The following is a 288358-nucleotide window of genomic DNA, read 5'->3' as shown; positions in this document are numbered from 1 at the left end:
ACTGTCTCCACTCCATATGGTGATCTGCTCCTAGAATTACTTTTGAGCCCATCTACATTATTCAGTTACTTACATCTGCCAAATGACTGCCTACTATCTTTGACCAAATTTTGCAGTAAATTTCTGCTATCTTTTGAGGAGAGAAAGATAGTGAAACGGAGCTGATACAAGGTATGTATCTCAATCTTACACAGCGTCAATTACTTTTCAGTCAGTGCGCAACCTTGGCTTCTTCTGGGCCACGACTATGACTTAAAATGGATGTCTCTTGCTCTAGAGCCTGACACAACTTTGACAACAAAAGTGGAGTTCATGTTGGCTTCAAGAAGAGCGATGAATGTCAAGCTGTATCCGAGGAGCAACACGTGCCATTTCCTCAAAAAGAGGCATGGATTATGCTTGGCTTTACCGTCGGTCCGTCCAGCTTGTACCTGTCCTCTGCTCTTCTTGTTCGAAAATCAGAAGGAATAGGGTCACACTTCTTTGGTGGAAGGTAAGAAGCCCTAAGTTCTACTGTTGGCCTGGGCCACCATCCACTTCTATTTACTGTATTATTCAACTTTATTTTATCTTGTGCTCTCCTGCTCAGACAAAAGATTGCCACTTCTTTAAGATTCCTATTGAAGTTCTGGTACTTTCTGGCTCTGCTTCTATGAACAAATTAAATTCCTTAGACCAGGACTTATCTCTGTACTCTTAAAAATAGAGTAGCTACATGCTAGGTGACTACTGGAAATGGTTCTTGGAAAATTTAACACCTGTACCATTCCTGTTTAACAGTGCCAAAGCTGTCTAGCCAAGAGAAAAGTAGCATTTCTCAGCCTGGTTTCCTAAAGACAATAGGCTTATGCAGTCAAGCCGTCTGTCTGTCTGTTGAGTTACCTATTCCTCACCTAACAGTTTTTGAACCCTAAGAGTGATTTCAAATACGTCTGAAAGAGAAGTAAATCTCAAAGAGAATGACGGTCCTAGAAGTTTTGAGAAAATTAACAGAGGGGAAGACCAAGTAAGAGCTCTCACTGAAGATGAGCTCAGCTGCTTTACTATCTATTTAAGAATAACTCTGTGACCAATCAGTGCAAATGTAGCTGCTAACAAGCTACAGCTCATGCTGTTTCTCTCCCAGTGGAGGTTTCAAAGGGAGACAGAAGGAGCTGTAATTATTATAATGAGGTAAGCAGCAGGGAGAAAGATTGGGATAAAGGTTACAAATCTACTGGAAACCATGCTTTTGCAGCTCTGCTGCTCCTGGGGCAAATTGTCTTTCTGCTTTTTAGGTTCTTTTCTTTCATAAGAAATGGATTATTTCTGTGGCTTGCTTCTATCACAGTTTCTCTTACAATTTTAGGTGTCAAGTTTCTAAGTGTCAGTATCTATTTCGCTTATCAGAGTTTTCATGCAGACATTTCCATTCTGACTGATAGCTCTAATATATCCACCGCTACAAATAGAGAAAGCATTCTTTTGATACCATGGCATAATAATCAGTGCGATCCTGGACTGCATGCAGCTGCTGTCATGATTCTAAGCTGTAAACAAATGACACTGTTTCTTGAGGACACAAGATAGTGTCTTAAGCTATTTTTATTTATTGCTTTAAAGTGAATCTTTCAGAAACATCAAGAAGTTTTGCAATGCAAAGCGGACACACTGCAGATAATGCAATAAATGAATGAAAATGCAAATAACTGAAATAAAGAAGGAGTTCAATCCAGTTTATAAAGGAGCAAGAAGAACTAATGGTTTTAAGTTCATTCAGTAGGAAATTGCCTCAAACTAGAGACAAAGGCAGAGAGGAGAGAAATACAAAAAGGATCTGTGGAGCAAATATTGCAGAATATAAAAAAGAATTGCTGCAATGTACTAATAATGTTGTTATTAGCAATTATTAATAGTTACAATAATGTAGCAGCAAGGAGTCCTTGCCAGGAGTGGGACCTAAGGTTTTACATCGTGTTGAATCATAGGGAATGAAGGCTCTTGCTGTCTCAAACCCTTTCAGTGATTTCAGCTGAAGGTAAAAATACAACAGGTGTACTCAGGGTTTGCTGGGTAAAAAACCCCAGCAAACCCCAGCATGCACTTTATAATGTGCAAGACAAATGCCAGAGTGCTTGTTTATTCTGCAGCGCTGCCTCCTGCAGCCACCACCCCTGGCAACTGTGAAACTACAGAGCTGGGCTGCTTTTATCGGTTTGATATTTTAAGTCATCTGTGTATTAATTTTACGATGGAGGCTAAAGATAATTGCAGAGGGCAAGAGTGATTTTGAGAGCGTGCAGGGCTACTTATTTACTGTTTCTTCACTACATGCAGAAGAAATCATACAGTCATTCCCTTTGGCTTAGAACAAGGAAAAATGACTGTCAAAGGCACAAGTATTTTCAAGTATTGTCTGCCTTCAGTTATAGAAAGGGTGGCTGGAGTCTCAGGGTAAATTTTTTTAAAATTGTTTTAGGTGCTTTCAGAAGCTTTCAGAGAGGCCAAGGAACTTACACCTTTTTCAAGATTAGTTTAAAGGCTTAGGTGTCTGTCTAGAAAGCAAAGTACAGCTTTGAGTCATGATAGTTATACCTGTTAGATCTCTTAGTTCGATTTGAGTGCATTTCTGGAGGTAATTTATAGCACTATGGCAAAAAGCTAGGCTAAGCCTCAAAATTTCCACTTTTAGATATTATGTTCTGCATTAGTTGTAATTAGCAACCTCCTTTTCAGAAATACGGAACCATGAAGTCCTAGACAATTTTAGCTGTCAGAAAGGCTGCTAGGAGTCACAGTTACGGTGGGAGCATGTTGTGGTCACTGCCGTTCATTGCCCAACTGGATCCTGGAGAGAGAGCAAAAGCTTGAATGTGTAGTCACGTACTGCTGAGCAGAGGTTCAGCTTAGGAGCTGTTCAATAAATGGCTGGAAAGCAAACTGTTTTTATAAAGAGGATTTAAACACATATAACAGTTTCTGTGATGATTAGTAAATATGCATCTCCCCATCTGCTCTGAAGGAATCGTTGGCATGGCATTTTCTGTGCACTTTGCCGCACAAACCCACAGGAGCAGCTGAAAGCTGCAAATCTTGGCTCTGCTAAGCAATCCACTGGAATCCATGCAGAGTTGTGGAATGCTTTTTTTTTAGCTACCCCAGGCAGCTTGGCCTGGTGTATTGATAGCAGGTGGAAAAATCATTTCTCTTTTCCCCTCTCTGAACATGAAAGCATTGTTCAAGAGGGGGGGAAAAAAAAGTGGCCTCACACTTTTATTTTAAAAGCTTGCATTTAAAAGATCTTCAACAAGGATAACAAGGACAACGACAAGGACAACACAGACTGGGGTTCCTAGACTATGTGTCAAAATATAGCAAGCTGTGGCCGAAAATATTGGGCCGCTAGGATTTCTGTCTCTGTTCAGCAAGGGCAATCTTTCCACCCACACAATGAAATTTTGTATATTTTTAACAACTTTGCAGCTGCTGTCGTCATGAATATCTGTTAGTTGCTGTTCAGAGTCAGATTTGCTGATAACCATATTCAAAGAGGAGGGGCAGCGTTAGGCTCATGAGGAGCCTAAGGAGAAAGAAAGGCATGGGCCTCTCCCTCCTTTCACCCCCACACTGAATGATTTGGATTTCTTCGTAACTTAACCCAGCGGGACGCAACCGTGTACTTGGGCTTGGGGCTCAGACAGGCTGCTTTTTTTCTAACACCTGCTCTGCCCAAGAAGATGCTTCTCTTTTCGTTATCAGTAGGCAGTGAGATTAGTATGGCATGACAGCTGGATTTATTTATTGGGAGCTTATGACCCAGGTTTTGATTTGAAACACAAACAAAATCTCAGCCCAAACTATTGATTTCTCCTGATTTCGACTCAGATTTTATGGACTAGCTTGGCTTTGTTGAATGGTTTATTAAACTATCAAGCCCCTTGTGCGGAGGTCTGAGCTTGTAAGCCCACACCTTTGAAAGGAACGAGTGAACACAAGGAACGTGATGTATATCTTTCTTAAAGCCTTACAGAATGTTGTAGGTAATCCGTAATGTGTGCTTAACTATTAATGAGATGAGAGTCTTCCATATATAGAAAAATAGAGGAATTTTGGCTGAGAGGTACAGCAGGTAAACCAACAACACAATAAAGCAAGTTGTACCAGATTTCAAGTTGTGAATTCATGCAGTAGAATCCTTAGAATAAATTAACAGATAATAATTAAGAGAGTCCTACCAAATCTATTTGCTGCCTTATGTAAAAAACATACATGATGGCAATCCAGCTATGAATCATGGCATTCTATTCAAGCAGTACATTTTCTATTCTAGATGATGAATTAAGATATTGTCTCTGTTCTAAAACCGGATCACTGTGTCAGCTTTGCCTTTGTCATCGTGCGGCTCAGCTGTAGCTCTCGTGTGTTCAAGCATTTCTCTGTAGGACGCAGTTGGAGTCGAGGATCACGTTGACAGAAACATATGCGGAACCGTCAGCCATTAAATCTCTCAGTCAGAATTTTCTGGCAGACACAGATGAAAGTTGTAGCAGGCTCTCTGCATTCTTCATGGAAACACACTTCCAGTTTCATGTGGGGCTAAGAGCACTGAGTGACACACTACAGACTGCAAGAAAAAGTACTTGGCTTTGAAATACTTTTCTAGACTTATATTGTTATTAACCCAGTTTTTCAGTAGTGGCTATTTATATTTAGGGAACTAACCCCCTGCATTTAAATGCTCAATAGGAAACTCTCCTGCATGCAAAATACTGATTCATGTGCTAGTTAAAGCTTCCTTAAAGCTTTAGGGTTATGCTTGCATGTCTGTAGGGTATTTCTGAGAGTCCTAAGGGCTAGACTTCTCTTGTCAACCCTGAAAAATCGTTAAGTATCACCATGACATAGTGATTCTGCTTTAAAAATGGACATTGCATGCTTGCCTCCCACTTACATGGCTGAAATACATTTATGGTGAGATCCTGGCCTTATTTGGTTTGGTAGGGTGCTTTTTGCCATTGATGGCAACAGAACGACATTTGATCAGGTTATGTTTATATGACACAGCGTAGCTCTGTCAGCTAACTGAACGCTAGCTGGGTAGTCAGCATGAGCAAATGAACTCTGCTTCTTTGTGGGATAAACCACAGTATCTCTGAATAGTTGTGTGTTATGTGATGTAAAAATACAAATTTTGCAGAAATACAGGTGTTCAGTCAGATTAGGAAGCTGGGTGGTTATTAGCAATACACAAGACCAAGTACGGAACGGTACTCTGCTGAAAACTCAAGGATGGGCTGTGAATCAGGAAGGCAGAGTATCCTTCAGAACTGTTCAGCAGGAAGACTGTTTGGATTTATATTGCTGTTCAGGTTTTGTGAGATGCTGCAGAGGGAGGTGACTACTTGTGTACTGGTCTCTTTGCTCTTAGCGTTCTGCAAATGTAAAAAGCCAGGCAGGGATGTCTCTGAGGTAGCAGCAGCTGAGCAGGACTGGCGCAAATTTCACTATGACATTGCATACTAAGGCAGTTCTGGTATTGACCCTACTAAGGCAGTTCTGGTATTGACTTTATAAGGAGCAAGAAAAGGCTGGTAAACAGATGCTCTGATTAATGAATGTTACGCATTCTCAGACTGATAGGGTGATAGCAATGTAATATATTGAAGTAGAAGGGCTTGTTCGTTTGTAAATCAGAAAGAAGAATTCAGGTCTTGCTGGACATTTATCAGTGGGTAGCCTGGTGGTAATGCCAGTTACAAAGCAGAGCAGATAATGTGTTTTTCTTGGTCTGTAGAATATTTAAATGGCTTCCTTTTGTGATGGGTGGCAGTGTTCAGAACTGGACACCCGTCATATAAATAAACCAGTATGTACTGAGGCAACTGTCTGAAGGAAAATGATTTTTTTTTGTGGGGGGAACTCGCTGTACTACAGACAACAGGTGGTTTTTATCTTCAGGCTTTTCCCCCTCTCTTTTTTAGGGTATCTTTAAAGACTTCTACATGGTCTCCAAACCAGCTATTCAAAGAGGAAGAACTTCTAACAGAGTGCCATGTCAGTCATATCAAAACAAAGAGAAGCAAAAGAGGGCTCCAAGCCAACCAGTTGCTACCGCAGTTGGTCCAGCAACTGGATGTTAAGTAAAGAGAAGTTAAAACCAGGGCTGGGCTCAACTTTCTGTGAACATGTTCAACCTTGTTTTCATGCTAAAATTGCTTGTTCCAGTGCAGATTGACATTAAGATGTGATAATCCAGACCTAGCTTTAAAATAATAGTAATTATGCGTTTTACATGTTTACGCTGTAAGTGTGTTTAGATATACTTTGCTTTGCATTCAATGTGGAGTTAGACTACTGTGGGGCTATAGATATATGCAGGTATTTTGCATGTATCATTTAATTTATACAATTTTTAGATGGGTGAATATAAATAGATGTACACTGACTCTGTAACTTTTTAAAAGTTTCCAATATTCTGAAAGTGCTGAAACTCAACTGAATTCAGTGGAGTAGGTTTTCCTTTATCTCAGTTCAGAGTGCATGCTTATTTTTCTCTCACAGAAGTCAGATGAAATCTTTGATTTCAACAGGGTAAGGGTATATGCCTATGGCTCTGATTCAGAAAAGTACATAATTAAAACTGTCCCTTTTCATCAACACCTGTCTTTAAATACCACTGATGCCAGTGTTGCTTTATCTGGGCCAGTGTCTGGTCCACTGTTTCTAGCTGAGCAAGAAAAGGAATAATAGGTCACCAGACTGTAATAACTCATGATGGGTGATTGTCCTGAGGTCTGATGGTTCTATACACAATATCAGCATCATGGGGCCTGTCCCTTTAGAATCTAAGTGTTCTGTGAATTTACTAAAACACAGTCACAACTGCACAGAAAGCTGCCCTATTTCCATTCCATTTTTGAAATACTAAGTCTGAGAGCTAAATTTGAGCTTTATTCCTTCATCCTCTGAGATGAGAGAAAGTATGAAAAAACTATCAACACTTTTACAAATGATCTGTTTCTATGCAGCCAAGAGTGTAATAACATCATGGAATGTCATAGTAGCAAGCTTGCTTCTAGCTTCTAGCTTTAGTAGGCCACTAATACAAAAAATTCAGCCCCTCCTTACATAATTCAGTTACTCCATACCAGCTGCCATATAGGAAGAATCCAGGGTTACAGAAAAATCCCTGTAACGTAGAAAAAAAAGAATCTAACTCCTAGAAAAATCTTAATCTAAACTGGTTGTCACATTGCTCAGAATCCAAAGCTCATTTTTGCGTATTGCGCTAAAATGAGCTGCCAGCACCATTGACACAGTGACTTTCAGATGCATGCTAGGGTGACGATTGGAAAATAGGAAAGACCCTGGTCTTGAATTTAGCTATGTGTGGATGGATGGCCCCCTAAGCTTGTAGTACGCAGCTCCATGCACACTGTGCCATTAAAGGGTTTGTAAGTCAGGAACAAATATCAGCTTTAAAAATTCACTTACTCATGGTGAAGGCATTACCCATTTGGATTAAAACCCAAATGTTTTCTCTTATGACAGGGATGTGAAATACATTTTTGCCTGGTTTCAAAGAAGGTTTTTCTGTATATTGCTAACCATTGATTCTCTGAACACTGAATGTCAAATTCATTAGCGTGGGCCAGTCCACTGGAAACGGGTGAGGAGGAGGAAATATGCTCTCCCTAATAGAATTAGTAACTGCACAGTGGTTTGCAACATGAGCTCAGAATACATGATGCTGCTATTTGGCCTAATCTTTTGGGACATGCCAAGTTCCAGGGTATTGATCATTTCAGATTAAATTTAGCTTTTAAATTTGAATTGGTCCCTCCAGCTCTACTGTCAGATTAATAGCAGCAATAAGAAAGATCTCTTCCCTTCTTAGGTAAGAAACATTCAGGCAGGGCTTTAGCCCATCCCCCAAACACAGCACTGTTACTTTCACGGCATTAACTGCATGATGACTGTGGGTAAAATGACATTTGAAGTACTATGGGGTTTAGGCTGGCCGTTTCCATTTGATTTTGCAAATCAAATCTACACAGCGGGGATCAAACTTGTTGGCTGATTGGATTAGAAGATGAGACATTTGGATGAGGGAAATAGATTATGCACATCCTCAGATCTGAAAAATGTCTAACTGTTCAATTCCAGCCATATTCAAGTATGCCCGAGAGCAGGATTTGGCCCACAACCGCAAGCTTTTAGTATTGTTACCGTACTTTCTATGCATGACTTTCTAGAAAGTCACATACCTGGAGGCAAAAACACTGCCTGTGGCAACCAGGAGCTTAGGAAGAGGGGGGTGTGACTGAGCAACCCGGGGGCTCAGTGGACGTGTGGTGTGACGTGCAGCCTGGCAGCTGGGGCAGGGAGGGCGGCGATGGCGTGTGGCAAGGCAGCAGCGGCAGGCGCTCTGCTGCGTGCTGCCCTCCCCAAGCGTTGCCTTCGGTTGAAGGAACCTCAGCAGATCGACTCTTTCAGCTGATGCGCAGAGCAGAAGGGATTCCTTCTGCTGCTTGCCGAGTTCTCCGTACACCCTATTCTGACCAGACACTGACACAGAGTTTTGATATTTAATCCATACGGAGAGATTGCCAAGTTTTGCTGCTCGTTAGTACAAACTATCAACAGGGAAACAATCTGTCTATCAGATGCCTCCTTAGGTGAAGCTAACTGAGACACAGCACTTGTAAATGATATAGTGGCGTAGGTGTTTGCCACTAAAATGGGTAAGTGACTTAGAAATGGCACTCAGTCTATAAGTAAATAAACTAGCGAAATAGTTACGGAGGTGGGCATTGTTCCAAGGGACGCATGCCACTGACTGAGAACACGGTAACTATGGCATGCAGAGAGTAAAGTATAATAAATCTCCCTCTCTGCTTCTGCCCCAGCTCCCTCTTCCCCAGCTGTAAACACAGCCCCATATCCCACCCCCCAACCTCCCACACTGTCCCACGAACAACATATTTTCATCTAAAGTGGCAGTGCTTCCGTAGCCTCCCTCCCTTGGCATCTGTGGTAGTAAGACAACATGGTCACTTCACTGGCACGCTACAAAGCCAGTACTTTACACACCCCAGAGGGAAGGAAATTGGATCAGGAGGATATTTATAGATTATTCTGATGGAATTTCTGATTGCTTTGGAAAACAGCAACTAGGAATTAAACATGAAACAGTTGTACCCTTCCTCCTCTCTTGAAAAAGATCTACGCTACAAAAAGAGACATTCAAAATTGTGGACTGTCAGAATGAAAGTTGCCTGCACATTTTTAATTCTGTTCTTCTGTACTTACGCATTATGAAAGGAGAATTCAGTCTGAGCTGTTCCCATGGCCTGTTCCTATAAAGGTTGTCAGACTAGATGATCAAGATGGGCCCTTCTAGTTTTGTAACCTATGGAGTTCTGATCTAAGCCGACATGATCACACTCCATTTTCCCCTCAGCCATGCCTACCTCCGTGCACCAGGTAGATCTGTACTGTGGCTGAATTAGTTTGCTGTCTCTGGGATAACTGTTCCATTTGTTGGAGAATTTGTGAGATATATAGGGTGGAATGGGTAAGCTTAAAAAAAAATTTAAAAAAAAGACAGTCACTCTAGGGAACTAGATTCTATCCTTGACTCTGTCACATAGTTTCTATGTAGTGTAAATTTAGACTGGGTTTCCACATGCAATTATTCATTTCTGAAGATGTAAGTTGAGTTGCTGAGCACTGTATTGGAAATGTTGAGCATTTAAAGCTGCAATTAAAAGCAAAAGCTGTGTTTTGTACACAGGTGATAGCACAGAATGGTAAATTCTTTGCAGAAGTGCTTGAAATTGGGAATCCAAATCAGTGCAGAATTCTGATATTTATGTACCTGGCAATAAGAATGCCAGCTCACCACAGTGGTACAAATTTAAGCTCAACCATGTTTGTGAAGAGCTACAAATGCTGGACAAATAGAATTACATGAGAAGGCAAACAACTGTGTGTTCAGGAGAGAGACTGATTGATATGCCATAAATAAGACAGTTCCATACATCCATTCATGAAGATAAAGCAAAATAGGAAATAGCTGTTCATTCCTCTACTGCACAAAATGAGAAATGCTTCTATAGAAGATAGATCTAATTTATGAAAGAGTATTTTAAAGTATATGAAAATGAGTGTGTATGATTTCCATACACATTTTAATGATGTACAAGGCTAAATAAAGGCTCAAGTTTTCAGCTTATTTAAACTGTCAGCTGCTTTCAGATAACTTAGACATAGATCTTGACTTATCACTCAAATGCCAGAAAACACTCTTCACTGTGCGTTAAAATCAGGAATAGCAAAGTACCACCGGAATAAATTAAAAGGGGTTAATGTGCATTATACAAAGTAACATGAAGCACTTTATTCTCAAGCTGACTTTTGGGTCTATAAATTGTATTCCTTGGTCTGTCATCTGGGGAATGCCGATCAGAAATGCTTTTAAGGTAACATACCTAGAATTTTAGAGTTATATAATTGCCTACCCACTATGAGCATTTCCCTCGCTGGTTAAGTAGCTTTTCTGAACTCTGCAGTGTCATGTCAGACCCCGTGGCACAGGCAGGTGTGAAATGTTCCAGGGTGCAGTCTTACAGCACATGGGCACGTGTTGTGATGCTGGAATACACGGGTTTGAATCAGCCATACTACTGATGAATAAAAGGGAAAACTACAGCTGGTTAAATAAACCCTGAAACTGGAGTGGTGAGGGATACTTGTGGGAAGGTTTAACCTGTTCAATTTTTTAAACAGTTCTGATTTGCAAACAGAAGCTCTTGTGGCCAGCAACTGTAAGGTCTACGGTGTTTTCAAAGGTAGTAGAAGACGACTAGGCAGAAACCTCTAGTCATTGCTACAGATAAAAGCTCAAAAGGGTGCACACATACCCCTTGCACAGAAATATTTTCTAATCCCTGTATCAGATTCATGAATTCTAGTGCAAGGACTAAAGCATAGTTCTCTGGGGAGTAAAGTCACTTGTAACAATGGCTCAATAGTCATTTTAGTAAAGAAATAAAAAATTTGATTGGTTAGCAAACCTAGATTCTCTGTTTAATGTGGGCACCTTCTGAGATGGCAAGAAGAATCTGATTCTTCCTACGCTGAAAGAATGCTGCTGTTAAGCTATAGCTGTGTTTTTCAAACTGCAAGAGTCACCAAAGAAGGGTTTTGGAAGATGCATCTGATTTACCAGTTTACTACACTAACATCAATTTGACAGGTGTGATGCATCAACACAGTATTATGAGCTTAAGATAAATTATAGTATTCTTTTTCATCAAGCAGCAAACTGCAGTGGCATATTGCACAAAGCTCAGTGTGTTCAGTCACTAGACATTTGTGCCTGCTGCCTAAAATAGAATGTCTTTCTGTGATGGGTTAATCCCTCTTTGGCTCTGATCCTGGGTAGATTACTAGTTATAGCTTGCTATGAAAGACTGCTGTGTAAGGCAAGTATTTCACTTAAGTCACTTACCACATTCTCTGGACAATAGAAGTTTCTTGTGCATCTGCTAGCAGTGTGGGGAATAATTTCATTGTCTTTGCTAAAGTTTCCAATGTATATTTTAATAATTGTTTTTATTATATATGAGAATGTTCTTAATCCTGGCACATTTTGAATACGAGGAAAGAAATCAGTCTTTGATTTTCCCTAGGAGTTCTAATCAGTGTGTGTTCGTAATTAGAGCACAAAATATGTTTGGTCATTCTCTATCACTCGCTTTTTTAAATTCTGGGACTCTAAACTTTATGACAAGACTGCAGTTATCACTGCAGTCTACTTTACACTCACCTGAAGGTCAATAAGTATTAGAACTTGGCAAAGGAAACAGAATATTCCTCAAACATTTTTCTGTAAGAAAAATGAGTTTATTTCAGCTGAGTTTATGTCCCCATTTGAAGGAGCTTTTCATTGACATTCAATTAATTGAATTTTCCTGAAATGAATGTGTATAGAAGCCAAGTTATAAACTTTAGAATGTTTACACTTGTCTGTCCCTTAGATTTAGTGCCAAATAAGGATACATTTAAAGTGTTTGATTTTTAAGATGTGCTAAACACTGGTATTTATCAAACCAGGTCATTTTGAAATGCTCTAGCTTGGTGTCCAAATCACTATCCTCATGTGCAAGTCGGCAAAATTTTGTTGATTACAAGTGCTTAAGCTGTCAGAGCTTGACACTTGGTCAAAGAATGGAAATGGCATTGTGCAACAACCATGAGTAACCGGTGGTCCCAGATATTGTGGGAGCTTCCTGGGGAAATCTTGAGACATTAGAACAATTAGACATTGCTCAACAGAAATGAAAATGTCACCCCAAAGGTCTTGAGCTGCTATGAATAAAGGTAATATTCAAGGAAATTATTTTGTTAACATTTGTGAACAAAAAGGAGAAAAGCCTGTGAAAGAAATCCACTATTACCTGCAACAATATGGATAACTAAAAGAAGTGGGAAGTGTGGATTTTGGTTGTTGTTTTTTTTTTTTATATTCTCTTATTTTCCATTCTATTTCATTTTGGCTTTTAGCACAAAATATGGGTGGACAGATTTAGAACATTTGTCAAAAATACGTAAATATAATAAGAGCCCAAATCCATCTGTAAATCTGAGTTGGCTGGTCAATGTGTGTCTTTTGTACATAGATCCAAGCTCGCTGTGCCAGAAGAATATTCAAGCCAGACAAAGGTGAGCTTTGACCCTGAAGGTATGTGATCCTGCTTATGCAGATTAGATTGCACGAGTAAGTCCTGCTGAAAGATGGGCTGTCAAGACGGCAGGACCTTCAGACTGAACAGGCTCATATGGAAGCAGCTCAGACTTTGGGTATGGTATGAATTGTTAAAATAATGCTCAAATTTTATTCCCTTATCCTTGGGGATAAGGAAGTGGGAGATACTTTATGTGGATGATTAACTGTAGCATACAGATCCTTTTCATGAGAACCCCAGGCCCCTTTTAGACATCAGAAAAGGGGTTATAAAGCAAGGTAGTCTGCAAAAGTTTGTATCAACAATCATTCTGGGGAAGACACAAACAAAAAATATCAATGAAATCAGGTAAATCAGAGATTTTTTTTTTGGAATATTGAGCAAAAGAATTAAAGTTCAGTTTCTCAAAGAAGAGAAGGGTCAGTACCAGGGCCACAGTAGTGAATGCTGACATCAGAGTTTTCAAGGTCGACTAGAGTAGCTGTACTAGAGATATCTGCCAAAATCAACAATGCCATATCACACCTGTCAGAAGCTACAACATAATTGCCCTGGAGTGAGTCATGTTAACATCCATGTACTCGGCAAACTGAGCAATTATAAACAGGTCTCTGCTCTCCCTGCTAGTCATTACAGTTATTTGTTTGATTTGTTGCTTTGCCTCAATTCTAGTTAATGTGACTTATGAGCACTTCGTACATACTGGAAAGACAAAGGAGAGAAGTGACTCTGCTGAGGGTCTGGGCAGTTGTCCAAAAAACCTAACTCCATACTAACAGACAAAATTGGGTCTGACTTACAGGAAAGACTACAGGATTGTGGGGAGGGATGCTGCTAGCTGGCATAGAAACAACAGTGAAATTAAACAAAAAAATAAGATTGTAAAGGAACCAAACTTTACCTTCTCTAGGGCATGATAGTAAAATCTCTGTAACAGTTTCAGACATTGCTGACTGTGCTGATACATTTACATGACTGAAAAGCTGACTTTCAGTAGTTTCATTTTGCAACACACACTGCCATAGGAATTAGAAAAATACATATTAACCTCAATATATTGTATGGGAAATGAGGCAAAATATGTTCTTAGGAACTTGGTTACCTTGAAGTTCATCCAATGTCCAGGTGATGACTTAGATTTTCTGAATAGCAGATGTTCAGAAATTGGGAGACAGAAGCCAAGAAAGCTGCCTCAGTAGCAGTGCAGGTTATAAATTCAGCATGGACAATCTGTTCTGCAAAACAGACCTAAAGTGATTTAAAAGGTTCGTCAAGGTCACTGAAGAATACTATACAGGAGTGCTCCAAAGCACCAGCTGTCAGGACTGTCAAGTCTTGCTAATGAACTGTGGAATCTGTAGAAAATAATACTAATGCTAATTGAAGCCTGAATAGCTTGAAAGTCCAGTAGGTGGTAGCTATTGATTTATTTCCCATGATATCAGCTACACAGCATGGGGCAATGCCTGTCTGCCTATAGTAATAGCTAATCCATTGCTGATGCCATTCTTACAAATATCTAGCAGGTTTGAAGCCCTCCTCATGAGCTGGGGAGTTTGGTTACATACTTCTCAGGTGATGGATTACTTTTTGCTTTTCTAATAAATCCTGAACAGTGGCTTAGCTTCAAAGAAAGCATACAAAGTGCCCGAAGTCGAAGAAGAGTTTGCTAGTTAGGGCTTTGTCTGGGGGCTGGCGTGGGTCTGAGTAATCTTGGTTAGAATTTAATTAATCTCTTTCACAACCTGACTGCGTGCTTTGGGGGAAAAGAAGGCCTTTTTATAAAAGAAAATGCTGTCTGACAATGTATTTTATAAGGAGCCTAACACCAGTTGTGTCTTAGATATGTGAAGGCATGCCTACAGAATCAAGTTCCCCCCTGAGGACAAAGGAGAAATGCATACATTCTGGACCTTTGGGGAATTTGGATCTGAGATAAGCGCTAAGCTTCCTGTCCCTATGAAGACTGAGGATTTTTAATGTAGAAGTTGAACGCAGAACACAGGCTGAATTTAAGCATGGAAAAGTAGGTTTTCTACAGGCTGAGCACCTCAGAAATTGGGCCGCAGATGAATTGGGGGCTTCGAGAAATGCAGTTTTGAACTTAAGAGCTAATTTTCCCTTAAGTTGCTAATTATGCACCCACAGACATGTCTGCATGGGAGAACAACTCAGAACTCAGCATAGCTCTGGACCCGGACATGGTCTAGGTGCAGACCGGTGGCACTGAGTTTGACTGAACTAACGAGCCCTACATCTTGGCTCAGGAATCTCTGCACTGCATGGTGCATATCCCCTAGGCCCCCTTTTGAATTCAGACCCATTTTAAAATTAGGACTCAAGTGCTGCTGGGAACAATATCCATGTCCAAACAGCCTGGCTCTCAAGGGGTTATGTGAAACACATAGCAAGCACGCTCAATTTCAATGTGGTTTTTAGACCGTGGGTCCAGAACATTCAGAAAACTTTTATAGAACACCAGTCTGGCCCTTGATAGTCCTTAAGTGCAGAGGTCCAGGCAGTTTGTTCCCCACTTTGGTTTGTTGTTCCTTTACTTGAGGTTTTTTCACTTTTATTTTAGAAATTAAGTAAATAAGGATCACAACTCGCAAATGGTATTTGTGTGGGTATGTAAAAGTTCTATAGCAAGACACGTTGAGTTTTAGCAATGTGGGTCTATCTCTACCACCCAAATGGTACAGATCCTCAGAGTCACTTATTAAGTTATTGCAACTGAAACACATACTTCTCACGTCACCAGACAGACCTCCCTTTGCTACTTGTCTCTGATTGTACTGTACCACCATAGCAAATAAACTCATTTAGTGACAAGTTACAATTTTCCAGATTTATGCTGTGTTGGAATATTCCCCACGGTATCTGTGCATATTTTCCAATTTAGCCTCTGTCATGGTTTAACCCCAGCCAGCAACTAAGCACCACACAGCTGCTCGCTCACTTCTCCCAGGGTGGGGTGGGGAGAGAATCGGAATCATAAAAGTGAGAAAACTCGTGGTTTGAGATAAAGATGGTTTAATAGGTAAAGCAAAAGCCGCACACGCAAGCAAAGCCGAACACGGAATCCATCCACCACTTCCCGTGGGCAGGCAGGTGTTCAGCCATCTCCAGGACAGCAGGGCTCCGTCACGCGTAACGGTCACTTGGGAAGACAAACGCCGTCACTCCGAACGTCCCCCCGCTCCCTTCTTCTTCCTCCTTGCTTGAGCATGACGTCACTTGGTCTGGAATACCCCTTGGGTCAGCCGGGGTCAGCTGTCCCGGCTGTGTCCCCCCCCAACTCCTTGTGCACCCCCAGCCTGCTCGCTGGTGGGCTGGGGTGAGGAGCAGAAAAGCCCTTGGCTACCGGTAAGCACTGCTCAGCAACAACGAAAACATCCCTGTGTTATCAACACTGGTTCCAGCACAAATCCCAAACACAGCCCCATACTAGCTACTGTGAAGGAAATTAACTCTGTCCCAGCCAAAACCAGCATAGCTCCTAAATAAAACTCTGGGTTTTGAATCGCTATTACTTTCAACTAGCAAGCAATTAAATACAACATACTGTCTGTTGAGTGTCCCAGCTGCATTTATGCTCTTAAGGTTTTATTTCACACTATGAAGACTGTAAGGTCTGTTTGCCAAACAAATCTTGAATTTGAGAGTGGAGTTGTTTTAACTGAGCTAATGCAGTTTATGCTTTCCCAATGTCAGGGTAAAACTTTACTAATGTGTCAATAACAAACTTAAAATTGTTTTTATATTATTCTGACACTGAGAGTAGTAGTTATGAGCTGTTGCTTACAGATATGTAACAGATATGTCTCACTGGCATATGCCTGATCCTGAGCAAAATAAAAATGAAGAAGAAATGGTTCAAGTCTCAAGGAATTTAGGATTTAAATAGGGCAGTTCAAAATGCACTGAGTAATCCAGGTGTGACTAGTGTAAGATCTTGTGTCCTTCCATATTCACATCCATATTTTCAAGCTAACATGAAACAAGTTACCATTCAAGCTAACATGAAGCAAGTTACCATTCTTTGATACAAATGAGATGATGAAAATTATTTTTCTCTGAAAGATATTGCTATTAGTACCTCTTTTACACCACCTGCAGAGCTTTATTTTTTACAGTGTATGACTGCAAAGAATACAACGAAAGTTGGCTTTGACTCAATTAACTTTTTAGAATTAGATCAAAGCTAATTATCTCAATTATCATTTGAACTTTTAATATTTAATTTCCTCTAACTCTCTGGAGAAATACCTTCCTTTCAGCCACCAGAAATCCCAAGGTGGCCATTGGAACTGATTTCACTTCTAACATTCAGCCACCATTATTGGCTCTTCTCCCAGAAGCATGTAATTTGTGGCAAGCAGTTCGTCACACTGTTAAGACAGTTGCTGCAAAGTCTAGCTTTCTGGTCAAGTAAGAATGCTGCAGGAACTGGAGATCTGTGTGGCTGAGGAGTCTGGATATACAGGTTAAAAATAGCTGATACATCAAATGGGTCAGTTTTCATGCGGGACTTTTATGGTGAAGAGTCTGAATCTGTTAATGTCTGTTGAAGCATATATTTATAGGAAAATAACCATTTGGAAGCTTGGTCCAAATCATCACAGACCCTATTGCAGAAGTGGAACATGCACAGAAACTGTCTAGTGACTAGTGAACCAGGAATGCTCACAAATTCCTTTATTCTTTTAAAAATTATTACATGATTACAGATTTTGATTCTAAATGCCTTTAAGTGTTTAATGATGGGTCAGGAACTATATGTTTTACATGCACTATATAAAAAGCACAGGTCTCAAAACTGCTTGAAAGTGAATGGTAACCCATTGAGTAACCCAGTGACCAAAAAAAAAAAAAAAAAAAAAAAATCAATTTGAGAACACAGTCTTGCTCATAAAATAGTAATTTTAACATGAAAAATCTCTTTCATGATGTTCTACAGCCTTGGCTGTCTTTACTGTTTTCAATGTTTTGATAGAACACATATATTGTATAAATGCAGTGCTCTCAAAAAATTTTAATTTTGCTTCCTTTTCTATTAAAAAATAAACAAATGTAATCAAGTGGTTTTGAGAAAATGTGGCTTGCAAATACAGGGATATTTATTTCCCACTTCAGAGTTTTAAAAATGTGATAGAAAATAAGGGGTGCTTAAAAAAATGATAAAATGTTTGTAGTTCTTAATAATGTTCATTATATATGCATGAAGAATAAAGAAAAAATGTAAGAACAACAGAGTGACCATTGTTTTGTTTTTTTTCTAGAGGTGAAATAAACATTGATGAAGAAAATGAAAGGTAAGAAAAGAAGTCTGTCTAGCTATACCTTTCCATTTTGCTGATCATGCATTCTGACCACAGCTTAAAAAAAATCATTAAAATACCTCATTAATTTGTAGCAAGTGCTTCATTCACACTGGCTTAGGTGGAATTTAAGCACAAACTTAAGTCCTTTATTAAATCTGAATGTGATAACTCACGCTCAAAACAAAGCAGGTGTTTAATCAGGACTAATCAGTGGACGTTTGTGAGGGCAGCAGTTATTGGTACCTCACCCTATGTGTCAGCCCTGACTAAAATTTTTGTATTTGTTGTAGTGTGTTCTATAAGACCAGTTCGTTTTAGGAATATAATCTCAGTTAAATCTTCACAATGGGAAGCAAATGTACTTGATCTTTCAGATATCAAAATCCTCAAAGACTATTTGGCCATATCTAAGCAGGGAAGAAATCCTGTTAAATTGTTGAAGCAAAATCTGAAATTATGCCTGTGTGACCTCTTTTTCTCACTATTTTGAAATGAGTTTAATGACTCATTAGATAGCACAGTGGCAGTTCTACTCTACTTCTTGCAGAAGAAAAACACTACAAACATAAGAGGATTATATTATCATTAGGATTCCTTCTGCATTAATAAGCCTAAGAGGAACCTGTATTACAATAGAAGATAAGTTACAGTAGAATATTCTGCACTGTACCTTGAGTCTAGTTTGGAATCCCTCCCTGCAGCCAATTCAGATGATGTGGTTTAGAAGACTCCCTTTTGTCATTAAAGCTGATTAGGCAAGGCTCTATTTAGACAAATTTAATACTGTTACTAATGAATGAAGATCATAATATCTGGCATGCGGCTGCTGCTAAGAATATCTTACTCAGTTAGCATTTATACTCTCAAATTCTACTGCTACCAAGTGTTGTGTATGAGTGTATCTTTGCAAAAGTAACTATTTATAGTGATAGTAGATACTAGGGCAAGAAAATAGTAGTCAGTACGTTGATCTGCTTTGCAATAGCTGTTGAAAGTCACTCAGTTATTCACGAACGGAGCTCTGCAGTTCCTATTTGTCTGAAGCACGTCTCTCAAGAAGGGTATGTAAGCATTAATGACTTTCCACAGTTCCTTCCTGGTGAAAGAAAGTTCAGAACTGATATACATCCAGCTTGCATGGATGAACGTGGAAGGGTTTTTGTGCATAAACAGATGTTCTGTCTTATGTGGGATTTTAAGTTTGATCACTCCAGGGAAATGGACAAGAAATATTAACTTGTCAGACAAGCAGTTTCCCTCCACAGGCAAAAAATACTGGAACCAATCCCTGAATCTCTTATTTTCACTTGAGCAGAAGAGTCTGAAGAGCTGCAGTGTTATTTAGAGTATTTTGAAACAGCTTACCTGAAAGAACACTGGAGGTGCCACTTCTCATTTACAACATTTTGAAATTTGCCAAACACCATAACTGGACATCTGAGCAGGAGAGAAAAAAATCTCAGAGCTCTTTAACACACCAGCAGAAACATGCTTTCTTTGACAAAAATGTGGCAGAGATAGAATGACTTGCCTAGCACTTAGGAATTTGCCACTCAAATATTTGGATAAAGAAATACTGAAACATTTCAGTAGGCTACAAATATGTGTTAAAGCATTACCATTTTAATGAATAATGAATTACTAATACTTTATCAATGACTTAAAGACCATACCACAGTCATTGCAGGGCAAGTCTTTGCTTTACTGCATGTAATGTGTGAATGTAATAAACATACAGTTTTTTAAATACTTTCATTCAGATTCTTAGTCACTTTTCTAGATATCAATATATTGCATCTCATGGAAGTATTGTATACCTCAAAATTATAGATGGATGAACTCAGGGTGGGGGGAAAGAGGGCAGTATTTTCAAAAGTAGTGGCCAAATGTGATCTTCTGTATCAATAATTACCCTCCTAAACAAAAAAGTATTTGGTGTTTAGATTTTGTTTTATATTAAAAGTAAAATTTCCCAAATTATATACTGTCCTGGTTTCAGCTGGGATAGAGTTAATTGTCTTCCTAGTAGCTGGTACAGTGCTATGTTTTGAGTTCAGTATGAGAAGAATGTTGATAACACACTGATATTTTCAGTTGTTGCCCAGTAGTGTTTAGTCTAAAGTCAAGGATTTTTCACCTTCTCATGCCCAGCCAGGGCACAAGAAGTTGGCACAGGACACAGCCAGGGCAGCTGACCCAAACTGGCCAACGGTGTATTCCATACCATGGGACGTCCCATCTAGTTTAGGAACTGGGAAGTGGGGGCAGGGAATCGCCGCTCGGGGACTGGCTGGGTGTCGGTCGGCGGGTGGTGAGCAATTGCCCTGCGCATCATCTGTACATTCCAATCCTTTCATTATTGCTGTTGTCATTTTATTAGTGTTATCATTATCATTATTAGTTTCTTCTCTTCTGTTCTATTAAACCGTTCTTATCTCAACCCAGGAGTTTTACTTTTTTCCCGATTTCCTCCCCCATCCCACTGGATAGGGGAAGTGAGTGAGTGGCTGCGTGGTGCTTAGTTGCTGGCTGGGGTCAAACCACGACATCTACTTGGGTCAACACCCTGTATTTCATTTTATGTACAATTAACTGAGGAGCATATGTATTATTGAATTGCAATGAGACTTTAACTTCCATGTAACTTTTAAAATGTAAATTACATTTAAAAAATGCATAATGTCTTTTGGAAATTTTACCCATAGGTATAATAATTTGAAAATATCACCCCAGGTTACTTTTTCAGGACTCTTAGAACCACAACAACAGAACTTAACTATCAGCTATTTTCATTCTCAGTAACACGTTCCTAGCTTTATATGAAAAGTCACTGCACAGAGGATGAAGGTTACTATCACTGTCTTTTATAGGGTAACACATACTCTAACTTCTCCCTGTTCATAAAATCAGTAATTGTAAAATTCTTACCACCAGTTTGAACGGCAACAATCTCTTAAGTGACTGTAGCAAACAGCTGAATAGATCCTGCTAACTCCTACTCTAAAAGCCATTAAAGGTTAGAATAGTAAAGAACGCAATAGGATAGTTAGTATATTCATTAGAACTGATGTGTCCAAAAACCTAAAATTTTTTAATGTTTGTCTAGATAGTAACGAACAGATGAACCTCAAAGATGGAATTATGTTGGTTGTCACATCAGGCACAATGTCACTGCAGCCTATTCTGAAAGGAAAAAAAAAAAAAGAGCCAGTCCCTCTTATTACTTAGATTTATGAGCTCTTCATTTAATGAACACAATACTGATGCATTAGGTCTGAATTGGGTGAGTTACAGTTATTCCTTGTGTTGTAGGAGAAAAAAATATCTGTCAGCATCATTAGGCATGAAATTTTGTCTCAAGACTGTGAATCATTCAGCGTTTTGTTGCCTGACCTTGCTTTTCTGCCTGTTTGCATGTCTGAAACTCTGTGTTGATCTTAGGGGGCTATTTCAGCTGAAGTGAGCTTGCTAGGCTCCCCGTTGAGCAAGGCTGTTAGGCAAGACAGCTGCATGACATTTGGTTTAATTTGTTGACACTAAAAATCCCTGAGTTCAGCTCTGATGGAAGACAGATCGTGTAATGCCCCAGTGAAGGACTTGGAGCATTCTCAGTGTAGAGGCTTCAGACCAGAGAACAGTGCACTAATACTAAATTAGCAAGAGGTCAGAGAGCTTTGGTAGTCCTGGTGTTAATGGAAATCCGAATTTTACCTGTGGCTTAACACTTTTTTACATGCCCTGTAAGCATCTGAATGCTTAAATTTTAAGGTTTTATTTCATTATTCAAAACCGAGATTTCAGTAAGTTGCACATCCAAAAAAAGTGTTTATCATGCCCGTCTGCCCAAAAGGGATTGAACAATCCTCAGATTTATTTTTGCATTGCTAGCAGTTATAGAAGCAATAAAGAAATTCGAGCAGTACTTACTAGACATAAATATAATATTTCTGTCAGCATTTTCTTAGTTAGAAAAGAGTAAATAAAGCTTATGATTTCAGGAATTTTTTCATTATTAGGGATTCCTAACAATCACCCTCTTCTTTCAATTCAGGGATGAATTCCTCAATCTCTGTTAAAAGGTATGTATAGTTGCTAACAAAAGTTTTCTGCTTTCTGAGTGTTCTGTAACAGAAGGGAATTTGAGGAGGAGCTAAGAGGAATTAAAACCCCACACTTTTACAGAGTGGATTAGAAACATGCATGCTAACCTGCAGACACTTGTGAAGAATGAGACCATCAGTGCATTATTTCATGACTTTTACTGTTAGAGTGTTGTCTTAAATATACTGCTTCAAGGGTTGATTTATTTTTTTTCAGTTGCATAATTTTTCATCAGCTTCTTGTCGTTCCATATTAAAAAAAATAACAAAAATATTGTGTGCCCCAGATTCGCCAATCCTCAGGGTGACTGTGCTCTTGCAGCCATGTTTGGTAGAGAAGAGATCCTTGAAAACCTCCCACCTTCTGCCCGTGCTCCGGCAGCTGCCCTGATGCAATCAGCCAAGAAAGAGCTCACATGCACAGGAGAGAGCTGCAGGCTCTGCCCCGGTGTGGTGTCGGTGAGGCTGGCTGCCCAGACACCAACGTGTGCCCTCACCTCAGGTGGCCGAGGAAGGGTAGAAGAGACCAAATTCAAAATACGAAGAAATAGGGGTGAAAAACCTAAACAATCCTTCCTCTTACTCCCCCCCCAAAAATGGAAAGCAATGATGAAAAGTAATTAAAATAATAAAGAAAAAGGAAAGACCTGAAGGGAGGAAACCGCCTGGGAAAAAATAGGATTTAGTCTAGTTCTGAATGGTTTTGATGTCAAGAGCCTTGAGAAAATGTGGCGCAGGAGCGGAAGCCCAATTCCACTGTCAGAATTCATATCAAACTGCTAGCCTTCCTAAATGTTTTCCTGAGGAATCACGGGGTCTGAATTATATCCGCACTAGGTTTCTACATGTGGAATATTGGATGATTGCCCTCGAAAGCCCTGCCTGGCTTGTTAGCTGACTGGGAAATGCTTAGACGTTATACATAGACCATCACCGCAACTTTCTAACGTAGGATCTGAGGGAAATGAGAAGAATGACACAGTGTTCAATGTCCCATATTTCTTCTGTTATTTTGCCTGTGTGCTTTTTTCATCCGGGTAAATAAATCCAGGAGGCAACTAAGAGTTACTCATAGCTACTCATTTTATGAAGAAGTGCTGTCTTTGTTGTGAATCTGTCACCTGCTTATTTCGTTTATTTTTCCTTAATACTTTCAGGGTGATATGCTCGTTAAAATGAAATCCACTGAACATACGGAAGTACTTAATAACAAGTTTAAATAATACAGATTTTGTGAACCTTCGCTGCCTTTGCAGTATACAAAGTATAGAGGAGCAGAATATGCTTTGTCATAGGGCAGCAGTTGAAGGAGAAACAGAAATAGGATTGAATGATTTGAGTCACAACCAAAAGCGTTCCCACTAGCACCATTGTGTTGATTTGACAGCCATGGTCTGAAAACAAACAACAAGAGATAACTTGGGTGATGCTCAAAATTGATAAGCTTTTCCATAAAATGCTATTGTTGTCTTTGATCCTAAAATATCACATAGGCCAGATAATCTGCTAACACCCTCTGCAGAACATGTGATCTGTAGTAATTTCTCACACAGACCCTTAAATTGTAAATATTTTAAGACTGAGAAATGTATTTTGTTAATGAGCAAAAATGAGCTTGCCTGTCACTGCACAGGTAGTTGTGTGACATGGTGCAATGGTGACAAAAAGCGGATTATATCTGTGATCTGAAAGCAGCACAGAGAGTTTTGGAGTTGTGCTTTCATTAGGTGGAAAGGTAGGAAAGGTACGTTAGAAAATGTACTTTACCCACTGCCTTGTCACAGATTTCCCCTGATCTCCAGGTTTCAAATCACCTCCTGGAGTGAAGTTTGTAATTCACTGGGCTTAAGTCACACACTTTGACGTGAATTACACTGTTCACTGAACTGGAGTAACTTCATAAATAATCCTCATTCCCTAGGGAGTCCAGTCTATTCATCACTCCCGTTGATGTTCTCTCCCATGCAGATTAGCACACATGGAGTAAAAAAGGAGCTGCCACCCATAAACGATGCTAGCTCTTTGTAAAAGGCACTAACGGTGCCATTTCTTGTAATATGGACTGGAGAAGTCAAGCTGAATTATACATTACAGACATCTTACCCATTCTGCAGTGTCTGTGTCGAAGGCCATTATCTTCAGTCCTTTGGGAACTGCAAGGAACTAGAGACATGGAAGCTCAGAAGAAAGAAGAAGAAAAAAGAATTAAAACTTTTTTTGGCTAGAAGCAAATTTTAGTTTATTATTCAGCTCAGCTCCACTGTGTTCCACTTTCAAAGTTTCACTAGCTGTTCCACTTAAAAAGCAAATGAGAGCATGAAAAAGAAAGATTCCTTTAAAGTAACATTTCTTCAGGGAGACAGGTAAGATCTCTGGACTTTTGGCTAACGTTAGAGAAGCAGAATTTGCCAAAATAGGTTAGACAACTTCCACTTAGCTTTTCTTCTGTTTTTATCTATGAAACAAACTTAGTTCACCAAAGCATATAGACATTCATGTTGACAAACACTAGTTATGCCTAAACCAGGAGGCTACTTGTTTTGGACTCAGTATTTCAACATGAACTAAGTTGGGAACATAGTCCAGAGCACACTCTGTACGAGCCTACATGTACTTTTTTTTCCATATATAGAGACTTTAGGGACATTAACTTCCTTCCCTAAACACTTCAGGCAGGTTTCTGAGCTTTTTTCCCTCTTTCCAAGGGGCATTTATGATGCGTCATCGACAAGCAGCACTAACTCCCCGTAATGCAGGCTCTAATATGACTCGACCCAGACTTTTAGCAGTCTGCACCATCAGCTCATGTACAGTGAACATCTACTTGCTAAAATGCCATCTGTGTGCTGGACTCCACTGTGTCTGTACACACTTTAATAGGATAAGCGCTAGGAAAACACATAAGCTTTGTTGTGTTAGATACAAGTAATATTTAAAGGCAAAATAACAGCTGAATATTAAACATGAGAATTCCAGACGGCTAAGAGAAGCAGAAATTATGTTTTTCCTCTTGTAATTAGGAATTTTTTAAAAAGTGTCATAGAGAATTTTTCTGTCCATTCATAACACCATTTTTTTCAGTCTCAGAACAGGAAATTTCAGAAGACAGCTTTTTCAGATGAAAAACATGTATCTTTTTTCTGTTGGTGAGTAAAGTCACATATTATTGTGTGTGTGAATATAATTGTGGCTGGCTTTTCTTGACTGCACTGTAATTGAAAAGGAAACATTTTGCAAGTAAACCAGAGCACTGGGTTTCCTGGTATGGACTAGAAAAGGAGTTTGTGGTTTGTGTGGCTTGCTTCTGATCCTTTCACATATCTGTATTTCTTTATGTTCAAAGAGCAACATTTCAAATGAAGAAATTGCCTCCTGTTCAGAACTTCTTTTTGCCTAGTAAATAATAGAAACACTTCTGATCTTCTTTAAAAACCGCACACAAAACCAACAAACAAACCTGTTTTGCACAAAACATCCAATAAATCAAATATTTCCTGAAAATGCAGTCCCTTCTTTAGTAGGTAGTTTGCATGTAGGCACTTTTGGAACAATATCTCAGAATTTCAAATCTGGATCATTCCGCCAAGCCAAGCTTCTTCCATCAAGACAAGGTTTTTCATAACTTTGTAGGGAAAAAATTGAAAAAAATTCTGTCATGTAAATGTTAGATACTTTAACTTTTAATTATGCACAAAATAAAACAACAACAATAAAAGCCTTAGCATAACTAACATTTACAACTGAACGGCCTGTATGAAGATAACTTTTGCCACTTCACACTCCAGTGAAACAATACCTTGATAAAATGCTTCACTGGGAACAGATGCTAGCTGTTGGGATAAAATGCCTGTAGCAAGTTCAAGCAACTTCAAATCTATCTCATCTAAGCCTATGCCTGACAGCAAAAGTAGAAAGGCACTTATAGTCTTTCTATTGCTTACAACAGCACAGGTAACATACGTTTTCTGATTAACTTTTGGCGTGGTAGAAGATGCTGCAAGCTGAGAACCTGCTAGGTATTGCAGGCAAGGGAAGGGGCATTTGAGGAAAAAAATCTAGTGAAATATGGCAAATTTATTGTCTCTGACAGAACTTACTATAGGGTCTGTCTGAACAACGAATTGAAGCAAAACACATATTGGCATTTCCATCTCTTAAGACTTGTGTTCACATCTTGGGTTTCTGTCACAAGTTAGAAGGATTAAGTAGCATCAGAAAAAAGTGAACCTGGCAACAGCCAGTGCCTTACATAGGAACATTCAGGATGTTACCTTGGGGAATATAAGAAAACTTGCTTGACTAAAAACAGTCCCCTAGTTTCCCCCCTCTTCCTTTTTTTATGGAAAATAAACGTTTAAGAAAAACAATACTAACAAATGCATTCTAAAAGCGGAACAGAGAACCACCTCAGTATTGGAAATGAAAACCTGTCTTCCTTTCATCCGTACCCTAAAAGTTTATGAACGTTAGCAGAAATTAATCAAAACCAATCAGGAACAAATCAGAAACAAGCTCAGTCTTGCATCAAGTAAAACCGTCACGTTTATTGTCAGTTATTCAGTCTCCTCGATTCACTTGGATTCACCTCCATTTCGCTGCAGCAGCTGTCAATAAAACGCGTCCAGCTCAATTGTAGGCTGACTCTGAATCTTAGTTTGAATCTTTGTCGGTGTCTTCAAAACACCAGCTGTTATATTTCTTTAAAGGATTAATACATTTTGAACATGCCAAGAAAGAGACTGTATAACATCTTGCCAGAGACCGTGACTGCAGCTCTAGTCAAGGCAGTCATCCCTAAGAGCAGCCCGCTCCTCAGGAAGCCAAACCTTTCACTCGCATACCTCTTACAGGAAACTCACCGAGAATCGTACTCAATTCAATGTAATTGCAGAAAAAGGTTACGGTATTTTGAACTGATCTAAACCACACCGTGAATTTGGCCTCTGTGTGAGTCTAGCAAAACTACATCTAAAATTGTGTGTTCAGCCCTGGGCCTTATCAGGAGTATTCCACAATATCCTACAATACACAGGGGCAAAATTCTTTTGATGCAAACTTTGGCACCTATTAAATACACCCTCAGTGTACATATCTAGGCAAACTCCTGACCTCTTGAAATTAAATTATCCTCTTCCAGTGCATCAGATTTAAAATGATTTTACAAATTGGGATAAGCTCAATTTATCCTAGTTTTCCAGATTAAATATTATTAAAATCCTCCCTTTTTTTGAGTCACCTTTCTGAAGCTTTCCTGTCTCGATGTCCTTGAGAGTATTATCAACATTTGTTTAGCTTTGGGACATTAGGAAGCACTGAAGAATCACTATTTTAAAAAAAACCCCAAACCTAACCCGAACCCTGTCATACTATGACATTTCCTGATTTATTTCTTTATTATTTGTTTTTAGTGTCATATATTGCAGTGGTGCATTTATGAATGGATTATTATGGAATAAAGTCCTCATCTGAAGATAATTTTTAACTGTATTCTGCTTTCAATGAAATCAATTGTTTTGGATTTTAATTCACAAATTTATGAAAATGATACTGTCTAACCTAACTCAAAATACCATTTCATTTTCAAATATTGTTTACTTTGTCATTATTTTGACAACAATGAAACGAGTGCTATTTTTTCACTGACATAACAAAAGAACACTAGGATTGCTTTCCACACCCCTTTTGCAAACCATTTTTCAGTGCAACTATCTTGTTTCAGGACGGGCAAAAGAATACTTGAAGCAGTTTGTAAAATTTCTGGACAAAACTGAAACAACTAACCAGAAGCCAGTTTAGGGAATGATATATTACATGCATGTATAGATGCAGCCATCTTTTCTCACTACTCTTAAGTTCAGAATTTTATTATAAAACGTGAAATCCTGAGACAGTTGCCTAAGAGAAATGAACATCACTTCAAAATGGTAACCTAAATCATCCAGATTATCTAGAAGCAAATAAACCAGCTCTTTACAGTGAGAGTCGATCTCCCTACCTAAGAGTGAATAGAAAAGTTTTGGGATAGAATACAGAAAAAGTACAGTTTATTTTTTTATCTTTCTTTTGCTGTGTCTTAACCCAGCAGGCAGCGAAACACCACACAGCCGTTTGCTCACTCCTCCCCCGGTGGGTTGGGGCAGAGAACTGGAAAAAAGGTAAGACTGGTGGGTTATGATAAAGGCAGTTTAATAGGACAGAAAAGGAAGGGCAACTAATAATAATGATAAAAGAAGATACAAAACAAGTGATATGCAATACAATTGCTCACCACCAGCTGACCGATGCCCAGCCGGTGCCCGAGCAGTGGGCCACCATTCCCTGTCCCCCACCTCTGCAACTGACCTCATCTTTTTTTTGTTCAGCATGACTTCCCATGGTATGGAATACCCCCTTGGCCACTTTGGGTCAGGTGCCCTGGCTGCGTCCCCTCCCAGCTTCTTGTGCCCCTCCAGCCTTCTCGCTGGCTGGGCACGAGAAGCTGAAAAGTCCTTGACTTAGTCTAAACACTACTGAGCAACAGCTGAAAACATCAGTGTGTTATCAACATTCTTCTCATGCTAAATCCAAAACACAACACTATACTAGCTAGCTACTAGGAAGAAAATTAACTCCATCCCAGCCAAAACCAGGACATCTTTTTGCCTGGTTTTATTTGTTTATATAAAATGCCACATGGATCTTATTGCACCATCAGCAAACAATTTATTTTTTTTAAAAGGGTTTTGAACTGATGTTTCTTAAAACTTGATGTACTTTTAATTACTCCAGAGATCAGAAGCTATTAAAGAAACCCTTCCGTTTGGATGATATTTTGTGAAAGAAGAGTTGAAATGAAGTAAGTAGCACGGAAGAACCCTTATCAGTTACAACTCATATACAGAAGTCTTCATTTCCTGCTGCTCTGAGATGTATTTTACCTCTGAGGTCAGGTGAAAGACACGTAACAAAGGTGGTACATGTATCCTGTGTGGATTTATGGAAGGACTCTTCTCCTCTCCCTGATATTTGGTTTCTGGCTTTTTTTTTTTTTTTTTGTATTTGCTGATGATAGAGTATATTTTTTCTTGAATGTTCATCAATATACATTAGATAAGCTCCTGAACCATTAAAGTATTTCACACCACGTTCCAAAATTTTATGTGATCCAAAAGCTTAAGTAATGACCCTAAAGTCAAGTCCTTGAAATTGATTTTTATTTGCTATTCTTTAAGTTTTTAATGAAAATAATAATTCCTTTAGGTATGGGTTTTTTTAACAAAAGGGGTTTTATTATAAAAGTAAAATTCGCTGTCAAATAATGTAATCACATAATTTTTAATTTAAATTATAAACTATAAAAACTTTCAAACATGTTAGAAATCACATGTTAAATTCAAGCCCTATGAAAATCTAAATTGTTTTAATTTAACTACAGGCTTACCATTTCTTTCTGAAGTGATTATTCGTTCTTAGCTGTTTTTAAACTGTTTTTTCAAGCCAGGGCCATCATAGCTACATTTAACTACACAGTATGATCTAGAAAAGCCTTTGGAAAGCCTTTGGAGTACAGCATAGATGACACACATCTGTACTCTTTCAGTAAACTTAAGGTTAAATATTTCTATAAATTAATTACTATATTCAAGCTAACAACAAGTAATTTGTTTTCAGTTTTTGCATAATTCAAAGCTTTTGCATGTTGGCAAACTCAGAGGGTCAACCAGAGAGCCATGTTATTTAAAAAGCTTACTTAAACTGGAAAAAAATCTATTAAATGATAGAGAGGGACATGCAGGGACATGTTTAATCACTGCATGATTTCCTCTGTGTGTGTGTATGTATGTGCATATCCATATGCACAGGCACCCAGCCACACATACCATGTTAACATGGACTTTAATAAGTCTTATTTGTCAGCTTCTTCAGTTAACTTCCCAAACACTTTGGCCACACAAGAATTTTTTTTTCTGCACCTCAGAAGATCCTCAGAAGATCCTCACTGTTTAGCTGAGATTGAAAGATTTTACATTTTTACAAAGTAATGTCAGAATAAATAACTGATAATTTCAGAAAGAATAATTCCAGAGAGATGACCAAATGAACATACCAACTCTCCTTTATGCTGATGTCATTATGGGCTCACAGATATGTTCTGAATGACTCCTAGTAAAATCATCTTAGGATGCTGCATTGTACAATGGACACCTGAAACAAGTAAGTTCTTTTTAATAGACAGAGCTATCTCCAGTTGGAAAGCAAATCCTTGCTGTTTAGAATATGTTTTCTAATCTTTTTGGGGAGAGTGTTTCAGGTTGATGTACTGAAAGATATCTTTGGATTTATTCAGAAATTCAATTTTCCTTATAGCTCTGGCTTAGGCTCTTTCTATTGAACAGGTGGGGTTTGACTCCTGTCAAAGGAGATTTGATCAAAATCTCCACCAGTTGGTAGGGCCAAGGTTTCTTTCCCTTCCAACTCAAAATCAGTCAATTTTTGTCTTTTCTCATTATACTGAAAAGCTAAATAATTGAAAGAATGTATAGCTATTTTGTTTAGAAGTATGTTCTGCAAATTTGTGAGTTGGTCCCATTGTGTTAATGCAGACAGAAGCTATACATTAACAGAAAGAAATGCAGAAAGATTACATTTGCTTACTCTCACATTAAGCATTGCCTTTTAAAGGAGGACAAACAAGTTTTCTTTGGTGAACAAATAGGGTAAAGAGAAATCAAGAGATGTGTAATTGATTTTGTCCATTTACTTACATAATTTTTTTACCCTTGTTTCCCTTATTTATTTCTGATAATTTTGCAATTTAATCTAGTAAATGGTTTATAATCGGATTGAAATCTTTGTACTAGAGCTTTCTGTTCTATCTTTGCTGAGAGGTGAGGTAGTATCTTCTGTGTCAAAAACTGATCAAATCTCCATAAGAATAATATTACCTACATAAATGATGTTAGTGGAATATAGGTTAGGAAGTTTCAGAAGCAAAATTATTTTTGTATTCTCCTGCCACACCAATGAAAATGACATCACCAATGTTGTTAACTAGTTTTCTGCATAAAGAGTAAGATGTCTCAAACATCTGTTTAGTCATTGACTTCAGCCAAGCTGATTGCTTATGCCTGTGAAGTCTTCACAGCTGGACTGCTGGGATTCTTCCTGTGCCTCATGCTTACCTTGGCACAGTGTTTCACCATGTTATTCCTCCCTCTGTCCTTTTGTCCTGGTTTCAGCTGGGATAGAGTTAACTGTCTTCCTAGTAGCTGGTGCGGTGCTATGTTTTGAGATCAGTAGGAGAAGAATGTTGATAACACACTGATGTTTTCGGTTGTTGCTAAGTAGTGTTTAGACTAAGTCAAGGATTTTTCAGCTTCTCATGCCCAGCCAGCGAGAAGGCTGGAGGGGCACAAGAAGTTGGCACAGGACACAGCCAGGGCAGCTGACCCAAACTGGCCAACAGTGTATTCCATACCATGGGACGTCATGTCCAGTATATAAACTGGGGGGAGTTGGCCTGGGGGGGAGTGCTGCTTGGGAACTAACTGGGCATTGGTCAGCAAGTGGTGAGCAATTGCATTGTGCATCACTTCTTTTGTGTATTCCAATACTTTTATTATTATTGTCATTTTATTATTGTTAGTACCATCATTATTAGTTTCTTCCTTTCTGTTCTATTAAACTGTTCGTATCTCAACCCACGAGTTTTACCTTTTTCCTTCTGATTCTCTCCCCCATCCCACTGGGTGGGGGGAAGTGAGTGAGTGGCTGCGTGGTGCTTAGTTGCTGACTGGGGTTAAACCATGACACCTTTAAATTCCCATTCTTGACTCCTTTGATATCTCTTTCTGCTACATCTGAGCCCCAGTTTTCAAGTTTTTCACTTTTAACCAAATCTATTTTCTTCATGTCAGTTTTTACCTGCTTATATAACCTTCCTTGCAGTGAAAAAATGATACAAGAATTGCCTTTGAAACATGAATGAAGCAGTATCAACCACTGTGCTGTCCAAAGCAGAGAAATGAATTGATTTGGTGAAATTAAATATTGATACTATGCTCTCAGGGCCAGCACAAAACTAGGCAATTTTGCAAATTTTGCAGGGCCCTCTGAGAGCTGGTGTGAAAAGATATTAAAGTACAAGTAGGACAAGTGGCTAAAAGAGAGAAGTCTGTAGCTGCCACACCAGGATTGTAAGCTATGGGTTCTTGTGAACATTCTTGCACAGCTACACAGAATGTAAAATGGTAAAGAGCAGAGGGTCTTTTACTCAGCCAGAAAAACAGACAACTTGATTCCATTTGAGTGTGTGTAATTGTACCTGCATGAAGAAAACGTGGAACTGCATGGGAATTTCACTTGAAGGTGGTCCTCAACTTGAGTCAAACCAAAGGAAGTTCCCTTCATAAGCTGCATAAATACCTAAAGGATACAAAATTCTGGGTCAATCATCAGTCAGAGAAAGTAATTCTGTAAACAGTTGTGTTTTCTATAAGGCTATAAGGCTGAATGTTAATTTTCATGCTAGCAATATTTCTGTACTTTGACTTCTGAAATAATAAAAAGCCAGAAAATACAAAAGGTTATTTGAAAGGTACTCTTCAATTTATCAGTTATGATTTAAGTTAGGCACTAGTTTTTATCTCAAAAACTGAAGAACCTCTTACCTTAGTGACTCTTTTTTTAGATGAAAGAAATGTGGCCACATTCCCTATTATACATTTGAAGAACACTTAGGTCAGTTAAATATACATCTCTACAGGACAGTAAAATTTCATCCACTCTGTGTGTGTGCGTGTGTGTGCACACACACACGCACGCACAGAACAGAACAGGTCGTCAAGCTCTTACAGTCTAGACACTCTTATTTGTATTAGGAAGGGACACGTTGAAAAGTAGGCCATAAGCTGATCATTCAAGGTCATAGATTTGGAACAGCCTTGGCAGTGGTGCGTCATGCTCAGCAAGACTGCTTTTCCTGACCTTTATTTTGTGTCAAATTCAGAAGCATGCTTTCTACTCAAACCATTGAAAATACCTTGTATTTATTTCCAAAACAGGACTGATGTAAAAAACAGCATCGCAATACAAATCTACCAAAGAAGGGTTCCTTTGCTTTCTTAAGAGAGAATACTGAACCCACTTAATCAGCTCACTAATATAACATGAATGTTCACTTAGCACAATTTGAGAACAGAAAAGTTCTCTCCTATTCTTCTTCTTCTGTATTCTTACTTCCTTATACTTCTCTCTGTGAGCAAATTCATTTGCAGACTGGTATGAAAGAGACAATAAGTTACAACAATAGAAGAGAATGTAAGTTCATGTAACTGTTAATTTGGTTCTGTAATCTTAAAGAAATGCACTCTGAAGCAAAAGCATCATCTTTTATAAACGTTTTTGATTTTGAATAAACTGTATTTTTCAGAAGCTTAAATTGCTGAATTAAAAATTGCCCCAAATCAAGACAATCCTAAAAAGAAAAAAACCCAAACAAACAAGAAGCTAAAGCTGTGAATATGTTTTAGTTCTCATTTTCCTCCACTTAAATCTTCTGTGAAATATCAAACTTCTGAACTTTACTTAAACCTCATTTAACTCTTCTTCAATAGTATTTTTATATTATCAATTCTGTATTATCATTCTGTGTTAACTTCCTCTATTCTCTTCAAGCTGATCTCTGTTTTTTTTTTATTACTAGCTATATTTATTCTTTTAAATATAAAACCGACTTCAACAAATGCATCATTTATGAAACTGGCTGTATGTATTGTTCATACTTCTAGTCAGCTACTACTTCTTGAGCCTTTTATTGCTATTTATTTTAAAATGGGTATTCTGATGACTTAGGAGCATGTACTGAAGCATCATCTGTAGCTCAAACTGCAATACAGCTTTTTGTTCTCTGTACTTTACAGTTCTTAAATCTTTCTCCTTCCCAGACTCTCAATATTTTTTTCATTTTTAAAAGCCTTCTGTTTATTGCTTCCACTAATCTTTAGATCTCTGCTTAACCTCATTGCCCACTATTGCCCTTTTCTACATTTAGATTTAACCAGCATGTCAGTTGCAGTCTCTCCAGAAGGTTTCTTCTGAGAAAAAAAAGAAAAAAAAAATCCACATTTTTATGGTACTCGTGTTATCACAGCTTTCCTCAATTCTGTGTCCTGAAAAATCTATACTTGTCCTGGTTTTATAGGAAATGTCAATAGAAGGGGAGAAAAGACAGGAAATAAAGGGGTTTGGTTTTGAAAAAAGTCCCCCCCTTTAAAATAAACTCAGGAAAATCTTTGAGCATACCCCCTACATCCCTGTCACTTCTGATACAGTCTGCAGAGGAAGGCAAGTCACAAATGGCAAATGGGTCTAAGCCTGACACGCAAAGACTGAAGTGCCTAAAAGAAGTCTCAGAGGAGTTAATAATGGTGTAACAGATCCATCTGAGAGAATAGAAGAAAATATAAATGAATCTTCAAGTTTTAGACGAGGACTAATTATGCCCATCTTCTGAGTGTTGCTTATTGCTAGAGTTACATTTTTGGGTAGTTCTAAAATGTCATACTCTATGCAGTCTTCAATGCTTTCAGTAAACTCATCTTCTTTGCTTTTATTACCTACACTTAGGTACAGGTTTTCATTTTTGGCATTGACTAAAAGCAAACAGAAAGCCATTGTGGGGGTTTTGTTGACTTTTGAAACTTGAGCCTACAGCAAATATTGAAATCAGCATTCTAGAGTTTCTCTTTGAATATTGTCCATACTAACATTAACTTGTGTGGCACATTTTCAGATACACCCAAGCCTTTTTGAATTTGTCTTGACATTTTTCTAAGATATTACTGCTCTATCACCTAGTGGTGGCTCAAGCTTATCCACCTTCACTTCTGCAAAAGTGAACTTTATAGCCTTGAGTTGTAAACTCCTACTGCCCTGGTTTGATCATTTCTGTCACTTGGATCACAATGTATATTCTCAAAATTGTGACTTCCTTTCTTTAGCCATCTCCTTTACCTGACAAACCCACATCCTTAATTAACCATCAGTAATTTACTCACCTTTCATAGCCTGAATGTTTTCTAATTGCTACAAAGGAACAACATTTTGTATTAATGATGCTGGAAGAGGTGCTGGAATTTATTAGTCAAGATTCTCAGCTCTCTGGCTGTGGAAACTTCTCAAACAGCCAAATCAGTGTAGCCTAACTGAAGAAAAGAAGTGGAAATTTACATTTGGAACAGAGGACATGGGCCGGTTCGTTTGGAGCCAGAGCTAGTCCTCTTCCAAAATGCAGAAAGAGTATTATGAGCAGATGGTGCTATAGCTGCATTTGGGTAATAAAACATAGAGTTGCATAACCCGTCTTTATTCTTACGCTTTTAACAACCATTTCCACTATGCTTGTGAACCATCCCACTTGAAAGTCTCCTGAGCCCCTGTATTTCATCAGTGATTTTCTGGCCTGCTTCCCTCAGCCTGCCTCATTTTTTAATTTGCTCAGTACACTTACTGGAGTTCTTTCGTCAGACAATCAAAGAAAAAATCCTTCAGAGGGATTAGTAATAAGTCTTAAGGTTGTGTCAAGCAAGCTTATGGTAAAAGGATTTCTTAAACATACCACGCATTAGTGAAAGTGATTGGCTAAAAAGGTGTGCACTTTCTACCTGTTGCCTGCTTCTCTGCTTCAAGTCCTCAAGCTGGTAAGCAGAGTTGTTTACCTGGCGTCTACAGAGCAGGCAGACGAAGTTTTCGGATGCACAAATTCTTACTGATAGGTTCTAATGCATTGCAAGGTACAAGGATATTAGAAATAGGAGAAAGAACACCACCACCCCCAACCCCCCCCATCCTTCCCTATCACAGCGTATACTGTTAAAAATGTGAGAGTTGCAGCTAAGGAAGACTAGTGCTGTTTTGGTATGCCTACTTTTGAGGGGCTTTATGTCACTGAAGTACTGAGGTCCTGCAGGTGCCATGGCAGTCTTTGTTCACAGCGCCTGCACGCTTCTGAAAGGGAAGAATATGTGTTTACAACTGCCAGTCTCTCTGACTCAAGGAAGGGACAGACCGAAAGCAGCAGGGTTGTGATTGCTAGCAGCTTGAATAAACAAACTGATGTTTCTCTCTCTCCTTCTCTCCCTTTTTACACTGCTGAGGAGAAACCATGAACATTTTCCAGCTGTGACATTTTGCTATTTTAAGACACAATGTCTGTTTTGCCTTCTTTATTCATCCAAGATGACTTTATGGACAATGGGGAGTTTAGAAGATTTAGAACACCTCACCTACTAAGTCAGATAACTACAAGCAACTGACAGGGGAGAAAAAACCAAGTTTTATTTCTTATATAAAAATGTTATATTTGGCTTTATTTGAATAACTGCCATTCAATTATTCAGCAAGGATTTTACCACTAGAAAGAAATTATGCTTTTAAAATATAGGGTAATAATGAAACTAAAGGCACATCCTCAACACATCTATAGATGCTCCTTCCCAGTGCTGCCGTATATGATGATCAGGCAAGACTGGGCCCCAATTCTGCTTATCCATGTGTAACCAGGACCTTGGGCTTCCGAGTCCCCCTTAAAACCTTTAAACTACTTAAAGCAGAACTTCAAAGGGGACACAGCAACAGTCTACAAAGAACTGTGTGAAACTTGTAAGAAACAAAAGTAATTTCTACACATACCTGAAAAATGATCGAGCTGTGAATAAAGCTGGCCACATAGATGGGAAGAGGGTGGAAGAGGGAGAAGAACGAGGCTGAGACAACCTTTTTGTCGTACAATTCAGGACTTGGTGTAGATATAAAGCTAGCTGAAGAGATGTGTAAGCAAAAACCACAGTCCTGGAAAGGGACTTTACTCAGCTCTGTAAAAGGACCACAGCAGTCCTTGTAGTGTTATTTCTGCAGGTGCTAAAAGAATTACTCTGGGTGGCTGGAGATGAACTGTAGCAGCAACTGCAGCAGAAATTTCAGCAGCTTCCTGTGGTTATTCACAGGTCTGAACTGCATTTAACCAAAGTTTCATTTCATTGCCTGTGAAGGATTTCTTGCTTTCAGAAGAGGAGTTGTGTTGCAATGAGGCAGAATTCTGAAAAAGAGGATTGACATTAGTTACATTCACTGTCATGATACTATGGCTGATTCTGGTAAGGATCCCAGTCCAAAGTAAATATGAGTTTGGATCTAAAGCCAGTTTAAAGTCACAGCCTCAGCTATGCCTGGTGAGAACAGCTGAATATAGGAGATACCGATTAGGGCAAACATTTTTCTCTCTTGTGAGACTATAAATAAAAATTTGAATGTGGCCTTAAGGTCAAATGATTTATTCATCACTAGTATATTATGGAGATAATTGAGAAATGTGTTACTTCAATTACTGAGAAATTGAAGGATTTTGTGAGGGGATGGGGAGCATTTTATAAAAGTCCTTAATGTACAGGCTGATGGGGATTGCTTCCTAGGTAGAAAGAGTAGCTTTCATTCACAAAAGTAAATGCTGCCACTGCAGTATCTCAGGTGAAAATCTTTCTAGAATGCTTCAGTTCTGGTGGAAAGCCAGGAGTTTCTTGGCTTTTTGCTTTGAGTGCGGAAATGCTTCCACAGTTCTGTTACCCTGCAAGAGGCTTCGCTCAGACAAAATAACAGAAAATGTTAACTTACAAAACAGACTGTCACAGCTGCAGTTGTTTTTTAAAAACATGTCAGTGATGAACAACTTGATCTAATTCAGAAAGAGTCAAAGACTGCAGAAACATTTGGCTGCTACTAGTTTAAAATAGCACCACCATAAAACACCATGTACATGTTAGTCTTCTAAGCATATATTGCATGTTGTTGACTTCATTGCACTGAAAATCAGCCTGAATTCTTTCTGTCGGTATCAAAATAGATGACACACCTCCCTATACTATGGGGGGGGGGGGGGGGGGGGGGGGGGGTTGACTATACATTTGTAAATCTTACATAGATATATTAGATCCAGGTAATGGCTATTTCAACTCGTTTGCTATTTTTAGTATGCTTCATAGAGTATTCCTAACTACGCAGAAGCTAGCTGCATTGACTCTTGTGATACAGAACAGGCAAAAAGCAGCTAGGCGGTACCTAAGGATCTATCCCTATAAATCTAATTGCTTACTTATATGACTAGTTTTCCATGACTATCTCTCTTCAGCATAGTAAAATGTTGAAGACTGTTTATTTGCACCTATATGATACTAATTGCTAGTCCTGCCTGAAAATTTCCATAATAAACTCATAGTCCGCACACTTAATGCTGCTGTTCTGAGCCTCATGAAAGTAAGAACTGAGATTAGAAAGAAGGATGCAGCTGAAGGCAGAAATGCTCAGAAATGTGGCGCTTTGCAAGTGATTTGATGGCAAACTGCACACAGTTTTGCTTTGAGAACTAGGTTATTCGGAACACCCCAAGAAAAAATAATAGAACCATGAAAAGCTGCAAAACGAGGTAAAGCAAAGTGTAAAAAATTTACATATATCCTACTTTACCGCCAACCCACCTGATAACCCCCGTCATGCTGAGAAAAAACAGGAACAAATACATCCATAACAAATAAACAATCCCACGTGTCAGCACTGATGATCTTCTCTAGTTACTTAAGGCATCCCAGTTATTCACAGTAACAGAGGCAATGGGAGAGGTCCAAAGCATCTCTGAGTACTGCCATGTCACAACTCTCCAGAGAATTTCAATTCCCTCATTAAGGCAATGTCATTACCATGACCTGCTCACAAGCTTGACTGAAATTTCTCTAACAATGCACAGCACTGCAGACAGGATCATGTTATCCAGGCCCACCTCAGCTTTTTCCAGGGCATTAGCTGAGAAAGGTAGATTTGAGGGCAAACAGAAATCTAAGAGAATACCCAAAGAAAATGAAAGCTTATGAACTATACAGTAGTTATTGTTATACAACATTATGAGATAATGAAAAAAAGAGCAGCAACAGAGGCTGCTATAGGTGCAGCGCATCTCATCAGTCACTGCATTTGTACTTAAGGATCAGAACCAGCGCTGCAGTTTGTATGCTGGGCTCTCACATGCCCAGCATACAAATCTCATGTTCCAGATAGCCTCTGGAGCTAATATGAGGCCATCCGTGGTTTTTTACTGATTAGTAAAGGGCATGAATTCTTCCATAGGGCAAAGCTAGTACGTTTACTCAGACTCCTACGTAAATTGTCCCAGGATCCTAATTTGATGTACCCCGGTGGAAAGTTATTAGGGTCAGAGGACTTAAGCTGTATTCTAACACATATTAGATTTAAATAATCCTGTCTCATCTCTTCTGGCTCCTATCCAGTTTATTTTAACATGTTTTGCTGAGTGAGTTGCTTCGTAAGGTTTAACCAAGTTTTAACAGCATCTAGTGACATTTTACTAGCAAGTAGACAAACCCCAGCAATCCAGGCTCCAAAGTGCATCAGTGTTCAATTTTTTGTAAGATTTCACAGGAGACTGAATTTCCCAGAGGAAACTAAGGAAACATGGTTTGCCAGACTAAGTATCTCAGGCTTTCAAACTGCACATATGTCTGGGCTGTTATAGCTCCCCGTAGAAGCTAGAGATATATCTTGCATTTACTGTGCACCAGCTATCAATGGCAGCTAGTGCCCAGTGAGAAATTTGCAGAAAGCTTATTAAAAAACCCCCACCATGAGTACTGCAGTCCATCTTTTTCTTTGCATTTTTAGCAGCAATCTGACAGGATGTGTCAGGGCTCCCTGCCTTGTCCTTGCAGCCTCCCCAGAAAATACGAGGGGAATGTTTTGTGTTTCTTTCTCTCCCCCTCCTTTCTCTCTCCATACACTGTCCAGCTACTTGAAAACACTGCATAAATCTAATGTGAGGGAAATGCCTCCATAAATTAATTAGATTAGAAGAAAATAAACTAGAAGAATGTATGAACAGACAGACCACATGGACATAATCTGTTTGAAATTATCAGCTTAATGAAATGAACTTCAGCCAGGTGTGAAAATACTGTCACTATACATTTAAATTGGAACTCTGGAAACACTTGATTCTATTTTTTCCCCTTTATTTTTCACAACTCTTCATTCTTGTGACAGTAGTCAGTTAGAAGGCAATTTTTTTTTTTTTTCTTGAAACTCATCCTAGGCCATTTCACTCGAATGAGCCTGCAAACCACTGGAAACTCTTGCTCAGAACTTAAGACAATGAAACAGGAACCTGAGCAGTGTTTCATAGGATTGGTCCTTGACATAGAAGATGGCCTCTGGGTTGGACACTGTATATTCCTATCACCTCCAGGTACTACAAATAGTTTTACTGAATGTTATTCCAGAGTCCATGGGGAACACCTGCACCCATTTGTTTCTTAATATGGTACTATATAGAAATAATAACCTTGGAAGAAGGTGAAATGTTTCTTTATTCCAATGGAAAATGGAATGCAAATGTACACAGTGCAACAGAATTTGTGTATCAGCAGAGAAGCTCCAGACCAAATAAGAGCTTGAAGAAATGACTGGGCACAGATTGGTGAAAGGCAAACCAGACTGGAGTAATGCGTTTTCAAGGAGCTGAGCTGGCTGCTAGGTCTGTTGGCATAACTCAGCATCATAAAAAGAGGCCAGAGGAAGGCATATTTTGTGTTGAATTAAATACTTAAATACCTCTTCTACTAGTTGTGGCATTAGGTGGGAAACTAGCAAAATGCAAGCTGTTATTGTAAGCATTGAAAACTTAAGCAATGGAGTTCTAGACTCAGCCATTATGAATAACTCTATTTGTTCCACATAGCATGCAGTAAATCAAGTTTAAAGATATTCAGATCCATGTACATGTTAACCCAAGTGACTAGAATTCAACACCCTTCTTAAACTTGTAATTTGTCAGAAACATCTAACTTTACCACTGTTTTCAGTACATAAGCTGTTATCTTGACAGATCAAGATAAGAAATGCAAGACTGTTTTCTTGTAATACTTACATGGCCATTTATGTACAGGAGAAAGGGACATAAATTATATTACGAAGGGAAAACACCGAGTACAGACTTCTCAAGCAATGACTCGATTCTTTAGACTGGCATATAATATCAAACTGCACTGGGACAACAGGGAATTCATAAGGTTATGTTTCGTTGCATCTGTAAATAAGTAGATATTTAAAAAATATGTTTCATGCTTTGAAAATATGATTCATCAAAGAAAAAGAGCAGTGCGGTGAGATAAAAAGATGATTTATCCCATGGCCAGTGTGCTTCAAATTGACCAGAGAAAATAATCTAATCAGACTTTATTAAACTGATTCTGTGGTACATCCTCGATGCCTGGAAGCATTGTCTGAGCTGGTCTGCAGTCTAATCCTACTTTAGGAGGCTTGCCAACTTTTTAGCCTTTTCGAGGTAGAAACACAGACACATACAATTTAGTTAATGCGAACTGTTTTAATAAGAAAAAATGTGAACTTTTGATGATGCCTGACTTCTGAGAAAGGCTCCATTCGTGACAGCAGTATTTAAATAACTCTGAACAAGCACATGCATTTTATTCAGAGCAAGCTATATCAGATACTGTAGGCTCACAAACCAGCCTAAAGAGCTGCTGCCAGGTTATATAATCTTTGAGCACTCATCCAAGGCAGCCCTGAAGGCAAGCACGGAGGGGAGAATAGCTAAGGGGTTGGTTTTGCTTCAGCCATTTCCCCTATTGCGTGACAATTGCTGCCCCGTAAGCTGGCAGTATTGACGGTGGCAGTTTCAGACCCATATCAAAAAGGAAGCTCCATTTGTGTGACAGAGAGCTCCCCACAGATTGCCAAAAAAGCACACTCAAAAAATAAGGGCAGGCTGTTGTCAGTCCTTGCTTGCACATACAGATGTTGAAGTTTGCTCTCCTCATCCTTTGTTTGCCTGGTTAAATCTCAATAAGTTCCCGTGTCATAGATCATGGAATCACAGAATGGTTTGGGTTGGAAGGGACCATAACAATCGTCTAGATCCAAACGTCCCCTGCCATGGGCAGGAACACCTTCCACTAGACCAGGTTGCTCAAAGGCCCATCCAACCTGGCCTGGAACACTGCCAGGGATGGGGCATCCACAGCCTCTCTGGGCAACCTGTTCCAGTGCCTCACCACACTCGTAGTGAAGAATTTCTTCTTAATATCTAATCTAAATCTACCCTCTTTCAGTTTAAAACCATTACTCCTTGTACTATCATTACACGCCCTTGTAAAAAGTCCCTCCCCATCTTTCCTGTAGGCCAGTACCTTTAGGTACTGGAAGGCTGCTATAAGGTCTCCCTGGAGCCTTCTCTTCTCCAGGCTGAACAACCCCAACTCTCTCAGCCGGTCCTCACAGGGGAGGTGCTCCAGCCCCTTGACCATTTTCATGGTCTCCTCTGGGCTTGCTCCAACAGATCCATGCCCTTCTTATACTGGGGGCCACAGAGCTGAATGCAGTACTCCAAGTGGGGTCTCACGAAAGCAGAGTAGAGGGGGGAATTCACCTCCCTTGACCTCCTGGTCATGCTTCTTTTGATGTAGCCCAGGATACAGTTGGCTTTCTGGGCTGCAAGTGCACGTTGCCAGGTCATGCTGAGTTTCTCATCAACCAACACTCCCAAGTCCTTCTTCTCAGGGCTGCTCTCAATCCATTCTCTGCCCAGCCTGTATTTGTGCTTGGGATTGCCCCAACCCATGTGCAGGATGTTCCACTTGGCCTTGTTGAACTTCATGAGGTTTGTACAGTCCCACCTCTCAAGCCTGTCAAGGTCCCTCTGGATGGCATCCCTTCCCTCCAGCGTGTCGACTGCACCGCACAGCTCGGTGTCATCGGCAAACTTTCTGAGGCTGCACTCAATGCCACTGTGCATGTTGCAGACAAAGCTGTTAAACAGTGCTGGTCCCAATACGGACCCCTGAGGAACACCACTCATCACTGGTTTCCACTTAGACATCAAGCTGTTGAGCCCAACTCTTTGACTGTGACCATCCAGCCAATTCCTTATCCACCATGTGGTCCATCCGTCAGATCCACGTCTCTCCAATTTAGAGACAAGGATGTCATGTGGGACAGTGTCAAACACTTTGCACAAGTCCAGGTAGATGACGTCTGTTGCTCTTCCCTTATCCACCTGTAACCCTGTCATAGAAGGCCACCAAATTTGCCAGGCATGTTTTGCCCTTAGTGAAGCCATGTTGGCTGTCACCAGTCACCTGCTTATTTTTTATGTGCCTTAGCATAGTTTCCAGGAGGATCTGCTCCCTGATCTTGCCGGGCACAGAGGTGAGACCGACTGGCAGTCTCTGGCAGACTGCCTTGTGGTAAAAAGATAACGTGGAGAGACCCCTTTTTTTTTCACAGAGCTGAGACAGTGCAAGGAAAGGAGCTTATTATGTTCAACAAAGACATGAAGGCATTACATTTCATGCACATTAATTCATTCCAGGAAGTACTGAATTTTCTCCGTGTACTGATTTTGGCTGGGATAGAGTTAATTTTCTTCGTAGCCCCTGGTATGTTGCTATGTTTTGGATTTGTGACCAAAACAGTGTTGAGAGCACAACAGTGGTTTAGCTATTGCTGAACAGTGCTTGCACAGCTTCAAAGCTTTCTCTGTTTCACATGCTCACCCTGCCAGCAATTAGGGTGGGAATGCACAAGAAGCTGGAAAGGGACACAGCCAGGACAGCTGACCCCAACTGACCAAAGGAGTATCCGGTGCTGTATGACATTGTGCTCAGTAATAAAAAGTTGGGGAAAGAAGGAGGAAGGGAGGCACATTCAGAGCTATGGCATTTGTCTTTCCAAGTGACTGTTATGCATGATGAAGTCTTGCTATCTTGGAAACGGCTAAACACCTGACTGCCGGTGGGAAGTAGTGAAATAATTCCTTCCTTTGCTTTGCTTGTGCGCACAGCTTTTGCTTTCTCTATTAAACTGTCTTTATCTCAACACGCAAGTTTTCTTTCGCACTTTTACCCTTCCAATTCTCCCCCCCATCCCACTGGGTTGAGTGAGCGAGCAGCTGTGTGGGGCTGAGCTGCCTACTGGGGTTAACCCATGGCACTTGGGCACAGTATTTTTCACTGTTTTACTGAGGATGGTGCAACTGTGCTCTGTGCTGTCTTCCCTGACAAAAGAATAATATAACACTTTTTAAGTTAAAAAATCTGAGGAAAAGCCAACTTGCTGATCACACCCTTCAAGAAATTGCTCTCTCCTTTGTATTTTGCCTGCAGTAATGCCAATGTGCAATATTACAAGACCTACTTAATTAGTCGGTTCCATACTCTTTAATCTACCAACACACATTATTCTTCCTATTGCCTCCCTCAGTTTCGTGTTCTCTCACCCGCACTCTGCAAGACCATCCGTGCTTTTCTTTTGTGTTTCCAGCTTGATAAATGCTTCTGGAGAAAGTCTTGACTCTATCTATGTTTCTTTCTCTCTCTCCTGGTGAAGCAATACTACTTGTGTAATTCCTCTGATGTGTGTCTGTGTCTTAAATTGCTGACTCAGTCGTTTATCCTTCTTCTACATTCATCTTCTGTTTGTTCATGACCTTCTGCCCTTCAAGAAACAAGTTGGTCATTCTCGTAGAACTGCCAAAGTCTATCAGGACTCAAATATTTAATTCTTATTGCCTTCCTCTCTTGCCTCAATCAGGCATGCTTTGTTAGATATGTGTATGTGGAAACATACAAGTCTTGAGTTTTCAGGGTACATATGATGTAGAATTCTATGGAAGGAAGGAAAATAAGTCTCTTTCATCAGATGGGAAATACCACACACAAGAGGTGCTACCAGATCTTCTGCATGTTGTTTATGAGTTTACCATGAGGTTTCTGGTAAGGCTGTACACCAGTGCACAAAGGCAGTGCATAAATAAAAAAAATTGGCAATATTCCCTAAAACTGGAGTGATTAGGATCAGCAGCAAAATGTGTGTTCATTGTTTCCCAGTGTCAGATTGAAATATTCAGTTACAGAAAGGTCCTACATGATGACAGATGAAAAGCAAAGTAAGATGCCAAGTAGGATTAACTCTATAGCATTAGCATCTGCAAGTCAGGTACCTTGAATGGTAATAAAGGCTTTCTAGAAATATTTAGCTTTCCTGGCTTTTCTTCCCAATTACACTTCTCATTCTTTCTCTGTGATTTCACTTCATACCTGTCAGAAAGAGTTTCCAGATTTTTCCCTTTCCTTTTGTGATGGTGTCTTAAATGCTGGCGTTCCCCTTATTCTGGCCTTCCTAAAACAATCATCATATTCTCTCCACTTCTTGTCATATATATCCAAATAATCCACTTTTCTAGTACTATTACCGTTCCATTTCCCATTCTAGCTTACTCCACTAGCTTATTTTTGTCCACTGCTCACCTGTCTTTTCATGTTGGAGGTTCCATCTACTTTCCCATTAGCTTTACAAAGATTCTCTTTTATCTAACTGGTTCTTTCTATTGCTCCAGGACACACCCCGGCCCCCCCCCCCCCCATCTTAGTATTGCCTTATATTAGTGAAATAAGTATAGCCTAGGGATAAAGGGGGTTGGGATACGGTCCCTCACATGAACCATGTGAAAAGAGCATGTGCCTGTGTTCAGAGATGTGATGAGAATAAAAAGCCTACATTGAATCAGCTGGCCTTAATGATTCCCATCTATCCTAGTCCTAGTGCTGGCAATACTTGTGGTGTTCCCAGAACAGTGCAGCACTACGGTTCCTCTCAGTCCTCTTGCTTAGGCACGAAATGGGTTCGAAACATTTTTTGCTGGGGTTCCAGCAGTCGCAGTGCTCTAGAAGAAGAGTCATGGGCAGAAGTTAACAGAGGACAGGAGCACCAATGCATACTTCCTAGTAAATCTGTGCATGAAGAAATACCAGTTTTCACCTCTAAAATTCTTACTTGAATCTAATTCTGTTAAAAATAATCTGGCCAATGTCAATGGGCTTCCACCATGGTCAATGACGTCTATAATTTAATTTGTATTTATTTTGTTTTGGAGAACTTTGTAGAACTGTTTCACTCCATGTGCCTACAAAACCTATGGATTAGAATAGCTTGATTCTGAATGAAGCGTAACTAGAGAAAAAAGGAAAATAAACAAAGAATTTCAAGTTCCCCAAATTTATAGTAATTATTGACTATTTTATAAGCCTTTAAAAAGTAAAGCATTAAAAGGTAGGTTTAGAACATTCTCAGTGATCGCTGGAGATTACCTGTCAGGTTTTATCTGTTCTCTGACCTGTCAAACTGCAGGCTATGCAAGCCTCATATTTCTAACCTGTTCCTTTAAAATTCCTAGGTTTCGTATGCTCAATGCTAACCCGGTTATTTTATTTATTTATTTTACTTGTATGATGGCCTTGCATTTGGAAGGCTGCCTGAGGAAAGATGCCTAAAGGAAAAGAGGGAACCCAGACAGCTATAAAAATATCTTGCATTCTTTTCACAGCATAATATTTATGGGCATGATGGCAATCCTCCCGCCTTTTAACGCTGGAGCTCTATGTAGTAGAGGAGACCACATCACTATTGCCCTGGTGTGATCTTTGGTGAGATGCAGATAGTGCCATGCTGTGATATTTACAGCATTGTGCCCTGTGTTTAGTGGCAGATCTGCTAACAACGGCAAATCTATTCCTGGCCTTAGAGAGTGGAATTCTGCCTACTCACTCTTTCCTCTCTCTGTGTTGCCTTCCTCTTGTCATGTACGTTACATTTAGACCTTTGATGTTAAGTAGAGTCCAGCCAAAAAAGAACTTTGAGTGCTTTCACATTTCTGAGTATGGGGTGGATTTGAATTCCCAGATTAGAAGTAACCCTTCTGGTTTTAGTATTGGTTTGTGTCCAGAACCATATGGGACCTAATTTCTAGCTGTATTCACGTGCAGCCAAGAACTCACAGCCAGTCTGAAGAAACCTGGGACAAGCTGACAGAAATAGTATTACAGGCAGAATAATAACAAAAGATTTACACCAAAGAGGAGAGAAACCTCACAAACTTTGATCACTTTGATCTTACAAGTTTTTATAAGATTGCAGGAAAAACTGAACATTAATTCTACTTTTATCTATAGTAACAAATTTCACCTGCTAAAAATTAAGTGTACTTTCTAAACTAGCCGTTCATTATCCCTCTGATGAAGAGAAACAGAAGGACAATTAAATCAGCATGTCTTAAACAACTAACTTTTTAAAGTGGAATGAATGGCTCACTGGAGGCTCCTTTCTCTCTCCATGAACTGCAGACAATTACTTTAGCCCAGACATATGATGTTTATATGTCTCAATGTTTTTATACAACCCAATGTTCTCAGCCTTTGTGTAACTTTTATATGCAGGAAACAGAGCAGGGTACAGTTATGAACCCCACTTTCTAACTATCACAAGGGCCATGTTTTTTGCATGGTTTTTTCTCTATCTGGAGAGGTTAAGGCAAAGGTCAAGTTTAGACTGTTTTTTCACTGTTCCCTTAAAAAGTAGAGAAAATAAAAGGTTGCAAAATCTGTGAATAAATAGGGATTGGCTGAACAGTACTAATTCATAATGAAAATAACTTGTTAAACTATTTTCATAGCACTGTTTATACAAAGACCAAAATAACCTCTTTTAAAAAAATCAGTGCTTTAAGTCTTGGGATGTATGCAAACTAATTTACTGCTATCTTTGTACAAATAGAAGAGAGAAATCTAAAGTAACATGAAGAGACAAAAAATAAAACCCATTCTTCTCACTCCTATAGCTGGGCTTTTACCATATTATCTTTCCTCTCCCTCTCCAAATCAGTAAATTAACTGACACTAATCATCCTCAAAGCAGCCGTGCCTTTACTGCATGTGTAGCACTCACTAAAGGTGCATTTGGGCCTCCCCAGTCAAGAGGAAAGATTGATCCAACATAGTACTTCAAATGTTGGGAAGAGTTGGGCACCTTCTTTCCCAGCAGCTTCCCCAAAACACCAGCACAAAAAGCATCTCTAAAATGCCTGTAGTAGCAATCAGTATCCCCAGTAGAACTTCAGGATGTCTGAAGAAACCAAAGTGCATAACCAGTAGTTTGCATGGCAGTCAGCTTTTAGCTGTGAGGAGCTTCAGTTACCACATTCCCACCTTCCACGAGGCATGAGGATACAATGCATTTGTGGCAGAGTAACGTGAGTGAGTGCTCTTTCCCTCTGGATTGCATGAGGGGCTGAGCCCATCATCACTCACACAGGAGTGCATGCAGCTGGGAAAGCTGAGCCTGGACATTTCAGTCCTTGGAGGCATCATCGAATGAGAAATTCTTAACGTATACAGTTCTTTTGAGGACTGGGAAATTTTTCACTTGGGGTATTTAAATCCTAGGACGTGCAGTCTATGATCTGTTGTAAGAAGGTTTGCTAGTCAATGTTTGTGTCCAGTTTCTGACACAGAAATGGGAAAGCAAACATATGTATTTGTCAAAATCCTAAAAATATCAATAGCATCCATGTAATATTAAACATCTGCATAGGTGTTTATGCAATAGGGTCCAGCGTAAGATGCGGTTTGTCTTTGAGTATCTATTGAATGCATCAAGACCCCAAATACTCTGGACTAACATGACAGCTTAGAAATCATTGCTTCCTTATTTGCTTTCACTGGGCGCAGCCTGAACTTTAACTTTTTATAGTGTTGAACTTTACATTTTTATAGTGTTCTGCTTTGTGCTTCAGTTTACAGTGTCTTCATCTCCCTGCCACACTACTAGGCTTCATTGTCTAGCTACAATCAGCACAGTCAACCTCACTATGCCAGCCTTCACAGAGCTGTTATCCTTCATCTTAACAAATGTGTCCCCAAAATTAGACATGTCTCCTCCCTGACACACCTTTCTTTCAGGATGATATGATTGTTGAATGGTTTGGTCTCCCAGATGTTCATACCATACATCTTTTTACAGCATCTAACCTTGAAGTTCAGCAGGCTTGGTGTGATACCTTTCTAGAAACTACACAAGAACAGAGCATTTCATGAAACACTTTGACTAACCTGCAAGTGGCATTATCCAGAAGCTAATAACTGCACCTACATGGAGTTTTGATGATTTTGAAGATGCTGGATGCAGAAGTCATGCTGTATGCTTTCAAATGCAAGACTGAATCTGGGCTAATTGGAGAACCTTGACAAATCAGAGAAAGCGCAGTGATAATTGTGTGTTATGTTTCAAGTGTCCGTCAGCTTTTATAATTATTAAGGAACGTTTGTCAGTCATGAACTTCAAACAGTGAAGTAGATTATACTCTACTTAGTGTGTTTACCACTTCATACTCGTGTTTCAAAACAGCTGAAATAGATTCCACCTAGACAGAACTTTCTATCTTGCATATTTTGTATATGTGCATGTAGTGGATACTGTCCTGCTTCCTGGTATCTGCAGCTGCTATCATACTTTTTTATGAGCTGTCAGAATAAATAATTTTTTTAAAAGCACCAATAATTTAAATAGCAGTATCTGAAGGTGTTAATTCTTCTGTTCTCATACCTGCTGCATATATGAGTGTCAAATTAATTTCTATTAAGTTATTTCAAAATTTCCATTTAAAATAATGCTGGTATGCACCTAGCAAGCTGAAAAAAGCAAGGCACAAAACTTAGGAAAATTATAATTTTCTTATGCAAAACCTAGTAGCCTTTTGACCTAAAAAGTGCTTATGATGGGTGTATGTATACAATCTGAGTACAGAATTGCCTATCTTGTCAATATCACGATATGCCAGCAGGTGTTTATAATTCAAATCAATATGATACCCTTTCCTTAGAAAAATCATGTCACATAAGATTACACACTATTATGTACAGAACAATTCAGCGCATTGAGATTCCCGTGCATCTGTTTGGCTGCACTTACGTGGCAGGGAGACTGGCTACTTCTGCAGCTCCGGTCCTCGGCCATCCAGACCGTGGAAAACATTGGCCTACACTGCTGTTCTTTCCCTCTCTGAACATTCAAATTTCATTTTAAAGGAAAGAAGGATGTGTGAAGGCATGGTGTGCATACAGGTACCATTCTCTTATGGAGTCGTTTGTCATATAGCTGAGATGCAGACAGTTATCTGGCTGTGAACACACTGAAGAAGACTTAAAAATGAACTCAGACTTTTCTAAACACTTTTCAGCAACTATCAGGCATCTCAACAGTGTATGATGGCCTTGTCTTCCTGTGCAGACTTGACTTAGTAATGAACGACCCCTTAGTAATAAGAATTTACCTACAGGCTCCATAGGATTCCTATATTTAGCCATAAACAACAGCAGTAAAGGAACATACTGTATTTTCCTTCTGCTCCAGTTAGTGCTAAGTGTTGTAAAAATTAACAGATACAGACCGTTATATTCCTTGCACCAAAATCTTTGTGGAATGTGACATCACCATGTGCCTTTTAACTGGTGAGACATTTTTTTCCCTATGCACTTTGTTTCTAAATAAAGCAACAACAATTTTGCCCTCCTCCCTTTTGTCTCTGGTTTCTAATGCTGTGATATTAATAAGGAGTGACATGTTTAAAGCCTTTATTTATACCAGTGAAGAATATTTTTGCCAGATATATAGTGTAGTATATAACTGTAGGACATTTTATGGTAAGGCAAGAGATTTTCCTCACAAAAAATCATTAGTCAAACCAGTAGATCATTACAGTAAATTAAGAAAGAGAAATTCTTTTTGTGGACATTCAAGCAATGTAATGCATACAACTGCCCTCTACGAAAAGTGCTGTGATAAAATCTGCCTGATCTATGCACTATTCACTCTGGCCAGCCCATAGGATTAGGCTCAGACTCAAAGTGGGAATAAGAGGAACGGAAATGGTTTCAGTCTGATAGCAACAGCTGTTATAGCGAAATAAAGAGTTGCAATGCTGCTGACTTCTTCATCTTGCCCTTCCTCAGGATTGTCTTCAATCTGAAGGTCACTAAATTCCTTAAGTATTCAGTAAAGATTTCTCAAGTCCTCCCACGCACATTAGGGGCTGCTGCTTGTTACTCAGGGTCGCACAAAACCATCATGAATTTTAGACTCTTCCTCCACAGTGCTGTGGCAGATTCCTCCCCTTTTCTTTTGTCTGTAAGACAGGTTACTTCTCAGCACCTTCCTCACTTGCTTTGATGGCAAGTGATTTCTAGCAGCAGATTCCCGGTGTTTCTTTCCCCCGATCTCATCAAGTGAGAAGATGCACAGTCAGTTTGGTGCAAGAAAAGGAACATCCAAGTCAAGTTACTGCACAGCAAATCCAGTAACTATCCACACGGGTGATGAGTCTGGTTAGATTTGGGGTCCTCTATGCTGGAAGAAACAAAAAAAAAATACTTTTTGGAGTGAACAGAGGAGAGATAAAGCTATACCCCTTTCTAAAATCTGCTTTAATCTAATCTAATCTGAAGACTTGGGCTATATATTTAGTAATAAACAAACACTGTTGCCCATAGAACGGTGAAAGAAAACCAGGCCCTGCACCTAAGGGATCTCCTACTTTGCACTTCCCAGAGTCATTCCTCAAGGACACAACTGCACCCTCAGTAACCACACTTTTGATTTAAAAATTAAGGCACACTAAAGGCCATAATCTCCATCTCATTAGTAATCATAAACTTTTAGATCATGTGGAAAAGAACATCATCATTCTCCACTGCAGAATGGAGAGCAGTGTTACAAATACTGACATAAGTGGCTTTCTTTTCCATATTTAGTTTTCTTGTATTCTTTTCAGCTTTCCAAAATTGTTTTTGTAAAAGTGAATTTGTGCTCATTTTTCCAAATAAGATGGTTAAGAACATATGCCACTAATGGCACAATAGCCTCATGCATTTACTCCTAGATCTTTACTAGATCTGCTTTGGAAAACACCTCAGTGTCCTAGTATGTTGTGTCCTTCAGAGGTTTACATACCTACTTGAAAGATTAGGCATATCTAAACGTTACAAATGGCTTGTTGCTGACCAGAAACTCTTGTGAATTGCTGACTTACTATGCTGGAGTGTTATTTTTCTTTCAAAGACCTTGTCAATGCTGTTTAAAAACATACGGTCTTACAAAGAGGCTAAAGGCTGTGGAGCAATGGAGACTTTTCCCACAACTGCTGAACAACTGAGTGGGAAAGTACCTACTGTGCTATTCTGCCTTTCACCTCAGCGGTAGATGTTTCCTAGTCTAGTTCTGTAGGACAAGAGGGAGTGTCCTACCGCAAGATCTCATTCCTGAATCCATTTCTAATTCTTTAATACCTCACATTTTCTTTTTTGAAATAAAATTTTCTTCTGTGAGTTGAAAGTGTAGCCTCTGTGTGAAATAGCCTGTGCCTTTCCTACAAGTTTTTTCTTCCCTAGCTGGCATATTGAATTTGCACAGAAAAATTTGGTATTGGAGCACATGAAATTATTGAGCTTTTGTTGTTATTGTTGTTTTTCTCCAAAAGCACTTTTCCTGCCTACTAAATATCTGAATTATAATGTTTAGGAGTACGCAGAGCATTTTCTTTTCACATTACACGGAAGGATCATTTGGCATGTGCTGTCTGTTAGATTGCCTTGGAAGAAGTGAGTGGCAAGTGATTTCATGTTTGCTTGCGCTGAAGTTGCCACATTTTCCAAAATACTCTGTGCAAATATTCTATGGAATGCATAGCACAGTGCAATACTGTTCCTGAAACTATTGTCCAGATTTTCATAGAATCACAGAAGATTTGATTTTTCATTTTTTTAGAGTGGAAATCAGACATACAATCATGATAAAGCAGTCCTGAGCTGATTTTTCCATCCATTCACTTACTTCAGCTGTTCAGTATTTTCCTACAGTATCATATTGACACAGAAGGAAAGGAAATACATTTTCAAACCTCTTCACTCAAAATAAGTGAAAGAATCAGGTTCTTTCCACAAGCTGAATTCATAAAGCTGGCTGTATGGAGTCTTTTCCAAGATATGAAATCCCTCAATGCATTTTCAAATAATTTTGTGGCACAGGAAGAGTAATATATGATCAAGGAACTTGGCAAACATTCCTGACGGCATAAGTTCTGTAGGGAGAAGGCAATATAAACAGAAGACAACACTCACCTGCTTTATCATTGCCTAACGGCTCACTCCTTGTATTAAATGATAAGCTAGGACTTCCCAAAGATGTTGAGTATGCTACTTCAGACACATTTAGATATTGATTTTTAAGATATGCCTCTACCCACTGTCTGACACATGAAGAGGTTTCATTTGGGCAACAGAATCATCAGTCATTTCTGAAAAACCTGGCCCTCCCCATGGTTAGACAGCTGCACAAGATGCCAGGATGCCATTTCCAGCAAAGTTAGTTGGCATCTTCTGATGCTGCAGTGAGATTTATCTGGGATTTTAAGGAATGAATCCAGATCTAGGTTTACCGTCATGTAGGATAAAACAAGAAACAAAGGTGAAGAAAATAAACATAAATGTTTACTGTGTTTCTTGTTCACAAAAAAAAGTTTTCAGAAGACAAAAATCCAGGAGTAGTGGGAGGTTCTTTTTTGTGTATCATTAGGGTATACAAAGAAGCTTGAATATTTTCTTTTTCCAAAGGATTTTGTCATTAGGAATTTTAGGAATGTGGAGTCTTTTACTGCCCCTTCTTACAGGGAGTTGAATGATACAACATTGTGTACAGGGAAAAATCTGAACTTTAAGTGAAGTGGTCAGTTATTAACAAATAGCTAACAGGCATTTTAGAATAGCTCTTAGCAACTACAAAACAACATTTGAAGCATACTTAACAAACACAATTTTCTCAGCTTTGTCTCTCTCTTACTGTTTTGTTACTGGCATTGGGAGGACCTGAATTTGTAACATATATTTCTGTAGCACCAAAAGCATGCATTATTTTGAAATTTGAAAATACAAGAGTCTAATGACAGTTTTCTCTCCTTACGGTAAGTAATATTAAAAGCCTTTGTTTAAGCCCATTATTCTTTATGGAAAAGTTTAAAGAATATTAGTGACAGGAAATAAAATGAAGTTTGAGTACAGCAAGAGGAACTCAAACATACTTTTGTTTTCTCAAAATAGCACTTAGCATCTTTGCAAATGTGGTCATCTAAAACTTAGGCAGATTAGTCTTTGCTAGGAAACAATTAGTTGGATGCATTTTCTGGTAGTTTGTATTTAATTCCTATTTTGTACTGCAAACCAACTCTTTAATCTAGCTGATTAATTTTCTGCATCCATCAGTTTACATGACAAAAGAAAAACTACCCATTACAGATCTTAGCATTTAAATTAATTGATACCATTAAATTGACAACTAAAACTTTGACATAGGGTTTTTACGTGATTTTTACCACAGCTAATCCTACATCCCCCTAAACAAGAGAGTCTGAAATTTTACCAAAGAAAAAGAAATCTGGAATCCTTTTGTTTTTACTGATTTCCCAGTTATTATCAAGCTTCTTTAAGCCCTTCTCTGGGTCTCTGCAGTTTTGAACTAGCTTGTGCAGTAATTCTCTCCAGTCACTTAACTGCATCTGAACAGTGGCCACAGGAGGTGCTAAGGAGAGTCACCATCAGAGAGGCTGTCTATTGCTATGCCCTTATGCAGTTTTCTAAACCACTGGAAAACTCTATTGTAATTTAGTGGTATCTTATACAGAGTTAATGTCACTGAAGGCTCAGGGCAATGGGGACTCTGGCTGATGGGTGTTCTTTCATCCGAAGCACCAGGAGGAACTTGAATTACCAGAAATACTTCAGATACTTACAGAACACATCCCTGGTCTGTTTAGCGAGCAAAATCTCAATACAAATGAGTTTTTAAATGAAAATCAGACAATCTACATGAATACCCCAAAATCTCAAGGCCTCTAAATAATTACCTTACAATATCTACTCTGTAGCTTTTCATCTTCTGTGGTTGTTCATCAGAAAAGAATGAAAGGAAATTGAAGTGGTATTTTTTGGGTTATTTCCCAAAGTATCTGATAATACTTGGTGAACATCAACATTTTTTTCCAACTTTCCCTGTAAGGGGGAAGGTTATAGCACCACTTATCAGTATTCTAGACAGAAGTCTATTTCTTGTAATGTTTTGTAAGCTCTGTTCTTTTAATTGAAGCTATAGTATTACAATTCTATTTTAGCTACACCCTATAAAATGTAGAGACAGTTTAAAGACCGTTTCAGCTATATGTAGAAATAATTAGATGAATAACCATAACAAATATATTTGTTTTTATAAATAAAATCCCAGCTGTTTGAAAATATAATTCCTATAATATCTGCTCAAGAGGTCTACATGTTGTTTGCAATCAAATTTTTAATAAGTGCTTATGTAAGGAAATATGATTGTTTCAAAAAATATTGGTCTTCTTTCCCCTTTCCTTTCCTTTCCTTTCATTTCCTTTCCTTTCCTTTCCTTTCCTTTTCTTTCTTTTCCTTTCCTTTCCTTGACATAAATGAATCAGTGGTAAATATCAGACATATTTAGGTTAGAGGAACATGAACAGCAAGAAGTGACAGTGGAAGAAGACAGTATTTATGCTTTATGTGTAATGCTGCCAAATCATCTCCTAGTTGCCCTTTTAATAACCTCTTTTTATTTCACTTCTGCTAAAAATATCTCAAAAGCCCTTGGTGAAGCTATAATTCAACAAAATTCAATATCCTGTAAGAAACAACAGGTTTAGGAGTCCTCAACCATGCCCTAGAAAAACCAAAAGAACATGAACAATCTACAGTATTTCTGGGAAAAGACCGTGTCATAATCCTTTGCCGGTCAGAATCAGCAGAGATTTTAAATCTTCTGCAAATGTTAACCCCACAACTGACAAATCTCAGGGGACAATCTTTGATGCTTTTCACTGACTTTAAGAACAACTCAAATATTATTTTTCTTTGCAAGCAACTGGTACATCAAAAATAAAGAGGCACTTTGGAGGTGAATTTTATTTTAACTTACACAGTTTTATGTGTAATGTTCAGATATCTGAAAGCTGATGCAAGATTTCTTTAACGGCAGATTGAAACAGAATAATGAGTAGAATGTGGTAAGGCAGAGGGCAAAGGGTCAAGTCAGGACTCTATCTTCGTTCAAACCTCTTGACCTTACTGCAGAGCTGGAAAACAGTCCAGAATACAGACCTTGAATTTCAATTACTGGTGCTCTGTCAGGGCAGCAAAAGAATGCAGTTATATTTGTTTGGGATGTAGATCAAAATAATGCAATTCAGCCCTTATGCATTTGATAGCATTTCTGTATAATCAACTTCAGCATTTTCCCACAAGTACATATGGAGGGTTTTTCACAGCACAACGAGAAAGTAAAAACATTTTAAGAATTTGCTATGGACTCCAATAGATGATATTTTTTTGACCAATAGTAACTCAAGATTATAGTGTTTCTATATACAATTATCCTTTCCCATAAATCAAAGACATCATTTATCACATGAGATGTAAAACTTACTATGACCTTGGGTTTTGACAGTAATGTCTAAGTGATCTTCAAGATAGCTTTGCCCAGGTGAATATTAAAAGAATAGAATGATCAGAAGTAGGATATCTCTTTCATTCATTTAATCTCTCAGAACAAATGCTCAGAACAAAAAATATTAATCTGTAGCTTGATTTATGTATTGACATTTTAACACCACAGTCAACTCTTTGATATACACGGATACACGCATTAACATAGTCAACTAGGCTGTTCAGTTAGCCCACAGTTCACGTTGCAGGTTATCAGACTCCAGCATGGATCAGCACAGCCTGCTGCGGTCTGGCAAGCTTGCTGACAAGAAACACAGTGCAAATGCAGCGATTTTGTTTCAATATCTGTAGAACTAGCCACCTTCTCACCACGCAGACCTTGAGCTACTAGGTGTGACCAACGCGAGCTGACTTTACGTAGAGGCAGCCGAGATGGACGTGCGCTGCGGCACTTCAGGTTCCGGTGGAATATACTAGGTGAGATGCAGCACAGTAAGGAGATGGCCATATGGCTGCTAGACAACAAACGGTCTTGGAACAGGGTATAATGCAGCGTTGAACATAGACACAGAGCTGACACTGTGTACACCAGGCTGCAGTAGCTGGGATCCTTCCTTTTAACCCATGTGTTTCATTTTCCTCTTGCTCTATTCCTGCCAAACAGGGAACTGACTGCAGGGCTGTCTTCTCGTGATGGGGATGCCGGAGACTTACTGTATCAGTCTGGTTGGCAATACGTGGAAGATTCATTCCTTTTCCTTCCCTTCTCCCCTGGTGCCACCAGCAAGCTGAGCACTCCGCGCTTTCCTGCGGCACGGGCAAGCAGCGCAGAGGCTGGTTCATTAACTCCAAGGGAGACAAATCAGCATGGTGGAAGCATGCAGTTGCCCTTCCAGAGCTGCTGCCACCTTCTACCACACTTGCTTTGACACTGGTCAACCATTTAGCAGCTTAGCCTGCTAAGCCCTACCCTTGCTAAACCCAGTTTCATCCCATTTTCCATGCCAGCAGTTTTTCCTTCAAAAATCTGCCTACAATAGAAGCCTTGCACATGACGGAGGCTGACCCTGTAGCTGCCTAAATTGCTTTATGCTTGGCAATATTTGTCAGTCATTCCCCTCATCTCCTCCCAACCTTTATATTTTATATTATTCTGTGGTAATAGTCAGAATGTCAGTACAGACACTTTGTATTTTCAAGTTTCCACATCATACCTGACCCTGTGGCTGGTATTCGCTAATCTGCAAGTGCGCTAGCTCCAAAATGCATGCTGGATCTTAGGCTCTGGGCTACTGAAGCCTAAACCTGTCATGAACATGACGTATATAGCTACCGGAGGCAGCAGGTTCTGAATATTCAGTAACGCTAGAGCAGTATGTTGCATGGGCTATGTGCTGCAAACATTATTTGTAGTTCACTTGTGAGTCAATTGTTTGCAGCATTTGCTGGAGGTAAGTAGGGTTTTCAACCTTTAAAAATAGATGTTAACGATAGGCACGAATATTATCTTACATGCATATATGTGCGAGTGCCTACTACAGAGCTACAGCTAGCCATCTGAACAGAAGCAAACAGCTGCGTCAGCATGGTGCTGATGAGCTGATGAGGCTTGTTTCCAACATACAGTTGTACATGAAGTTGTACTGCTTTCCAAAATTATGCCATTTCATCGTGTAGCACTGAATGCAAATCTGTCAGGCTACGGGGGACTTGGTTACTTACCATCGTCCACCACTTTCCAGCCATCCAGCCGTATACTGACGATGGCACCGAAGTCAGGTATATCACAGTCATTAAAATGTGGTGGGAGGGGAAAGCTCGTTTTTGTCTGTACAGCCTTCTACACGTGCGTTAGAGAAGCTGTGCCAGAGGGTGGAAGCAAGGAGATATTTTGCCTCCTTGTCTCCTCTGGGCTTCTGAAATGTTTGCAGTAAGTACTCTACTTCATTTATAAAGTAACAATTTCTGTAAGCCACACACGTTTTTTGCTGCAAAGATAAAAATGACAATCTGACAATTTTACCAAAGGTAGGAGAAAAAAACCAAAGTTGAAAAAGTGACAGAGAAAGGGATTCATATTGGATTCATAAAGAATAATGCACATATATATATATATATATGTAATGCTTGAAAACAGAATTGTTTTTAGTATTCTATTAAGTAGCTTAAAATGAATTTCTTGAAGTATTTCCATGCTTTGTAGAAATATGTAACTTCAAGGCCTCAGAGTGGTTACCAGGATTTTAGTCACAGTAAGGCCTCCCAACCCTGAAACAAGCGGGGCAGTTTGTCACTTTGTTCTTGTTTTTCAGCTCTGGCCAGGTAATGAACAAAAGTCCTTTCAGATTTTGATTTAACATAAGGCTTAAAAAATATATTTTAATGATGTATGAGGCTTACATTACAAAAAGGAAACCTAAAGGGTTCTATATTAGGCCTGACCTCTAGAAAGACTTGCTAGCCACCTAACTCATCCCAACATGCTTATCTGTTTCTGTGGCACATTTCACATTAGTAAGACATTTTTAAGGCTTATTTCTACATGAGGACACATTTTTGGATGAAGATAGAAGTTTCTAAACTGGTTCTTTTTGTCACACTAAGTTATCGTCACAAAAGCACTTCAGGGAAAATAGATTCTAAATAACACAGTCTAGGTTTGGGCTAAAAGCAGCATGCTCCTAATCAAAATATCCAAATTGAGACTAATTAGACATGAATGGGATCATCCTTGTTTTTTTCAGAATGAAAATCTGACCCAGATTATGGAAAAAAAAAAACCAAACAAAAAAACAAACCAGTTGTAGTTTTACCCAACTGGACATTAGATGGTTTAAAGGACTGAAAATATTCTCAGATTTCTGGATGGGGGTGTCTGTGGGGCTGAGAGGTATCTTAATTTTTGCATTCTAATTGTTGCAACAGAAACTGAAATTATTTGTTTCAGCAACCATTCTCTCCGTAAATCCTCTTACTTCAGGAGAACACTGGAATGCTGTAAGTGTCAGTACGGATAACACCTTCACATGTATGCTGCTCGCTGACCTCAAACTGCATGAATAAAAGGCCAAGAGAAACCATGGTGGAATAAGATGCAGTGTTTTAGTAAGGAATACATGTTTTATATCTTTTGGCATTGTGCCACTCTGTTCAGAATTAAGGGATGGATTATCGTGGATTTGTTTTCTTTCAGGAATTAGGGCTGGCCCTGGCTTAGCTTCAGTACTGCAGAGGTATTAACTGCAATGCATTTCTGTCTTACAGCTTCATCCCATTTAGCCATTGTGACTTTGGAGTGACTTCCAAAGCAATCCAATCAGAATGAGTTGGCAGATTAATGTTAACTTTCATGTCAGGACTGAAGGCAATGCAAAATGAAAATGCTAAAAGAAGAGGCATTGCACCAGCCATACTGTAGCTAAAAATAAAACTGAACTGTCTCATGTGAGCTAATGAGCCTTTGTTTAATCTACAAATGGGTAAAGCATTAGTAAACGGCCTTTCTGTATATTAATCACTTTCAAAATTTAAATAAAATTGATGCTATAGCCTCTGGCCAGTGTACTAGTTCCTATTCAAGGGCTGCCCTTCATTCATCTAAAATTTTGGATTGCCACAAAAGTTTCCATCTTCTTTAGCCTTGGCAGCAGCGGAGTTTGTGATAAATTCTACACTGCAGTTCCTCGGGCACAGTACTGGCAAGTTTAGGAGATTCACTGTTTCACCTTTTGTTTGGGCAATGATTCAGGTTGTGCTTTCTTCCTTGCAACAAATCAATATGGAGTGCACGGATACATTGTAGGGATCAGAGGCCAAGGGGGGAGCTTGGAACAGTGTGAATTACCCCCCCCCCCCATACAGTTTGAATGTTTAGTTGAATCCAAACATCAATGATCGGTGCAGCTTTTTGGCACAACTGTATTACAGCTAAGAAGAGTCTTTATGGTCATGTGTGACTCAAACTTCTAGTCTAACACATTCCCCTCAACCTGATGACTTAATTTCCATCTCAGTCTAAGAATACTTGTTTCTTCTCACCTGCATGGTACTAGTTATGGAGATGGGTACTTTTTGGTCTCATGACATTTGAATACTGTATCTGATTAAGCCTACTTCTGGATTTCCAGTTTAGTAATTTTTGTTCTCCAGGAATGCAAATAATGCAACAACATGTGGTACTCTTGGATTTCTGGTTGAACACCTTCTACTAACTGTCATTTATCACTGGCTTAAATGATATACGGCAAACAGCAAGCCTGAAACGTGTGTTTTTCAGCCAGAGCCTGTGGCTTTGGAGAGCCATTTCTTCAGTAGAACTTGTAAATCTTAGACAAAACTAAATAGCTAAATCTCACTGATATAGCTGTACCCACAAAATACTTTCCACCTACATAGCTTAGCCAGGATGTTCTTAACATCAGCACAATTTACCAACTTTACAGTACTGATCAGCACTATCCCAAATTTTAGCTTCTCAGACCTGTAAGCAAAGCTGGAGAGTTCCTGGTCACAATCAAATAAAAAAAGTTTACCGTTCTTCTTTCAACACTAAAGATCTTTTCTTTTCACCAGGACATTTTTTTCTGTTTTATTGTTACCCATTTTCCTATACGTTAGAACACAATTAAAAAAAGCCAGTCTTCCTGTCTTTCTCTGTGCAGTTTTAATAACCCCTTGCTTTAATATGTAAATACACTTCTCTCAGTACTGTATTTGTTCCAAGATTCAAATGTCTTCTGTTATTCACAATAGAATGGAAGTCCTGATATGTAATTTTGTATGCCCACTCATTTTACTTCTTATAAGTTGGGAAGTGCATGACAGAAAAAAACCTAACAATAAAAATAGCAGGCAATGGGACTTTGGACAGATTATTGCTCTGATAATTTCTCATACTAGCATAAGGCGACACAGATGCTTTCTTAAAAGTATACTGATACATTAAATAGTTAGCAAATAAATTATTAATATTTCTCTAGGATCTAACAGCTGACCTATAATAACAGCAACCCTATAATAGGGACATTAGAAAACAGAGAGAGAGACCTCCCCGTACTTACCATATACAATTATCCCAATGACAACATTCTAGGCTAATAATATTGTCAACAAAATGTCATCTGCAAAGTTACTGATATTTTCTAGAAGGTCAAAGCCTGAGAAAAAATAAATACAGAAGTGATGGAACTAAGACCAGCTAAATTGTCAGGAAAAAATTCACTACATGCAGTTTGTTAACTATAAACTATCAAATACATTTGCCCCACTTCCACTCTTGGCTGCTTCGATTCTTTTTTGCAGAGTGGATGTGTTTACTGTGGGGGTGGTTGCTGTCAGCTGTGGATTCACATGGGATGTCAAGGTGGTGGATAGCTCCTCCTGCAGCATTTTGGCCGATGCCAGCAGAACTCGGACAGGCACAGTGATGCAGTTCTTATATAACATCCCAGGGTTAAAAGCTGGGTTCCCTCCCATTTTCAGCAGCATGCAGCTTGCATTTCTTGTTCTGCAGTGTCATAGAGTACTAGATATCAATCTTGACACTGCTGAAGGACTGAACAATAGTCACTTATTGAGGACCCTCAAGCCTACTTAATCTTTAGGTAATATGAAGTGGACAAAGCAATTCCATCTTTGGAACATTTCTCTGGCTTTTTTTTTAATTGCTTTTTCTTTTTCTCTAAATTTCACAAGCCATGTATGATGCTGGTATTATAGTGCAAAATTATTTTCTTCAAATGCCATGCTTCACAGTATGTATTCACAACTCAGAGATCGGAATTATTGCCAGCACATGCCACTGAAGTTTTACTTGTATAATGGAAATCAGTTATTGGAAGACTCTTCTTTCCTCAACATAAAATGCAGAATAATGTATAGGACATTCCCCACAAGCCTCATATAATTTTATAATGAGGAGTAGCAAATTCCCTGCAGAAATCATTTGCTTGCCTTCAAGGTTTTTAACAGAGTATCACTGCTTATACTAGTCTCTTTTGCATCCTTTTGAATTTAATAGCATCTTGTTATTAAACTGAACTAGGACAGGAATAAACCCTGGATGAAATAGTAAACGTGTTAATAACTCACAGTATATTATTACGTTTTGAGACATTACATTTTGTCCAGATCAAATAAAATCACGTTCTGCTAAAATGATCCTATTGTTTGGCAGATCAGTCTATGTTGTAAGCAAAGGACTTGTAGCATGTTGCTGAAATGATATAAGGAAAATGCAGAAAATAAAAGCATCCATTTAGCTAGCAGTAATAATGTATGTTACAGATTTTTCCTATAGCTATAAGTTCTCCAGTAAAATTAAAGAGCGTTGCTAGATTAACTCCCACACGCTCAATAAACCTGTTGTGTTCTGACTAGGGCAAAACAGAGTAATGTGTGGTTTCATTCTGAAGACCTCTGAGATAGCTCCAGGCTTGCTGTTATGGTCCTTCAGCACAGCACACAGCTCTAGCTACTACAGAGCTATCAGCTAATATTTGAAAACAATACAGCTGTCGTACTGTAGTTCTGCATTCAACCTAATAGGTTGGACCTGTAAACCAGCCTGATTATCCCCGTTACAGCATGGCACTAAAGTCAGCTACATTACTTGCCAATCTGGAGTTGAGTTGCGAATCTCTCCCATGACACAGTATGGAAATATTTAAGTCATTTTGTCTTCTTCAGGATGAAATCAACAAGAAAATGATCTGTCAAATCCTAGATGAAAACAAAACTGCCAAAATCTGCAGCAAGAGCATTAAGACAGTTCGCATAAAATCTTTCTATTCATTATTTCATCTCTAAATACGTTTTCTCTATTCTCAGTGGGAACTGCAAAGCAATTTGATAGCACTAGTTCAGTTTACGTAAATCAAAAGGTTGGTAGACCTATTTAAAAAAAAATGAAAACCCAGTCTAATTTCTGGCCTGAAACTAAGTATTTAAATTCTGAAAAATAATATATTTAACAAATTACAGATTGATTAAAACTTTAAGGGTATAATGAAACAAGTTTACCTGTTCTCTTTATTATGAGAACATGTTAGATAAACTTAAATAAACTAAGATTCCAGCATGCTCTAAATATTGCAAACTGCTAAATCAAAAAGTTATTCTAAAGTAATGTTTTCCTCCAAATATTGTTCAACCAAATTGGCTTGTAATAATTACACTTGAAAATACATTCATCGTTTGCTGTTACGGACCAATGTTATGCAAATACCTTATTTGGCTTTCAGTTGTTCATGTTCCACTTCATGTTCACCCACTTTAAGTGCACAACTTAAGAATCTGCAACGGGAATTATTATTTTTCTTAACTGTGGGTTTGCCCTTGCAGCTACGGAAATAAAACATGGACATTTTTCCTGAAAATCATCTGCAGATTCCCGTAACACCTCTAAGGTTAATGAATAGAGTTGTCTTAATTTCTTTCTCTTCTCTTTTCAGGTGCTATTGAATACAAAATTCTTCTGTGAAGTAACCTTTTTAGATCCCTAAGGAAATCTCAGATAAGGCTAATCCTTCATTGGATATTTTTACAGAGGTTGTATAGTGGACTCCACTTTAACTGGATGCCAATTGTCCAGACAATCCTGACAAAAGCTGATTTTCCAGGCTAAATCCATTTTCTGTATGGCCCAGTGGAATATTTTTTTAATTCACTGTTTATGGTCACTCCTAACAAACTCCTTTCATCCTCTAATAGATTTCTCCATCCTCTTATGACTATAATTTTTTAAGTGCCGCCGGTGTGCATGGGATGCTGAAAGCAAATGAAAACTAGTACTTGTCTGAAGGAGCTTACAGCTGAGGCTGTGAGGTTGCAAACAGTTCCGCACCTGCCCACCTTCTCTTTGTGACAAGTCCCAATGAACTGTGATCCCGAACCACATCTGATTCGGTACCATTTAAAGCAGGAAGAATTTGGTCTTGAATTCAAATTGGAGAGACACAAACCTCATATCTGTTGCAGGGGCTGGATTTATTGCAGTGAGACAGCAACATAAAACTGAGAGTGAGCAGTACCGAACTGCGTTCAGACACACGGGACATGAAGCAGCAAGAACTTAAATTTCCACATGGGATTAGCTTTAGTAATGCTGATTGGTAGGTACTTGTTCTCTACTGAACGTGTCAGTGCAGATTTAGGAATTTCTTGCACATGGAAAGCATCAGGGTCCTAAGAACAGGACCCATAGGAGGCACTAGGAAAGTAAAAAGTCACCCAAGCCAGTCTGTAGGAAAGACCAATGAAGAAAAAGAACAGGCTGCTGAACAGCATTGTTGCTAAGGTAGTCAGAAGGAAATTACTTTCTGCAGTATGGGGGAATTAGGATTTAGATTATTAATCCTAGCTTCTAATGGCCTTTCTCTGAGAAAACAGGAAGAAATGTTTCTCTTTTATACCACATACAGTGAAAAGACTCAGGTTCTCACCTACCTTGTGTGCCTGATTTGGAAAAGGAATTTGAAAGCAGATCTCCAACCTCCCCTAAAAATGAAGTGAATTATTCAGAGATAACCTACCATCCCTTCCTCTGGCAATAGGACATCTGAAATCTGATTTGATTGTTGGCATATAAGGATGTCAGACAAGCCAAGCAGCAGAATGCCTAATTTGAGAATCTGCCATGCTCACATTCGCAGCTGCTCGGCATCTTCAGGATATGCACAGGATATCGTTATCCAGCATCAGAAATCTGGGCACCTAGAAGAATTCATTGGTGGAGTATTTCGGTGCTGAGATAATTTCAGTGCTTTTCAGGTTAAGTAGCAGCTAAGCAGGGCTTTCTGAGGGTCTCACAGCTGGATTTAGAGAACTGAAGTGGCCATCTAAATTTAGAGAGCTAAAGCGCTGTCTAAATTCCTTTGCGAAGCTATGTGGGAGAGGTAGAGGGCTAATCTTCTATTGGGGGAGGATAGCTATTTCCAAAGGCTTGGACCTAAGGAAAGCATGTGCCAACGCAAGTACTGAGACACTGAGATTTCAGTTCTTGCTTATGTTCCCTGCTGGCTTGGGACTGTGCTGACCTAATCACATGAAACAATTAAGTTTCTTACAGAAATACAGGGAATTTCTTGCGCATAAATACAGGGAAGTATTCACCACCAGTCCAAGGTCTCTGCTTAACCGCTCTGAATCTCCTCCGTACTTAACCGGGTGCTCGGAACTAAGGTATTTGAACTTAGATACCTTAAATAGGTGTTGTCTGTGTAGCCTGAAATAGATCACAAATGGGAGATCTGGTTACAGTCAGTTTAATTTCTGAGTTTCTATACAGCAATTTCTGCTTCCCAATGTCTCCTTCCTGTGCTTTAAAGGCACGTAGTAAACCCGTATGTAATCCGTTACCTATATAGAATAAAGTACTTTTCTTTTTGTGCCTTCTCTTACATATTGCCGCCACACAAAACTTGATTTTAACTCCATACTTCTTTGCTAAATTCTGCTTCAGAATTATTCTGCAAAGAAAACAAGAATGGCAATATTATCCAAAAGTATCCCATTTTTTTCTGTGACTAAAATGTTTTCCTTTTGAGAACTTGTGTATTAAATTTTAATCCTGAAGGAACATTCATCAATAAATTACAGTTAGATAGTAATTATACAAATTAATTTTAATGGAAATATTCCCAGAAGTTTAGCTACAATGTAATCTCTAAAAAAATCTAATATTACTAGATAGATAGTAATGTATTACTAATAAATAGCAATGTATTGGTGATATAAGATACAATAGCTACTATTTTTGGCAATATATACTGATTTGTAGAAACTCATGCTATTTATACGGTTGTAGCTTGCTAGGAACTTCATAATTAATAGTACTATTTTGCTGAATTTTCTACTAGTCTTTCTTCTGATGTGGTGATGCAGGTTTTGTCAATTCTTTGAACACTTTGTTTTGGAAGAGGAGAGACTTTCCTTCTTATAATAGGCAATTATAATCCTTTACACAGCAGACATGAATAGCTAGTAGATGACTGTGTTAGTATACGTATGGCATGTAAAACTCACCTCAAAGGCCTGTTGAGACAAGGAGAGACATCTGTGAATTGTTTGCATACAGGCAGAACTGCTCAGAAGCGGGGGAGGCTGCCACACAGCTTGCTGCTTTCTATTTTTTGTTGCCAGATATAGTATAAATGTGATTGCCTTCTAACAACTTCTCATCTGTGCACATGCTTATGATAGAGAACCTAAAAGCAGCCTTGCAGGAAAGGACCTGGGGGTCCTGGTGGACACCGAGTTGAACACGAGTCAGCAATGTGCCCTTGCAGCAAAGGTGGCAACTGGTCTCCTGGGCTGCATGAGGAGGAGTGTTGCCAGCAAGTCAAGGGAGGTGATCCTTCCCCTCTACTCAGCACTGGTGAGGCCACCCCTGGAGTGCTGGGTCTGGTGCTGGGCTCCCCAGTGCAAGAGCAAGATGGACACACTGGAGAGAGTCCGGTGAATGCCCACGAAGACGACTAAGGGACCGGAGCCCCTCTCCTGTGAGGAGCGGCTGAGTGAGCTGGGACTGTTTGACTTGGAGAGGAGAAGGGGCAGAGGGATCTTATCAATGTGTGTATATACCTGAAAGGAGGGTGTAAAGAAGAGGGAGACAGACTCTTTTCAGTGGTGCCCAGTGACAGGCCAAGAGGCAGTGGGCACAAACTGAAACACAGGAGGGTCCGTCTGAACATCAGGAAACACCAAGCACTGGCAGGGGTTGCCCCGAGAAGTTGTGGAGTCTCCAACCTTGGAGACATTCAAAAGCTGCCTGGACATGGTCCTGGCCAACCAGCTCCAGGTGGCCCTGCTTGAGCCATTCTGTGATTTTGTAATTCTGTGATTCTGTGAACTCACAGTACACCTGGAAACTTAATTTTCATGAAGTATAATGTAAGTTGCGCTGGGCTTACTCTGCACAGATAGTTCTTGTATGTACTAGGGTTTAATATACTCGATTTCTTTAGCACAGGATTCTGTATGAACATCTGAAATACAGTACACAAGGACATTTTTATTCAGACTAAAAAGAAATACGCTTTTAGTGCTTTATCACGAATTAAAAAATTATCGAAGAATTGATTGAATGCTTAGTTTCTATTTTTGTTGCAGTTACACTGTAATTTAGCCTTCTAAAGACTGTTTTGACCTTCACATACTTGATATAAACATAGCCTAACTCTTTTTCTTTTGAGATCCATACCGGGGTATTGCTAAATCTGACAACAAAGAGTAGCCATCAGTGAGAAATGTGGTAATCTTTGTGCTGGGAACACCCATTCTTTGGGTCTGGTCCAAATCTATTTACAAAATCACAGGTAGATTAGAATGAGGGGTGGTTTTTTTAAGTTCATCTGTATAAATGGCATAAAAATACATTACACTGTACTTCATCATGTAAATACTAGCAAAGTATTGTTATTCTATATAATGCTGGATCGAATGATCGGTATTTTAAGATGAAAAGTTAAGAATGGATTTGGACCATTGTCTTCAAAATCCATGTCATGAAGAATAATTCTTAACGGTGGGATAATGTTTTTGCTCTAAACAGTAATTGTTTTCTCCTTTTTTTCTTCTTCTTCTTCCTTTTTTTTTTTTTTTTTTGCCTATTTCTCTCAGCAATATATGTGCTACAACTCCCTTGCAGGAAAAAGTACAGAAATATCAGAAACAGCACTTCTTCCCTTCATGCATGCTTGTGGTATCTAATGGTACCGTAGTAGTAATTTCCTTGATAGTGGTTCATTACCAGCGTTTAACAACCCCTTCTGGCAATTAACTAATTACCTTGCCTTTGACTATGGTGAAAGGAAATGGCTATCAAGGGCATTGTTTGCTTAATTAACCAAAAGCAATAGACACATGCTTAGTAATAATTGTAGAAGGAAATCCCTTCAAAATGCACTCATCTTACTCAATTTTTCACAGGCGCTGTGCAGTCTGAAATGACAAATTAAAGAAATTCAGAAGAATTAACATACTTCTCCCCCCCCCCCCCCCCCAACAAGCATCAGGACAAGGACACTCTTCTGTAAAACGCAAGTTCCTGGGCTCAGCCAAGGTTCATGGTACTCTCAGAGCTCAAGCTAATGCAGCCATGAGCAGCTCTGGCCAGGATGGTCTCTAGTATCCTGTGAGCTGGATGTAGCCCAGGGGATGATTCTGCTTGGCCAGCTGCCTTTTGCTCAGAAGAGCTGCCACGGCTTCCTCCACGTGGGTGGAGAGATGGATGGATGGGGATGTATGCCTCCTACGGAGAGCCCAGCAACACCTCCATATGGCCCATGCAGAAAAGACAAGGCAAAGCTGGGATCTCTCCTCAGTAAAAAGAGTGGGCTGTCTCTCAGTCACAATGCCTTTAGGCTTCAGCTACTCCAATCTGTGCAAGATTTGTAACAAAAAAAATCAACCCGCAAATTTATAAACAGTTGCTGGCTAAAGGTTCTTCACTGAAAGATGGCATATTATGAAATAATGATTTCATTATGATGACTTTTATTCAAAAACAGCTGACATCATTTATCATTCTTCATTTTCTTCAGAAATAAAAATTGTACTTCTTACATCTTATAATGCTAAATCAGGTATCTAACAGGAACCTTGAGTGATACAAACTTAATGGAAGTCCTTACCTTTTCCCCCATGTTCTCAGTGTTTCTCAGTTCTTTCTGTTGTACCACTGAGACCCGAGCTGACTCCACATTTCACCATATGACCAAAATGCCACTGCAAGGTGGGGTGCTTTTTTTTTCCCATTTAATTTCCCTACAGATAATAATAATTGATTCACTTGTACATGACTCACAACTCTCCAAGACCATCTGAACACTATCGCTGGCTTTTCTTTCCTCCCTGTTAGTGGGAATCAAACAAAGCAACAAATCCCTCTTCCCTGACCCCTCCCACCCCCAACCATGAACTACTGCTATTTTCTGGCTAGGAAGAAAAGCAGATTTTAGAAACCTGGACATATGGTCACTGCCAATATTTCTCTTCACTTGAGAAATAATAAATACATAAATGTTAGAAATTCAGAATTCTGGGACCTTGTATTTTAATAACAATGACAAAGCACCTGAGGAAAAAAAAAGCCAGATTTGTTTTCTTCCTCAGAAAGTAATATTTGTGGCTGTTCCATGTAAAATGCTTTCTCCTCAGTGATCTCTCTCTAAACTCAGTTACACCACTTACCTTCCTTACCATTCATGTAAACAAACTGACCCAACAGCCCTCTACATGCGGTTTCTAAATTCTTCATATTTCCCATTGTTGTATCTCTCTTAGCCCTGCACAAATAGGATTTACTTTACCTTTTGCAGTGGGTAAGGCTCTTTGGAGATCTACTTGTTGGAGGAAATACAAGGCATAAAATACATGAAGGTGGAGGTATCTTGTTTAATTCATTTTATTATAGCCTCTTAACTAAAGAGTAAGATCTTTGTCCGTGTCTGATGATCCAATGTCACTTAGATTTCATAGAAAGCCTTCAGTTAATTTTAATGAGTGATCAAGTCTTAAAGGTTTGTAGAAAACTTATCTCCTACAAAGCATATTCTAATGTGCTTAAACCTGTAGTCAATGCTTATGCTGTTGAGTGACTCAATTTTCTTAAATAAATGTCATATTTATTAAGTGCATGCAGCTGAGATTAATTTATAAAAACATATTGTGTGAACCTGAATAACATGTCTACTACCTACGTAAGGACAGGCAAATACTGCACACTACTAAGATAACCATAAAGACTGTTCAAGATCCCCATTCTCGCATTACTTTCTTTGGGTGTTCTGATTTAACATGGAACTATAGGCAAAACCCTTAATGTAGCAACTGATAACATTAGAGGCTATTTATCTACTAGCAGCAAAACTATAAACCTGTCACTGTAATAATGAATATTATTTTGCTTCCAACCCAACAGGAAGTTTAGCATTTTTTTGTAACCAATCTTCATGAATTGCCAACCTGTTAAACAGGTTAACGTTGACCCAAAGTGGAACTATAAATAACACAGTAAAGAATCAACTGACAGTAAAAATTAATCTGTATGATATTTCAGAACCAACAAATCCTGTGCCTGAAAGACCACTACTGCTCTTTAGTTTAACTATAGATGATTAAAAGCAGATGGAAATGAATGCCCATCTGTCTTAACATCCTCTGGGCTCACCATCCTGTGGGTTTTTTTTTTTCTTTATTCTTTGACAACATCTATCACTTCTTGAAACCTTGGAGAACTAAAGCAAGTTTAAGTGACCAAAAAGTGACTAGATTCCATGCTTTTGTCAGTCAGAAACTATGACTAATGAATGACAATTTGGAAAATATAGTCTTCTATGCTATTGCTAGAGTGCCCAAGACTTCTGCAGGCAAAGTAAAATGTTAACATGTTATCCCAAGGAGGGGACCATTGCCCCGGTGATTAGCAATGACAATAATGAAAATCTGAAGGATTAGATTACATTCGTGGAAAAAACAGAAAACACTTTTTTGTAGTAGAATTTACCGTCTAGATGCTGTTCCCTGTGGTTCTTACAGCCCTTTTTAAAAATTCCTTTCAAAAGAATGGATGATGAAATCATGATAAACCAAAGAAGTGTACGGTGCTGTACAGTGTCTATGGTATAACATGAAGACTTCACAGGACAAATTCATACATACTCTTGCAAACTCTCAAACTACAGATACAGTTATTAAACTTAGAAATTTCTACTGCAAAATTGTATACATGCAAACACCAAAGTTCACAATAATGAAATAACTGTCACATAATAATGAAAACATATTATAATAAACTATTTAGCTAAATGAATATAGTTATATCTTTAGCTGAGAGTAGAGATGGATACAATTTGCATAAGTCCTACTCAGAGAATCCAAACAGCTGCTTATTGACTGATGTGAACTCTCGTATAATTGGCAACGACAAAGAAAAAAATTCTCTGTCTATGCCCTTCTCTGTAATTCTGTGTTGTCAGGAAAGACATTTTATCTGTGCTTTCCCCATACTCTGAATGGAGGATCATGTTCCAACTTAGCGTAAAGACAGATGCAGTAGCATATCATGCCTAAAGTAATATGCCACTTACACAGCAGATGGAGGCCAGTAACTCAGACTAGTTTGGGAAAATGACCACAAAAGTATTTTAGCATGAAAAGAGAACAACGCAGCACAAGAGCAGGCATCTTTATTCTTCCCAGTATATTCTCAGCAAGCTTTACTCCTTATTGAAAAAAAAAGCCCATTGAGATAATTGTTTCTCTCTGGCCCGCTGCACTAGAGCAGACACATGCCACTTACTTGAAGATGTTCAGTAATATCACTGCAACAACCTTTAGAAAGGGAACATTGGTTATTAAAGTTTTAGGAATAGCTTTTTCCATTCTAAGGCAAATAATTCATCTGTTTGTTCATCTGCAGTGTGCTGTTCTTTTTACCTTCCTTGTAGTTTTCCCTGAAACATGTGAGGGACATTTTCAAAAGCATTTTGTCGTGGCCTACCTTCCTTTCTGCTGCAGTCAAGGGTAAAAGTCCCCTTGATTTTTAGTTGGAGCAAAGAACCGCAAATTCTAGTTATAGTTTCTTCTTACCACAGGCTTCTGTCTTTCTGGCATCATCATAAAATTTTTGTTTCTAAAAGAACTACTTTTTAACCTGTCATTCAACACATACATCTGCATATCAGTTTTATTATTGCTATTTCCAAGTACAGAAGTTATAACCTCAAACATAACAGAACAAATTATTAATTATAATTAGTTTTTAAAAAAGGCAGCAGCCTTAACTAGCATAACCCCTTCTTTTTGAGTTTCTATGAAACGGCATTTGTAAGGCTGTTAGAATGAACAGAGAAAACATCTATGCCATTTTGTAGGACACTTTGGATTGGTAACATCCAGGCTGCGCAGAAAATGGCTGATTTCCACTATAAACAAAAAAGGCATTAGCATTGCATAATAGCTCCAGGGCTGGTTTCAGCTGCATTATGTCACATAGGGATGAATGTGAGAATTGCAAGGTGATCTGGGGTGAAAAGCACAGTATGTTTCCTAAACTAGAAACAGACAAAGCCTACTGATGCATCCTGATAACACCTACTTTCAAAAACATTTGGAAAATCAACATACCTCCTTAAGAGCCTTCATAAATCTTTAACACCTTGGCACAAGAATACCTATGTCCTTAGTACAGAAGATTTTGTCCGGATTACAAATTACCACTCAAGATACATATTTTTCAGTCTAATTCTGCAGCATCCTTGGTGCTTGCCTCTGTGTGTAGACGAAAGGCGTCCTTTGACACTCAGCGCTCGCAATGTTTGTCAGGTCGTGGCTCTGGCTTGCGGCTTTCAGATAGTCATGAGACAATCTGAGGGAGTAGCCAGAGGTTTGAAGTTAACAAAAAGTGACTGCGTTTATATCTAGGACTATGTTAAATTAGGTTAGGTCAGCTGGTTTAAGTAAGCACACTATTTATAGATTATGCTGGTTTTAAAGTAAGTATTTTTCCTATGAAAAACTTAGGTTAATGCCTCATTGTCTTGTGCAATTTGTCCCTTAACTCAAAGAGAAGTGTTTGTGAGACGTCATTCAGAGTTACCATTTGACATCTTTTTTTTACCTATTTATCTTGTCTTAGAAGAGTTATTTTGTAGATGGAGGAGGACACTAAATGCGTACACTAACACTGAAAACTATACAATGTTATTTAACCACTGAGAGAAAAAATATAGAATGGCAAATTATTTGAACAATTACTTTTGAGAAACCATAGTCTGTGTACAGAGGCTTACAGGCAGAGAGCTAAAATTAGTTAAATAATTTTCTTAGCAAATTGTACTGGTGAACATTCGATTGGGAAAAAGGCGGGGCCTCCACTGCAGGAATATTATATTAGTTTTCGGTGGCCTAGCGATAGAATTTGCGAGAAAATGTCATATTCTTTTACTGTCAAGCTACTAGCAAAGATCTGTCTTCTTAGAGGCAGATAATATCAACTGTGTGACAGACTGGGAGATTATCTGTGAAAGAGAACTTTGAATGATAGCTGCTCGATATTGAATGGAAGGGTGGAAAAGAAAGAACAAGGGGTGTTGTCTCAAGATGAGTGTAGCTGGATTCCAGGTACAAGTACAAAAGTACTAATTCTGTGTGTTTTGTGCTTGGGCTTCTTTTGATGAATATATAGAAAGTATTTAATGTGAATGTTTTGCTGTGCAGTATAGCATACCATGCTCCTCCTCAGTAACTATCAGCTGTAAGTAAACATCTCTGGAGCAGCTAATTCTCACGAGAATCACCAAATCTTCAGCTCCTGCAACAAAGACAATCATACAGACAGGAGAAAACCTAGTGCAAGCTCTCAGACAAGTGTAATAGGCTGCTATGCCGTGTGGTCAGTCGTGCACTGAATGGGAGACTCATAACAACCCTTTTCACTGTACCATTTATTGTTTTATGAATGCACAGGATGGATGTTCATCTTGTGCTAGTTTATCAGCGGCACCTCTTAATTTTACAACACGTTTAACACAGAAATTATGCCCACATAGGATCCTTTTGATATTTTTTATGCTTGAAATCTTTTCTACCTTGATCATTTGCACATTCATTACAGGAATAAATCAGTGTAGGAGGAGGAATTTTTCTACATTTTCTAAATTTTTCTTAAAATAATCTATATTTAACATTTCTATACTGAAATATTTATGTATTTTTTTTCTGTACTGAAGTACATTCCAGCACCTAATGTTTCCTCTGCTTCATGTTCTTCTACTTCTTGGTTTGTTTGGGTTTTCTTTTCTCAAATGGTGCAGTGTAAATCACATACAGTTAATTTCTGACACAATCAGAACTATAAATGAGCATCATCTACTTAAAATTTTGTTATGGCAAAATATAAGAATAAATGTGTTAGTGTCTGATACTAAAAAAAACCATGGCCTACATATAGCTGTAAATTAATGGGAAGAGAAAAATGAGGGGAGAAAAAAAAAATTGAATCTTCCAGTTTGATGCAAGTATTTCTTGGTTCTTTAGGTAGACTGGTGTAAGAAAAGTAATTCTTTATGAGACATTACTGAGCTAAAAGAATCCTTAATGCATAATACTAAAGTATTAGAGAAATAAAACTGACGTTGGATGAAACTGTCCTTGAGATGCCTTCCCATGAACTTCCATTAAAGTGCTAAACATCATATGCTACAATTTATTCTTTTGTATATGATTGCAGTTGTTTAATTGACAGAGTGTAGACTAATCAAAAAGCTTACATGTTCTGGTCTCACCATTACATTCGCCTTCTAGTTCCCTGTAGTGGTACTGGGAACTCTTTTTTTCCCAGCATGGCATCACTGCTTCATGCCGACTCCCTGACGTCCAAAATGGGGGGCAGAGAACGATACACAGACCAAGAGAAGGTGAGTTTACCCATGTGGTCTAACTTGTCTCAGTGTTTTATCTAACAAAAAGACTACCTGTGTTGAAATATGTGTAAAGGAGGGTAAAGTACTGAATTAACTGTAAAATTTGCCATATTTTAGACTACAGATTAAGAATAAAAGTCTAATTCTACAACAGAGTCTAAGTGCATCTTAGATGAAGTATTTACTGGGCAGTATGTATAACAAAGATTTTTTTGTTCCTGAATAATCTGAGTTTGTTCTTCATTTTCAGTAATGTGATAAAGGCCATATGTGAATCCATTACTACTTACAGATTACTTCTAAACTAGTGCTTTATAATGACAGCTATTCATAACTTACTCTTTATGCCACCTACTTACTACCTGTCTTACCTCCAGATGGGTCCCCAAATTCATCAATGCTTCCCAGCATAGCTGTGTAAAGACTTACAGTGAAGATATTTTCAGGGAAGCATGTTTGCGTAAGCATATGCAACTGTCTCTAATTCTGCCAACACTTTTGGGACCAGAAATGCATTTTTGTATATTTGTCTGCTCAACACAGACATGACTGGTAAAAAATGCTTGTCAAGCCTTGAATGTGGTACGTACGATTCACTAATCTTATCTTTTATTTTTACGCATTAGTTATTCAACAATAGCAGCTGGTGGCACTAAAAAGAATTAACATTCCATAATACTAGGAATTGTGACTGTTACCAGCTGTCCAAATATCTTATCTTCAAAATAGGTGATGGATTAGTGCAACACATTTACCACAAGCTATATTCAGGACAATACCCTGAGGTTCTATGCACATGGACAATTTCTAGCACAAAATGAGAGAAGCTTGAATGAAACGCCTTGTAGAAATCCTAAATGTTTCTGCTGAAAAAAAAAAATCATGCACTGACAAGTGAAAGAGCACACAGGTCTTAGAGTAGATGCTAATTTACCTAGCATTCTTCACCGATGAACTGTAAATGATTGTCAGTTTTGATGCCATAACTGGTAAAGTAAAAAGGGTGGGTAATGATAAAAGACACAGCATCTCATTCATGAAGGAAAATCCTGTACAAGGAGTAGTATTCTAGTACGGAGACTAATTGCTTGTTTATTGCTTTTGAAATGTTACTTGTTCTACATACATTGATTAAACAGTATAAAAAGCAACCCCAACAAAATCCATCAACTCATTTATACAGAAGGTAAACTATTTTATGGTAATCGATTTTCAATTAAATATTCTGCATTGAGCCTGCAACAAGGGCTGTGTAATGAAGCTCTCATTTGTAATGAGAAATCAATATTTGATCAAGCGGTTCTAGAAAATGTTATGCAAAATGCTACTAAAAAATCTGTAATACTGCAACCAGACTGTGGAGCATGATACAGGGAATCCAATGCAATGATCAAACAGAACAACAAAACAAACTGACAGGGATTGTCAAAATCGGGGGGTTGGGGGGTGGGGGGGTGGAAATCGAGGGGTTTTTTACTACTTTCCTAAACAAATAGATACAACAATGCCAACCTGACTTTAAAAATGGGCTTATGTATTTAAGCCATACAGTTATGAGCAGTTAACCATCTGACGGTTTGAAGCCCTATTAAAAAATATATAGTATCTCAGAAATGGTACAGTACGGTTACCTAAGAGGAAGGGTTCAGAAGAAGTAAAAAATAACAGCTAGAACCATGGAATGTTGAAACATCACCCTTTTCAATGACACACTCTATTATCAGAAAACAAGACTAGAAGGAATATTTTTCAGAAGAGCTGATGTCCAGATTAAACTGACAGGGTAGAGAAAGGAATGCATGCATGGGAAAGCCAGGGTTGAGATACTAAACAACAGGCAGAAGAGAAATGAAACAAAGCAGATACTAAGCAGCAACATTCCTTACCATTAACCTACTTCTGCATCATCTGTGAAATTGTTACCAGATGCCCTGCGGAAATAAGCACTTTTTCTTGGCCAAAGGATCATGGTGCCTGTGAGACTGTCAGGACACTGGGGCTTGCAACATCAAGTATGGACTACATTACTCCTAGCCATAGCTTTCTGAAAGTAGTTAGTCTAAACCAACCAGCAGGACACCCATTGTATCGTAAATATCTAAGGTTGGTAAAAGGTAGTGGCCATCTTCCACTGATTATAAAGCAAGCTAGACGATAGCCTGCTGTATCCTGCAGAAGGTGGATGCAGTTAATTTCTCCCCAGACAACTTATCCTCCACATGGGAATGACAATATTTATGGCACTCAGTCATGAAAATTATTAAATCCTTATCCATGACTACCTTATGGCCAGTCTGAACACGCTAGTGGAGCTGAGACAGCAACAGGAACACTCAGTGGCAAGTCAGAATTGGATGGAGTTGCTCTTCAGATGGATAAAAGTATCCCAGAAAAGAAGCCAATACCAGCTGTCACTAGGTACAACAAATGAGATCCATCAATACCTTCTGTGCACTTTTAGAGCTTATCCAGCCAGGACTCAATATGGAGAATCCTGCTAAAATGTATGCTGTGCCTATGGCTGGGACAAAAGAGTAAGCCAACCTTCATTAAAAATAAAATAAAATATCCAATTTGCCAATCTGAAGGGTGAATTACTTCTTTAATGAAATGATAGGAAGTAAAGCATGGAGAAATGTCCCAGATAATGGGAATGGCCCAGCGAAGCAGAGCAGGTTTCAAATTGAAAACACATTCTTATAAGTATCCTGCCTTGGTGAGAAGAGAAGGCTTTGCTTTCTGTAACCATTTCCTGCTGATGCATAACAAATGGCATAAAGTCAGAGCTCTGCATGGAGTGGGTCCCACCTAGAACCTGGTGAGTGTTCTCTGCAGGCTGAGGGTAATGCTTCAGGGAGGATGCTGTGAAGCTAGAGATATGTTTTGAGCCCACATAAGTTGTTAGTTTATCCAAATGCAGCAAAGGAATCAAACCTGTGTCTCTTAATTTCAAGAGTTAGATGATGTATTAACACTTCATGGAAACATGGAAAAAAAATGCTGGGAAGAACCCAGATTGGCCAGTCTCTGTCTCTACCATGGGCCAAGATAACCATGATTAATTTACCTTTCTGACTGCCAGACCCTTCTAAAAGGCAATCTTCTCAAAATACCGAGAGAAAAAGCTGTAAGTCTCCCAAGTCACCTGGAAATGCTAGTTTATATCTGCTGTAGTTGCCAGGCAACCATCACAATCTTCCAGTTACTAAAAATTGTCTGACTGGAGTTGACCTTACTTTTATGCTATGGTTACCCCTACAGCTTTCCCCAAAATAACAAAATTCTGTCAATCTGCCAGAAACAAAATTCTGTCATTACACTGAAATTTTGCAGCCCATTAGTCCATAATATGAACTACTGCCTTTAGGAGTCCCAAAGGGATGAGCTGCTAAAACAACTGATTTATTTCAGTTAGAAGCGAGGTTTTTTTGTTTTTCAGTGCATGTGTGTTTCTTTCTTTCATTTTTTTTTAAAACAAATATTCATATTGATTCTAAGCATGTAGACCTGAGGACCTATTCTGCACTGCAGTTTTAGCCAAAATCTCAATTAGACTGTATAGGAATGCAACCTATTTTTAAGAATGCAGTACGTGGCCTTTGTGGCCTTATGGCAACAAAGCACTTGTCAGTAACTACTGTGTGTCAGTGTCAATATACAGATCAATATCAGTGAAGAATCGATAGTCAAGATATTCCATGTCAATTAAAACGCATTAGCTTTTAATTTATTTAGCATTTATTGCTTATATTGCAAAAGAGGCATGACAAAGAAACTGTTTTACAAAAGTAGGCAGATATCATTCCTACTTTGCAAGCAGGAGAGATAAAAAAGAGAGATGTTAAAGGTTCCTAAAGACAAAGTAATTTGCCTAAATTCCAGCACTACCTCATGCTCCTAATTCAATGGCATCTGAAATTCTTAGAGGACCCATCCAGAAAGAAACTGAATATTAACCAGGGAGCTACTAGGGTAACCTTTAACTCACCTAACTTTACCAGGCTTAGATGGATGTGTCTGGTTCAAGCTACATTCTCTCTACTGACAATGGAGAGAGCTCCCAAGGAAGGATCACCCCATTTGAATGGTGTCTTTACGTCTGTATTGACAAGAGTTAGATGCAATCCAGATAAGTAACTTAAAACACATACCTAACTTTTAGACAGCTGAGGTTTGGTGAGATGAATTACTCAGTTATAGGTAATCAATGGAAAGTACTATGCAGATGGACTTTAAGGTCACATTGCAATTCTATACAACAAAGGCAGAACTACTCTGGTCTGAGATTACCTTGGTCTGTGATTTATCCACTGAGCACTACCCTTTCTGTAGATACTTTTAATGTGTTGGAGATCTTTTTTTCTAGCACTTTAAAAAAGACATTTATTAGGTTAAGTGACTCACTGTTTGATTCCAGCTAGATTTCCAGCTAGATAAGATGTTCTGCAAGCTCAACATCTTAGCCTGGAAAGCAATGCAATTGTGTTATAACAATATGACTCATACTTAACCTACTTAAACCCCAAAACCCAGAAGGGTTGCCAGGTAAAATTGTAACATAACAGCGTTAAGTATAAGAAAGTAATAAGGACCTCCAACAAAGAACACAGTGATTCAGGATCCTTCTTGGCACAATTCTGATTTACCTTCTATATCACCCCAAAAGAAACAAGCCTTAAGGGCATATAAGCATAATTTTCTTATACATTACAGCCTATCGGGGTTTTATAAATGTAATATTTTATATTTAATGTAATGTACCTTTGCATTTCTTTTTCTAAGATGTTGCTGTTCACACTGCTGCCAGTGAAGTCGATAACAAAATTAATTCAGTGATGTATAATCCTAACTTTATTTGCTCACCCAGTGTTAAAAAAATAATGTGAAATAGTATCTTGAAAGTGATTTGTATATGCTTCATCAAAAATTCCTGCTGCATATGTCCTTCTTCTATGTCAAATGGAAGAACTTCCTATTGAAGTTTTTAGGGAATCAAGAGTATTATAATAGTCTTACAGCACATATAAAATGCTGATTGATGTGGTACCTTGATAAGAAAATATCTAATAATTCAGCTGTATTATTCCTAAACCTTAAGCTAAGGCCACGCTGGGCAATGATGCCTAAAGGTAGTGCAAAAGAAGGAGTTTCACAAGTGCTATGAGCCTGAGCAGTTGCCCAAAGGGGACGCCGACTGTTCATACTTGTTTCTATTCCTGTGCTGTTTTATTCCTTAATACCAGAATAATTGTTTGTGGAGCTGCATAGTGAATGTACAGAGCAACTACAGACTGCAACATCCATTCGATTATCTATGCCTTGTGCTGATTTGGTTTTAACCCAGGTCCGTTCCCCCACCCCAGTTTTAGAGTCATAGTCTTATCAATGTGGCATAGGGTGTAAGGGTGGGGAAGGGAGATAAGATGGGATGGAGAGGCACAGAAACAGGAATGAACAGCTGGGTCCACTCCCCTATTTGACTCTGCTGATTTATGCAGATTTAATGTTTGTGAAAAGATCATCATCTCAGGTACCTGAACAGTAGAACTGTAAAATGGTTAATATGGGCATATTTAGTGCTGTTGGTTAATTTTCCTTCAAGCTAACTAATTTTTAAATAGTTTTACAATAATCTGGTAAAAGCAGTATGAACAATCAGTGAGTAAACAGTCTTATGCATATGTTTAAGATCAGCAGGTTTAGAAGAGACCTGCATGATTTTAACATATCAAATCACAAGGATATTTTCTTTAAATGGCACCTGTTGTTTTTAATATATGAGTGCTTTCAATGAAGATATCAGCAGAGCAACCAATGATGCGTCTAGTGAGACTGTGCGCTGAAAGATGAATGGTATCTGGAAGTAGGACAACAGCAGAATGTAAGCAGATATGCTAGAGGATATAATGTCAGTGGCTGGAAGCTATTTGGATAGCAAATGCTGCAAGTTTTATGAATGGCTGTCAGGAGCCAATCGTATAAAATAAACCTTACATAAGCCACATAGAAGCTTGGGAATAGACTTGTAAAATATTTTGTGCTCACTCCTTTAGGATCATATGGCAGATCTAGGTCTAGACCTGAATCTAGATGAGATAGACTGATCTTGGTGGAGCAGTACAGAATCTCCCTGAATTAATTTCTAACCTTAGAAAAGCATATCTTCCAGAGATAAAAATAAATACATTCATGAAAATATTGATGGAGAAACCATCTTGACATGTCATTCCACTAGCTAGTTATTCATATTTCTAAAAATGCAAACAAATCTACTGTGAAACAACTTCCAGCCTCTGGATCCTTTCACACTTTTTTAGGCTAGTCTGAGAACTCATTCTGTACCATCTAGCTGTTTAGACACTATGACCAAATCATCCCCTAAATTTTTTGAAGCTAGCGTGAACAGATATTTCCCAGAACTTTTTCCTACTAGGAATGTTTTTCTACTCTTTTTATCACAGTTATGGTGAAGACCAGCTTTAGCCATGAGGAAAGTAGGTATGGCAGACATCTGATGTTAGCAAAACGCCTCCAGGATGGACACTTGTGGCTATGGCTGTTTACTTTGTCTCTGCAGGAAGAAACAGGAGACAAATTATTTGAAGAGTGAAACTTTCCAAAGACTCCAAATCTCCATTTTCCATCCAAAACCTCTCTCCTAAACACAACAGAAATCAGCCTAACAGCAAAAATTTCAATGACCGTAGATGCCAAAATACTTCCCGACAAATATTAACACTAATAAAAGGCTTTTAATCCAAGAATTATAAATCATTTTACTAGCAATTGCACCCAATTTACAGCCATACAGGAACTAAGTAGTCACTTGCCTAAAGCCAAAGTACTACTCAGAAACGAATCTGGAAATAGAAACAAACCTTCTCTTTGAATGTTCATCAGAGAATGTATCAAGTGTGTTCTATGGTTTAATATAGCTATTTAAAGCACAAGTGAAGTTTTTAAAAGTTGATCTGTCATTTAGATATTAAAATCATGTTACGTATGAGTTCACACAAAAGATGGCATCTAAAACCTAAGATGCCGCAGAGAAAAATGCACAAGAACTTAAAACAAACAGTTTAACCATCATTTAAATGGCAAGGGGTTTTTCCCTCTGCCAAGTTCTTTTTAATAAGTTTAAAACATACAACAACTTTGAACTACTTGATTACTTGAATCTTATTTTATTTCTATTTTCTTTATGTCTAAGGTTATTTGGTCAGGTGTGATTGCATCACCAGGGCCTTAGCACCAATAGACCAAACAGGTCTGACACTAGTGAAGGAATAAATACATACTTGCGGACATCCACTGTCCCAATTTCATACAGCTGAAATTGTGGGTTTGCTCAACGGCTGTTCATACGCACCATTAGTGCCCTCTGCAGTATTATGATGTAGCTGTGACATGCAGTATGATAATAAAAGTACAGAAGAAAAGAGCAGCAGAGCTCTGAACGTTAAGGAGCCAAAGTGTGAGAAGAATATGCAATATAGCAATACAGTAACCAGAAGTGTTTGTTTGATTTCCATTAATTTAAAATCAATACTGTGGTGTAATATGATTGTAGTTTGATTTTGAATGAAGATCTTCACTCGTGCAAGCTGTTGCACTGACATCAGCTATCAAAATAACTGCAAATTAGAAGGTTGACACTGCATTATCATGGCTGTATGACATTGCTAGGAATGTGTGCACATGACTAAAATGATTCAGCACCCGGTAATGGCCTTCCAAGGCCCATTCAAACTATAAATGTGCTTGAGTTTGTGACAGTGGTACTCTTACTCTCTGTTTCGTGCAGTCTGTCATCATCTCAGCTATTGATTTAATTTACTCCACTGGCTTTATCCTGCTTAACCACAGTAATCCCAAACTTGGTTACTCCCACATACCTTTCTCCTATTCCTAATAGTTTTGCTGAATGCGTCTGCTGAATATTTGTGCCACTCTTGGTTTTTCGTCAAAATCCTAAAACTCCTACTCACACCTTTATAATACCAGCAGTAGGAAAGCACTCAGTGGAAGACCCCATAAATTCTAGACTTATTCTCAAGATACCGACGATAAGAGGCAGCATATCTGCTCTTGCACCAAGTCACACTGCTTGGCTGCTGAGCTACTCATTGCTAGTGTCAGATTTTGCTTCCTGGATCTTCCTGTGTCATCTCCTCTCCAGAAACTCATCCCAACCAAGGCTGGGAATGGGGGGATGCATGGAACTGTGATGTCTATCCCATGTAACTAGATTAGAGTTTGTAGGCTTTTATGTTTTAAAGTTTTCTTCAAGCATCTATGGCAAATGTTTTGCATATGCTTCTTATTGGTAATAACTGAACCAGAACTGACACAGAACTGTTTTGGTTGGATAATAAAGTTACAAGAGAAATGAAATTTTCAGATTAGAGAAGGCTATGATGTATATAAGGGATCATACATAAGTGATGTTGGAAAGAAATGACTAGGAAGGTGTTTTGCATTGGAAAATAAAGGGTGTTCAAAATGAGGTAGCTTGCTTATTAAGACCATTTGCTTACTGTTACATAATTACTGTTATTATGAGGTCTCGGACATCAAACCAATCTGTTTGCTATTATTGCAATTTTAGCTAAACTGTAATATCAAAATGCAGAAATACTTTTGCACCATTCCATCTGTTTAAGTGCAGAGTTAACGGGTAGTAATCTTGGAAGTAATAATTTTAAAGTGGTTTCAATTCCTGAGATCATTTAGAGATGAACAGAGATGATTTTTGGTCTAGCTGATTGTGTGATAAAGATCAGGAATAAAATGCACATTCAGGCAGATATTTGACAAATTATCCAGAATAATCTAGGAGTTGAATAGCTTTATGTGATAGTAAAAAAATACATTTTTTTTTGTTGTCGGCTGATGGAAAACACCTAAGACTGGACGTAGAACAGACAGCTCAGAGAGAGGAGGTAACAAGTGTGAAGATGGCAGCCTGAGGCATACTTCCCTGACTTTTTAAGTTTTCTAATGAAGCTCAGTAAGATGCCATAAAGCAAGGGCTTTGAAGGGGCCAAAGGCTGCTCAGGCATTTTTAACACTTGAGAAAAACAAGACTACATTACGTCTCAGGAGAAAGCAGCGTTTCTAGAATGATATCAGGTTAATCAAAATAACGTATTTGTCCTAAAAAGAGCTGGCACATTATTGCCAGCAGGATGAAAAATTGTGAAACATGCTTGGATTCTCTGAAAAAAAGAAAAAAAAAGAAAACAAATCACAGACATGAGTGGCAGTAAATGTAGAAGAGCGAGTTGGATGTTTTGTTTGGGTAAGAGGTTTTGTGTGTCCAGACCTTTTTCAGTATGTCACACATGGCTGAGTCTTGATGGCCCTATCCAGGCTTAAAATTTTAACCCTCAATCAGAGGTCATCTTCCATGGGACAGTATGCTGCAGCTACCAGCCATTTTGTAACGAGAACAGCTTGTAGCAAATCCAAGTACCTGGAACATTTCAGTAGGCTGGGAGTTTAAAGTGCACCTTCGCTTTCTGGATTCATAGCTTTTGAATTTAATAGCTATTGTTATCATCATTATAACCTCTGGTCAAGTGAAAATCTGATCAGCTTACTTTTCTGTCTCTCTTTAGGGTTGACTTTCTAAAAAGGCAGTGATTTGAAAAAAACCCCACCCACTTTGTGAGACTACAAATAGAAGGCCCTGAGAAAATGGGGAACTCTATGGTTTCTAGCCAAGAGAGCTGCCTCAGGCCTTGGCCATAGGATGCTCCTCTTGGACTTTGGCCTAATACGAACATACCAGTGTATATATTAAGGTACAATATATTCTAAGGCTAGAGAGAAAATCAACTTTCTGTCCCTACATGCAAAAAACCCCAGGAAATCTCCAGACCACCCTAAAATCACTTTTAAAAAGTCTGACTCCTAAAAATATTTTTGGGTTGCCAAAATTAAAATATGCCTGCTCCAGGGGCTCTCTCCTGCACACTACTCATCAGGCTTGATTTACAGCTCCTGTTTTGTGCACGGAGTCTAAATAGTCACTGGCATGCAAACAGGTAGCCAACACCCATTCTGAGGCACAGCTGCATCAGAAGCTGCAGCGAGGAAAGATCTGGCCAAAATACAAGCATTTCCCTGGAAACTTTTCCGCTTATCTGAAGTTATACCTCTGATCGAATGGAGGGGATCTCAGTGGTTGCTTTTGCTGGTTTTTGTGGAACGCGAGTCAGCAGTGCGCTCTTGTGGCGATGGGGCTGGCTGTGTATCAGGCGCAGAGATGGACCACACAGCCAAGAGGCCCAGGGAAGTGGCTGCTCCCCACCGCTTGCTCGGTACCTGGGGGGTGGCACTTCTGGTGTACCCAGTCCAGGCTGAGACCTCAGAACAAAGAGATCAGGGCAAAGGGGAGAAAGACTTCTGGACGGCCACTGAGATGATAGGAGAGGCTGCAATGCATGCTTTCTGACAAGGAGCTGAAGGAACTGGAGTTCTTGAGCTTCAAGGAAAAGGTTGAGGGGAGCAGCCGCGGTCTTCCCAAGTCTGTCTAAAGAGGGACCGTAGACATTCTGCTACTGAAACCAAAGGTGGTTTTGGGGTTATTAGTAAAAGAACTGGTACTTCTGTGACAGTCTGACAAATTATAGTCAATGTCTCAAACATTCGTTAAAGAACTTTGGTGGAGAAAACAGCCTGTGTAAAAACGCTGGAGTTGTGTGAACAGGACAATGTGGCCGGAGGAGAGGGCCCCAAGGAGGGTGGGACCACGCTTCTCCAAAGCTGCAATTCCTTATCTTAAGTGACCAGGAGAAGGAGCGCAGCATATGCGCCTGAAGGAGGGGGCCCCACGGAGGATGGGACTGTGCTTCTATCTTCTATCTATCTAGTCATGCCAGCAGGAAAAGAGAGGTAGCTCTGCAATGACCCCCCCCCCAAAGCTCACCAACTGATTCCAGAGAACCCCGGGAATGTGAACTGCGCATGTCGAGACCATCAACTAACGCACTATAAAAGAAGGGAGAACGAGTTCTCAGTGCGTGCCCTCCGGAACTGGATCTCTATGCTGGCTGGACCAACACTGGACGCCGGACTGGTGAAACCCTTCCACCTCGCCCCCTCTCGCTCTCTCTCTCTCCCTCCTTTCTCTCTTTTCGACAGTCCCAACACCTCATCCTTTTAAACATAAACCGTTGACCAAGTCTGAGACTAGGAGTGGATCCAGCTTCCCCATGGCTCCTCTTCGAGAAGGAGTCCAGAAAGCAAGGGGGTCTGCTCTGAACCTCATGACTCAACGGGAGGGCTCTCCTTCTGACACAGCTTCATGTTCCTTTTTCCATTTCTTTTTTCTACACCTCCCTTCTCTTTTCAAACAGCGGCTTAATGACATGTTGCAAGGCTCATATTGGTAAGTACACTTGTACTTGGGCAGGGTTAGCTAGGTTGAATAAATGTTGATTGTTGTTTGAACTCCCCTGGTGTCGTTTCACCTTAATTCTGACAAAGGAAATCCACGAACCTGAGTTGCTCCAAATCTGGGACGTGACAACTTCCTTTCAGTATTTCCCCAGATTTTGGAAGTAAAAACAAATACAAAAATTTTGTGTATATATAATAGAAGATTGCCTTCTTTGTACTCTTAAGACTTACTAAGCAACGCTGCTAATGAATGAACAGCTGTCAGGCACCGAAGGGTGAAGTTTCTTTGTAATTGACTGACACTTGCCCATTTAGCTCACATTCCCGATCAGATATGACATAATGGGACAGATGATTAAACTGAAAGACTGTTTTGGAAAGTAGAATTTTCAAAATGTTTGGACAAATGTATTTGCGCCAGTAGTATTTAGTAGTAGTATATTTGGGGAGTATATATGGGGAATGTGACCAATGCTGCACGGCCATTAGTGATAGAAGAGGAGTTAAGGAAGAGGAATAACTCTGGCTGATGACTTACTTAAATATGTATAAAATAATGTACCTAACATGCATAAAGGGAACCACATACAGAAATTTTATGTCTGCTCATATAGCTTTAATGCTTTGGTTCTCTAGTTTCTGTATGTAGGACCATTTCAGTTTTGCCTTCTGTTACTAACAGTTAGAGAAATATAGAGCTAGAGCTGGACAAAACTGGTTTCTGGTGTAACCAAGAGAATAGCATCTCTGTTTTCTGCATTTCAGATACAATTCTTCACAACTTTTAGCTGACAACTTCTTCTCTGCTTCAGCAAATACATCTTCTTTGTTTATACTTTTAAGCTCCAACTTATTGTCACCTATATTTAATGAAAATGCCCAACCACATATTTATAAAGCAGAGAATGGAAACTCTGGGCTCCTGGTGTGACTTATATGTCTACAGCACTATAATTCACTGGCAAAGGTGCAGCTTCCTTGTATTTCATCTAGATGAGGGCTATGAGTACATTTATCTCCTGCAAATATCCCCTCACTTCATTTTTTACTATCCTGTCTCATCCCTAAGGCACAATATCTAAATTTGCACCTAGCTATATCTGCTAGGAAAATATCATCTGATGGTGTGGCCCATTTTCCACAGTAAAACTCTACTGTTCCTGATGGAAGGAGAGTTGACTGTCTTATCTTAAATTAGGCAGTAAGGTCTTCCAACCAAGGACTTCCTTGTGCTATGTATTTGTACATCACTAAGTGAAATACAACTCTATTCCATGACTTAAATTTGCCTAACTGAATTCATATACCAATTATATGTAACTGCTTAAGTTGGGGATTGCTGAGATATTGGGAGGAAACGTATCTGGCTTTAATCCTCAGTCAGAATAATCCAACCAAAAGCACGTCTTATGGCAACATCATGTAAGCATGTATTGGGATGGTAGTAGATGAATCACTTCCTTCATCACTTTCCTATAGCACAGAGAAGGTCTTCCATTAAATGGCAGCCTTGACCGAGTCTGACAGAGAGCAGTAAGTGAACAGCACCATTTCATGAAGTCTTTTAGAACACAGTAAATTTATACTACTTTATTATTTTCTCTACCATATTTGTCATGAAAAAATAATCAAGTTCTAGTTGATTTTTGCCTCCAATAAATCTTGATCAAAAGCTGAACCTGCACGACTTTTAATGCCTCACACACTCTATGAATTATAGTGCTATACTTTATTACTTTGGCCTTTTCAATATTCAGCAGTTTACCTGACTGATCACTTTTGCTTTCTTCTGTTTATAGCTTCACTGACTTCCCTCATCATTATCCAAAGTAAGCATATAAAAATAGATTTTACATAGGAAAAAAGAAACAAAACTTTCAAAATTAAAAGTAGAAAAGAAAGCATACAACTTCTTCTGAAGTAGTCTCAAGGCAATGCTGGATGTCATGTGTCAGAAGGTGTCACGGACACTAGCATAAACAATGAAATGTCAACTTCAGAAGTGAAGTAAACAGCTAGAAATTTATCTTCCCTGCAGAATTAACTCTAAATATACCTTGAGTATTGCCTCCCTTGTGCAAATCTCCCTCTTAGATGGTGACAATGAGCTGTGAGATGTCTTAAGTGCCATGCACAAGTGTAACCCCTTTCTTTATATGTAATCATGATCTGAGTTCAAACTGATAGATCCAAAAGGAACATATATGACAGCTTAATATAACTCATTACCTGGTAATATGATAGCTGTATAATATGAGCGCATATTGTGTCATTCAAATGCCATAGCTCTTCTGTACCTTCCCACAATAGACTATGAGGCCAGGAAAAAACCCACCAGGCTTATTTTCTTAAAAGCGCTGACTACACAACTCATAGAATAGTTCGGCTTACTTCGGTGCAAAACCCAAGAAGATATGACCCCCAGGAGACTTGCTGCCTTACACAGTTTAGTGCTGCGCGGGAGCCAATGCTGGCTGACTTGATCAGGAAAACTTGACTGTAGATAACCCATACTAACTATGCAGTAACAATATACATTAAGCAAACGTACAAATTTGTTCCTTTCTCAAAACATCTGAAGATATTAGAGAAATTAGCTCTGAGAAATTTCCAATGAGAAATAGAAGGCCATTGATCTCATACGCTAAACTGAATTGGTATTGTTGTGAGGATCCCTTTGAAGCATATAGACTTACCCCACGCACAGAAGAAAGAACAGTACAATCTGAGGTAGTTGAGAGAAATGGAAGGATGGAGAAGATGGAAAATAATATCTAAAAACATCCTTGCTATTTCATGAAGAGGTGTTATGTCTTGTTTGTTTTGTTTGGGGGTTTTCCCCCCAGAACTTTGTTTTCTGAGGCATGTGGCACCATCTAGTGGCCTCATAAAAATTTACTCAAATTTTGAGACCATTTTTAACTACATATAATCACATTGGTTTTAGGGATGTCTAATGGGTTACCTAGGTATAGAATTTCTGATTAGTGAAGCCTTGATTTTTTAGTTAAAACTGGCACGAAGGTATCATCGCTGATGAAAAGTCAGAACAGTGTGTTAGAAGCTTCTAAATAAGCCTATAATATAAAAACCTATCACAATTTCAAGTTCTAATACTCTAATCTCAGATATCTGAATAAAACTGTATGCGGCCAAGATGCAGCATTCTTCTTGGAAGTGAAATCCCAAGTCCAATTACATGGCAAAGCCAAAGGAGAAGTCCATTCCTCAGATTCTCATTTGATGCTGAATTTTTGATTTCTGCTGCAGTGTACGTTGACCGATTGTCTAACACAGTAGATTAGAGATGATGTCTTATGTGCTATTAGTTTCTTGGTCATAGCTCTTCCCTTACTTCTTCTCAGATCTCCCACCTTTGGAAACTAGAATAATAATTTAAGGTGGGAAGGTACTGGCTTTCTTAAAAAAATGAAGTGGTCTTTTCAGATCTTTCCAAAACTGAGCTAATTTGCAGATCTGTAAATCTGTCCTCACTCACAGAGTTGTTTGTGTACTTCTAAAAATCATGCAGTTATATTGCTGCATTTCCTATGTCAGCTTTTCCTCAGTCTCACCTCTCTTCTCAGGTAGGAAGTGCAGATCTACTTGATGATTCTGTGTTTTACCATCTTCATATATATACATATAACACAAGCTAGATGATTACTGTTTTTCCTACAAAACACTGCCCTTGTTTAGGACTGATAGGATTACCTTTCTGTATTATGCAGAACAAGATGCACAAAAGCAAGAATGCATTCGTACAGTAGGTGAGGTTACAAGAAAATCTTCAAGCTATACAATGAAGATCTGCAACAGATCATTGTCACTGCAAAATCCCCCCTTTTAACTGTCTTCATGATTGAAATTTGCTTTCTATTGTAGGTTGCATTAAGTCTATCAGCCTTTTCAAAATCTTTAGAAAGCAAATGTGCTATTCCTCACTCTTTTATCACTTTTCTGTTCCATTTGTGGGATTTAAGAGAAGGTGCTTAAAATAATGTTATCTCTAATCCTAAACAATTAGCAAGTCCCCAAAAGCCTTCAGATGAATAACAAGTCTAAAAGCAGAATTTTTTAAAAAACCGTAGAGTGATTATATAACTCCTAGAAACTCTACTAGAATGGTAAAAAGCAACCTGTATAAAAAGGAATCTTTTAAATGCCTGCGTTTGGAAGGGCAGTTCATACTGACTGACACAGTGATAGATTAGGATTAAAATTCCCTTCAGTAACAAAAAACTGGATTATTTATACCTGTGAGGAGTTAAGCAAAGTTGCCTCAATGTTTCTGTGGTATGTGTACATGGCCTTGTGCAGATGTTCCCAGTCTCACTCCGCCTGTACTTTGGAGGAAGTTACCCTCAGGTTAGAAACGGTTAATCTCTCAGAAAAGCTGATCAGTTCAGGTGATGTGCCACACTCACACTGCTGTACTGCTTCCGTCTAGCTTGGAAGTTGCTAATTTGGAGATATCTTTACTTTGTCCCATGCTATGTAGCTGACATATCCCAAATATCCTTATCTGAGTAAAGTACAGTGTGTGGATTCAGCAGTCACACTTGAAACAGCAGGTTTCTACAATCTTTGTTTTATTGACCAAAAAAAAAAAAAAAAAATTTCTCTCTGCCTTTTCTCAAGTTTACAGTCTGTCCTAAATGGCAGTTGTCTCCAGATGTAATTACTGTATGATTATTTTTCTCTAGAATTCCTATGTTATGATGAGATTATGAAACAGCACTTTGGCCAGACAGATCCTTTCTTACTGATTTATAAATCTTTCTAAATTTGATCTCTTATTAAGATAATTTTCTCATCGCTAAATAGCAATACATCGTTTCCACAGCCCAATAACCAAAAGAATGAAAAATAATTGTGTGCAAAATCTTTCTAAAAAAATTAGCCACCTAGTAGTGAGTCAATCCCAGGTGTATATATCCTCCCCTTATTTAAAGCATCTTGTACCTAAACCAGCTGCTGCTGCTTTTGTTGCTACATCAGATTCAACTTAGGAAAGGACATGGTAATGAGAGCTGACAAACGGCAATCCTCTGATTCAGAAACATCTAGAAATTCCGTGGATAGGAGAAGCTAAATTCCAGTGATCTGCGAACACCACAGATGGCCATGTAGCTGGGTTGGAAACTGAGACTTCTTTCTGCCAGCAATAGATATTCAAAGAGCCTATTGCAAAGAAGCTTGAAACAAATCCAGAGGTGGTAAAATGTATAAAGTACAGGTCTCGGAAGTTTTCATGGAAACTTAATTTTAGAAGGATATGAATATAGAATCTGCCCATGTGAAACAATGGAGGTGAAAAATCAGACCACAGCATAGTGACAGTTAGGCATTTGAATTTTCCACACGAAATACTACTATAATTCTTGCACATATCCAGTCCTATTAAAATTCTCCTTACTCCTCTGGAGGAAATTTCAAGGAATCCACTACTACAAATTGTTTGCTAAGCTACTTGAGATGATACTTTCAAATCCTGATAACAATTCATGACGGCTCCATGTATCACCTCTGCTCAAGCTTTTAGAAATCAGCTGTGGTAGCCTCATGTATAGTTGGTGGTCAATGAATTTACAGAAACACATAATTTTCTCAGTTGTTAGATTGTGAGTCTGGGGGGCTGGATGCGCAAGGCTCATATGAGTATTGGGACGCTGACCACTGCAGTGCTTGGTGTCTTTTTGCCTGTCCTGCTGCCTAGTGCAATTCACAATGATCTTAAAATGATTGAGAGGACGAGAGGCAGAGAGACTAATAGGGACTAGCCAGCGTGAAAGGCCAAAAAGAGAAAAGTAGACCATTTTTTCCAAAGAGTTAATTATTTCTCCAATTCAACATTCACAACCATGAACCCCCTTTCTGGATGTCATTGCCAAAGTGGCTTATCCTTTCGTCCTCACCAAAAATGGATGAAAAGGAACGAAAAGAAGGAAATCTTCTGCCTTTTTTCCTGAAGAGTCAGTAGTTAGAATAGTTAGAATATAGTTCATTAGCATGAAAGTATTGCTCAAAGCAGCCAGTGCAATCTGGACATTCAGACTAGCAGCTCCTTTCAACTACCAATTACGCTGACTCTACAGGCAGGGCAAGTAGGAGAGAGCCAACTTAGACAGCAGCTCAGTAGGTCCTTAGCGAATGCAAACTGCAGTTGAGTATTGGACCTTGACAACTAAGGGGCATGCAGATGTCTAATGCCACCACTTCTTAATGCTAAACAGCAGAGACTTCTCCCACCAAGTAGAAACAGTGGAATTTACCAGCATAAGTTGGATCAAATCCAAGGAGAATGACTTTTTGAGCAAAAACTTCAGTAAGACTAGAAAGAGTCACTTTGTCACTGTAACTGTCATCCTGTAGTTGCTCTCCTTTACGAATGCAATATCCATTGAATTTTCTGTGATAGCAAGATTTTCTATGGCAGGTAAACTTTTGCTTTTCCTATCTCTTTTCCTTTACAAAGCAACATCTTAGATTGTGCCCTCTGTGAAAAAAAGTATGCTGTCACCAATAAAAAATTTACATCTAATAACTCATAAAATATTACATTTTCCCATGTACTGAAAACAGGAAATAACTCTACCGTTAACAGAAGTGTTAGCTGTCTTTACACAGGTATAAACAAATGTACAAATGAAAGCTCCTACGTTTACCGCGCTATCTTGCATGCGTGACTCTTCCTAGGCTAACACCGATATTCTAACTTCGGACATGTATCCTGGTGGGAGCATTGATTCCAGTCCTAGCTGATGTTCCAGTCATTCAGCTGGGGTCTTATAGTCAGAAATTTCCCCCTACCTAGAATTTGCGTTGCTTCTCTTTATCCCTGGCCTCAAAACAAAAGATGGCTACTCTATGGTAAGTAGGAGCTTGGGCATCTGGGGGGTGAGAACTTGTTCTAAGAGCCAGCGTGCTCGTAGCTTCCCCATGCATGAGCAGTACCAGCTTTATGAACCGTCGGCAGATGCAGTAGTGAGCTCTAGAACAGAGCAGCAGAAAGTTAGCCAGGTATAGGTCGCACATGGCTCATATAAACTGGGAAAGTGGAGAAACTGACTTCTCAGAGCTGACAGCATCTTCAGTGAGGAGGTAACACCAGAGAGCTCAGCCTCCTTGCAGAGGCTGCACCCTGCCTATGTATGCATTTGTTCTTCACTCTGCTTTACCACGGGGTGGAAACTTACTTTCTACAAGGGAAGCCAAAGAGAGAAAAGGTGCCTGCAGAGACAGATGCACATCCCCACGGAGAGAGAGCTCTTTTTCCTTTGTTCTCATGTATGCCAAGCGGATGGCTTAAACTGACCTCCTTGACTTTGAAATGGAAGGGAACATGAGAACTTCATGCTTGTGTGGTTAGCGTCAGTCTCACTCAGGAAGGTGTAATTATCTAATGAGACACAAGGCTTTCTCCCAGCTGTAAGTTGTGCTGCCTGTGCCCAGATGTGAGTTTTTCCAGGCCAGATTCTGAAAGAAAGACCCAAATAACGTACTGTAGACAGTGTAGGTTTTTAGCAAAGAAGAAAAAGAACAAGAAATGACGTTGCTATTATGTTTTTATGGTACGTCTAACAAAGCTTTTAGAATGCCCAAGGTATACGAATTATTCAGAGGCAGTTCTAACAGTTTCTAGATTAAAAAAAAGAGAGAGAAGAAAAAATTAAAAATCTGTAGTTAACAGTTAGTTCCTGTTTTTATCAGCAAGGGACAGTATTTATAAGCTAGTTATACAAAACATGTTCTCAGAAATCATCTTCTGTTTCATTAATATTCAGAACTAGTTTCAATAATTTTAATTTTCATATGTAAGCTACATAGGCAGCTAGATTATGCTTACAAAAAGGTAACTTCTCTCCTGAAAACTTGGACATAAAGGTTTGAAATAATTCACCACAAAACTAGGACTTTAAAAGTCATACTTTCCTTTCATACAAATACCACTTTTATAGGTAGTTATTATTATTATTATTATCATTATTATTATTACTATTACTATTACTTACCTTTAGGTACATCATACTTTTTTCTTTTGTGACATGGTATACCAAACTTTCATTACTTCAATACTTACCAGAAATACCAGGACAGCAGGTATAATGAAAATCCAACCAGTAAGAAGTAGCTAAACAGGACTATCATAGAAAGAGGAGGAAACAGAAATTAGTTCTCAGCTCACATTAAATGTTTTAATTAACAAGTGGCAAAATATAATGTGAATAAGCTAACTGATGCCTTGAAATAATAATTCTGAGAAAGAATAGTCTTACAAAACATTTCTAACCTTCTCCAAATGTATTTTCATCTAAAGCAGAAATGTAAGAGCCTTTCACTAACTAATAGGAAAAAAAAATAGTTTCTTTGCAGTAGACATAAACTAATGTATCTTCACCTCCATTTTCTCATAACTGGTCATTTAAATTGTAAGGGCTGTGGCAGAAGCTAAGATACAAATGACGCTACAAAAGCTGTTGCAAAGCTGAAAAAGAAAATCTAATTGCACTAATGATGAGAAAGAAACATTTGCTCAGGACAAGGTTTTATTTCATTAGAATTTTTCTTTTTCTTGCTGGAATGAAGTATATAAGTTCCTACTTACATTTAAAAAATAATGTTATTTGCCATTAGCAAGTTCTCTCTGAGTCTACCATTCCCATACATGTTTATAGTGCAGGCTGAGTATTGACCTTTAAGTTTGCAACCGCCCATTTGCCCATCCTGAAAAGGAAGTTGAAGTTGCTACCAGTAAGTGCCAGTTCAGTCCAGTTTTAACCAGTATGGGCAATGCGGTCTTGCTTTCTCGGATTGTCCCTAAGTCAAGCAGGACAATATAAACACAAATCAATGCCTAGACAGGAAGCACAAATGAAGTAAGGGGCAGTGGTGGCAGTTAGGTAATAATTCATGCTAGTATCATATGGGAAATTACAGGACCTTTGATCTTATGCACCCCACAGCTAATGATAAGGAATACAAGGATCAAAACTAACTTACTAAGTCATCTTTGTTTTAATCTAATACTTTTGGAGCATATCCATTTTGGTTAGAAAAGAGGCACCTTTTACACTATTCTAAACTGATAAGATCCCTCAATTGCTACCAGGTTTTGTTATAAGGCTGTGAATTTTGCTGAGTTTATTTCAAGGGAGAGACTGAGTGGTCATGTGGCAACGAAAACCTATGCATTTTGTCTGTATTTGGTTACCAGAGCACCAAAGAAAGAAGATCGAAGCTAACAATTATGACGGAGAGTCCAGAAATGCGTAGGGAAACAAAAGTACTGAAAGTGACCAAAGGTCACTGATATCAGGTACTGAGTGGCAACAGAACTGACTTGCATTCTTGATTTTGATGATGTGAAGACCAGAAAAGACAGAGTTTACTATTTTGCCTCTTTTTTTTCTTCTTTTCTCCCCCCCCCCTTTTTTTTGTTACTCTATATTATTACTACAGAATCTTCTGACAATGTGCTTTGATTTTCCTAGAAAAGATGTGCATTATTAACATGTGAATGTGTTCAAGTGACAAGATGCTTATTATACTTCCATCTAGCAGACAATACCGTGAATCAGCTTATGTTTTCTTCAGCTCTAGAAGCGTGTTCACCCAGAAGTATTCTACCATACAAAAGCAATTGGGAATTATATGCCATTCCATATCAAAACAGGGGATGTAAACAGAGTATGGACTCCTTGTAAGTCACTGGATAAACAGCAATTCGGATGGCTTTGCTGTCCAAATGAAAAAAGATGAAGAAGCTTACTTTGCTAGTGCTTAGATGTTAAAAATCAGACAAATATGTGTCATTTCCTGTTTTGAGCTTCCCTGATGAGTCAGTTTACCTTCTTTCTTCATTCTATATTACTGATGGATTTGATTGCAATTGTAACTTTGATTTGATAAGGGCATTGTTCAATTTTGTTCAGCATGATTTAAGTAATAGAGGCTAAATCAGGATATTCATAGGTTTTAAATCTGATTATTTATTAACTTGTAATCAAAGTCATAGAAGCATATAGGTCTGATTTTTCTGTTAAACTTTTGGTGAGAGTATCCAACTTCACAAGGATAAAATGTTATCCCAGATGATAAATCTGTAAGCTAATAAAATGGCTTCTAAACCTTTGTGTATTTTCTTCAAAGAATATATTATCATCATCACTCTTTGTCATAAGAAGGTAAATGGCACTTAAAAACTTTGCAGGGGAGATTTAGGTTGTATTCACATTGGCAAAGTTCTCTCTGCTATACATCCCTTTATCTGACAAATAAGAAATACTCTGTTTAAACTGTGTTTGCATTACATTTGCTTATGCTGCTGCATGAAATTTAACACAAAGGTCTCTCTCATGTTTCACCGAGTTTCATGGTATAACTTGAGATATTTTACTCCATAACACTAAATATAAATACTGTCATAGTGGATTGTAGACCTCTTAATCCCCAGGAATTCTTCATGTATATTAGCTCTTCAAGCTTGACTGCTGCTTCTTTTTGTACGTCTGGACCAAGGCAACAGGTCATTAAGTTAGTTTCATGATCTGTAAATACCCACTGTAATTTGGCAGCTAGAGTAGGTTTTAATAAAAACTACTTTCTCGGAATGTAGCATAACTGAAATGTGCACCTACCACGAGATTACTAATAGTCAGAATAGAAAGCAGGCAGTAAATAAGCTCTGTAATTGGAAACGCCATGTGTTCTTCGGGAAGAAAATATGATTTTAACAATTACTTCAGTCTTGTTGAATAGTTTTCACTCCACAGGCTACATAATACCTTTGCAGAACAAGTGCTGTAGTAGATCAGTGACAGTAGAAGATGCTGCCAAATTGTACCTAGAAAAGTTTCAGGACAGAGCCAAATTCTGCTGTGTGCAATGGCTCTGATTCTCGAGAATAGCCAGTATGATTATACACCCAAGATAAGGTTAAACACTGACACAGTTTTTTGCAGAACTTGTCCAAATATGATGCATAAATAAAGACAGTATTTGCATAATCACATAATTTACTACAAATAGCTACAATAGAGCTTTGTTCTCACTATTTTATAGTAGTATAACTGAGCTGCTGTTTCATTCAAGCAAAAAGACGAGTTTTGAGGGGTTTTGTTTTTTGGTTTGTTTTGGGATTTTTTTTGTTGGTTTTGTTGTTGATGTTGTCTTTTAATGAAGATACTAGAGCATCTTTTATTATTTGGTTTTGTTCAATATTTCATCCCCAGTGCTTTCCAGCCCTACTGGAGATATATCAACTTACATGTCAGAATTTGACACTAACTTCAGAGATTTATTTTATTACTCCTGGGCTTACAATCTTTATTTTGTTTCACATTGGCTCTCCCCCAAGCACAGCTTGAAATGGATTAAAATTGAATAGCATTACTTGTGACAAATCCCCTGCTAAACATGCAAAAGAGCAATACACTGGAGATGTCTGAGTCTATTTCTAATAACAAAATTATGGCTAAAGTGGCTTCTGAAAATAACATTCACTGATTTAAAACTTTTGGACAGAATTATATTAATGGGCTTAATTTACCACCAGTCCCTCTTGATGAATGCTAATGATATTACATTGGAATAAACCAGGGGCTGGGGGATGTTGCATGAACTTTCAGAGTTCATTTTGCTAAGATACTGGTAAAGTTCAAATTGTAATATTTTAGGCACCTAACAAAGATCTTTAAATTAGAAAGCTGTTGTCTCTAGGATTCTTTTAAAGACAGCAGAAAGCGAGACTTCTACTCTGAATTCACTTTTGGAGGACTCAGAGCCTTTGCTCCAGCTGCACTGTGGGACAGGCAAAGTCCGGTCCCTTTGCTGTCAAAACCAGGGAGACGGCTGGAGTGCAAGATTTCCAGCTGTTACGTTCCCTCTCCACGGATTCCAGACGTGGCCCAGTCACACACTTTAACCTGAGCTAGACAATCCTCGCGGTGGTTTCACATAACCTCTGTTTCCTGTTCAGGATGGTATCTCACAAACACCCTGACTTAACCACCACTTTTCCACCCTTTATTATACATTTTTTTTTGCACTTGGCAAAAATGGATTCATGAAATGGATGCAGGCCTTTGCAGCCCAAAAGTTGAAACTCTTCTAGCGTGTGATGGCATTGGCTAGCAAAGACTGTGAGTGTTTGGAAGACCACTGTTCTCAGTAGTTGTCCCATATCACCGCAGTATGCACTGTTGCCTTAATGACCTTTTTTCCAAAAGATCAAAAGGAAGTAATCATTTGTATGTTAATTTTGCAGGACTTGTGTTGCTATAGATGTAAGATATGAGACTAATAATGAATTCATCCAGAACTATTAAATCACTTAGAAAGCTGTATAAACAGAGTCCCTAGTAAATTGTCATTGCCTAGTTTCTGAAGGCCATTTATGATATATACTACAAAGTATATAATGTGTATGAGAAAGTTTTCTTCTATATATTTTGAACAATTATTATTTACATAGAAAATCTTTCATTTCCTCTCCAAATCACCATTTATTCTGTTGGTAAGGTATGTTTTCTTTAGACTAGAATTATAATTATATAAGAAATCAACAAATACTGTTGTGTTTCTGAAAGCTCTGATAAATGACCTAGCACTTTCATAGAGATGTGGTACATGACTGATGGTAGAATAGCCGTAGTATCATTTTTTCCTTTCTCATAAAGGTAAAAGGACTAAACATTGCCATAAGTAAGGGAAGTATGATTTATTTTTAAATTACCACATAGTTTTCTAATTTAAATCCAAAGACAGTGTAACATTTTTCAAAAGCACTAAAGCCCCACTATCCTTTCCAGAAGTTACTATTACAGTGGGGGCTGTATCAACAAAAAGATGTAAGTATCTAATGTGGCTGCTTAAATGCTTGCTGCCAAACTTGACATACTAAATTGAGAGGCGGAAATTTTCATGCTCTTTTATTTCTGCCACAGGGCTTGCCTCAGTTAAACTAATCCTTGCCAAACATAAGTAACTGCAGCTATAACTCTCATCTAACCTATTATGGCATTCATTGGCGAGATGAATAGTCCATTTCATCTGTGGAACGTGAAGTAGTCAGCACTCCTGAGAATCATCTGTCCAGTAAGTGTGAAAGAGAAGGACACCCTTTTACCCAGAGCTTAATGGTCAACAGATGTACTGGGATGTGGAAATTCCAGCTTCATTTTTTTTTTCCTCTTGCTTGAGGAGGGTTGCTTCCACATCAACCTACAAGCAGAATAGTGACTTTTCTGGAGGCTAGAAAAATCTAAAAGAACACAATCTCTGTTGGTTAAAGACTTTCCATTTTGTACAAAATAAGTATCACTGACACAGGAACTGAAACCCAGGTATGAAAGTGCTACCAATCTACCGGAGCTCTAAGGTGACAAGAACCTCCTTGTAGTGCTTTCTCCACAGATAACCAAAAGGGATTTTAAATGTAAAATTTTCATGCTATCATAGAATATAAATTAGAGTTTTTAACATTTTAAACAGAGAAAAGTGCAACATGACTAGGCCAAAAGGGAAAGCAATTGAAAGAAGATCTGGGCTTGATTCCAGAAAACTCACTCACGGGCTTCCCAGGTTGCAGCAAACTCTGTACAGTCCTTGCTGGTCTCGGAGGGAGTTTCTCCTCCCTCAGCTCTGCCCAGTCTTCTCCCTGCTCCTCCCAGTAGCAGTAGGATCTCCTCTTGGCCTTCACTTCTCCAGGCTGGACAAGCCCAGTTCCCATGACGTCTCCATGACGTACTCCGGCCCCCACCACCTTGGTACCATCTGCTGCACTCGCTCCAGCATATCAGTATCAGTACTTGTCCTGAGGAGCCCCGAACTGGACACGGCACTTCTGGTGCAATCTCCTAAGCGTGAAACAGAAGCAGAGGAACATTTCCCCAGACCTGCTGGCTATACTCATGCCTGATAGGCAGGGGTTTTTTGCTACATTAGTACATCATTGACTAGTGTTCATCTTGTCATCCCTCAAGACCTCTAGGCTCTTTTCCGCAAAGCTGCGTACTAGCTGGTCGGGCTTCAGCCTGCCCTGTTGCATGGGCTTATTCTCTCCACCCACCCCCCCACCCCTCCCCCCCCCCGATTTTGCACTTGCCTCTGCTGAACTTCATGAGGTTTCTGCTGGCTCATTTCTCCATTCTCTTGACAGCCCTGTGAATGGCCCTACCCGTCAGTACATCACGGTTGCCCATTGGTTTGGTATGATCTGCAAAGAAGACAGGGTTTATTTATTCACTTGTCTAAGAAGAAGTGGTATTAATTCTGGCTAAAACCAGAAAATGTCAAAGGAGCTCAAGAGGCAGTCCGAGAACTTATCTTTATTACATATTCCTTCTGTCCCTCACGCTCTGGGGAACGTTTTGCAACTTGTCATATTCATACCGATATCGGACCTGTGTTTTGGGAGACTGTAAATGGGCTTCCGCTCTGAGAATATAACAAAGCTACTGATGCACAAGAGGGCAGTGTGTCACTGGAAAATCTCGCACTGGAGTTACAAACTACGCTGCTGCTGTTTCTGGCATAAAGATGATTTGGGGCTGATATATCAGCTCAGTTATTTTAAATCCAGTCATCGAGCCAATTTAATGAGCCCAGGGAACAGAGAAAATTAAACATGTTTTCCTACATTTTTCCAGCCTTTACATCTTTATTGACTATACAGGCTTTGTATATACTATTTCATACTAATGCATATAGGGAATTCTGCCAAGAGTGACAATATTACAACATTGCTGCAAGCTGCAGCCAAAGCATGATAATGGCAACAATTGAGTCGGCAGCGAGTGCTGGCTCTGATACCTCAAGGTCACCTTTCAGTAGCAGCAGTCAAACTTCCAAAAGCTGGTGTTTCGCCACCCTAAGGGACTTGGAATTGGATTTTTCCTCCCGTGTAATTTCAGGACATGTAAGAAAGATTTGTGATGAACATTCAGATAGAGTATTTTAACTTACCTAACCGTGAAATAAATTTGCATTGTGCCTGGGGTTCAAGATGACAGATTAATTTAGGCTTTACTGTGTTTTTAAGCCTCCTAAGACACCAAACCATGCAATTATCACCATGTAGTCTACGCAGTGTTCTGTTTTACATACTGCGGACATCTCTGTGGTATGGTAATGACATTCTTACTACGTCTACTTTTATGGTGTAAAATAGCTAGGACTTACAATGAATGCCTTTGTGCTGCAGGTCTGGAGAGCAGTATTTGAACGCTGACACAGTTCATTATTTTCAAACACCTTGTAAACTCTTTTGCCACAGCATAAACCAGTAAAGTACACCGATGTTCCTCGTGATGTCTGGAAGCCTCTTCTGCTGAGGCCGGTGGCTGCGATACTACAGGTCAATATACAGGTGCAACAAAACAGCAGTGAGAGAAAACCGATAGAGTATCTTCCCCAAATGCCTGGCTCACACCAATATTGTTATTCAATGTACACTAAACTTACACCTGGCTTAAAAATAAAGGAATACATGTGCAAAGTGAACAAGCAGCCAGTGCTATGTATTAGAAAAACTTTAAAGGAACCGATATTACAGAAGTATAGAGCATTGACATGCTGGGGGAAAAAAAAGACAAAAAATATCCTATGCAATGTCATTAATTTACTTTTAAAGTACCTTCTTCCCCAGGCTTCTCCCTTCACTGCATGTGGAATCCTGAGAAAAATAATGCTTTTACGTGTTGTGCAAGCCATTCATTATTTTGTAATCTTCAGTTCAAATTTTCCCTTAGCAAGAGAACATTGTCCCCAGGCTTCCAGCAGAGAAAAGCAAGGAGGAGGGGGAAGGAAAAGCAAAGTCCACATGCGTTCTGCTGTGTCTCGGCCCTTTGAGTCTATAATCCCTCTTTCTAAAACAGAATGGAGGCAGTACAGCCACATGACACCCTCAGCAGCCTCTTGTGGAACACTAATTTGAAAATACGTTTGAAAACATATTTGAAAATATGTTCTTCAACAAGAACAATCATTGGCATTACAATCTTCCTTTCCACGCAATCCTTTCCAGAGGCTAAATCCTCCACATTGGTAAAGTAATTTTGCCAGATGCAGTCACTCAGATGAATATTGTCCATTTCATATCATAGCATCTGCAAAACATAAAGAATAAACCATCCAGCAAGTAGATATGCTTAAAATGAGAATTAGCTTGCATTCTTAGGTGCCATAAAGCTGAAAAACTACTCTCTTAAATTTCCTACTTCAGTAGTGCCAGTGGAATTTTCTTCTTTTTGCACACATACATTATAAAGCACCTATTGTTAGACAACTAAACCATCTCACTTTTAGTGAGCTTTTAAAATCTTTTCAAAACCACTCTGAAACATCTATTATTTTAATTGGGTAAGTAACATTGGAAAGCACATTTTTTCAGTGTCATTTTTTATTGCAGGACTAAAAAATCTTCTGACATTAAATATTTCAGAAACACTGATATACTCTTACTGCCCAGCTCCTAGGTTCCACTTACAGTCCTCCTCTTCACAATGATCTGTGTTGATTGGCCCCAAGGCATTAGGCCAACGGTGGTCTCAAAATCTTGAAAAGTGTGGGGGTGGTAGGATCTCTGAAGAGTCTCGGGGCCCAGGCATTTGCTAAGTTCATCCCAGCAGCACACCTGTGAGAAGCTTGAGTCGGTGTCAGATGAAGCCAACACAGCTCTGTAGGCTGGTTCTGTTTTGTGGAGGTTCCTGACGAAGTGGCACCAAAACTTTCAGTTGCCATTAGCTACCTGTGCCTTTTGGATAAGGAAACACTTTCCGGGCCAGCTGTAGCTCAGACAGTGCGCTCATACCAGTTGTAACAGACTGTCTCCCTGGGTAGCCAAAGCAGCTCTTGAGTCTCGGATCTGATTTTAGTCATGTTTCTCCATTGCCTGACCTGGTTCTTGGAAGAAAACTGTGAGATACGCAGACTCGGCCCTCATTTCTTTGGAGTTTTTCAGTCATGTCACTATGGCTGCTATGGTCTGAGTTGTCTGAATCATCCTTTGATTTTGTGTTGGGCTCAGTCCAAAGATTTGATTAAGCATCTTGAAAGTATTTTAATGCATATACGTTGCATAGATGTACACACAAAAATCTTGTCATTTCCTTTTCCAGAATCTCATCTTTTTACATATAATGATCTTTTCCTGCTTAAGAGTACTACTTTGAGGCAATTTGCTTTAGTTTATGACTTTACTCAACTTATCCCATGTTCCAGACACTTTCAACTTAACCAATTCCCCCTCCCCCCACAAGTTTTTTTCAAAAGTAGTCAATATTCTATTCACTGCAAGAAATTAACCAGAAAAACAGTAAAATGATTCCAAATTTGTATTTACAATCTGTGTTCTACAAAAGGCAGAATGGCACTGGTTAATACTGATGTGTCCAAAATTGGCATTTCAGTGCATCTGCACGGATTGCCTTGCGCTGTGAACAGTGGGAAAAAAAACAGCTAAAGAGATGCAGAATATTCCCTGTTTCATTCTCCAAACTGAGTGGTTCCTGGTGAACTTCTCTAGAGTTAGGGCTGGGGCAGGACTAGTAGGAAATCTTTGTAAAGTTCACTTACATTCGACCTTTGTCTATTTGCAAAGCAATACAATGCTGTTGGCTGTTTGCATTACTTTGTTGCTGGGGTCTGTATATTCAGAATTGACGAGCAGAAAATGCCTCAATCACATGGCACGGACAGTTCACTAACGTAGAGTTTAACAAAAAGCTTGCTTAGCCTGCACAGCCACCTTCACGAGGGTTTCCTTGATCACCAGCAGGCCATGAAAACTGTGAGGTCCATGAATTTTTCAGTAAGGTTTCCACAGAGAAATGGAAATCTCTCTGCTTTGGACATCATTCGTCAAAGCTGCTTGGATATAGGAGACTGTAAGAGACTATTTTTTTTCTTCCTCAAAAAGAGGGGTTTAACATAGGCCAACACATAGTGAAATGTGGAAGTCGACTGGGTGAAAGATGAACTTCTGCTACCAATACAAGTCAAGGCCATGGTCACTTCTGATTCTCCTTCTTAACTCCTTCTTATCTTAACATTGGAAGATTCTGCACTTTACTTTTTGGTTCAGTCAGTACCTCATCTACACGATTGGGCCTTGATTGTAGTACTACCATATACATTGAAACAGAAAATAAAATATGTTAATGGAAGTGCTGGTAAAAAAAAGAAAACTTAAATCACTTTTTCCAGTGGAAAAGACTGAAAAGCACAAAAAAAATTGTTTGAAAACAAATTGACACTAATTGTTTGGTTTTTACATCAATTTTTTTATCCAACAGAAAAAACCCCCATGTATTTTTCAACCTTTTCCAGCCTTATTCTTTTAAATAGGATAGTTGTTATAAAAGAACAAAAAATATCTCTAAGATTTATAGAAAACCCAATTCAATTAATATCCAGATACCAGGTGTTTCAGATTTTGCAACTTCTGATACAGTATTGTCTCACTGGTGCAAAATTTGCACTTTTAGAAGAGCAACTCCCTCTTTGGAACTGGCAGAGTTGGTAGGGATATCTCTTTAGATGTTGTTTTTTTAGGGATTTCTATCTTTAAAGTGCTTCTGTAATTTTCTCATGTTTCCCTGTCAACAATATTTCAAAACCCTGCCCCATTGGTAATTTTCTTTTTCTTTGATGTTTTGTGGCTATGCTTATTTAATGCTGGGTTGCAGAGAACTGGATAATTCCTGTCTTTTCTCCCACAATTTTGACATCTCTGTATTTATTCAGTTCACATCTCACTTTAAGTGAAACTGAAAAATCTCGTGTGAGACTAAAGACAGTCAACTGTGGCAATGAAAAAAGAAATCAGGGCATGTTGTACTGAAGCTTATCATGTTACTTTTTATCCTAACAACTCTTTAAACCATTCTGGCTTTTGTTCTCTAGGTACCCTGCTACAGATGCCTTTTGTAGCCATTATATAAAAGATTAGTGCAGTTTATTAGCATTAGTACTAATTTCCACAAATATGCTTTATCGTCTTTTACAAAGATCATCAAGTTACCAAGAAGGATTTTGCAATGAGTCAAAAACGAAGAATTCATATGTCAATATACAATGAATTCCATCCAATGCCTAGAGTATATTCTGTTATCTATATTGCCCTGCATAGGTGAAAGGAATAATTTCTTTTCTGACTTTGTCTCCTAACAACATGAGTAACATAGGATATGCATAGGATAAAAAGCATTTTGGTAGTGTCCACAAAATGTTAATGTAAAACTCAGCCCTGTAGTTAGAAGGGTCCAAAAAATTATCTTGGAGATTATTGCCGTCCATACATCCTTCTCCCGAGTCCAGGAAAACCCCCCAGTGTGAAAACCAGATGGGATTTATCAGAAGAGATGCTCAGACACTGGAATGGGACTGAACAAAAAGGCACATCTTTATTCATCATCATATATTCATAATCAGGTACAATTCCTGTGTCTAGTATATGAGCACAGACAAATACTTTGTCACTGGAACAAATCATGGAGCAGGATAATTTGCTATAAGAAAAACCAACAAAAAATCATCTAACTGAAAGCTGATGATGTGAATGGAATTTGCATATGCCCCATGATTTCAGCTGCAAATGCATTGAGCGAAGAAAGAATTGTGGCTAAGGAAGAAGACCATAATTCACATGTGTTTGTTTTACCTTATATTTATATACATATTTTATTTTTATTGTTGGCTTTACATTTTAAAAGATGTGGTAATGTGCTTTCAGAAGAAGAAAAAGACAGTTAAATCTTCTGAATATTCTATTGTAGAAAACAAAATGAAAAACTGGGCAGAGGATGGCTCATGAATTTCAAAAAGAGCTCATGAATTTGCAAATGTGCCTGCTTAGTGCAGATAGTAGCAACACCTCCTCAGACATCATGCTCTATAATGCACTTCGACACGGTTACTTGAGAGGTAGTAAATGAACTGCAGTCCTTGTCCGGAATGTTTGATCAGAAGGGAACAGTCACAATTGTGCCAGGCTTAATTCACAAAAAAAAGGCATGGAGGAAATTAATGCAAGCGTATCCACTCTCTAAAAGGATTCCATGAACCCTTCTAAGACAGCAGCCTTTGCATAGCAAATAATCCAGAGGCTGGAAACCAATTTAAGAAAATAGGAAGCATCTATCTTTTGCACCAGCTGGGCTGTGGTATGCTGGCACAAGAAAATTTTCAATTTGAACAGCTATTAGCAGGATGTCAAAGTAGACTTTATTTCAGAATCTTCAGGACTTATGACTATTTTATAATAAAAAGCACAGTTAGCATTTGACTCTTTCTTCATACAGAAAAATATTAATAGCCCTATTCAGCTAGCCTTTTGCTTTACTCATTATATTGGGATTAAGTATTAAAATATAGAGCAGTATCTCAAGAGTTTCTGAACTATAGCTCCAAAGCAGAACAGAAAAATGTCAGCTGTGTCTCCCACCAGCTTCAGTGAGAGGCAAACTCTGCCTTTCCTATTATAATGTTGGACTTTTAAGGTCACCACTTTTTCTCTTTTATTTCTGAGCTCTGATTTCTTTTAAAAAACACATTTCTTTCTTTTTAAAACAGGTTATCCAGACTGCAGACCAAGCAATTCAATGTTTTCAGAATTTTGAGACCAAAACAATGTACTTGCATGTAAATGTAAATTAAAAAAAAATAAATTAGAATTATTCTAAATATTGGGTTTTTTTAATTTTGGCCACTGTGAGAACTTCTGGAATTACTTACAAAAGCAAAATTAACACAATACATAACATTTTTAATACTTACTGTCACAGACCTAACTTAGTTGGTCTGCTAACTAATAACACAATAAGGATACAGATGATAGCCTGTATGCACGAATGCTTTGTAGTTCCCGCAAGCTGATCCACGTGAAAGTCACAAGAGTTGCACATGTATACATGTGTTTTTCAGAATCCAGCTGTGCCGTCCAGGTTTGACAACACCAGTTTCCCATAAAACATGTAATAGAAGTCTATTATTTGGGGGGGGGGGGGGGGGGGGGGGGGGGAGTGTCATTAATTCTTGTAATGTTACTGGTTTCAAGATACTTGATCCATCTCTTAAAATCCCAATTGCTGGAGACCGGTGATTATGAAAGGCTTTCAGCTTTCCTTGAGGAACATACTCTTCTTAACAGCCACGGTTGAAGAAAAGCTTGTATATATGACCTGATTGTATGCTGATAGTTCAAAACCTATCCAAAAAAAAAAAAAAGTCAAATACATTATTTTTAGCATCTTGACAATTTTAAGCTAAACTCTCAAACTATTTTCCTTAATTTTATTTCAAACACTTGGCATCATTAAGCAGTGTGACAACCAGAAAGCCCTTATCTTAACTTATTAATAGTACAGTAAAAAAATAGAGAGAATATTTAAACTTCTTTCTTCCACAATACTCCGTTACTCTGTTAAAAGGAGTGGTAGTTAAGTTACCTGCTTTATGGACTGGTACTGGGTTCATACTATTGGTCTGCAGCAGCTCAGTCATCTATTCTGTCTGCAACATGGGATATTCAATATCTGCTGGAAACCTGGACAAGAAAATGAAAGAAAAAATAAGAGGGGGGCGCGGAAGGAAGAAGAAAAGGAGAATACATCTTCCGAGAAGAACTAACTTCTTATCACTCATTGGGATGAAGATTAAAAGGATTATAAATGAATACAAAAAAGATTGATTTAATTTCATCAATGGAAACTGAAAGAAAAAAAAAAAATCAGCCAAGCTACTTTTTGCTATGAAACTTTGCCAGAAACCACATGTTACTGCAAGAAGCATTTCCTTGCAGATCTTTGGTATTCTAAACTTTTAATAATGCACATTTACTATTTGGCATTTAGCTGCGTGTAAGGAAGCAATAAAGCAGGAATTTTACTTTTGTTTTCAACTCAGTGTTTAGGCTGTCAGTCCATACCTTGTATGCGATCCATCATCCAAACACTATTCTGAACAGTGAGTGATGAGTTTGGCTACAAGTTCTCTGTGGTGTTTATCCTGGTATAAAGTCCAAGTCCTTTACAAATAGTTAGTATTGATTTTCACAATACTTACTATGGTGTGAAACATTATTTCCCACTTTAAAGGTAGACTGAAAAAAAACAAACCACATTATTAGTTTTATATTCATGAATTGGAACATTTATTGGAGATGAATTTTTGAGCAGCCAAACATTTTCTAACACTTACTGTTTATGAAGCACAGCTGTACCTGTATATACTTGGAAAAGTGCAACTCAGGGTATCAGAAAGGAACACATCAGATGAAACAGGGACAGAATCCCACTCCCCAAGGAAACATTTACCTGCCAGAGCCCTACAGCCATCTTCTTTCATTCTCCAGCCACTATATCAAAAAGGACAATAAGATGAAAGCAAGTTCCACAGAGGTGTTACCTGTGCAATACTATCATGCCTGGAATTAAGCCAGGAGAAAAAAAATGTTGGCAACGTGACTGTAAAATACTGAATCATAAACCTAAGAGAGTCAGTTTCAAGTTGATAGTACATAAACAGACTGGCCCTTCCCAACTCTTAAATGCCTGATCTTGCAAATTTAGTGTATACGTGCGTATGCATGTAGATACAAACATGTACGCATTATCTACATATTTATACCAAACTTGCACAACCATAAAAGCATCTCAAACTTTAAAATACAGACCCAAAGGTTTTAACATAATTACAATTTTTTTTTACTGGTATAAGCATCTTTTAAATAGTTTAAGATAAGTGATGAAGAATATCACATCCAATTAAAATTGCAGAGATAATTTTATCAGAGAGAATATGACTATGGATTATGATCCAGCCTGTTGAAGATGACAGTCTTGCTTTTACAAAATGCACACTGGGATCCCAAATAAAAAGTGGCCAGAATCTAGCTTGAACCTCCTGCCTGAGTGCTATATATCTCACCATTAATATTGAGGACTATAGTGAAGTTATTTAAGTAAACAAATGGGAAAATCCTAAAAGAAACTGAGAGAGCAAGCAAGATAAATTGTCATATTGTTTATGCTTAACATTTGAACTATCTCTTAAGAGGATGTATTCTTTCATTTCTGTCAGAATTTACTTCTTGGTCTATAAAATATAAATTGCAATTTTATATAGTGTACCACTGCAGAGCTTTCTTCTGCTTCTGCACACTCAGGCAGCCAGGAGGATGAAGTTCAGCTAATCAAGATTTCTTAAGCCAAATTCTCCCCTCATGTACGTTAGTGCAAACACAGTCGCTCCATCACTGAAGATGATATGGAAGTGGTTTTAATGATGAACATAGTTAATTAAAAAGTGCGGGCTTAGTCCTATAAATACGGAGATGATTTACACCTTCAGATTCAAATTACCACCTTCTCCTAAAAAGCAGGATCTGCTTTCTGAAAACAGCAGGTTATCACTGACAAGTGAAAATACAGAATCCATGAACTCAATAAGCATTATTTGACAAAAATCACCCACCATCAGCTACAGAGGTGTATCAGGTAGATGTAACCCCTTAAGCATATTTCCAAAAATAGCTTTAAAGTGTTACCCTGTTAAATTTGAACCCATTGGTAGAAAGGACTTTTTTTTTTTTACTCCTGTTTCTCTTTGATACATTCTAACAGAAAGAAGAAAAATAGATTTCAGCAAATGTACCTACTGTTCCAAACACTTGCAAAACAGTAGGAGTTATTTTAATGGACATGACTTAAAGTAGACCTTTACCAAAAGTGACCTTCTATTTAAAACTGCAAAATATAATGAAGTAATTCTTATGTTAAAATATAGCTAAGTAAAATGCAGGAAATAGAAGCATAGAGTTCAAATATTTAAACATAAGAATAATTGTTTAATGTAATATTTTTTCAGGCAATTAATCATGTTGCACTCAGTGAAAAAAATTCACAATCGCTAAATCAGTCATTTCTGGTTTTGTAAAATAAAGCTAACAGCAATTGGATAAATGTTTTGAATTTAATCTTTTGACATTCACTAACAACTCCCCTTCCATTCATGGGAGTTAAAGACATGGTGTATTTGATCACTGTTTAGAACCACGCATTTCATTGCAGGGTTAATCTGTTTTAAACAGAAATATAACTGGATCTAAATCTATAACTAGATCTAAAGTTTGATAGACAACACTGTAGGAAATAAATGTACAAGATGTAGGTCGATGGCTTCAGGACTGAATTAAAATAATCAACAAATAATTACACAGGAAAAATTATATATGTGATTCAAGCAGTCTGAACCATGGTAAAAAAAAAAAAAAGGAAAGAAATCCTAGTATTGATTAGAATGTAAACAAGTAATTTCAAATTACTATTTCATACACCTCACAAACTATGGTATAAAAGCCTCAAATGCCTGTAAAACTTGCAGTTTCTTTTGTAAAATTACTTTAAAAAGTGCCTAGGGCTGATCACAGGGTATCAGATGCTTAGAAAGAAGTTAGTTTCTTTGGCTAAGGAGCAGATACACGATAAGCAATAGCAAAGGAAGATTTCCTAATCTGTCCTGTACCTCAGCTTCTGATGGCCTGTCAGTATTAACAAGATCTTCACCTTACCCAAGTTAGTTGAGATAATGTGGTCTCACACTGACAGGACAAAATATGGCTGGGAGTGGGACAACCCCTGGATCAGGTGCCGAGACACTCCTTACCATTACTGTCTTCTGAAAAAATTGGCACCAGAAAAACCTGTGGACCAAAATGGCTAGCACACTACTTTCAGCCCCCTAGGCAACATCAGACACTGATCTGCACAAATTACATGTGAAACGTCTAGTTCAAACCAGAGTCCTAGAGCCATGGAATGTATTCCACTGCACATAGTTAAAGGTATTTAATATAAATGTATAAACTTCACTCTTATCTCTGTCTTCCGCTCCTGATGTTTTGAGATATAACCCCAAACATTAATTTATCAAAACCTTCTACAGGTAGCGTAAAAAAAAGCAGTCTAACAATTCCTTTCTGGGAATTTTTACATTTGTTTTTACATTCGTATTTAATATTAAGTGTGAACAAAATAAGAAAGGAAACCAGAGAAAAATAACACTAACGCTGCCAGGCACGAAGTCATATCTGTGGGGTTTTTGGTTTCTGTGTAGCTACATGATGCTATTGGTCTTGTACTTTTGCAACATAGCTGTTCAGTTACGCTCACAAAGATCTTATCAAGTCGGTTTTGATTAAAGGCAACTGTGAACTTCAGACCCTGCTTACAATGTTCATTGACATAGTCCAAGATTATTCAGAAGTGTGACAAGCCAATCAATTTTACTTTCCCCCCCCCCCTCGTCTTTGATCTTTATACTTTTCATTCCTTCTAATTTCCAAGGATCCTTAGAATTTCTCTGCAGACAGAGGGATACATTTCAGAGTAACCTCAATAGATTTTTCTACTGTGCCATGTACTGAACTGACACTTTAAAGCAGTCCTCAAGGAAAGGTCAGTTACAATCTAATTTAATTCATGATGTAATGAGTACATTTGGGGAGCCGGTACAAGGATAATGATGATGTGAAATCCAGCTTGATTGAGTCTATTTAAGTGAACAGCTAATAGAAAAGAGATCAGAAGTCACAGAACCACTAATGATATGGATGAAAAGGATATTGAGGTTACCTGCCCCAAGAGAAGATAAATCATAGTCTTCTAGTCTTCAAAACTCTCAGTGATGCCCATTCAAGCATATTTACACCATTAAGGAACTTTTTCTATTGTCTAGCTTATATCTGCTCTCCTGCAATTGTAATACCATTGCTTCTTAAGCTATCTATTATGAAACACTTTAATCCTCTTTAATCCTTTGGTTTTCATATTATCTTTTTATACATTTGAAACTCATCATCATGTGTTCTCTGTTTTTCTTTGCTATGCTAAATGACTTGAATGTGTTCAGACTTTCCTCATGGCTTACACTTTGCAGATCATTTTTGTTGCCCTTCAGTTCCAGGCTACTCTCCGCTCAAGTCAGGCCTCTCTCTGTGGAAGAGTCAACAAGAATGCAAGCAATATTGAAATGCATTACTTGTCCATAGCAGAAGTAGTAAAAAGGGTTTGGGACTTTGTGAACAATACTTTTTTGTCTGGAAAGGCAAAGAATAGGAAAAAAAAAAAAAAAATCATAGGAACTTTACTGTTTGTTTTGCAGTGAAAGAGAAATGAGGAAGAGGAGAGTGCTGGGGAAAGAAGGATGTCAAAACTATATTAAGAAAAAGAGAAGGGAACAAGGAGAGGGTAGCAGCACACTCTTGCATTGATGGTTAGAATGTTGCGTACATCTGGGTGTAAGAATCTGTCCCAGAAAAACTGAATTATTGCCAGAGAGAGGAAGTCAATCAACTAAGATATCAGAAAAAGGAACAAGCAAAGCAGGTCAAAAATTAGCCAACAGAACTAATTTGAGAGAAAATGGTATTTATCTGAAGAAATTTGGTACCTTGTGCGGAAAAAGTCTATTTTTGTTTGAATGGAAGAAATACCCCAAATGGTTTTTATTTCAGATTTGTTTTCATGCTGAGGCTTTAGCTACAGTGCTTCCTAGCCATATCTTCTTCTGCTGGTCAAATACTTGAAGCAGTTTTTTAAAACGCAAAGCTCAGTTTTGCTTCATTAAAAACAAACTTCTATGGCAAGCTCAAGACAAGATGGCTGTCTGGATGAGTGTTAGATAGGTGTTAGCTGAGAGGTTGATATGCTTCCAACATCTTGAGCAAAATTCCCTGTTTGGCGTCCCAGGTCCTTCCATATGGCTACTATCAAAAACGTGAATGATGAACAACTTCAGTAGCCACTCTGTTCTTTTGGCTTCCCAGGCAACCTGCATGCATATGAAGGCTTCTTGGATCAAGATAACAGTTATCGCAGCAATATTCCTACTGCCTCTGTACGTTCACCAAGCTGCCGCACTTTGTGTTTGCTGACATCGGAGAATAATCTTTCCCAATGTACAACACCAGATGGTAATTGGCTTCTAATAATAGAACAAACCACAGAGGCTTCCTGCTGCTTAGCCTTGCTTTAATAGGTGACAGCAGAAAGTTAGCCACCTGATAGGTGCTGTAAAAAGGGTAAGAGTTAAAAAAAATAATGCAGGCCGTAAGGGTATGATTGCCTATACTCTAACACAGTGTTGGGGTTTCTTCAATCACAGTGATGATGATGACGATGATGCCAAGGAAAACATCCCTGCAACTATCCCATGGAGCATTTTTCAGTTTGCACCTTGGTTACTTTAATCAGATGTATTTTCTGCAGCACACACGAACTTAGATTCGTTTCTAAAAAGCCAGTGAAACAACATCAAGATTTATATGTAAAGAACTTCAGTTCCAATACACATGTTTCTTGGAATCAGAGCTGAAATTCAAAGACCTCTAAACGTCAGGCATGTATCAGCTAGTGCAGCATATACTTCCAGACATCAAAGAAGTAAGGAAACTTTTTTTTTTTTTTTTTTAAAATCAGTAAGGAAGTGGTCACCACTCTTAATTTCCCACATCTTTACTTGTACTTTTCCAGTTGTCTCTTCCCACCTGTAGCAGTATACTCTGAGCCTCACTTTTGAGCCTGTTTGATGTAGATACCCGTCTGAGGATATCTACATCTCTCATGTAGTTAACAATGCCAAAGCTATCCACTATATACTAGTCACACGCAGTAAATATGGCCACGAGCGGTTCTTTCCTGGCATCACCAAGAGTTCTCTAATGAATTCTTCCAGCTTTAAAATGATGCCAGGTGTCCTTGAAGAGAAGAACCAGAATAGAAGAAAGGTAACTTCCTCATCTGCAGGAGATCTTCCTTTCTCTTGTGACTAGTGTAGTCATCTAGTGTAGAAAATTTATGTGAATTTTCTTACAAATCTATGTGGACAGCACAGGACAGGAAAAAACCAGACAACCTCTTTCTTCCCTTAAAGCAAGTCGGGGAGCTACAGCTGAGAATGACACCTGAGCTGGAGTCAGTTTCAGCCCAGAGGCACAATGTTCTGCTGAATGTTAGACACTGCTCCCTTGCAAAGGACGGGGGGGGGACTTACAGGAGGTGTTACTGTTCTCATCATAACACCATTTATTCTGTAGTCCACAACACTGGAAGCAACAATAGTTAGCACTGATGTAAAAACAACGGCATCTAATATTGCCACTTAAATAGATAAAAGTGATCGGCATGCTTCGGTTTATATATAACAAGAAGAGCCAGCATAACCTCGGGACACGGTAAGCCAATATCCAGGTCTTGCTTGCCAATATCCTGTCTCTTGCTCACAACTAGGTCTCAGCAATCAGCAAACAGAATTGGTGTCTGAACCTTTGTTTTTTTTCCTATTGTTTGCTATGCTAGCACTTGCTGGAAGTAAAATACTATTACCATGCTTCTCTCTTCACCAAAATAATAAAAAAAATCTCTGAACCTCTCTGAACTTCCAATGTCAAAATAGAAATTCTGAGCACACCAGCCCTAACATTTTGAAATCTTTAAAGGTCTAGGATACAAGCACATCATATTGTAAGCAGGAAAACGGCTCAAGGACTTATGGTTAAATTGTTTGTCCTTCTCTATGGATCTTGCATTATTTCAATAATAGCACGTCTAGCAAAACATACAAAGGCAGAGTTTTTTCTCTCTTTTTTTTTTTTCTTCTTCCTTTTTACTTTTCCTTTCTCATCTCTCTTCACTCTTGGTGGGGTGCTGTAAGCACCCGTTATCCTCCAATTTACAGACCCAGATGAGAACATATCACCATATCCACGAGGGTCCTCCTCTTTTTTTTTTTCCGTACAGGAGCTTCAGGTGTCCAACCATTATCACTCTCTGCTATTTCATGATGCATATAACACAACATTGATACTATGATGCTTTCTAAATGACAGTACAAGCAATCCTCTTCAAGGTTTTCTTCCTCAGTCCGACATACAAAGACACTTCCAAGATATTTTCAGGACGCAGGTAACTAACCTACTTCCAATCACTTATTATTGCTCTTTCTCAATGACCACATTTTCATGGCACGTAAGGGTTGGCTGACAACTGTCAAGTTAAATATCTCTATGTACGTTCTCATTTTTTTGGTGAGATATTCAGATATCATTGAGCTCAATAAATACTACACTTGTCTTGACTGTTTTTTCTGTTAGATTATATTCAAGTTCTGCCCTTTATTTACGTTACTTGGACTGTGTCATTAACGTCTTTTTTTAGGTTGGGATTTTTTAACCTGTTTCACTCCCAAATAAAATCTTAATATCTGTGTTTTTGAACCCAAGGTTATTTTGAGATTTGTTATACCGAACATTCTTCCAAGAGATAATATCAACTCTATTCTCCTCTTTACTACTTTGTGTAAGTCAGGTGCTTTGTTTGCCAGAGGTACAATACTGTCAAATCAAGATCATTATAACCTTGCTGATCCTTTGCATTGTATTCCTATATTATTTCTAGCAACTGCATTTTTCAAAAGAAGTTAAAATTCAAAGTTTCAAAATTCAGGTTTGTGGTTTTGGGGGGGGGGTTGTTTGTTTGTTTGGGGGGTGTTGTTTTTTTTGTTTTTGTTTTTGTTTTTTTTTTATGGCCAGGCATAATTAACACTCCTTTGTGTAACTTTGCTCAGCATATATCTATGGAAACTTACACAAATGCCATATATATTTCTTTCTAAAGCTAGAGAAAATATCAATGCAATGACTTGGGTAATTAAAGAACACACTTCACACAGAAGCTTGGATTGGCTTCTCAGTTGAAGGTCAGAGCTATCATCTCCTTAAACTGCGTTCTGCATGTCCCGATCAATCTGTCAGAACTCCTGTATGCACCCATCAGTGCTGAACAGAAGCAGAATTTAACAGAAAGCAGGTAATCAATAGTAGTTATGTACTGCAGCAAGGTGAGAAGGCAAACTATTTGTGAAGGATGTTTAGGGAAAAATAGTTAATTATCTCCTATATAGCCTGACCAGCTACCTCAGTTTAAAGAACAATTAGTACAACATTGTAGTTCAGAAATACATCTGAAAGAGGAAATTAAATTCTGGTGGAGAAACTGTTCTATTTTTTCTACCTCTTTTTTTGTTATTAATAATGGATTAACTATATTTCAGTATTTCATATATTGTACTCAAAGAGTAAGACAATTTATTCAAAAGTATTTAAGGATTTTAGAGGTTTTTTTCAATTACACTTTATATCACTATAATAGGCAAACAAAGATTATTTAGTAGATGAGGACATGAATAGCACAGCCCACTGTTTGACAGGTGGAATTAACTAGCAAGAAAAGTCCCAGATTCCTTATGTTTCTTGACAAAAGAGCACCTCTTCATGTTTTACAAGAAACTATTTTAACAGAGAAAAAAAAAACCAAACTACAGTCCTAGTACAATTTGCAGAATGTTATCAGAAGAACTGAGGAAAACAAGCCCTGTTATATGAAGAAGATGGCAGAACATAAGCTAAAACAGAAGTGATAATATAAAGAATTGTATCTGAAGCAGAACAACCATGAAACAAGAGGTGATAGCTACAACAGTAAAGTTAGCTGGTGGGGTCATTAAAATTAGAACTGGTTTAAATTTTCCTTCTTTTTTTGCTACTAGTGACTTTCCTAATATTTTGCACATTAAATATGGGATTCGAGAGAAACGGCTTTTTCAGAAATGTATAACGGATAGTTTAACAGTTTAACATAGTTTGGGTGATTTTTAAAAGGCTAAGATAATTATCACTCATAGCACAGTGTAGCTGTTTATCAGTTTTAATTGCTTCAAGTGACAACTGTGATACTCTAACAACTATATGTATAAATTCACATATAAACGGATTTGGGAAAAATAAAAAAGGATGCTCCAGCAATATTACTTTTGCTTTTTCACTTGGATGATTGATGAGGACACTTCTCTCCTTCAGAGCGAATAGTCATGCTTGAATTCATGACAGAAAAACACTATGAAAATAAATGCCATTAATTGTTTTTTTCCCTTCTGTAAATTCAGTATAATTATGATATTACTAACAACATACTTCAAAGACTAGAGTATCATGATCACTGCTCTGCAGCTCCAGATATAATTGGTACTGTGCAGGAACAAGAATTATTTGACAGAGACTCTTCTTCAAGTCACCATTTCTCAGACTAATTCTCAAGTACTTAATTACTGATATTTACAACTAGAAGTGACTTCTAGAAATCTCTTTCCCCTGATGATTTAAAAAAAAAAAAAAAAAAAAGAAAAAGCTAGACTGATATGCTTGGAAAGCTATAGAAGGGAAAAATTCACCCATTCAATCTAACCTCATCACTCACTTCTAAGCAGGGGAAAAATACATTTTCTAACACCACTTGTGGTAGCGCGTTCTTTACATCTTGCTTCAGGAAATAGTGGAATCTGAACTAGTGGTTCAGCTCATGATAGTTAAGGATATATTATCAAGTAGACAAATACCCTCGTGTTTCAGAAATAATTTTCTAAGAAACTCTTTTATTTTTTGACTGTTGTCTAGTTCAGGTGACCTCATCTTTCATCTTACTGGGATACAAATAGACTGGAGATAGGATACAAAACTCCTGAGAAAATGGAGGATGTTTATGTGAAAAATGAGTCACATATATTACAAGTTAGAAATATGATGCATTGGGGGTATGTTTTCAGCGTTGCATGTGTACATCTAATAGAATTTCTACATATTCATTTTGTGCATCTGTGAATTGTTTTCCTTTCCATACAAAGCCATGACGAACTACAAACTGGGTGTGAATGAGACTAGTACAAGTTCACAGTCAATTCCAAACCCCAGGGACAGTGCTTGAGAGAGAAATGTTTACATAAAAAACAGTTGTTATTTTCATAGAAAACTGTGAATACACAACTAGGGAGATAGGGATAAAAAGCTGTCTAACACAAAACATAACAAAGCAAAACAAAACAAAGGCTCCCCCATGCCAGTGTCATTGCAGCATTATTTTGTTTGCAAATCAATAAAGATGTAATTTATTGTAAGTTGAAACTGACTCCAGTGACTGAAGGGATTAACGGTCATGCCAAATTGACCCAGTGCACGCATTGCCTTGTCTAACTCCATTGTGACCCAAAGTTACGTTGACCAACAAATTTGATTTTTTAATTCCCCCGATTTTAAGTTGACATTGGAATTCTGGCTGTAACAACCACTACAATTAAGAAATTACATTTCTTCATGTCTCTTCCTCAGATGTTCAAGAAAACCTGGGGAGTCCCTTTTTCTCTTACAACAATTCCACTGTGGTAAACCCTCATCTTTCAAATCTTAATCCTAGACCAGAAAGACCTATTCTTTTATTCCTTCTTGCATCCCTTGCCTACAGTTGGTAAGCCTTTCTATGGTGCTCACAGAAGTAATCTATTTCTCAGGTCCTACTTGCTGTAATTCACACTTTGAGACATAAAGAATATTAACTCTTCAACCTTTTCAAAGGAGCTCTAAATGACTCGATTTATCATGTTGGGCAGGGGAGTCTTAATCTCTTTGGTCTGTCAAGACTGAAAGAAAATGTGCTGTGCCACAAATCCCACCTTCTCTTTTCCCCAGTTATCTCAAAAGGGATTAAAAGTGTGTGGCTCACTTCCATCTCACTTCCACTTCCATGGCCAGGTTTCATTCTTTCAGAGGGAAACAGAGGGAAAGCAAAAGAGGAGAAGGGAAGCTTGTTATCTAACACAAAGAATATATCCAAGCTAATGTTCCTCTACAGAAACTGAAATCTCAGATCCAGAAGTGGCCAAGGGCATCCCTCTATAAGTCAATTCTTAGTATCAGGCTAAGAACAACTACAACAATAATAAATTTCACCAGGGAATCTGTACTGTAATTAACAACACTTAAGAGGCCAAATTAATAAATGGAAAGTTAAGTTTCTCTATCATTGAATGTAACTTGCAACCTTATGTAAAGGACCATCACAAAATTCCATGTGCTTTAGCAAAATAGTTCTTCAAGGCAGACCTAGTGTGAAATTCACCACTTATTTATGTCTTAATAATTGGCATACACAGAAGATTGACAAAGTATGCCTAATACACAGAGAATAGTAACAGCAACAATACAACTGAGCACATACTGTAATAAATGAAAGCATTTCACAGAATTTCTCTTAAAACAAGCATGACTGCTGAACACAAGTGCCCACAGCAGCAGGAGCAATGAGATTAGGATACTCCTTTTCAAAGAGAGCTTGAAAATATTTGATAATGTGTGTTTGTTGAAGAGGAAGACAACTTGTACTAATTCTGACACACGTATGCTTGATGATATATATTGTTACATGACAAATATTGGGATGATAAATCAGTACCATGAAAAAGAGTGAGACTATTATCTTAATGCAAGTAAAAATGGTAGTAGGAATGTATACAATCTCTTAATACTGTGAAGTTCTTCCCTTTCCGTGATACTTCATAAAGGAAATAATAATTTCTTTAGCAATTCCTCTCTCATGAAAGAATTGTATTCTAGCATGCAGCTGGCTCAAATAATTTTTAACCTCCGATAAATCATAAACTTCTAAAATGTCCCTCACGCATTCTCAGAAGTTATAGTTGCACATCCTTTCAATACCAGTACCTGAAGGATTAATTTTTTCTGTACACAACAGTTCATGCAGGACATTAAAAGTCACTGTGGCAGTATGCTCTACATTTTCAAGTCAAGAGATTTAAATTCTTTTCTGACTCTCCTCTAGGATCCCATTGCCTACACAACAGGCAAGAAACAAGGCACATAATCATTATTGCTTTTATTAATCAGCATGACAGAATTAACAAGAATTGTAAAAACCAGTATTTTCCTTTTAGCTTTTGTAAATAGGCTAATTAACTCAGTAAGTGCCTTTTGACAGTAGAAATGGTTTCTCCTCACATTAATTCTTTTTTTTCTCAGTTCAGCAAACTTCCTGTACAGAACGTTGTTCATGTCATTCTTCAAAGCCTTTCTGAGAGTGTCCTGAAAAATCCACACAAATACCAGGCTTACGTGGCCAAATACAGTTTACTGCAGCAAAACCAGCTAACTAAGTTTATATTTTGATTACATTTGTGGTACTAATGTCTAGAAAGTATATACATAACTCCAGAAATCTGTTATCTGCACATACAGAGAACAGAAACACTGTATTGAGGGGAAATTCAGAAAAGGGAGAAAAAGGATGATAATGCAAACTATAATTGCAGTAACTAAGGTGACAAGCATCAAGTTATGGGTATGTGACTTCTGCCATACTGTGTCGAGCAAGCTTAACTCCCTAGTCAAGCTATAGAAATTGGCAACGTAGATTCTCTTAGACTTCCTATTTGCAAAATAAACCATGCTTGCTTAAAACACAAAGGCCGAGTATCCCAAAAGGTGGTTTTAAGCAAGTTTGCTTTATTAGCTAAGTCTGAACCCAGTTAGTTGTCAGAACATAACTGGGGAACCCATTAAACCCTTGTATCTGAATTGCTTCTGATGATGTGCGTATAATATTTTTCTGGGGATCAGCTACAGCTGATAGGATGAAAGCTATTGGACTTGCATCTTCCTACGGGAAGATGTTCTTCTGTTTCATTTGAACATATGATTACATTTTTACGATGAGTAATTATTTCCTGGGTATGTCTGGCAAATAAGTATTTTCATATACTAATGTGATTTTGCTAACTTGCTCCATTAAATATGCTTTTAATACTTGACTCTACATATGTTCTAGTAGTCATGAAAAGACATGGTGTACTTACCTCTAAAACAAAGAAAACGTGCATCATATGAAACCTTTGAAGGTTTTCCTGACAGCACGCTGGGTTTCTGTACCTCCCATTCATAAGTACCTTAATGCACTGTGCTGAAACTCACAAAAATCTCAGAGCTGCAGCTGAGGCACAAAAGTTGTCTAGAGAGTCTATGATTATACAAACAAGCCTACATCTTGGCTTATACAAAACAACCCTTTACCATCATCACCTCCTAGAAAGCCTCTGCTCTGTGCTCTCTAGGGATTCCAGCCAGCCTTCCTCTTCATTCTCTTCAATTTAAAAAAAATCAAATACCTTATTATTACCATCCCCAAAGCCTTTCCATCATTGTTTTACATTGACTTTCTTAGCAAGAAAAATCCTGACACTATTTTATTTGGAGAGATTTCTAGATTCCCCTGACAGAAGTAGCTGCACTTGCAGTCTGACTTGGGGAATCACTGCCTCTGTGGCAAAATGCTACTCTATTGCTTTACAATCCTTGCAGTGTCAAAAGCATGACAGATTTTAATACAATTCCTAGTAAGACAGGAATTAGTATTTACCAATATAAAGAATTTGATTGGAACTTTGTAACACTACACTGGTTTGGCAAGTCATTGCAGCTCACAGCATGAGCTGTCAGCCACTAATCCCACTATGATGCATTTCAGATAAAAACCATACTGTAAAATAACAAAATTGAGATAAAGGCTTTGTATCATTTTAGTAGTAACATTTTTACAAATCTCAGAACTGAAAAATTCCAGATTTGAAAACCGCGGATATTGGAAGTTTTCACTTAACCCCACTACAGGACAAGAAATCTTAGCAGAGCTGGTGAAATATTAAACTACCAACACTGCAAAGATCTTTTTGTATGGAAGGGGTGGCCAAAAACCCCATTTCTTGTATTTTCTGACCAGTTCGAATGAAAATTAAGACACCTGTTTACCTTTCATTTGGGTTAAACTAAGCCCTCTGATAATATATTAGCATCGGATTAGGAATGAGGAAGTTGCTCACAGCTTAGGGCATGAAACTTGAAAATGGTTGATTTAAAGTCATCACGAGCATGCCTTAAAATGAAACCCTATGCTGTTCATTAGAGAGCGCTAAACTATTTGATGTTAAAAAACAAAGTCTGCCTAATTTTCTATTTGTAAATTCTCTGCATGTTCTTATGAAATTTAACTCTATGTGACTGCCTCGCTTAGCTTATTTCTTGCATGACAACCACAATCACATCCTTTCCACAGACAATCACTTCTCCCCTGAAATGCCGAATTCTGTTGTCCTTTGAGGGTCACAGTGGCCCTGTCCCTCCTCATTTCTTTACTGAGACTTTCTGGTCTTTCTGTGCCTCCTGTGTTCATTGTATGACTCCCCTACTGGGTGTCATCCATGGGTAGTGGTAAGCCTTCTTTCTAAAAGTACTCATCTTATTCCACATTGTTCTTTTGTAACACAGTCTCTTTCACTTCAACTGACAATCCCAATGCTCAATTTCTAAATTCCAAAAGCAGGGACAGGAAAGACTTTGAAGAGCTTTTTAATTTCATTCAGCCAAGTTAAGAAAACAGCTCAAGTTAGGCTGCCTGAAATACTGTTTGCAGTATGAATTCCTATAGCAAATACAAACTGCAGAATACAAGTATTTCTGATGCTTTATTAGGATTTATCTTCTTTTCCTTGAACTACTTCTTCCATGCTTTTAGAAGGGAGGGTTTGAGTGTTTCAAAAGGGCAGTTTAATGAAAGCCAACACTGACAAGGCGCTCTGTGTGGCTCTGACACAGAGATGCTTTTGTTCCTTGCACTAAACCAGAGAATGTCAGAAAACTGTTTGAGCACAAGGCAACAGACATTTTTTCCTCACAGTTGCTGAAGCCTGTGACAAAAGACATACATACACAGTATTCCCCCAAATACCTTGAACTTGGTTCTTTCATTGCATTTACACAAATGCATTCAGGCTGAAAGCTGACAGCTTCTTGCAGTGCTTGTAAAATCCAAGTAGAGAAGCAATGAGATTTTATTGCCACCTTTGCTCAGCTTTCCTCTGGTGTGTCTTTCTCCAGAAACGTTTTGCAATGACAGATTGTGCTCTACAGGCAGCGTATACTGCACACCATGAAAGATATTATATTGCTAGAGCGGGGAGGGGGAGGGGGTGGGTGGGAGGAGAGTATGTTAGAAGCCTACTTTTGTTTCTGGTGCTTTTAACAAAACAAGAAATTAAAAATGTTTCCATTATACTGCTGACATTTTCTACTAGGAATAAAGAGATCTGGGGCTTATATTCTCAGATCTCCATTCTATTTCTGCCCATTCATTTTTTGTAAATTACTTCCATGCCTTAGTTTATACCTGTATGAAAGAAATATGGTATTTTTCCTTGAATTCTTGTTATAGAAAGGTGACAAATACTACATTCAAGATAAATACCTTGTATTGTTACAGCTTCAGCATGGACTTTGGAAAAAAAACCCTTTAGCAAGGTTAAGGAAGAAATGCCTAGGTTGGTGATCTAGGACTATGAATTTCTGACTATTAAATATTATCCTAAATCCTTTCAGTCACGCTGAAACACCTTCACTGCAACTTTGCCGATGTGACCTATCCTCATTTTATGTGCAGTGCACGTCTACATCTTCATCTACAAACAGTAACAAACTGCAGCCAATAAATAATGCAACAGGAGCTGTTGAAACCCCAAAGGGCAAGGGCTAAAGATGTACTTTGTGTTGGCCTTAAAAATCCCGAGAGTTTAGCTGTGGAGCCACCTCTTAGGATGAGGGACTTGTGAGTAATAAGAGAAAAACCGTGATATTGAATACGGAAAGACGGTACAAACGTGGGAACTAGGAAAGACAGTCAGGGTAGGGACGGAAGCCATAAATAACCTTGCTCGTTTACTGTGCCAGAGACAGAGGAACGGATTCTACGAAGCATACCCAGTCAATGAATGTGAACGCCTAACTTCTTCCTTCCTACCTACTTTTCCTCTTTCAGTGCCATTGCAGAGATTGCCATATAGAATAGAGACTTCAGAAAAAAAAGGATTTTCATCTAACATCTACTATGTTGAGGCAATTAGCAATAGCTAACAGTTAATGATGCTTTCCTCATGAACGGATGCTAAGAGTTATGAAACCTTGCCTGGCAGATAAATGGTACCTTCCTCAGCCATCTGTCTTACAGATGATCCTAGATGTACAGCTATTATTTCAGTCAGACACTGGCAGCTCTGCAATTGTTCATGGCCTCAGTGAAGAATAGTACCTGTCATGCAGTTTGAGGGCTCTGACTTTTAACAGACCTGTTTTCAGCTCGTCTGAAACGCTGAGCAACTGCACATGGGGAAGCAACGGAAAAGAACAGGCAAGATAAAACCCAAGGGTACTCACATTTCTCTACAGGCAGGTTTAAAAGCCCTCAGGACCGTCCTGAAGAACTTTTGCTAGAACTCGCTGCTAGAATTGCAGACGGTTCTCTGCCCACTTGAGAGAAAACACCAACTGCAAGCCCTTCCACCACTGCTCTCCTCTTCCCTGGGAGCTGCATCCCCACACGGCTCTCTTGGCAGTTACTTCATCACCTCTTCTGTCTTGCCCACATGGTGACCCAGAAGTCTCCAACCCTTCCCTCACCTTGCCCACCCTCACCTCCGAATTTAGCTGCTGTTGATTTGCAGCATGAACAGTGCTGACACTTCCTTATCCCTAAAGACCAATACTGGGATGCTTCCAATTGAGCTAAGCTCTCACGAGCCTCAAATGAACGTAGCGATCTATTATTAAAGCTAAATAATACCTTTTATTAGAGTGCCAACCACACCTACAATGCTAGGGATCTCACAGCTGCCATCAAATGTTTCCAGATGCTGTATTTAATAAAACTGGTAAAGGTTTTGGAAAGAAGGATTCTCATTAAAATCTTACTATTTCCCACAAGTAAATGCACTTTTTGTAGAAATTGTTATTTTCTGACCATGCTAATCCAAAGAAAGCTTCACTGTATCTCTTCTTTCTGAAATATGAAGAAAACCTCACTGATTTGCCTGCAAACCAGCTTATTGATTAATGTTAGTTGCATATGTTGAAGACTTCCTTTTTGATATAGTATGAAACACTATCAAATTTTTCTGGTTTATTTTTATCACATTTCCTTTCTGTTCTACCCAGAAGAGAACACTTAAGACATAAGAAAACTCTGTCCTCCCATCTCTAGCAGAAACAGAATTTCAACACAATACAGGCTCAAACTTTAGTTCCTCTGCAAAAGTTATCACCATTTTAGCTACCAGAGACCTGTGAAATTGTTTAAAATATCCATTAGAATTTTGGTAGATGCCTATTCTCTACACTTCTAAAGCCATCTGACTTCCCTAGCTAACAAGCTTACTTTTATACCCTTTTATACCCTGAATACTTGGCCTTAACACTGACGATGTGCCATACTACTATGCCTCCTCGTAACAGTATGTTTACACTCAGTTTAGAGTTGCTCAGTCATTGTGAAAATATATAGTAAATTACCTTTTTTGCCTGTAATGCGTAGTTAACCCTTGCCAAAGCTAGCCACCATCACATTATCTATTAAAATGTTACCACAATTCGGACTGCATGAGGTGACAACAGACAAAAAGATAGTCACAATTCAAATAAAAAAGTATAATTGAAACATATATAATACCATATATGCTTCCAGATGATGCACAAAACAAGCTGAAATGATGTGCTATGACGTGGATGCTGAAGCTTCAGAATCATTGGACAAATTAGTTTTTATATAAGTTCATGTCATTACCCCACTGGTAGCTGAGCACATCCATGAGGGACTAATTTTGAAAAAAATTAAACCAATTTTTAATCTGAGACATTGCAATCCTTAGCGAGTACTGGATACGTCTACTAGTCTGCTCACTACTTAAAGTAGTGCACATGTTCATTGATATTGTGACTTGCAGCTGAAGGTGACAGGCATCTTGGTTTGATTTTCTGTCAAATATTGTACCTTCAGGAGTATGGCAGCAACAATGTTCTCCAACACACTAGCATATCTTCTACTTGGAAATCCTAATATATTGAATCAGTAAACATTCATGTTTGAGTCTCTTCCATGACTCAAAGATAACAAACAAAACCCCATCATGTTTAGCATAAATTATACACAACAGTAGATTAGGCTGATGATTTATGAAAATTGTAAGATCAAGAAAAACAATGCCAACGTGGTGAAAATGATCTAAAAAATGCTCAGAAAATGAACCAAACATTTTCTTTTTCTACTCTTACAGGATAAATGTACAATAACAATGGAAAAGAACTGCCATTGTTATGTGTAAGCTACAACAAAATGGTGTTCTGAGCAGGTTTGCTTCTGATGCCCCAGAGATCTATTTATTATTTTACTAAAAGTTTCATACAGCTTGGGCATTGGGCATGTATGGCATTCAACATCAGATGGATGACGTTCATTCTAGCAAAATCTACCTAGTAACTAAAGTAATGTAATCAGTTGACAATATTTGCCAACAGGACATTTTTGAGATTAGCATCTTAGGGACCACGTTTAAGCCTGAAAAAAGGAGATGGCAGCAAAGTCACTTCATATTCCATACAAGTCTTCTGTGAGTTGCCCTTATTCAAATATATGGGATTACTTCTGTGTAGAATTCTACCTTTATAGTTTTATTCCCATAAAGCAATTGTTTTTGTTTTGATAAAAATTTGTCAATAAAATTAGATGGCCAAAAGAAGACAGTAACAATTTGAGAATAAGCATTTTATAGCTAATTGAAAGCAAATTAACACAGAAGTTTTTTAACCTGTACAGCCTTTAGGTACGATGCTAATTTAAACCTGTGTTAGCCATTGTTTGGAATCTGCTTGGTCATGAAATCCATTAACCTAGTTCCCATTACTTCTTTTTCAATGGCAGTATTCTTTCTAAAGAAAGTTTTCATCGTTAAAGCAGAAACCAATTTTTATTCAGTTTTGCTAGAAGGAAATAAAATTCTCCTAGAGTGAAATATAAAAATGTCATTTACAAATCATATTTTGAATCGGTAACTCAAATAATCCAAGGACAATTTTCTTTTGATCACAGTTACAGTATTTAATGACAAAATCAGGGCTTCCAGTAATGACTCAAGAGAGCAGGTCCCACTTTTTTTCCCCCAGAATGGCACAAAATAATTTCTACATCTTTGAGAACTTTCAAGGAATTGGTTACAATAGACACCAGCAAGTATTACAATTCTGGCATATCATAGCAAAACCTACCTACCTTTAAGATCACTTTTTAGAGAGCACATTTTTGTTAATATTTCACATAATGCACAACTTTTGCTAGACACAAAAGTAGCCTTTTAAGACAGAGTTTGCAGTACAGTACTCAAGTCTAACAATACATTATTTTTATTCTTTACAGAACTTTAAAAAGATAAAGAAACTACTGATATTGTTACAATTTACAAATACATTCTTTCATATGAAACACTAACCTGCATTATAGTATATGTTATGTACATGACTATCTAATAATACTAGGTTGTATACACTACAAGCTAAGTTCCAGAAGGAAATTGCAATGCTGTAAGATTTACCTTTGGATAGACATTTATACACCTCTGATATTTTTTTTTCCCTAAAAACTACCAAATCTTGTAGTTAATGAACAAGAAGAACAAAGTAAACACACAGACAAACCGCTTTTCCTTCATTCAATAACACTAGGTTACTCAGAATTCCCATAGTAAATGGCTTTTGATGGTTGGATAGAAGTCCTGAGTTATGATACATAACACAATACACTTAACTGGAGGATATTAAAAAAAAAATATGCTGAAGAACTGTCTGTGGGACTAAAGTAATGTTTTCGAACAGTTCAACTCACAAAATGTCTGGAACTTAGCAGTGCAACTGTGACCTTGTCCTGTCCAGCCAATATTCATGTAAACACCTGAAAACCATGTCTTTTTATGTGAATTTAAACAACTATTTCTTTTCAGGTTTATCTCATCTGGGGTTTAGACACTTCTAAATTATTGACAAGCTTAGAAGCCCAGCTAGATGGCAGCAGTTCAAAACCTATTCCTTCTTTCTCTCAAGAGAAAGACTGGTGAGGTTAGCAGCAGAATATAGTTAAAAAACTGAGAGTGGAAAAGATGACAACAGAAGATAGCTATGTGGTCAAAAATGTACTCCCTGACTAATTTCTAATGCAGCTATTTTTAAAAACCAGCCTAACATTTGGTCTCTAGCAGGAGTTTCATTTCTAATGAGAGACCGTTTTCCTGGTTAATTTGCAGAAAATACCCACAGTCATTACAGCAGTGCTCAGAAAGCTACTGGCATTTCCGGGCCACGCATTAATTGTACGTAGCTCAATGGAGCGTTCAGAACTCATGTTGTTAATGAGCCTGTTCTGACTTATAACAGATATGGCCAAATTCCTTTTCAGTTGATGGTGTTGGATGTAGTAACTGTTAGAGCTGACGCTAAATAGATCTAAATGATCGTATGGTACTACACAGATGACAAATTTACCCCTTCTCTCAATTCCCAGTGTGAAAATAAATAAAAAGCTTCATATAAAACAGTTTAAATTACAGTAAAAAAAAAAACCCAACCAAACAGATGTAAAGTTTGAATGCAATCAGTTAACTAGACAGTGTCCTTAGTTCAAATGAGCATGTTTTCCTGAAACCAGGCATCTTTTTACAAAATGGGTATTTCCAAGCGATTTTCAGTTACTTCAGCTTGCAGTAACTAAAATATTCTCAATTACTACAGAAGCTTTTATCTCTCTTACAAGCACTGCTCTGAGGATTTTAGACTGTTTAAAGTGTCATCAATAATGCAAAAATCTTATTCTACATTGAAAATGAAAACTACAGTACATTCATATAATGCCAGCTTTCTGGCTCTCCAGTAAGATGAGGACAGAAATGAAGAGCAGGCATCTTCAGAAGACGAAGGCTGAAACTTCTGCTAGGATTTCTGTTTCTAGATTACCGTTCTTTTGTTGTCGTTTTTTTGTTTTGTTTTTTTAAAAAGCAGCATCTTTTTTTTCTTTTTTTTCCCCTTCATTCTAGAAGCATATTAGAACATCTTAAAAATGTTAAGAAAACAGCTGTGAAGGAAAAGAGTAACCTACTCATTTTTGTAAGAGAATACAGTGCATATATTGCATATAGTGAATACAGAGTGAAGTAGGAAGTCACCCTTCAAGTGATAATATATATTGAAAACTGAGACCCAAAACTAGGAGTTATGATTCTATGTACCAAGACATGCTTTTTGAAAGCCTCTATTTTAAAAATCAGATGACTAGCTAACACAAAAGTCATTCTAATCAAATTTCTGAAGTGTTCCAAAAATTCTTACTATAGAATTTATGAAAAAGAGGTGACTTGGAAAATGATGCATTCTCATTTTCCCAGGCCTTTGCATTGTCATTTACACAGACCTTTAGCCACAGAATCACAGGTAAAAAGAAAATGAAATGTTATTTTATACCAGATTGCCAAATTCTAGACTGTGTTTGAGGCACAGCTATGTGTGTATAGATGTAAAAATGACTTTTTTTCCTCTATTTTGAAACCTCAAGCATACATTCTGTAGGTTTCGTTATACTATTCAAATAATCAATCCTGAAGGGAAAACAGAAATACTCAAAATGCAGCACTGGTAACAGATTCCCCTATGAAATTCAGATATGCACTTCTGAATGCTGGTGATGGCACATGCAAAACTTCCTACATTGGGTAGAAGAAACACGTTTTTCTGTTTCCCAGGACAAAGCAGCCTATTCTCCACAATAGTTACAACCCCAGGTGTTTAATTCCAACATTCACATCCTGCTGATGCTACATAAAATGAAGAAAAGTATACCCCTTCTTTGGATTTTAATTCCGCACATACGTCCATAACCAGTTAAATAACTTTCTGTACAAATGGGAAAGAATATTACTATTTTAATCCCAATCAACTTGTCATTTGGTCCAGTTCCCCTGTTTGCTTTCACTCCTGTAACAACTGAAATACAGGTAGAAAGTACTGCAGGACTGTGTAGCAATATTACAAAAGAGGAACAAAAGTCAAAAAAAGGTAGAAATGCAACACTTTTTCCTGCACAGAAACTGAAAGAATGCATCTCCACTGAACTGGAAGAAAAAAAGCACACAGAAGTCTGGATCTCCTGTAAGAACTGCTGAACATAGCCTTTCCAGTTTCTCAGGAAGGTTTCAACTTTGGGCAGTATCTCAGCATTTGTGCTTCATGGCAAGCTGAAAAATAAAGAAAAAATGAATTAAAGAGAGATCACATGTAACCATAGCTATATCAAGCTAATGTGGCTAGTCTGGATGAGAAAAGCTTGTAAAACAAATTCTCCAAAAGATGCCTGAAATTCATAACTTGTTTGCACACAGATATGCAGAGTTGTTCCCTTTGCTGTGACTATAAAGCAACCAAAATGGGAACTCTGCTTTGCTGCACAAAGTGTTCACAAACACTAGTAAGTCGAAATTGGTGCCTTTCTCTTCACTGTCACTGTTTTGCCAGAAAGTTAGTTTTGCCATTTGAGCAACACTCAGCTGGACCTTACTTTTCTGGTTTCACTGGAATAGTGTGTTTTCTTTTCTGTACAAACAACATCTAAGGTCCAAGTAGCAGCTGCCCCTCAAAGACTTAACCAGAAGAATATTAACAATAAGCAACACTGTACTTATTCCTAAATGCTCCACCAAACCCCAACAAAACTCTCTTGCAAACTAAAGCACACCACCACAAAAAAGTGTCTCTCTAACCTAATACATTCTTGGGTGGCTGCCCTCTGCATTTTGGCGAGATAAGAGTAAAGAAATTGCAGGACTACAGTACCTCTAAGATACAATTCAAGACCTGGGGCACCAATACAGAAAAAATTGCAAGAAAAAGCATTGTAAACCCTATTTTACTAAGTTATCCTTATGATCATTGAGATGATAAGCATTTACGGTCCTCTAAGAACTAAACTATATTTTGTTTTCTTCAAACACAAAGACGCTATTTTCTTGTTAAAAAGACAAAACCCAAGCATTTATTACAAATCCTTAACTATCATCCACTGAAAGACTGTCACACTCCTGTTTCAGGCAGCTGGAAATTGGGAGAGCTTCAAGAGCACACAGCCCTTCACACTCATGTAAGGAAGACTGGTAATCTGTAGAACTGGACGGGCAGAAAGGTTTCACAAACCTCAGTCCACCACACAGTCCGAATTAGAGATTACCCTTTTCTATTCTGCATCACTTAGGCATTTCCTGCAGAAACTGTTCTGGCTTTCTGCCATAGAGACATGTAAACTCAAATGACTATGTACAAAAACCTGATTGAGAGTTTCCCTGTATTTTTTATTTAATAAAAAAAAAAAAAAAAAATTGTATTGTGGATGTTTTCAGCTTCTCCACTGTTCCTGCTGCTTCCCCCCCCCAATTTTTGTTTTGAATTATTATTTTGTAAACCTTTATTTCTAAATATGGTACAGCATAGGCTATCAAGGATGGTATTTTTATTACAATACCGCATACTTTAATCTGGAGAGTTTCTTAAAATAAGATTTTCCCAACACAACCTGTTTGAAAAGATTTGTTTCTGTTCACAGCATGGCTTCATCTGTGGAACTGCTGTTCTGCACATGTGGAAGATGAAAGGGCAACACACACTAATGAAACCTATTCAAATCTTAATCAAGATTCATAGCGGCCCAACTATCAGAGGCATTTTTCATTTTTGAACTCCCTACCAAGCAGCACTCTACGCTTTACTCTAAAGCGCCAAACCTGTTGCCCCCTACCCTAGAAGGGGTGGTAGCTGCTGTATAAGGTTGGTTTTCTGAGTTGGCGTAGTTATCATCACTGGGGGAGGGAGGGAGGAAGAAGGTGGCCTTAGATGGAAGAGTCCAGGAGCAGACTCGTACCATACTCATGCCACTAAGCTGAACCATGCTAATCCAAATGGACCACGAAGTAGAGGATTATCCTGTTAAAAATTAAAGTAAGTTGGTTTGTGAATTTTAAAGACTATGTAAGACAGAGGCTTGTATAGAACTGCAAGATAACAACCCAGGATTTCTAGTGCTAATGCAGTAGCCAGGCACTGTTTGGCATAAGCATGACAAAGCCTAATGCATGTCCTAAGCAGCAAATCTATCACACTTACATGCTAAAATGGTTGCTCACGTGCAGAAAACTTTCTACCACCAAACTGAGTGCTGTGGATGCCTAGAATTTCTGTCACAGAGATGGAAGCTCAGCACCATTATGCACATGCAGAAGCAACAGGCATAGTACTATCAATACCTTCCACCAAGAACAGAGAATGTCCACACATTCCTGAGACTGAACAATTCCTCAAAATCCTCATCACTAACATTTCCAGACATAAAAAGATACCTCTTCAGAAACGGACAGTCACAGACCTATGACTGCTTATCAGAGGAGATTAACAACAATTTCACTATACTGCTGCACAAAGTATGGGGAATAGTTCCAAGCAGTAGCGGGAAGACGGATTTGAAATATGATTCAGGAAGGTGAAGATAGGCAGTTTCAATTCAAGTGGCAATGCAGCAAACCTCAGACCTATGGACCGAAATTATAAACCAGAAAACTGCCAAGTGAGGAAGAACATCAAGAAAAACAGTAAGCTGTTTGTGAACAGTGACCGACTACAATTCTTTCCAGAGCTTCCTCCCCTCACAATAAAGGAACGTGTGACTGACCTACTCAGAGCCTCGTATCACCAAGATCTTACCTTGTGTGCAGTTTCTGCAAACTGCTGAGCACTGTTTTTCAGCTCCTCTGTCTTCTCTTCTGCTCGACCTAGCCTTTCACCACGCTCATTCAAAGCCTGACTTGCCTTCTGTACTGCACTTGTCACACTGTCTGCTGCTGAATGGAGTATGCTGTTTCCTGCGATATGAAAAGAAACTATTAGAACACCCAAATATATATATCCTTTGTATTAAATACGATTATTTTGATTTATAATGTTCTAGAGCTGATGTGTTATCTGCTAGTTTATCATCTAGTTGCATTTTGGATAATGGGATAAGTTACTGTTTTCTCACACAAACCGTATTATTAGCAAATTATAAACAAGTACCGTGTTGCAACATAATACTTGGGGAATATAAGGAAGCCATGGACGTAACTTAGGTATGTATTATTTTTTAAGCCTTATGCTCATACATCATTTCAGGAAGCTATTCTTCTAAATCAATTAAACTGTTCACAAGTGCACACAGCTTCTTCACAGCACTATTATGTTAATATAGATAAACCTTCTTTGGAAGTTACACTGTTTCCCTAGAGAATAAATAATTGACTCCGCAGGAGATGTCTGTATGAATTCACCATTTTTTTCTATATTATAATTATTATAATAATGTATCATTTACAAATGCACCCAAACCACTGTTACTACAGTTATTTTATGCTGCTCTGATCTATCTAACTTTGACCCTTCTCCACATGGAGCACCAGCCATATTTCATGTGACAACATACTTTATTTAAACCTCAGTATTTAAAGTCCCAGCAAGGCTCAGTATCTCCTAAAACTTGAGCTTTACCATCCAAATCAACTTAGCAGTTTCTCTGTTTCTTCTCTGGCACACAACGTAATAGTTTCTTCAAGTTTTCAACAGAACTGCATCCCTTTCAAATGATCAATCTTTTCAGTACTCCTTTCTATACTGCTTCTCAACAGAAGGGATTATCCTCTTTCTGGAATGAGCTGCTGATCAATGTTTATAATATGAACCACAGTACAAACTGAAAACTCTGAAGAGGAAGCTGCATGTTATCAGTATGAACTGGTACGTATTAAAATACATGTAGGACAAAAAAATATTTTTTCCTATCCCTTTAACCTTTTCAGCCAAAGGACTAGTAAAAATTTGGCTTTTCACAATGCAGTAGGCCCTTGGTGCTTTCCACAAGCTTTAAAACTTAATCTACCTTACAGGGTTTTTTTGTTATCTAGCAGCTTGTTGTCTAGACATATACAAAGGCACTGTGAGAGCCAGAAAGCCAATACAGACAGAGTATTAACTACTAGGCTCGCTGTTGCTGCCAGTTTTCTAAATTGCCCCAAATATTGTAATCAAACAGAGCCTTTTTTTCACAGCGTTAAAACCAAATAGGTAAGTAACACTTTTAAATGAACTATGCGGGTAAAGGCGCGAAACCAGTTCAAGACACTAAGCTGAACTGCGCACTACAGCAAATTTGCTGTTACAACAAAGTCTGTTCTTACATACAAAGAAGTGGAAATAAACACAAACCTACTGCCTTTATTGTTATTCTGAAAAGTGTGTCTACTTAAAAGGTATTGCCAGGTTAAAAAATAAAACCCGAACATTAATTTGAGGGTTGTTTTGCTATTAGTTTCATAAGGAAAAAGAACAAAAGACCCATTCAGACTCATTTTTGAGATAATACTCCTTTCCTTAGAAACAGCAAACAAACAATGGAGAGTGAAACAGAAGGTTGCCCCACAGAGCCTGTGGATCAACAGTACAAAGCTGCACATGCAGGAACTCTTCAGATAAAAAATTCCCTTAAAATTTTATTAAACTAAAACACAACTAGTATCAAACTGTGGAGGCAGGGGAGGGAGCCAGGAACCTACACACAGTGACTCACACATGATGAGTCAATATGAGAAATATCAAGCAAAGAGCACCCTGGCCTCCTGTATACCAATATTGTTATATTTTTCACATCAGTAATAAAAAAAAATAACGGATGTATAGGATGCGGAACAGCTACAGGTTTGGTTTTGTCTATTGTTGCACGGAACAAAAAAGGCTGCATTTACAGAAGGAAAAAAACAAATGGCATTAAAGAGATGAATATCTGAGAATACCGTGAGTTGGAATTTGCAGAGGCAGAAATGAAACTATCTTTTCAAGTGGTCTCTCTTCAGACACTGAGGAGTCTGATAATAAAATCAAACAAATTTAAATATTGTACACTTTCTCATTTCAAGATTTTTCAGTTAATTGTTATTTTGTTTATAATTTGCTCGTTTAAAGCCAGTTCTTAGGAGATTATTTTGGTGTCCGTTCAGGTAACTTTTCCAATAAACACATGTACTGGGCAACACCACACAGCAAATAAATTTCCCTTTTTTGGTGGTGTGATCTACAGGCTTTAACCTCTTGTATAAATCAGTGCTACTTTTCTAAGATAAGAGTTTTAAAAGCTCTCAACACTGGATCAACTCTGTTGTTGCTTTACAAGATCACAAACCTTCTGCTGAATTCAAGGGAAGCAGGGTACATGGAGAGGTTTATAAAACTAAGCATCTTCTGAAGTCTTAATGTGTGTTCAGGAGTAGAAGTTAACACAGATTGCTGACCTTCTGTCAATGTCAATAGGAAACTGCAGAATGAAAACATTCTGTATTTTCTATATTCCTGAAAATACCAGGATTTGTGGCCAAAGATTGGTATCTATTTCTCCACATTGTTTCCAGCAGAGAAGAAAGAACTTGGAAGTTTGGCACAGTAATAATAATTGGTTTTCTTTCTAGATAATACAGTATCATGTTCTCTCCAGGTAAGATCTGCTGTATTTTTCTATGGGCAGTGACTTGCAGAAGCTGCTATTCTGAGGTTGTTTTGGAGAACTAGTTTTGGATAATCTTTTCCAATGGAACATCAGTAAAATAATACACCCCACCCCAATCTATGAGCAACACAGAAACCCATGTGTCAGTAGTCTATTCACTGGTGTCTATCTAGAGCATGTGTAGGTGGTTTCTCGTATGACTGACTATGCCTTGTCCTTATATTAGTACCACTGCAAGAATAGCAACACTTGTACTGGATGTATTGGAGAATCATTCCTATGAACAAATCCCCTACAACCTGCAAATTTTTTAAGCTGTTCTTCAGGACATAACCACTACGATTCAAGATCTCCAGAGAAATCTGTTCCATGACTGAACAACAAAACTGCCTGAACTGTACCCACTTAGGTGTAAACATGCCAACAACCTGCCCTGAGCCACTTAAGAAAAACTCAAAGAAATGTGACAGTTAACATCTCTTTCCTAGAGTCTGGAAATCCCGTTTTCCATCTTTGCTTAGTTTTTACCAAAGACGTGACAACTGCTCTTAACCACCTTGTTTTGGTGGTGGGTGGGTGGTTTTTTGGTGTGTGTTCCCCCCCCCCCCCCTTCTTTCTCTATGAAAATTTTGAGAAATTTCAGGACTTCTCATATACCAGGTGAGAAACACAAGCTCCTCAGTGGAAGACTTTCAACAGCTTTTCACATACTTCTTTCTCAGGAGAGAGATTTTATAACACTTACAAGATGAGATAAACACCACCAAAATATGGGTATGGGTCAGCTGATGTTCTGAATTGTTTTTTGTAGGAAAGCACTTGCATTATTCCCAAGATGTCGAACTCCAGGGGTCTGTGATCTCAAATTTTAGATGGCTACAGACTTCACTGAACAGAAAGAGTCACATGCTTATGTTGCTGCTTTTTCTAAGGTATACAGGGATCCACCCATTTTTGGAGTGCCTGTATCTTTCTATAGCTCTGTAGAACAAATCCCAGCAGTTGAGACTACAGACTTTTCTCTTTCAAATACACATGAAAGGAAAATAGAAAAGTTTACATATTTTGTTATTTTACTAAACAGCTTTTTTTGAAGTGTCTATTATGGGCAAGCACACAGCTTTTCACTATATAACAGTATTTGCAGACTCACGGAGTAAGTGGAGTAAATACTGCCAGATCACATGGGGAAAATATGTATTTATACTGAGTTTAATATAAAATATTAGGTTAATATTAATTTCTAGTATCAGCAGAACATGTATATTTAGGCCAACTTCAGTATGAAACTAAATAAATCATGCTTAATTCAGTGAGTTTCTTCAGTTTAATTTTGCTATATATAAAAGCAAGAAACATACTGCTGATTTATTTTCAGTTACTCAAACAAGTAGCTTAATAAGGTTGCTTCTAAAACAGTTTTTTCTTCTATAATACTTTTTGTCATCTTCTCTGAAGTTGTCTACCCAGAGGAAAGGAACATGCATTTCCAAATCAATCCATAGGTACACAGCCTGGTAATCCAATTTGCTAAGCAAAATATACATCTTATTTTGAATTTGCTGTAGCAAAATATAAACTATCGGAATTAAACTCCCCTCTCCCCTTAGAAAATTCAATTAGCGACTTGTATAATTATACATAACGTTACTGGGACACAAAGGTGCAGAAATAGCAGAAGGGCAGCAGCCCTGTTGTGAGTGTTTTAGACCAGTGAAGCTATAAGTATTACTTGCTTATGGACATAAACACTGAAGAAGTAACACTTTGCAGGAAACACCGCAGCTCCTCTCAGATCAACTTTTAAGTTTTTGGTTCTTATGATCACAAACTATATCAGAGAGTCTTGCAGCCCATGAAATCAGGTGACATTGCTTTAGGCCTTTTATCATGCACAAGAGAAAAGTACATCCTTAACCCAACAGTACATGAAAGATATGGAGATACTATCATCAATCAGCATGGAAACCAGTCTGTATGTTGAAGAAACTAATTGGTCTACAGAGATACCATTATTTAGTCTTCATGTTTTGTTTTAACACACATTCATAAAAGTTTCATAGTATTCTCTATTACCCACATCAAATGTATTTCAGTTCAGTGCAGGGATTTATCTGTATGTTAGTGATTAAGACTTTACAGTGACTGATTTGTAAATGCAAGCATTTACTTTTTATTTGTATATGCATTAACACAGCATTTAGCAACTACCTCCTTTTGAGAAGCAAATAAATGCAATTAGCAACAATAATTAAGAAGTTCTATCACACGAACAACCTTTTTATTTAAAGAAAACAGGTATTAACGGTATCCATTCAACTGCATAAAACTGGACCTGTGTCACTGAATAAAGGTGAAAAGCATAATGACAATCAGTTCATTAACAAGACCACCTCTATCGCAACATAATTATTCTATATACCTACACATACTATTTAGACTCAGATATGCTGGTGCAACTAGAATTTCAACAGAATTTTGGAAACACTGATTGTAAATACAAAGAACGGCTTTTTTCTCCTTCACTATTTTGTGTTTTGTTAACTGCCTGTGCACTCATCACTTAAGAACCAAAAGCACTGAACAATTAAAATATCAATAAAAACCTGAAGGACTCTAAGGGGAAAAGAAAGGTGCTGAACTATTAAGAATGAACATATCCTTCTGAAAGAAGGGAGCATCACAGATGCTTTTTGGAAGTGGGAAAGTGATCGGAAGAAGGGAAGCGGCTATATAATAAGCATTATTTCTATTCCCAAGTTACTTCAAAAGTCTTACTGAAAAAACAGTTTAAACTGTCAAAAGCCAAATATAAAAAACACTGAGGGGAAGGATTAATATAAATTCTGGGTTTTCTGAAAGAATAGTGAAAGAAGCCTTAAGACTGTATTTCTAATTATAGCTAGGAATTAAGATTACTTTCCAGTTTATCTCATCACTCCTTAATAATGGAGGTGACAAAGACAGACTGCAGCTTCAAAAGAGAATTTTGAAAATAAATCACCTTTTTAATGTCCATCTAAAATTAAAGATCATCCTTTTGACTTATATAACAGACCAGCTTCAAATTCTCTGCTTAGTTAGAGCAGTTTTTTAACCCTTCAAACCAATGATTAATATTAGACTTCATATACATACATAAAATTTGATTAAATTATAAGGAAAATTACAAAGAAAAAAACCCCAATTTGCAAATATTTTGACGTTGTGATCACACGCTCCAAATCTCTTACCGGCAAGTTACCTAAGCATAGGAAAAATGCTCAAGATAAACAGTAATTTCAGGTCAAGTATTTCTGTAATTTTTAAAGATTTCTAAATGAACTTCAGAAATATAATAAAGTTAAATTTTTCCCTTAAAGAACCACAATTAAGTTCTTAGGTCTTTCTTAGCATGTCATCCAGGCTCTTAATGTTGAATAGCATGGGCCTTGGTGCTGATTTAAAAGGAATGCCAATAGTAACTGGCTCCCATTTGGACTTTGAACTGCTGACCATTACCCTTGATATCCACCCACCTTGTTGCCCACCTATCCAGTCTGTATTTCCCCAGCTTTGCTATGACAATGCTAGAGGAGACAGTGTTGAATGCCTTGCTGAAGTAAAGGGGGAAAAAAAAAAAAAAAAAAAAAAGAAAGACATCTGCTGCTCTCCCTTCATCCACTGAGCCAGTCACTTCATCACAGAAGACAAGCTGGTGGGGAACAATTCGCTTTTAACAAATCTCTGGTGCCAGCACTCCTTGCCCTCTGTATGTCTACAAAAGTCTTTCAGAAGTATTTGCTCAATAGCCTTACAATGATAAAAAATGTATTTCAAGTTAACTAGCAATTGAAGTTTTCAGCACAGAACTACTACCTGGTTCAAATAATTGTTAAATACCAAACCTCCTCTATGCATGCAAACAGAATTCAAACTCATGAAAACCTCATTTAATCTTCAGTCCTACTCATAATGTGGCTATTCACGTTGGATGTTGTCTTAGTTGTCAGTGTCAAGCATTAATTGTCAAATTCCAGGCTTGATAAAAATTACTAGTCATTTGAGTATCTCAAAGTAGAAGTGGTTTGGGTTTGGGGGGCGGGGGGGGGGATTTTTTTTTTTCTTTTTGAATTGTCAAATCTCTTTTATCCACCCCGTCTTGTCTTTCATAAAAAGTTCTGAAAAACACCTACCCATAATTAATGCACAGCAAAGATACACAGTACTTACTTGATACTAAACTCGTTTGCTACTTCTTTACAAAGTTTTAATAGACTGGAGAAAACCTTATCAAATCTATCAGCATGACAGCTCATTCCAGTCACAAGGAGACTTTTTTTTTTTTTTTTTTTTTTTTTTTTTTTTTTTTTTTTACCTAATGTCCTTTTGTGTCTTTTTGTCAGTGAAAGGCTGCTATTTTAGCATTCTGCTTCTGGCAGGTTATCTCTCTGGCAGAGATAATGTTTGTTATGCTAAACGTGAAGGTAATGTGGCTCAAGCAGCAGGAAATTGAGGGGGAAGAAATCCTCCAGTGTGGGCTGCTGTGTGGGAATTTGTACTTGTTCCAGCTAAATATCTCCGCTGGCAGTGCTGATCAACAGCTTGCAAGTAACCACACTCTGCAGCCCATGAACAGCCCTGACACAAGCTTCCCTAAACCTCCCCTAAATCTACTAGGGTACAAGCAGCTCCACTGCAAAACTCCTCTCCACGTTCAAGGATGAGAGCTGGGATTTGCCCCACAGAAAAACTAACTGTTTCTGAACACAGCAGGAATTGGATGATTCCTATAACATTGCTTTGGACTCACAACAGCTGGAACAAGTCACAGAAAGTCTCAATCCTGAGTTACAGGTAGTAGTGTTTGTCAACAGTAATCTGTATTATGCTCGTATTATTATCTAATTTTACTTTCATTTTAACCAATCTGGCTACAGGTAGGAACTGTACTAAAGCCAGCTGTTTGATCTCCTTCAGACAAACATGCTTTATCCTGTTTAAATGCTTTACACCTTCACTTTAGGATGTGTATTCTCCCATCTCCCCAAAAGCATTGCAAATTGGTAACTTTGTTTGGCAAGTAACGAATTAAGATCACTGCTATCAAAGCCAAAATACTAGGCTAAACAGATTTTAGTATGATCTGGTCTGAATGTTCCAAGTAAACTCCTGAAGATGATGTTTAACAAAAATTGATGGACATATAAGAAAATTACAAGAATCAGCAGATACTTTAAAAAAAGTTTTAAGAGCAAGGTAAATATACAGTGATACTTATCTAGTATATTTTCCAAGTCTCCAACTACGTGTGGCTTTGGGGATTTCATGAGACAGAGTACCTTTGCACACATCAACTTGATTGAATTCTTTTCATAAACTGCTCTAAGGAAAGAACCAATCCCACTTTTAGCTGGCCAAATAATATTATCTCCAGACATACCAAAGAATTGTGTCTGGATGATCTCTGCTGTTTAACTCACCTATTTCAACATATTATAACCAGAACCACACAAATTAAAGAAAATCAGGTAGCATGAAACACAGCAGACCATTAGGTGACCAAAACCTGAAAGGAGAACGTGAACAGAATGACTTCTGCAGAGCACAAGGAATAAAATTGAATGAAGTGGAGAAGATGAGGTCTTTAAAAAAAAAAAAAAAAAATCACCTTAAGGCTTCAACAGTTCAGGTTTTTTACTTATAACAAGCAAGGTGTATCCAAATTTCTCAATGTGGCTTGCAAAAATCTTAGATTTAGAATGAGATGTATTGCAAAAAACCACCTCTTTTTATGATTCTGCAGGGGACTACAAAAATCCCTTGCATGGACAGTTGAGTAGGATAAGATTTCTTATCACAGTCAGAAGTAAATGGAAAGATTCTCTGATGCTAGCACCCTTTTATTTTAAATAGTGACATTAAACAACATAGGGGCCATTAGAGTAAAAAAAAAAAAAAAGCTTGCAAGCTTTGCTGCTTTTGATCAGCTGAGTGGTAAAATCACTGGAAATGGGATAACTTCCATGTGGATTTTTTACTGACATTGATGTCATCCTGTAAAGAAAAAGTATCCTTTTTTTGGTTGAAACCTTTCAGCAATTTCTACCAGTAGGTGAAATCCAGTATTTCCTGCATATCTTCATGATCACAAGGTGAAATATCCAATCGAATTCCATTCAAAATCAGAATATTTTTCTGTAAGGAATATTCAGAAGGAGGAAACAGATTTCATATAGGAGAAAAAGATGGTAACTACTATGAAGAGTTATATTTAATATGAAAAAAACCTATTTTGAATGAAAGCCTGTGATGGGTTGACTCTGGTTAGCAGGTAAGCTCCCACCCATTTGCTTGCTTACTTCCACCCAGTGGGATAAGGGAAGAGAATCAGGAGGGCAAAAGTGAGAAGACTCAAAGATTGAGATAAAAACAGTTTAGTAAGTGAAGGGGGAGAAAAAACCCCACAACAAAAAACAAGCAATGCATAAACAATTGCTCACCAGCAGCAGCCCAATGCCCAGTCAGTCCCAGAGTAGTGGCTACCTTGGGAAAACAGCTCCCCCCCCCAGTTCTTATTGCTCAGCATGCTGTTACATGGCATGGAGTATCATCCTGGTCAATTTGGGTTAGCTTTCCTGGTTGTGCCCCCCTCCCAGCCTATTTGCTGGGAGCAGGCAGAATGAGAAACCCAAGGTCTTGACACAGTGTAAGCACTGCTCACCTAAAATGGTGGTATGTTATCAATACAGTTTTGGTCACAAATCTAAAATACAGCACTATACTGGCTGCTATGAAGAAAATGAGCTCCATCCCAGCCCAAACCAATACAAAGTCGAATTGACGTTTTCCCTGTCAAGGCAATCCAAAGGCTTTACACATCTCCAGATGCAATTTTTTTTGTTTTGTTTTGCTTCAAATTCACTTCACCAAAGTATTGACATTTCTTTTAGGGTGTGTAGAAGAATCAGGTAGCAACATACCCTGAAGATGAAACGCAAGATTCTTCTAAACAAAGGTACTGCTTATAGTCTCTGTGTCAATACTACCGATTGATCTTCTGATTAAGTAGTGTTAATTATTATTGAGAAACATAATGCACTAACGTGCTACAACGGATGCATGGAACAACATATTTGTCAACAGATTCACACCACTAAATCAGGTAGGTGACTTTGAAAATTCTGTATCTGCTACAAACTCAATCTGTGTTTTTACAAAAAAGACTATTTAAGTAGCATATTCAAAATCACCATCTCCTGTTACCACATAGGCTGAAATAAAGTTGTAGTTCATGAGTAAGAATGAAAAAGACTGAGTGAGAACTGGTCAAGGTCAGGATGGAGTCAGTCAAGAGCAATGGTTTGAACAAAGCAAACCAAAAAATGCAATGTCTGGCCTGAGACTGACTGGCTGTGCAAGAGCAGCTGCCCTCAGGGAGAATGTGGTCTGGTAACCTAGGAGCTATACGTTTAAGGGCAATCTTTTAGCAACATCCCAGTCACCCAGGACTGGTGTGACTACGTTTATGTCTGAATGTTTTCTCTGCTAATTGTGCACAGTTCTCCTATCTGTTTTGACCAGCTACTGTCAGTAATAAAAATCAACTTGAATGTAGCTTGTATCTGATTAATCACTCCTTTTAGAGAGCACTTCACAAAAGCTGCCACCTCCTCCACCCTCCAAACTGTACTTAACCACTGAAAACAACACTTCAGAAAGAAGAAAATGACCACAGGAAGCTCAATTTCTTTACCTGGCATTTATTCAGGCAGGAATTCAACTCCCTAGAAAGATTTTTTTCCCAAGGAAAAGTCAAGAAAGGAAGTTACAAATTTCTCTAGTCTGAAAGCTTCCCGTAGGCTGTCAAGGCTCAGGTGACTCCCACATATTAGCCAGATTCAGCAGTCAAAACAGTAAGTTTTGTTAGGAGAAAGAATTATGCCATTAAAAAGAAATTAACAGTTGTTCATTACTGCAACACAGCACTGAAGACATGAAGGCAAATCTCTTCCTCCACTAAAATTGTCACAGAAACTGTTCACAACAAGGAACAGATGTGTCCAGAATGACCCACCAGAAACACCACAATAGTAATGAAGGACTAAGTGAACTCTAGGCTTCTAACTCAGGAAGCTTAGGTATTTCAAAATCAAAATATTTAGACTGATAAAGTTCCAACTGATGGTAGCATTTCACACTTCCATATGCTGCCTCTCTTTACTGAGCATATTTGTTTTGTTAAAATCACCACTACCAGAGAGTTACAGTTCCTAGACTACCATTAGCCCAAGGCTTTCCATCACTACTGCAACGTAACAGCTGATCATAAAGGTCGACAGGATGAATGCGTTCTTCCCCTCCTTTTTCATTCCTCTCACCTCCCTGCCAAGTGACTGTTGCACATCCTTTCACATGTATTGGTGCTGTGCTGACAGCCTCGTTTAGGAGCTCTTGTGAATAAGAGAGGAAACTGCTGCTAAAAAGAACCAAACAGATGCAAGTTTTCTGACCTCTCAAATAGCCACACAAAAGCCTTATTAAACAGCTCAAGTTATTAAGTAGATTACAGAAACGGTATTTCTGTGATTGTAATCCTATAAGATAATTCCCTCTTACAACTTAATGAATGCCCGTATCACACGAATGGAATGTTCTCTAGATAATTTCAATATTTAAATTATCAGCCAGAAAGGATGACTAAGTGATCCGAAAGACAGAACATTCATAGAAAGTATTATCTTTACTGGGTTTATTAATTGTAACTTTGAAATACGTGAAACCTGAACTTAAATCTGATCATCAATTGCTCAATTTATCTTTCAAGGATAATGTACTTCCCAACTTAAATTTGAGCCTTAAAAATCTAGAAGTCTCCTAGCTCAGCCTGGACCAGGAGGATTTCCATGGACTTCACCTTATCTGAAAGTAAATAAAATACTTCTGTAGGTCTTTGCACTTGAATCTGGAAAGTTTATGACTTTCAAAAGAAGCATGAGTTACCAAAGCCTGGTAACTGTTGTGATATAAGTGGTATATATTCTGCACTTAATTTAGCTTTTACCAGTCACACAGCATTAAGAGTCACTCTACTCTCAAGTCATGGATCAATGTTCACCTTCGTAAAAATCTGATTCTGCCCAGGAAAGTAACACAGGTTTCAGAGTAAGAAGTGATCTCAAATTAAGACTAGTGATTACACTAGTTTCCCCTGTTTTGATGTGGGGTAGGCAATTTCTTCTGACACAAATGAATCTTTTAATAGCCATTAACACCAATAGTGGCCAGGAACAGCTGCTAATAGAACAATTCAGGCAAATGTTGCATATTATTTAGAAACAGAGAGACTTTTAGATTAAAAATCCATCTAATTTTGTATTTTGTCCAAAGCACAAGACAGAAAGAAAAAAGAAACAGTGGATTATAAGCACTCTATAAACCTCTTAAAATATGACCCCATACTTTTGAGTGTTCCTGACTTGCAGTGCAGCCTATAATATTAATTCTAGTAATTTCAAATATTTTATACTGTAACAACATGTTCTAATTTAACACTAGTTTGCCACTTCATTGCTTTTGAATCTTATTTACATCTCCATACAATTTCTTTTTATGTATCTGTAATCTTGTACTTTTAAGGCCAAAAAAAGCCAAGTTTCATATATCTCAGTTCTCACATGAGGACACAGTGTATTATATTCCTGCTGCTAGTTAAGAAATATCTATACCCTGGGAGTTAAACAGACATTTCACAGTTATTTCTAACAATAACAAAAAATACCTTGTGAATCATAACATTATACTTTTAAAAAGGTCATACTGATTATAAAGAATGTAGGAGGAAAAATGATAATCCTAACTGCTCAGCTGCAAAACCTTCATCAGCAAACAACAAAACAAGACAAGCTTTATTGACAATTGAGATCAGTTTCCTCCTCTGCTCTCATTAGCCATGTCAGCTCTTTATATTTGCTAGGTACATTTTAAGATGAAGAAAACAAAAAAAGAAAAACAAACAAAAAAAATCAGTCTAGTGAGTAACATCCTACTTATTTTAGCCTCAGGTTTAACCTGTTTACTGGAATGAAAGCTAAAAAAGAAAGCCACATGCTCTTTCTGGATTGACTGAATGAAGAATGTGTCTATATTTCAGATTACTGCAATGACTGCAGCCTACACAGCCATTCCAGATCTGGACTGCTCGCTATTCCAGGGTCTTGCAAGTAATGGTGTCACAGCTGCAGAAAGCTCAGAAGAGACCACAAGGTCCACCTGAGGACTTGAGTAAATGCTCTGATTTCAAGATTGCTATAACTAGACTACTGATAGTACTCTACTTACTAGTAGAGTTATGCTCTACTCATCTGCTTGAGCTTTTTTTTATCATAGCTTTGTGAAAATGTTCTAAATGAGACACTGATGGAATAAAGTTTCTTCACTTTTGCACCACTATTAACCATGAACCATGTAGAACAATCACAGTGTCCAGGTGCTCAACGGCTAAGTAACTTAGAGCTGAAGTTCACAGGGAATGAAGAGGAGCCTGCTACGGTTCCTAAAGAGGGTTAAGAGAAGCCTGAAAGATAGTACCAACCTTAATTTGGCAGGAGTGGAAGGACATGCTACTAAAAACCTGTCCAGGTCAGAATAGCAATGCCTTTACTAACTGCAAGCTTAAATCAACACTTAAGAGAATTTTACCTTCCATACTTTCCTGTCCAAATCCATAACTGGCTTTAAAGCATCATTTCAGTGCTAGCCCTTTAGAGATGGGAAGGAGGGGAAAAGGAAAGAGAAGAAAGAATATTGTTTATGTAAGTGTGCAAACTGAGGGTATGCACTGGCAAGCAGAAACAGCCACCAGCCAAGGTACTCATTTGATACTTTTGTCAAATGTAAATAAAAGCAAAGAAGGAAAGAAATCATTTGATGTTTTATCTTGTTAGTGATCTGGCAGTGGAGAGAGAACAGAAAATACTACATAGATCCATCAACTATATATTATTTTAATGAAGAAAAATTTCTAACAGAATGATGAGATGAGACAAATGTCTTTACAGAATTTGTAGCCTGATAGCAGCACAGGATCTATCATGGTCAACCAGTATAACTGGTCTTTCACTAGCTTGGATCAGCTTCTAACCTTCAATAATGGGAAAGTGAAGTGATTTTAGAGATTGTCATTTCAGATTTGATTCCACCCCTGGGAATCAAAACAGTGGCGTCCATACCAAGCCTCTTGTCCTCTCAAGATGTTCTACAGCTGCACAGATGTAATGCAATGCTTTAATGTCTACAGTGAGTGAAGGTGATGTAGATCCAATCTGTTTTGCATTTTATGAGTGCATTTAATACTGTGAAGAGAAAGAAAGACAGAAAATCAATTATATACTTAGAAAATTACTGTCATGCCACAGCAGGCAATCTGAAACAATCCTTTTGTAAGTAATTCTGAACAGCAAAAAACCCAACGCTTTGGTCTAAGACATCATCAAGACTATATACAGGGTTCTATTTCTTAATGTTTTATATTAAACAATAATGCTAATCCATGAAAAGGAATCATAAAAATATCAAGTCCTTGCCCTAAATTTTATGGGTTATTTTTCAAATGGCCTGAGTAGCCTGCAAGACATTTTCCTATTTATCTGCTACCTAGACTGATGGTCTAAAACTCTGTATGTTAAGTTTACCTCTTCCAGGTCAGAAATCTAAACCGTTTAGAAACCTGGGTTAGGAGAAAGTTTTCATATGTATGCTCATTTGGAGACCAGATGAAATATGCTATGACACCCAGAAACTAGCTTTTTCTTCTAAGCCAAAGAAGAACAGGGACTGACGTTCTATTCAAATGTGGACACTGGATATATATAATTAAGCTAGGATGGATTAGCTGTTAAAATCAGTGGGTGGATAACAGAATTACAATAGGCTATTTTATCAAACAGCATTGCCAGCAGACTTTTTCTTTTTTTTTTTTATGAAGTTATGTACACAGAATTGTAATAGAGGAGAGAGATGAAAACACGGAGGGAACATTGTTCAGCAATAAAATACTTAATAGTATTTCTTTGTTCTAGATTTAGTTTTGCTGAATACAAAATTAACTATGCATTAACATACACAGAAGCCATTTTAGTTGTTCTATTCCTTTATTCCTCTAAACTGCTTTCAGACTCTGGAAGTTCTACTCCAGGTGACCAGGAAAGGATTATGTTTTATTACCATGTGGAACCAAAGGGATCACCTCCCAACATCCCAGCTGCTGAATAACACTCTTTATCCTCCTTCCCCTCAATTCCCAGAAAGTCTGGAGATAGAGAATGTAGTTTAACTGGTGTCATTTGCCTCATCTTCACATAGATTTAGCATGGACTTTTCCAACATTTAAATACTATATTTCAATTCGTGTTTTGGAAGCCCTGAACCTGGGAAGGTCAGCCATATTCAAAGGCAGTTTGAACTGTGAGAATGTAAGTCAGAGGGAAAACAATTCTGGTTTTTTTCTGCTGTAGTGGCATATTCTGAGTTCTGTGTTTTCAAATACCAAGTTTACAAGAAGGCAAAAACATAATCAAAAACACAATACCCCCTCCCCCCAACCACAAACAAATGAAAAACAACGAAAAATGCATCCCATATACTATAGTTATTACAAATTAAAATGCAGCTATCAAATTAACATTGCATCTGAACAATGAGAAAGAAAAATGAAATGTTAGTAAATAAGACTATCCAAACAAGGTCTTCTACTAATTCTTATGTCAATATGGGAAATGTGAAAAGTTAAGGAGATGCTAAAATCCTTCAGAAGTGAAATGACCTATGCTATCAAAGTAGAAAGAGAGCTATTGCTGTGAAACTACACGGTGGGGATATGTATACTGAACTGTTCCTATCCGTGTTAACAGAAGAAGTATAGAAGACTGAAAATGTCAACACTAATGAATTTCTGCTAGTTATGAAACACTACACTGTCCTAAATTTAGAATGATTTTTGGAATGGAAGCAATGCTGGACAATAAGTACAAGATGATTTACACTTCCTATTTACTTCTTTCAAATGTATAGTAATGTCATTGCCTCATGACTTTGAAAGGGACCGATTATGAAAAATATGGCATATAGGCTTTTTACCCAGAAGACCAAGAAGTGATTCTTGAGACAGATCAAGTCCTATCCTTTCTGACTTGAAACTGGAAAGAATCAAAATTTAAAAAGATAACAGAAACGTACTCCGAAAAAAAAATATGTATCAATTCATTAAGCACCAGATGGTTCTAAGCAATGCAGATGTTTCTAACCAGTACCAAATGAGGTAGTGGCTTACAAACAAGATGAGGTCAAATGGTTGGAGAACTGTCATCTTAAGAAAAAAATGTTGTTTAATGCTTCATCCATATACATATAAATATATCGCGTAAATCAGACTTGTACCTCCAAAAATCTATTAAAAACTCTAAACTACTGAAGCCATGTAAGGTGAAACAGTAAAAGACATCTCAGTAAAATAGATCAGGGTCAAACAGGCAGTGAATAGCTTTGCCACTATGATCATAAATTACATTCATGATAAATTCCACCTCTGGGGTAAGAAGCAGCTCAAGTAATCCTTGAAGTGGGTTTACAGGACTGACAAACTGAATATGTAATAACTCAGCTGTGCTAAGACCAATCAACCAGTAAAAAAGAAAAACATTAACTTTTCTTCAGCTTACTTATCAGCAATTTTCTTTATGGAAGCACAGCAAATATCAGCTACCCACAGCCAACACTTCAAAGATATTGCAAACTTCTTAGCAATGTCACCATTAGCTTATGAGTCCAGGCAGTTGCATTTCATCTGAAATACAGCAACTTTCTTTACAGCCGGAGGATGTGATCTCTAGCGTTCACTTTAATGCAGCATGGGACCCACACAAGCTTTTTCTTGTCATAGGTAGCACTGTGACACTGTGCCTTCTCCTGGAATCAGATTCATGGCATGACTGAGGTGCAGAAACTTACTACTTTATCAAGTCTATTTTACAGGCTGTTCACTTTCTTCCACAAAAGCACTTTTTCAAGAAGAACTCTAATGCACCAAAACCAGTGCAGTAACTTGCAAGCCACAATAAACAATACATTCAGTTTAAATGCAATTTCCTAGGAAAATATTTACCAAGGCACAGACACACAGTGAAACTACACACAAACATATGGCTCAAAGGTGCTGGAATGCACTACAGATATGACAGCAGTTCAGTAGAACTGCATTATAAACAAATTGTATTTTATTTATAGAGGAGAGAAGTAAATAGGGCTGCCACAGTGGATCAGACCAGTGGTCTGTCTAGCTGTCTGCATTACCACCTTCTCAAAGGGATGTAATACTGCAGTAGGCAAACTGGAGTAATGACACAGTCATCCCCTAAGCCTCAATAATTACTAGTTTGCTTGATGATCAGAAGAACACGAGAATAATAGTTTACTTCCAAATCTTTAGATAGCTAATCTTTTAAATGTTTTTACATAGGCAGCACATTAAAGCAAGGGTTTTCATAAGCTAAGTGGGTTTTTTTAATTTTCTTTCTACCTTTTATCTTGAACTGGTTTAGTGCTAATAAATGTTCCATTAAAAAATGGGTAAGATATCTATAATTTTCCAAGTCAATTACATTCACACACTTTGGTTTCTTCTAGGGTTCAACATCACCATATAGTTTTGATGTCCCTGCTTTCCCGCCTCCAAAATACAGTACTGAAGTTTAAAGTTTAGTGAAAATTACAGAAATTAGAAATTAATAATTAAAGTCTAGAAAATATATAGCACAATGATTAAGAGCCAAATTGACAGGTCACAATTGTCCTGCAGAAAAACTTATCTTCTCTACTTCAAATGTACTTCTCCCATTGACTTTTTAAAATACTGGCATTGATGCCAGGACAGGACGTTATTGTATATTGCCAACTGGCTATAAATTAAGGAAATATCTAATTAGGATCAATTTCATATTACCACAACCTTTACCCTCTTCCAAACTGAGAAATTTATTTAAACTTGAAAACTTTAAACTCTAACTTATTACATTTATAATAATCAAAACTAACCTTAGCTAGTTATATTTTCAATACTAACTAATATTTATACTTAATGACAGTCTAACCAACCAGGAACTTTGAGAATCAGTAATTAGTACTACAGCACAGAACTCCATTCTGGCTGTGTAAACACCAAAATCTGATAATTTGTCACAAAAAATTTTCCCATTTCTATGAAAAACAGTAATACTCTGCATCTTGAAGATAACACCTCACTTAGACCTTTATTCTTCAGAAAAGGGAAGAAAATATATTGCATAATGGTTTCTTTATATCTCATCTCAGAGTTGTACAGATCAAAAAGGAACCAACCTTTACACTGATAAATGTCCCTTCTCATTTTATGTACCCCTACAGATTTTACAAGAACATAATGTACTTTTTTGCCCAAGATTCCCATTTTAGAAAGTTAATTTAGAGGTCTGATTATATGCAATATTTCTATGGAACAATCAACTATTCTTATCCATTCTGATCTCAACACGTGGCTTTTATGCTTAAGACAACTGAAATCCATCCAGTTAAATAAAAAAAAATGGTAAAGCAGAATTAATCTGCCCATGAACATGCAGAGCATAAAAGCAAGGACCTGAAACGGTCTTTGGTAGCAGAAAATTTATGTCTAATATTTCAATCTCTAGACTGACAGTGGCCTTTATTTTCCTCAAAGAAAGCAACTGAGTATTTGGTATACATTGGCAAGAAATATCTTAAACAAATGCAACAAATGTTGTTGTTTCTGTACAGAAACATTGCTAAGATTCATCCAATTGGTAATTTCAAAACAGCAAAACACAGTCAAAATGACATGATAGATACTTTGTCTTTTTTTTTGTTTGTTCAAATTAATTTGCATCAGAATTAATGTACAAGTGAAAGTCTGTAAGAATAATATGTTCAATTACACACTTTCTTCAATGGCAAATCAGGTAAGAATTGAAACCAACAACTACCAGTTATCTGACAGAAGCGAGGGCAACAATTGTCCTTCTTCCCATCCTAATCCCTAATAGAAAGTTTTCATTCCTCCGCTTTAGTCAGTCATTAATCTTGCACAGTATGGTAAACACCACTTTATGCTTCCCAGGGCTTAAATGTGGTAAGCTAAGTCAAGTCATTAGCGTATGCAAAAAGAAGTACTCATTACCATTCTCACACTGGCAATATATTCTTGGAGAAGGAAAAGAATCATCCATTAATAACTCCTGCTAGCTGTCCTAGAGAAAAGGTTACAGAGGCAAAGATGTCATTACTTTGGGCTTCTAAGAATATTTTAATTAATTCAGCAGGATGAGTGTTAAAACCAGAGCATATAGGTAGGACAAAGCTTGAAACAAAACCAAAACAAAACACAAGATCATCATCTTCCTTCAACCTGAGGTCTTGCTCCTTACCAAGGATTATGCATTTCTAATACATATCTAAAGGTGGCAGCAACTCTTTACTCTTATAGGCCCAGAAATCATTTGAAGAGCACCAAATGCTGTATCACAGGGTTCTATTCAGAAATAAATCAAACTTATCCTCAGTGTCAGCCTAATGTTATGTCAAGAATTAAGCTGTTCTAACAAACACAACCTGTAGATGCCAAAATTTCTGCACACCGCTCATCTCCAACTTTGTTTTTTATATTACTGAGATAAAAGCAATACAATCTGCTCAACTTGGCCACCAAATAACAACGAACACAAAGATACTCCAAATCAGACATATTCCAGTATCAGAACCTGTATGTTAGAAAGATAGAAAAAGTGAAAAATATTTCCTACCACAATCAAAAAACCCTCTATCCTCAAATGCCTGCCTTTCCTTTCCTCTCCAAAATAACATCCATAACACACGTAAGCTACGGAGAGGGCGCTTCTAAATTCTAAACAAAAGATTAGTACAAGATACTAGTGGGAGGAATCTTGCTACAGTCTTCCTAAATTTGAATTTGTTCTTTGTTCTCAGAATTAGCACCCACACCTTTAATCAGTTCTCATTATATCTGTAATTACTAATGTCATTAGAAAACTGTCTAGCCTATTCAACTCTACAGACTATATCCTTACATGATACTCAAATGAAAATAAAGCAAAAAACAGTTCTGGAGAAGAATCAGGGCCAGGACTGTGGCCCGTAGGAGGAAGTTTGTTTGCGGGGGAGGAGGTAGAAGGAGGAAGGCATGAAGAGGGTCTGCAGTTCCACAGGGACACCCATATTTACTTACAGCTAAGCTCCTAAGCACTTCCTGCAGGAACAGGAGCAGCATGAATTTCACTTTCTTCACTCCTATCCTTTAGGAAGAAATAAGGCTCAATAAGATAAGTAAGCTTGTAAACAAGCCCTTCAAGTTCTTTCATCTTCAGTTCCACTTGGGAGGATGTGTTCTTTGGTGGCATTTTTTTTGTTTTGTTTTCAAAATATACATTAGCTACAAGATACACATTACATACATGATGTGCGTATCTGTATCATGACACACATAAGCACATGGGTGCACGCATATATATATATTCTAATAATTTATTTAAAAAATACTTGTAGGGTATGAGAAGTTAAACTGACTAACCATCCAAAAAGAGTATTACTTTTCATAGCCCCCCCTGAAAGTTCAAAAGACTATCACTTAAAATATAAATGGTACCTTGGTAGAGGGGATGAAGTGACATGCTTTATCTGAAATCTGACTGAATAACTTGAATATACTGCTTTGGCTAATTAGCAAAATACCCCAAGAAAACAATAACAAAACAACCAGGGTGCAAATTCTGAACTGAATTTAATTAATTTCAAGCTACATCCTCAAGTATATGTTCTTTGGTTTGCTTGGCTACAGTTGGACCTTACTTTTTCCAGTCAGGATGAATTTGAGATCGACAACACATTTCACTGCATTTTCCATAAAAAACTCCAATACTGCAGGTTTCGGACGAAATGGGTTTTGATACACAGCTGGCCCATCCCTGGGCTTCAAACGAGGACTAGCAGAACTGCAGGCATCTCCCTAGTGTCTGCACCTGCCAACTACCAACTCGCTTCTAAAGTCAATGAATAGTGCTGCTTCCAGTCACTTAATTACTCCATCTGTCTCAAAGTAACAGACCAAGTGACATGACCCAGTGACTGAACTAACTTCACAGTATTACGTATTACCAGGGAGACCTGCCTTTAATTGGGAGATATTTCAAAGCTGCTATGACGGTTATTTAATCAGTGGAGGAGGCATGCTTTACTAGATAAATACAATTAAATATAAAGTAATGCAATAGCTTTTGAAGATGATGGAAAGATTTGTGAAATATATTCCCATATATACTAGAACATTAGGAAAAATGCTAAACATAGCAGAAAAAATAATTTTTCTACAACTAAAACAATTTAGTTTGAAAAGCTAATTTAATCTATTTTTTTATAATTAACTACCTATATTTTCAGGAAATACCAGCATGGGTGCTAGGACAATGCTTTGGAACTGAGTACGAATTTATCTCTATGCATGAACACACCAATAAAGCATGTAATTATAGTATAGATACAGTATTTCTGTAGAAAACTTAGCATTGCATTAAGAATACCAAACTGAATATTGAAAGGAACAGCAGACGTTTAAACACACTACTGCACCTTACATATTACAACACAATTTCCAATAATATGATTGCACTGCCTTTTATAATTATTGATACTGCTGTTATTTGCTAAGGAGGACTCTTTTTTTTTTTTTTTTTTTTTAATTTTTTGCTCAGGGAGGCTACACACGGAAAGTCACTGGAATTTAGGGTCAACTAGTACTTGGTTTACAGTTATTACAGTTTCTGTCGAATTTAAACTTATCCACAGGGAGTCTGTAACCCAGTGTGAGGAAAACGTTGACAGTGTGAAGAACAACAGAAGCACTGTATCCATGACAAGATTTATTACTCCCTGGCCCTCTACCACATCCATAGTCTGTACTCTGTACCATGTGTGTACACACACAGACTGCGTCTGTGCAGAGTGACAGGCAAGGAATATGGAAACAGTCACCATCTGGTATCAGAGGATGGCTGAATAAGCCCATTTTAGTTATGAAGTTGCAATAGAGAGAATGCAGGTATGCTCCATGGGACATGGTAAGGTCTAATATGTGTTAAAAAAGGAGAAGTCAAGCAGAAGTTTATGAACCACAGTGGCAATTTTTTTTTTTCCCACACTGTGATGACACTTGATTAAGATAAAGATTAATATTTGGGTCAGTTGAATCAGGAACTCAATTTTGGACAGGTCAAGCTTATGAGAATAAATTTCAAAGGCTGAAATGTGTGGTGGTATATTAATACTGACTTATTAGCAGGAAGGATAGACGTGAGCATCATTAGCAAACAGATGACAAACAAAGGCTTGATAGGAGATTTCTTCCATATGAAATGGAAAAATTGTAGAGGATATCTTCTCCCATCAGTGCAGAAACTGCTCCTCCCTTCCCCCCACCACACCAAAAAGAAAACAAAGGAAATCCTATTAATGTGGAAGTGGAAAAAATGAGAGAGGAAGTTTACAAGAAATTTTGTGCCTTTTTTCTTAGTTTGAGAAGACACTAAAAGTATGATTGACAGAACAGTTCTGACTTATGACCACAAAGTTAGGTGTAACCTCAGTGTCAGTAGCTAAAATGTAAGCACCAAACTGGAGATGATTTCCCCCTTCCTCAAGTTTACCTTTAGTGTTTTAAAGGAAAGGGACACAAGACAAAACAACAGCCAGAAAAAAGAACATATAAAGGTGGCTGCACAAAATATAGTTCTGATAATATTGTATAGGAACGTGTTGTAGATTTATGAGAGAGAAGAATTACCAGAAATAACTGAATAAGGCTCTCCATATTTATAACTGATGTCTACTAGGGGGAAGAAACAACAACTAAACCAAACCCCAAGTCAGCTTGCACTTCTCCTTCTGCAGTTTGGAGACTCACTGAGAAAAACAGGTTTTTTATTCCAGCTGTGAAGAACATGGAAAGTGTAAGAGTTTTTAAAAGTGTTCTGTTTTAGAGAAGACAAAAAGGAGACTATTTTCAGAAATTTCAGTCTAAGGAAACAACTAAAAGAGTTTATTTTCCTGAAGAATACTTTCTGAAATACATGAAATCCCCCCCCCACCCCTTGCCTCCCAATAGTCTTTGTTGCTCGGGAAGTGCATAGAAAATACCAGTTTCACATACTGACCAGACTTTTTCTACTAACCAGACTTTATTAAATCTAATTCTGGAAATTCACCTTAAGATATGTGACTCATGAAACAACAAAACTCTAAACTAACCAATTTCTGTCAAGATAAAAGTAAATTCCAAAAAAACACATGGGAAGTTCAGTAATAACCACTTTTTCACAGACTTGTGAGGAAATGGCAATGCAGAACAGGCTTTTAGTATAAGTATTTCAGGCCACTCAGAAATGTTTCTGGATGAACAAAAGTAGAGAGACAAATTGAAATCAAGGTTGCTACAAAGAGGGATGAGAATGACTTCTCCAAAGGTGGGTAGGGGATGTTGCCTCTAGAACTGAAGACTAGGGAAACAAAGAAAGCGGAAGAGTGTGAAGTGGTGCTTGATGGAGAAATGCTGAAGCCTACAAGGTTACTACTGTGAAGTTAACATATTCAGACCCATGATTTCAAGATGTAATTAGGCTGCAAGCTCATTTGAACACAGAATAACTCATGCGCAAATCATTTCATGTCCAACTGCACAGAGTACTCCAGCTTCAATAAACTTACCGCCCATAATTTTAGACTGGCAGTTGATAAATTCTGGCTTCTTGTCTGTAAGGTATCGCTGACAAGTGTGATGTAAGACCTGAAAGAATGTGCATTTTTCTGAAGCTGTGCTTGCTACCCATTGGTCAAAAGCATTTTCAAATAGTAAATCAAATTCTGGGGAATCCTAGAAGAAAAAAAACACACTACTATTACTCCAGTTTTATAAATGATTTGGAGAAAGATATAGAGCGATTATTTTTGAAAAGGAATTATGTTGGAAAAAGCAGAATGGTCATGCAACTCAAGACTATCCTAGGATTATTTTTCCTTTGCAGATTTTTGGATGCAAAAAACCAAAACAGGCAGGAAGGTTTTTTTTTAGCCTTGCAGGTATTTTTAATGTGGAATATTCAGCTGTGATAAAAATATGTGAAAACAAAAATACTTTAGACCCCAAAAAAAGAAAAGTTAGAACCTCATAAGAAATCCTTATTATCTACAGATATATAGTTAGATGTGCCTTCTATATTATGCAAGGATTTGTGCCTCTCAGCACAAAATCTACTTTTACACTATATTATGGAAGATGTGGTTCTGCTCTCAATGCTCAGCCAAAGGAGGAAAACAAATAGCTAGTTCTTGTATTATCATGAAGTGTTGCATAGGTCTCAGGATAACATGAACAAGAGTACTCCTAGAACAAATGAAAGCCCAGCTCTATACCATGCATCAACTGCCAAAATAAATTGATTTTATGCAAGAAACATTGCTATATATTTAGCAATTTTTGCTAAATATCGTTTTTTAGTCTAATCTAGTAAATGCTTTCTTTGAATCAATGACACTAGGAAGTCGCAAGGAAGACAAGTTTGAAAGGAATACGTCTAAGCTTAAGAACTTGATAGGACTTGATAGTATCCCAAGCATCTATTGTTTACATAGCTGCACAGATGCTGGAAAACGGCCTAAAATTCCTATCCCTTACCTATTTGTCTTTGCTCTTTTTTTCATTGTCCATTTACCCAAAGAAAATGTAATTCCACTCCCTGCATTCCATAGGGCAGGGGCCACAGGGCTTCTTTTTTGTACAAAAGACTGTACTGGGTAGTAACAGAATTTGGTACACCATTGTTAAGATGCTTAGGTGCCTGATCAGAGCACAGCTTTGAACAAACCAAGAGGGCCAGTCACAAACATATTTTCCTGTACACTGAACACAGTAAGTCACTTTGTGATCACATAGTATGAGCCACATTCCTAACTTCTAATTCTGCTGTTTTACTACTGAAGATTTGTATTCATAAGCTTATTACATATTAGTACAACTTTGTCTTGAGACAGATCAAGGCAGGCTGTATATTCCACATTAAAGGAATAATTGCAAAACTATTTAGTGGGGGGATGGTTTGTTTCTTTTATTTTTGTTGGCATTTTTTTTGTTTGTTTAAATCAACGTTCTTGTGCCATTGGCAACTAAACCACACCACCACACTTTGTAGAAAAAGATACGAAATGCAGAAGGATCCGAGGAATGTCCTAGAAAAAAACTGCAAAGTTCACAATATTTCACAAACTTGAACCTCAGTAACCTCTCCTTGTCCTTGCTTCTTCTTACTGCTCTATCTTGCAACACAGATGCATGCCAAAACGAACCCCAAGAGGCTTATAGCTGAAGACAAGGCAAACAAGGCTCTAATTTTTCTCTTTACAAAGAGGAGAGAGAGTAGGAAAAGTAGGGAAAGACAGGAAGAAAAAACCCCATATGAGTTGTGGCTTCCTCCCATCTTTTCCATTAAAATTTATGTCACATATTCCATTGAGTTATTTCTTTTGAAATTGAGAGCTTTTGAGAATTTGCACTTAAAACTTGTACCTTATCTTTCCAGATGCCTTTTGAATAGTGCAAGAATGTCTGATTCACAAATCAGTTATAAAAGAGCTCAATTTTCATTTTCTAGAGCTGTTCAGACTCACCCGATTAGGGTCTATACCATTGACCTGGCGAAGCTGCTCGAGCATCCACTGCGTTCTCCTGACAAAAGATGTAGAGCCTTCAAATTGCTTCACCTTCGTAATAGAAGCTTGAGCTGGTTTCTTGTTCGTCACTGAACATATAAAATAAAAAAACATATAACTGAAATGGGCTTAATGTTTCAGGAATGTGCTGTTTAGTTCACTGTATCAGTAGCTGGTTTGCTGGTGTATTTTCTATAATGTCCTACAAAGTTAACACACGTCACTGGTTCTGACAGTAGAACACATTCCGCTTCCTGGATATCATGCTGAAAAGTACATTTCTTATTGTCAGTATGATGGTGTGATGCCAAACAAGCATTACACTGCTCAAAATTGGATATATTTTAACCATTATCAGCTTAATTGCCAACACTCTGAAAAACAGAACTAAAACGAAGGTCTTTCCATCTGCATTCTTACAATCAACTCAATGTTCTCCCCCCCCCCCCCCCCCCCAATGCTAATTAGCTGATGTTTCTCATACCCAACCTCTTATTCATTTCTTTCTCTTCTTGTCACTTTAGACAAGAGAACACAAAGGGGGGTGGTGGGGGGGGGGGTGGTGGTGTAGGGAGACATCTCCATGTAAGCGTAAGTCCATTTATGTACTTTTTAAAAAAATCCTGTTACATTAGACTGACTTTCATGTTGGTGATTGATTGAAAAAAAATATAGGTTTCTCCAGTCTTTTCACAACACGTCACGTGTTGGTGGTGTTATACAAGCATGACCTACATCTATGACATTCAATTCCCAATTTCCAGTTTCTAGTCAACAGATGTAAGTATACGCACTTACTGCATTGAGAAAGTAAACCCACCAAATGAGACAATAGGCTGTGAAAAATATAGTTATAAGAATTAAGGAGATTAAGATTGCTCAACTGCCCCCAAACCTATTGGGTACCACAAATAAAGACCATAAATAAGAACGATCTTACTTGTTCTAAACAAAATATATGTTAAAAACCACAAAGTCATGCAAGACTGCCCTGCTTTTGAAAAAGAAAGCAATATAAACCCCTCCAATTAGTGTATCCTTAACTCAGCATCAGGTTTTCAAACATTACTTAAACATTAAAGCTAACTTTTCAACAGCAGGAAAATTGGCTTCCTGTATTAGACTTTTTCTCTAAACAAACAAATTTTCTTTTCATCAGTGTATCTTTTAACCTCCTTGAAAGTTTTATAAGCAGTTTGAGGCACTTTCTATAATCATACTCTGTATTTTATTTACATGTTATTTATCTGTTCCTGTAAGTTAAATCACTTCCAAACAGGTTTCAACTTTTAGTGAAGAACTAATTTGTAGAATCATTGTACTGCACAAACTGCTAAAGAGGGTGTGTCATTTACCTTTGTCCTTAAACTCATTATTTCCAAAAATCCTTTTATCCATATGGTCCTCCCGAAAGAGGGAAAAGTCACTTTTCTCTGCTTTTAGATGCTGGCAGTTAAAGAACGCTTTTAAAATAATCAAGACTTGAATAGTAAGATTGCTTATTTTTGTGCACCCCCTTTATCCAAATAATCAGGAAAACTAACAGGCTTCCCACTCTGAAGATGCATGCTGCGTGCACTTCTCCGCTCAGGGGCACAGTTTACAGTAAGTAAACATTGATGTAATACCTCATCATTCTGTAAAGCTAAAAAGTTAATATTGTTTCTTAGGATGAAAATTTACTGATGTACAGATCACTGACTTGATGTTAAATGAAGTTTGGAATAGATTAGCCAATGCAGATTAATACGAAAAATTCTTTTCAATATCTCAGATTTACACATGTTCAGTTCAGTGTATGTCTGTACATGTGCAAATCCAAGCACCCTTACAAGAGCTTAATCTGATAAACAGAAAATTCATTTCCAAGGAAATTTTAGTAGGTAAAAAAAAAGAATAAATCAGATACTAACATTCCACATGGCAGACAACTGTTTTTAAGAAGTTACTTTGGAATAGAAAGCATAGTTGGACTTAATGTATTGACCAGACTACTGATAAGAATGTAATAAACAGATTGCCAGAAGTCTCTTCATAGCACTTGAAGCACTGAGAACCAAATTGGTGCAGTATGCAATTCAGAATTGCACAACAAATAGTACAGAACAGAGAAAAACAATGTAGTATCAGAAAGGTAGCAGCAAAATTAGATGAGAACAACTACCAAAATGCAAAGACTAGATACTACTAAGTGAGACTGGTATTTAGGATTCATTGATTGCTCAATGGCCTATGCACCCAAGCCCAACAATATTAATAAAGCAGAGGTGACAGGCATCCTATCTATACTTACATAGTATGTACAGGTTCCGTTTTTACTGCAAGTTTACACACCAAGTGGGAAAAATTCAAAAGTTATGGCAAACTCCATAGCATTCCACTATACCAAGTTTCATATATTTTCTACAAATCAGTAGTAATAGAAGGCTATCTAACAGTGGCTCAAGTTTTATGGTCTGTGAATTATTCCCTTTCCATACAAAACACTCAATAATCTACTGCTGAATGAATATTAAAAAGAAAAAATTGTGCATGCTATACATAAGCCACATACAGAATCAACACTAGTAGCACTGCAAAACAAAGTGTTCAACACTAGGAGGCACTAGACAAAACAATTATGTGATCAAATGCTATTTCTTCCCCCTCAGAATCTCATGAACAATCAACTACAAGATCTATTGCCCTAAACTTTAGCACAGGAGGCTTCTCACTGCTGTGAAGGCTTCTACATGTCATACATTCCAGTGCTCTTGAAAACAGGGGTCATTACATATTTCAAGATGAAAATACAAAATTTTACAGATACAACAGTTAAACACTAGATGTCTAGCGTCAACAGCTCCATAAGTTGTTTGGCTGATCTGTCATATCCAAAATCTAATTCTCCAAATTCTCTGTATAGCACTTTTAATAATAAATGAACAGCAGCTTTGTGTTCAGCTGGAGCTGCTGGTTCTCTGTACTTTGGCAAAAGAAGATTCCATTAAGTGCCTAAACTCCAGCAACTCTTAAAAATGCCTATTAGCGATCACCCATAAAAACACCTTGATTAGATGACTTTCTATATCATCCACCACACGATAAGTCTGGGAGAGGCCAAGAGGGCTCTTCTACGGAAGAGCTGATAAGGGTCTTGGGTACCTCAGTCATCTTAGGTAGAAATTCAGTCTCACATTAGCTGATGTGATCTTCTTGGGAAAATGGCAGTTCTCCCGTTAGGTCTCACACTCGTGACTATTGCGCAAAGCCAAACAGATCTACTTGCACTTCACCTTTTGTGTCTTGGTATTTTAGGAAAAAGCTAGCATTTCTAGAACATTCAAAAAAAAACCAGCCACCCATGAACCCACCAAACATGCTTTAAAACCTTCATTTAGTCCATGAGAGCTTGACAGTAGTATGGCAATCATTACAACTCTGTGAAACCCTTTGGCAGCTGGGAAAACCATCCTCACTAGCTGCTCATTATGTTGCTTTGCAAACTAGAGCACTTCTACACAAGCCACTGAGTGGGTGGTACCTTGCAAACATGTAAAATTCTTTTCTTAAACCTGAAAAAATTTGAAAGCAATTACATGCTCCTAGCCATATTCCCTCTCTGACAAGTCATTCAGATGTGAGATCATTAACATCTTCCACAATCATTACCTACCTTAATAAGAGACAATATTTAAGTTATGATTCAATTTTAGGTGGCATTTTTTGTTTGCTTTGCTTTTTGGGGCGGGGGAGCAGAACAGAGCTTAACATTATGCCTTCAAAATATGACGCTGTACTAGTGTGGGCAAAGTACATTTGTTTGGAACCCATCAATAGATGGTTGGTCCATACAGAATTTCGGTGTGTCATCAGATGCAAATAAATAAGCTTTTTAAATTTTTATTTATTTTTTTAAGAAACCTACAGTTATTCGTAAAGTAAGAAAGAATGTGTGATAAGACAGTTACAGCAATTTATGACGGAAGACATTCTGAGGTCTGTTTTTCCTTTTTTTTTTTTAAACACTAGATTAACATACAACCAAAAGTCGCTGAGTCAGAAACAGCACTATTTCTTCTGGGATTGAAGACATTATTAACCATTTTGCATCGTAAAAAAAATAAGTTTGGTATCAAGTTTCAAAGAGGTTGTTAAAGCTTGAGAGGCATGCATTTAAGCAAAATACTCTGTTTTAAAAGCAGATCAGAGAATATGAGGCAGAAATAGTCAGATCAGAATTAGCTTTAGAGAATGCTGTGACAGTCAGAAAAGTCACTGTTCTCATCATTCGGAACACATGGAAACAAATGTATTTGAATTCCAGATCTCAGCTAGAATCCAGGACCACATGCATGTCTAGCATCTTAAGCAGCAAATCAATACAGCTCTTCACACAGAAAGCTAAGGGAGACTAAAGTCACAGTCCAAATTCATCTCATCTGCAGTCCGGAATACATTTTCTTTATTTCTTGAGTCTTGAATTGAAAAGATAAAATAATGAGAAATGGTCAATTCCTTAAATACTCACCCCAAAATACCTGCCCTTGAGAAACGGCCTGAAAGCTCTAAACCACCACACCATGAACTTTTATTTATTTTATCAGATTTGAAATACATATGTAAAAAGCAATGCCTGTCTTTGAAGTCTTGACTCCGAATATCTGTGTATGTTTTGGATGTTCTTTAAATTTGGATCTGTGTATTTAATAACTCAAACTCTAGGTAGTTAGTAATCTTATGACAAATGGCTTGATTGCCCCACAAAATTTCTAGTCATGTTGCAGTGTATTTCTAAAGTGCTGAATGACTGAAATAACTACTGAAGGGAGAAATTAAAAAGTGCAAAGTCCTGAAGCAGGCAGTGACTGGTGCAACTGTTCACAATATAATAAGATTTTTTTATCTGGGCACTGCACAGATTAATAAATTAAGCAGCCTTAACTTTTACTGCTGTTGTGTCACTAGCTCTTGAGGAAAAAAAAAAAAGTAAAAAATGAAGTAAGATCACTCAAAAAATTACTTTCATCTATGAAATTATTTCATTTGTGAAAGTGACAGACTAAGACTCACTCCTGAGTGGGCCTGCAGAAGTCTACTGAAGGCACTGGCTGTGTAGTACAATCCAAAACTATTCATCAATTTAATGTCAGATCAGCATAATCTATCTGTATGTCAAATCCTGTACAGTGGATACTCATCCCTCAACTCATAAATAACCAATGATGCAAAGTTTGTCAAATTGGCTACTGTTAATTAATGATGGAAAAAATCTTTAGAGTGTACTCCAGACGGTCTAAAGCCTTTTAAAAAAAGATCTTTTTGAGATTAAGAGAAAGTTTAACTCAATACCATGACAGTTTGATGTGATTTCATGGTCACTGTATCTAGAATTTAATCATTCCTACCTTCTTGTAGAAACGTTGCCCTAAAGCAAACTCTTCTTTTCACAGTGAGACCAAGTCTAAAAACAGCCAGGAGTTTCCTAAACAGTTTTTGATTCAGTCAGAATAAAAGGAGCAAACTTAAAAGCAGCAGCACATTTTAATTAAAAATATTATTTCATATCCCATGCAGATTTTATTAGGAAATAGGTAAAATTATGTATTAGTATTTGTGGTAGAAACGCCTTTTTTTTTTTCACGACAGTTCTTAAGGAAAAAAAGTAGGTTATAAACAGACTGTGACAGAGATAATTACTGCTCTATACTTTCCAGTTCTCCAGATTTACATTTTGAAAAGCTGTCTTCTCCCTCCAGACTTCTGTTTTTGCAATTACGTCTAATTCTCATTCTGCAAGTCCCTTCACTCCCAGCCACCAAGGAAACAACTATTTCTTAAACTTGCAAAAAGCTTATTGACTAAAATTCTGACAGTCGTGTACACAATTCTAGTAAGCTATGGCTACCGGTTAGGCTGATGATTGCAGTTTCTGACCATCAAGAAAACAGTGAGTTTTTGTTTCTTTGTCCAATTGCTACTCAATTCTGGAACACGTTCTGAGTTTTTGTATTGAGAGGACAAAGCGCAAGTACTTGTGGAAATGCCTCAGAAATTTGAGGAAACCCAAGACATTTCTTTCTTGCAAATGTCATAAAGTACAAAGGCTGAAAGAAAAGACAATACCAACAAGATATCTACAAGGTCCGACTCTAATTTTCTATTCTCACCTACATCATTCCAAAGCAAAAGTCAAGAAAAAAGATGATTTACTTCTGTAACATGAGGAGCTCTTCCTTCTGTCACAAGAACAACCTTACAATTGTTTTCCCCTACATGTCAAAATCTTACTCTCTCTTGTTCTCTTCCCAGAGCGAGGAAATGGGGACTAGGCAGGGGAAAAGACACTAAATAACACATTCCTCAATGCTTATGATAGTAGAAGCTTGTATTATTGCTGTTCTGCAACGCTCCAAGGTAGTTTGCACTAATACTGTTCAGGCCACATGGTCCTATAAGCAAAGTTCGGTCCCGGCAAGCAATTTCCAGAATTTCCCAAAGCAACTTTCCAAAAAATCAGATAAATGAAGCTGAGGATTAAGAAAGGTGGAACAAATGGATACATTCTGACTTATTTAGGTATTAAAGAATACGGACCAGATACATGAAACTGTCTTAGTATACCGTGGGGATTTCAGGAAAACTATTTCCAGTCTGCTTCACATAATGGCTGCGAGCTTTGCTGTCTATCAACTCCAGCTTTGAGTTTGAACACCAAAACTTTTAGTATTTCATGTTTTCTCAGAGCAGTTTCAACTAAACGCTGACTTAATGTGTCATCTAAATTAATTCTAGAACTTCAAGCCTTCCCACTATAGTTGCCCAATTGCTACCTCCTGCAACCTTCGTATCTGCCATGGTTCTTAAACCTCAGCTAACCTCAGGGGTGCTCTGAGAAGACAGTGCTAAGAAGAACCCAGACTCTGCCACCTCCAGGATTAATTTTAGGTACAGGAAAAAAAGGGTATCTTTGCAGTAGAAGACAGCTAGCTTCACTGAAAATAAACAGAAGCAGCTAAAACTGGGGCAAGTTTAAATTCCCACTTGCATGTCAAGGCTTGCCAGGTGTCAAAATGTCTGATAAATTGAGGCTTGACTTCTCAGAATTGCATTTCCTACCTTTGCCCACATTTCCTCTGTCCTTCCTTTGACAATGCTGCCTTCTCACCATCTGGGATCTAGGGACTTGAAAGCAGGGGGAAGCTGCACAGTTTCTACCTTCTCTACTTGCCAAATAGGACAAGGGGATGTGAGTGGCCCTAAAGGCACAGCAGTTTAACCCAAAATTAATTCCTTCTGTTTCTTTAGGCACAGCATGTTTTGACATCAAATTGGAAAACAGAAAGAAAAGAGAAGCTTTCAGATACAACAGAGGCAAACTATTTATAAGTCTAAACACACACTGTTTATCCCAGAGCCCTTCCCAATAGTTCAAATAACAAAACAATTTGCATCACCTGTCTGCTTAAATCAGGATCTACTGCATCACTGTTCGTAGCAAGTTGTCAACCTCACTCTCACTGTTTTCAAGATAAAGATGTATGAGATATGTATCTCTTAATTAAGGTTTGTTCATACATTATTCAAAATATAGTTTTAAGTCGTATTTGTTCTTTCTACATAAAAGTTATTTTTATCTACTGAATGGTAAACCAAAACTCAAATAATAAAAAAAAATCAGTTACCCTGGAAATTCAGATTAAGGTATGCGATATCTTCCCAAGATGAAAGACTAGACAAAACAGGTTTTTGGTGCTTTCAAATAAGAAAAAAAAATAATTGCTTTGGGTTGCAATGAAAAAGCTTTTTTTTTTTCCACATGTTAACACACCATAAAGCGCTATAAGCCTGAAGTGAGAGCCTGTATGTTTTCCGAACATACCGAGTGCGTTAGTAACAAACTGCTGCTTATAGGCAGAGTGCCTTGCCTTTCAGTTTTGCACCTAGTTTTCCATTATGTTTACTTTTCACAGAACCATGTAAACACATGTCCTTAAAAATAGTTTTTATGCCTGTTTAAACACTTGAAGCCCCCATCATACCATACACATTACAGTCCTTACAGTTTCTTGACAGACTCTTTTTTCATTCCTAGCAAATTTTTAAAGCTAGGAAGATAGATGTATTGCAGTTATAAATCAATAGCTTGCTTAAATTATTCTATATTGCTGTAGTATATGAAGTTTAAGGTATTGATACCAAAGCAACTGCTTTTCATATTGGCACAGTTATACAGACAGATGCAGTTAACACTGGAAAGAATGGCAGACTTCATTTTATAGCCAGAGAAAAAGCTTCTGCTTAACTGCAAATATTTGGAAAGGAATCTTATTAAACACATATTCACTTCCAGAATGATGACTGAACTTCCAGGTTTTGTTGGAATTGCCTTTTACTATTCCATATTGCAAAGCAGCCAACTTTCAAACTTTTCCCACCTCCTTTTTCCTGCATACAGTCAGCTGCATTTGAAGACTCTCGAGATATTTCTAGTCAAATATACCAAATTTGATTTGCGTATATGTTTTTAGTTAAAAACTAGTTGAGAGGACAGGATGGTGCTCCAACAGATCTACCAAGGTGTCCTGGTTTCAGCTGGGATAGAGTTAATTTTCTTTCTAGTAGCTGGTATAGTGCTATGTTTTGGGTTCAGTATGAGAAGAATGTTGATAACACACTGATGTTTTCAGTTGTTGCCCAGTAGTGTTTAGACTAAAGTCAAGGATTTTTCAGCTTCTCAAGCCCAGCCAGCGAGAAAGCTGGAGGGGCACAAGAAGTTGGCACAGGACACAGCCAGGGCACCTGACCCAAACTGGCCAACGGGGTATTCCATACCATGTGACAACATGTCCAGTATATAAACTGGGGAGAGATGGCCTGGTGGGATCGCTGCTCAGGAACTAACTGGGCATCACCACTGGTGAGTGGTGAGCAATTGCATTGTGCATCACTCATTTTGTATATTCCAGTCCTTTTATTATTACTGTGATTATTTTATTATTAGTACTATATCATTATTAGTTCTTCCTTTCTGTTCTGTTAAACTGTTCTTATCTCAACCCACAAGTTCTACCTTTTGGCTTCTGGGTGTGGGTGTGTGTGGGTGTGGGTGTGTGTAGCTGCGTGGTGCTTACTTGCTGGCCGGGGTCAAACCACTACACAAGGCACTGTTACTGCAGAGGAAGATAATAGGTATTCCAGCCAGGTCCCAGGGAAGAGGGATGAATTCCTCACAGCCCAGGAGCCACAGTCTTCATTGGGGACCTCTCAGCCAGTGTAGAGCTCCTGCTGATCCAGGCCTAGAGAATTTTGCATTAGTAGTTCACCTTGTCCTGGGACAGTAGGTATTTTGTGACTGAGAATTTGAGCCCACCGTAGCATGTGCCCTTCTGTATTAGTCTGCATCATCTACAGCTTCAAACTTCCTTTCTCCCTTTTCCTTAAAAGGAAGGCAGAATCCTACACAGACTTTGCTTAACAGGATACTTTAAATAGCCTTCTAAGCATTTACGCATGCTTCAGAAAACCCCACTTTAGTTTAGAAATCATGGCTCAAGATACAAACCAGAGTGAATATCTGTGTGGGTGGCTTGAGATATTCCTTTTATCACATTCTGGTCACTTCAGCACCTGCAACTATGGAGAACCAGTTGAAGTCAATACCACGAAAGTACTTCTAAACTTACTAAGTGGAATTTGGCATAATTCCAATACAAGTTAACAGATGTGCATCCGCATGCAGAGAGTACACTAGGAATTACCTCACCAGCCTGAAAACAATGTTTGAACTTCACAGCAAGTGTCCTGAGGGGCAGGAAGAGGCTCTGGAAAACTAAAGTTTGAATTCATTACTTACTGACTCACACAAAAAGTATGGTATCAAGAAATAGTTGTCCATTTCTAAGTTTGCTTAGGTAACTTCACAGGCATCAGGTTCTGGAACAAATCAGCCAATGACTTTTAAGATTCTACAGTCTCAGAGGATTCTGTTGTAAAAGGGTAGAGTGTTTACTGGAGCTTTTAAAGTGACTTAGAAAACTGTGTTGTTTTCTTGATTTTGTACTGAATCAATGACCTAAAATATAGTAGATGAGACTACTACTAAAGAAAATACTTTGCACACAGCAGGTGCAAGAAAGGACTCTATTACGTCTGTTCAATACAAAATCCCTAGCTTTTGCTACACAATGGCCCAAGTCAGAACAGCAGTGGGAAAATTATTCCATATTCTTATGACTCAAACTTTCAGGTGGACAGAATTCTACAAAAACATTCACATTCACACGTGGCATGATAACATCCAAGTCTCAATATAAGCAACTAAAAAAGGCTGGTAGACTTTGACCAATTCAGATTACAAAGAAATTAAAAACCAAACACACACACAAACCAAACCAGAACAACAAAAAACCCAGAAACACATCTGTGGGGAAGTACAAGGGGTGATTAAAGGAAAGGCCAAGCAGGAAGAAAAACAAGTTAAGTGGGCCAATGGCTGCAATGCCAAGTTAACATCATACATCATTTTAACTGAAGCCCATTATTTAAATCCTGTCCATTCAACAACAAGAAAACCCAGTACGTCAACCTATGAAGCACTCTACCCATAGTATATAACCCACAACACATTTACTCAGCAGAAGCCACATATCCAGCTTTTCTTGCATCTTATCCCTGGAAGTGTAGTAATTACTATGAAGGGACGTTTTTACATGCTGATGTTTTTTGCTGTCTGAATTATTTTCTGCAGACAACTAAAATGAGATACAGCAAGCAACACGTACATTTCAGGTAGCCTGAGATGTAAAAGTAGGGGGAAAAAAATCACCTCTAAAGTATGCACATTCTGAATATTCTGAACTTGTTTTAAGTTCATAAGAATAAGACTACCAGTACTACTATTATTAGATCTGGAAGAATGCTCACGTTGTGTGTGTCTTACACTAATACAAAGAATATTTTATATAGCAGCAGGTCCCATCTCTATCCTATGTATCCCCGTAATAGTTCAGAGAGTCATTTTTTATTTTATTTCATATATATACATATATACACATATGAATGAACAGGCTTCTGAAATGCAGTTTTCCCCCCCCCTTCAATTTTTTAGTTGCTCTAAAAAGTGTGAATGCAGCAAATTAACTTTAGACACCAATTTTCACAAATTTACATATTAAACACTATCAAGGGAGTTTAGAGGCAAGACCAAAAACCTCCATGGGACAGAATCCTGTGCAGTATTTTATGGACAGTTCAGCAGACGGCATCCTTGTCGCGCTTCCAGTGCCCATCTGCAGCCAAGGGTTTTCAATGCTTGCTCTTGCACACCGAGTTCAGTGGTTGAGTTCTCTTTTTCAATGGCATCAACCAACAAGTATTCTTGACAGAACCCACAGAATAAACAGACTTTCTTAAACCTTCACAAATATTCCCTGCAGCTTCAATTATCTGAAGAGAGACAGTATAGTCTCTTGCCAAGATGTTCACTATTTCCATGTGTTGTTCAACAACAGCATTTCAGGGTCAGAGGTCACCTCCACTTACTTGTATGCCAATTTAGTTTGCAAAGCACTTTGAGACCATGAGATAGAAGGTAATATGTGAGTAATATTTTAAATTTTGAAATCTTTAAGCATGTGAATAGTGATTTGAAAATCAAGTGAAATTGAGACCCTAACAAGGCCAACTTAAGTGCTAAAAACATCCATTTTACAGAAATAAGTGTCTTGCTGAACTGGAACCCAACACTTAGGTTGTGTATTTACCCTCCACTCTTTTCCACTATGCTTTATGGTCCTGCTCCATTTTAAATTTGTACAATGATGGCATTTCTCAAACTGGCTTTTTTTAGTTTCAACTATTGATTTATTGCAGCTACCCAGTGAGCTTGTTTCACTTCATGAACAAGATGCAAGTAATTAAAGTGTCTAGAAACTGAAGTATATGTGTACTTTGCTACTTTTACTATATCACTCTTACTTACAGACCAACACGTTGAAAGGCCATACCACAATAAAGCTCCTTGCGTTACAGGATTAATTACTGCTATTTCATAGGCATAATTCTTACAGGAATATACCCCAGGTAGTCCTCAGAGGCCCCAAATTTTCTGCCCAGTAATGTGGAAGACTATGTTTTTCTCTTTATTCGTAACTCAATTAAATGAAATTTGGCTTCAGATTTAATCTCTCAGCTCTGAAGCTATGAAAACCTAACCTGAATCTGCCCCTGGCTATTACTTAACCCATTAAATTTGGAAACAGGTTTAAGACAGTTGATGACTCATGCTTAATGAGAAAAATAGATACCCTACAGACATAGAAATGTCTTAAAAAAAGAATCTAGAAATAACTCTTATGGAGTTACACTACAGAAAATAGTATCTTAAAAACCTTTTAATGATTTACTGTGCTAACGTAGCATTAATTTTTAATTTGCAGTAACATTTTACTTCTTATAGTAGCTTTTCCTTTGTAAAAAATTTTCCTGTGAAAATCACTCCAAAAAATAATCTATACTGCCATTGTTACAAAAGGAGTTTTCTTCATTAATTTATTTTAGAGCACAAAATAATGAGCCCTTATTTCTTTGCACATTACAGATCATGATAGCGAGAGGCCTTTGCAACTGACCTTATTTTTCGACTGTACTGTACACTTTGTACTGCACTATTGAGGGACAACATCCTTTTCATTACATCTCATAAAACCAAACAAAACCAACTGTTAATATGCCACTCCCCCAAAAGAAACTCATTACCACCTTAGATACATGTTGCTAGTTACAAATGAAAAAAACCAGTTTCCAGTAATTGCAATGATCGCTAGCACTGTCTTTACTAAACATTAAATCATAATTTCCTTTACATTTTTATCAAACAGGATTGTTAAAACCCATGTAATGTGAATATGTTTCCTTGTAATATTTTCCCATTCTACATCTGACAGATTCACTATTTGCTCCTCAGCAGATTAACAGTTTGCCAGTAGTTCAGTTGGGATGTGTCTACGTTTGACCTGCCTGAGGAGACAATTGTTTCCAAAGGAAAACAGAACACAGGAAATACCCCACTGGCAAAAGTACTAAGACCACCTAAACAGATAAAAAAAGTCTCTTATAATTTTGTTATTTTACATACTATTGTCACTATGTTGCTTCCCTTTCTACTTTGTGCAAAAAAACTCCAACCAACCAACCAAAAAAAAAAAACAAACCCCCTAACCAAACAACAATCCACAATTATTTTGTCGTCTTTAGCTTGGCTTGCAATGAAAGTACTTCTCAGGTTAAGAGACACTCACTAAAGCCTTCTAAGCACTGCGGTCCTACCCAAATGGATAAAGAGGAGAGGAGGAAAACTAACAGACCCAAAGGCCATGAAATATTTTTTGACACATTAAGTGACACATTAAAAGGCCAGACCTAAAGTCATAGCTGAAATGTTAAGTGATGCTAAAAGACAAAATATATTTCAGTTTGGAAATGTTTCGAAGTTTGATTTTGGGTCCCAGGTCAATAATGAAGTGTCACTTAACAAGTCTGTATAGATTGCACTAATTTTGTCCATCATCTATAGGTGCCAACAATAGAAGCTACTACAGACATACATTCCAATTTTCCTCTACTAAGTACCAATCAAGTCACAAAGCCCCCAACAAAAAACCAAAAAGACAAAAAAAAAATCATTAAAAGATACTGACCCCCAAAAGCAAAAATCTCCCTGATACCGTAAATCAGTTAAATAGAAATCAAAACTGATTAAAAATGAAGTCAGAACTTTCAAAAAGTTATTTTAATGCTATACATTAGTGGTCACTATTCAATTTAAGATAAATAGGAGGCATTCAGTAGTACAGCACCCAAGTGCTATAGCATGCACTTACTTCAACTGCCAAAGACAATTCTGATACTGTCTAGCAGATTTTACCGATACATCATTTTTTCCTGAAAGACTAAAAAACAGTGACTCTCTCCCTTCTCCAGTAAGATGGAACCACAAAAGTCCTTCTCCTCCTTCACAGGGCAAGAAATTAGCCACTATTTTCAACACTTCCAATATATAGACTAAAATATAAGACCTTGGTGGTTTTTTTTAGAGGTTGAATGATGGAATCAGGAGATAATTAGTGAAGCGTACACCTCAGGAGCTGCAAAAGAATGCATCAACTTCCATGTTTTTTGAACTGAGTTGGCCTTTTGAAGGGTTATTAATCATCTCTACAGAGGGCCAATTGAGCTAATGACTCGGGTCCTCTCAGTTATGCTCTATGGACAGGGAATGCATACTAATGCCTGGTTTGAAACAGATCAGCAGATTAGCATTTGAATATCATCTCATCTAAGCTTGGTCTGCTGTGGCACACTTCATGGAAAAATAGAAAACACAAAATCTCTTCCTCAGAAAGTATAAAACGCACCAAAACTGTTACACATCTAGCCCATGCATCTGCTTTGCAAAACAAAACAACAGAAAACCCCAACCCAACCCCAAACACAAACCACCACCAAACCAGAAAAAAACCATGTCTGTTAAAAGCACTATTGCTTGTTTTGTGGTTTGGTGTTTTTTTTATACCATCAGAACAATAGGATTTTATCTGTCCAAGTAGATAACTATGAATTATTTGGCTTGAAGTGTGTGTTTTGCATGACTGAATTGGATCAATTTCCTACCAGAAAACAGCCAGTGAAAGTATAAAAGAACTGACAGTACACAAAGGAAAAGGTAAAGGAAACTGTCACACAGGGGAAAGAATACTTTCTTTAAAGCATTATCCATAGAGTTCCCGGAGACAGTACTACTAATACCAGTCTTTGAGAGGGGAATACCAATGATTTTCTTTTGCTAATTGTGTATATGGAGTAATGCATTTATATTTATAGTCAAATTAAAACTGGGTGAAAGGAAAAAAAAATTCAGATCCTGATTTCTTCTACCTTCAAAGGTTAAAACTAAAGATATATTGAAGCAGAACAGTTTGAAAGTCCTTGAAAGGATATTTAAAAAAAGAAACAAACCCAACCAAAACCAAAGATAAAGAACAGGTGTGAAACATGAATCAATATTTTAAATAGTTTTACTATCTAGCAAAAGTTGTACAACTAGGACACTCAACGGTTCGAACTTGTGTCAGCAGGTGTGCCCCCTTAGCCTGCAGTCATGCTGTGATTGCTGGTACAAGAGCTATAATGGAGTGGACTACCTGCTGTCTTGGTGGGCAGCTGTACAGAGGACATTAGGACTACTGCTATCAAATTAAAAAAGAGTTATTCCCACAAACAGTCACATATCGGGAGAGGAAAAATACAATGCTACAACAGTGCAAAAAAGCCCTAATCCACAGCAGTATCTGGAGGACAAATAATTCCCCAAACCAGGAGAAATACAGTAGGATCACTTTAAACTGGGGGGGGGGGGGGGGGGGGGGGAAGCTAAAGAAAATCTTGGTATGAAGAAATGCTGCAACCCCCCCCCAACTATCTGCATGTCACCAAATGTCTTCTTACACAAAACCAGTGTCTGAACATAAACAGAACTGATACTACAAGCACCACTAACACCTTGCAGATTTGTTCCTACTGTTGTCACTATCTATTCATTGTACAATGCAATGTGAGGGATTTCTGTTAAAATGGATGAACTGCTCATTATGTCTCCCTGTACTTAATTCTTCTGACTGATTTTTAGCTTTTCCATGGTAAGAAACGAGGTGCAGACCAGCACACTATCAGGCAAATTTGGTACCCGGCAAGACTGTGAAGATGTGAAAAAATGCAACAAATTCCAGTGGGTTTTCTAATAGCATATATTTGAAGTTATGATCTCTAAACACAACCACCTCTAAACAGATGCGCAGCCTGCAAACTGAAATCTGACACTGCAGCTTTCTTATCTCATGACATTTTATTGTCTCATGACTGATTTTTTCAGTCCTTTGCAGTGCATTGGAGGTAACAGTGTGGATGACATATACCACACCACATGTTTTAAAAAGAAACTCTCTGGAAACATGCTTGATATGGAAAATGCATCTGGTTTCTTCCAGCCAGACACCACAAGAATCAAACAAGACCAGATGAAAATAATTATCCTGACTTCTTTAAAACTGGACTCACTAAATTCCCTACTTCTTGTGTCTATAGTAATCTAGCAAGAAGGCTCAGCACACTTGCTGCAGAAGTCATGAGAAAATGGATAATTTGTGTTCACTTTCATACATCCATTGCAACACTCAACCTAAAGCAAAAAAAACCACCCCAAAAACCATTAGGTCCACCCATTCTACACTAACGTACCAAACACACCAAATAAAAGCAAGTCCAACCAATAGTTACAGAACGCATACATAAAAGCCGTCAAGGAGAAGTAAAGTAAGATTCAAATATCAACTTTAATAAATACTGTAGAATTTCCTTGTGAGGGAGATTAATCTGGGAAGTTAAAATCAAGTGCGAATTCATTCACAACACGATATTGTTACAATCTTGTCACACTTGTCTGCTAGGTTTTGGAAAAGATAACCAACAAACTTTAGACACAGCATGGGTACTTTGGCAATACTTATCAGGAGTGAGGATAAAATCAGTTTAGTTTTATCTGGATAAAAGCTCCCTTCTCTCATTTAGTGCCTTGCATTTACCAGCATCCTATTTCTTATGTAATGTACTTGTAATTAAAAGCAAAGTTAATTCAGGACTAACAGACATCTCCAGACTCAATCTTCAGGGAAAAAAAATGTCCACTGGTACCAGTGACAGCCTTAGGAAGCACCCAGCATGTTCATAAAGAGGTTTAACCTAAATTTAATACTTTCCTCTTCCTCCAGAAGAGTTTTTTTTGCTTTTTCCAATTCCATTATGAAGCTTTAAAGAAGCTCCTGTTGTACACAGCACTCGGATTTCCGAAACGTTTGTGATTTCACGACAGACTGGAATTACTTTGTCCACACATGCTAGAGTTCCTCCACCGCCTCCTGCTCATTCATACGATTCAGCATCACAGAACTGAAACTGACCTCTCAAGGTCATCTAGTCAAACGCCTGCTCAGAGCAGGGCAAACAGTAACATTCAGTGATACTGCTTAATGGCAAAACATGGTAAAACTAAGTGCATAACACTTCACTTCCTCATGGTGATTTTCTTTTCTTTTCTTTTCCCTTTTAACCAATTGGTATTTTGCCGATTGTAACTTGTCACCTTTGCCTCCTAGTTTTCTACTGTACACATCTAAGAATCTAGTTCTACCTTCTATGAAACATTTAGGGAGTGGAAGGCTGCAGTTAGATCCCCCTTGGCCTTGTCTCCTCTTTTGATCTTTTCTAAACAAACCCAGTTTCCTCAGTCTCTCCTCCTGTCATAGGCTCCAGCTTCCTCAACACCTTAGTTGACTCGTGCTAGACTCTGCACTTTAACAGTATGCTCCTTACACTAGGAGGCTGAAAACAGGTTTCCAGATGCAGTCCCATGCACCCAGGAGAACAACCACTCCTGCTGATCTGCAGGCTACATTCCTGCTAACAGAGCTCAACATGCAGCTCATCTTCACTGCTGCAAGGGTGGTCCACGGACCCCGGCCAGCCTGTCTTTCCCACGAGGCTGCTCCCGACCCAACCGGCCAGCCCCCAGCCCGAGCAGTGGATTATTCCAGCCCAGGTGCAGGACCTCGCATTTGTTTGGGTTGGACGTCATGAAGCTCCTGTCGTCCCATTCCCCCATCTGGAGTCCGCTTATTAGAAGTCCTCCTTCCCTCCCTCCCTCCCTCTGTATCGATTACTCCCCTCCCACTTGGTATCACCTGCAAACCTGAGGGAAGCAGAGCACATCCCATTGTCCCGGTCACAGGCACGGAGGTGAACTGGGCTCGGCACCAGGATCAGCCCCCGCACCATGCCACCAGCAGTTGGCCAGTTAGACTCCGAACCACCAGGGAGGCACGCAATCACACCTCTGAGCCCTGTGGTCCTCCCAGCTCTTCCCCTCACCTAGCAGTCCACCCCTCCAATCCAAAGGACCCCATCTGCCTGCAAGGATGGAAAGGGAGAGCACTGGAAGCTGTGCTACACTTCTACATGGCTATGTTCCATGTATATGATAACTGAGTGATATCAGATTTACTTGAGGATTTATAAATTCCATTACAAGCATCAATACATCGATTTACCACTGTAATGCAAAACAGTGAGCTATAGGTCTTCCAGCTTTTGATGTCAGTTTTATATAATACATAGTTTTTACCCTCACCGATATTCTACTTTAGCATTACTTAATTATTGAAGGCTCAGGACCCAACACTTAAAATCAGACCAATTATATAATGCCAAACATAGTGTCTAAGGGCCTAGCACTGAGCAGATTTGCAAATGAAAGTTGATTTGCAAATATCAATTTAAGTAATGTTTACATAAGCTTATAGTGAAAGCGTGAATGGACTCTAAAAATACATAGAAATTACATACCTATTACTCAGAAATAATTCTCTTCTTCAACTTAACTGCCCTCTTTCTTGGTGTCAGCATTTTCTTCTGATCAAATTCTATATCCTTAACATTTATGTCACGGTCATTTTTAGTGTGCTGACTACACTGTAAAAACTGCAAGCACTTTAAAATGAAGGGATTGAGTAAAAGAAAAAACCCACAATATTTCTACCAAATCACCCATTCCTCCACTTCTCCCTATTCAAATTTAAATTCCTATCAAGAAACAGAAGAATCTCCAAACGCCAGGACTAACGACTGGAATTTCAACATAAAACTAACCGACTCCTATTTTTCTTGTATGAAATTTATTACTATGCAAGTTACATGCATTTTTGTATTTGTATTTGCCTTTTTAAACATTTTTCTGTCTTGGCTATGACTTTTTGGAGTTTCTTTCTTATTCTCAGCTTTACATACCCCTAAACCAGAAAATTCCCACCCTGAAAGGAAAGCTCCTATGTCTAATCTGATACTGTATGTATAGTAGAGCATTTGTTTGATTTTCCTGTTCTCTAATACGCAGTACTAATATTTTCTATTACTCTAAGCCTCATTGCTTGCAAATTTGCTGCTAATAGCTTCTTCCCACTGCATAGTTTAGAACCAAAAATCACTATGAGTGTTGGCTTGTCTGCTATGAAGGCTATCCTGTAATTACCCTGTTAAGAGTTATCCGTAAATACTCATTGATAAAACCAGTTAAATGGTGCAGCAAAGAAGAAAATATATCTGCTGCCCTTACTATAAATTGCTTAGTTTAAATGTATCAATGTGTTTCTCAAGGGCTTGAACCTACATTAGACTTTGTTATTTAAGATGTGAACAGAATGGCTTGAACGTGAACTACAGAGTGGCAACAATAACTCCATAGCTTTTTCAGTTTCCTTAAGCCTCCACCCTATGTGAAATAAAATTCTTTCAAAGCTTGCTGAAATTCTTAAACATATTAAACTCTTATAGTAGTAGCTAGAGACACCAATAATTAACCATGTCTCCTCAAAAGACAATAGTTTGCCTTTGTAAAATAAAAAAGCACAATATAAAATTATTTTATAAAAATTAGAATAAAAATGCAGTTCCATTTGTTAAATTATTAATAGCTGTGGACAAACCAAAAAAGTGGAACTGTGTTGCGAGCAATGCATTCGCAAAGCTCATCAGTATCACTGAAAAACATACAGTTGTATTCAGCTTTGACAATTCAGAAAGTAAATTCTGAACATTGATCAAAAGTTACATCAAAGCACCTTGCCAAAATATTCCCTGAAGTATTTCTGCTTATGCTACATGAATTAAGAATATATTTTAGAAGATACTTACAGATTTTACCACATTCTATGCTTCTTTGTTGTGGATCTCTATACTTGAGACGTAATTGCAAGTGTACAAATGTATTAAGTTAATTATTCTGCCAGTTTTTTTAGACTGCTTCCAACAGTCTAAAAATAGCCTTTCCAATGACAGCATCATAAGGTAGATTGTCAGTACTTCACCTCCTATCAGTAACACTACGTATTTTCATTGCAGATTAGGAAAGATTTCCTGGTAAATCAATTAATGACACAGATCTTAAGTTTATGTAAGAAAAACGTTATTGCACAACATCCTTTGAAATTACATTTGCCATGTGACATCAGGATGAACCAAGTACTTAAACCATAAAATTCAGAACATAATTTACAGGTACTGGCTTATTAGCTTAAAAGCATTAAGAAAACGGTATACTTCTAGATTGCTGACAGGCATAACTACATTTTTAATATAACATTCAGAAATCGTATGATGAGAGCTAACCAAGAAAACGAGGGTCAAAACTTCCTAAAGAAAATAAGCCTCCTTAAAAGTAGCAAGTTTTGTCACTAAACTCAAGCTTCAACAGCTTTTTCCAGTGATTTTGATTGATTTACATTACCAAAATGACCCCTCAAAAGCATTCATTTTAGTGAATAAAGCTTTTATAATTCCACAAACACAACATGGCAGTCTTGACTCAGATTTAATTAAAGAATTAAAAAACTATGAAATGATAAGCTTTTGGTATATCACTATCCAACTATTAAAGGCAAAAGTGCCTTACAAAAGATACCCTATTTTACTGAGAACTTTGTAACTATTGAAAAGACATGAAGTCCCTCTCCATGAACTGCAGTATATTATGCAGTCTGTCCAGTTGGTCTATAGGCTGTCAAAAGGGAGTAAGCCCCAGTCCAACCTCAATTTAAACACATGGCCTTTACATCCACTCATCAGCTGATGCAAATCAGTACAAAACCTTTGATGACTGTCTATACTGTGATCAGATGTTTTATAGATTTAATAAGCAAGAGGACAACAACAAAGTTCTGCCAAAACAAGAGAAGAAGCAAGTTTAGTATCCCTAGTGGTTCCACCTGATGGTTTCTTACATTAAGAATCCTCACATTTTAAAAAAAAAAAAAAGTGCCCTGCAGAACACTGTAACAGGACAGTTAGTAAATAAACATAAGCATTAGAAGCAGAAAACATTTTCTGTAAGAATGTATTTCTAGAGGTTTTTAATGCCTAAATACCATTTAAAGAGTTAAACCAGGACTTATTTCAGAGAATAGCTACTTCATATGAAAGCCATAGAATGGCTATTTCTAATAAAGAGATTTCAGAATGTTCTCCCCCTTACCCCAACCATTTATTTAGATCGGTGTTTGGGGTTTTTTGGTTGTTTTTATTTATTTATTTATTTTATTTTTAGTCAGGATATGTATCTTTGAAATTATGCCAAAAGTTAGGCAAAATGCATGTTATATCTTCTTGAAACATTTCATCTTCTGTACTCTCAGTGTAACATCCTTTTAAGTTCTTTCTGAATATAGGGAATTTAAAATTTATTTATTTGCACTTCTTCCCTGCCCCATGGTGAAATAATTTATTAGGACTGCTTAACCTCAATCAGAGGCTTCTTTTCTGTGTGCAACTGTATTAAGACCACTATCATCTAGATAAAAACACACCTGTGTCTTAACTAATAGTCTTGTATAGTACCTTTTTCTCATTCAGAGGCAATCTTATAGGCTCAGGAGTGATTTTTCTAGCTTAGAAGCTAGCTATACTGCTGAATCTTTTCTGGACAAGGCATTATTAGTACCGCAGCAATCAATCAATATAACTCCACTCAAAAAGCTGAAGTTCAGAAGCAAAACCAGAAATACTAAACCAAATAAATGAAACAAAAGGTTTGTAACGACTGTGCTATCATCAATTTTAAAAGGAATCACTGACCATTTCAACAAATTATAATATTATCTGATAGTAGAAAGAGAAATACAAAATGGAGGAAAGATTAAATAACCATCATCTGACAAAGACTTTATCTTAAATAGATCATTATTACAACAAGGTTAAGTTCCAGCTCAGAGTAATACTATTTTCCTAATTACACATCTTTTATTGTAACACAGTACATGTTTCTATATTCCATATTATATAATTGGATTTAAATATGTTACTTAATATTTTTGCAACATAATTAAGATACCCATGTATGCATTCAGTAGTACTGTACTGTAGGTGTACCTCCATCTTGTACAAGAAAAAGTAAACCTAGAAGAAATGGAGTAACATAACAAGAATGATCAAAGATTGTGCAGGGAAATTTTGCAATGAGAAAATAAAAATATCATTTTCCCATCTAGAAAAAGAGCACTAAACGTTGGGAAGGGGGAAAGCAGGGGAGGAGTATATTATACGTCCTAACTTCAAGAATGGCATGAAGATGATGAATATGGAGTTACTATTCAGTTTTTCCTCACAATTTCTCACAGTAACTAGAAGGCATCAAATTAAGTTAATCAAAAAAGGAAACACATGCCATTCAAAATTGAACCATGCAACTATTGTCACAGAACACTAGAAAAGCTAGATGAGTTTAAAAATTTATTAGACAAGCTTGCAAAAAAGGATCATCAAAAAATCAAGTATAAATATCCAGTATCAAGTTCAGTAAGTCTAAGATTTAGAAAGAAGCTAGAAAATATATTAGTGAGTATACTGACATGTGTTTGCCCTTTCCCTATCTTCGTTCCCCAACTACTCATTATTAGGCAGTATCAAAGAAATTGCAGCTGGATGGATCCTTCTCAGTATCGCTGTTACAGAATAACCAGTCACAGCTATTCAATCAAAACGCACTATAGAATAAAATTCAAAACTAGATTCGAACCCTAGTTTCTTTGCAAGTTACCAAATGCTTAGTTGACTTTGAGGGAAAACAAAACAAACAAAAATACTATAAGAATGATTTCTCAACTGCCTTTTGTGAAGTCCTTAAAATCTCAAAATGGCTAAAACAAGATGTTGAGCAGTGAAAAGAACACTGTAAAAGTCTAAAGCATACTGGTACAAGCAAGTGAAAGTCTCTTTCATTTCAAATCACAAATTATTTACTTTACTGGGCTCAGCTCTACAGTTGCAGGAAGTGGGGCCAGGAAATTCAGGATTGCAGCCCATATATCAGTTTCTCAATGCTTAACTGAACCACACATTTGTACTACACGCCACGACTGTCTGCAGAGTTCAGACTTGTAACACTTCCCTTTCCCATCAGAGCCCTGCGACAGTGGCATGACAACCTTCTGAAGATAAAAGGGGAACACGACAAGAAGCTTTGGCACAATCTATTTTCCCTTAACAGTTCTCTTCCACCCCATTTCACAGCCAGCCATCCTCAGCCATCAAGAGATAACTATATTGGAGCTCCAGGTCTCTGGCTGATGTTTCAGGACAAAAAACAGTTCCAAGCCACTGTCTTACGCGGCCTAAGGCGAATATTTTTTCTTTGTTTGTATAAATTGAGGAAGATTTCAACCATGCAGTGTCAAACTGTGTCCTGCTTCACTAATAATTAACTGCTTTGATTTGTTCAGCCTGGAAGGACTCAGTACCTGTATCAAGTCCTATTTTATTATTGTGGTTCACAATTTGTGGTTGGTTCTCTAGTGCTAGGAATCAATTTTTGCACAAAGAATTGCTTCAGTGTTTTGTTTTCTTCAGATAAGCACACATTTTGAGGAGACAGAGGTAATTCAAAGCAAGTCAAACATGCTACATCCATAGCTTGCTTCTATTTCTGTCCTCTACCCACCAAGGAGGTACAGTGCTCTTCCATACCTTTCCCTTCTAGAAAAGTCAGGCATGATATTTATTACATTCCTTTGAAATGAAAAAAGTTAGACAGAATTGTTGCTAAAGAATTTCCATTACAGGGAAAAAATAATAATAATAAAAATTACTATTTTTCCACAGAAGCAGTAAAAAAAAAAAAAAAAAAAAAATAATTTCACAGATCAGTCCATGCAAACACAAACCCTATTCAACAAACCTTTATTTTACTTAACAGAACCTTGTTAAGTTTATAAAATAAATTTATATTTCAGAATAGTGTTATAAGGTAGAAACAGAACTGAAATTTTAAAAAGTTTTTGAAACACAAATGCAAAAATCTGGGTACTTAAAGAAGTTCTCTGAGCATTTAAGTTCAGTTTTCAGTTTCAAATTAAAAAAAACCAAAAAACACACAAGGTTTGCTTCACACCATAAAGATTCACTTTACAACTTCAAAGAATTTACAATAGCAGCATATTGTCAACAGCTACCATAATTCCTGCAGGCCTGACCCTGCCTCCCACTGAAATTAAGTTGGAAAATCAGTTGGAAATTTACAAGTCCCAAGACTTTGTAAAAAATGAAAATGGAAAAGAAAAAAGTAGTAATAAAGCCATTACATTATTTAAGTTGCTTCAGAGTGAAATTTAAGAGAAAATAAACACCACAGAAATCTCCTAGAAACACAAGTTTTAAAAATTTACTGGTATTCAATAGCTTAATTATGTAAGTAGTACACATTAATAGTAGCAGTCTGAGACACCACCTTGCGGGGGGGGGGGGGGGGGGACCACACAGCCACCCTACCCTCCAGGCTAATTCTCTTCATGAGAAACGCTTCATCGTTTCATAGATGTCCACTTCCATTACTTTTTCCATCTAGTAATTATTCCTAGTTAGTGACCTGTTGCAAACACTACAGCTTCAGTTTCTGTTCACTCAGAACAGCGTTCTGCTGCTAGGCAAGATGCTTTACTAAAATAAAGTTATTTTGCTTCCCCCCTGAAATAAATAAATAAATAAATAAAAGATCAAGAAATATGACCCCTCGCTTTAAGGGTTTTAATCCGCCCTTCTATCTTCTCACATGCCCACTTCAGAAATCAAAAGAGTTTATAATAACATTATGCACTAAAAACCATTGCAGCATTCCTGTTTGAGCTCTCCCCTGCCTGGCACTTTTTCTGTCACCGGCTTTTCAAGAAGCAACAAATTTTCTTTCAAAACTCAGTCTCTGTTCATGAAACAAGAAATGGTGCATCAGAATATCTGGGAACCGCTGGGATACAGTAATTAGTACCCATCATCTGACCTGCCTAACTACTGCAACAGCTGTTCATAACGTTTGCTGGCAAAATCTCCCATAGCACTGGTAAGAGACAATCACTGAACCTTTCTGTCCTTCTCCCAAGCCTGAGAATACTGAAATGGTTTGCTCTTACATGAACTAGAATCTTAAATCCACAAGATTACCTCTGAATCTAAAGAAGTTTTTGCCAGCTAGAGAGAGCTTTGTACAAGCAGTACGGTGCTGCATCAGCTGGTTTAACAGTTCTTAAGCAGACACATCTGCATCCCAGTTCCAAGTTTCCATGGACCTACTCTACCACAGCTGTAAAGAATATGCTATTTGAAACTAAAAGAAACAAGCACTATCCTAAAAAATTTGTACTGCATAAAGACAGGTATTCAAGTACTTAATTCTTTGGCACTGCTAGAAGTGCAGGGATGTGCCCCTATTAGCACGTCAGGACAGAAACTGATGGTAATGAGGCCTTCAAAAGGCTCTTCAGAAGTCAATTTAGCCTTGTCAGAGATTTACTGAATGAGGTATAATTGCAAAGACTGCCAACATAAGAAATTGAATGTAATCCAGAACAGCTATAGAAACTACAACATCGGGGAAAGAAAGCAAAGCCATTTGGATTGAAAGGATGCAAAGGACTAAAATTACAGGGGAAGGGAGCAGAGCAGCCCTATCCCATTAGAAGGGGTTTATCTTAATGTCTCCCTCCCCAGTCAAACTCAACAGCATGAAGCTTAACAACTACAGTACTGATGAACAGGCTGGTTAAAGAAGCATCCCATTAGTTTACAAATGCTCAAAGATTACTGGACAGTACCATGGGAATAGTAAGGCCTCTCAGTTTTAATTGTATTTTAAAGGGGCATCTGATTCAGTTGTATTTTATGTGCTGAGTTAGGCCAGACCATTCCCAGATTAATAGGTATTGAATATGACCGGCAAGACTGCAAGGAAATAACTAGGATCAGATTACTTTAAAGCAAACAATTGAACCACATCAATTTCTCTTAAGGAGAGCTGAAATGCATCATCAGCCAAGTGATGTTTCACTGCTACATCACCCACACATATGAGGCATTTAAACAGTGATCTAAAAAAGGAACAGAAATTTTTCCACCCTTCTGTGTTTGTCAAATTGTCCAGACATCAGAGCTATTAATTTCATTTTAAAGTGACCTTGCAGAAAGGTCACCCGTGCAGTAATAAAAGACCTTCAAGCTATATAGCTTGCTTTCCTACCCGTGAAGCACACACAAATTAGTATCATACCTCCATAAAAACCCAGGAAAAGGTATGCTCTCTGATGGAATACTTTTGCTTAAGAAGGAAGCTGTTCTTTACTCACAAGGATTAGAATGCGACAGGAAAAACAATAATGCCATAGGTTTTCCCCATCTCACCTGATATTACCAATCAGAAACAACATTTCTCCTGAGAAAGATAAGGATGGAGATATTATACAGCTACTCTTGCAATAAATATAATATTAAGTTAGTTAATTCATTGCAATAAATATAAAAATGAAGATTTGAGATCATCTACAATGTTGATACTTACTATGTCTTCAATCAATGGCAAATAAAGAAAAATAGTCTGAGGAAATAAACCATACATTTCACATAAACCTGGTAGGGATAAATGCCTATAAGACAGATACCATCTTTTCAATAGGACATAGCCAGCCATCTTTGAGAGGCTTGTGTGACTGAGTTGGAACACTTACTTGGGTTGTGAGCTGCCATCCTGTGGCTGAGAACACTGAGCCAGCTTGCTAACATCTCCTTCATGTAATGGGCCATTGTGCCCCTCAGCTTCCTCTGAATACACATCCTGCTATATAGGGCCAATTCATCAAGGGCAGTCTGTGCAAGCTACTGTCCTAGACTTTGGAAAACAAAAGCACATTTGAAGTAAGTATTAAGGTAACACTAATAGCTCCTGCTTAGGAAAACGCTTGCATAATACCTCCACCTTGTGAATTTCACTTTGTTCCCGTTTTGATTATTTACACCCAATTTTTTTACTTTGCTTCTAGTAAATGCATAACTTGTTTATGAAGACGTCACTTGATCTCACTAAGCTCAGCTACAGCTTTGCACAAATGCATGGAACCAGTTTGTTCAGGATTTGTACCAGCACCAAACAAGAGCTGCAGTGCAGAGACAGCACAGACTACGGTTGGAAGCTTGGTACCTGTACAGTTTAAATCAGGTACCTCCTCTCATTGCCTTAGCTTTCACTATGTCCCATGCTGTGGCTTTCATAGTCACAGAAAGAAACAGACTGCAAAGTGAGCAGGCTGAAAAAAAACACAGGAAAAGAAGAATATTTTTCAGTTGAATCAGTTCCTGACACGGGTCAGTATACAACCGCACAAACTGCAGTGCCGTCGGGAGGGGAAGAGAACAGCAACTGCCTAAACAGCCACCAAAATGTTAAGAGAGAAGACTTATGCTGAAGGACTTGCTTTGCAGACTCCTTCAGACCTGTGGTTTTGGGGGTTTTGTGAGTTATTTGCGCCCCCCCCCGCCCCCCCCCCCCAATTCTGGCACATCCCCCAGTACATTACTGATCTAATTCCTTGTCTTCCGTGACCTGGACTGTGGCAGTCCACCATTACACTGGACAAGAGCTGACTAAATACCAATTCAACCTCAATTTGCTGAGCAGTATTCTATGACCTATGCTACCGGAGAGGCGAGACTAGACAGATTAAAGATTGGGCGTCTTCTAATCTTATGTTTTCCAAGTTCTGGTTCAAGCTATGGCCTTCCTGTTGATTTAATATTTGGTTCAAACTATTTCAAGAAAAGAAAAAGTAGAAACAACCAAAACTCTGCAGCCTGAGAAAGAAGCCATGAAATTCTCAAAAATTAAACCACAGTAACTAACTTACATGAAGGAAACAGACCCTACTGACTAGTTTAAAACAGTTTCTTGACCTGTGTTTCCTACTATACTTTTCAAGCTAGTATATATGATTTGAACTATATCTTACAGCATTTAATTCATTTTTCACCTAATAACTTTATCTGAAATTATGACAGCTTATTATATGAGACTAAAAAAGGGGACTATTTATTTCAGCAAATAGTCAAGGTTGGGGCTATCATCAAGCACATTTCCTAAAAGAACTCAACTCCTCTATTTTTATAAATGCAATTGCTTAATAACCCTTACTGCCTTAGGACCCTATCTACTTTCCAATTCACCCACCAGTAAAACAACAATGTGCTGTCATTAAAATAAATAGTATGTCATTTTTGTTCAGGTGTAACAACACCTAATCGATCTTTTACTGGTAGATTACCTAGAAACTACTCTCCTTAACAAAAGTACTGACAATAGAGCACTGAAGTACACCTTCCCATAGCCAGCACTGGCAGTAAGGACTTGGTTGCAACTGTTACAATGACAAAATGAAATAGATTGTTAAAGCCTTATAACCATCAGAACAATAAGCACCACTGGATATATTACTAAACTCACCCAAATCATTACAGCTAAAAAAAAAGTGTAAACAGTTCAGTATGTACTATATCAATGCTGTGGCAAGTTCTCTGGGTCATTGCTGGGGATATGGCTGTTCAGATAGGAATGGGAAAATACGGCTTTAGGAAGCTGCTTAAGATACCGTGTTTCACATATGCAGAGGGACCATCCCCTAGACGCATTTGATTACAAATTGGGTTAAGAAGATAAAGCATTCTAACCTGGAAAATCAAATTAAAACACAATAATCCAGCCTGATTTGCACTTGGTCCCCAAATCTTAACACGTTAATATGAATACAATAAGCTTTTAAAAAAATTCTACGTAAGTATCTGTCATCTATTGCAGATCAATTATTTTAACATTATCAAACAAGACTATTACTTCCACATTTTGTTTATAAAGCAAGTCAATTTCCAGAAAGCTGAAAATAAAACAAACCTAAGAAACAGACTTGCCCTATGTTTGGGTTTCCTCAGATAAACCCTCCTCTCTTTCCATCTGGAAGTCTTCCCTAAACATAAGCTGAAGACTTTGAATACTTGCATGATGTTTCCCACACAATTTGTTGCTCAGGTGAGACTATGAGACTGAACAACATACCAGGATCCTGAGAAACACCTGTAGAGCGTGTGCACTGATTGTGCACTTGCAGTTCATCTAACACACTTCAGGACTTGCAATGCATGCACTTCCATACATTCTTGCCTGGAAATCCCATGCAGAAACACAAGAATTCTGCTTAAGATTGCTTGGAGTCCTTTGCAATACCACAAAAATCTCACTCAAGTACTCCTTCACTGAGAAAGATAAAGGGCTCTCAGAGTTGCACATACTTGTCTCAATGGAGCAAATAAACATGGATTCAAAAGCCCATGGCCTGGAATAACATCAGCTTGTTCAAGTACCTGGAGTAGAAACAAACTAATACTTAGCTGAGTTACTTCCCTCCGCTTGTAGCTGCTGGAAAAACCAACCATCTCAATATCTACTTAAAGTTCCTGTAATTCCTTAGCCTTCCACATATGCAGTGCAGACCAATTTTTGTGCTCAACAGTTCTCAGAAAGGGTCATATCTCGAGAGATTAGAAAATGCATGGTAATATAGGTAGGGTTTTGCAGGGGGTAACTCTTTTGTTTACAGGATTTTCCATGAACAAACAAGAAATCCTAATACTCAGTACTAAAGATACTTAGATTTTTTAATAGTTGATTTTTAAATTAGAATTTCATACTGTACCCATCACCATTGTCCTCAGATTAGTATCTAATATTAATCTAATCTGATATCTAATATTAGAAATTTTAGTATTTCTTTTGCCAATATAGTATACTAATCAGTTAGCATTAATAGCAATTCCAGCCTTTTCCTAATTCATCCTACCATCCTATGAAGCTCTAATTTTAGAAATTATACAGCAAATTCATAGTGGCTTCTTTGTATATTAATGATATTGAACTTTAAAATTGAACATAGCATACTGCACAATACTACACAAATCGCAGTTGTATAGCCACAGATTGCAGTAAACTCTCTTGCCATTGTTAACCTATTTGTATTTATCCTTCTATAAAGAATATATAATAAAAAGGATTTAATAACATAAGCAGCTGCATCTTGAAAGCTTACACAAACATTACCAGCAGAGATCCTGTGGAATACTTAATACAGATGAGACACAGCCAAGAGCGATCATCATGTGGATGACCCTGTAGAGTTAAAAGATACAGCAATGCACGAGTAGGAAATTATTACATTTTATTACCACATTATGATAAACAATGCTAATCTGTAGACTGAGGTTATAGATTACATAAGAGATCTCGTTGATGAATGATTTAACATTATGGGACCACAGATACAGTATTGTGATCACAGTATCTGATCTGTGAGGTTCCGGATAACAGTATTTAGGGGTTGGGTTTGTTTTTTTAGTGTTTATATATAATCTATGACTAAAAGTAAACAGTTCTGAAATTATAGTCAAATCGGAATCAGAATAGCAGGACCTTACAGGATAACTCCCTTTCAGTCTTCAAAGGAAGATTTTCCAGACAGCATGTAAAAGTACACTGAATAACCAAGTATTTTGGTGCAGTAGTGGTCCAGTATTCTCAGGACTCAGAACTACTGCTGGGAAAATGTAAACTTCTGTTCTCCTGGAGTGCATCAAAACATTTATATGATTAAGAGGTCAAGGTTTCCTAAAACAAAAAATATGAATGTCTTATCTGAAAAAGCCCCACCTCTAAGTGTGTGATTATCCCTGTCAGCACTCCTGTGGAACACTAATAACCCAGTTCAAACAGAATCCAGCAGATCATGCACAACAGACACCTAACCAACTGTGTAATAACTTTGACGTTCTGAACAAACGTGGACACTGTATGTCAGATACAAAATAAGACTTGTTTGTACTAGATATGGTAGTATCCACCTAATTTTATAGATCAGCCGTACTGTCAGCAGGATACACTGGCTGCAGATGGAACTATAGCTCTTTTCTCTATCTCCAACCCCCCCTTGCCTGGGTTATGCTTCCTGACACCTCACCAACTTCCTTGTACAGTGCATCTCAAACAACTAACGCACTGAACCCGGAAGAAAACAACATTAAATTCTTTAGAAGTTATCAATACCATTATCAACTGTACACATCAAGCACTTACTGGTACAACAAACAAAAGATGGGGGAAGATGACAAAGTCATTTTTGAACATTCTCTGCATTTCAGAGTAACAAAGCAATCCCAAAGGTGCACAGGTGGAAAGGGATAACACACACCGTATCCCTCACATTTGCTGTCAAAGTACATCTGATTTTTTAGAGATGTCCATAAGAATCACCTTTTACTGCCCAAATATTACAATTCCTCCCAGATTCTAGACCCTAACAACACAAGGTTCGCATGTATTGATACACATCAGTTTAGTAGATCAGTCTCCTTTTACCTGCCTCGGTCTGCTTGTTCAATTCATTATGGTCAATACCAAAGGGAATGCAAGCTAATTCATTACTTCTACTGTTTGTTCTTTTCATACTGTGTTATAGCCGTGAAGAAAATCCTGCAGACTCTCCTGTTACTTGAAATATCCAGAAATAGTATCTTGACGCCTTGCCTAATTGCATTTTGGACGTTCTGCAGCCACCATCACTTCCAGTAACTTAGTTTCTTTGTGGCACGTTTTAATTTACTCCTGCTACTTCCTTAATCCAGATTCAATTTCAATAAAATAACTATGAATACCATTAGCTAAAATACCAAATCTAGGAAAACGTGCCCCAGAAGTCCTGAGCCTCACTCTCCTGTGGCTGATGATAGTGCACTGAAAGCTCTGGCCACCCAATGGATGTGAGCAGTGCGGTTGCACAGCTGCACCCTGCTCACGATGGAGGCTGCGCACTGTACTGCGCGCAGCTTGCACATTATGGCATCAGCTGTCCCTTGAGACTCCGTCATCTGTACCTCACAAAGATCCTGCTTCCATTTGCTTTAAAAAAAAAAAAAAAAAAAAGAAACAAAGCACTAGCCAACATTTCAGGTAATAAGGAAATAGCATTTCTTGTGGAAAGGTAATCCTGCGATCAGCTACGTTATGATTCAAGCATTCTTCTAATATATCTTTTGGTACTCACTATCCAGCAAGATAAAACTAATTTCTATGCAAGTTGCCGCCACATTGGTGTCAAAGAATGAACCTGAAAAGTTAGACAAGAATTCTTAGTTTTATACTAGAAACATTAGAAGTGGGCAGTCTACCCCCTTTCTTTACAGTTCTAATTACCCCTTATGCAAGCTTACAGTCACTTAGCAACTTGGTGGTAACTGCCTTTGTTTCAAGAATATTGATAACTAGATTATGAAACTACTGGTTCAGTAAAAATAACATCTTAAAATAAAGGACATGTCAGTCAAGTTATTCCTATTCTAGGAAATTCTATGTGTACTCTGAGTCAGATTGCTTTGACAGATAAAGCACATAGTCAAGGCATCGCCTGACAAAGTTGCATGTGCATATATTACATTAAGTTTCCAGAATTTACTGAATATCAATTCCATCCAATTCTTCAGATATTTGTATATGCTCAAAATGAAACAAAATCCATCCTTTAAAAACCATTTCTATACTTAGGAAAAATAATTTTAAAATCAGCCCTCAAACTGAGGCTTTCCTGTTACGATTTAAGAGAAACTGTCTGCTTAGGCAGCACTTTAAGGTCCAAAGAATTTGCATTTCTTTTATTCTATTGTCTATATACATACAGATGTTTGACAAACTGTGTTATTAACATGTCACACTACCAGAGATAACTTTTTTCTTTTCCATAAAATGCTTTAAGTCAGCATACTACTCAATTTTTAACTGCACTCTTTTGCAAGAAATGGTGTGAGACAACTTACAACAAATGTAGGAACTAAGTCTAAAGCTGCTAATATAACATATGAGGATGGATGTGTTGAAAGAGAGATCAATTTGCACTCCTCTCTCGTGTTGGTCACTGAAGCCTCAACACATGGACAATGCAATATACTTTTTTTTTAATACGTATACATAATATAATTTATGGAGAACACTGTGTAAAAAGAGGGGAAGAAGCTGTAAATTCTCTTTCTGTTGAGATTAATATGCAAAAGAGAATGAAGCATGAACAACAGTAAAGCTAAAAGGTCTCCTAGAGGGAAGGAGTAGTATACTCTATCACATGAAAAGGAAGCCAGAGCACAACTAGCTATAGCAGAAGTTTACAGCTGAATCCCAAACACTTAAGAGAATGCAACACAGCTGTTCCCAATGACACATCCCCACAAACTTGTCCTAATGACTACTCATTCACAGCCAAAAATATGGATCTACAAGGCTGCTCTAATACTCATTGTTTCTTTGCTATTCTGCGCACTTCTTAATTTTCCAAATGGTTTTAAAACCAGGCTCTGTGGCCAAAAAAAAATCCAAACCATTTTTCACCAACAATTTCTCTGCCCTTCTGCTATGTGACCCCCTGTACAGAGCTGACAAGCAAGTGCTAGGACTGCTTTAATCAACTACTACACAAATCAGCTGAACAATACCTTTTGATCTCCCAATAGACACTCACTAACAAAGCATGGCGTTCACAAAACCCAATAGAAATAGCAAACATCCAATTGGGCTGGAGGCAAAGCATGCAAGAAGAATTAGAAATAGAAATTCTACATCCAAATGACTCCTGAGCAGGGAATGAAGCCAAGTGATAGGATATCAAATTTTCACGGAAATGGCACAGCGGAAGCCTGGGTTTACAGCTGCAGCAGGATTCTAGAAACAAAAGGAAAGAGAAAAACAAAGCAAAGCAAAACAAAACAAAAATATGGTCCAACAGAGCAGATGAGGTATTGAGGATTAAAGAGTTTGACTGTAAGACGAAAAGTCAGAAAAGTGGACTGCTTAAAAAGAGTAAGAAAGTAAAAGGGGATGGGATAATCACACAAGGTTAACAGTCAATCAGCAACATTACTAGTCTGCATTAGGAACGGAAGAAGTTGGCATCAGCAACGGTTCACAAAGGAAGAATAGTGTTATGTTTTACTTGTTTAAAAAAGGGGTAGATTCTTGTGTAGAGCTGGACAGCTGGAAATTGAGTTAAGCAGAAATAACGGCAAGTTGACAATGGCTTGTTACTAGTGAATATTCACACTCAGGAAGGAAGTGCGCAAAATTAAAACAAGAATTAACTTTAAGTGAAGGAACTACGTTTAGTGACTGAAATTTCTCCAAGGTGGTGTAGCCCAGGAGAATCACAGAGACAACCAGTGGACAGAAAACTGTTGATATGGCAAGAAGCAATACCCATGGCTGCAGAAACAATCCAATTAATTAACCATAAAGAAATCTTTTAAAAGTAGAAGTAATAAACAGAAACCTTGCCAAAAGAAAACTTCCACAAATAAGACAACTAAAAGAAGCTGTCCACAATAGGTTTGTTTTAAAATAGGAACTACTTACAGAAAAAGGGCATTTCAGACATTTTTTTCCAGCCTTTAGTAACATTTTAGATATGCAAAAAGGGGGAAGGCATCATGAAACCAAATTGATTCCCCTAAATCATGTAGGGTTGTGGTGTGTTTTTTTTAAAAAGAGCAAAGAGCAAATGGGAAGAATGAATGTCTCAACAGGTACACACTAAGCAGAGATGTGAGAACAGTCTTTAGGAAATCCATTAAGTGATCAAGACTGAGCTGAAACAATCCAAAACCATAGGTTATGGGTAAATGCTTACAAGAGAAAAAGCAGAGCTGTAGAAAGTCACAACTACAAGTAATTCTTAGGAGATTTTCTCCACTTCATTAAATTTTGAGTTCAAAGCAACAGTACACCTCTACTCAAGTTTTTGAGACCGTGCTACCTATCTAAATGAATCGTTAATACAATTCTTGACAATAATTCTACTGTTTAGACTGCTGCTCTGAATAATTCTAGCAGACTGCCCGAGTGACACCACTGTCTCACTACACACTATTTTTTTGGATACGTTATTTAATGGGTAAAGGTTGGCCCAAATGATCTTGCAAGGTCCCTTCCAAACTGGCCTGTTCTGCCATTCTAAGATTAGTGTAGCATAACTAAAATATGACTAAACAAACAAAAAGACATTTCTGTCATATTTAAAAACAATTAGAGCCTTTAATGAAATCTGTGTTATTTCTCGTCACCTGGATCACAAAAACCCCACTACCACTGGAAGTTAATGATAAAGTGCTTTAGTCCTCAGTACCTCAGTATGGACTGAAAGACCTATCTTGCAAAATGGCAACATCAGGCTCCAACACATCAGAGTCAAGAGAAGTCTGTAGTTCTACCAGCTTGTGTATTTGCACACACGGATTCCTCCCATTCTGCTCTTCCCCTCCTGACCCTTTCCTGCTGGCCAAGAAAAAAAAAAAAAGCTATTTGACATTAGCGTAAAAACGTTTTATTAGGCTACTTCAGTTTCTAGCTAGAAAACAAACCTCACCTTCCGTTAAAACTGATACATATTACTTTATACAAGCTGCTACTAACACAGATCAGTACTTCAACAAGTTTACACATTCAAAGGCAGGCTTGCTTACTTTTGGTTTGGGGTTTTCTTTTTTTTGGGGGGAGGGGGGAAGACACAACAGGACACAACAGGAAAACTGTTTTTAAAATTTAAATTAAAAAAAATTAGAATTTACTTGAGAGTCCAACTGAATAAAACATGAATGCTTCATGGCTTTATCAGTCAACACACAGAGTGGTCTAGAATCTTTCAAATGTCATGGTACAAACCATTCCTTTTTCCAATTCCTGACAAATTTCAAAGCATCTCTCCAAGTCTTTTCCAATTTTATGTTCTCCATAGTTAAGGATGATTTTTGTTCTTTTGCTTCCCAACTACCTTCCATTACAGAATGAAAAGTGGGTAAGCAACCAGCATTCCCTCAGATGGTACAGCTGAAGGATGGTTTGTGTGTATTTGTATGCTAAATTTATGTGGGCTAAATTAAGAAAGCTATTCTTAAAAGAAACCGTGGTATCTGAATACAAAAATAAAACAGAACACAATTATTCCAGAACTTAAAAAAAAAAATTCTCAACCTGGCTCTTGTCGTTTTCTTTTTAAATAAATTTAACAAATTTCAGCTGCCAAAAATCTTATCAGACAGTATTTTGGACAACTTTAGACATTCCCAGACACTTGAACAGTCAAGATTTTAGGAATCTGACATTAATGCAGGTGAACAATGACTGGAGGTTGAAAGCTTTTGTTTATTTAAGCTTTTAATTTTCACCTCACTCAGGAAAAGCATGCTTTGTGTAAATGCTTTAAATGCTTTCTGTAAATGCTTTAAATGCTTTCTGTAAATGCTTTCTTTGCTAGAAGTAAAAGAACATTCTTTTAACAGTTCTGTTCTCTTCCACGCCATTGATCCAGTCACAGAAAACTGCTCTTGCCATTACAACGGTGTTCCACAAAGAGGGACAAGAGGCAGAGATTTAAGAAAACTAACACAGCAGGGGCTGATATCATATTATTCATGAAAAGCATTTACTAGTTATTTCATCCAGCAAGAAGTTTATGTTGCAGCTTCCCTTCCAGCTGAGCCTGTCCAGTGAAGACATGTCTGAGGAGACAATACAGAAGGACAATTATGTGCTTAAAGCAATTTTCCAATAGCCATCTAGATTTAGGGGATAAAATTGCCTAAGAAACTTCACTGCCTGATGCATATGTTCCACAATATTATAAAGCTATCTCAGACCCACCCACTAAAGATTCCACCTAAATGAAGTTTTCTTCAAAATACTAATGTTGGAGAATTTGAGCTGCAGTATGGTTTTAAGTCCATCGCTCCCTGAGGCTACCAAAAGTTACTGTGTGCTGCTGAGCTCTAATGAACGCAGCAAAAGAGCAGCTGCCAGGGTGTGCCAGACTTTCTCTATGAACTTGTTCCAGACAAGTTACTAGAGATTGTTTTAACTTGGACAAATGGGTAGGCTCCTCCCTGATACAAGGCCAACAAAACTTTGCATAGTTTATATTCTCTCAGCCTCCCCACCCTTCATATGTTGTTTTTTCCTTCTTGTTAGGATATGCATAATCAGACTACAAAAACTAAGTTACGTAAAAATCTCAATGTAAGTAGGCTGGAGGAAAAACACTGCCTGCTGTAAATACAGGACAATTGTTTGCGGTAACATATATACATGCACACACGAAACCATGAGCTTGTTTTTATTGCTACAGACTGAAATGTTCAGATATTACACCAAGTGAGGGAGAATTGGACAGATATTAGTTCAAAATTCCCTCCCTATTGTATTTTATAGGTGGCACACTACTTGATTGGTATCTGAGCTCCTGTGGCAGCAGTTTGGATAAGCTGGGAGATACAGGCAAATCATAGCAGAAGATCAGGCATCAGTTCTGATCTGTTCTTTTGTATTTAACTTGCTTTAAAAAGATTATTTGTAGATTAAAGTCACAAACAGAAAATATTTAGAGATCAGGACTGCATTATTCATCTTTCTCCTTGTCAAGGCAACAATAAAACCTACCTAATGATATAGAAGCTTGATGTAATATTCTAATCTCCTTAGCAATTCCTTTGTTAAGTACTTCTTACGTGCTGCTCTGCACTGAAAATTATTTGATAGTACAGTCTTTAAAGGTCAGAAGTATGATGAAAACTTTCAGGATTTGACTCCTACAGCTTGGAGTACTATAAAAGGCTAAGAATTTAATCTGATGTTTATCTACTAAAAGAGAGCCTGTAATACACTAACCACTAGTCAGGCAGAAATAGAACTTCTGGTTTTCTTCACAAGCTGATACAACTACTAAGAGCAGAGTTACACAGCAATTGACAGAAATGCTTTCTGAAATGCAACAGCAAAGGAACAATCCAGATGTTTTCTGCCCAGTATGATTCAAGTTCAACAATCCATAACGCAGTGAGTCAGGGTATTATAAATACCACTCTCCAGCACAATGAAAACTATGAAAACTCTTCAAAATGAATCCTACCTCAAAGCAAAACACACCAGGTTTAACTGTTATGGTATAACGAGAACGGTTTCTACCAAAGCTAGCAATTAGGGGATACTCATGCAGGTCTTGCATGTATGGTTGCTGTACTTCAACTTGAAAACATAGTTACCATGCAATATTGTTTAGCATATCCTTACTTCTAAGTTCTGCATTTTTATCACATATGAGATAGCACCAAGCCCTGCCAAAAGCCTCACTTGGACAAAGAACAAACAAAATGCTTCCAAAGACAGGACGACATTCAAACATTTTAACCTGGCATTAAACTTGATGCAAGCATCTGCCACGCTCTAGGCAAATCACTGCAGTGAAATACGCTATACTCACTGAAGGAAGCTACTGCCAGCTCTTGAGAAATACAAACCTACCCAGCACAAGTAATTCCAACGAATGGATAAAGCACTGCAGAGCCACCATCGTCTTCTGAACGTGGAGGTGGGAAAGGGGATCTGCAACCTACTTGGTGTAAGCCTTCACAGTAACTTTTTGATGCCTCCATGGAAAAGGCTACAAATTCCAACTAAGTACAACCTCATCAAGCTTCATTATGATGAATGGGGCAAGATACAGCTTCCTGTGTACACCTTCCAACGTAACGCTTTGCAACTGACTTGTTTTATGCATAAAAACTTATTGTATCAATACAGGTTCCGTATTTATGAATATTAAACCTATCCCTTTTAATTACTGCAAAATTACATCTGACTAAATAAACAGATCTGATACTTCACTTTTCCCATCAAGTTTTCTATGGTTTTGTTTTGCTCATGTTTTTCCCTTCCTTATTTTTCCAAGATAATCTCATTTGGGATTTTGACAATCTCTCCAAGGAGTCCATGTGTTCTTGAGGTGGAGTGAAAACCAATTCCAAAAGCTCAATTCTGAGTAAAACTGAAGGCAACATCAGTAACACAAGTTCCCTGGATTGACACATCATTTTATAAAACAGGAAGTGATGCACAATAGTAAACCGTTAAGCTTTATAAATCTGCTACAATACTATTCTGAAAAAAAAGAAAAAAAGAAAAAGAGCTGAACAGCAGACATATAGCTACACACCTTCAGCTTGCAATTTAGAAAATATTTCCTGCATGCAAATTACATCAAGTAGTGTGTTGGGAGGATGCATGGGCGCACACATACCTTCTTTCTCCACTTCAAGAAAAGAAAAAAAAAACCCAAACCCCCACTAATCTTAGTCTAGATGCTTTCAAATATGCAATTCTGTAGCTTTGCTATAGCAAGTTTCCCTCCTACACAAAATTCTTGTGAAAAAGGACTGGTTACATTGAATTGAACAACTCAACAGTCAGGAGGGATCAGAGCATCAACATGTATTCTGAATACGATCAATAATTGTAGCCTACCCATCAAACTAGTTCATCATTTCCTCTCTTCTATTTCAATAAATACAAAAAGATCCATAATGAAAAACAGAAGGTTAAACTGTCTCCCACCCAAAAGCCACCAGTTTTTCACTTCTGTGATTTGATCACTGCTAAAGTTTTTCAAAGACCCTTAACACGACTTCAGATTTTTAAATTCCTTTTATGAAATGGAATTTGGCATTTATTATCACTAAGACCAAGTGATATTTGGACTTCTAAAACTCCTTTTGGGAACCACAGAATTAAAATATCAGAAATACCTAATAAAGACAAAAACATTCTGATCAAGAAGGGAAGAGAGGCTTTGTTAAGAACTGTATTCAGTATCACAATCACTTATTGTAAGTAGATGAAGGCAATTATATTTTGACAGTTGAATATGAGCACTGCACCAAAACATCAAAATTGTGACAAATTCACTGAGCTGTGATGCAACAGGGAAGCTGGGTTTGAGACAAGCATTACCCTGTCTGTGTTGCCAGTCTCCCAAGCCACAACAGGAGCTAAGTCTGAGCACAGCCAGTTACAATCAACCAGCATTCCTGGAGACAACTGCTTCCATAGTTTCTACAAGCCCTGAGGCTAGCAGCTAGGAGTAGATGGAAACTTCATCCGAATGTATACATTTAATATCTGTTTATTTAGACACACACAGTACACTAGGTGAATGTAACCATGTTAAGCAACAATTCAAAAAGTATCAGTGCTTTCCTTTCCCCAGCTTAATGATCATTTCAGAGCAGTGAATATAGGTCATAGAGCACACAGCAAGAGGAGCTAGACAGTCATTTGCCCTACAGGTACCTGAATAATTAAACCTTCACCTTAAAGCAGCCATTACCAGGATGCGACAGTAATGGTTGCAAACTTTACCCTTGGAAGAAGTGGAAGGAAGAGAAGCTTGTTTGGGTTTTTTTCCTGTTCGGGCTTATGGTAAAAATGTTTTGCATTTTCACCATGAAACACAGTACAAAACTTCTGTTGTTTTTGTTGTTAAAAACAAAACACAAAAAACCCAGCTAACACCTGGACCCAAAGCAATACACATGCATGGTTAGAGGCTCACGGTAGGGAAGACGAGGTCTGAAACATCTCTTGGACTTTGTTTATTTTTTATTTATCTTAGCATAGAAGACATCAAGGTTGTAATAAGCCTTAGTTCACTCCACAGAAAGGCTAATGATAACATTATGCCTCTACATACACAAACTTCTATTTCCTTAGTTTTAAAATAATTTAATAAAATTTAAATAACTTTAAAAGTTTTAACTAAAAGCTTTTGATGATTTTTTAGGTAGCTATTTCAAAAGGAGAAGTAAAGGCAGAGTTAATGTCAGAGAATTCCTCCAAACTCTTTTTAACTTGATGGGTAATCAAGGTTAAAAGAAACACTAGTAAAGACAAGGTAGGGGTGCTGAAGAGACCTACTGGCTTCAAACCTATTGCTTTTAGAAAGGATTTCAACTCCACTAAGACTGACTTCTGAAGCAATGTTAATACGGGGAAAAATGTATCCATCCATCAAAGGCCATAATCATTCTTGTGTATTTGATGATGTAAACATGTTTTCCAGCTGAGAATTTACATTATGCAGAAACTGCCTTTATAGTAATCCTTACAGTCAGTAAGCATGGAGGGTTTTTTGCATAGCATTTAATGAAATTTTTGAATTTGATATCATAACTGGAAATAACTTTGCTAAGCAACAAATGTAAGCACCAGCCTAAAACACACTCAGCGGTAAAGAAAAGAGAATGATCCGCCACGTACACAATCCCAAGAAGGCATTATCTCATTCAGAAGTAGAACAGATAAGCATTGGAATGATCAAATAATTTTTTTCTACATTAATGGAGCAAAGCAAAGCAGAAAGTGGAATGAGCCTATTTCACCCTCCAAACATCGAAAGTTTCAAGGTAAAAACATAGTATTGAAAAGGACACAGTTCTTGACCCTTTCTAATGTTTGCCACAGCCTCCTGACTCACTTTAAGGAATCCTCACACACCCCCTTAAACTGCACTGAAGAGCTTATGTGTTTCAGCAGGTTTCCTGGAAAGCCTCTTCAGGGAATTAAGTATTTCCCCAGATGAGGAAAGCTGATTTTTCAAGACTGAACCATGGCTAGAAGGACTAAACCCGAGTATTCAAATGTCTTCTACAAGCTCCAATTATCAACTAAGTATTATACAGATGGTGTGCTGCACACACCCAGAAAATTGTTTCCCAGATTTTCTAACCTGAAAATACAAACAAAAAAATGGAAATGCAGAAACAAGATATGGCATATATGAAATAGCATATAAAGGCTGACAACGCTTGTGTATATTTACTTACTTTCTGATGGTAAAACAACTACTGTATAAAGACTGAGTAAAAATAAAAGGATTTAGTATGATTATATTTTACACAGGTATATGCCAACACGCTTACATCTAAGCACATCAAAAGGTAACCAGCAGTAGAACGGGGGTGGGACGGTGGAAATCAGTAGCTTATTCATTCAGAAAATAGTAATATCACTGATTTTTCTTTTCCTCTGTGCTGAAGTTACTCCGAAAAAATTAATCTATGTAATAATGTATTAAAAAAAAAAAAATCTATCTAGAAGTAAACCCAAGAGGATCTCTCAAAGCATCTTCTTATCCTAAAGGCAAAACCAGTCACCTTTAATATCATTCCTGACACTTCCACAGCTTCTTCCCAAAGGTCTCCAATGACATATTTTGTAACTTTTCATAGCTAGCTATACCAATGACTTGCTATTCTTACTGTTAAAAAAAAAAAACAAACGTCAACTCCAGTTTCAGTTGTTATGTTTCTTATGGCCAGAGATTCTTGCTCACACATTTGCACCAGCTCAGCTGCATAAGCAATGGTAAAAAGCTTCAGTGAGCCGCTATGGTCAGCTCACTACATAGAGACATGAACTTCAATGTAGGCACTAGGAAGGCAGAGGTATCAGTCCATGGTAGTCCAGGAATAAACATGAAGAAGTTGCCTTAAAATTGGAAGCTAACTACATGTGTGTGGAAACCACAGAATGTTACATCAGTTTAACTCCACCCACACTAGCAAACTGTATGAGCTTGCCTTAGTCAACATGAATGCAAAATTTGCACAAAATCTGCGTAGGTTAGATCTCTGAGTAACTGGAAGCAAAAGCAGCCACTGACTCTGCACAATGAGAAGGTTTTAGAGGAATCAGTAGCCAAAGAAAGCCTCCAATGTGTCTGTACTTTGACAGTAGAAAGGCCAATAAAGAAGAAATAGTATATTTATTTTCTACATTTTCTGCATTGCAGCGTCCTGTCCATTGAATCTGGAATAGTTTCTCCACTGGCCATCAGAAAGTTACCAGATATTTTCAGATAAAATCCAAAAGTGTTAGGCAGCCAACTGGTGACAGCAGCCACACTGTTTATACTGATGGTTAGTATTCAAGGAACTCATCTGAGACATAGGAATACTTAACATCTGTCTTCTCTGAGGGACAGAATATGAGTCTTCACATTAAAGCCGCTGTCTGCAACAGGCAGTCCTTCCATTAAGTACAGGTTCCAGAAATGTTTCCCCTGATCGCTGACTGAACATGCCAATCTACGCCCAGATGTTCAGCCTGCTGTGCCAATCTAGGTCCATGGGGCTAGGGAAAGCACCACAACTGCCTTCAAATGGCTGTCCAGGTCGGAGCTGGCAGAAGACTGGACCACGATTTGGTATGCATGTTCTTCTGGGCTGACTGAATCTCTCATGTAAATCATATTCTATTTTGCATAAATAATTAAACATTCAATGGAGAGTGCGACATCTAAGTGGGTCAGGCTCTAAGTGAATGCCCTGTGTGTGACCATGAACACTGAAGTATCATTCTCGCTCCTTAATACCACATTTAAGCAGAGAGGAAATCCACCCCTGCCACCCCCTTCCCCGCCACATATGCAGTAATACCTCAGTAATACCTATGGGGGAGGCGATTACAGCATTCTCCTGGAACATCAGTGAGAAAATGAAGTTTACTTTGGTTTCTCATGTCCCAAGAAGGAATCATGGGAATCCTCTGCACTATAAGCTCCTGAAAATGGGATGTTTTCTTCAACAAGAAAATATAGAAAATAAATTGGGAGATTGTCACTGCAGTACAGTAGCAAAACTCAAACGGAAAATGAGAACGCATTAGAAGAAAACTGAATTCTCTTGATACAAAGTTCCTTCTCACTACTTTCCAATTTTCAGTTCAGCTACCATGCTGAAAACTCAATTGTACTTAACCTGCCCTTGAACTTGCCGTGAAACTATGGCCAATTTCTGACAGCCATGTGAAGTAACCTGAAAAGGAGCAAGAAATATAGTCATTCCTGAGTAATATTCTATTCCATGAGCAGCCAGTATGGGAGGAACAACAAATGCATATTTTGAAAAACAACTTTACAGCACCGTTGGCTCTACAGGCAAAAAAGAGAATACAAAAGCTCATGCTGGAAGTGTAACCAACTGGTGTGGCTAGGTATCTGCTGAAGTAAGTGTGCTGTAAGAGCACAGACGAGGATATTCACAGGATTATTTAAGCTAGTAAGTGGAGCCTCTGCCTCTCTGTATACTTAGAAGTAAAACAACCTCAAAAAACCTACTGTGGTAACTGCAAATAGCTTTCTAAGCTATTTACTGCCTGTCTTTTGAAAAGGTCCATGGCATGGTCAATAAGGTTTAAAATTTAAAGAAGGAAGAAAAACCCAACACACTCTCCCCCTGCATGTACATCTTATTTTTGTATATTATTTCATATGATTTCTTTGCATTTCCTTTTGGCTCTTCTAGCACCATTCTTGATAGATTGTACTTTTGCATAAAAGCCATCCAAAAAAACCTCTGAACTGGCAATATGTTAATTTGGAGATGGCAAAGAAAGAACACTATTAAAGTCATAACCACAGTGGGAAAAAGTTCCACTCCAAGTTTAAATAACTTCAGCTTTACAGTCAAATCCCAAGCTTTTCAGCAGAAGGACTATAAAGAGTGGTGCAGCTAAGCTGAGAGTGTTAAGACACACAGGAATTCAGGTTCAAAAGGAACCATCTGGTTCATTCAGTTCACTGCAACTGCGATAGATTTTTAGCCCTGAAAGGTCAACGCCACATCCATATGTACAAACTGGAACACTTCCAATGCACTATATTAAAAACCTTTTTAAATATTAGAAGTTACTTTAAAAAACATAATGACAGGGTGTCAAAGGAAATAACACACACAGAACTGTGCACAAGCAAGTAGGAGAGACTGCCAATGTCCTGTATTTCTGAAGTGACCTTTTAAGTATTTTATACTTAATTCAGAACTCTAAATAAGGCTAAGAACTATTTTAAACAATCATGTTTCAATTATATAAGACAATGGTGACAAAATTAAAACTTAGATCTGATCCAATAACTGTCACTAGGTCTGCTAGTGTGGAGGAGGTGACAAATATCCACTTTCAGCTCTGAATTTCTTGTCTTTCCTCTGTGTTAAATCCTCTTCTACATTAAAAAAAAATAAAAAATCCCAGTTTTCATCTTCTCTGTTCTGCCTACAGCCACCCCACCTCTGGGTTTCCCATCTGTCTACTCCCTTCTTGCTGTTCTTCAGCTAAATAACTCTCCAAAGATCTCTCTTGGCTCTGCTTGCCAGTCTAACTTGGCCAGTCCCACCACTAGCGCAGGCTAGAAGGTTGCAGGTAGCCCAGCTGCTTGGTTTCCAGCAGTCTGGGAAGCAGTCTTGCTTCAGATTTCTTACCTTAACCTGTCTCCAGTTTCAGATGACAGACTTTAGGTACACCCTTTTGGGGCATTAACGAGTATTACCTTCTAACCAATTCAGTATTTAGTATTGTCAGATAAAAAAAAATCCAGTACATACTTCAAATACAAATTTTAAGGAAGAATCTCTCTTACTCTCCCATCTTGCTCTCTTCAATGTTTGACTCTTTTAATGCTTCACTATCCCATCACTTTGAGGCCTGAGGGCATTGCATTCTCCCTGCTCAGTATCTCTATCCACGCTTACAAAAATGCAGATAGAAAACAATTAAGATATAATGTATTTTCAATTCAACACAGAAAGGAAAACGTTTAACTCTGATTACAACAATTCGTACAATTTGTCAGTTACAAACTGAGCAGTAAACAAAAGCAGCTATCACAATGGCTAATGTTTCATTTTCTGTACCATATCTTGAATGGAACTACAACTAAGCAGCATATTTTATATTCCTAAATATTTATAAGTCCCTTAGCAAGTCAGTTTCTATGTGTATTTTTTTCAACTGAGAGTTGAAATTCAGTTCTAAACAGTAAATGGTCAAATTCTTTTAGCAAAGGCCAAACTGAATTAGTCCAAGGAAACTAAGAACACATATTCCAGTCACTACGTTTACCTAATACATCGCAAAACTGGGAAAAATAGGATAAGAGTCAAAGGCTGATAAAGGTGTTTCTGAGATAGATGTTGCACATTCAGCATTAAAGCATGGGTCACTTGAAGTGGAAACTAAAATCCAGAGCTAGCCACCATTTTGCCTCATTCACTGCATCACAGAAAAATAGAACGTCACTTTGTATATTCTGTTATCCCAAGATATAGTTCATCTTGGACCGTTTTGGGACAAAGCTAAACTGCCATCCCCACATTAACTTACCTTACTAAAGGAAAACTTTTTCTTAATTTGTAACACAACTTGTTGCTGCAGGTAAAACCATTATTGCTTCACAGCCATCAGGATTAGCAAAAACCACAGTTTATCATTGTCACATTTCCTTTAACCACAGTGGTAGAAACAGTTGTTCCCTACCCCTTAGTTTTCTGCCATTGATTATTCCTAAGTAACTAATTGCACTTGACCCTATTGAACTGCATCATCTTTCTGATCAGACTGTTTGGAACTCTAATATTGCCCTCAAACACAAATACAGCCAGGCAGTCCTCTCCCTAGTCACTTCATTGTCTACTGAAATTACCAATCATACTGTACATTCCGTAATATAAACTACAAATGTATATAAAACAACTGGTCTCAGATCCATGCAAAACTCCATTAATAGTGAGCCACCCATGAGGGCTCTCCCAATGCAATTATGCAGCTTTTCAGTGCCCACCATACAATAATTTTATTTGGATCCTGAATGCTTCTCCTTGTCAGTGAGAAACTCTGCTGAAGTCAGGACATCTGCTCTTTACTCCTTACTCATAATATGTTATCCTGTTGCAGAAAGACATTAGATGTGTCCAAGGTCATTCAATCTCTTAAAATCCGTGTTAGCTGCTACACATCAACGTGGGGGTGGGGGAGCTGGAAGAGGGCTAGGTTCCCCAGAATAGCAATTTAAAAAAAAAAAAAATTCCACCTACTATTCTGAATAGACAGCCTACAGAAAATTGTAAGCACAGATCACACCTCTAATCTTGCCTCATTAACATGGGTATCAAACAACCGGGTATTCCAAAACAGACTGCACGGCCCTAGAACAGGATTGTTCTTTAAAGTAAGAAAGTTAGAAAAAAAATTGGACTAACTGTTGAAAAATTTGACTGCCAAAGGAAGAAGAGTTGACCTTTGCTTCAAAAAGTTAGTGATTTGAACATTTCTTTAAGAGATGGGAGACCTACATTCAGTTTCCTCTGCAACCCGAGAGGACTGAAACCTGCAATCCTTACATCCAAAAAGAGTATCCCAACCACAAGTCTAGGGAAAAGCCTAGGTAAATCAATTTTTAACCCCTTCCTTGAAGCTTTGTATATGGGAAGAATGACAAGCAGAACATTGCTAGAAATGAGAAGTCTTCTGTTTTATATCCCTGTCCTCAGTACGTGTATGCATATACTCTGCACCTTCTATTTTAACATAAGCATTTGTTCATATGCATACATATAAGACTTCATCCAATAGCATTCAATAAATGTACATTTTGTGTGCAGGTGTGTAATGTCTTATACCAGTAGTACAGTCACAGAGGTTTACTTCCTTTATTTTGAAAGTTTTAACATAGTTTTCAATGGGAAAAAAAAAAAAAAAAAAAGGAGTCCATGAAACACTATCTTCCATTCAGTCCAAATATAATTGCAGTCTTCTGAGATTCACAGACCACTTCTTCCTCTGACCACTAGTTGTACTTCCAGTAAGATGCATATGCTCAAAGGGAGCAACTGATATGCCTAAAAACCTAAGTGACTAAATTACCCTAGGATACCAAAGATATTCACACACACTCAGTTGGCAGGCATAGAAACAACAAAGGATTTCTGCCTTTCTAGAGAGCTACCTGAAAGATGGGCTGCAAACCTAAAACTGCACTGAATGCCTACCTCCAGGCAACTGAATTCCACTCTAAGTCTGAAAACAGGTATAAACCACAGACAAATTAAGATCACAAACTGCTTTCCAACTACCTTGAGACGTAATCTTAAATTAAGGTAAATTTCACTACAATAACAGAAAGTATTCAAAGCGTAAAAAAGAAGCCAGCCAAAAAACCTACGATACCATAGTTAACCACAAGTACCCAATCAATGGGTTTCATTTATACACTTAAAAACATTAATTGGACCTTTAATTTTATTAGAAAGGGTAAAAAAAATAAAGCCAACTATCCTACACCTAGTACCTACCCTGTTCCTGAAATCTAGACTCTCACGAGTGTTGGTTTAACCTTGGAGAAACTCAAATTAATTTCATCTGAACACATTAGCAACACAGATAATTTCTCCCTGTTCCCCACGACCTCTCACAAAATGTGTCTTTATACATCCTCTTCTCCTTCAATCCAAGTATTTCCATCTTCATTCTTTTTAAAAGTCAGGCGATTGTCACATAGCACCACTGTTCCATTCAATGAACTGAAAATATTCTGGCTGAAAATTGCCTAAGTTCCCAATGAGCTGGTAACATATACAGGCAAATATGAAAAGAAGAGGCAAACATATTTGCTTCAAACAAAAAATGTCAGGGCATTAAAATGAAATACAATGTTAAGTTCATCCCTCCAAAAAAGATCTTAACCTCAATAAGCAAAGACTGTTACCAAATATTCTATTTGTTCATACTCTGCAGCTATGCTGTGAGCAAACACCTAATTTTTTTTAAACAATGAAACCACCTGTTCCATTTATTATATGGTATAAATATTAATAGCCTTAAGCATATGGTTTCTTAGATTAAAGATACAAGTGCCATAATTCTCTGGTTACTTTATTAATATTAGACTCAACCAGCTCCTTGTGGGTATGGATAACATCTAATCAGTTAATCAAAGATAAAACTAAACTGGTAACTGGATGTCAAAAATCAATCTTACCTGACAGGCAGATGTATGTTAAATATTCACCCTGACCCCCAGTAGCTAGGAAAGGAATCTTTTTTTTTGTTCTTCTTTTCACTTGGACAGCTCCCAGCATCCTTTCATCATGTGGGGCAAAAATTTCTTTGCTGATTGCAGATTTTGCATTCATTGTAGATCACAGATATAGCAGACTGCTGTTTTCTAAAAAATAAAATCATAAATGAAAAAAAAAATTAGAAACCCCTAAGTTATATGAAAGTCCAGTTAACTTACATGGGCATTACCAGCTCTGACCTTCAAATAAAGGTTTTAGTGATATAAAGAATTTAGAAGATCATTTCACGCACTTAGAGGCAAAATTTTCAAAGTCTCTAAGAGTCTTCACAGAAGTTGTTTTCCACGCTTCTTCAGTTCTCTTAAACTAGCTCAACTTATTCTGGGCAGAAGCTGTCCACGCTAGCACTTCAGGATGATGCAAAATCTTCTCAGAGAGACACCTCGTAACTTCATGCTGCATAAAAGCTTCATTAATTCCCTCTCTGGTAACTGGAGGGAAACTAACCTGTCCTACTGTCTTGGTTTAACTCCAGTCAGACACTCCCCTGGCTGTGTCCTGTGCCAACTTCTTGTGTCCCTCCAGCTTTCTCGCTGCTGGGCATCAGAAGCTGAGAAATCCTTGACTTTAGACTAAACACTACTGAGCACCAACTGAAAACATCAGTGTGTTATCAACATTCTTCTCATACTGAACCCAAACCATAGCACCGCACCAGCTACTAGGAAGAAAATTAACTCCATCCCAGCTGAAACCAGGACATCCACATAGAGAGGGAAAGCATTGTAAGGGCACAGGGAAGGAACACTCTGGTTGTGCTGGCAGACAACAAGTTGTGTTCACAGAAAATACAGAAAGCTTCAGACTCGGTAAGACTGCTCCTTCAGGAGCACTGCTCTTGGTGACAGTACTTGATTAAGCAGCTCTTGCACCTTTTGCAGCTTTAGCACCTCATCCCCTCAGTTCCTTTGTAATTAGCAACTGGGCAATTGCACAGGAAACAGTGTCGGAGAAACCATTGGGGTTAATGCAGACAAAACCACACCTCTTTTCTGCTAAATAATTTTGACTCGGGTCAGTTCCTCAATGCATTTCGTAAGAAGACAGCACAGTCAACTTAGGAGAGACATTTGGAGAGAAAAAAAAATTGTAGAGAACAGGGAGGGAGATGGAGGGAAGCTGCTTATTCAGGTGTGTCTTGCAAAAGAAAGGTCCGTCTGGCCACAGCTTACAGAGGAACCTAACTGAAGGAGGGACAACTCAGTTACAGAGGGGACATTAACAGGCTCTTTATGTAGACACCACCACAATTATAACTCCAATTAGTTCTACACTGAAATCTGTACATAGGTCCCACTGATAGAGACTGCTGAATGACCCTTTTCATTATTCAACTACAATGATGCTCCAGTAGACATAGATTAAATTCCACATCTCTGTATTATTAAGACTTTCAAGCCCACAGATCTTTTTCGAACTCCTAGCTTTCTTAGTATAAGATCATCTTCAGGTCTCAGCTACTGAAGCCAGAAATTCTGTCTGTGGGATATCTGCCACAACTCAACTATTAGAAAACATAGATAAATTCCAGTCAAATTGGATTATAAAGCCAAAAAGAGTCATGGATCCATTATTTAGTGTGCGTACTATCAGCAAAGGAATTGTCTTAACACTTGCAGTTTCAACATTTTGTTGGCACTTATTTATGATATTTCCTTATCTTGGAGAGAGACAGAGAGAGAAGAGAGGGAAAAGGCCGGGGTGGGGGGGGAAGCTGCATACATGGAGGCATGAGCAAGCACAACTTAGGCCAAATCAAATTCACCACCTACCTATTTTGAAATAAAAATAGAATCCTCTGCCAAAATAATCTGTAACAGTATACTTCAGTTAACCGATAAAGAGGTATGCAAGAGTTTTAGCATTAAGACATTTTACACGCACCTTTCCAAAAATCAATTGCATTTAAAAAAAGGGCCCCATCAAAAGAAAAATCCAGTCCAATTTCAAAGGAAGAAAGAATGCACAGCTCCTGAAAAGATATGATTATGTAACTCCTACCATGTAAGTTACCTATCCTTTAACAACAAATATATCAACACGAAAACAGAATCAAAAGAATAAATTTACCTCCTAGTTACTTAGAAAAGGTTGTTTTCACATTCATTATACCACAATTTTCTCCCCTTCTATGTTATGAAAATATTTGCAGCATATCTTATACCAGCATGTAAGCTGTTGGCACATTATAACTAGGTTTTGGGTTGTTTTTTTTGGTTGGTTGGGTTTTTTGGGGGTTTTTTTATTTATTTTTTTAGTTCAAGGCCATTGTCAATGACTATGGGTTTAATCACACAGATCTCCTAACTGAGATAGAGACCGATAATCTTTGCAAAAACAACTTTGGTCTCAGACCTTTGCATGCTTAAAGAATTTTCAATAAATAGCTTATTGGGAAAACACACCCAAATGCTGTCATGTAAAAATATACTCAAGTTACATCCAACTGAAAAAGCGTTCTCCAGCTTGCAATGATCTGATGCTGTTAATTCTGCAACTGAATTGTTGAATAGATGTTCTCAGATGTTTTCTTGAGGTTCACACATGGCAAAATGAAGTGTGATTTCTAAGATATACTCAGTGATGTAAAAGCTTCCTGGATTAAGAGAGGATGTAAGTTTTCCTTACCTACAGTTGATTGTAGCAGAAAATGTTACTTGTTTATAGCTTCAAAACTTTCATATAGTACTTCAAGATTTACTTTAAGGATATTACAAGCAATAGGTCTCACTGTATATAGCTGCATTTGATAAGACTGCTGAACAAGAGGGCAAGCCAAACAAACAAGAGATGCTATCCAAATCCTGTATCATAGATTTTCCAAATCATTTTGCTTCATATGTGCGCTGCCACTTACAGCATGAAACTAGAATGACTGCCACATACGCAATAACCCAAAATAAATGCAAAACCTAGGAGATGTGATTAACATACCTCTCGATGTATATACACATCTCTATCTCTTAATGCAAGTGCTTTTATGCACAATCAACATACGAATCCAACTTTAAAGTCCAGCTCAAAACGGTATCCCAAGACGTATTAAATCTCCCGTTTCAGTAGAGACACAGAAGACATGACATAGAACAATCAAATATTGCAGTTTATTGCTGCATGCTGTTATTTGCTTTATAATTAAGCTGGTTTTATATTCATCCACCAGAAGCTGTAGACAGATGCAGCAGATACGAAACGTTGTAACTGGAACCTCCACCTAAAGCATGTGCTCACTGCCTATGAAGCTGTGATCCTTCTATTCCCAATACTTGGGTTTACAACAGCCTCAGATGCCAGAATTAAGCAATTAATCTAATGCAGTATACTTGACATGCCTGCTGAATCTAATGTGGAAACTGACACTAGCACGAACCACAAAAGCCTCCTTATTTAAAAAAGAAAACAACTAACTGTGCCTGTGTGCAAACGGGCTTTTGAGATTGAGCTGTCAATATAGTTTGGATGAAGTTGTTTTTCATAGGTCAAAAAAATCACCAGCTGGATTTAAATAAGCAACCTTCTCCATATTTACTGGTGGATCTATGCAAAAGACCTGTGCTCAAGTAAAACATTCCAGTGTTCCTCTTTTTCAAAAGCAGACATAATGTAATCTTTTTGTTAGTTTTACTAAATAAAAAAAAAAAATTAAAAAAGGAAGGCTTGCTCAAGGAACATGAATAAGTCCATTTTCCCATTCTCCAACAAAAACACCTCATAAAAAACCACCAAAAAAAGATGCTGGCTGTACATGCACAACTTCATGTAGTACATGCAGATTTCTTCACACAGTAATGTTTGTTCTTGGCACACGTTCCCAGATGAATTCAAACTATCAGTAGTTTCCATTCATGGCCCATGTGGACTCACACACTGGAATGCAAACAGTTTCCCCCATGCTCGAATACAAAATGCCTTAAAGAAGAAACTTTTATTGGAGGAACTCTGAGCACTCTGAGACAGTACATTACTGTTCCCAACATTTACCCCTCTGAGGCAAGGGGGATTAAAACGTCTCAATAAACCTAAGAGTCTTTAAAGACAGCCTGCATTTCCTGCCTCACACACTTTCTTTGTTCCACATATTTAATTCTGCTCAAATTATTATAATGATGCTTTTGGCTGAATGAAGAAAATGCCATTTTCCTCCCGCGGTTTTTCACTCCAGCCATTACAGCATTATGGAAGAGGATGTCAGCATTTACACTGTGCCCCCAGCGCCCAACAGAAACGCCTGAGAGGGAAGATTCCTGTGTGGATTTGATTTAGTGGCTGCAATACACTTCCCCATTTGCATCTCCTCGAATCTTTCTCTACTGCAGTTCTTCTCCATGATATTTCCATCACTAAAAACTCCTCCTAGGGAACTGCTGACCATTCCTCTATTAGTAAGGTGACAGCAATTAAAGGTAATTTCTAAAAAAAAAAAACGTTAAATAAAACCAAGATACTTAAGCCGATACCTTTGCAGATCCCACACGTTCAAGTAACAAAAAAAAACTTGGACCGTTTTCTGGTCAGCCAGAATCTCAGACTGTTTTCAGGCAGACAGACAGCAAGCAAGCAGCTAACTTATTTTTACATCCAGATGTTTTACAGGACTATGCAAGTTAAGTGTGAAAAAGGAGATTTACAGTATCTTTGTTGAGGTATTGTTATACAGAAGGAACTGGAGAAACTAATCCTCAGCATGCAGAACTTAAATAGTAGTAAATTAGCTAGGAGAAATGAACTAAGATGCAAGAGAAGGAAGAGCAAGTGATGTTTCCCCAAAAAAGAAAAAATGTTCAGTATGTTAAGTCTTGCAGTTTTCAAGGATCTTTAGTTTAATCACAAACAGGGATGGGCTCACAGGACAGGCTGACCACTGAAATGCTGCCTGCAGCGTGAAATCATCTGTGCAACCAACTATTGTTGAGCTGCACTGGTAGCTCTAGCAAGCACTCAAACCTGCTTTTAATAAAGCCACCACCCCAACAGAGGACAGCTACTTTAGGAAATCATTGCAAGATACCATTATTAAAAGCCCAGCTTCTGCTATTGTGATAATTGCCTGGTATTTACTTGCTGGAAGTGTTGAGACTACATATGTGATTGTTACTGTTCATAAAAATTGTGTTGTCTTCTCAAATAGCTAGCACGACTTTGGAGAAGCACAAAATCATTGCTAAACCAAGGCAAATAATTTATAAATCCTTAAAAAAACCAAATAGGAGAACATAAAATTTCTAAAGTTGGTTTGCAATAGATTTATTCAGCTTAACTCTATTCTAAAGGAATAACACCAAGTTTAATTAGCTCTGCAAACAAGGATTAAGCCCATAGATCAGCCTTACTCTAAAACAGTCGAGGTAAAATCTTTAAAAGGCTTGAACATAACAAGAAGATCAGAGTATCTTCTGTCATCCTTCTATTTGCAAATCTAACTTTGCTTGATAGATTTTTATTTAAATTAGGACAATAGCGGCAGCCACTGCATAGGCCAGAAAAATTCTACTACATACTACTAACATGAGTTCACAACTTTTAAAAGTATTTATGGCGGGGGGGGGGGGGGGGGGGGCGGGGGGGGCGGGAATCACTCTCCAGAGTTATCTGTAGACAGTCACATTTCCAATTCATTTTTTCAAATAAGATTTCAGTGATGACTGGTTCATTTGAATAGAACATTAATTCTAAAATATGAAAACTATTTTATTTGTATTTGTGGCAATTTAAAATAGAAACAAGAAATGTGTTTTTACTTACATATATAACTACGAAGTAAACTGTCTGCCCAATAAAGCTGAGCTGGACATAAGAATACTTTGGAGAGCAGTGGCTCCTAAATCTAAACCTTGAGTCTTGCGGTGAAGTGATTTTTTTCATTCTTTTAACTGGAGCCTACAAGGCTTTATATTGTAGCCCACCTAATCCAAGACCAACGTTTGGCAGAATGTACTGTAAATTAGAAATACAAGCCTTCTTAAGTTTGTTTTTAACTAAGCTATTGTTTGGCTACAAGGATTTCATAATGTTCAGAATTGTTTACTGACCCCTTAAAGCAGTCTGGTTTGAATGATCTATGAATCTCAAAAACTCCTAGAATAAGCAAAAGGAATGGCAAAGAATATACTGGGTATTCATACTCTGTGGCCTGAGAACATGTGACATTTTTATTCAAAAGAAAAAAAATAAAGGAGAAAGGCAAAGTGCCCAGCAGTAATATGTTGAAGTCAGACAGGAGCAGTAACTGCCTGAATACTGATGTTTGACATGTTTCTTCACCCGAGGCAGGCAGCCTGAGGCCCTGAGCAACTCCTACAACCTTTCATCCCAAAGGAAGGTGGTTTGAGTTCTGTGCAAGTTATATGGACCCATGGATCCAAACAGATCAAATGCATCAAGAGCTCTGAATGGAATACGTATTTATAAAGAAGCAATAAAAAGGGGAGGCAGAACAGAAAGGTACCTTTGAGTTTTTATCATGCAGTACCTCAAACTGTCAGACCATAACACAACCCTTTGAAAAAATGAACAAAGTTCACCTAGAAGTTTTGTTTATCTCCTCCACCACCCCAAAAAACCCCAAACATCTACTGACAATGACAGATTATCAGGGACATCACAGAAATCCCATAAGTGGGTAAATGAGAACCAGTCCCGCTGTTACGTGGAAGACAGCAGCTGTTCTCATTCCTGCACTCTGCTCTAGTAAAGCCTATACTACTAAGAGAGCGAGACACATACATACAGCATCATGGTAACCATTACCCTTACTTCCTCAAGCCAGCTGGTAGCAAAAGCAGAAGATGCAACATCACTTGGTTCTTTAGAGACTCTGTGTCCCCAAACTCTCCCCGAGAGGTACAGAAAATTAAGTAGGAGGTGGCAAAGAAGGCAAACTGATAGATGGGTTACTGTATATTCTAGGTAAAACAATTTTTTCCTGTTCTGACAAGAAAACAGCAATTCCAGATCTAGCAGCTAATGTCCTAATAAACAAACGGTATGGTGGGTCCCAGCTAAACCTTGCTCACAAGAGGATGCTAATTCTGAAGTGAACCTACAGTACTGCAAGCTGGAAAAATTCAACTCAAATATAAGACACAAAACATTTCTGTACTGCAATTCTGTGTGTCAACGGCTGCAGACAGTTAACACACTGAACAGGCACGCAACAATCACACATTCAAGAACTGCAGCAAATTAAAATGAATTGCTGCTCATGTTCTCTTAGCATTTTGGATCAAGACTATACTCCTAAGCAGTTAATAAAATAATAATGCAAGAATCAGTGGACATTGTGAACATTCATTCTCTAAGCATTTTCTTAACAGCCAAGAGCACCTGTGTTCCCTAAATATGCTTTCCCCTGCACCCCGTATGCACAGCAGGGAGGCAAAGGCATCTCAGTAGAAGGTGGTACAGCCTTGTCAGGGCCTCTCCGAGTGGAGAGCAACAGCTAGGGACCCACTCAGAGAGGTTCTTGTTAGAAGAGTCCCAAAATCTGAAAGTTGTTATTGTTTGAGAACATATGAATTCGAAAATAAGGACGGACAATGCCACATTAAGCAGCACCATCCAAACAATGAAACTGTTTACCGAAAGGCAACCAAGAAGTGCTTGGGCAGACTGCCGCTGGAGTAATCTTTCGGAGACGGGAACGTTTTGAATCTCACGAAGAGATTCACAAAGAAACTTAGGAACTGCCAGATGTTATAACAAAGCCCCAGAGAGAACTCATTTGCATTTCTGGAAAGTTGTATTTATTACTTCAGGACACTGGGTCATTCATAGCAGTAAGAACTACTACACCCGCATAGCAACATTGAAAATCATAGTCTTGTGCTGTCAACTTAATTCTTATAAACTTTTAGATATGTTTAGATTATAAGACCAGTTATTACATCCACCCTTAGACTTTTATTTGCAGGTTGAACTATTATAGTTTCTTCTGTCCTTCCTCACAGATTTCTTGTTGCAGACACCTCACCTCTCAAGACTCTTTCCCATTGCCCTACATCTTTTTTGAAATGGAATCCTCAAATCTGGACTCACAGCTTCATTTATGGCACCAGAGTCAACTGAAAGAACTACTTGGTCACTTACTGGAACAGACTCACCAGGGAAGTGGTAATGGCACCAAGCCTGTCAAGAGTTCAAGAAGCATCTGGACAACGCTCTTGGTGATATGGTTTAGTCTTAGGTAGTCCTGTGGGGAGCAGGGAGTTGGACTCAATGATCCTTTATAGGTCCCTTCCAACTCAAGATATTCTATGATTCTCTGATAGTTTATAAACCTTACAGTGAACACTCCTGCTTATACAGCTACTGCCATACGTGGATCTTTTCCAACTGGTCAGCAAAAGATAAGAGCTTCAGGTCAACATCTACCATGTTCTTTAATATTTTTCTGAAAAAAAGACATCTGACATCCCAGTAACTAATTATTCCGACTTAACAGGGGATTTTTGTACTCACTACTTTCAGGCTATTTCTCCAACACTGTAAGATCATCTTAAATTCCAATCCTGTCTCTCAACACTTGCAGGCCTCTAGATTGACACCCACCAAAAGTCAGAATGTACATACTGTGTGCCATCACTTTAGCCAGTTAAAATTGTTTGAGACCTAACACAGTCTCCCTTCACCCCTCCAGTTAGAACTAGAAAGATGCCAAATCCTTTGAATACACTTCTACAATAATTTTTGTGTTCCTACATCTTACGCCACTTCCATGTAAACTTGATTTCCTTAGTTCACTCATGACTAATGTCACATGAGACAGTATCAAAGGCATCATTGAGATACATCTGTCGGTTCCAACTTATTCATATGGCCTAATACTTTATCACAGAAACAAATCCATTTAAGTTGGTGGTGTTTTGGGGTTTGAGTTCTCTCTCCATTTGTTCCATTGTTTGTCCAATATTTTAGCAAAGAAAAATCATTTAAAAAACAGAAGTTAAAGAATCTTGGTGAGAAGGAGCAGCTGACATTCCCCAGGGAAAGGGAAACTGGTTTGAAGGACTGCAGTTTGGAGCATGGACAGTTTCTTTGAGCAGTTTGTGTTGTTTCACATTTAATTTATGTCTACCTCATGCATTTTTGTTGGCAGAAATGATTGATTTCCCTGTGCACTTCTCTTCTTTATGGCAGCACAAGTGCTTATGTGGTAGCACACTGAACTAGTCAGAAGAATTAATCCAGGTTTAATCCAGTTTAAAAGAAGAAAAATAGTGATTAGTTTTGGTTTTATTCAGATCAACTCCCTGACTCTGTTCACTACGCAGCTGTGTGTCAGCACATGGGAAGGAAGAGCAGGGGTAAGATTAGGGCTGCCTTAGGCACCAGCAGTATTAGTTTACAAGGATGATGAAATTGCGGTTTAAAGACAGAACCTGAAATGTCAGGAGCTGTCACCAAATACTGAGTGAAATTGGCTGACTGAAGACATGGCATGGAGCCAATCTAGATAAAATTTTTCAAAATCAAAACTTGCAACAAAGAACCAAACTGAATAAAAACGGGTAAAACAGAGGAGTTCATATGGGCCTTCTCCTCGATAAGAACAAACGCGTCTCAGGATAGAAACAAATTTCTTGGTACACTGACTCTGTTATTTGTTGATTTAAAAACAGAGACATAGCAAAAAGGCAGGTTGGAAGTTAGGCTCTGTTAGACTGCAGTGCAATTTCTGCACTAAATCAGAACCTGCTGCATATAGGAATATACAAAAATATTATACAATGCTATTACTGCAGTATATCCTACATAACTAGAACACACTAGTCACAGCAGCTATTCTGGCAAGACACCTCACAGGAACCTGATTTTGCCTTATTAGCGTGAACAATCACAATTGCTTTCCATCCAAGTGTAAGAATATAAAAGTCTTTTTTTTCTTCTCCTTCTACCTGACCCCTAGGCTGAGACAATGCGAAGAGGTACGACTCTCCTATCCGAGTGCAATCAGGTACGCTCAGAGCCAGGAAAAGAAGGCTCCTCCAAGGACTTGAGCAAAACACACAAGTTGCAAAAGATCCCAGCCCAGCCAGGAAGGACAGACACTTCATTCTTCTCTGGCAATGGATATGAAATGGGGTTGTGGAAGGTGGCAGCACCATCCCTGCCTAGATTTCTGATAACTGAAAGGATACTTGAAGAAAAGCTGTTCCTTCTCCAACACCGAACTGAAATTATAAAATGCCTTTCGGAGCCTAAGAATTATTTTATTTTTTAATCCTGCAGTGTTTAAATAAAACCAAGCTATTGCTTCAGGAGCTGAACTGCTTGTTTCTTTTACTGCAGAAATGTGGGTGCTAGTGGAGGCCAAGCCTCCACTCAGAAGCACTGAAGGTGCTTCACAAGGTCATATTATGGAGTGTGGCTAGGGTGCAGTGAAATCCAGGTTTGGGCTTTACCAACCTGGACTACAGCTATGCCAGGGGCTGGCCAGACAAGGCGTTGACTCAAAGACATGGGAAGCAGTTCAGTGATAGACTCTTGTGCCCTAATGGTCTTGCCAAGTACAAAAGTAATTTGTTCATGCTTTAAGAGTCTTAGGATAAGCCTCCTTCCTCAATTTATGTGCAGCTGTCTCTAAGACATATTAATGTAAATAAAAGAAACTCTGAAAATTAAAACTCCCACAGAAAATCAGACCCTAAAGAGGAAGTAAGACCATGGGAGGGCCTATGACTAATAACTGCAGTACAGAATCCCACTGCTTAATGAGACTGCCCGATAGAGAATCTGACTGCAGGAGCACACGCAAGAGACCCAGAGACAGGGCCACTGACCACCATGGTAACAAAAGATCTCAGGAAGGGCATGGGATGCAGGAGCTGAGGTATAAAACAAACTAGATTCTTTTAAGGCACTGAGATTGGATCAGTTCCCATATAAATCAAGTCTAGAGATTTTAGAAAGTGTCAGAAAGGAAAGCTCAAGCACGAGGTGATTATGTTAACCCAACTGCGTACATTTCTGCCAACAAAAATAGTTGCCCTTCTCACCTTCTAAACTACAGCGCCAAATCTGGATAATACAGTTGTATAAGATCCTTGCTAGACAGTATTTCAAAACCCACTATATCTCCTACAAAAATTAGAAAGAATGGACTGATGTATTGAAAGAGTCAAATTGATTTCTTCTTGTAAAAAAATCCCATAACTCAACTAGATAAATATTTCACAAATAAACCCTCAGAAAAATCAAGTGCAGAAGAGAACAGCTTCATTTTTCAACAACTGTTTTCCATCTACTAGTGCCAAAATACAGCTTTTCAAGTAGTTTGTGTTTAAAATCTGATTTTCTTTGAAACGTTTCTGTACTACTTTTTGCCAGTCACTCAAAGTTTTTCCCTCAATGATGGTATTCACCCATATACAAATTTAGGCCAAAACTGAACTGGCAACAGCATGCTGTTCGTCACCACTCTTGCCATACTCTTCATTCCCTCTCACTGCATTCAGATTCTTACTTTTACTAGTACAGAAATTTTTTTTCAAGTCCCTTCAATCCATTTAATGGTGAAGAAAAGGAAACCACTCTCCCACAAAAGAGTTCTTAGTATCATAAAGGCTCAAAAGCAGATGGCCATGTGCAAGCATAAAAAGAAGGTAAGTTTTACTGACTTCACAATATAGTTTTTCTTTTTGGAAAGCACAGTGAAAATCCTTAAGTCTTCTGGTGATCTCATTGCGCTGAGACCAGCATAGTTCCCAAACCCATGACTCATTCCAATCCCAGCAAAAAATTGCTGGGGAGACAAACGTTTTGTTTATGATGAATTAATTCCTTCAGCATGTCTCACTCAAAAATATCAAGCTTCACTTTGTATGCAGAAGATAAAGCATGATAGTCATGCTCCTGCCTTACTCTTTTGTAAATACTATTGTGCTAACACTGAAATGGCAGTACATGCTGCCAATGCTTGAACAGCTTATTTAGGAAGAAGAAAACACTGTCTTCCCTATAAAAATTTAATTTCCCAGTTATGATCTGTAAAAATGTATAACTTTGAAATATTCAGGTTTCTGGCTTTAAAATTTAATTCCATAGATCTTATGCAGCAAAAACTATTATTATTTGTTTCTTGTGACATAAAATTAAACTAAGGCCAAAGTACAGTTTATTAACAGATAATGAAATTGAAAGAAATAACTTTCAGCACTGTTCAGTTTGACATCAAAGGTTAAAACAGTAGAGTGATTTCATTCAGACAGCTTTGTTAACTAAGTTTTTAAAAGTCTTTCTCACTGCATACTTGAATAAAATTAGTGGAGTTACACTAACTTAAGAGAAGTAGCCATTACATGATGTTTGCAACTTCCCCCAGTAAATAAAACTTTATTTTCATCTACCCCTACAGAATCCCAGTATCAACCAGTTCAACAGAGATAAATTTATTTATGATGCACACTTGTGTTCTCCTCCCCCACCTTCTGTTATAACCATATCCTCCTTTGCTATCCTCCTTTGCAGGTGGCTCATTGTTTTCTAAGACAGTACGTCCTCCTTCCTATCCGGTTTCTTTTGTAACACTACTCTAAGGTGTATCTAATTTGCATCCCAGTGATGAAAACCTGGCACTTCAAAGCATTAATGGAAGCTAAGTACCCATACCTTAGTGAAATCCATGGAACTGGAAACCAGCTCCAAATACACAGTCATAAACCCCTCACTTCAATTTATTTTATTTATGCTCAAATATATTACATTTCACTTGCATTTAAGGGGCTCTCTGGTCTTCATTCAATGCCCCTAGATACTGTTCAATACTGCAGAAGAAAGATCTTTCTCACAGCTTTCAAACCAAATGCAAGAAGAGACATGCATCCATGCAGCTGAAATGTTAACAACCTGGAAAAACCGTATGGCAATCAGCCAACAAACATATGCCTTTACTCATCTGAGCTACAGAGGTAGCCCAAACTAAGAGTAATAACTCTGAGAAACAGATTACCTTGAGCTGATGATGTAAGAGTTTAGTAACACTGTACGCTGCCTGTAACTAGTTCCTTAATAAAACTGCATGCTTATTTTGATATGAGAAATACAAACCCAAAAAACCACTATAATTACCACCTCCCTACCATCCCTGATTTTCTACTTTTGCAGCAAAGCAATCAACATGCAACTGGTAAATTCAGGTCTATTAAGGCCATTGTCAGCTATCTGACAAAGATAGAAAAGTACAGAACATAATGGCTACAGGTCAGTTAAATCACACTAAGTTCAATACACAACACGTCCATCAGTTGGTCACTGCCTGATAGCCAGAAAACTGCTGGGTTTAAAGAAGTGATTTTGTCACATTCCCATTGCATTCTTCCCAATAAGTTTGAGATTAATCTAGCTTCAGAGCAGTATTAGAACAGCAATATTAGAATTGTTTCACTTTTTCTCTACCTTCTACCTTAAATAACGTAAATCAGCAAGCAAGTTTCTCGCAAATGGAACAGGTGGTTGTGGTATATCAGAGAAAATACTCTCACAAAACCCATTTGCTTTGGATAGCACCCATAATAAGGTAAATATATAGCACTACTAACTTCATTTATGTATGGCCAAGAGCAAAAAACAGGTTGTCTTATGCCACAAAATAAAAGTAGTGTGCAAAAACTTTCAGACTTTTTGTTGCTGCTGTAAACCATACGATCTTTGGCACATCTATTACATGAACAAAGTTCTTCACGTACTAATTGTTATTTAGCATAAGGGAGAAAGAAAAGACATAGATGGAGGAGGGAAGAGTGGAAGTAATCCTCTTTTCTCAGCCAAGGTTTAAATGTAGACTACAATTCTCCAAGAAGGTATCTGCAAACAAGCGATGACAAGGTGTTATCTCAATGACATTCAATCTGACCAAAAGAGAAAATAGTGGATTGAAAGTATCAGCAGGGGTACAAGAGTACAAATATTAAAATTGTACAGCACCTCTTACTGTTATAGAAAAGAAATTTACAAGAAGCATGTCAAAGAAATAGCTAGTCAAGTTATGTTTTATGATGTCAAAAATGATTGCCAGTATGTTCATGAACTTTCTGTGCTAGAAAATATCCTCAGTCCAGCCTTCTACTCATCTGACAACCACCAGTGCTTCCGCTATGTTTTTTCTTTAAAAAAAACCCTCGTATTTCAATAGGCAATTTAAACTGCTCTATTAGGTATTTTAATTTTACAGCGAAGACCTTGTATAGGTTTTGCTAGGACCCTGACAGGCCTTAACAGCGCCCCCCCCCGGGCTCCCCTCTCCCTGCCCACAGCCCAGGACCCCACGCCAGCCCCCCGGGGCCGCCAGCCCCTGCCCCAGTGACAGCCAGCAGGGCCGCCCTACAGCTCCCCACCACCCTGCCCAGCCACGGGCTTCACTGAGCCAGGCCCACCCACGGGCCCATACCCTAGCCTGGCCTCGGCCCGTCCCTACAGCCCTGTCTGACTACAGTTCCCCACAACAGGCCTGATCCTGCCCCCTCACCTGCCGGCGGGCTGATGGCCTGGCCTGGCCTCAGCTTGTCCTCATCCCCAGGGAGGTGCCCAATGCCTCGGGCTGGGGCTACCCCTCCCCACCGGCTGGGGCTACCCCCCCACACCAGCCGCAAGCCCCAGAGTGCCCCTGCCACTCCTGGTGCCCTGGCCACTGGGAGCCACCAACCCACAGGGTGCCTGGGCAGGCTTAACCAACATGAGAAACAAAAGAGCGACTGAAAACCATCAGCGACTGTTTACACAAGGAACATCAACAAAGAGCTTGAGTAAACGTGTTTAAGCATCAAGCAGGATCCAGAGCCCGGACTGACTCGAGCTTTTTGCTATCACACAGTTAGTCCAAATCTCATTGTGACAGGGAAAGGGAAAAACAAAGGAATCGAGCAAACAAAATTGATTTTTACTCGCTTTCAGAAGGTTTTAAGTAACAGACTGCAGACCATGAGAGAGACTACCGTGGAAGCTACCAGTAAAGGATAGCCAACCTGTGAGAGCAGAGAAGCACAAGAAGGAGACAGTTAGAAACACCCAACCATTGCTTGCACACAGCAGTTATCTCCAATTCAGCAGCACCAGCCAGCCTGAACTGTTTTTCAAAGAAAAGGTTATCATGCAAGAGACTGCCCAGCACAGAAGCTCAGCAGCGGGAAGGAAGACAGCACACATCTGAAAGCTATACCACCGAATCAAAAACTTTGTGCTTATTTGTGGTTAGCAAGGACAGCGAGGACTTCAGAACTGCAGATGGAGATCTTCAGAGGGAGGGCTGCAGAACTTCTGCAGAATGACAGAAGCAGCCCGATTTGACTTTGACCTAGAAAGGCTACACCATCCCCCTTAGTCACCATGCCTCCTGTAGTCAAGCCTAAACACACAGAGCTGAAGTGACTAATGATGTTCTTCAAAACACTCACCAGCATCGCAAGAACATACTTAGTCCTTCTGACAAACTCTGAGCTGAGCTTTAGTGGATAAGAAAAACGATACCAGCAATTCTAGTCTAATAAGCACACATTAAAAAATTGGTTCGGTGACGTTGGCAAGAATCCAAATGAGACAGGAGGCAAAGGACCTGCCAAGCCTTGCCAGTTCTTCCACCCTAAGTCAAGACGAAGGGATAACCACTTTAACAACAGTACGATAGAGAGCCCAACACATCATACCCATGTCAATAAAAATTCCTTCTTATTCAAACACAATAGTTCATGCATAAGAGAAGTAACTGCTCAGACTGCAACTGATCCTTATCAATATTCATCAACATCCTGGGGGTATAATCCTGTTCTAGTGAGAAGACAAATGGAACAGGCCAGAAAGGAGAATTAGGCACAAAATGGTCTTGCTCCACAGTTCAATATGGTTCCCTCTCCATATGGGTCAGCAACAGGCAGCCTTCTGAATGTCAGGGAGACTCTAGTCTGTAAATCTGAAGAAATTAAAGAAGAAATAAATCTTTGAACCTATAAGCATGCCTGTACAGAAAGAAAAAAAAAAAGCTCAAAGAGCTAGCATTGTTATTGTATAAGTAAAACAGTGAAATCAACATTTTAAATCAGATTTTTGAGCAATTTGTGCAGTTGTTCAGAGAGTTAAAACCATTTCACAGATCACTAGTATGTGTAACTATCGATAAGACACTGGCCACAAACCTTAATAGTTTAATTAATTCTACCTCTCAAAATGCTGACTATATATTAAGTAAGAGACTGCAACTTCTCCCAGAATAATTACAAGAAATTTTGAGGTCATATTTCATAATAACCCGTGGTGAATTTCAAAGGTTTCATTATTTCCCACAGGTTTTCTCCACTTTTGTTCAGTGGATGTATGAAATAACTACCCATTGTAAACAAGCACTGCTATACCCACTTATTGATAAACTGATTCTTCTCAGCCTTCTCTGTTGTATAAGGAGGCAACATTCCGAGACACAAAACGGAAAATAGCAATAAAACATAAATAAACTACCACCACCGCCAAGCAAACTACCAGTTCAGAATTACTGGTAGTAGAAGAACACCAGAAACAATGGATCAACTTATTTCTGGGGACGGGACTAGATAGTGGGGAGGTTTTCGTTCTGAAAGAAGTTCAATTCATATTGAAACTCAGAAAATAGATCTGGAAAGCATTTCAAAAGATCCAGTCCCTCAAACGGACAGCTCCACCACACATTTACAACTGCTATTTCTCTAAGCAGTTTTTAATGCCACCCCAAGGTAACCTCCTTCTAGAGGTATTTTTCCCCCAGGAGATGAAACCAGGAAATGTCATTCCTAACTCTGTCTAAACAAGAGGAAACTCGTCACTTCATGCATATGAGATATTAAAAATAAAAAAAGAAAAAAAGAAAACAAAGGGAACAAGTCATTCCTTGGCTTGTTTTAATATCCTTTAATCCTACTTACTACTAATGTCATTTATACCACTCAAGCCTCAGCTGCTTCTGCAGAATAGTTCAAACCCACAAACACTGCCAAAGTGCATAAGTATCTTTAAAAGTAGTAATAAAACTAGTAATCTGACTTTTAAAACCAGAAACTATTGTCCCTGTGTTGATGTAAAAAATTAGTCTTAACAGCATTAGAATATACAGCTCAATCTTCTAAAACCAAATTTAAAACCAAAAAGATTTAAGAGCTTTCTGTTTAGTAATTGATAGTCTTGTCATCTAGCATTTGACAGATCAAAGCGCTAGACATCTGTCCATCCAAAAGATGACCATTTATTTGTACTAGTTTCCGAACATACAGCTCGTGCTTGACAAACACTCGTCCTGTTTGCACCACACTTAAATTACATTGCTCCATCAAGCATTCCTCCATTACATGAGCATTCTGTCTTACACAGCAGGTTCATGCCCGTGCTTGTGACACATAAGCATGAGGTAATTGCAGTGCTTATGCATAGGATAAATGTATGCAAGACTCATAAGTCACATGCATCCAAGCTAGAGTAGCTCAGCACTTCAGCAGCAAGCAGTAGATGATATGCTGTAGGAACTATAAAAGGTGATGCTGACAAGTGCTGTTAAGACAGACTTCTCTCCAGCTGCTAAAGATATCCCACAAACCCATTACAAGCAGTGCAAGGGGATTAATGCAATCTACGAGCAGTTGTACAAAGGTGCTATTCATAAGTGTCTATTTAGAAGTGGATTTGAAAACTGTTATTTATACTGAAGTTGTTATTTTCACTTAACCAAAAATCCACAATGACAGACATCAAGCATCCAAAAGGAGAAGGAGACCAGAGACATGGTGTGGCGGGTTGACCCTGGCTGGATGCCAGGTGCCCAACAAAGCTGCTCTATCATTCCCCCCTCCTCAGCTGGACAGGGGAGAGAAAATATAACAAAGAGCTTGTAGGTTGAGATAAGGACAGGAGAGATCACTCAACCAATTACTGTCACAGGCAAACCAGACTCAATTTGGGGAAAATTAACTCAATTTATTACAAATCAACCAGAGTAGGGTAATGAGAAATAAACCCAAATCTCAGAACACCTTCCCTCCACCCCTCCCTTCTTCCCGGGCACAGCTTCACTCCTGGATTCTCTACCTACCCCCCCAGTGGCAGAGAGGGATGGGGAATGGGGTTTATGGTCAGTTCATAGTTATTTCTGCCACTTCATCCTCCTCAGGGGCAGGACTCATCACACCCTTCCCCTGCTACAGCATGGGGTCTCTCCCATGGGAGACAGTTCTCCACGAACTGCTCCAACGTGGGTCCTACACACGGGCTGCAGTTCTTCATGAACTGTTCCAGCATGGGTCCCTTCCATGGGAGACAGTCCTCCACGAACTGCTCCAATGTGGGTCCCCCATGGGGTCACAAGTCCTGCCAGAAAACCTGCTCCAGCACGGGCTCCTCTCTCCACAGATCCATGGGTCCTGCCAGGAGCCTGCTCCAGCACAGGCCTTCCCATGGAGTCACAGCCTCCTTCGGGGGCATCCGCCTGCTCCGGCGTGGGGTCGTCCCCGGGCTGCAGGTGGAGATCTGCTCCACCGTGGACCTCCCTGGGCTGCAGGGGGACAGCCTGCCTCACCAGGGTCTTCCCCACGGGCTGCAGGGGAATCTCTGCTCCGGTGCCTGGAGCATCTCCTCCCCCTCCTTCTTCACTGACCTGGGGGTCTGCAAGGTTGTTTCTCTTACATGTTTCTCACTCCTCTGTCCGGCTGCAATTTCTGTCTGTCCCAGCAACATTTTTTCCTTCTTAAATATGTTATCACAGAGGTGCTACCACTATCACTGATGGGCTCGGCCTTGGCTAGCAGCGGGTCCATCTCAGAGCCAGCTGGTATGAGCTCTGTCGGACACAGGGGAAGCTTCCAGCAGCTTCTCACAGAAGCCACCCCTGTAACACACCACCTCCCCCACCCCATACCCGCCCCCCCCCCCCCCCCCCCCCCCCCCCGCTACCAAAACCTTGCCACACAAACCCAATACACGTTGTTAGGGCATATTCATAACGAGAGGTTAGGTGAAGCATTTAATGAATCTGGTCACTCTCTAGTAACAGTTGAAATAAAATAAAAAACCTAAGACTCCAACTAATTAAATTTTTCCTTATGGTTATTAATTTCTTCAAACACAAATTACATGCATTCCTTCAGTACAAAGTTCCTGTCCTATAGCAAGCAAGTTCCAGACAGAAACAGCCAGTCTTCCTTCCTTTCCAAAATTAGGCTTAGACTGAACAGAATTTCTGGAATTATGAAACATGCTTACTAAGCATTGCCGAAAGAGAAACAGCCATGTAATAGTCCATGTAACTTCCTTTCAGTTTCTTATGAATTACTGAACATGTGATTAGTTACCTGGAAAAACAGAAAAGGAAATTCATTAAAAAGCTTCCTTAAATTTTATGAAAAAGCAAGGTGCCAGTTACCACCTTCTAGCACAACCACACAAAACAAAAAGGCCATCTATGAGCAGAGAGCGCATCTCTTCCTTTAAGCCAAAGAACAAAAAAGTGTTATGGACTTCACTGACAAACAGTAACATTTTAGGTTAACAGGTGGTTTAATAATACAACCAAAGTGCTCAAAAAAAAAAAAAAGAAAAATGGAACGGTTAAAGTAATTAGTGGTAATTCTGTTCCAAGCAAATAAACAGATGCAAACTGAAAACATACTGAAAGAAAACACTAGATTTGGAAGTTCATGTTCATAATTAAGATCTTTCTGCTGTCCCACATCATCTTCCCTCTTCCCATTTTTCTTCTGACAGCATTTCCACATATGATAACAGAGGGATTACATGGTTTGTCTCCGATATATACCCATGCTATTAAACAAAAAAAAAAAAAAAAAGGGAAAAAAGAAAACCCATATGCAAAGGCCAGACTTCCAAGCTGTTCTCACTTTGGCATAGTGCCGGTATCCATAGAGGAAGATTCCCTTTTTCCTCCTGCTCTATTTCAAAATGGCCTTTCTTTGATTACCTTCATAAACTTGTTTTGTGAAATTGGAAATATTTAGGAACACTGCTGTGGCCACCGGTGGAAAACAGTAGGCAAATGGACATTCTTCAGTTACTCTGAAACTAGGATATGGAAGATAATGCAGAAAAGAGGATCCTTTCTGTTTCCAGAAGACAATGTAAAGTATCTGCACTACCAATGAAGTCTAGAATTTAGAGTAGCTCATAGAAATAATCTGCATTAGGCAACCGGCACTGGTGTTACACAAGTTTCAGGATTATATGAATGTTGTTCTTTTAAAAGTTAAACAATCAGGAGCTCAAATCACTGAACAGGTTTGATACCTACTGACTTGCTGATTAAAAAAACCTGCTTGCAATGAAGCATTCAGTTGCCTTAAGAGATTGCATTTTTAGAGAACCATTTCCTGGCAATCTCACTGTTACACACATCAACAGAAGATCTCAGAAATCTTCTATGAGAGGAACCACCATCTCCAACTCAAAAGGAAAAAAAAAAAAATCATGCAACTAACTTTATCAATATAGTCATAATCCTAGTGCCTGCCAGGAACTGTCTCTTAGAAGTTACTGCAACTTTTTATTATGCAGTTTAAGAAAGAAGTTTGTCTCCATGCTAAATCCACACCAACATCCTTTACCTTTTAACATTATGATGATAATCCAGACACAAAGGAAAATACTGCTTTTTTCATCAGAGTACTGCATTCTATTCACCACCTCTACTCCAACTCAGTTGAGTGGTAACTCCTGCCCTGTGCTTACTGTTTCGATATACGTTTGAGGAATACCCTGAGCAATTCAAATCTCCAAATTTCATTCCACAACCTGAACAGAAAAGAAGAGATAATGATCTTAGCTGATATAGGAGGTTAAATCATTTATCAGATTCCCCAATTTATGGATCTTCAGTATGTAACTTTTTTAAGTGTGGGGGCAGCACTATGCAGGTGGTATAGAAGATTGTATAGAAGAAAAGGATTTAGGAGCAAAGCATATTGAATCTGAACATTACTCACTCTGACCCACGCAAGTCTGCATTTATTGGTGTTTTGGGTGTGCTCCCTGAAGGAGAAGAGGTAACAGAGAAGTGACCAACTGCCACTTCTTACATAATTTTAGTTCCAAAAAAAATGATTAAACTAACCATATCTTTGAGTCTATTTATTCCAATTCAAATATATTAGTAGACCGCATTTTTTGTTTGAAGAACAGTGTTTTGATGAAAGCGCAATCTAGGACAGTTCTACAGTTTTAATAAAATGCCATCATTGCTATTACTCAACAATACACTTTCAAAGAGAACAGTAATTACTTTATTTTCCTTACCTTTATTGAAGGAGAGGGGGCAGGGGGAAACCTACAACACTGCAATCACATAATTGAAGTTGGTGGTACAATCCTGGTATAGCTTCAAAATATGAATAGAGGGGGGGGAGGTGAAAGGGAGAACAAAGGCCTCATGTGAAACAAACACCCACAATCTCTTCAAATTACCCGAGTTTCATAAACAAACTTACATGGTTCTACCTCTTTAGGGGCTTTTAAATCAATGCACAGTTTACTTGAAATCAACAGGCTGTTCTGGCTAATACTGCTGCCCTCAGTGATGGTGACATCAGATGAATTTCATCTTCTCTTCAAGTCCATGTAGTTGTTTGGTTTTTTTTCATTCTCGTATTTGTCGATACCCCAAACAGATTAAGAGTAGACTTCAGCCATACTTCCTGGCTATACCAGTACTCTGCCAGCAGATTACAGGATTTTTTCACACAGTGTTCTAAAACTCAGTCAGCATGGACTCTGAAGCTCTCACAGGAAGGTTGCCCAACTCTCTCCTCCCTTGTACTGCAAAGACAATGCTAGCTATGTTTCACATGCAGAGAGAAAGGACTAGGTCCTTCAAACACCACCAGGTTTTCTTCACCTTCTATTAGGAGGACTTACCCTTCTCAGGATCTTATTTCCCAGTAGTGAAGAAGCCAGTTTGTACAGCTGTGTTCACAATGAGTAGATGTGCTTTCAGCATACCGGCACATTTGGTGCCTTATAACTTTACTCTGATACCTGTGAGCTTGCCTAAAATAAAGGAAAAATGTTTGCTGAGCATTCAAACATATGCGGTATTTCCTCTAGCTTTTGCAAGTACGTTAACTGCTTCAAGGTACTTGACACCCAGTAAGCCCAAAGTACAAACACCTGAGGAAGGCATACATGGAAACTCAAATTGCTACTCAACTTGTAATTGCCACAAGTTCCTGCTCTTCTACTCTAAAAGCAGGTAGCCTTGTTAAATAAACTATGCAAATCGGATTCAAGATCAAACCCAAATGTTTACTGTCCTTTGGTTGTCTTTGCTGCTACACAATAGAATTTTTTACTGCTCTGATGCCTTCTCACAACCTCAGTAAGAACAACTCAGATCTAGTATTTCCTCATACACAGCTCTAGAGCTGTCTTCACCAGAAACACAATTCTCTCCTCTGTTCATTTGTGAAAGGAAAGAAAAATGGCTTAACTCAGGGTTTTTCAGCCCTGTTACAATACAGTGGGAAGTGCAGAGAGCTGCAAGAATGTACGCTGAAGTCAAAATGAAAATATTTTTAAACAGATTTTCATCAACTAGAATCTTGTCCTAGAATTGTTAAAATCTTATTCAGAGTACTGTTATTAATATTCTTTTGTCACCCGTACTCTTCACTGCAACGTGCATGCCATTCTACACCTTGTCAAACATCAAAGTTTTGTACATTTTTGCTGGTAGCTTAAGACTTTCTTCTTTCTTTAAAGTCTTCTCCTTTTAATATTAAACTTTCACACTAATCATGCTGTAACCTGAGGGGGCATCCTGCTGCAACTACAGTCTTTTTAACCACTGGTACCCAAGGGAAATCTGGTGAAGGGAGGGAACAGGAGATAAAACAAAAGAAAGGCAATCCTAGTACATGATGCCAGGATAAGGAGAAGGAAAATTGAGGAGGAAAGAAGGAAAGGAAGGGAAGTTCTATTAATTTTCATATGAAGACAAGTGTGCAACAAGGACAGGACAGACCACAAAAAAGGAGAAATTTCTTCCTCCAAGAGGAAGAAAATCCCTTACTGTCATACATTCACTGGAGAGCCAGGCTCCTGTTCTGTACAAAAGTATCTTTAAAGTTAAATGATGTTCTGTGCTCATTATGTTCAATAACCAGAGAAATCCCCGAGAGAGCGCTTCAGGACAGGTAGTTAAAGCTTTACAGATAATTCTTCATATTTAACAGCTCTTCGAGTAGCTCTCCCATTATGCAAGAAGGATTTAGCCATGCATTTTATCATTGAAGTTATCACTAACATAATATATTACACACAGTATACAAACAAAAAAGCAAAGAAATCCAAACAAACAAAAAATTATCCATAGCCCATGAAGATAATAAGGTAGATCCATTTGATTTTGCACACATTTGCTTTGCAAATAACATTTTAATCCCTACTCTGCTAAGGATCAGTCATTACGTTCCACCACAGCACTAACTTTCTGCGATTTAAATATGGCAAGTTCTAGTCTTTAAAACAAACCACCTAGCTTACAGAATTCTTCCATCTTCATCAACACCTCGGGTCGAGGCAGGACCCACATTCCTCACTACAATTTCACAACTGATTCCCAAACCACAGCAAAAAATCCCATAAACTCAAAGATCTGAATTCAAGCCTGGGCAGATATGAAAGATATTGACTTTTTTTTCTTTTAATAGGATATTTATGTGCAATGCAGATGTACAGTATGTATTCAAGGAGTGATGCTGAGCCAAAATATAAACAGACTATATCCAGCATAACAGGTGGAGCGAGGCCACCAATGAATCACAACACATACAGATAGGTAAAGAAGTTTCAAAAAAGAGAAACACTAAACGTCATCCTTAAAAGCGTCTGATGACAGTGGGTACATGCACATATCTACATATGCTTTCTTCTGGTCATTCTCCACTACAGTAGCTGAACCTAGCCTTCCACAAGTTCAGATGTTTTCATCAAGATTCCAATAGCACCGAATGCTTTTTAAAAAGTGGGATTCTATCAGGATTGCAGTACTTAAAAATCCTTGTTATTCCTGTTTATATGTTAGAAAGGTTTCAAAGAAGAAAATCAGGAGTCAACTAAATTTTCGAAGTTAATTCTCCCCAGAGCATTTTGGGAGGAAAAAAAAAGCTTAGGATTTTTTTTTTTTTCCTTTGAAAAAATCCAGAAACCCCACGTTACTCCATTTGCCTGAGGAAAGAAACAAGCGTTTCATTTGCAAAGTATACATGTCTTAAGGGCTACAGGGTCTATTACTATTTGAGAACCTCCTGTCTCTCAAAGAAAATTTCATACAGGAAGCATCGCAAGAAGAGACAAGCAACCCTGGAAAAATCAGCATCTATAATGCAAGAGCCATAACTGTAGGCACACAGCATGTTACAAACCCTGTTCTCATAACTTCTTAAAAGGCTTTCATTTCATTTTTACAAGGATAATTTGTCAAAAGATACATTACTATGAGAGCTGCTTCTAAATCCACATGAGAGAGAGATTTTGAGACTGAGAAGGACAGAGTTAAGTGCATTCTGTGCTTTTAGCTACTATGCCTAGTGACGTTTCATTCTTTCTTCAAAGAGCAATCTTTTGTATGGCCATCTGCACAGCAAGCAAAGAAAGCAAGAGAAGTTTTTCAAATAAGGATGATATCAGAAAAGTGTGGGTATAGCCCTAATAGCCAGATGCATACTTTGAATTCTTTGCAACTCATTATTTTTAGTTGCTCACTCAGCTTGACAATTCTAACATCATTTATATACTTGAGAGAGACTATTTGCTTACTGTAGGAAAGAACAATTTCCTAGGAACCCCAAAGAGAACTGAAACATTTCCATCTGGAATCAAGCAAGGATCTACTGCTAATAAACTTTCCAAAAGTCTTCCAAGAAATGCTTTTTTTCCTCAGCTGTCCGTTCAGTCCAAAGACATACAAAAAAAGTATGTATTCTATCAATACAGCAGACTAATCAATAAATCATTTATCAGGATTCATATTATCAATCCAAAACATAATACTGCTCAGATTGCTTCCATTCTAAGGTCTTCTGTATAGTGGTAATAAAACAAAGCTCTGCAAACAGATCATTGGTTATATTCATCTTCATATTCTATATAAGAGCAGATTTTTACAGATACCTGAAGTTAAGACAACTCATATTTGATTTAAGTCCCACTTTCCAAACTAATATCAAACAAAAAAATGCACATTATGGATATGCAAAGATACAAGTTCATCTCTTAAAAAGCAGAGGTCTCAGATATAGATAAATGTCTAATTAATTTACAAATTATATATACTGAAGTTAACCCTTAAAAAATAATTTTAAAGCAGCTCAAGAGAAAATTCAGAAATATGATGGAGATATTACCAGTATTTAAAGTGCTCAGACCTTTTAGAACAAGGAAAAACGCCAACCAGAAGAAGAAGCCCTTCAATGTCCTATACCTTGTTATACAGATAAACCTACGCTGAAATCAATTACTCATTTCAATGAAAGATTAAAAGATAACTAACAGATCTATTTCTCTTGCCTTTGAATGTACATTGCTCCAGTTTTAAGCTTTATTACATACAGAATACTCTGCACAGTATTAAAATACATATATTAGACTTGACAGCACCCTACTCTGAAGCAAACAACCACCCACCACCTCAAATTTGTCTTTTTCTTATTTTTAGTGACCATTCAGCACTGGTGTGGCATTGGCTTCTTTTGCTCCACTATACCATAAAGAGCAAACATTTAGTTACCCATCTAATATAATTCCAGGGCCCTCCTCCCTCCATTCAACCCCTTATTCTATGCACACTTTTTCCAGCTTTTCGCTTTAGGATTTTCTGGAACAAGTTATCCAGCTCTGCTAATTTATAAGCGTTTATTCCTAACAGCTATTATTTAGTCAATGTGTGTGAAATATTTCACATCCTGTCAGAGTGTAATAACATCGTCCGGAAAGACCCAGAACATACCAAAGTGGCATTTACAGACCACTTACCTTTTATCCCTTATCATCAGTAACTTCATTGTTTCATTTAAAGTACGCAATTCTCACAAGAACGATAGAGGAAACTTTGTGAAAGGGAAGAAAAATGGAAAGTAGAGAGAAATGGAAGTTAGAAAGGAAACGTCACATCTTACTCTCCCCAGAAGATACCTTCTTTTCAAATTAAGCTGGAAAAGTCTGATTATTTAGATAAGGAAACAAGAAATGAGGAAAGGGGAGAACTAACCTGTCAATGGAGGAAATCAATCTCTGGTCAAAATTTTTTGTCCAAAGTTGCAGAAGTTAATGTTTAAGGTGACACATGACAGGAAATAGACACCTATTAAGTCCCTTAAGAAATCCCAGGGGACTGCTAAATAAGGTTTGAAAGAGGGCAACCTGATGATTAATGACACATACAAAGGACAACAAGATAAGAAATTACGAGAAATGCTGAAAGAACAGACAAAATTACAAAGGCAGAAAATATAGAGTGAGATTAGACAGAGTAACACACAGCTGAGACCAGGTCATGGGAATAATCCTTATCCAGAGAGGACAGCTAAACCAGTGCTACTAGTTCATTAATCAGATAAACAGCTCCAACAGCTTCCACACCTCAACATTAAGAAGGCTACTCGTTGTACCTCTGTTTCACTGGCACTGAAGTCTCACTTCCTCGTCTCAGACATGTTTATAGGGGGACTGCTGCACTTTCTGGAAATCCTGTAATATCTCTTTCCCATTTTCAGAAGAGTTTATTCAGAACAGCTTATTATAATACATTATGTCATAGTTTGGGTTCCACTTTTCTGATCCCTACTACCCCCCCTCCCCAGAGTAGCTCACTGAATGAAATATAAAGGATTTTTCTCCGACTGCCAGCAAAATTATGTATTTACCCCCCTTTCAGAAAAACAAGGTTCCCTTTCAAAGCCGTAATAGACATAAAATGTCACCTCTCTCTCATACCACCCTTTTGGAAGGTAGGGGATGTTGAAACTATAAGGCAAAAATTAACATGAGCACTTACATCAAAGCTGGGCACGTCGTTCAGACAAGCCTATGTTGTAAGAACATGAAATAAATCCACACAGTGGAGACAACATACAGAAAACTAACCCTGGATTTACTGCTTTGTCACCAGCAGGAAGTGAGCAAATGCACTCCTGTAACTCTGGCTACCAAACCGGGTCCCTACGAAACACCCAGACACTACACCTTCACATGGGTGGCTTTTATTGCTCCACCTGTGAAATTTCATTTCCTTCTGGTGCAGAGACAGGGTACATGCACAAACTATGTCAGACTACAGAGCAAGACACAACTGATGCACAAAGAAAGAGGCAGAAAATGTAATAGTTCATAGACATCATTGCCTATTTTACTCTAAAAACCTAAGTCACTGGTTTGTTATAAACTGGAAAGGAGAAGAAGTTTGTGTTACCAATTGGGCGAGATTATCCATGACATAAATCCACAAATTCAAATACCAAGGGACTTCAAATGCATACTGAGTTGATTTCAAGTCTTTTACGGAATTGCTTAAAAGATAAAAATAAAGTCTGACACACTGGCAATCTATAAAAATAGAAAGATGCATTATTATCACAGTTTTACCACTGAAGTATAACATGACCTTCAACAATTCACTTCAGGCCATTTACTTCAGCAGCAAGAGAGGGTTCACCACCCCCAGCTCACAGATGTACAGGAGAGCTCAGCATCTGACAAGCATTTGTGGGACCTCAGGTGGTAGGTGCTGCTGAACACCAGGTCGGTGCTTCAGGGTTGCACAGCTGCGGTCCTCAGCCCGATCACTTCTCTCAGAGGGGGCTGTAAGGAAGCTTCACTTAGCCATCAAAGTGGTACCTGGGTTACCAGCAAAGACAACTCATTCCTGCACTTTTCCCGGTAACTAAATGGAATACGAAGAACAAATACCAAACCATACACGGTTAGCTTTTGAATGAATAACAAGACTACTTTCACAAACAAAAATGAGCCAATATTTACAGTAACTCCAAGGTTTCAGATAAGTAATTCGAAGACATCGGCTATCACCGTTTGAAACAAGCACCTAATCACAAGCTATTTCAGCATCTTGACTATACACTGCTTCACAAGCTTCCATAGGGGACAAATGTGAAATAAACAAGTATCCGATACTACTGGAGAATTCCCAGTTTTATTTACCCAAACATCCAGAAAAAACAATAAACTAGTGGCAGGGAAGAGGAAGCAGAGTTGCAAACATGTTCTTACCATCCCCCTAAGAGCAATGCAGAAGCACTGTTACTGCACTCTAAGGACAACAGGATCAAGCCTTACCTCAGCCCAGACCTGCAAACTCTCATGCATAAGCAGTCATTTCTATAAGAAGAATGAATTAGAAGATTTATACACAAGTACCTAGAAGTAGGATTGGACCCGCAGGCATCTGGAACCATGAAAAAGGAGTTTACAAGGTCCACCACAGGCACTTATTCTCCCACACCAAAACATAGCACTGTCTCTTTCACAATAACCACCAAAAAAAAGGCAGTTTTATTTGACATGACAAAGTCCAATATGTATGTATGTGTATACATATGATGTAAAATATATATATACACACATACATACACATTTTTTCTTTTATGGAAAAAAGTAAACAGAATCAAGACACTTCTTAGCTGACAGACATTATCTTTGAAGTTTTCTTTTTAGGAGGTTAAGACGCATGATTTTTAAAGAAAAAAAATAAATTTAAAAGCTACCAGTCTAAAATATTTTAACTGCACACTTCTTGTCCCCTGAAATGAAACATTGTCTAGCAACTGACCAGAACCTGAAACTGGTGGTCTTTTATGTAATTTGTCTGAGGATCTGAAGGTGTCCTATACATAGCTTACATCTACTAGATTCCTTAATCAAGGTATAAGCATTTTGGATTCTTAACCCTTTAAGGGCTGGCATATTAATCTTCTGTTAAATAAGAGCTTTGAGTTAAAATATCATCTCAGACACCCAGGTTTTATTTTAAGATGTTAATTGTCATATTTGAGATCCCATTAAGGCATTAAAAGTAAGTTACAGTTCCCAACTTCCTCCTGAGAAATTTCACAGATCAATGAATTCTCTTACCTTCACAAAGCTTTCTCAAGAGCCACACCCATGCAACTGATCCCCTGGGCTGAGGACAAGAACCTTCCACAATTCAGTATTACCTTGGTAAGTTGGGTCATGCAGGGACGGTGGTGTGCCAAGATGTGTAAATGGGACGTAACCCAACAGACATACTAGAATCACCTAACGTGGTACAGTCACAAAATTGTATTGCCTCATTCCCGACTCACATAAAAGCTATTTCTGTTCATGCTTTTTAATACTGCTTACTGAAGTAATGCCATTACTATTTTGTGAAACACTACAATGCTGTGATTCATGCCCTCAGGGCTTCAAACTCTTTCCACTGACTGACAGGAAACGTGGACACCTCAGGTCAGGGGACAATCAGGTCCCTGAAGTAGACAGCGTCACCTCACAAGAGTCAAGGCCCTGACATAAGAGACTCTAGTTTTAAGCCCAGACTGAACCACAAATGCAATTTGTTTCTAACTGCAGGTTAATTAACAGCTTTGTAAGATACAACCAATCACCATATGAAAAATCCTTAATCTTAGATTTGGGTATTTCAAGAATAGACTACATACTGTAACTATAGTCTTAGCATCTGAGAAACGTACGTCCCATAGTTACATAGTAAAGGAATGTCTGAAACCTACCTAAATACATAGGAGACAGAAAAGTAAAGCAACTCCGTGGGAAAAAGCATGCCTAGCTGCTCTGTTCAAGTCCCAATGAAGTCAACTACAGACTTTTCTTTAATTTCCCTAGGAGTTAAATTAAGTCAGAATCTTCAAAAACCACACTTCAGTCATGAATTTCTGTATGCGCATTTCAGGCCCTGGTAAACTGAAAGTGATCTGAATACCCCACCTTAAAGCAACCTCAGCCTTCTACTGTAACACAGCCAAACTAGTTTGTCATCCAGAAAAATTATTAAAAACATGTAAATATTCAGTCTTGGTTACATTTTTCAAATACAGAACATACTACGTTACCAGTGATGTGGGAAGTATCCAGCACTCCACATGCTGTTGAACCATTCTTTGCTCCTCTGACAGTCACTTCTGAACAGCTGCAAATGCATACAGGCTACAGTAAAACTGATGTTTTCAAAATTTAAATGAACAAATGTCACATGATTTCAATTCTGTCAAGCTGGAGTTTTACTAAAACCAGCCAAGAATAATCCTTCCCCAAACAACATACTGAAAGTGTGTTTATACTGAAACTGAATTTCTGTACTGATCAAGACAAAAATAAATAGTTTGGGGACAATTTAAGATGGCTCAGAAAAACATCCGTTAGGAAAATTTCAGGTCTAGTAACCAAGAACTCCATTCCACCTGTGAATGCCTGACCTCACTCAGCTGTCTGCTTATAAAACAAAGGGCAAAGAACAAAACAAAGCCTGCTATGTTTGATACTCCCTCTCAACTAGTGAACATCTACATTTACAAGCAGCAATTTCCTTTCTACATCTCCCAAAACAAACAAAAAAGCTAATCTTAACATAGCTTTTCTCCTAAAGAGAAGGTGTGATAGAACTGAAAAAGGGGACCTCCAGAGATTCCATCCAAGCTCAGCTGTACTGTGATTCTGTGATCTTCTCGGCTTTTCTATTTTAAAGTCAGATTGTTTTGTTCAGGCAATCACTTTGGTGTACATACAGATTTTAAAATGACAAAACTAAGTTGTAAATTCTGAGTTTCAACACCTTCCTTTAAACCTGTCCTTAAGAGGCTATGGGCAGCTGAATACAAGTTATTCTGTTGGTCTTTCACAGTACAAAGACATCAGGCACTCTTTTTTTGTCTCTCTGAATCTCATATCGTGCATTCAGTTAAGAAAAGTGGCAAAGGCCACAGGTGCAGAGCTCATCTGCAGCGGCCGCCTATCAGCAGGGAACTGATGGCCACCAGGAAGCCAGTAAGAAGTCCCTTTGCATTGCCAGGCACAAGTGGAGCACATCTCTTCTGAGCATCAATCCCTTCTCCGGTGCATGCTGCCTGAAAGACTAAGGCCCCGATACCGAGTCCTACAGAATAACAAAGCATGTGCTGTTAGAGGGTAGAGTTGACTGTTAACCTACAGTGGACAAACTCCCACCCCACAAAACTAACTGGAATGTTTATACTACTGAAGTCACAAAGGTGCTAACAGACTTGTCACTAACCTCTGGGCATATCAGAACATCGGGACGCTTTTTATTACAGTGTCAGGAACCTGCCATACAAGCTCAAGAAAATAAATGAACTAACAGGAACTCACTCTGAGTAATACTCATCTGTCAATAATTAATCATATATAGAAAGAAAGAACATGATCAAAGAGGATGACCTGAACATTGTGTCTCTTTCAATGAAGAGAGACAGTTGTTATGCTCAGATAATGGCCCACAAAGGCAAACAATTCAAGAGTAAGTTTATGAACAACCTAGAACTTCTATTAATTACCAAGAGGGAGTTTCCAAGTGTGGATTGCATATAGCCAAGTGTTTGTTCTTCCCATCCTCCAAAATACACTAGCAAGTGGAAAGGTAGAAATCGAATGTAAATGCTTTCCAATTTTGCACTTCAGCAATGCTGAAAAAAATTGTAGGCAAACTTAGGGAATTCATGGTTTGGTTCTGTGAACCGGTAATTGTAAGATACAAGAGTGTTTTCCAAAACAACCTGCGTGCATAGCACAGAATTGCCTATGAAAAGGAGACCCACAGCCAAAAGGTATAAACAACAAACTTGTTGGCCAGCACAGCTACCAAGAAGAAATTTGAAGTATTTATAAGCTCTTTTTTTTCAGATGAATCGTGGGCAAGTACAAATTTTATAGAAGTTACATTTCCAATTTTACCCTGTGGTGATGCTTCAAGCAAAAGGAATTGCTTCCACAGCAGCACAACTTTATTCATGATTTAACCAGGCTTATTTTGGTTCAGTTTAGCTGGAGTAGGTTAACTTCTTATACTGAAACCTAATGCAAAACAAGTTTATTATTTATTACTGATACAGGTTTAACTCAACTAGTTCACACAGAGACAAGACAAACTGAACCTAACCAGAGAGCTGTTTTGCAAAGTCTCTTCATCTGAAGTGTTTTATACAGATACATATAATTTGGTGGTTTCCCCCATTATTACACATCTGGCTGCAATTATACCACATGAGTTTTATGCTACTTGGAAACTTCACAGATAAAAATCACATGCAACCTCTAAGAAAAGATAATGAAGGGAAAGCATCTCAAGTTTACCACACAAGATAGTGAAGGCAGGGAAGTAAAACAAAACAAAAAAAACCCCACCACCCCCAAAAAAGGCCCTTGGAGCTGGCACTGCTCTCCTGTCTACAGCAAGACTAGAACAAAGTTTAAAGGGCAAGAAAGAAAAAGCTTAGCTTTTAGTGCTGGACTTTAATCCGTATTAGCTCCTGACAGTAAAAGTTTTAATAACTCATGTTCATAACCATTGGTAAGAATTCTGCACCACTGAGCAATCTTAAATGTTCATAAATGTTCCTGTTTTATTAAGGAAATCAAAATGTTACAGGTCAGAAATGTCTAGATTTTTCCTTTGGGGCTACTGTCATTGCACTAACTGTAATCTACACTAAAAGTCAGAAGCTCACAACATTAAACACACACATATATAAACCTAGGTCTTCCAAGCATCAGAAATCCAATATAAGTGCTATCTTGTAAAGCACAGAGCCCACCCTTCCAGGAACATTACAGTCCAAACTACTCCCAGACCTGCAGCACTCCAGCACAGCCAGGAATCCTTTCCCAACACTATCTACCAAAGAAAAATTATGAAAGGGAAAGAAGGAACACATGATATTATTGAGCTAACCTACAGTCATACAATCCCATTTGCAAAGGAATTGGTATCTTTTATACTTATGACAAAGAAGCCCCACGGCATTGTCTGTGTCAAAGACCTCAGGTGCAGAGGATGTCTGCCTAAGCTTAAGATGGAAAAAAATGCACTTTAATGTTCAACTATGAGCTCCAGCGTGTCACAACGAACAACACATGCCAAAAAGTCAGGTGGGCCTCCAGCAAATGCATACTGGAGAAAGAAAAGGGACTGCCAGAAAAAGATTTTTCAGGATGGAGGGAGGATACTGGCAGTTTTGAAAGAGTTTGAATACAATGATTTTGTAAAATGGTCTGGTCTCTTTTGTCCCCTCAATTACCCAGTGAGTACATTTCACGACTTTATTTCTGCTATATATAGCCTCAGAAATGCATTTGCTTCCTGAGAAACCATCATTCATTTCTGTGATTGCCTCTTACTGCCTTTTTATTTCCCTCCCCTCCTCTGAGTAAGCTGCTATGTCCTTCCCCCCACCCCTCCTAAAACCAGAGTTCCCCCCTTCACATCACAGTCTAAATGTTCAATGACATCATTTGGGCAGGAAAACCAATAGCCCCTTCTCTTGTTAACATATTTCTTGGTTTGAATTGTTGTTACTATTTTGCTCTCCTTTTTTCCAAGTTTGAGAAATTTCTCTGGGATACATAAAAAAAACAGGTTCAGCTGTTCCCTATTAAAGAGGTGTATAACCAAGGAATGCTACACAAGAAGCAACAGGTGATGTTTATTAACACTGATACTAGATTTCCACTAGTGTGTGCGTCCTGAATCTGAAGAACAGTCAGACCAACAGCCTAAATTTAAACACGCTTCTATACAGTTAACACAGCACTGCCTGCTGCAGTCATATGCAAAAGTGTATTAATGAATTCACTGGCATATCTGGCTACAATACAAATTAATGCCAAGGCTTCTTAGTTCATCCATTTTTCAAATCCCCAACATCACTAGAGACTGCCAATCAAGGACTAAGCAAATTGAGTGTTCTCTTGAAGGACTTGATTTGTCTCTGTACACACATTAGCTATAGCATTCCTGTTTGGTTAAAAACAGGAGGAAACCATTTCCCTTACCATCACATTATCCAAACACAGCCTTCCAAAACTGCGATTAAAACACTTTGTACAACCTTGGCAATGTTAACTTACCAGCTGTACACTGGAAAGGAACATTAAGTTGCAAAGGAAGAAAAGAAAAAGAACAAATGCACTATCATTTAGACAGCATACCTCCCCCCAAAACAGACCAACAGCTACTATTTTCCAGAGTCAGCATTTCACAGATCTTATTCATAATAAAACAGAAGTCATCTTATCCCATACCATTTTAAAAACTGCATTTTTCTGAAAAAGGTATTTTTAAGCTCTCCAAAATGTACACTTTAATCTACTAACAACAGTACAAACATAAGAAGTATCTATTGATTAATTCATCTTATTTAAGAAGTGAACTTCCAGTGTAAGTAGCCTGGACTAGCATAATGAAAAAATATTCAACTAGGCGGGGGAAAAAAAAAAAAAAACCCAAAACCCTTCATACTGAGGATTTTATAAATAGCTTATTTTTATATTATCCTCCCCATCTAAAAATCCCACATGAGCACAGAAGTGAGGTGATCTGAATATAGACCTAGAAGAAAAAACACAGAAAATTTCTCTTTGGGCCTTCTTTAGCACACGTCATTGTGTCATCATCACACTTGATGATGACATCATCACACTTATCATCATCATCCTGACTTCAGATGTTCAGATTCAGACCATGTATAGAGGGACACTCAGAAACTTGAGGATAAATGAAATGGAAATGTGAAATCAACATAAGCAAGTTAAGAGCAGCTTCCATCACCACAACAAACACTCTTACTCAGGGGTGAAACAGCCCTTACTTTCCATTGCACTATTCTTCACAGACCTTTTTCCACCTGGAGATTCCTACACCTGGAGAAGCTATCACAAAATGGTGACTGGGCTAACTTCCAAAACAGTGCTTTCACTCCACTCTAGAAATGTCATGGTATTTTTTATTTTCATTGATTTATCTCAGTGCATCTTTAAAGGTGCCATCCAAATTTTAAGGCATATTCTTAAAGAAAATCAAGAGTATGGACAAGGGAAATTAGTGTGGCATGACTACACCATAACTGTATTCCCCCAGGCAGAAAGGCCTTAAACCACTTCACTGAAAGAGACCTTTTTCAAGTAATTTATCAAGCAGACTACCATCAACCCCACAGGGGATCATTCTTCCTCGGGGCAAGAAACTGTAAAATTATATTTCACAGAGGGTGGGGAAAAACGTCCCAACTCACCTTTATGATTGTTCACACCCATAAACTACCACAAGTATTTATTTTGTATTCATTACTTCAAAAAACACCACGTTTGGGAGTCTTTAAAGCCCCGTTAAAATAGCTAACTACACTTACAGAAAAATTCAGGAGTTAAAGGGTGCTTGGAAGCTACAGATGTGGAAGAGAAACCTGTGACTTGCTAACTCGACGCATCACCAGCAAGGTACAACTTCCCCGCCCTCTGCTTATTCCTCTCTTAAAAAAGAGACCGCAGGTCAGAGGCCTCCTCTACAGTTAGATGCCGCAGCTTTGATCGAATATCGTAATCAAAAGAGAATCAAGTTACCACATTGCCACGTTCCAGCATTTCAGGATGGAAAAGGATAAGGTCCTGCCTGCCTCCCTCAGCAACGTTAAGTACAGAGGGATGCCAGATGATCCCCATCCCATGAGCAACAACTCTTAAAACTCTTTGAGAGAGGCATCATGGGTCTGTGGAGCCTGTTCAAGCAATGAAAAGCAGTAACACTAGTTCTGACTCACAAAAGGAAAACAGCCAAGCTGAACAAACACATCCTAAAAGACTGCTTGTATTTAGAGAAAGATAGAGGGACTTGCAAAGCGATGCAGCTCCCAAGACATAAACTCCTCGGCTTGAACTTCAGACTTCAGCAGCATCGCTGCAACACGAGAGGATAAAGAAGACAGATGTTGTGAGTTTTACTTTCCCATCAGCAAACCTAGTTCAAACGGAAGGCAGGGAAGGCAGCGGTGGCCGTTTCACCAGACCGTCAAGGTTACTCCTAAAACACTGCCTGGGAAGGAGACCACCAGATCCGCTTAACGCTTGCCGGCCCCGTTTTCCGCTGCTCCTCACCACCCGGAGGACCTCCCCAGGAGGACCGACGGGGCAACGACCACCGCCGGGCTGCACCAGCGGCTCCCGCCTGTGGGGCCGGTGCCAGCGCAAAGCCTCCCGCTACGGGGGGGGGGTAGGGGGGCTGCAGGGCCGGGACCCGCCCCGCCGCCCCGCTCCGACGGCGGGGGAAGGAGGGCTGCGCTGCCAGACGCACCGCTCGCCTCAGCCCAGCCTCCCGGCGGACGGCGCTCCGCGCCCGCCGAGCAAGGCGGGCTCCGGCCGCGGCCGCCCCCGCCCCGCCGCGCGGCCCGGGAACGGCCGCCTCCCCTCGAGGGCGCAGACCCGGCCGCCTCGGCCCGGCACCCCCGGGGCGACCAGGGCGCTCCCGGCGCCGGGGTCGAGGTCGAGGCGGGGGACGCCGCTGTGGAGTTAATCGCTAACTCGCTGCCCCGCTTCCTCAGAGCGCTCCTCCCGCCGGCGCCGCGGCGGCCGGCAGCCCCAACGGGGCGGGCGCGGCTCCGCTCCGAGGGAGCCGGCGGGCACAGCCCCACGGCGACCGCGACCCGCAGCACGGGGGCTGCCGCCCGCCACACCTACCTCCCCGCCGGCTCGGCTCGGCTCCTCTCCTCACCTTCACCTCACGGCAGCGGCGCGGGGACCCGCGCGGGGTGCCGTGCCGTTCTGTGCCGTGCCCCGCGGCGGCGGCCGCCGCGCTGCCAGCGCCGAGGCGTGAGGGCGGCCCCACGTGCGCCGGCTGCGCCAATCGGGGCCGCCCGCGGGCCGCCCCCCGCCCCCGCCGCCGCCGCCGCCGCCGTCCCGGGCCGCCCGCGAACCGGCGGCGGGCCGAAGCGGAGCGGTGGCAGCAGCCAGGGCAGGAAGCTGGTTTGGGAGGCAGGAGGAAATCAGCGCGTTGGGGCGGCACTTTGGGGTGGCTGGAGGGGAGGGAACAGAGAGACCCCAAACGCTGCTGACGGCGGGCCGGGCGCCGCCGCACGGCCAGAGCGCACGGCGGCGGCGGCCGGGGCAACGGGGGGGGGGCGGGGGGAGCGGGCGCTGGGCGGGCGGGGGCGCCCGGGTGGAAAGAGTTCAGGCGGGCAGACCTCCTCCCGCTTAATTTACGAAGCGTCCTTCGGGCTCCGGCGTGAGCTTTGCCGCGCTAAACGTGCCGAGGGAAGCGGGAGCGCGTTGACGCCCTGTCACGGAGAGCCCGCCGCCTGGGAGCCGGGTCTGGCTCTTCCAAAGGGCCCGAAGGTTCCGCGGCGCAGGGCGACGGCCGGCGGGACAGCCCGCGGCCGGCCGGTGTGGGGACGGGCGCGTCAGCCCGCCGCCAGCCTCCCGAAAGGCGTCGCGTTCTGCCGGAGCGCCAGGCTTCGAGTAAATCGTGACGGGGCTGGCGGTCCGCGGTCCGGGGGCGAGGCGGGCAGCAGGTTGCCCTCGGGCACGTTCTCCCCGGGGCGCTGGCGGGGTGTCCGGCTCCGCGCCACGCTGCTGGAACGGCGGGGGCTTCGCTGGGGCGGTACCGGCAGCGCCGGGCTTGAGACCAGCGAGGTGGTTAGCGAGGAAATAAACATGCCTGACGCGGCAAAATAGTTTTGTACTTTCTTCTACAACGTCGGATGCGTACACGCTGCGGTTTTGTACGATCGTCAACGTGAATCGTAGTTCGTACATTTTCCGCCAGTTACTGAAAAGGTGAAAGTTGATTGTTTGCTCGGCCTGGGCGCGTTCTGATCCCTTCGTTTAATCTAACGGTTCTTGGTGTTAACGCGGCGGCGGTTGTTCGCTGCCGCCTCAGCTCTTCAGTCCATTGCGCTCAGTTGTACTGCTGCGCCTTTAGACCTCTCTTAAAAATGCTCTGAAATCCATTCGGTGACTCATATTAGTTTCAGTAAATTTTGCATGGGTGTCGTGGAAACGGGCCAATCCACTTCTGTTGGAGGCAACAGCCTCCCACAAACGCCTTGCTGCCTCCCCATCTCATGTATATAGAAGTTCGGCCCCCAGCGGCCTTCAGTTTTCCCTCTATATTAAAATCAAATTTCCAACAGATAGATCCCTTTCTTGTGCGAGGCTAGTTGCCCATAGAGTTGAATGTCTCCAGCATCCATGGACTTCTGGCCAGATGCAGAGCCATGAAAAGAAAACGGGGAATAGAGGCCGCAGTTCTGAAAGGCAAAGCTGGAAACAAGGTTACTTTTTTCTGAGTAATCTGAGCCTTGAGACCTTCAAAAAGTTCATCACCACCTCTTCTAGAAAGATAAACTTGGGAACATCCAGATATGTGATCCATTTTTATCTACTATCTAAATACCAAGTCTTTTTAAATGTCATTTTCTAACTTATCTGCAACCATACACACTGGTAACACTGAAGCCGAGATGGTCATTTATTTGCCTGATTCCACGAACCAAGAAGAAAAATGCAGTCAGGAACAGTAAAAAATGACACTTTGAAGCCCTTCAACCCTTTATCCCTTATTTCTTCTTTTAGTTCTAGTGTATTTTGGTGGGGTTTCATTTTTGGGATTTTTTTTCAGGGTCTTTTTTTTTCTCCTTTTTTCCCCCTGTAGGTTCTCTGAAGGCAATATATTTCAGATAAGTATAGAACTTGAAGTCCAGCTTTTATTTTTGTGGCTACCCAAACCTTTCAAATGTGTCTCATTTTTGCTTCCATCATCTTCTGAGGTGATAGTATTTAATTTTGGTTAGTCGATTGTTGCTACTAGAAATGCTAAATTATACTGGTGGACTTCGGTTTATATTTAAGCATATAGCCTGTCATTTACAATGACTTGTACTGTTCTTGTAAAACGTCTTCTTGAGTGTCCTTGTGCTTGTCAGGCTGAGTGGCATGCTTGTGCTCAGCCATTGTTCTACGACTGGATAAATTTATTATTTAGACAGCGCACCAAAACTGTCCGGCAGACTTTAGCCTTCATGCTGAATGGGTCTAGGCAAGCAAGTGGGTTTACACATGTAAGTAGCCATAAACAACACAAAAAAGATGTGTCAGTCAACCGTGATTTGAGTGCCTAAGGGTTCTGACAAGTAATATCTGCTGGATTTAAATGAATAAATTTGAGAGATTAATGCCCACAGCAGCATGCCAGAGTCCTTCCCAGAGCTTACCGTCTTCATAGTAGAACAGGACATGTTTGTGTCTCTCCTACCCCAATCCATGGTCTGTTATCTCAGTACAAATTAACCTCACCTCTAACCTAAATGTTCTTGCAGCAATCTCTCTGGCCAGGAAGCAGAGCTTAAACCTGGGAAGTGATATTCTCTTAAGCCATTTTAACTAAATCTACCAAAGCACATCTCTGAGAGCCATAGTGTTTGCAGGCTTGAGATCTGGGAAAGAAACTCTGAGCTTGCCTGTATGTTCTGTAGTCCTGTGGGATCAGGAGGGAGATCCAGATTCTGAAACGATCACTTTCCATCAGTTCCACCGCAACAGAGGTGAAATAGAGATATTGGTGGTTTTCTGGACCTGAGATTCGTCTGAGTTTTCAAAAGCAAAACCTAGCCTTTGCTCCAGGAGCACATGAGACTGTGGAAATGGCTTGTGTGCAAGACACTTAAAATTATATTTCAGATAATGAACTGCTTCCAAGGAATATGACCTCAGAATTTAGGCTAAAGTAATGTCATGCAGGCCTGGAGAGCAGGAAATCTATTACAGCTATGCAGTTGAACCACCAGAGTGCCTAGGAGTGTCACTGATAAACAGCTTGCTAAAGGACTGATGAGCAGGATGTCAGCCGTCCATCACGGCACTAACTATGCAGGACACCCGGGAAACAATGTTCAAACATAATATTTAAAGATATGTAGCATAAACTGAATGCACCAGGCTGGTAATGACAAGTGCTGGCGTTCATGCTTAGTGCATAGCTAAAGTCACTAACCAAGTTAAGTGTATTACAGGTGCAAGACAGGATAATCACTCGTGAGAAAGTGAATGATACAATGTACTGATGAACTATATGGAGAGGGGAGCTGTATCCTGGACTTTTGGATTTCTCAGGCTGCAGTGCTATGGGAGCTGGAACTGTGTTCTGCTGTCACCGACATACGGTACTCCTCTTGCTAATTGTGCTAGCCCTCGGATCAGAAAACCCCACACGGCAAATCCAGGCCTCTGATTAAAAGGAATTGGGCGAGTCAGGCGACTGGGTGGATGGCAGGGGCAGGCTCTAGAGCAGCCGGTGTTCCCATTGCTAGTGGGAAGGCAGCCAGCCTCAAAGAGTCAAGAGGTGGGGTCTGTGGAGAGCTGACAGCAGAAGGGTTAGAACCTTGTGCAACACGTAGGCAAAAGTGGAAACTAGTCCTCTCTGATGAGCAGCATGTATACTGAGAACCTTGTGCAATGTAGGTAAAAGTAGAAACTAGTCCTCTCTGATGAGCAGCACGTATACTGCAAAACTACAGCATATCCCCAGTGTGTCTTCTGAAGGACCATAGCTCTGTTTTTCTTTTTGCTTCGGAATGAAATACGCAGTATTGGTTTTTCTAACAATGAAAGAATGCTTCCATATGTAAGAAAGTAAATGGACAGAATTGCACCTGTATTTTTTTAAAAGGTACAAACAAGTGTTTAACATAAAAGTATACTTCCCATCACCCTTGCTGAGTCATATTTTCTTCCAGAAGTGCTCAGTATTAGCAAGTGTTGCTTAACAAAAAGAAATTTGGTACAGTCTGGTCCACAGAATTAATATGATTTACTAATCTTTGCAAGAAAAGCAGTGTGCATCTGCGCACTGCAAAATTGATAAGTCTGTGTTAATAGATACAGACTTCTTGGTGATAATAACGTCATTTAACAATTGCTCCCACCCCTTTGTTACCCATGGAGGGAGCATTTGGGAATTCTGCACTTCTTCCAGCAGCAGAAAGTATCGGCAGGTACCACAGGAAGCATTCCTTCTCTATACTCTTTTGGAGTCTTCCTTTCCCAATAAAGAGCACCCCAAATAATACCTTCTTGAAAGTATTCCTTCTATGAGGCTGAAAGAACAACCAGAAGGATTGAGGCTGGGAAGCAAGTCAGACTGAACAAACACCACTTTATAGGAAACAGCCTCTATATGGGATGTTCCACAGCAGGATCTATAGGACATGTAAAGGAAAGCAAGCATTTCATTGAGGCCCTCTCATCTGACAGAACCATAAAGTAAGAGCAGGAAGCTTCAATACTTCAAAATACCAATAGAAGTCCAGTATGTAGAGGATGCTGTTCCACAAGATTGTTTTAAGACAGACAAAATGAAGCACCACAAAAAAAGTGAAATAATATTTCATCATCATTTTTCTGTTCACTGTGTTTCTTCACTAATATCTTCTGGTGTTTATTCATTTCCTGTTTACATTAAAAGTAATATCCCTAACTGCAAACTCAGGTCTCCTCTAAGCCTCATCTCCAGTTGAAAATTAAAATGTTTAATTAAGTATAAGCACTGTCCAAAAGAAATAGCCCTTAATTTAAATTTAATTAAGATAACATCAAGAGATATATGTATGTGTCTATGTGTGGAAAACCCAAATCCCAAATTACTGGCATACATTAGAACTGTCCAGCTTCCTAAAATGAAGGTAGTGGAGCTTGTTATCACAGAAGGTGCATGGACCAGGTTAAAAAGAGCTATGTAAAAATGAGATGAAGAATTGTCTTCCATGACCTGTGATACCTCAGAAAGCTTTCAGGCACAAAGCAGACCAGTGGGGAGCACAAGCGAGCCTCAGAGGTCTTGGAAATGTTTGTGACGCTTTTCTAAATTTTCTGAAAAGATGAACTTTTCTGAAAAGCCATACAATGGGTTAGGCAGCAGTGGGAGCTTTAAAGGGATTTGATTAGTGCGTGCTTGTAGGACCTGGAAGACCCTAGCATTGTATTAGATCTGGTTGGCTTAGTCACTAATTACAGCTTTTCTTGAACAGCAGATAAAATCTATGCATAATGTTTATCATTACCAGGGGAGTGACATCACATGCTGCCTGACCTAACAAAGTAGATGACTTGACCACAGAAATTCTAGTGTGATTAGTAATTTGGTATGGGGAATGCAACACAAAATTATATATCATTTGCACAGCATGCCTTTCTGTTTATCACCACTAAATGGTTAGTATCATAGCCATGTGGAGACTAGTGTTAAAGATCATGGGGCTGAGTATGAAATTCAAGAACTTTAGAAAGGTTAGAAACATGCTTTCCTAACAGTTAAACATTTTTACAACTGAGGGTTTTTTTTTGCTTTGGAGTCAAGAGTACTTAGAAAGTTTATAGCAATTATTTGAAAAACGCCCTTCGTGGTAAAGTGGAGAAAAAGCAGACAGGACTAGATAATTTACTGTGATGCCTCTACAAAGCACTTGTGTAATGTTTTATCGGCTCTGTAGTATTCTTTCCTAAATCATGTCCCAGATTAGCTAATACAAATATGTTCCTTCCTTAGAAACAAGTTTCTTTTTCGATTCAACTTGCAGCTGTGAATGAAAAAAAAGAAAAATCTGATTGTTTTGGGAGAGTTTTGTTCTCCCAGAAAACCATTCAGTTTGTTTTTTATTATTGCAGTGATTATGGACCCTAATTTTGTTTAAGGTGTAAGCCATTATGTGGTTATTTTTGAAGTATAAATTCTACATGAAATATATTTTCCACGAATTAGATATTATATTTGAAACAGCTCAATAATTGTGAGGAGGAGTAGGTTTAAAGACCATATAGATTGGTAACTGAAGATAGACTGCGTGCTGGAGGAAGCATTGAAAATAGATTTTTGAAAACTGTAGTATTTTTATCAATATTATGATGTTGGCTTCCAACTGTTTATGAAGATGCAAAGTTTTCAAAGCCTCCTCAATCTGGCTTCTATTTTTGCACATGCAAATGACAAAATTAAGGTCAAACTACCTTGCCTTTCAGTTGGCTGTGAAAGACAACTGAATGCTATCACTTGTGTATGCAGTTGTCTGGATTCATAATTAATTAGAGGTGCATACATACATATATACACTCTAAATTCCAATTTTCTGAGAAAAAAAAAAAAAAAAAAATTGTTAGCCAGAGTCTTAAATTCAATTTGAAGAAAAGTGTAATCCTGCGAGAGAGTCAAGGCTGCGAACAGAAATCCTTACAGCAAATTCGCAATACGATGGAATCCATATTTTATAACCCATTGCAACTGAAAAGGAAGCATCTCATACTTCATGTCTGATTACAACTCAGAAATAGGACAGTACCCTGTACTTCCTAAAGTTGCAAGAATAACAGTCTTGCTGATGTAAGTGGAGCTCTGGATGAGAGCTGTGGATAACATACATTCCAGAGTAGTGATAGGCACTTTTGAAGATGAAAAGAGTGCTTTTAGTGGAAGTCCACAGGTAATGATGGTTTAAAATCGACATTCTAAACCAATAAATAGAATTATTCCATTTTTTTTACAATTAACACGCATAATACTCTATGGAGTACATTCTAACTTTTCGGGTAAAGAGGTGAAGCCCAGAGATACCAAAAGCTGCATCTTCAAAAGTGATCTTAAACTTCTTGGTGTCTCAGACTTGAAGAACTATTTAAAAATGCCCAAAATAATATACATGTGAAAGAAATTTCCAGACATAACTGGAAACAAATTCTTGTTGATGAGAGTGATAATACACAGGGAGAGGTTGCTCAGAGGGGCAGTGGAACAGCCATCGCTGAGAAGGCCAAATCTGCCTTTGAAGGTAGCCCTGCTTTGAGTTTGGACAATGTGACCTCTAAAGGTCCCAACCTAATTAAATTTTCCTGTGATTTCATGACTGAGTTAGATTCAAGTGTCATCCTGAAGAACTGGGAGGAAGCCCTGTCTGAGGCCAGCACAGACATGCAAAGCCTGCCTGAGAAGGTTTTATCCTGACACGGCACTGGGGGGTACACGAGGAGGTGGACCAGGACTGTGGCAAGCTCTGCAAAGCTCTCCTCTGTCCTCATGGAGGTCAGATGTCTGGTAAGACAGAGAATGTTTCTTGTGTTTCCTGTAACCTCCCATATAAAACTCTTCAAGGAACCACTATTGTACTGTCTTTTCTAACTAATTTGTGTACTGTCTTTTCTAACTAATTTGTGTACTGTCTTTTCTAACTAATTTGTGTATTTCTGAATCTTCAAAGTGGGAATGAGGAGTAAGAAGAATTGCAAGGAGGCATTTTATTGTAAAAAAAAAAGTGAAACCTCTGCTTGTAAAATCTCATCATAGGCAGGACACGATAAGGCATGCTTTTGAAGTACACACTGAACTATAAACATTTTTCACTCACCAACATTGCTGCTTATATCTTTCTTTTTTTTTTTTTAATAAGAATCATGAAATAAAACTATAAAAATCAGAAAAACCATATCTGCAGAGCAGTTGATTCAGCACTGGTCAAAAATTGGAAGAACATAAATCTTAGAGAAGCTTCAAGATCTTGCCAAGCTTTATTCTCTGGAGCGCAGATTTGTTGTTCTAATGATTGTGTTTACCTTTGTTTTTGCAACCAGTCTTGACAAAGACACAGGAAGGCAGATACAAAAACCTGTCCCAGAAATAATTGTGCACCACTGCTCCTTGAATTGTTTTGATAATTATTTTTTCTAATATGAATTTATAATAACATTAAAATAGATTTCCTGTGGGTTTTTTTTCTTTATTTTTCTACCATTGACCATCTGTCTGCCATTTGTGAGGACACATCAAATTGAAAATAGTTTCAAAGTTCTCTATATCATAGACTTAATATGTGAGATAGTGTTAAATTCAGGGCTAGATTTGAGTCTGCTTCGGGTAAAATCAGCCACAGGCTCTGTTAAGGCATTAACACTGAAAGAGGTTCACTGGTTGCCAATGCTAGAGGTTGTACTGAAATTATATTAGACAGAGTTTGTACAGGCAGGTTGCTTGGATAGGAACGTATGCATGTGGGAGAGTGTGCTTTTTTAGAATAGTAAAGATTACGAGGTAGAAATCCAGTCACAACCTGAAAGCTGTAAGATACATTGCCCACATCAATGACAATAAATTAAATCTTGTCTTCAGAGGCAGAAAGAATCAGAAAGTGGTCTGAAGAAAGAAATTAATGGGTTATTTCATTAACTTTTTTTTTAATGTTTACATGTATAACTATATCCTAGATATCTGTATAGATGTGCGTGTTTCTGTGGCGATACCGTTTAACATTATCACCTTATTGAAATAATCACGATCCTCAAAGACTCAGTAACAGTGCCCTGAGAATTTCTGCAATAGAGGTGAAACAGCCTTGTGCAGTGAGACCTATAGAGTGCAAAGCTGCGTACTTACTCATGGCACAGGCTCTCTGTTGCCCACCAAGGCTGTCAGGAGCAACAGGGCTCATAATCCTCACTTCAGAGAGAAAAGCCTTGGAGTTCAGTCAGCTCCAGCACTGTAAACATCTCAAACTTTAAAAAAAGTTTCACTGCATACAGCAAAGGATAGTAGAAAGCAGGCATACTTAATAACTTCTGAGTTTCATTTTGTGTTTAAGAAAATCAGTTTTCAACCCATACACAGCATAGTACCCAGCCTCTCCACGTGGCTTTGTGTATTCTGGCAATGAATTAAATGCCCAGTGGACAATTTTGCACCCATGATTAGCTGATTAATGGCACCATTCCCTGGGGGAGCTAGTCAAACTATATTTGTCAAAATAAGCAGCTGTGCACATATATATATATGTATGCAAACACACACACGTATATACATATATATATGCACAGAAAGGTAAAGCAATAGATGTTCAGTTTGTTTCTTTCTTTCAAAACTGGAGCCTAATCAATACTGTGTTTCTTGACCTGAAGTCACTTCCCGAATAACACAATTGATTGCACAAGAACCATCAGGTTTCTTGAAATACTAAAAATGCTGATTCAATAGCTGTAGTCAATATACAGAGACATAATAAATTTGGGGGGGGGGAAGTTAATGTATTTACAATACAGCATTTGAAGGATTTGAGCATATGTAATGGAAAGGTGCTATAAAAATCTGTAGCCTTGAGGATTTAAAAAAGAATGAGTGACTTTTCCTTTATATTCAAAGATGAATTTCACTACACACCTATTTATGGGCAGTGACATTAACTTCCCAAGAGGGATTATAAACTTCCCAAGTACTTGAAGTTTGCTCTTCCGAATACTCAAGAGATTGATTTTAAAGTGTGTTCATTCTGCAGATCTGTCATTCTCTCTATAATACTAACAATAGTCAAACTAACTTCCTTTCATGTCATTATTAATGTTTCTTATAAGCATATCTTAGGATAAATTAGGCAGACCCGCTTTCCCACTTAAGCTTTGTCTTCATTAGGCTTTATTGCTAACACTTGATAGTGAACTAGAAATAAAAAAATTGATTCTGGATTGGTTTCTCTTAGCTACATTTTACTTTCTGCAAACTAAGGGAAGAAAAAACTTAGTAAAACATTCTCTGTCTATGAAAGAGAAGAGATAACTAAATACGAAAACCAACCAACCTCTTGAATAAATTCAGTTCTGAAAGTACTTTCTGTACTGTTAGTAGAAAAGTTTCCTGTGACATAGTTAAACTAACAATACACAAAATACTAGAGTTGCCTTTTGTTGTTATTCTATTGAAGAGAAATAATGATGAATACAGTTAGTGAGTAAAATCCAGAATTTGTTTCCAGCAGAACAATCAATCCCACCTCCCCAAACACCAACCCCAGATCTAGTAGCGTACCTCTAACTTGAAGTTAACACTGCGTTCTGTTAACTATTCTACTTTTGAGTCTTATGCTATAGTACAGGATAACTGAGAAACAAAAATTTGTGTAGAAAATAAGAGCATATGAGAAGAAGATATTGTACATAGAATTCATTTTTATTCCCTTTCTAGGCCATTTAGTTGTCATCTGACACATTGTCATCATGTGTTTTGTTTCACTACCATGCTATTTTTAACCTGCATATCTCTGGCAAACAGTTAGGATAAATTCTCTCCTTTATAGGCACCTTAGTGCCTAGATAAGCGGTACTAAAATCAGCTTTCATTGACACCATCTTGTCTAAGTGAAAAAAGTTTTGGATATTTGTTGTATTTGCTTGCTTTTGTGTCTAATGGTAAACTTTTTTTTTTTTTAAAGTTAGGAAAAAAAGAAAGCAAATATCCATGTTATGCAGCTTCTGTCTCTTAAGATTTGATTCCCTATAAGGGGAAGTAGAAGAAAGTAGTCAGGCCAAAAATTCCTAAAATCAAAAGGGCAGTTGAGGAAGAGAAAATCATGAAATGATACGCTCTTGTTAATATCCAAATGCTAGTTTTAAAAGTTATTGTTCTGTGAGTGAGAATATTACTACAGCTAACTTCTATTTTTCCATTGCATGATCAATGTCGATAATAAATACTCTTCAGGGTGTGCTGGCCCTGCTCTGAAATGTGCACTTTGACTTTGCTGTGTTCTTACAGCTGCCTAATTTCAATGAAGTTACTTCTCTTTTCATCTTGCAATCTCCCCAAAATTTTCTATTCATTTTCCTTTCAATAAAGTAAATGTTTTCCTTGTGTACCAGTGAAAAATATTTCTATGACTGGAAAAACGTGGTTTTGCTTAGCTGAATTTTTTCATACATATACAGGATTTAAAAAAAACAACCACTCCCCTACTGCTTGCAGCCTGTAGACCAAACTCCAAAGACATTTTTTTCTTTTCAACTGGCATCTTTTATCTGGACTTCTTTAATATTCCTCTGTGCAACAGTGCAGATGCAAGTACTTATGACGGTAAACCCTTCTCCCCAAGATAATGCAGAGTACACTGCAATAATATAGAGATAACCACGCTAAGAGGTTAAGGCAGTTTAAATGAAATAAATTGAAAACTTCATGGATTTCTGTATCTTTTTCAAGGCGCATTTGATTTCAAAATACTCGGTGACCTGTGATTTTGTTCTCAGGTGTTAATAATGAGAACTCTGAGTCAGGGAATTATAGGTGGAATGAGTGTTTAACATAACAAAAAGCTAAATTCAGCTAGGGAAAAGCTTTTAGGAGAGAAAGGGTTCTGTTCTTACCTCAGGCCACGTTCATTTAAAGGGGATCCCTATGCTCCCAGGTCACTAAGTAGTGCAGATTGGAAGAGGACGAGGTATGAATACAGAGAGCGCATGCTATGGCGTTTACACCTGCAGGCTCGGTGGGCATGTGAGCTGCTGTCCCAGCTTGCCTGGTGTTTTTCTTCTGCTCATCTGCATGGCACATTGAGGAGGCTTTTGGCAGCTGGTTCCTAGGCTCTCCGGTTGCTGAGCTCAGCCCTGCAAAAAAGCCGGCGGTAAAGAACCACATCACTATGAGGACCCCATCACCTTTCAGCCCAGTCACCTCCCGAGTGCCTTTCAGAAGCGTTTCTGGTCTGCCAGCTGACAGCAGCCGGACATTAGGAACGGAGCTGTGCAGCCCCTGAACAGGGAGCGCTCTTTCTTGCTCTCCAAAAACCGCGGTGTGGTAGTAGGCAGGGAGCAGATCGGGCACTGCAGCCGGTGCATCTGACTGCCAGATCTCTGTCTTGTAAACATCCAGGCACCTACACCAGATAGTGTCTGGGCCCTGAGGAAGATGCTGACTGAGTGCCGCAGAGTGGCCATCAGTGAAGGGACGGCTTCCACAGGGAAGAATTGATGCCCATGCACGTAAATCTGTGCTGAGTTCACCCTTTAGCTGCTGAAGCAGACCCCTGACATTTCTGGCAGCCAGTAAGCCTACAGGTGGCTATCATCTGACAAAATAACTCAGGCGGTGGCATCCACCAGTTCAAAAGCTCTTGCCCATCATCTGTGTGAGCGGTGGATACAGAAGGGACCATCCCTTGTGTTTTCTCCCCCCAGTAGTATCTGGGTTATATAAACGATGCTGCCCATTTTATCTGTTCTGTTCTTCTTCACCAAGCAGCATGCAGAAGAGGGGGAATCACTTACTCAAAAACTAACAACTTGGACAGTAACTGGCCTAAGCCAAATGTTCTGGTGTTTGTTATAGTTCTCCCAAGTCTCTTGAAGAGCTACTCATCCTGACAGTCCGAAGCAAAGCAACATTAAAATCACTCAATATTTATTGGGTTTTCTATGTTCAAGATGTTAGTTAGGAAAAGTCACTAAGTTTTCCTATGACCCTATAATCAGACAAAAGTTTTTACTTAATGTTTATTCAGATTTCAGTGATGGGTAAGGAGATTTTCAATACATGAGGATTGGTTAAGAAAACCCCAAGATGTCCCTACATATAGTCCTGGGACTATAACTAGATTTTGCAAAACCCACAACTGATCGATTAAGACAATTGTTGGAAACTGAAAGCAAGCTGAACAAAGAGTGTATATTGAATTGACGTATTAGCTGTTAAGTGTTAGAACAGGTATGTTCTCTTAAGTTAAAATTATTGAAGTCCTTTACATAAATGATACTGATACTGATGCCAGTGCTTTTGGGTAATCACTAGAAGAAATAAGAAAAAAACACCCTATTGATTTTTATTTACAGGACTTTGCAGACAGGATATAGTGACAAAGGACAATAGGTACACTTCCTTAAAAATATACTGTCAGTTTGTACTGTGCACAAAATATTTAAAAAATCATTGGAGTGAAGAGCGTAAAGATTTCAAGGTAGGTACTTAATTTTAGGTGGAAACTCCACACAAGAAACACATTACATTGAATAGCACTGAAAATTATCCCCAAATTATGTTTATAGTAATGTCTTAATTACATGTATGACTTACTACTTGGGAATTTTTCGATTGTTATACATTTTTCCAGACTTCCATGCTGCCCAGAGTTGCTTCTGCCTGTTAAATCCCTCTTCATATGGCAGGAGTTCCACTGCAGGCCAACAGCATAGAGAAGCCACGAGAGAGGTTGCTGAAGTAGTGCTCCCAACCTGTCCCTGGCACATGGTGCTACTTTTGGAGAAAACCAGGTGAATTCTTCCTCGGGGAATTTGCTGCCAAATCTGGAGATGTGTCTTAGCCATTCTGGAAGTGGGAAAGAGAGAAGAGAGATTTGGAGAAAAATGTGAAAAGGCATGTGGGATTGACGAGGGGACAGAGAAACAAAATCATGTTCTCTAGAGCATGTTCTGGCACCAGCATATACAAGATCTTCATGAAACGTTAGAGTCCTTAGATATCATTTTGCATCTGCAGTCTCTGCACAGAGCAGATTGCTACTGTGTACAGTCAGGTTTTGGTGAAAGCTGGAGAGAAAGTATGGTGGTGATGAATCAAGGCATCTGTTGGGACTGCCTAAAGAAATTTTTATATGCCAAATATTTCCATATAGGCATATGACGCAGACATTCATATCCTGAGTAAAAAAGCCTGTGCATGCTTGTCAGTTGCTAGATACCTGAAACATGAGTTTTGCCTCTGGAAGGAGAGGGTTGTGTTTCATGCTGCTCCTGTGTGGCTTTTTTGGGTAGCCGGGACTGAAATGGAAAGAGAGGGGAGGGTCACGAGGAGGTCGTGACTCTTTGGGGGTACTTCTGCAGAAAGCAGGTATTGCCAGACAGATACCACTAACTACTAAGAAGCGCATTTGAGCCTCTAATAGTATAGTAGACGTAGCTATTGAAGAAGGCGGCAAAATTACCACCAATTTGACTAGAACCAATTTCCTCTTTATGCTCTAGACTAACAACTCATGGACATGTTTTTGCAGAAATAAGCTAAGCAGTCTCTTCACCACTTTCCCGAACCATGTTTATAGAATGGCAAGGGTGGAGGGCCTGTTCACAGCAATTGTCTCTACTTCAGCAACGAGAACCACAATTCTCACACTCACTCTGCTCCGGTGCTATAATTATCCCTCAGTACTTGGCATCTAATTTGAAGCCAAGCAAAGCCAAGCAGCTTCTTAGAGGCTGCCCAAGTAATATTTTAAGTATATTTTTTCAAATACGTATTGTTTTGGTTGGAAGCACAATTACTGAAACTCTGGTAGTTCTTACTACCTACCTCTAACACACACTTTGGATACAAATGCAGCGGCATTTGATTCCAGCTTAAGTTTATGAAAAATGCTTTATCCTGGCCATATAAGCTGGAATTTCTATAATCAGTAAGGGCATTTTGCGTTTCAGTCATATATTAATCTGAAAAATTCAGAAGCATGTTGCTAATAAATCTCTGCCTAGAGCATCTGTGAGAATAAATAGTATGTCTCTTTCCTAAAGAGCTTAGATTAAGGCATAAAGATACAAAATGGAAAGAGAAATTAGAATTATTTGCATCAACCAGTAAACAATCCTTTTCCTTTCACGCACTTTGCAGACGGTGAAGTGTGAAACACTAGCTTAAAGGGTATTTTTCTTTCTAAATCCAACTAAAGTAAAAATAACATCTTGTAACAAAAACCTGAAGAATTTATGGTATACAACACAGCATAGCCGGTCACAAATATCCTACCACAGTTTCTAAAAGCATCAGAGTAATACTTTCTTGCGGCAGAGGCAGGACCTTTATTTTCCCAGCATATACACTTTTCCCCAGAGGGTATCGCGGAGTTTGATATTCCTCTGTGAATGCGAAGGAGCCAGAGTTCTTTCTGAATGCCGGCTGCAGGCATGCAGCCTTTAGCGGTTTACACTCCACTGAGAGCAAAATCGTGACTCTCGTATTCCTTGAAAGCATTTGCTCTTCTGTGACCCAGAAGCAAGGCTTCTGTGGTCAGAAGAAATTTTTATCCGGATGTTGAAGCCCTGCCAAGAGCCCTTGGACTATAGAAATAGCTTTTTATGTATCCGTTTTCCTAGGTGCTTTGACATCGTTTGATGGATTCACAGCTTCTGGGCCCGTTCTTTTAGGGGAAAGTACAGTCATCTTGATTCAGTCTCTAATATAAAGGCTTAAGGGTAAAGCACTACAAGTAAAAAATAAACACAAATCTTTTTCATATATTAAAAGGCAGTAAGTAGGAGAAGATAATTTTTGGAAGATGGTTCCACCGGTAGCTATTAAACATAAAATTTTGGTTTTAAACCTCCAGCTTAACTGATCTGCCAGATTCCAAAATGGGAAGGATCATGTAAATGCCCTGGTTCTTGTACTCTTCCCTTATGTGTGTGCTATTAGCCACTGCAAGGATTGGACAGACCTTTACACTGACCCTATGTAACATTCCTTATATTTCATTTTTCAACTTGTGCATGAAAAGTCAGGTGAAACACACAATAAGAAAACTCACAATTCGAAAATGTAAAACTAATAAATTATCTCAAGACTAATGGTATATAAAACTGGAAAAATTATGAACAATTTGAAAAAGAAATTAGATTTTTTAAATGTTTTTGAATTCCATTTTAATGGTATAATACAAAAGTGGCAGGCTAACAGAAAGTAAGTTTTCTTTCTTAATTTCCTGAAATAATACTGTAAAGGCATATATTATTGTGCAGGATTAACTTGCTTAGTTTCAAGATAAACATATTCCACTTCCTTTCAATCAAATTAAAATATTTTTTGTATGCCACTTTGTAGGAAGGTCAGGGTCTGCATCGTAAGTTACATGAAAGGATTTCTGTGAGTTACTTGTACTGTGAATCTTCAAATGCCATAAAGTACTGGAGAGCTCAACACAGTGTCATACGGCTATTTATTTCACCTAGCATTTATTTTACCTACTTATGCTCTGGAGGAGCTTACAAGCCAGCTAAAGGCTGTATCATGACACACTATAATCTGGAAGTATATATATTTGTGCATATAGTATATATATCTATATATGCTATATATTATATTTTTATATGTAGTGTATATATATGTCTATATAAATATATATGCAAATTCAGAGATGGGAACAAAACAGACTGCCTAGAAAATTAAAGTAAATTAAAATTAAATCCGGGCATATTCAAATGAATGGAAATGCTTCAGCATGGTCAGGGATTTCACTTCAATTTTTCCCAAAGGAACCACATGTGTAATCTAGTTCATGTTCCTATAATGATAGCCAGCCAGGCAATAAAATTTTAGCTCAGAGCTCCACAACTGCTCCGCAAACCCCCATATGCTTCCATATACATCATCTGTACCTGCTGCTGCCAGTAGTGTTGCATAGCTACGTAGCCTGAATTTGCAGAGAGCGATCAGATATGTCTACAAACTTATTCACAGACTGTTAAAGGAAATTTGGGGGTTAGCCTCATATATTTCATTATCATACATTCAATTTTTTTTTTTTTTCCCATCCTCTTTCCTTACCTTTTGCTTTTCATATACATTTGGGAAATAGAGAAACTGAGTGGCTTGTAGTATAAAGCTTAGCTTTTAAGCTTTCAACCCGGCTTCCTTTCCATTGCCTCCAATATCTGCAAATGTGCAAAATGGAAAGAATGATTTACATAAACTAACTGCTGTATTTATTTAAGTCCAGTTGATTTCAGATAAGCGGCACAGTCAGATGGGAAGCAAGCAAGCAGATAAGCATTGACCTGAAGCTAGAAGGCTACCTAGTTGGACACCTGTGCAGTGTAGTCTAATACCCATATCTGGAAAATCACAGCCTCATGCTTGCAAGCTCAAAAAGGAGCCCAGCATACTAGAAGTAATGTGAAATCTTAAAAATTTATGTGAAGCAGAGGAAAAAGTGTGTTCCGTATGGCCCTCGTACAGATATTTGATGCCTGAAAACACATTAGAAGATTGAATTTTAAAAACAATCATGTAAGCTGTATCTGTAAGATTTGTATTTCTATAGCAGAGAAACATTTCATACATGGAGGACACAGAAGATGAAGTTCAAATGAAACACCTAATAGTGCAAGTCTTTATGCAAAGTAATCTATTCATGGACAAGGATCTCGGCTGGTATTCATCTGATATATTTCCAATTGCAGATTATCTGGGTGTGAGTTAGAAGTATTTTTGAATGATTAACCCCTCAAATGCTGTTATACTCAGGAAAGTTATAATATACAACCCTGGTTTGTCCAATATTCATTTTCTCAAGACTTTCTAGACAGGTTTTGTCATTTCACAAGCATGAAAATTTTTCTTTCCCACTCATTTCTCTTCCCCACCTGTCAGATTTACAAACTCCATCTGGAATCTGAAAAAAGCAAGCTGTTCGTTCCCCCCACTCCCGTTTCTAATGAGGACTCTGCAGACAGAGCTAAGCTGACAATTTGGATGATGGAGAAGGAAAGCTGCGGTCCAGCTCATTCTTCCATAACTGTATTGATACTATAATACAGCAGTGAAAAAAATTGTCTTTGGCATTAAAGTAAGTATATGTGAGTCCACAGCATTCAAGGATGTAGATTCAGAGTAATAGGACGTCACTCTTTATAATGTTTGTTTTCCTGACCATAACCTCTGCAGGTTGGTTTGTTAGTGGATCTCATTTTATCACATTCTCAAGATGCCTACAGGTAATGAACCAGCATGTATTTCTCTATCTGCACCAAGCAGAAAATGTCTCTGTACAGCTTCAACAGCAATATAAGACTGCTTTAGGAGACTAGAATGTCTTTCTTCCAGGAAAAATATACCCTTCTTCATTTGTCCTTATAGCACTGTTGGAACATTTATCTGACTATTGATCTCTTCTGTGAGTAGAAATACTGCATTCAGTATTTTAACTGGGAAAAAAAGATCTGATTTATGAAATCGCAAAATAAATAGGAAAGAAAAGATGGCTGTCATTCTAAATAACAAGCTCATAGCAGCTAGGCTCTTTTGGGAAACTGCCAAACATCAGTTACCTCCCACATACGTGACTGCAGTTCTAACATTAAAAAACAGACATTAAAATCATGTAAATATAACCAACTTTCTGAGATACAACAAGTATTAACAGTTTCACATTCATTCATTTAAAAGCATATTGGAAAAATAAATCCAATCTGCACTGACATCTGTTATTTTACGGTTTTTCAGTTGATGCATTACAGCTAGGAAGTGGATTATTTTTCCTTTCTGAAAACTACTGAAAACTGTAAATATTCTTTTATTTATTAGAGAAAACAATAGCAAAACAGTTTACAGAGATGAGATAAGAGGTAATTAGGAGACACTTTACTGTGTTCAGTGTATACTTGTGGGCAGAATGAACGTAATGGACCACATCACAAATGTCTGACCATGACAAAAACAATAAAGAAAAAATATATTCATAATTATATTCTTTAATCTGTACTTCCATAATGTGAACAGAGATGATTTTAAATACTATAAGCACAGAGAGGCAGGTAAGAGACATAACTGGATTTGTAATAGGGTATTACTTGACTCATACCAGTAGAGTAATAAGCAAAGCATTAAGATATATTGTATTTTCCCATTTCCTTTTCATATGCATTAATGGATGCGGAAGAAATTCATACGACTTCATTAAATGACAGCTGTGCCCTGTCCCTGTACGCCCACACTAGCATTTAAACTCAACAGGGGGAACAGTGCCACCTTCTGAACCACCATGTTCACTTTCAACGCCTGTCTCGTATTGGGTGTTTTCTTTAAAAAAAAAGGGAATGTCATTCTTTTTCATGGTGTCCTGGTTTCGGCTGGGATAATTTTCTTTCTAGTAGCTGGTATAGTGCTATGTTTTGGGTTCAGTATGAGAAGAATGTTGATAACACACTGATGCTTTCAGCTGTTGCTCAGTAGTGTTTAGACTAAAGTCAAGGATTTTTCAGCTTCTCATGCCCAGCCAACAAGAAGGCTGGAGGGGCACAAGAAGTTGGGAGGGGACACAGCCAGGGCAGCTGACCCCAACTGGCCAAAGGGGTATTCCATACCATGGGACGTCATGTCCAGTATATAAACTGGGGGGGGAGATGGCCTGCGGGGGATCACTGCTCAGGAACTAACTGGGCATCATCAGTTGGCAAGTGGTGAGCAATTGCACTGTGCATCACTTGTTTTGTATATTCCAGTTCTTTTATTATTATTATTGTAATTTTATTATTGTTATTACTGTCATTATTAGTTTCTTCCTTTTCTGTCCTATTAAAATTTTCTTATCTCAACCCACAAGTTTTACCTTTTTTTTTCCCCACAATTCTCTCCCTCATCCCACTGGCGGGGGCGGGGGGGGGGGGGCGGGGAGTGAGCTGCTGCGTGGTGCTTAGTTGCTGGCTGGGGTTAAACCATGACACATAGTCTGCCAAGATTCTTAGATTTGGCTGTAAAATGGAAGCTTTTTCCACTTCAAGTTGCTAAAGATAAAAATTCCTCTTAAAAATTATTCATATAGGAAACAAGCTTTTTCCACCTTAGGAAAATGGGAAAAAAAAACAAACCAGGTAAATTAGAAAAAAAAACCTTCTCAACATATTTTTTTTCCAGCACTGGAAGATTTTTTCATTATCTATTTTTATTTATTTTTCTCTTTCTTCTGGGGAAAACATATATAAGTGTATGTAGACAAGCTTGTATGCTATTTGCTTCTTTTTTACTTAAAAAACCCCACAAAATATTGGCTGCAGAGTTTCATTTTTAAGACTATTTCCTCAGTCTATTTTGTATACAGAAGAGGAGGGGCCTAAACCAGAAATTTTGTAAGCTTTCACTACTGTCTAAAACTGCTGCTTTGTATTTTTTGTCAATAATATATAAGGTATGTATCTCAGGTATGTGAACTAGCAAGACTCCTAAACAAATTGCATTTTATCCTCTAAGTCATATCAGGTCCCTGTATCAGTGGATATAAACACCTTTCAGTTCAATATTATCTTCCATGAATAAGGATTAATATATTATTAGCTAACTTCTAATAATCATTAAGTAGTAATTTGGTAATTAATCAGTTGTAAAGTGCTGATACTTGCTATTAGTTCTTTGAAGATTTCTTCTGTAGCGTATAGCCTATTACACAGATGAAAATAATTCATAAAAAGGTCATTTTAAGAAATTATTTGCCATTAGTTTTAGAATAAGTTTCTTTCCCTTCTTAGGTCCTGTGACAATTAACACTTGTGGAAGGCAACAATAGACTAAACCAGGTTCTAAAGATATTTCCTTTGGTTTTAATGAATGTCTAAAAAGCCAGCCACCTTGGGCGATTAAACTTGATTTGTTCAGACAAAAAATTATTCTAATATTCCATATAACTTAAGGGCTTAGTTCATCAGCTGAACAGCTTTGTCATACTACAAATTACCTTTTTCAGCTGACATCTTATTAGGATAGTGATAGTAAAAGATAAAAAGCAGAAGAAACAACTGTTTGCAAACTACTGTGTTAGATATTTGTTATAAATGAATATTACTTATTTAATAATTTGTATTCTATTATCTGAGGAAATAGTTTTACTTCAGAAATATTTAACTAAAAATCTGATTTGCTACAGAAATTAATAACATTAATTCATAAATATTTATACTTTCATTCCAAGAGACATTATAAATTTAAATGTAATCTGTCCAATTTTAAAAATAGTTTTATAACTAATCATCCTTCCTTGTATACACAGAAATGCCCTTCTTCAAGTGTAATATAAAGCTCCTATACACTCATATTTTTTCTGATTAAAAAAGTCAAGCCTTGTTTTCTCTAGTTGCAGCTCATCTATCACTGTAAAATCAATTCAAATTTGTCTGTGTTTAGCAAAATCCTTGGACAAATGTTTAGAATCCAGCAAAGCTCAAAAATTTGCACAATTTTTCCATTCTGGCCCCACCTTTCTTTTTTCACCAGAAAAATTTAGACAGTTCAGGGAATGCTGTAGTTTCACTTACTTCTGCCTAACTGCCAGGGGGTAAGTTTTTATCATTCTCACCCTCAAATAAATGCCAGGTTTGATACAAAGTTTCAAAGCCATTCGGTTTTTTGTGAGAGCGGGATGAATTGGCAAAGGGCCATACACCCAGTTTACCCTGCTTCCTATGCATTCAACCCCCTTTTCATCTGATCAAGCTATAGGCAGGACAGACACCGCTGACGAGACGTGCCGTGCCGTGAAGGCTGGCTCTCACAGGGGTGCCCTGGGGGGCTGGAGGACGGGATCTGCTAGGAGGAATGGTAAGAACTGGGTTTGTTCAGCCTGGAGAAGAGAAGGCCTCCGGGGAGACCTTACTGCTGCCTACAAATCCCTGATGGGGGCATGGAGAGAAGATGTAGTCGGACTCTTCTTGGAGGTGCACTGCAATGGGATGAGAGGCAACAGGCACAGTGGAATAGGGAAAACTCCAATTAGATATAGAGAAACATTTTTACCAAGAGGAAAAGGTTGCCCCCAGAGGCTGTGGACTCCCTGGCCTTCAAGGTGTTCAGGACCTGACTGCACTTGACTGGGGGAAACCTGGTAAAATTAGATGTGCTCTGAGCCGGGGCTTAGGGTGGACGCTAATGAAGGTGCCTTTCAACCTAAATTATTCTGCGATTCGATGTGAGAAATGGCCAAATGACAGCAGTCAGGAGAACGGGGTGGAGGGGGCCTTCCCTGGCTGGCAAGGAAACATCTGGATGAACAGGTCAGTTGTTCTGGTATCAGAGGCTCAGTGCCCATTCCAGCTCATAACAAATACAAGCATTTGTAAGACCTGAAAGAACTAAAACATGCATGAATCAGACACAATTTCATGAAGTTATCATTGTTTCTTTCTATTAAAATGTGATTCATGAGACATTGTCGGGGCTTTAATTTTCCAAAATATGAAAGACGATTCCTGTGATAGATTGGAACTTTTGTTTGAAAGCCCTAGATACTTGTTTCTGTTTGTTTTTTTTTTTTTAATTGCAAGCACCAAATTGTCTGTATCCTACCTTGAAAATTACTCCTGCTGTGCCTTAGCACATCTATGACCCAGCACTTTTTTTCTCTACCTATTTAAGCTTCAAACCGGTAAAATCTATGTTGCAGGTGATACGACGGTCTTTAAGACCAGCAGATAGTTAACCTCCAGGACTCTTGGGGGGGCCAAGCTGCAGCTGTCCTTGCATAGATGTTAATGGAAAACAGCAAAGGACACAAAACCCACTCCTCACTTGCAGACCTACATAGTATGCAGACCCAGTCTTAGGCATTATAGACTTGAAATATGAGAGTGTTAAAACATGGTGCTCTACTGACAGAAAGAGCAGATACTGTTCTCTTTCTCAGCTTCATACATCATCAGAGAACAAGTTGTACAAGGAGAAGCACCCCGCTCTTAAAGGACTATGTTGCATCTTTGAACGTGTTTTCTATTGTTTCATATGGGGAGGCCTTGCGCTTAGTTCAGTTAGAAGATATTTTGATTTTTAGCCTAAACCTGAAAGATGTTGAAAGGAGGCTCGAATATTACAGAAGCACAGCTTTATATTTTGAAGTATTTTGAAAACAGTTTCATTTCTGTTAAAACACAGTCTTAAAACACAGCTTCTATAAAAAGTAGAATAGTATGTCCTGTGTGACTTCTTAAGAACAGGAAACTGAAACTAAGTTTTTATTTTAAATCCTCTTTTAAAATCTCCTAAAGAGCCTCAGCCATTCTACCAGTAGTAAAACCAGACCTAAAGAAGCACTTTAGAAGCTCCAGGAAGCCGCACACCAAATGGTAGTATTCTTCCTATAACAGAATGAACTATAACGTGCTTAGCCTGGGCTGACCCACATCTCAGTATAGGAGGCCTAAGATAACACCTCACTTACTCTTTTTCTCCGCATGACCAGGTGTACATCCTAATGTGGGACCACAGAGGCGCCACAAAATCAAACTGTCCTGGAATTATGTGTAGCAGAGGGCAGAAGACTGCAGAGGAGACCCGACACACTCCTTTGCATATTTTGCCCACTTTTCCAAAAATCAATTTGATGATATTTGGAGACCTCTGAAGTGTACCAATTGTTCATATGCCATTTTCTGGCCTGTGAAGTTCCACATTGTACCTTGTTTTCCAGCATACACAGCAGCAAGGATCCCAAATCAGTTTTAGTGTGGAACTAGATAGCCAGTTACCAGTTCTGTTCTCATGTACAAAAGACAAGATCCAGCTATGATGAAGTTCAAAAATATCTTTCTGCCTTTTCAATGCTGCAGAAAGTCTGAGCAGATATCTTTGTTGTGATCGGTTACTGGCACATAAGAATTAAAATATACTTGGTTTCGTTTCTTCATATAAGGTTTTAGTCAACAAAGGAGATGATCAACAGTATGAAACTGCTGTCTGAAGAGGAAATAATTCCCTTCCTAAAGGAAGCTTTATGCCAGACCTGTCAATTATTTTAGAAATCATTTGAACCAGCAGAGTAAGCTCACACCACAGTCTGAATCTAGCACTTCTCAGATGGGAATTTCTCAGCAGCCTTTTCGGCGGTTACAGCTCACCACTTCCACCTAAAGAAGTCCTGCTCACTCCTTACCTGTGTGCTCCCTGCTCTCAGGACTCAGTTGTGTCAGAAAAATTGTTCAAGTGTCAAAGTAATGAATCAGATGCAGGATCTGATCTGACAGAAAATGACTCCTCCCTCTCTCTTCCTCCCTTCCATTTTTATCTGCTCAGCTTTCTGACCCAGTTCGCTGTATAAACACACACAAACATTTGTGCTGGTATAAGGGATGGGAGCAATGAGGATAGGAGCACGTTTTTAGTGGTGACCAGGAATGTTTTTTCCAATATCTGTGTGCCAGTTTATGCTTACTGAAAGTGCTTGTTGAACAACCTAGCAGACTCTTTAATAAATTTGATCTAAAAGTTAGTTAGTGCTTTAGCTTTGTGCTTATATATACATTTTCAGGGACATTTTGGTCAAAAGACTTACAAATTATAAAAGTCACCAAATTGAGTAAACATTATTGATACATTGTAACTAAAGATATAGCATATGTTTTAATATACAATTGACTTGAGAGAAAAGATATGACCCATAATTTGCCCTATTTTGCAATAGCAACCATTTTTTCCCTACTTCTAAGGCTTTTATTCTCTTATTTGAAAAAATCATTCTTTTCTGTCTGACATTACCTGCTGAACCTCCTCAGAGAATAACTGTTCCAGAGATAACATCTCTTACTCATCTTTTCAAGCATTCACCCTTCTCAATTTCTGCTCTGTCAGCACCATTATTTCACTTAAACTCTTGAAGGGCTATTCAAGTTTCAGTAGTGCTCTTTTCTATGTAACACATTTTAATTCAGGCAAAGTCATAGCTCCTCTCCCAAACAAACAAGTGGGAAAAAAAGGCGCAAAACAATAGCTGTACTGTGGAAGTTTGAAGCCAGCATTGCCAATCCCAAAGCTTTCCAAAGCTACTAAATTGGCTTACAAATCAGCTTGGGTTCCAGATGGGGTTCTGTCTTTGTTCCTTTTTTTATTTTGCTTTTATGGGGTCACACTCTGAAGTTTTTCACTGAAGTAACGAGAACAAGAAACCTACTTTTTATGCCATAAAACATGAGGTTCCAAGTTAACATAGATGCTAAGTGCTAGAGAGCTAAAAAAACCCAAAAGCCTGCTATTGAATGTAAATGTCAAGGTAAATCACAAAACTGTAATTTTACTAACATATTGTTATTATTATATCTGGGAAAACACTATAAAATTTCTGGTAACCAGCACAATGAATACAGAATTTCAGGTACAGTCTGGTCTGTAGCTTAATAGTTCTGCTTTCTCAGTAACTCTTATTTACAGTGCTGCAAACAGTCCACTTACTGCAGTTACAGTTATGCACTTGAATTTCAAAGTTCAGTTTAATTTATGAAACTTCTTATAGTTTGATCAAGTCTGGAAAAATACCATCCTGGAATGAGGGAAAAATAAAAGTATTCCTAAGGTGAAGGTCACGTGGTAGAGAGCAAATTACTGGAAGATATGCAATAAACACAAGATGAATTATTAGCATTACAGAAGAAGAATTCTTTCTTTGAACTGAGTTGCTTTAAATTTTCCACAGCTCATATTCAGCATGAAGAAGTAAAATTGAGCATGGGAAAGGGGGGGAGGAAGGTGGTGTTTTAATATTTGTCTTTGTTTCTTACTACCTGAATCTATTTTAATGGGCAATAAATTAAATTAGTTTTCCCCAAGTCAGTCATTGGTAAGTGATGTCCCTGTTTTAATCTCGAATCACAATCTTTCCTATCCTATTTTCTCCCCTGTCCTGCTGAGTAGGGGGAGTGAATGAACAGCTAAGTGGGAGTTTGGCCCTTAGCCAAGGTTAACCCGTCACAGTAAAACCAATTAAACATACAGTTTTCAACTTTTCTAACAGTTCTGCTTGTGGAGACCATCTGATTCATCACAGTTCCTTATAAAACTTTTGAACAAATGTATCAGAGCATTAGAAATAAAACCCCAGGTTGTTGCAAAGCTTCATTACAATTTTCCCTAAAGTATTTATTGGCATACTAAACATGTTGATTAATAAACTGCAGTTAGAGCTAGAAATAAAGATTCAAAGATTGATATTCCAAATTTTTCATCATTGTACCCTTCCCTAGAGAATCTATTTTGTAAAGACAATGGAAAGCTAGTTTTATGTATTGAGCTAATGGTGTATATTATGGTGAGAATTCACATGTGGTATGATTGCACATACTTCTAAGGCATTTCTCCTGCATGCACAAATAAATGTTTTATTTTAGAGAAGTATGTTCACTTCTGTGCAGAAACTGCCTGAAGAGGAAGCCGAATGAAAGAAGGCTTATATTCTGCCTTTGTTTCTGAGCAGAGACAATTACTGAGAAAGAAATTTTCTGTAGGCATTGAATATTGAAGCTGATTTGAGATATCAGAGCAAAATGATTGTTTATTTGCTGCTTGATCACATAGATTGGAAGTGTGGCTTGTGCATGTAAACAAAGTAAGATTATACTTGGAGTCAATTATTGAAATCTGAATACTGCATCTTTGAAAAGTAATTTGTTATATGCAGATATCTGTGACCAGTAAGGGAAGAACTGACTTTCATTTTAGAATGAGAAGTGAAGAAGAGAAACGTTATTTACATTTCTAGAGAAAATTCATTTATCTAGAAATAAAACTAGTTGGATTTCTCATTCTTTTGTACTTGGCATAGGCAAAGCATGTTGCATAAGGTGGGACCGGGCATATCTGTTGTATGACACTGACAAATTCACCTTGCCTCTCTGTGTTCCACTACATAGTGGGATAACAAGTGTTTTGACATTTATTTCTAAAAAGACCTATGTGAATTACTTGCTGTTAATAAAAACTTATTCTTACCTTTTATGTGAAAATTGAACTGTGTATTAATGACAGACTACAGATCTGCAAGCAGGTGATAATAAAATTAAAGATCTATCTTGTTCTTGAACAGAATTTATGTTTATTTGCATTATTTAGACAAGGCAAGGAACATACCTACAAAAAGACCTTATGAAAATGAGAGACTGAATTCAGAATTCTGTATGAACTATGTAAATATATAAGCATCCTTCTCTGTGGCCCAGCTGCAGGACTTTAATTTTATTTTCTAAAATATTGCTGCATTCTTGTCTGTTAAAAGTATATGTAGAAGCTAATGCCAAATTGGGTGGTTCCCTGATGTGAGGTGTAACGGTAGTTTTCGTAACTCATTAGGAAACAGCTCAAGGAAGTTAGAGTAATTTAAAATGTAATTTAAATTATTTTTTTCCACAGGGTAGGTCTCTAGAAGAAACAATTTAATCTGTACCAGTTAGTCCTGCTTATTTACTTAGAATAGACTTATGGTTTATTTCCTGCAGGTTTGGTTCAGTAATGCACTGGAAATTCTCTAGTATGAGAAACACCACTCCTTTAGTGATTACTTTTGAAGAAAATCTTATTGTGGAAAATCTATTCTGGCAAATAAAAACATTTCCGCTCTGGGTCACTTTTCTTGGTAGCAGAGACATGTTATTATCCAATAAAAATATTTTTAATATTTAGCAATATACTGAAAGCAATGCACAGAAAACTCATTACATTCCACACTTCTAAATGCTCATTGAAGTATGAGATTCTTGTTCTCAACCTCTAATATTAACAGCTTTTACAATCAAGTCAAGCAAATCCATTTGTGGTCATTAGTTTCACTAATCACCATTAAAATTTGTGGAATGCTGAATGCGTTTAAAATATGAGATGCATATTGAATTTATTGACACTATTTTTCAGATGGAAATTAGGAAGCCTGTATAATTATGCTCCTGGGCAATGTCCAAAAATGGCTCTTAGACAAATCTCTACTTAAAGAAATGTCCAAGGAATGGAAAGAAAATCTATTGTCCAAATTGCTACTTCCATTTACTGTTGCTGAGCATGGGACTTTTGCTAATGCTGCAGCTTCTCAATGCAAGATCCCCAGAAAGACATCAAGTCTATATTTTTCTGACAAAGAATAGCATAAAGTTACGTCCTGTGTCTCCAAGTGATTGCCTCTCTCCTTTTTCCAAAATGTACTATTCAAACATGCATTTCAAATACCTGAGAAACTCCATTGCAAGGAAATGTGCAACTGTAACCACATTTGCAATTCCTTAAATTAGACTCGTTTCTTACATCCTTCTCTAGTTCCCTTTACCCACAGAAGTCCTTTCTTCCATTACAAATTAAAATAACATACTTATTTCCCAAGCATTAAGTGGATTTGGTCAGCTAAGGATCTAGTCCTTAAACGTGTATGACTGAAGACTTGTCAAGCACAGATCATGTTGAGGACAGTAGATTTCTGAGGTGGGGACTGTCATTGTGACAGGTTTACATACATTGCCAGCAAAACAGGATTGTGACTTCTCTCTGGGGCTTCTAAGGAATAACAATAAAAAGCCAGTGCTCAGAAGGTATCTTAAATGACATTTAAAGGTTTAACTGTTTAAACACCCAGGCTCCCATCATGCTTGTGATTGTCCACAGATGCTGAGGATAAGTTTTTCAGTTTTTTAGTTTTTCACTACAAAACACTTCAGAGTGAAAGAGGAAATTGCCTCTACTTACCTCAGAGCTGAGAAAGACTCACAGCAAAGTAAAAAACTTATGGCTATTATATCCAGCTGTCCCCCAGAACATTTTCTCCACTTACCCCAAAACAGAACCCCAGACACCTGCAAAATCACCAGTTCCTCACATTTTCCTCACTGTCCTTCCCACCCCCTAGGTTTACTTGTCCTTACTTTTTACTTAACAGAATGTTTGTTTTTTTGTCAGCTATTGTGTAAAACTTAAACTAACAAAGTGACTCTGTTAATTATTTGAAATTAAGCCTAGCAATTATCAAGAAGTCTAAGGAGGTCTAACCTTTTACTACTGGATTTTACTGAGGAATAATGGTACATCTAGGAAACTTAATTGGCTATTTAAGTACTTGCAGTATGCAAGGTTGAGATGCAGGGAGAAATGTTTCACAGACCTTTTAAAAAACAAAAATATATGATGCTACAAATCTTTCTACTGCAAATTTATTTGAAATAGGCACAAATGATTCTCTTAGCCTTAGAACTGAAAATAATTTGCAGAATATATTTTCTAGAGTATAGAAATACAGAATACAGACTGCAGGATATGGACAAATCTTGTTCAAAGTGAAGATTCACCAAATTTTGTGTCAACCTTGTCTTATATTTCAGTGAGTGAGACTTCTGAAAATGGAAAAGAGGCAAGTTTTCTCTTGAAGCATGTTCAAGTTAAGATAGTACAAATATTGCATAAGTGTTTGAACAAACAAGATACACCTACTAGCTTGAAAAAAAATCCAGACAGCTGATAAATATTACCCACTTCTGGTCTTTTTATCTTCCCTTAGTGTTTTATGCACATGAATACAAAGTGCCTTCTCAGAAACTGTAAGATTCCTGTCTGGTACAAACATGAACTGTGGAGAAGAAACAGGCAGTGAGTCCACCTGTGTGAAGGTTTAAATTGAAACAGATGTTTAACAATATTTGCAGCATTAGTGCTTTCATAACGGCTAATTCTCTGCATTGACAATGTGCTTGACAATGTGCTGCCATTTTACAAAAAAAACCCCAAAACCAAAAACCCCGACGGTTATTAATACCAGATGTAGTAAGTTTGCAGCTTTCAGCCACACTGCAGTGCCTGCCCAGGGCCTGCTCAAATTCAGAGGGATTTGTTTCTGAATTATTTAAGGACATATATTCTCTTAGTCACATTTAAATATAGTAATGAAATTGAATTAATGATCTACAGAACCATGAATTTATACCTCAGATCTTAAAAGCGTTTTCACATACTTTTATATTTAGGAGGAAGGAGTCATATTTTACCCTATAATGCTTGTGCAAGAATATTTAAGTGGAATGGAGGATCATGTGTGACTTTGAATTGTAATAAATTTCACTTTAGTGATTGCAGGATTGTAAGGTGTTTTCTGTTAATTGGAACAGAAAAAAATAGGACACGTTGCTGACATTTTCTAAGACACTCCTTTGCATGGAATGTAACATAGTGGAATGGAATGTGATATTCTGGATGATTATCTGGGATTCTGAGAAGTTTTCACATTGCTTTATTTCAGTCCCTTTTATTACAAAATAATTCAAACTCCTATCTATCGTACAAGTTCAAAACCAAGAAAGTTTTGTCAAAACCCAAAAGTTTATCAAAACGGACTCTTGTGTTGTCATAAAAACCCCTAGGAATGCAAAGATTAAAATCCCCACTAACCTGCTGAGATATCCTTTCATGCTTAATGGGAACAGATGATCCTTTGACTAAAGGAATATAGGTGAGAACTTTGACTGTGGGCAAGTCTTTTGAGTGAGATTTAGATGTGTAAACTAAAGAGCTGCTGGGTTCCTGGTAAAATCACCTGTAGCCAAGGCTGCAGAACACAAATCTGACTTTCCAGATAGTTCTTTTATCCAATAAGCAAGCACATAAAAGGACATTGATGCCCCCTCTTCCCCTTCTCTGGAAATTGTTTTACAGAGAAAAAGCCAGATACCCCTATGCAAAAGACAACCCATGTCAAAAAGGCAGTTTCATGATGCAGACTGCAATCTCACACATATACTGAACTCAGAACTCCAGGTGCTTAAGACATCCAAAACATTTCAGAGAAGCCCTTCTCTTAAACTGTCCTTGTGAAGACTATACATCTGCTCCAAAGCATGTGTTTCCTGGGAATTCCAAACCTAGTCATTTAATTATTCCTGTTCACTCTGTGGCAAATTCAGATTCTTACCTTAAGCATTGCTGAAATCAGGTTCTGAAATTAGGCAGGCATTTGTGGAATCTGACTGCAAGATTTAGCTGTAGAAAGTTAAGGATAGTTTTAATCCTATCCAGCTACAGAAGTTTCCAGTATAAGTATATACATCTCAACTACTCACGCTATCTCATTGCTCATGTCAGGTTCTTCAGCAGAGGATGTCTAACACTTGCTTGGTTAACATGGAAGGCTCTTTGCCCCAGACTACATGGAATCAGTGCTTCAGGTTATGATTCCTGTTACCTAACTTTAGCCATCTAGAAAATACCTTCTAGGCTAAGCTAGCTGTCAAAACTATAATCAACGAGGACAGTCAGGTAACTCCAAATAATTGTTTATTTCACCTGTCCTAGTAACTCTTTCAGTCTGAGATAACCAACTGTTAGAAATGCTTTCCCTCCACTGATACAGATGAACCATATAAAATAAAAGCTTTTACAGAAAATGAACGATATTATTGACTTCTGATACTAGGTGAGATATTGAGTAAACAAGTAAATGTGTTTAAGCCTGATTTCACAGAATCACAGAATGATTGAGATTGGAAGGGACCTCTGGAGGTCATCTGGTCCAACCCACCCTGCTCAGGCAGGATCATGTATAGCAGGTTGCCCTGGACTATGCCCAAACAGCTTTTGAATATTTCCATGGATGGAAAGGATGGATCCATCCAAGGATGGATTTCAAGAGGTATATTACATGTACTAGTTTCATTTTAAAATGGTAGTTGTAAAAGATACTAGATTTATTTGCTCTTTGGAGAATGAACTTTGACATCATTCTGTATTTCTATCAACAATGTTAACACATAATTCTTCTAAGATGGACACATATAATTTGAATTGCTCTTATGAACAAACATATTGCCCTCGCTAGAAAAAAACTGTCAAATAATGATGGTGACTTGTTGCATTGATTGTACTCAATTAAAAAAAAAAAAAAAAAAAAAAAAGAAAGAAAAGGAGTTAAAGGAGTTCATTACCTTGAATTTTTTTTCTTACTTTTCTTGTCTGAGGAAATCACTATGGAATCTTCTTCTATACTTTCTTCTTCCTATATACTTCTGGTAAATTTTTAACTCAAAATTATGTGACTGATATCATTGGGACTATTTGTCGAGAAAAGAATGTTCTTTAAAAAGACCAGTTGTTTAGTCTAATAGAAACAAAACATAAGAAGTAATTATGCTGAAAGAATGTTAATGCTGTGATGGTGAGAAAGCTATCTAACAGGCTCTTTACGCAGATGCTCTGTCAGAGATTAAATTTATTAACTAGTTAGGATTGAAGATCTCTCTGAATATCATAGGTTTAGATTTCTGTGCTACTTCCTCCCATGTGAATTCACTCAAAATTTTGATATAATCAAATAAATGAATATAATTTACATAACAAAATACAATATTATGATAATGTTTAAGATTAAATTTTTGACAAATTCATCTTTTCTTGAGCCTGAACTTTCCCACTTTTAAGTAGGTTGCAAGACATATTTTTTTACTTCAGTGAAAATAAATAATTGTAATTACTATTTAATATTTAGGTAGCAGTTTGAATCCATTAGGCCTTAATAGCTGGGCAATCACTTTCCTGATTCAAATTCTTCCTGATAAACAGAGGATTTGGCAAGCAAATTACCTACCATTCTGAAGTGGAAAAGTCTTATTCATGTTTCAGAACAGTAGCTTGAACACTGGTCTATATTTTGCATGTGAAAAGACATACATTAAATGTGGGATAGAGAGCTTGTCCAAGATTGCTGCTCCTTCATTATTAGAATGAAAGTTGAGAAACTACTTCAGCATGTATTATTTTGTTGATCAGTTAGTTAGAGGAATTAATTCTTTCAGAAGCAATTAAATACTTGCAAATATAGGGAGACAGTGTCAGTTCAGAGTCAACACATGATTAGGTCTCATCATTACATGAAAGCCCAGCATTACTTTCCCAGCAAGTACCCAGTTAAGATACAGCTTGATGTTGTTTGAAGTCTCCCAAAGCATAAGGAAACAAAGTAGTAGAAAATCATAAAATAGCATTAGAAGTACATACTCTTGCAGTAGCCCACAGCACAGATTACAGTTTTCACTGACCTGCTTCACAGAATTTATTATTAGCACATCAGCAGCAAAACTATTACTCAGTCTGAGAATAGTTTCTTAATGCCAGTGGCTATTTTGTGTTGCTGAAAAAAATAGACAGTGCAAGAGGAAAATGTGCAGATGTAGAGTAATACAAGTATATGTAAAAAAAGTTTTCTCAAATGCTCTGCTCTTGATCTTGGCTTTTTCATGACCCACCCTTCCATCAGCACATCAATTTTCAGTCCCATCACTGTCACCTATTTCATGTGAAGTTTCCTACAGAGTTGAGCAAACAGAGTAATTTCAAACTCATTGATTCAATACCATTTTACCTAGGAGAAGGACTAGTTTGCTATGGGATTCTGATTTTTGTTCAGTCTGTTTCTGCTGCTGTTAGTTCAAGTGTTGCTTCAGTCCTCACTTAGGTTCACACAGAAGGGCTCTCTGTGTTTGGCTGAGCATTCAGCCCAGATTAGCTGTCAAGCCTGGAATTGTTTGACTTCAGTGTTATTCTTCGCTCACATTAACAGATCATCCTCTTTACAGTGAAGACACAGGCTTTGTCACTTTATTGTTGATAATCATCCAGTGTCCTCCCACAGTTTCCTCCCACCCTCTGACTAGGACAGGAGACCTTTCTTACCCATCTTACCTTAATGCATTGGGAATCCGCAACAAAGTTTCCACTAGACAGCTTTCTGATCACATTTACAGAAAGGCAGGTAAGGTACTCAAGCAAATTAACAGCTGGTATGAATAGACAGATTCCAGCATCTTCATACCAGTTTGAAGGGATTGCTTTAATCAGAATGGCTGAATTCTGAGCAGTACAGCGGTCTACTTATTTCAAAGTCCTTACAGTGAGGCAAACTTGAGCAGCTTGTTATTACTTAAGCTTCAGTCAAGCCTAAGGCTGAGAAGGAAAGATTATAGCCGTCAGCAGCAGTTCTCCTTGCTCTCTTATATAATTGTAATGTTGTTGTGTATTTTCTTTTGTTTTAGCAACAGCAACTGATATGAAGCTATGAGAATTTAAAGATGGATGGGTGTGGTTGTGAACTCTTTTTCTCATTTCGATCTTACAAACCAATGACATCCTTACTATAGATGTTCTACAAGCCCCACGTCGGTCAATATCACATCTCACGCACAGACAAACATATGAAAATTGAAATGTTAAAAGGATTTAAAAGGAGAAGTATATTCAATACTTTGTGGATAGCACATAGCATTACATTTTTTTTCCCCTCCATAAAATTCAGCTAAAACAGGAAATTAAATTCAGTATGTCCCATTAGTTATCGGTTTGTGAAGAATTAATTATGTAGTTGAGGTGAACTGTTATTTTTAATTCATTCTTCTCTCCTGTTGGACCCTAAAAAGTAAATTATAGGGATCTTTGCATGCTTGATATTACACAAGAAGCTTACAACCTTACAGTCAGTTTTAAGCAATTTTAGAAGCCTACTCTTTCAAAGCTAGGACCAATGCTTGGGGTGTTGATTACAGAGAACACATACTTTAAATGCATGATCTTTGATTTCTTCCTATCTGACAGGAATAGTTACTGAAAATACAATGGCCAAGAATGTATTTTTCACAGATACTCCGTTCCAGCTGTCAGAATAATTGACATATGTTTATGAAAGAAAGTACTTGGCTAGATTTGCATTTTTTTTTCCACTCAGATATCTGCAAATCAGTTTAAAAGCATCTGTAAGCTTTTGCTTTGATCAATTATCTTTACTCCAAGGTTCAGAAGATTAAAATGTGGAGTATCATTCAGGAAAGATATCAGTATTATCAGCTGGAAAAAGAACAGAGCATGAAACTGGTTAATAGAAGACAGCTAAGTTAATGAAAACAGAATTGTTGTCAATACTTTTTCTCCTAAGAAACTAACAGCACAGGCCACTAAAACAGAATATAGCCTGACATTACAGAGTTTAATCATGTGGACTGTAACTCTGCTGAGATATATAGGACACAGAGGCGTATGGAAAACTGACGTTTTTTGCCCTTAAAGGAAAAGACCCCAGCTGCTTAGCATCAGAGAGGTCAAGCTGGCTACAGAACAGGAGACTGAAGCATGTGGGACCAAGACTTGCTCAGGGGCTCAACAAAAATCCCCAACTTTGGTGATAGAACACCCTCTTCTAGAAAATGCATCAAAATTCTCCAAAGGAGAGAAGAGACAATATGACAAATATTAATTAAATTCTGCTCTAGAGACCAGAATGTTATTTCTAGTAGTTTTGGAGTGGGAATCAAGACTGGAATATCACTAATTTATGTAAGAAATCCTATCATATTGATGAAATTACCAGCCCTGCATAAATACTTTGCACACTTATGTTGACTAGGAAAATGCATTTTGGCTCTTTACAATCAATATGAACTATTTATTTTAGATTCATAAAGGAAGAGAGATGATGTGTTTTGATTAAAAAAACAAAACCCAAACAGATTAAAAACAAACCTGATTTTCAAATGTAGGTTTGCAAGTTCCAGAGGATAAGTGACCAAACTAAAAGTTAGAAACCTCCTTTGTAGTCATTCTTGTTGCTGCGGGGTTAGGTTGAGCTCATGCCTCCCTGTAGCCAGGACGCAGGTCTGTCAGGCTTTCTGGCCAGCTGGCAGCTTGTTTGGTGTGATTCCAATGTATACAGGGCTGGAGGTGCCACCTTTGTCCTTTGGGACCAGGGCCGCCCTGTAACTCAGAGCCTGGCTGGTATGGCAGGGACGAAGCCCCTTTGTTCATGGCTTTCCATGCCCAGCCAAATGTGCCCAGAGTGCCAGCACCGGTGCCACCCGTCCTGCTGCCTCCCCAGCTTCAGTCAAGCGTCCTGGCCCGATTGCAACCCAGAGGCAGGCAAAGCAGCAGTGGTTTCTGGTGTGTTTAGCAAGGGCATTCCCCAGGCTGGGATGTTATTCTCATGTGTATGCATGCTGTCTGGATTTGGGGATAATGTGCTATCTAGCCTGTGTCTCCTTTCTCAGCAGGCTGCTCTTCCTTCCTTGGGTTATTCTCGCAGTAGGTATCCCTTGTATGCCAGACAGAGGCGTGTGGTAGCCTTTCATGTCCAGCTTCCAGAGTCTGGAAATCCGCAGGGGCAATTGGAGGTTCCTTCTCCACTTGCAGAAGGCGGCAAGAAATGCTGCGGTGATGGAAAAGAATGGACAAATGAGGGGAAACATCTGTGGCCGCTGCTTTTGCACCACGTTAAGTTCTTCTTGTTTTGTGTCACAATAGCCCATGTCATTCTCTTCCCAGAGAGGAATTAGTTCTATTTGATTCTAAGATCAGGAAGAAAGAAATTTTAGTAAATTACATCCATTTCTAAAGCGGGAAGAAGGTACTTAAATAGTGGAAGAAAATCTTTGCCGCATAAGAGGTGTGTGCTAACATGTAGACTTAACCACGCATTTAATTCAGAAAAAGAGCTCAAATAGATGAAAACAATGACATAAAAGAAAGGTAAACATCTCATTAGAGACTCAACTCTTTTGTCTGTATTTACCTTCTTTCGTTTGGAGTGTTTTGAAATAGGATCCTGTGAGAGACTTAAAGAGTTAATGTCTCAAACGTTGTGCCAGGGCAAGTTCTGCCTAACAAGGGAACGGCAGGTTTGGGGGCCGGTCGGCACAGACCAGCGCAGGACATCAGCAAGGGGGCGCGGAGGAGGCCCTGCTGTGCGGCGGTGGCCACGCTGTGCCGGAGTATGCGCCATTCCCTGTCCTGATACCCTGTGCTGGGCAGCTCACCGTGTACGGCCAAAGATCAAACAAAGTGTATTTGAGGAAGGGGCTCACGGCCGCCCGACGGACCCTTGGCGACCCCCGCCCCCCCCCCCCAATGGCGCACACGCACAAGATGGAGGGTTACATAAGTCCTTAGGGGCCGTGTGCAGAAGGCCAAGAGGGGCGTGACTGACGTGAGAAAAGGCGGGAACTGGGCTGTAAAAGACACAGACGCGAAGAGCCCCGTGTGTCCCCTCTGGAACTGGATGTCTAGGCTGACTGGAGCAACACTGGAACCAGGACCAGTGATGGTTAAATCTTTCTCTTTTCTTTTCCTCTTTCTCTCTCGGTCTCTTTCTCTCTCTCTTTTCTCTCCTGTTTCATAATCCCCACACCTCATCCTTTTAGACACAAAACCATTGACCAAGTGTCCTGGTCTCAGCTGGGATGGAGTTAACTGTCTTCCTAGTAGCTGGTACGGTGCTATGTTTTGAGTTCAGTATGTGAAGAATGTTGATAACACACTGATGTTTTCAGTTGTTGCTCAGTAGCGTTTAGTCTAAAGTCAAGGATTTTTCAGCTTCTCGTGCCCAGCCAGCGAGAAAGCTGGAGGGCACAAGAAGTTGGCACAGGACACAGCCAGGGCACCTGACCCAAACTGGCCAACGGGGTATTCCATACCATGGGACGTCCCATCTAGTATAGGAACTGGGAAGTGGGAGTGGGGAATCGCCGCTCGGGGGCTGGCTGGGTGTCGGTCGGCGGGTGGTGAGCAATTGCCCTGCGCATCATTTGTACATTCCAATCCTTTCATTATTACTGTTGTCATTTTATTAGTGTTATCATTATCATTATTAGTTTCTTCTTTTCTGTTCTATTAAACTGTTCTTATCTCAACCCATGAGTTTTACTTCTTTTCCCAATTTTCTCCCCTATCCCACTGGATGGGGAGGGGTGAGTGAGCAGCTGCGTGGTGCTTAGTTGCTGGCTGGGGTTAAACCGCGACACCAAGTCTGGGACTAGGAGTGGATCCAGCCGCCCCTGGGCTGCTCTCTGAGAAGCAGTCTGGAAAGCAAGGGGGTCCGCTCTAACCTTGTGACTCAACCGGAGGGCTCTCCTTACTTTCTTTGCTGAATTGATACATACGGTTAGCACATGTTATACACTTTACTGATGTAGTTTTATGCCAGTTCCTGTTGTGAGACGCCACACCACCTACTATTATGCCTTCCACGTTCAGGTTGCCTCTGCCATAAATAAGGCGTTCAACTGATTGTCTGGTGTCACTTCACATTAATTTGGCCCAAGGGAGTTCCGAGCTTGCCACGATCCCTCCCTGGCCTGTCCAGCACAGGTTGTGACAGAGCCTGATCTGCTTTTGTATGTTTAGAAGTAATCCAGTGTCAATGCACTCAGCCCTTCAATGTGAAACCATCCTGGCAGATCTACTGTAGAATCGGGTTTTAATGTTAGAAATTGCTAGTGGGAAAACCTGTTGAGTGTTTTACTTAACCTGTAAAATGGCTAACATCATACAAATAGCAAGTAATGACCAAGAGAGGAAGTAATTTAACAGTGAGAACTGGGAGGAAAATATTCCTGCTAGAATAATTAAAGGAAAAAGTTGGGTTTGATTGCTTGGATTTTTTTTGTCTACACTACTTAGACAAGTTTGAATTTTTTGCTGCAGTATTTCTGATAAGCAAAGATAGCATCTCCTGTAGAGAAAGCGGGTAGACCCATCTGTATTTTATAAGTAGTATATATTAGTTACGGAGAAGGGCAACTAAAAAACCTAAAGGCTTTTGTGTGTCCGCTCAGTGTGTACTGTAGGCCTAACTTTTACAGCAGTGTGTGAAGAGGTAACCCTTTATGTAAATGTGAGTGAAGCAAGCTGTTTGATGCCAACAAGAGATAAATTATGTATTACTTAAATCAGGTAAGGTAAACAATTATACCATAAATCCATCAAAGTCCAATGGAAAAAGGTTAGTTTGGGATCAGGCCAAAAATAGGGTTACAGGGTCAGCTATAATGAAAAACTTTTAGGCATAGTAGCTACAAATTAACATAGCTGACTACAGTTCCTCAACTATGAGCTTAGGCCTGGCAGTTATGTTTCTTCTTTTACTATCACAACATTCATCTTTGTGTTTGGAATTTTTTGCAGATGACTGTTTGAGAACAATTTCTGAATGAGGTAAAGCTGCCAATTTCAATACATGACAACCCATTAAAGTGAAGGTGAATATTCTAGAATTTAATCTTGTCATGAGGGTGGCAACGTTGTTGTAGCTGTGATCATCCAAGCTAAGGCTGTAAGTCAGACAAGGGATGTGGAAAAGGTAATCCATTTTATTAGACTGGAGGATATAATTTTGGAAGACAGACATACTTTGGGGAAGAAAAGCCCTCTAGGAGGAAGTTTTGCAGGGACCTCTAGGAGGTTTATACATCCAGAAGTGTCTGTTGTTTCCCATTTTTGTTAGTTGCTTTAAGAAAATATGTTCTTCTTTACAGATTAAGACTCTTTAAAGGGTACAGACTGCTGTACTTCTTGTGACAGCAGTATTATTACCACAGCTCATCACTGGTGGCTCTAGGGTTTTTTTTGCTGGTGGGGAGCTCAACAGAAAAATTTTGTAGTAGATGCATGTATTCATATTTGTGTGTATTATGCAACAGAGGTTTAAGGGAAGAATATACAAAACAAGAATAGTATGTGTTATTCATCATTAAGGTAACAGTAACAAGATAAAAATATTTAGCTGCTATCAATTAGAAAACAAAACAAAACAAAGCACCAGCCATTATTTTGTAAAGGACTTTGTAAGAGTCTCCTGCAGACCTTGTTTCATGCTCAGTCTGAGCATGAAAACACCACATGTCCTTTTCCGCAAGTTTAGCATGATGCAGCAAAATTCCCACTGAGGGCTACTGCACAGGCTGCATGGATGCACAACCACCCTATAAAGAATTTAAGAGTTGGTTTAAAGAAAGGAATCATGCTTGTTACATAATACTACTTTATTACCTGCTGCTTTCATCGCGTTATATTCACTGCAGGTCACTGAACTCAGAATTGCAAAGAAAGATTAAGGGACTTCAGTGTAGATGGACTCCACTCTCCAGAGCAGGAGTTGCCTCTGCCATGATGACAGGCACCTGTGTTCACATACTAAACCAAAACAAATGCTGGAGAGGGCCATTCTTTACTATGAGGGTGGTGAGACCCTGGAACAGGTTGCCCAGAGAAGTTGTGGATGCCCCATCCCTGGAATTGTTCAAGGCCAGGCTGGATGGGGTTTAGAGCAACCTCATCTAATGAAAGATGTCCTTGCCCATATCAGGGGGTAGGAACTAGGTGATATTTAAAGATCCCTTCCAACCCAAACCACACTGTGATTCTGTGTTATGATATTGTGATTGAAAGGAGTTTATGCTAGTGATAAGCTTATATTTTCATTTCATAAGCTGCTGTATGTAGTTGGTATCTGATCATTTGAGCCTACCCATTTTCTAATTTAATATCAGGTTTGCCTAGGATATGACTGTTGCTATGTTTCATTTTTAGTTACAGTAATATATCTTTCTCAATATCTGCTAAAATAGACTACCTAGGGCTGTTTCGTCAGATCATAACATAGCTCACAAGCTATTAGACAGCAGTAAGTTCAAAGCCATTTATCTCCACGTAGGTATATCAATACAAATATGCCTGACAGGTTTTTAGAGGAGTTTAAAGACTTAACAAATATTAACGGAGACGAAAAATGTTGCAAAGTCAGACTTGCAGCCTTCCTGCATGTCTTCACATTGGCAGAGAAGAAATTAGTGAACAACTTTCTGATGTATATCTACGCAGGATCCTTTCGGGGAAATACCTACAAACCTGACATCATGCCTTCTTCTTGAAGATGTAACAGATCTAAGAATTGGTCAGTGTAGAGGAGGGCCATAAAAATGATCAGAGGGTTGGAACACCTCTCCTATGAGAGAGTTGGGGTTGTTCAGCCTGGAGAAGCTCTCTGGAGAGACCTTATTGTGACCTTTCAGTACTTAAAGGGGGCTTATAAGAAGGATGGGGACAGATTTTTAATAGGGCCTATTGTCCTTGATAGGACAGGGGGTGATGGCTTTAAACTGAAAGACAGTAGATTCAGACTAGATAGAAGGAAGACATTTTTTATGATGAGTGTTAAACACTGGAACAGGTTGCCTGGAGAGGTGGTAGATACCGTGTCCCTGGAAACATTCAAGGTCAGGCTGGATGGGGCTCTGAGCAACCTGATCTAGTTGAAGGTGTTCCTGCTCGTTGCAGGGGGTTGGACTAGATGGCCTTTAAAAGTGCCTTCCAACCCAAACTATTGTATGGTTTTATGATTTTATATAAGCAATGAAGACAATGTCAGAATAATTCACTTAATCAGACATTTACTCCACTAAACAAAATTTGTGTGAGGATTCTGCTCTTAATTTTTCATACAGTTTTGAATGTGGGTCTTGAAACATCATGTAAACAGCAATGACTGGTTCCTTGTTCAAAAAATTTCTGAAAGCAAGAAACCTGTAAGCAGGCCGGATGGTGTAGACAGGAAAACAAGATGAATGTTGACATATCTTCAAGTGTTCAGTGCTACACAAAATCTTTTATTTGATCAAGAGGAAGAATACAAAACAGGTATGACCAGTGGAATTCACTGCTGCTTGTAACAAAACTAGTAAACGTACCACTGAAAACTAAAAAACTAAAAAGTGATTATTTTTTTTTTTTCTTTTCTTTTGTGGTAATGCTCCAAAAGCTGTAACCTCAAGAAACTCCAGGTTTTTTGGTCTGTCTATCATAGAGATATAACTAGCATAGAGATATAATAGCTGTTGGTAGGCCTGGCATGCTTTCTGTCACAGCATTTTTTATCTCCCTTCCTGCATACCCAGAATTATATGCCAGATCATGCTTCAGTATAAAAGAAAATAAAATATTAATAAACTGTATAACTTATATAATTATAAAGTTTAGATGAATTAAATTAAAACAGTCAGAAAGTTTTACTACCTAAAAGAAGTAACCTGAAATACCGGGAAGTCCTCTAGAAGTTTTGATTGGGAATTGAATGTATGTAGAAGTTACAACAGCTATTTGTAGTTATCACTTCTTTTTAAAGAAAAAGTTCAAGTGATCAAATGACCAACCTCATTCAGCTCTTGATTAAAATCACAGCAAATGAACAGATCAAGGACCATGAAATGGAGCCAGTTTAACAATTTCAGCAGTACCTGTTTTTATATCACTTTTGTTCACAGTTGACTGGACATTTTCTTGTGTTGCTTTAAACCTTGTTGTTCTTTCTGCTTGTCCTAGAGATGTACCAACACTTGGAAAAATTGAACGGCTTTATCAAAACTTTCCGTTATTCCACTCTGTAGAGACGTTTTTAATAAGACTATATGCTTTTTGTATTGTCTCAACCAATGGTGAAACAGTTCAATCATTAAGGAGTTCACAGCAGAACTTAGCATGAACATCCACAGCCTGGAAGGTGTATTCCAGTTCATATTTCTACAATTCAATGTAAATATGGTGAAGGCTTTTATATTTACAAATACCGTTGTCTCACCTCGCTTCCATACATTTTTCCCTTTTTGTCCCAATATTCTCCTAGCATCTTTTCCCACACTTCTTTTCCAGGGAATTAGAGTGATGGGGAATGATTCCTCTCCAAAAAGCTTACTACTCTTACATGGATTCCATTAAAAAAGTCCATTACAGAAGTAAAAGAGAAACTGGAGGGGGGATAACATTCCTCTCTTCTAACATGTTTGGTTGAGTAGTGTATGAACTTGCATGATGAATGGAACTACACTGCATTAGGAGATTCCATGTGCTGTGGCAGAAGAACTGGGGCACTCCTGGACTCTTGTGTACCTGGTTCCCTTGAGATAAGATTGGTTGGAATCACTCATACCCCTTGTCCAAAGGATTTAAGAATATTAAGATATCATGATGATTTTATGGTACTTCCTGGAAAAAGAATTCTGTGGTGCTGTAGAAAGTTTAAACAGAGGTATGGGAAAGAAAAGCAGATTCATTTTCATGGGTAATAGCAAGAGCTGTTAGATTGAGAAGATCCAGTTGTTCCCACATGAAATGTTACTTCTAGTGACTACTGTCCCTTTAAAAAAATTAAAATGAAGACCCAATAAAGGACATCAAAGGAATCTCTGGAAACAACAGATATGACCCAATCAACCTTTATTTCAGCTCAAATGTTTTCTGTTTCAAAGGCTTATGGATAGATGTGTATAGAAGTATTGGAGATGTTGGAAGTATGCAAGGAACAATAGGCAAGATATTTGTTTGATTCAGTATTACATAAATAGCCTGTGAATGAGAAAGAAAGGGCAGTCTTTTGCGCTTCCATATTCAGAAATGGGAGGTTGATTGGTCTTTGCAATCTCAGGATAGTGAAATTTAATATTCCCTCCCTCACTTTTGTACTGGCAGTGGCACTTCATTAGGAGTGATTGTAGTCTACAAATCAGAAGGATAATTTCAAGAGAAGCAGGAAGAAACTCAAGGCTGAAATACCCAAACCTGCATGTTAAATTACAAAGTAAGTGTGGGTATGGAGAAACGATTAAATAAGATTTTTTTAGAAAGGAAACCTAGAGGTATATTTTTAGACTGCTCATTCCATTCTATTGACTTTATTTTCTGTGTAAATCAAATAGGGAATAACACTACTGTATAACAAATCAGTTCCAGAAAAGAGACTCGAGAAAACAATACACAAGAAAGCTGCCCTCACAGCAGGGACTGCATTTGCTGCTGCTGTAGTTTAGCTCCTTTGACTAAAGGGTTAGCTGGCTCTTGTTATTTTTCTGCTGCTGTTGCTGTTTCTCAAATTAGGCTGACAGCTCAGTTTCCACAGTCTACATCTTTTCATGCTGAGAAGCTCAGCAAAATGGTCTGAAAATTGTACTGCCTATGCAACGGGTCAAAACTTATCTGTAAGTATTTGCTCTTAAAACCATGAACAAAATGGCATGTCAACTGTATTTCCATACCCCAGAAAAGTCACTGAAGACAAGTAAACAGAAAGACAATGACAGAAGAGTCTAAAAAGATCTCTGAAAAATAATTTTTGCAATTTAATGGGCTTTAAAAACAAAGCAAGATTTCTGGCAGGAACAAAAAAAATTACCTTAAAACACTTTAGCAAACAGTTCTCTGCTTTCCCCTTGGAAACCCTGCTCTGTGGCTTGGAGATCCCTAACTGAAGGAGAAGGTACATTATTCTGTGTAATTTCTACTATCCAGTGTCTGAAAGAATCAACCTAAGAACTGTGTTACCATCAGCCTCGATCTCCCATTCTTATTTTCAAAGAGGTACTCTCTTTCATTGATGTTTCCATAGTAGGTGTACAGTACTCAGGGTACCACATAAATTGGTAGTCTGTAAATAGCTCAGACCCTTTTCAAAACTTGACAGCTGTTAGGCAGCTTAATGTAATGCCCATCATGCTGACATGGTGATTGTCACTCTCATCCTTGCTGTTGCCGTTTGCCTGGTATCTTATACCCAAGATTGAAAACATGATAAGGGAGGAACCAGCATTGATTATGTAATTATGCAGTGTCTGGCATACTCTGTATTGTGTAATTGTGACAGATGATAACACCAAGTGATTTGTCATCCACATTGATTATGAGGTGATGAATTCTCAATGTTGGTCTTTCATAAAACACCTAGAGGTGCTGTCTTAAGACCTCCATCATATTCTACATACTATATATCCTAGATGCTACATTAATGCTGCTTGATGGCAACCACAATGTTGCTTTAAACAAACAATCATTCTCACTTGACTATTCACTCAGATACCTGATGGACAAGCAGGGGATACCACTACAGTCTTCTAAAGC

The 288358-nt window shown here is 38.4% G+C and overlaps 1 protein-coding gene across 4 annotated transcripts; it reads right to left on the bottom strand.

The window, feature by feature from the left end:
* Positions 1–127282: 127282 nt before the first annotated feature.
* On the bottom strand, positions 127283–244167 carry STXBP6 (syntaxin binding protein 6). 4 transcript variants are annotated; one of them, XM_049825822.1, is made up of 6 exons: positions 244072–244167; positions 207270–207455; positions 158569–158699; positions 156613–156778; positions 132990–133147; positions 127283–130480 (listed from the first exon to the last, which is right to left on the bottom strand). In XM_049825822.1, exons 2-6 carry the CDS (start codon positions 207421–207423, stop codon positions 130457–130459), a joined length of 633 nt encoding a protein of 210 aa, XP_049681779.1. In that variant the 5' UTR covers positions 207424–207455; positions 244072–244167; the 3' UTR covers positions 127283–130456. The 4 variants fall into 4 exon arrangements, with proteins under 4 accessions (XP_049681779.1, XP_049681780.1, XP_049681781.1 ...); XM_049825823.1 differs by lacking the exon at positions 244072–244167 and adding an exon at positions 229234–229306; XM_049825824.1 differs by lacking the exon at positions 244072–244167 and having other exon boundaries at positions 158569–158728; positions 207270–207365.
* Between the last annotated feature and the right edge of the window lie 44191 nt (positions 244168–288358).

Source organism: Accipiter gentilis, chromosome 22 (genome assembly GCF_929443795.1).
Source record: "Accipiter gentilis chromosome 22, bAccGen1.1, whole genome shotgun sequence".
In the NCBI taxonomy this organism is placed as follows: domain Eukaryota; kingdom Metazoa; phylum Chordata; class Aves; order Accipitriformes; family Accipitridae; genus Astur; species Astur gentilis.
The sequence above is the reverse complement of the archived record's forward strand: the minus strand, read 5'-3'. Positions and strand labels throughout refer to the sequence as shown.

Excerpts from the sequence above, each read along its gene's own strand:
- STXBP6 (XM_049825822.1), bottom strand. The coding sequence starts at position 207,423 with ATGAATGCAAAATCTGCAATCAGCAAAGAAATTTTTGCCCCACATGAT. Across the intron at positions 156,779-158,568 it reads ATGGTATAGACCCTAATCGG|GATTCCCCAGAATTTGATTT; the intron begins GTGAGTCTGAAC and ends TTTTTCTTCTAG. Across the intron at positions 130,481-132,989 it reads TTGCAGAAACTGCACACAAG|CTTGCCATGAAGCACAAATG; the intron begins GTAAGATCTTGG and ends TTTATTTTTCAG.